Genomic DNA, 273,480 nt, shown 5'->3' with positions numbered 1-273,480 from the left:
GCTCAGCTATTCTGGGCTGAGGACACTGCCAAAGGGGCAGGTGGAGCATAACTGGTAAATGCTTTGTTCATGAGAGAAATATTGAATTATGCCCAGTAATTACACGGCCAGAGAACTAAAGATAATTATGTGTCTGCACACCAGTGACTCTGGGAGTATCAATTAATCACTGCACCAGTCCAAGCCGGTTGTGAACTCCCCAGTAAGACCTGGCTCTGTCAGAGCAGGCTGCTACACTAGGATCAGCATCTTGGACAAGCCACGGGGCAGGAGGCCAGGGTCCTCTGGGCACATGGCCCTGCAGGTCCAGGAGCCAGCTGGCACAGGGGCACAGCAGCTCAAAACAGGGGGCGATCTGGAGGGCAGACCTGTCCCAGCAATGCAGGCCTCAGAAGGGGAGCACGCACAGAACAAAATTAACATGACTGTAAAAGCCACAGCTGCTGTTCAGAAGGTGACATTGCTGAGCATGACGAGAACCACACCAATCTCAGCCAGCAGCTGTCAGAGACTGCAGAAATTGCAGAAATTGCAATCTTCTTCACTGCAGAAATCCCATGTGTTGGTATTTGCAGACTCTCTTTTCAACAGAGATTCTAGCTTACAGAAAACACCAGAAAATGGTGCCTCTCCCAGTCAGAACATAACCAAAAGTTTTCCTAATATTGATAATTCTAACATTTGGCCAATTTTGCTTGTCACACTAATTTCCTGCTTGCAGGATCATAGCTTTTCCAGTCATGTTGAATTGTTGAAATGTTTTGGTACTTGGCAGTTTATGTATCATCCTCCCACACGTCATTAATTTGACTACGGACATTAAATCTTTCTGCCATGACTGCAGTCTTCTGAAATGAAGTACATGCAGAGGGTAAAAGAACCTCTGCCTGACTCCGAGCCACATCAGAAAAAGTGAAGAACAGACACAACTGCAAACCTAGCCAACAAGCTACAAATACTCACCACTGATGTTCAGTAAATGAGTACTTTTTCCTTAGTTCACAATAAGTTTTGATAATTTCAACCTACAACTTCCTGCGCCTCTATTCCATCATCTACCAATGAGGAACAGGCTTCTATGCTCCAAGAGGCAATGCTTCATTAAAAAAGCAAATGTTCTGAACATGCGAAAGTCAATATGGAATTAATAAAATGTCATTTTTCTTCTAAAACTTTGCTTCAATTAAATTGTCCTCCCTCTCCCTATTTGTAGTATCCTATTGCTCTACTTTCTATCTGTCTCTCTGTCCTGAGGTCGCTGGAATGCCCTGTCCTTGACATAAGCAGAGGTTAGCAACAGTGATGTGACAGGAGGATGAAAAACAGATTTGCTTCTGTCAGCCACTGCTGAAACACAGATGTTGAAAACTGTTTAAGATCGTAGAAATTGTTTCTCATGACATACGGGCAGAAGCTCCACTCCATGTTTCTTATCTGAAGGAGGTTAGCTGCTCTTAGCACAATCTTTCCTTGCTGTTGTCCTTGCGGTGCTCTCAGTATCTTTGTAATATAGACCAAGCCTCAAATTCTTATCATGTCACATGTTGTAGTTTACGTTGCTTTGAGGAGAAAAATGGCCCTCTATTTCTAGAACAGAAGCACGAAACGGAAAATATAGAAAAATATTCAACTCTCCAACTGTGAGTAGTACGTAACTGTAAGCTTATTTTTATTAATACCATCACATTTCAGGTATCTGTGTGATACAACCGTTCTCATGGATACATACTCTCTGCATTATTCATATATATGGCACTATACATAGATGAGCCTTGAATAAAGATACTTACAGCAAGTTCCTTGTATAAGACAAAATAGAAGTAATGTCCAAGCATACAGTCCCTTTCTCAGAAAGAGTCATATGAACGTGATAAGTGTTCTGAAATGACTGCTTTGTGCTTTCTTTCATGGGTCTTGTGATTAATTCAAGAAATGAGTATACGGCTCTGAATTTCATATATATGAGAGTCAGATGTTTAACACTGAGAAAAAAACAAACAAACAAAAAAAAAACAACAAACATTTATGAGACATTAGATAGCTCAGAGAAACAGAGAAACACACAGTGCTGGACATAGTCTTCACAGCCTTGTTCAGTACATATCCTTGCCTGGATATCTTTCCAAGGATGCTATACTTACAGGCGAGTCCAGCAAGAGAGACAGATGCAATGGGTATAACAGGACTAATGACAAAGACTTTTCCACTGTAATTGGACAAAATTGTTCCACCTGCCACTGACACTGCTGGTTTTCTTCCTGTTCCCAAGCAGCGTGAATCAATAAATAAATAGGACTGTACCGATCTTTTGTCTGCAAGAAGCACACACAGCTGTGAAGGAAATAGAGGTGAAACAATATAATAACTCCAACTAAATACTGCTAGGATTATGGATATTTGGATAAACTAGGTTAAGATTCTTAAAGGAAGTCACAAGTAACTACTAGCAAGTTTGCAGTGTTAGTGAGGGAACAGACAATTGTACAAGCCAGTAGCAAAAAAAAAGTAATTTTGTGCAAATATCATTTAAAAATTGGAAGAGGATGTGATTGCTAAATATACCAGCAGCCCACCTGCTACTTGTCTGCTTTGCTTTTCTCCCTTTTTCAAGATGACCTTGAGTGCATCTATATAAATAGATTAAACTGTAGAGGTTTTTTATCTATAAATAGCACACACAATTCTACAAAAAGCACTTTGCTTGCACTGGTCAGAACAAAAGAAAAGATGTACTGGGTAAGTGGAGAGGGTGATGGTGACAGTTGGTGGTTCCTGAGGCTGAAATCTTTCATGTAACAACAGCACTGTGGCATAAGCTTAGTTTGTCATTACTATTCACTTACCTTCAACAGCAATGACTAATTATGGAGGTGAAAGATATACCTATAAACCTTGTTGTTTTCTCTTCTTAAACTCTTGGTTAACAAATGTGATACTGATACTACTTCCTGTCTCTAGTCACTAGAAGATGCATTGGTTAATCATATGCTAACACAAATGTACACCCTCAGATAATCCAGGCATTCAAGGCCAGGTTGGATGCAGCTCTGGGCAGCCTGGTCTAGTGGCTGGTGACCCTGCACAAAGCAGGGTTATTGAAACTAGATGATCATTGTGGTTCGTTCCAACCCAGGCCATCCTATGACAAAAATCAGTCAGAGAAAAGCAGTTTTTCTTTTTGATCTTGTACATATTTTCTCTACCACCTATCTCTGTAATTCTCCTATTTAGTAGGGACTGATATTCAGTTCCCATGAATATTCCCTCGTCTTTCTCTGATAGTCATCACTGCCAGAATAGTGAATCTCTTTAAGGCTAAATTTCCCTTAGCAATATATTTGTCTTTCCCAGAAACATAAGAAGCTTGGAATTTGCATTTCAGCCAGCTGGTGATGAAGGAGGATGTCTTGAAGCAAATGAGCAATAACATTTGCCTCCTACCACAATTTAGGGTAGCTCAGAAATCTGTCCACCCTTTCTCCTCCCTACCCTGTTCCATCCTCCTGATCTCCTTCCAACACTGCAGCAAGCTGTGTTGAGAGCCCCAGCAGCACGGGGCTCTGCAGCTCTTGGCCTGCTGCACTCTGCAGCAGCTGTCAAAAAAAGCTTTGTTTGCCCAACACAGCAGTTGGTTGGCCAGGTCGTGCTCACTCATAAATGGAAACTCACACCTGCCCCACCACAAGCCAGCTGTGGGGCTGAGGAAAGCCAGGCAGTGCACTTGTGGTCAGACCTGTCGCAGAAATGGCCTCTCACCACAGCATGGATTGTCAAGGCTTTGGTCTCATCATTTGATCAGGCAAAGGCACTGGCATTTAATCTGCCTCCTGCAGAAATGTTGTGATTAGCTGCAAATGCGGCATTTGCATTAATGAAAAATGTTTCTTAATCATTGTTTCTTTGGCATTATGTTGTGCTAGAAAAAATATACTTATTTTTACAACTGAATTCTAAAGAAAGTCAGGAAAGTCTCCCAGAGAAGCACAGACTATTCCTGTAACAACAGAATCTCTAATAACAGAAAGTTCTCACTCGTTGGAACAAGCGCTTTCTCTAGATCAAAGTGTTGTCTGTTTTTATTACTAGTTTCATTATGATGCAAAGTGAACATATTCTGATCGAGAAAGCAGATAAAATATTTCAACCATTACTAAGTAGCAACCTCAGCTCATTATTTTTGAAATAAATACAGCTCTTTAATCAGATCATTTCACGGGGCAGTAATAAGATAAAATGTTCACTAGTCGTAGAGTTCAGGAAATAACAGAAGTATTCAAATAAAAATGTCCAATGCTAAGTGAAATTCTGAAATTCTGAAATGAACTCATTCAGCAGCAGTTTTCAGTTCAATGAATTTTCCTGAGGAGACTTTACTGACATTTTTAGGTTTAAAAAATAAAAAAAAGTTCTGAAACACTTATTTTGCCAAGCCGTCTCATTTACGCTTTCTCACCAATTCTATACTTCTTTGGTATTTTGGTATTTTAACCCTACAGATCCTCATCTGTCACTTCCTGGCTGAAAGTGAAGAAATCCCCATTCACCTTTCCAGCTGTACTGAAATTGGCTGTTCCAAACTTTGAGGTCAGGCATGTCACTTGAGCTCAGTAGCTTTGGCTTTTAAAAGCAAGTGATCAGTAATTTTTGTCTCACATCAAGTTCAAATCCAGAAATTGGGAAGCATCTACAATGCACAAATACATCCCTGAAGACGGTGAACTCCCAGACCTTGTTTCCATAGCAGTTCTCCACTCCATTTGAAGTATTCCTGCCTACGGCCTTTAGCACCTCTTTACAGGCAGTTGGCCATAGTGGAAGTGAAACTCTTTGGAGGTGGTGAAGAACCCTCTAGAAGTTGAATAATATTCATGTTCTCTTCTGAAGATTTCCAAATTTGGTATCCTTTGCTAGACTAGAGATGCAGTCTTCACATCATCTCTAAAAGGTGCATGCAAGTTGACCAAACAGCAAACAGTCTACACACCCAGACATGCGGCAAAGTAGTGCACCTGACTGGTACTGAGGCAACCTTCCCCTGCCTACTTGCATCTGTCTTCCTGTCCTGTCTTGGCTGGTGTTGGATGTCAGAAAAGCAAACAAGCCCCTGGCAGGGCACTGCTCCAACGTGGGACAACTCAAGCTCCAAATCCCTGGCAGTTCGACTGTTCCTTGAGCAGGGCCAAACTTTCTTTACAAAACAATTAAACTGAAAAATTTTCATTCATGGATCCCCAAATATTTTCTTGTAAACATTTTAGGCTCTATAGATATTTACCAGGAAATGTTTGGATTCCTGGTGGTCTACAGGTGGGCTCAGTACTCTCAGATCAGTAGTTAAAGAAGCAGCAAGCCTTGTCAGAGCTTGGCAAAGCATGAAAAGCCTGAAACCAAGGGTTAGGGTCCCAGATTTTACAGCAGTCTCGTAGGGCAGACCAGAGACAGCCGGTCCTGCAGACTCCTGGTCTATCTGGGGATCCATATGAGACAGGAATAGGAACACCAGCAGTTTTCAGCCCTGATCCATTTGCAAGGAAGATAAACCACAATCTCAGCAGTCTTAGTAGCAGCTGTTCAGAACTGACATCCTTGCTTCTTATAGGTAAGTGTATCATTGTGAAGGTTTTCAGCAGGTTTCTTTCTTCAACAGAGATATGTCTGAATTTTTGTAGTTTTGAGTAACTATGATGACAGAACTTGTTTATAGTTTAAACCAAGCCTCATTCCAAGGCAAAAATACACTACAGTAATCCAAAGAGAATGAGAACTTATGCTCTGGATGACAGAGTTATCAAAGGCTGTGTGTGTGTCTGCTCTTTTATCATTTTCAGGCGGGTTCTCTCATCTTCATAAAGATCACTGCAGCTTCTAGTTAATGTAATGACCTTTACAGAAAGGATGGCAGAATTGCACAAGGCCACAGGGGTCCTCTTGCCTTTAACCATTTGGGGGAAGTCTGGCTATAGACCAATTCGACTATATAAAAAATAAAAGCAAGATGATGCAAAGTAGTGTCAGCACAATAACATTCACCATTCTTTGCCCTCAAGGCTACGTTAACACACCAGGTAGCAATTTCACCAACTCTCTGTGGACTGGGAACAGCATTAATCTGACTATAAAAAGAGGAAACTAGAAAGAGTCAAAAGCAGGACTGATGGGACCTTTACCAAGGGAAGTCTAGGGGGAAAAAAATGACTAGATGTCCTGAGTCCAGGGGTTTTATCATCAGCTAGAGAACCACTCGTCTGGGAGTTTTCAATATTTAGACTAGCAGTATATGTTGCTCTATTACAGTATCACCTAATGGCAATCAGCCAGGATTTGTGAGAGGCTTTGCATGAATACAGAAGCATTAGATCCCCTATTCAAACATCTTTCTCATGCATCAAATACATCTTTTTCTTAATTTCTCATTCACCAGGTAATTATTTTCTACAGTATTTCATGTAGAAGACTAAGAACAAAGCCTCACAATTAAGATAGACATTAGTCTTTATATGTCTCATAAGTAATAATTCCATGAAATCAGAGTGGAGTCTCTCTCCTTGAATCTTCAAAAGCCACCTGTACAAGGCCCTGGGCACCCTGCTGTAGGTGGCTCTGCTGGAGCAGGAGCTGGAACCAGATGGCTCTGCAGGTCCCTGCCAATGCCAGCCATGCTGTGATTCTGTGGATCAACAGATCGTGATGGTTTCAGTCTTTGCTATGTATGACCAATAGTAGCGCAGCTCCCGACTCTCTCTTCTGGTATTCTAGTTACTGAAGCTGAAAAACTGAGTCATACACTTCCTCCAGCAGTGCCTTCAGTCATCCACAGGGATTCACCCTCATGAGGTTGAGAGGTTGCTTTGTTAACCTGACTTTCTGCTGGGAAAAGACTCTGTCATACAGACTAAAGACCTACCAAAGAATGCCTTCCTTGATTTCCTTAGTCCTGTCCCTGATCAAGTCCCAGATACCACAGAGTTGCTCTTGCTTTTGTGCCCTGAAAGGAGGTGAATAGATGTAATTCATGCTGCACAGTCACTTCCCCTCCTGGGTGCGGTTTTACTGCCTTGGCCTTGCCGACAGTTTATGTTGACAGAAGCTGACTTAAACGAGGATTAAATATAGTTGTGCCTCAGCATGACTATTCACACATACAAGGAAGGTGATGAAAAATTAATGAAGTTATTTTACTTTTTAATATGTTTAAAAGCTGTCTCCTACTGCTATTCTCATTTTCAGAATTTGACTGAGAGCTGGGAGTTAATCCTCCACTGCTTTGCATTTTTACAGAGAAAACCACTACCATCATTACAAGGCAGGATTCTGCAACTTCCAGTTTTCAAAAATATAAATACAAAGGCATTGCTGAAAATCAGATCTAAGCTACAAGGTTATTAACTGAAGTCAAATGAACTCTGCTGATTTACCCAAACCGATTAAGCAGAGTAGGCCTTTACCAGAAGTTTCGTCTATTTTATGCTTGAACTTCCCAAAGAAATCTGACAGTAACTGACTGGCAAGTGCAAAACTGCATAATAAAGCAGCTTGCACTGCTCATTTGAAACCATATTTGGTTAAGAAAAGCAAATTGTTGTGTTTTTTATTTTAATACAAACCACCCTAAACAAGAACAGAGAATAACAAAGATTATGGATAGATTTTGCCACATATCCATTTGGCTGCCACTTCAAGTCAGAATCATGTTTAACTACCACTACAGTGGTTCCTGATTAATGCTAAATATTTTCATCTCAGCCTTCCAGGTAGTTTTGTTCATCTACCTTAACTGTGAATAACCAGTCATTTGTTACAAACTATTACACACCAGTGAAGTCAAGTGCTTCATTTTCATATGTACTTCTTCTGAAGCTTTTTTTTCCTGTCAGAGCTCATAAACTCTACTTAAACAAAGCTTCAACACCACATCATTAACAATAATTTACAAAATTAATTGTATTGTCAGTACAAAAGAAAGATCAATAGTTTCTCAAGTAAACAAACGGGCTTAATTATAATGCCACGTAGACTGGCATTTGGTATCGCTCTTCTTGAGATAAATTTACATGAAAAATCTTTCAAGAAGGCTTGTTTTGCTGGAAGAGCTAGAACAAAACACATTTCAAAATGTCCCAATTTTAAAATAATGAAGGAGGTGTTAAACTCAGCAAACTCAGCAAGAAAGTGAAATCGTTAAAAACAGAGGAGGCTCTTGAAGAAATGTATAACCGGTAAATGCTTGTAAAATGTTTGAGATGCAATCAGCTCCCTGCTTGTAAGAACACTTCACTCTGGTAACACAAGGTTGGCTGATCATCCCTTATCAGAAAAATACAGATTTTTCACAAGCCAGAGTTTATTCGCTGCCTTCTTAAATGAAAAGGAGAGATTCTAAAATGCTGTTAAGAGGATTGTAGATAATAATACTTACATGGGTGCAGCATCACCCAAAAGGAGCTCCTTAGATAATACAAAGTAAGATTTCTCTATTTGGAATAGCATACCTAGAATATGAAGAGGGAAATATCAACTGTTTAACTCTCAAAATACAAATGTGTCATATTCTGGAGAAATTATTTTGGGAGGCATCTTCAAATATCAAGCAAAATTATCCATAAAAATCCTCTAGCTTATCCTGAAGAAAAAAAAAAAAAAAGTAACCAAAAGGCAATATACATTAGAACATTAGGAAAAAAAAAAAAAGCCTTTCTTATCTCCATATTTTGATTTATTAAATAATAGTCATTAGGAATCAGAGATACTGGAAAAAAAAAAAAAAAAGAGGAAATAAGCACAATAAGCACAGAAACCACTCTTAAAAGTTGTAAGCAAGAGCTGGAAAAAAAAAGTTGTAAGCAAGAGCTGAATGCCAGATGTAGTCACAGTGCTCTAATCTGGAGCCCATGAAACATTTAGAAAAAGAGCAAACACTTGCTGAATGTAGTGGATAACAAAATGAAATATTTAAGCTGCAATTCACTGTTTATTGTAAAGAATGAAATATTAAGCCATTAATCAGAACCTTATGGGACTAGGTCCAACAAGCAGAATTGTCTGGTAAAATTCAGAAACTTTATTATTAACTTCTTGCCCTGCTCTGGTCAAAACAATCCAAAAAAGCCAGAAAGTAAAAAGACTTTCAGAAAGAGCCCAGTGGCCAAGAATCAGAGACAGTAAGCTAAAACACATAAGCAGACAGAATAATGAGGGAATGGAAAACCTACAATAGCATATTTCAAGAAGCACATTCAGGACACGTGTATCAGGTCTGTTGTCAGATGCGACACCAAGAGGCAATTACAATTTGTTCATAAAGTGGCAAAATAATTCTCATTACAGTTTCTATAAGAGTTATCCTCAAAAATTCTGGCATCCAACCAATATCACTTGGTAATTAAAAATCTATTTACTTATTGGTCACAGAGTGTGGAAGTCGCTGAATTAAAAGAAAAAATTCAAACGTGAAATGTATCTTGATCAGAATGAAAATGAAAATATTTTCATATCTTGACTGAAAGAAACTATAGCAAATAGATGATTTCTTACCAGGGAGTAGGAGAAAGGCAAAGGAAGGAGAAAGGGGGAGGTTCAATATAAATTTATACTGTTTGCTTATGTTATTTATAATATTCTCAGACAAGAAACAAAGTACACTAGCTTCATTAGAAAGTATAATGCAAAGGCTGAAGTTTCCACGATCAAGATTATGTCAAAAATATATGATTCATAGCTGTTTAAAAAAGACAAACTGCATAAAAACTATTAAGTTATTTAGCTTAGATTGTAAATATGAAATGAAAGACTGAGGTGATATCATGCAGATGATAAATATTTGCTCCCAAACTAACCAGCACATGAGGTTTCAGTACTGCTTAGCTTACAGAATGTGTATTTCTCCCTTGTTATCTCAGAAAATACATAATGTCACCCCAGATGTCTATATGAATTGCAAAACAGTCTGATCTTCCTTCATATTGACAATATGGGAATACTGGATGATAAAAATATTTTGAAAATCTGTCTTGAAAGCATTTACAAAGATAGAGACAGAACTTGAACAGGACTTATAGACATGTGTATTGGGGTTTGGTCTATCCAGAAGATTTAAGGCAGGCCTAAAGAAGCTACTCTTGTTCTTTGCAGGATAAAACAAAAGCAATGTTAAAACCATGGAACCAGGCAATAGTTCCCACTATTTATCACTGAAAAACAAAACAAAACAAAACCCAACAACAACAACGAAGAACTACTAGTATAGTAAGACAAGAGAACAGAATTGCTAAGCTTATGAAGAAGCTTGGATACAGACATAAACCTATGAAACAAACAGAAGCAAAGAACTTTCCCAGGCAGAAATAAATGAGTTGAGTAGTCCAGCTTCTCTACAGTATTCTACAAAGTATTTTCAGCTCTTCCCTACTAGTGAATATTCAGCTCCACAATAAAGGTCTCTTATTTGTATCAAAACACGGCTGCAATAGTAACATTTGAAAACAGAGCACAGCTACATACAATACACATTTATTCTTATCACGTAGAAAGTTATGTCAATAGCCTCTGTAACTATAATTGAAATGTTTGAAAATGGCTAAGATATGTATTTTTTAATTTTGAAAATCTCTTTTAATTTCACAACCAAAACATCTTCCTGATTTCTCTCATTTTCCCCACTCAAGTGCTTTAATTTACAAGTACCAACAAATTAGTTAAATCAATAAACAACGTGCAGAGATGCAAAGAAAAAGTTTAGCACAGAAGATCCAAACCATTTTCCTTCAGCACTTTGGCTGTTTAGGGCTTGACTTTTCACATGCATGAAGCTGTCCAGAACCACAACATCATCATGTATTCTGAGATACGCACATGTGAATTGCAGCTGTACACACACTTCCAAAATCGTTTGTACAAGTCGAGCCAGTTAAAGGGCTGTCATTATGTGAGGAGTGCAAATATCAGATGAAAACGAGGAAGCAGACGGCTTGTCCAAAGAGCTAGACAGGTACTAGGATGAAGAGAACACTAATTTCTGTAATTAGAAAGCAGATTTGACAGAAACCCTTGCTATTGTTTGTTGAAGTTCTCCTCGCTTCAGAGATAATCTTGCTCAATTTATTGCTTTGTTTGCATAAAGAGGCAGAAGTATTCACTGGGTTGCAGTGGTAGAGCCAAGAGTAAGCCCTTGCTACCAAGGGCAGCCTTTCCACACATGAATTTGCTTCCCAGAGGCATGAAAAGGAATTAATACAGGTAAGCCAGCTCTGCCCTTCAGCTCCAGCCCACACAGGCTAAATGCCATCCTACTGCTATGGCTACAAAGTCTTTTCATCACTGAAACAAGGAGTTGGTATCCTTTGTACTTTTGGAGTTAGTTTCTATGTGAGGATGAACCACACAGTATTGATGTAAACTTCCAAATACCTCCTACTTTAGCAGTATACAAAACAAGCATCAATACCAATAGCTTGTGTATGCCTCTTTTCACACTAAAAGGAAACAAGAAGAAGAAAAGCAATATAATCTGGGATTGGCAACAAAATATTTATCAATTCAAGTTTCTATCTCTTGAAATATTTTATGATTCAGAGCACTGCTGAAGAGGCAGTATTAACAGTAAGGCAAAACATGCACTTCAAATCAGTGAATGGTTCCAAATTAAATGAGAAAGAGTTTACATTCTCCATTGTGCAGTTTCTTTATGTTCAGGGGAGGCCAAAGGTCCTTGACATTAAAACTCCAGACCATACTTGCTGCTGCTCGCAGCCTCTGCTGAAGAACTGCTGTATCACCTTGAGCAAGCCACTTCCTCTCTTTGTGGCTCCAATTTCTTCTCTGTACTTAAAAGATAATACAACAGACATACTCAACAAGCTATTGTACAAGTTATTACATTCTGAATTGTACATCAGAGACTGTTCAGGTGGAAATATAAACAGCTTTATGCTTCCTTTGCTGCACTTCAGAGAATTCTGTTGCTTTCTGTACCTCTTAATGCTGAGACCATGAACTGCAAGTACTGATAGACAAGGGTGAAAGCTCATCTCTCAGCATTGCCAGCCTGCCTAGTACTAGGCAATATCTACAGTCATACTAAACTCACTGCCCCTCTGTTTCTCTCTCCCCCTCTCACAAGCATGCATACACAGTGCACCACCTACTGCGCCCATCTGACAGCCAAACAAAGTCTAAAAAAAGCTTCCAAATTCTTTTAGGGTTATCTGAACAGTAACTTGGAAAAGTTTCATTTCAATAGTTTTATTACAAGCACAAAGATTTATGATTATAACCTATCAAAAATAAAGAAGAAATCAAAGAGCTTTACAAGCTTGCCATCCCACAGGTGCAGCACATCCCCCACTGCAGAACTGATCTGCTTCAAGCAATGAGACACACTCTGAAGGCATGACAGTCTCTTATCCTTGGGAACCTAACAAGTAAAACAGCTATGAAAAATTACTTCAAGCACCTGTGTCTTTACCTCCTATGTCATATTACATGGCATTAACACTGTCAACTACACTTCAGAAAACAGCCCTATCCTATCAGCTGGAGTGCGTCAGTATCCCTGCTGCTCAGTTCTACTATTTCAGTGGTCAAGGAAGGAATTTAGTGCCAATGTCATCCTCAGCTCCTGGAGAACAGATTATCCACTAGTTTCTTCAAGACAGCAATGCGATTCTATGCATATGTCCACTGGTTAATATGTTTGCCTTCTTATGTGTATCATCTCTACAAATGGGTGCAGAAATTTCTCTACGTCTGCTTTTCGAGTCCAGACATAGCACTGCATTGTTTAAGAATGGGTAAGGCAACAGACAGTGATTTTGGAACAACAGTAAGTATGTGATAAATTTATATTTTGGGTAAATTCATTCCATATTCTCAGACAGGTCCCAAAGAATATCCTCCTTTCCATTTACAAGGTCTTTCATCTTCCTGTGTAACTTTTTCATCACTAACACATTTCCTCTTGAAGACACATTGTGGTATTTTTTATCAGTTGATGTCCCCCATCAGCCCCTTTGTCCTGGAAAGTTTCTACATTAGAGAGAGTAGGTCGTTGTGCATCTGAATAAGGCCACGTCTTCTGCCAAAACAGAGATGAAATGCAGTCACCTTTAATACAGTGTTATATTAGAGTTTAACATCAACAAGGAAAGCATGAATCCTCATGAATTAAGGGTTTAAAGCCCTGGCAGAGGCTGCTCAGAGAAGCTTTGGATGTTCCATCCCTGGAGACACTCAAGTCAGGTCAGATGGTTGCCCTGGGCATCCTCATCTGGTGAGTGGCAGCCCTGACCATGGCAGGGAGTTGGAGCTGGGTAATCTCTAAGGTCCCTTCCAACCTAAACCATTCTATGATTCTATGAAAGGTTAAGAGGAGCAACTTCATCTTTCCTGCAGGATCTAGACTTTTAGCAGGGATGGGCCACCTGGAGTGTAACAATGCACAGGGGAAAAAAAAAAAATAAAAAAATGGAAAAAAATGATTGTAGAACATTTGTTTATCTTTGTAGCTGCTTAAGGAAAGCACATTTGTTCTACCATTTGCTCCACTTACAGAAAGAGAGTAGTTTTTGCATAGAATAACTATTGTCTAGTATTTCTGCTGCGTATTTCCTTACAGTAGTCATTTTTCAAAAGACTGCCTGGTCAGAGAATCAAGGCCTTTGTTGATACATAGAGTTGAAACGAATTCACACACAGCTTAGAAAGATCTATAATAATCCCTAATAGAATTAAATGAGCACAGACTTTCCAACTGTTATGCAGGGCAGAGCAAATAATGGCAAGCCTTCATAGGGCTGCTTCAAGGGAGTTGTTTGACAAAAGCCCTCTTACCTGACTGCTATAGACATAATATTAAAGGTGAGAGGAAAAAGATCCCTTCTATCCAATAAACATTTGAATTTTATTTTTTTTTAAAAGAAAGCAGTTTATATTCTTTCCCTGCAGTATCATTCTGCACAGGAGAGGTGAAATGACCTTGGCAATGAGGCTGCAGACCAAACTTGTGCGATCGAGTTTCCATTCCCAGCCACTACTGAAGAACTACAGGACTTCAGAAGTCTCTGCTATTGCACAGCGATTGAATTTCATTAACAGGAAACAAACAGACCACAGTTAGAATACTGCAAAGTAGATCAAAAGGTTACTTCTTCCTTTGAAGGAATAAAGAGGAGCATTTAATACTTCAGCATACCCACAATGCTGATCATGACACAGGGTCTGAGCTCGCCAGCGGCAGGCTGAAAGGTGATAGCAGCGGCTGCGCAGCACTGGGCCCAGGCCCAGATGGTGACAAATGAGTGATAAAGCACTTGCACTGACAAACAGCAGGACATGCAAACACTGGAAGGTTTCATTGCCAGAGCAAAACATTCTCATACAGATATTATGGTTTCCAGAAAGTTGCCTTGGACTGGGAAAAATGAGGAAAACCCAATGGGTTTGGCTCACAATGCTGGCACTGCACCAGTGTCTGCAAGAGACAGAACCTGGTTTCAGGCCTCCTTCTCATTTCACTTTTCTGTTTGTTTTCTGTCTTCTTGTTTGCTGAGGGGTTTGGGACACACACCACCTCACAGATGTGCTGGACTTCACAACCTGCTTGTGAGTTCTAGAGGTTTCCCCATGCCATTTTGTCCAAGCTGCAGAAGCACTTGTTAAACATCCGAAGGACATTTATCTCACATGCTAATTGAACAATCTTGAACTGAATTAAAGGACAAACAGAAACTCCTTTCCTTTTTGGATAAGTTCTGACAAGAAAATTGGATTATTTTTTTTTTTACTTTTTTTTCCACAGAAAACCCTAACTTTCACAATTGCCAGAATTTCAGTGCCCCCCACAGTGAAACCTCAGGTTCAAAACATGAAGCTCAAGCACTGTATTTTGCTTTGTCTCATCACATTAATCTTCATCTCCCTAAACTAGCACAAGCTTCTTGCACATGTTCTGCCCAGGAGGCCGACCCCTCCCTCAGCCCACACCTCAGTGAGGCATAGCCACCTCCCCGCTTCCTCTTTTCCATAGTGCAGGTCCTCTCAAGACTGTAGACAAATCAAGATTGAAAAGAATTTCCTAAATCCATTTTACTGCCTGAAAAATGTTCAACCATTTGCTCTTTTTTCCTCTCAATGAAAGCTGTCAGCAGAAAGAAACTCTTGGCAATACCTATTTGACTGAAAAACTTTCTCCATCAGCTTTTCCTTTTAGGCTTCCTATAAAGTTCATAGTTTTATTTTCTTATTTCTAACAGTAATATAAACCCAATTCAGACCTAGCCTTGCTTGCTAACCTTTGAGGACAGCTGGGGAACAGGACAGGACAGAGGGGAATTCTACGTCACTGATACGTCAAGCTATTGGGACAGGATATGTTTAGATGTCGCACAGTAATCTGGAAACCAACTTGTAACTTCCAGTGAGGTTACTGAAAAACTGCTGCAGTGTTTAGCGGTGGTGCACACAACTGCTTCACCCCAAAGGCAAATGCAATGGTACCTTCATTTTGGAAGGCTTAGCTGGGGCCAGTCAGGGCATTGATTTTATCTATTTGGTGAAGTGCTAGCTGCATACGTACACATCTTTCCCATAATGAAAAAGTGCTGCATAAGGTCTGCAACAAACACTACAATGTACCAGAGGAAAAGGATTTACTTGAATCACCTGAAATTGGATATTAAAAAGAAAAAAGAAAAAAAAAAAGAAAGAACCAGTAACCAGCTGCAACAGGCTTTGGCTGATGATTCATCTTTTGGAAATTTCCACTGGCAGTTATTCTCAGTCTGACCAACACTTTGTTAGACACCGTGGTACACTGCACCAGGCTTCTGGTGATACAACAGAGACACACTGAGCAGCACCAGCCGTGCTCTGCTGTATGTCTCTTACTTACATTTTCTTTGTGTGAATCCAGCAATCTACATTTGGCAAATTACTGAAATAATGATAACGATAATGATAAGAATAATAAAAGGTTGCACAAAGCAATGATCTAGGTTGGTTTTGTAAGTGCAGGGTTGAGCTTCAGCCAAAAGACTTGCCAAACTGCGATAAATGGTCACTATGGGAACAGATGATGGATAAGGGATGATAAAGTCTGGACTGCCAGTGCAGTTAGGAGACCATTAAATATTAAGCATTGCTTTCACAATGGCACCTTTTTATTCAGTTGTGTCCAAAGGCAGCTGGAGGCCCAGCACGGCTCACACCCACTTTGCATGAAGCAGGAGGACAGAACACTGCTGCTCTGTCACTCACACAGGATCCTCCACTTGAACACAAATGTGCTACCACACAATGGGAACCCATCTTCTTTGCAAACTGTATCATAAACACCGTGGATTTTGCAGACAGTTTATTATTTTTTATAAAGCACCAATTCTTACAGCGTAAACCTTCAGTGGGTAAGCTGTCTGCCAGTATGTGGAAAGGGGCGTAAGAGGAAAGTTCTCAAACTGCTTCCCACATTGTCATCCTTTTGGAGCCTTCAGACATCTGGTACTGTCACACAGAATTACTGTGTGTAAGTACTGCGTACTGCATACACCTTCACATAAGTTTGAAAGATATCCACCTGTAAGGTGAAAACAAGACTTCCTTGTTCCCACCTCTTTTATTTAAACTGTGCATCTGTCAAGGCAAATCTCCAGTATCTACCATAACAAAAACCTACACTTTGTTACACCTCCTTGATAGCAATTCTACAGATATCCTGTTTCTGAAGCTACTGTTCTCTTCACAAAGCTACTCCTATTCATTACTGAATCCTGTCTGTAACTAACACAACATTTTGAGAATAAGTGCAATCCTTCATGACAGAAAATTTATTCTATCTCTGTCTTTATGATCGTCTTTGAGGGATTTTTGCCTTTTTGTGTAACTTAGACACCTTCCTCTCAGTTCTGTCTAGATCCGAAGAAGGGAAAACAAGTAGGAATTATCTTAGAGTAGAAATGCTGAACACAAAAGAGTGCAAAAATCTTTGAAGCAGAGGTTTGTGGTTCTGTTTCATTTGCAGCAGATGCCAGTTCTCATTTAAATCAACATTTTTAAAGCATAGAGAGCAATGAGCTATCACGTATCACAATCATTTTCTAAACATTCACCTCCACCCACTGAACTCTCACAACCCAGTAATAAGAAAATAGCATTTATAAAACAACACAGCTCTAGATACATTTATAAGCAAGTGATGGGACAAGGGGTAATGACTTTAAACTAGAAGTGAGTAGACTTAAATTAGATATTAGGAAGAAATTCTTTGTTACTTGGGTGTTGAGGTGCTGGAACACGCTGCCCAGAGAAACTGCAAATACCCCATTCCTGGAAGCATCCAAAGCCAGGTTGGATGTGGTTTTGAGAAATGTGAGGTGCCTCTGCCGAAAGCAGGGGTGTTGGAAATAGGTGACCTTTAAGGTCTCTTCCAACTCAATCCATTCTGTGATTCTGTGAAATACAGGCAATGAAAGACTTCATCGTTTTAGCCAAATTGCCATCTTTGCAGATACCATTCTGCCCAAAATAGGATCTGGTTCTAAAACAGAAGCCTTTAAAGGCTCTGGCTGAGTACATGAGCCTACACCCAGGCAGGGGAATTAAAGGCAGATAATCTCCTTTCTAGCTTTTAACCCTGGAGTGAGCAGGGGTCAGCTACAGCTTGAAAAGCTTCAGGGCACTCTGTCTATGGATTACTTTCAACTGTTTTTCTCACCTGCAACTGCTAGATTGCATCATGTCCTACATCCCTCCACTACCATCTTCAACATATTTCTCAAATTATTACTTCTATTGTGCTCACTCAAGCAACCACAGTGTAAGAACCACAGCTGGCTGTGAGGCTGGTGTGGGGATCATTCTCATCCCACTGCCTTTGTTCAAAAGGATCTTAATCAAAATTGACAATATGGCCCTCCATTTTCTGGTGTAATTCACTTTTGAAATACTGTATTTCCAAGTGGAAAGATTTCTTACCTAGACAACCCTCACACTGCTGAGATCAAACAAGCAGGGATCAGAGAACGATATTCTTACCATAAGAAGGGCTTAACTTAAGCATAGCATCTTATCATGCCCCAAACTCTGCAGGCCATCTTGCAGCACTGACCCAGTGCACCAGCTGCATGTCTCACCAGGTACAGCAAAGATGCAGGAAGCAGCGAGGAGGAAGTAAGGCAGGAAACAACATGGAACTTCAGACAGACTGTGGGCACAGCAGGGTTCAGTAATCCCAAGGAATGGCAACAGAGCTCCGGCTGCTCCCTGTTTGTAGCAGTCTGTTCTCACAGAGAGATTTGAGCACAACAAGCAATAAGAGATAGGTGTTCTTGTCACTCTGAGTATACAACCACACCACTGACTACTGTACAGCTTAGAGATATGTCCAAATTTAAAGTCAGATATGCAGAATACAGCTAGCAGCATTGATTTCACAGAGTGGAGGTCAGATAGCGAGCAAAACCCAGCTGAAGGAGCTGAAGAAAATGAGCTCATGCTGGTCTCCACACTATGCAGAACCAAAGGTAAGGTGAGGCAATGCTAAGCCAGACAGAATGTGTCTGTGAACCTGTCACCGGTCTGAGAGTGATGCAGACACATCCTGGCTGGAGTACATCCAACAGGCAGCAAGACTTCGTGTCCTCCCCTCCCTCATATACAGACACATATACACAATTTGAGACAATTCCTTTGTCTTCTCTGGGTCACCCCACACCACAAGACTGAGCACTGGCACAAGTATGTTTGCTAAAGTTTTCCTCGTATGTTTTCTGAAAGGCCTCTCTGGGAACTGGGAGCCTCGTAGCTTTTTTGTTGTGGTGGATTTTTGGGGGTAATTTTGTTCTGCTGTTTTTATTTTTTATTTTGTGTATGTATTTTTTTTTTTAAACCACAGTAGGATTTACTAGGCCAGGCACAGACCTATTCCACTTCCAGTTCCAGGGCTAACACAGTCTCTTCAGCTCCTTTGAGTTGTTTGAGCCAGGGCAGTAGGTTATTTCTCCAACACCTAATTGGGAAGTCACGCAAATCATGTCATCATTACTTTGAGTGGACTATGGAGGAAAAAATGATTTGTGCCAATGATGACAAAATCTATGTAACAACTAGTGTTTAAATCATGAATCTTCAAATCCATTAGTGGCTACCTCATTAAAGTAGCAAGATTTCCATGGGGTAGATTTTTCACAACATGAATGTAGGCTGTTTAATGTTAGTTTCTGGCTTGAAAAATATTGACCACATTGAAAACTCAGAGGTAGAATCAAAATGAATAGTGCAGTACCTTTTTCATGAACTATTCACATCTGGGTATTTCTTTCTAGCTACTGCTAGAAATTACTTTCACTACTAGTAAAACTAATGAAAGTATTCCATAAGATTCCCAAGCAATAGGACTACTGTCCTTTCACAGATAAATCCTGCAAGGTTTGAAGGACGCTGTAAAAGAATCATAAAAATTACAAGCCCTGTTAATTAACATCCTGCCTGTATGTCTGCCAAAGAAGGGATTATTTTCCTCAGTCTTTTTTTCCTGAGGTTTGAATCATCCAGCTTTAAAATGGATGAGAAGATCGCCTTTTATTGCAAAGGAACCCTAATTAATGTTAATTCACAGTTCTGGAGAGTTAATTCGAATTCTGAGCTGTATCTACAGCATCGCATCTATCAGCCAAAAAACAATGAAAGACATTTGAGTTCAGGAGCTGCAGCATTTCTTTCTGTGATATTCCATTTTATTCCTTGCCCTTCCTCCTTTCTGTTGCCATCTATACAAAACCAGGATCTGTTCAGCAGTTCGTCTGCTCCTGATGCATAATCCTCTGCAACAGAACTACTGGCAGGAAAGTTCTGGCAGTGGGTAGTGCCCAGTGGCAGGAATGAATAAACTTGAACAGAACGTTTTATTTCCATGCAAATTTCTTCTAGAAAGACAGAGGCATGCTGAGAAACCAGCAGAAAGAATGTCTTCTCAATAGAACCACAGAATTCACAGACAGTATCACAAATCCATCTATGCAGCACCACCACAGCGCTTTGTTTAAACTTCTCCATATCTCAGGATTCTCAGCAGCAAAGTGAGGGCAAAGTATTCCTGAGAAGGGTGTTGTTCTCCTTCCACCTCAGGACAGGACTCGTAACTTGGGCACTGCCAAAGCATTTTCAGACTCCCAGAATTAGGTTACTAAACATGGAATAGAACCAAATTCCCTCACAGAATGTGCTTACAACAGAGCATTGTTTTCTTAAAGGGTCTTTGTATGGTAATGTGACATTTCACAGGCTGCATGTAGGCAATTATCTTGGAAAGAAAAATGACCGATTTATTTTTTTCCTTTGAGAAGAGGCTTTCATTAAAACACATTTCTGGGGGAGCTGATATGCAAGGACTGAATGTGGGTACAAAGCTGATTCAAGAGCCAGAGCTGTTGTTAAAGGTACTGGAATTAAGGAGCTTCGGAAGGCATTCGGAGAGCAACAGACCCTGACACCGACTGGAACCAGTGTGGTCTGTTGTGTCTGTAACATATTTATTGGTGCTTCCCAGATGATTTTCCATGAGGCTGCTGCACCACATCATGATTCAAAGTGAATAAAAGAACAACTAAAAGACCCACTGGTGATGATTAGGATCTCACAATGCTTTGAACTGCTATGAAATGACACATCATATTAAGCCTTAACAACATCTGTTTATACTGGCTTGTGTGCAAATTTACTGATAATTCTCACTGACCTCAGAAAAAAGCTGTAATTTCTTGCTCCTACAGCATGGAAGTCAGTGGAGCTTATACCACAAGTACAGTGGGGGTAGCAACAGGTCTTACAAGTAGATACTTTGAAACCACATTTCAAAACATGCCAGTCATCTCTATCCAGGTGGCATCTTTGCTGTGTGAGCAGAAGTACTTCCTTTGCTTCAGCTCACCACCAAAAGGTACATTGGCTTTCTCACGTCTCATTCCCATTAGTTGTGTGCACAGCATCATCGCCTACTCAGGCTACACATGATCAGATGCAATTCCAGATCAGAAGGACTTGACTAAACAAGTCTTAGGGGTGCTTGTAACTGGTACTATCCAAGCCAGGAACACAACAGTGGTAATCACAAGCATTCCTACCAAAGTCATTCGTTTTTCCACCCATATGCTTTTATCTACCATCTGACACTCATCTACCACTCCAACATTCTAGCTAGACCAACAAAAGAATAAATTTAGGTCTCTCTTCAAGCACCTCCCTTAACCACTCCACTTTCTCTCCCACATAATAGCCACACACTGAAGGATCTGTACTTGAGAGCTTTTGCCACAGGGATAAGGAGGAAGGAAGACAGGTTGAGCAGCAGTCTGAGCATATGCAAGTGCAAATGTCTTCAGCATTCAACACTGCACTCTGTGTGCTGGATGACTGTGCTTTTCAAGGAATGTTTTCTCCACTTTCCTTTTCCAGGAACTTTTAAAAATAACTGAGGTTTAACATGAAAACACAAATAACAACCAGCCTCCTTCTGAGATTTAAGCTAGGCAACCAGGCATCTGTAAGTTAAGCATGAGTAAGAGAAGAAATAAAAAATATGAAAATCAGTTTTTTAGAGAAGTTATTGCTCATTCTGAATGAAAACACTAAGTGCTTCTGAGCAGCTTCATTCATGAGCCTTTGCTTCTAAGTAGTATATAAAGTCAAGTACACAACATTATTGACTCTTTCTCCTTCCACCCTATAGTCCATGAATGTACTGGCATTTAGCCCCACACTGTAAGATGAAACATGAGCCAGAGAACAAGGTGATGGGTCAGACCCAGCACTACTATTTCTCCTCCTCCATCAGGAAAGTTAGCTTCTCAGCTTTAGTGTGGAACAGTTTTCCTCCTTCTGCGCATCCAAAGAGCAAACCAGGCTGACAGAACAAGGACTCCAGTGGGGAGAAGCAGCCTGCTTACACAATTTCCCATTACCAGAGAATGTGTCATAACAGAGAGGAGTTTATTCTGCTGGAAAGTAAACTGGGTCTAGTGATGCTCAAACCTTCCAGTTGAATCACACCTAACACAAGAAATCTAGTCCCCCAATGGCTTTGTTGCTTTGGAAAAAAAGAAAGAAAAAAAAAGAGAGAGAGAGAGAGAGAGAGAAAAAGCTTGCAAACCAGGTTTCATTGGTTCCACTGCTGCTCATTTGACCTTTGAATGTCAGGTAAGAGATAAAAAGGTTGTTAATGATTCCTGTTATTGTAAGAACCATATAATACAGCCTTCTCATAAACCTCTCACAGACCATCCTAAAATCATTTATGCTTCTTATCCTAGAAATCCATTTCAGAGGCTATCCTAGAATGTCACAGTCCTCATGGTCAGAAGTCTGGAAAACAAGGAAATTCAGCTTTTCTTGTCCAGTTTATATCATTAGTTTTATAGCCAATGCTGTCCTTCAGCTGAAAGACTTCTTATTCTCTCAGTTTTTTTCTTTCCTCAGGCTCCATTTCTGGAAAGTATGCACCTGGTTTACCAAGGCTAAACCAAACTCTGCTAATCCCCTTTGTATTACAAACTCCAATCCCATCACCTACTCTGTTTTAATTCTTGTCTCCTGAACATGTTTGTTCAGAATTTTACACAGTTGTCTCTTGTACTACAGCATTAGTACCTTATTTCTTCTTTAACTTGATTCATGCAACTCCTAAAATTATACTCTTTTTTTTTTCATAGCTCTGTTACACTGACAGCTCTGTGTCTTTCCTTGTCATTTCCAACTCATGAACTCTGAGCATGTCCCATGATTTCTGGTTATTAATTCTTTACATGATCTTAATACTATTAATACTTAATACTTTGAAATGTTAAAAGACAACCTGTTTCACAGAGTCAGACACTTAAGGTCTTCTGGTTATTTCTGTACCATAACCCATCCAGTGTTATCTCCTTTCTTTAGTCCACAAGAAAGTTTCATCAACATACTGGTGTATTAATGTTACGGGAAACCATAAATTGAATTGGTCCCAGAACTGATCCTTTAGATGCATCATCACCAATCTCCCTCTAAGCTGGTTCTTTGTTCACAAATACTTCTTATCCTAATTTCATGGCTATATAGTCCACTTAACCAGTCTCCCCTGTTGCAAATTTCTGTGTATTCAAAAATTTGTGCCCTTTTCAGTCTTCCCATTTCAGTCCATAATGAATTATTCCTATATATTAACACAACAGTTCCAGTCTATATCTTAGAACTACATCAGTCCTACAGGCCAGTTTTGCATTAATAGTATCCAGCACAAACTCCTTGCCAGCCACAAATGATAATTAACATTTTTCACCTCCACTGTTATTGATTGTGTAGTACAGGCTAGTAGGACCCTAAGGCTTGAATTCAACAGGAGTGACTGTTATTGAGGAAGAGCATTTCCATATGAGCACTTCTATTCATTACTATCCTATCTACCTTTAGCCACAGCAGGCTGCTCAACAATTCAGGGCCACTGGGAGCTATGAGATCACAATGGTTTCAGTTCATATTAGACAAACTTGAATGGAGTGTTATCCACAAAATACCGGGACTTCAATTTTCCTACCTCCCCAACTTTCCCATACACATACATACTGGTGGAGAAGCTGAGCTTTCATACCGGTGTGAAAAGAGAGAAAATATGTATTACTTTCAACTGTTTCAGGATCAGAATAGAATTGCTCCTGCAGCTCTGTTCCTGTGGAGTCAGAAAGAATGGGCATGGAAGAGCACACAGGGAGCGCATTTGACTGTCTCAGAAGGCGGCTGAAAGTGAGCATACATAAAGGACATGGAGAATAAACCAACTAAATGAAGGCAGAAATATTTTCAACACTCTTCAGTATAAATCAGTTTTAAGAGTTCTAGGAGATGCACACCACTGATTCTTGTTTCAGACACCTAACCAGAGTAGTGATTTTTGAGGTTGTGATACCTGATTCCCATTAGAACAGTTATCTTGCTGAGCAAGAGGAAAACAGGTGCCCTTCTCAAAATTTCAAGATAAGGCAAAGACAAAGGGATGATCACAATTCCTTCGATAGCATTAACTTTTAGCTCAAGTGTAACACGTAAGCATTTCTCTCACAGCAGCTCTTTCTTAGGAAATCATGCACAAAGTAAATTAGTAAAGAGGACGTAACTCAATACTTTTCAGGCAAAAATAGATAGATAGATTGGTTTTTTTGTTGTTTGTTTCTTTTGTCAGTGGTCAGTATTCACCAACATTCTTAGCATCCAGCCTCTTCTTCAAACCAGATAAGTTGACAACAATCTGCTCTGCAAAATAGAAGCCACTCATGTATTTAAGGATGATGGGAAAGTATTTCAGTAAACTACAATTTGTGCAGGTTTTAAATGATCAGTTCCATTTGGGATCACAACTAAAGCAAGTTCTTCCCATAATGGGTAACACCTGAAAAGATGTGCAGCTTCCCTACCAAACATACTTCTGCAAAAAGACTGTTGCTCAGTCACTGCCTGCCCCCAGGCTCTCTGGCATTGTCTTCCTCCCTCACTTATTTGTGACCACTCTTGAGGACAGAATATTGACCCATGTGGACTATCAAACTGAACAGGTTTGGCTGTTGTTATGTTCTTAAACCAGCATGATTACAGCCAATATTTTCTATTCGTGGAGACATGAGGCTCCAGCCCAGTAGATACCTGGGGCAGGAATATCAGCTCTGGACTGCAGTAACACAGCATCAGCAAAAAGTAGCTCTGAGATGAAAGGCGGCAAATTTACAAGCTACGGTTGGTCATGATGACAGAGTTACACTGATTGTCTGAGAAATTAACACACTTGCAACTCAGATAAAGCCCTCCAACGTATGTTCCTTAGAAAGCTTAATTAATATTTGATAGTTTATTACCATTCTTTTGGTAAATTATTCAAAAGCACAGCTCAGCAAAGCACGCGGGAATTCCAGAGTGTCAGGTCAATTAGTTGTTTAAGCATTATGTAGAATTTCAAGTATTTGTTTCAAGTTGCAGAGGATAAATGTTATGACTGGGGAACAGGAGGAAGTGAAATAAGTTAGCTATATTTCTTTTTAAAAAATCAACTTAAATTTTTGAGGATTGGTACCTCAGGTTCTTCCTGTCGCTACAATTTTTGTAGCAGAAGTAGCTGAGGCAAAAAAAGAAACCACCACATTGCTGTGTGTTAGCAGGGAAAAATTAAAACATTAATTTCTGCATGTCTTTACCTTGAGTAGGTGAACAAGCTGACCAGCTACGTAAATGACTACTCTGATAGGGATCAATTGACAAACTCTTCCAAAATTTGTGAGCAGGTCACAGTGCCAGAGTGAGACAGCTGTCATTTGCCTGGTGCATTTCGGCTCTCTGCCACTGCAGAACTGCTCTCCATTGTACATTTCCAATTGATCCCTCCAGAGCACTGAAGCTTTTTAAGTCTCATATATAAGGAACAATGCTTTTCTTCAAAGGCTGCTTAGGCACCATAGAGCTCATCAGGAAATACAGCCAGCCCAATTATTACTCTTCTTAATTAAGTCTAGCTTCTCCTGTATGTTTCCCCCACTCTGGAAATAGCTCTAGTCTTTTGAACAGTATATACATATCATTCCAGTATGTAAACACCCTCTACATGCTTCGCTCTTAATTACTCCCTCAGTTTCACTATGCCCTTGGGTACTCCACTATAGGGGTAGGAAATATTTCAGCATCTTGACATTAAGATCTGTAATGGCTTACAGTTTTCCTTAATGATTGTTGCGGTGGTCCCCTCATTTCTGCTCAATCCTTGACTATGTTTTTGCCATCATATGCACTCCTAAGAAGGGTAAAAAGATTGGTTTTGAATGATGGCACTGAAGATCCTAACTCTAGGATCAAACTCATTTTTCTAGATGCTACACAATGTTAAGGTTTCTAATAGAAAGTAGCTTGTGATTCCTGTCCCCCAGTAGAAGCACCTCCTACTGCTTTCTGCTTCTCCTGCAGAGATCAGAGATGGGCAGCATTACTCCTGTAACTATTCTGCCTGAACATAAAGTAACTGAAATTTGTGCCAGCACGGAATGGAATGGTCCTGCCCATCTACACATCACTAAGCACTACATCTCACTATGTCCCTTGTTTCAGCATCACTGCCCACACAAGCACACAGGGAGCTAGAACAGGTAACTGGCCTGGCAGAAGGACAAGGAAAGGCAAGGCAAGGCAAAAGAAGGAGAATGGGAAAAGGAAACAGAAGAGAGCAGAGAAGGTGGCAGAAGGGAGGAGGGGGAAAAGGTGTTAGATGATTTAGTTTATATGGACACACAAATGCCAGTGCCCTATCCAGGGAGATACTTCCAGAAACAGAGCAATGAGAGATGCTCTCTCTCCATGTCAGCACATATCTGTGCTGGCTTGAAAAAAAATTCTATACAGCCACAGCTCATATGTGGCAAGCACACAGTCCTCCTGGCAAGCCAGCAAACCCACTGCACAGCTGCATCCTGACTCCACAGATGAAGCAGCTCCCCTTTACCTCAGGTCAGAATCAAACAGGTAAATGGGCTGATGTTTCAAGTAGAACGTACATTTAAGACAGTGTTGATTACAGAGTGGGGGGGGGGGGGGGAGGGGGGAAGAGTAAGGAGTGCTGCAAATGAGTGCTTTAAGGCACATGAGCATAAATGCAAGCTGACATTGCTGTTCATCAACTAACTAACTAGTTTCCAGATGTACCTTGAGCAAAGGAAGCATACAGATTTCACGTCATTCTCCATTCCCATTTAACAGGGACATTATAGCTTGCTCTCCAAACTGGCAGTGCAACGGTGTGATAAAGCAGTTCCCAAAAGCATTGCTAACACTTAGCATTTCTTTCAGTTATTTCAAGAGACTCTCAAAGTTCTATGCACAAAGAATGAAATAAAGTTCACAGCAAGCCAATGAAGTACAATCAACCCAACTGCACAGCTGGAAGACTGTGAGGCAGAGGTAGTGCCTGTAACGACCACATAGCAAAGCAGTAGCATCATGTCAGTTATACATTTCTATCAAAATGTGAGATTTCTCATATCTGCCACTGGGACCAGTGCTGGTGGTGAATCAGTTACCAAGGCCTGTCTGGTGCAGTTTTGGGATTGACAAATCCCATGCCCCACTGAAACAGTTCCATCCATCTGCCACATTTCAGATCAGTCTAACTTTTCAAATATTGCCAAGAAAGCACTATGTGTGAGGTGAACAGAGTTACTTCAACATCCCATGTTTATGCATTCTCCAGAGGTAGACATAAGGAACAACTTGGTCAGTCATAGGAACGTCATTGAACTACAGAGATTTCCAGACAATCACTGATTAGTTCAGGGAAAAACATAGAAAGAAAACAGATGTGCTCACAAGAACCTGCACATTTTTCCTTTACTGCCTTCAGAACAGTAGGACAAGCCACATATCCTTTGGCACACTGCTTTGCACCACAATGAGACGTGTGCATCAGCACCTGCTCCCGAAGCAGCTTTTCAAACTGTGGGGACCTGTTGGTAGGAGCTCAGCAATATGGGACCAGTCTATTTCCACCTTGGCACTAGCAAGATATATATTTGTACATTAAGTGACTGCAGGAAACTCAAGGAAGAAGACATATTTCCTGACAAAATTATTTTCTGACAACCCTTGCAGAAAAGAGCCTGATGGCTCTGATCAGATGGATCACAGGTTTCCACTCTATTCATTTCCTGGGGCTTCAGGGAATAAAGTCCTCTCGAATCATTTAATGATGCTGGTTAGAACTTTGAAGGATCATTCATTTTCCTTTTTGGCACGTGCAGCATAACCAGCCTTCCCAACATGTCAATTGAGCAGCCTAGCTGCTATCACATAGATATGCTCTACAATCCCTGCCTTACTGCCTTTTTGTACACATTGCAGTAAGTGAAACTATTCCTAAATCACAAGGGAAAATGAATCAACCCATCTGAACACAAGAGACATAAAAACGACTGGTACAAAGCTGAGCCTTTGCCTTGCTGTGTAGCACAACTCCTGTAACACAGACCACACTGCAGCATGTCCCAGCCCTACAGAAACCACCCTTTGCCAGAAACACAGCACGTTGCTGCACAACATCTTTGCAGCCACTGCAGAGGGGGTATTTTACCTCTCCCAGAACTTCCAGGGAAGCTTTCTTGAACTTTCCAAAGAGAAGTATGTGACTTCCATGATGTACTTTCTCACATTTACATTTTGTAGTTTATTCTCATTGCTCCATCCCATACAAAAATAGACGCGAAGTTTTTGGGAGACCTGTGCACAGCGTTCTTTGACAGTGACTCAGTGCAGCTCCATGGGGCTGCACATCTTTCCCTGTGGAGCCAGAGCATGCTCCAGATAGAATTTAAAAGCAAAAGATCTCAAGAGTAAACAGGGACAGCAGAAGGAGATTCACATTCTTGAAGGATTTGTTGATTTAATCTATCATTCTCCAATTCTAGATGCTTAGCTTTGCAACTCCAAAATTATTTTCCATGGAAAGCTGACATAAAAACAAAGATCGCATGTGCACATTGTGAAGCTGTAGTAAAGCATGATGGCAGGGGACAGTGGTAAATTAAAGGGACCAAAACCAATCTGTGATATTAAAATAGACTACCAAAATCTTGAGGCAAAGGAACCTCACAAACAAACCAAAACTGATTATAGGTCTGCAAAAGTCAAACCCATAACCTCCTCTCCAGCAGAGGTTTCTGAGTGCCCTGAGGTTTCTGAGACTGTTGTCTCAGCCTCTGGCAAACTTCTCATTGTGAGCTCAGACATATTACAGCTATTTCACTGGTTCCTCAGCCTCCTCAGACAACTTCTGGCTTTTTTTCCCCAGCATTTTTTAAAATGCTGAAACAAATGAAAAGCAATAAATTTTCCATGTCATAAAGGTCATATATAGGACAAACAGCAAGAATAATTGTATTTAAAGTGTAACCAAACTGAAAAGAATTAGAGGGAGTCCTCGTCTCTAATAATCTCCCTCAGTTTTTTGCATTGCTTTTAGCACTGAGTGAAAGCACTCAGGTAGAATTTTATAACCAAACGTCCTTTCAGTAGAAACCCCCAGATCACTTTGCTTCCACACAACATTAAAAAAGGCTAATGAGTTCTCAGCAGTTCCTCCACTTTTATACCTGAGATGAACACAGAAAATGCTGATGCACTACAGAGGAGCTCCCGGTATCTCCCTGCTGTATCTCCCAGCAGCAGCAGCAGCACATCACTGGCAAAGCACTGCACAGACGCTTGCACTCAAGTTCCTTATTCCATAAATTCCTCCTGGAGCACTTGCCAGCATGTTCTCCACACTACCAAAATGTTTCATACAGCTTTGAAACATCTGTTAAGGACTCTCCCTGACAGGTACCTACACATCTTTGTTTTTAGCTGCAGGCAACTGCTTGTTGTCCTTCCCAGTTTAGGAACCGTGTGCAACGGTGTTGCATCTGTTATAGTGCCTTACCATACACGTGTCACCGTAAGCATACATGATAGCTTACAGAAAATAAATGGAACGCTTTTTCCAGAGATACAGAGTAGACACGTGACATTCTGGGATAAATTCACGTACCACAAAGGAACAAAGGCAGCAGCGCGGCCTTGGCCTTCAGGAAAAGCTTCAAGGAAAAGGGCATCCCATCAGATTTATATGAGATTGCTATATGGGTATGGGTAGATAAAGATGTGCACACACATCTAACTTACAGAACCGGGAGCTCTGGGGCAGGGAGAACTGCAGCACAAAGGCTGCGTGGGAGGGACACGGGGTGCAGCTGAGGCAAGACTGGCACAAACAGCACGTGGGCCTGTGGGCAGAGCTGTCTGCTGGCTAGAGGAAAGGACAGGGCACATGAATTTGACGTGGATTTGAACAAAGATAGATTGAGATTTATTTCTTTGTACAGTTCCTTGGCTAATGTTCTGGTCTGCTCCACACTCTGACGCCTCCGGAGCTCAGGGTCAGCACCGGGCAGCACAGCGCCGAGGCAGAGGTGCAGGACTGCCAGGAGCAGCCGCGACTGCTGCCATTCACAGACAGCGCTACGGGCAGACGCTTCCCATGCGATGTCAGTCAATCCTGGTGACCTGAGATCTGCACACCGCGTCGTTTCTGTCGGAAGGACGCTCGAAAATGAGAACGAGCCAGCCGTTTGCCTCACTTACCTTAAGGAAAGCACCCGCTGCGAGATGAAGACCTCCGGCCGCTACGAGGCGGGCCGCCAACAGCAGCCTTCCCGCGCCGCCTTCCCGCCCCCCGCCCGGGCGCGGTGTCCCGCTGCCCCCTGGCGCCGTGCCGCCCACACCCGGGCGCCCGCCATCGCCCTCGGGCCGTGGGCTGCGCTGAGGCAACGCGGCAGGTCCGAAAACACAAAAGCATAAATGCAGGTTAGACAGTGAACTGAGCTTGTGTTGAGACTTGGAAGGGTTGGAAACATGGGCGGCTTTGGAACTGCCGACAGAGCTGCAGCTTGCCTCTGAGAAGACTGTGGTGATGGCTGGCAGAGGGGCCCACAGAAATGCTTTCTGTATAAAAAGTCTCCACACAGAAAATGTCTGGCCAACAATATCGTCACCAGCTCCCCCAGCCTGGCCTGGGAGGCAGAATGGGGCAGTGTGAGGAAAGATTGTATTGTACAGTACTTCCAGCTCCTGCAGGGCCTCAGGAGGGGTAGCACAGCATTTACTTGTATCTAGAGGCAGCTGAACACCACCTGTGCCCACAACACCATCAGCAGCACAGGAACTGAGATTGCAGCCTTCTAGGCACAGGAGGAGTTGCAGGGGCCTCCACTTTGCCCCACACCTGCCGTGTGGCTGAACTTCCTTTAGAGGTAAGAAGTCAGTTCGCTTTCTACAGTGCCCCATGGACTTTGCACTTTTTGAGATACTTTTAAAAGTGGGCTAAACTTACATCTGTGAAATATGAGCATCCATCAGCTAAGACTTGCATGCTGTTATGGCCTACTTGTGTTTGTTCTTCAGAGATGCATTACATCCACAAGTGCTGAGACACACAAGTTTTTATGTTTATTAACAGAAGGGACCATTTCAGCTACTGGTTTGTTTGATTATCTTCAATTCTTCCATCTATTCCCCCAAATAATTAAATAGCTGCCTTCAGCCAGGATGACAGAAGAGCTTAACCCGAGGACAAATGTACAGGAACACCTCCTTGTGCCATAGCATCGGCCACATACCCTTACCCAAGGGGGTCTCAAGAAGAAAACATGAGCATGAGATGGAGAGCCAAGTAAATTGTACTGAAAAGGCTGAGTCTGGATTGTAAGTCATTAATTGCATGTCCTTTGCCAATACAGCGCTGAACACGTTTTTCTTTGCCTATGCAACCCCTCAACTAGATCTAGAGATGTTTTTTGCTTTGTACCGTAACACTGCCATGTTTTCCTCTCTGTAGGAAAGCGGCAGCAAACAGATGACAATTACTTTTTTTTGTAGAAACTCATTTACTAAGAAGCAGCAACTACTTCTAATCTCATTTTATTTGGAACTACTCTCTTGCTGTGCCTGGTTTGATCAGCAGATTTGCAATAGCGTAACCAAGTCCATTTCAAAACACCTACCCACTCTTGATTCTTCAAAGAGTTTCTTTCTTAGCTTGAATTATTAAAGTACACCTCTGTAGTGTCTCTCAAAATATCCTTCTATTTTCCTCACATATGGGAAAGTTGCCCACCGCACCAAACCAGCCGAGCTCATTTAATTCTGGCCCAGCATGCTCAGTAGCCAGGAGAGGGGAGCTGCTTCAATCAGACACTTGCCAGCTACGAGGGCAGCAGGAACAGCGGCATTATTTCAGTCACTTTGTTGCAGGGTAGGCAATGAAAAGACATCCTCAGTACCTCCGGAATGAAAATCCTGTGCGCAGAAGTACACTTCAAGCCACTCAGTAGGTCAGGGGGGTAGCCAGTCGCATCTTATTTGAGGCATTTTTCAGAGACACACTTCAACACCAGCACAAAGATGGGAAAAACAACAATGAAACTTCATCTGCAGCTGCAGTTAAGTCGGTCCCTACTTTCTCTGCACATCTTTTCTGGAAGAGACTGAGGATTTTGTGAACCAAAGGAGTGGTTTCAGAAGAGGTGAGGGCAGGAGGTTCATCAAGGCAGTGGTCTTACCCTTCCCACGGGGAGCTTGCCCTGCTGCAGCTCTGTCTTGAGGACCCTACTCCCCAGCAGAGGTGCCAGTCAGGTGGAGGAAACCCATTCCAACCGGAGCTGTGAGGGGAGGTGAGTGGAACTTGTGTTGTTCAGAGGTTGATGAAGTAGCAACGCAGTATAACCTAAATGAAATTGGTGAGCTGGCAGGAGTATGAAAGGTCCTACATGATATGCTGCCATTTAGAGTTTGACATTACTTGGTCTCAGGTGGGTTCTTAGCAGGGGCTGACATTATGAAGTTATTATGCTCTTCTGAGAATGACACCCTGCCACCCTGATCCCACCATGAGGGATACCCTGAGTGTCCCAGAGCTTCCATAAGTGCCCTGCCTCACATCTTTATTTTCCCCTGTAGGCTGGCTTTCCTGATTTATCTGTATGTGAATTTTGTACTGAATTGGTCATTGGAGTACAAAGGTGACATTGCTTTGCAGGAGGGGATGCCTGCTCTTTATTTCATCAAAGAAGCATGAGTTAAACATCCAAAATCAGATCCCAGATATGTATTTTAGTGTCAGGCTGAGCTACAACAGAATGTTTCAGTGATCATTCATGAAGACTTTCCAGCACAAAAACATGATAGCAATTCTTGATATCTATTTGCGATTTATTTTGGTTTTGCTTTATAAGCTAAGGAGATATTTCCCTGGGTGAGGAATCGCAGTTTCAGACTCTGAGAAGAACAGTGTCCATCATTTCCCAGGAGACACTGTCCTCCAGACACCCATAGCTATGTCACTTCACCTTTCTTCCTTCTGTGCGAACTTAAGAAGCTTCAAATTGATTTTATATTTCATTCTGCAGGGTACATGGGTACCTTACTTTATTTTCTGATGTTATATGGTTTGAAATCTTGTTTTTCTCTCTTTTCTTTTTTTTTTTTTTTCCCAAGGACTTCTAATTCCTTTTTAAAAGAAGCACCACTTAACTGATTTTCAATGCAGTTTGCATTCACTGTATATAATGTAAGGTAGACTGTTTCCTATCCCATGATGGTTGTCATCTTTACTTCTCTCTGGAGGTGACAGAGAATGATTTACTAACACCTGTGCAATTGCAGCGTCAAATTCCAGCTCTTGAAATAAAAGGCTCAGCTCTGTGATATACAGCATGGCATCTAAAAGTACATACATAATCTCTACAAAATCTGCCTGGGACTGGTTCTTATCAAGTCAGGACTCAGAGACCTTTCTTAATACAAACTACTAGTGGCTGGAATTTTAAATAACAGATTGCTCTCCATTGTATAATATTAACCAGTTGTGAACTTCCCCATTTTTATGGGGGGCTCATCTGTTAAGTCTTGGATCTTTTTATTTTTGGGTAATTCAGGAATAACAGAAAACTACTCTGCAGTTAAACGTTCTTTAAGAAACTGTGTCAAAAAGAGAGAGAGAGAGAGACAGAGAGAGAGAGAGAATAATGGCCTGTGGGCACTTGAATGGTAATTTATTAACATGATATTTAATGTCCTGAAAGTTCCTGTAGGTCGCAACAGTCCTTAGTGTAGCTGGAAGATAAGCAACATAAAGTCTCATTGGAACAAGTTCTTTGTCAGTCAAGCAATGTTACGAAAGGGTGATAGGATGATGCATGCATCCCACTGCAAAATTCCTTAAATTTCTGTAGCAGTAACAGTTGGGGCATCAACAGATTATGTTAAACTCTTTCTTTCCTACTCTGCCCGTTCCTCTGTGCAGTAGCTGTAGGGACTTAACAATTCACAGTCAGCTTTTTTCAGTTATGTCCTTGGAGTGAAAAATGATCTTTGGCAAGAATGTGAAAAGCCAAACACAAACTATTGGCACTTATTATAGCTTTCCATATACTTATGCAGTTATATAGTAAGCATTTTCACTGCTGTGCCTACAATCTGTTCCAAGAATCTCAGGCATTTGCAAAACAGGCTATTGTTTCTCTTCTTCCAGTCAGGGATCTGCAAAATCAATTCTTATTCCCCATGTGCCTAGTAATCCTTGGCATTCTTAATTAATGGGAGAAACAGTGGCTGATATTAAAATATTCAGGATGAGCCAATGTTGTTTTCATCCCCTTCCCTAAACTATTTGTTTGTCTTTTAATCCATCTCCCATCAATTACTGTTATAGCAATAAGCAGATCTGGTATCATTGGTACTTAAAAGTATGGTGGATGTCTCAAATGTAGTTCTATATTTATATGTCATGTGCTCAGCAGGAGAAACCCAAGGGAGAGGCAGGAAGAACTGAACCATTGCATATCCTGTTTGTCAGCAAATGTCTTGGAGCCAGCTGGTTTCTGGACCAAACACCGAGCTCAGGGGCAACTAGGGATATTGCTGGGGGACATGAAAGGGTACAAAATAAATAAACACACAGTAAATCAGACTTTATTCAGCAAGATAAGCTTGGAAAAGCTTATCTATCTCAATAGTGTGATGTAATAAAAGGTTTGGTGTATCTACCAGAATGAGATTTCTGTCTTCTTTCTCCTCCATTTTTGTGTGTACATCTGGGTCTCTTGCAAAGTAAAACTCATATTCATCTTGCAGGTCTACACAGTAGTAAATCTGAATTCTGGATTGTTTTATCTCAGTGATGTTACTCTCTTTCTCATTTCTCTGAGGATACCTTGACAAGGAAATGCAGTGCTTGAATTAGAAGATCTCACTGCATATCTGCAGCTCTGCCTGAATATTGGTGCTCCCCACCCGTCCCCAGAACCCTCTGGCTTTCCTGCCTTGCAAGCTGTGATTTGATGTCAGAAATCAGCATTCTTTGGATGTTTTGACAGCCTCTTGATTTAGAATATAATTCAATTAGCCATAAATACATTTATCTGTCATATTCAGAGAAAGCCCCCCTCTCCAGATTTTTGCTATGATTTGTGCAGGGATTCACTGCTATGTACCAGTTATTTGTTTATTTTCTTTGGAAGCAATTATGTGTGTCATATTGAATTGCCCTGTATCTTATCTGAATGATCCTTCCAAGTGAAATAAAATGCCACTTCTCACTTGATTACATCTTTCTTTTACTGGATGGCTAGCTTACATGTCAGCAGTTGCTCCCTTTCTCTGTGCTGCTGAGATAATTACTCTTTCTTCTTTTAGTAAAATGCCCACCTTAATTTCTTCCTCAAAGTGCTGACATGGTACCAGTTTGCACTGTAAATCGCTGTCTTCTCCTGACCATCATTGTGAAATTTCAGTTTGGGCTAAATAAAATCTCTCTGTGTAAGTTCTAGTGTGAAATTATCTTAATTTTGAAATTATAGAAGGATTATGCTTCACTACATAAATTTCGTACCCATCAATATCTCTTTCATGTCATATTGATCTGTTTATCACCCTACTGAAGAAATCCATATTTCCTCCCTTATTTATATTCCACAGAGAAGTCATGTCCCTGTCGCTTTGGGGACAGCATCATATGTATAACTTCAGCTAGTGATAAACTGGAAAGTTTCCTCAGCTTGAGAACAACTGGAATTCTCTCAGGCTTAGTACTCCAGATTTCCTGTCTTGAACCAGTTCTTACTGATTCTTTTTCAAAGTGGAGATCCTTTCACAGCAAAAAAGATCCCCGGGAAAGGACAACTGACTATTCTTAAGAACACTCAGACCTGAATTTCTGGAAGATGCTACTGCTATAAGTATAGCTGACATGGGCAAATCTTCACATATGCTGTTTCCTAGTATGATAAACCACTTTTTCATCTATCTTCTCAATGTCAGTAACACTCCTAATATGCCTTAGGAAGCCTTCATTCTATGCAAGGGTGTGAAATTAATGCATTAAACATGCTTATGAAAATATAGTTCAGAAGATGGATCAGATAAGCGAATCTTACTCCTTTGGTAGACTCATGTGGAAGGGGACATACATGTTCTCACCAGGAAAAAAGTAGTGTTTCCACACCTCTGTCAATGGTGCACATTCCATGTGAGATTGTCACTCTTGCTAAAATTACAGCCTGCCAATGCACAGACAAATCCATTTCTCGATAATTTGTCATGAGGGGATTGTTATTTTTATTTTCACTAACAAACTAGTTAGAGTACCGGGGTGTTTGCTTTCTGCTCAGTCACGCAGAAACTTCAGAAGTTACTTTGTCTTCTTAGATTGGGTTATCAGAGCAACATTCAGAACAGTTTCTGTGGTCTGTGGTGCTGTCCTTGTGGTGAGAACCAGCTCAGTTGCAAAGACATCAAGGCCAGCTGCAGGGCAGACAAAGAAGAAAGTGAAAAGCTGTGCTAAACCAATTAAACAGGAGAAAAAGATTTCAAACATAATCACCTCCTCTTACCTTCAACTCTCTATTACTTTTCCTTCACAGCATGCAGAGAGCAGCCAGCAGACCTGAGAGAACAGTCTCTCAGGCTATCTCTGACATAGTTAATTTTAGATCAAACCTGTATCTGCATCACCAGCCGATGCTCGTCTTTTTCTCAAGATCAGATCTGTATTTCAACACAAACAGATTTGATGAGCTGTTCGCCAAATCCCAAGAGTCACAGATATTGTTGCCATTTTGGTTTACTTGGCTGGATACACAACCATATTACTATCTCAGGTTTAGCATTTGCAATCCAGACTGAAGCAAGCTCAATTAATAGCAACCTGGATAGAGGCACGTATTATTTTGAATGAAGTACAAAGTTGGGAAGTGAAATTTCTCATGTAGACACCTAATCTCACAACCTAGATGCTTACAAGAAATCAGAGAGAATTTTAAAACACATTTTACAACTTCATTTTCTTTCCTCTAGTACAACAAAACAGTGAGGAGCAGCTGGCAGGACCTTCTGGGCAGTAATTTAAAACTGTATGTTCTGGTAGAATGTCAAGTCTTCAATTTTGTAGAATCCAGAATACACAGAGCAGTCCCTGGGTAGTAGCTCTTATTCTGTAATTTCATTGAGAAGATAATGTGGGTATAATTTTCAGTATTTTTCAGCTGTGTTTGAGTCCTGTGCGAAGTGTCTTTGTTCAATGCAAAAGAACAAAAAAATGAAGCCTTAAGGAGAAGTGAACTTACTGGTCTATTTTCAGAAGGCGTATCCTGATGTCAGTGAAAAACCAAATGCTGCTAATGGTGAAAAGCAAATCATTTCATTCTTTCAGTGCTAGTTGATTTTTATGGTGATGGCATCCCCTTAAAATAAAATAATAGCTTAATTAAGAGAGGAAATGTGTCCATAAATATGTGCATTAAAAAATTAAATGGCCTCATATTTCTGTGTGAGTAGGAGGTAGGAAGAGGAAAAATGTACATCAAGAAGTTGGTCTGTACTATTTCAGTAAGTTTTTACAAGGGGGAGGAAGAGGAAGGGGAACAGCGTCTACTGTAGTATGTGCAGTTATATCGAGCCTGTTGGAAACAACTGAGTAAAACAGTTTGTTGAACCAGATCCTCATAGAGCCGAGGCTTGCGTCTTTAGTGAAAATAAGTGTACTCATCTGACACGAAAGGAATGTTTGATGAAGGTGGAAAGAATGCAATGGCTTTTTGAGTAATCAGGGCTTAAGCTTACAGGAAATAAATATCAGCTTGTTAGAGGTCACTTCATATGATAGGCATTCGTCGGTCTGAGTTGTGGAAAGTGAATGTTGTAAAGGAACAGAGGGTTCCTTCCATTAGCCGGAACCCCCAAAGTGATCCAAGTGCTAATGCACAGCTTCATATCAGCATGCAAACAGAGGTTGTTGGCATACAACTATGCACCTAAAGGTTCTGCATGAGATCACTTAAGGCTTGAAGTTGGAAATAAAATACAGGTGAAAGCAAACCTGCACCATCAACCTGCATGAGCTGTCTGATGGGGAGAACAGAAAGCAGTGTGCAGGAGAAGAAATCCTGGCAAACAAGTGGGACAGTTTCAGAGGTGGAGAGAAGACAGTCTGGCCACACAACATGCAAAGCTTTCAAGCACCAACTGCTTGATCTTCACTACACTCAAATAAATAAATGTAATAGGAAAACACAGATTGAGAATACACTGAGAGGCTGTGGATCCAGACTAGACAACAGCTGAGTCGCAGGTCCAGATATAGCACTTTGCATTCCTGTTAAATTTCTAAACATAAATCCCAGTGATTTCAAGACTATCCCATTTAGATTGAAACTGGCTTCAGCTCGAAAGCTCTCGAGTTTGTTGTTGTGTTGTTTTTTTCTTCCAGGTATCTGCAGTGTATGTACAAGGCAAGAAGTGTCACAGCATGCTTCCTTGTATCAGAGATGTGAAACTGCTCATGAGACATATTTAGTCTGAGTAGCCTTGAATACATCAAGTGCACAGACACAAAAAGTCCCTTTACTGACCTGAAATCTCTCAGATGCCCTACGACACTCTCTTGCCCTGATATACACGTCAGCTCTTTGGTGCACTTAGCTGCCCTTCTGTAGCTATGAAGGGAATTTGCAGAACAGTATCTTCTGCAGACCATGTTCATGTTCTGCTGCTCTCCTCTCACTATCCTCCACAGACAATGAGGGAAATGACTCAAGAGTTTTAAAAGGACAGAAAGGGCAAAAGCATCTCCAAGATGCCCCACCAGGTGAGAAAGAGGTCAGGCTTTGTCTGCCACTGAAATAGAGAGTAGAAGTTTTGAGCTGCTGCCCCTCTACATACTCCTGCAATCTAGGGAGGACTTGCTCTCTGCCAAGGGTAGAGAAGCAGCCACATGGTTTGTATCCCACAGCATTAAAACAACACCTAAGAATCTTGTAAAAAAGGATACTAATGTCTTTTGAATCCTCCCTGCTGCTTGGGTTTTGAGAAGGATGTCTAATATCTTCTGAGTTCAGAGGCAAGACACAGCATAGAGAACATTTAAGCAAATTCACCCCACATCCCTACAACTATTCTGGCTGCTCCTTCAGCTGCTCTCGGGGAAGCCAGATTGGGTCTCAGTTTGGTGCGCATGGTTTCACCTGCTTACTCTGCTCTCCCGCTCTGTCCATCAGAATGGCAGGGGCTCTCTCCACATCCAGGCTTCTTCAGCCTTTGCTGAATGCAACATTACCCTGATCTACAGAGACCTGCAAGAGTATGAAAAAATTTGGTCTCCAAGATCTGTTCAGCTTCTGGCCTCTGCCAAGAGCTGATACATGGCTAATTAATACCAATTTTGATGATAGATTTCAATTTAGAAATTGGGCGGTGACCTGTCAGAGCACTGAGGTGTGAAAATATAACAAAAATTTCTCAGTCCTTTTTCTCTTACATTTGACTGTAAATACGGCCTTTGCAGTCTACTCGAAGAAGGTGGGCTGATTTGCCACAGTCTGTAATTATTGCTAAAGGAAGAGCAGACAGCTTTGTGAAACCTCAGAAAGTTAAGGGAATAATTTAAATCACCAACAGATTCAGTTACACTCTGGCATATGAACCTGAAAACACAAAAACTTTCTGTAATGTACAGTCATTATCTTCCTCTGATGGCAGTGTTAAATTGTGCACAATGGCAAGGAAAGCAAGTATCCCAAACCTACCAACTGCTGTGATAAGAGGAAAAATCCTGAAGGGAACAGGACTGCAGTGGGGCTGTGACATTTTAATGATAGTTTAGAAATACAAAAATGTCTGCAGTGGAGACAGTCAGTCTTCTATTCATTCTCTTTCTCTGTGAATAGCAGTCCTGATGGAAGCATAAGGTGAAATTCATCCACTAGCCTTCCAGTTTTGTAGAGATAGATTTAAGAAGATATTTTAAATCAGAAATAATTTTTACCTGAAAATAATGTGACAAGATCTGGTTTTGCTTCCACATAGATCTATCTGTAACCAGTGATACATCACAAATGACCCTGCTTTCTTCTGGTTTTCAGTTCATACAGCACTGTCTACTGACTTAGAAAGCCCCCAAAATAATATCTAATGTCTTCTTGAAATGTTAAGATTTTCCAGTAGATGCCATGGTGTGCTGTCACTCTGACATAAAGCTGCTATGGTAGGCTGTTCAATATACAGTTGTACCTATCTGACTAAATTAGTTTGCACATTGAGTGAATTTATGGGGGTACATCAGGTTATGTCTCTCTGGTTTCTTTTAACCAAAACAAATTCTGTTAATAATGTGATGGTTTAGTCAACGCAACCTCCAAGTCACTTTCAGGACTCACTAAAATTCCATGTTGACGCTTCCTCTAGGACTCCGGAGAGGTCAGCATTTTGAAAACAAAGCTTTTTAAAAACACATCTCGTGTCCAGACAAACTATAGCTTTGAGGAAGTAGTGGAAGAAAAAAAAAAACAGAGTAGAGGGTATTTCACAGGTGCTCCCGTGGCTCAGGAGGGAAATTAAATATGTATGTGAAGTTCTGGGGAGGATCTGTAACATGATGGCTTATTTGAGGAATGTTGTATTTGCTTTGCACAAAGTCATGTCGCAGGACTGCTTAATTTAGCTAATAAAACAACATTTTTGTAATATCTTGTTGCCTGATGTAGTTTCACGCCATCAGGAAAACTGAGATAATGGTATCCAGTCTGCAATTCTTAGAAGGAATCAGATGACTCACACTAAGTCTGTAAACAGGTAAATTCATCTAGTCAGGCCAGAAGGGGCTGGAGGCTGGAACCAAGTGTTTCTAGCCTTCCTCATCAAAGAGCTCTTAGTCTAGGATATCTTCATCTTGGAAACTGGGAACCAAGACAGTGACCTCCAAGCTAAAATGGCATCAGATTTATTACACTGTATTCTGAAGACATATCTAACAGATGTGATAAGTGTTTGAACTTTGTTTGGCAGCAGATGAACTGCTGAGTTGGATTTTTGAGACTTTGTGAAGTATCAGTCTCACAGGCAAGTGGCCACAACTCTATGCTTACAGTCACAACAGGTCCAGGGTGAAGAATAGGGAGGTTTGGGGGGAAATATCTCCATGTCTGAACCAAACAAGAGAGAATCTGTATAGATTGTTTAACTTTACAGGACAAGCTGTGGAATTGGAAGGTACTGTTGCCAGAGATCTTTGTGGCATCATTAGAGCAGAGGAGCCACAGAGCTGTGTGTGGAGGCAGCAGCCAGCTGCTTCTTCAGTTTACACATCAGTAAAAAGTTAATATAAATTATAAAGTTAATATAAATTCAATTGTATAATAAAGATACATATCCCATAAGAAATACAAGGACCTTATATTTGAGGCTTTTGAGATCTGCTGTCACCTCTACTCCACTGTATCATGTTGTTCTTGACTGTCTCTCAGGTCATTCTCTCCTCTTCACAAGCTTATATATTTTCTTTCTAAGACTAATAATGCTAATAGTACATTGAGGCTCTAATAATTTATTATACAAGATTTAAACAAAATGCCCAGTTCCCTCCCTTCCCCTGAAAAGTCTGGAGGAAGAGGGATCACAGCTTTAAACATTGGCCTTTTGCTTCTCTTTGCCTAGATGTTATAGCTTCTTTATTGCATATGAATGACACCACCACAGAAAATGGAAATGAAACACATTTCTGTCTTCAGCAGTTGAACAACTAAATAAACAAACAAGTAGTGGGATCCTCTTAAAAAACAATATGAGCCAGGACTCTTCATTTTGTCGTGAGGGTCTGGCAGACTTAGAAACATAGAATCATAGAATGGTTTGGGTTGGAAGGAACCTTTAAGGTCATGTAGTTCCAACCCCCTGCTATAGGCAGGGCACCTCCCTCTAGACCAAGCTGCTGAAGTCCCATCCAGCCTGGCTTTGAATGCCTCCAGGGAGGGGGTATTTACAACCTTACTGGGCAACCTGTTCCAATGTTTCACCACCCTCACAGTAAAGAATTTCTTCTAATATGTAGTTTAAATCTACTGTCTTTCAGTTTAAAACCACTTCTCCTTGTCTTCTTGCTACCTGTCCTAATAAAAAGTCCTTACCCAGCTTTCCTGTAGACCCCCTTCAGCTACTGGAAGGCTGCTATAAGGTCTCCTCCAGGCTGAAGAGCCCCAGCTGAGCACTGCTCTGGTACACATGTAGTCAGAAGGGATGATTGAAAGGGATTGCTTATCTACAGGGGTGTGTACACATTATCAAGGAGTCTGTTTTAGAATTTTGTACATAGAGGTACAAATTATTTCTTTAGAACTCCTCATTCATGTTAAACCAGATTTGTCAGTTAAGCTTGCATTGGCAAATTCTCAGTAACAGGTAAATCAATCCCTTCCCTTTGATGGGAACTTCTGTTTGTTCGTACTAAATAGCAGTGGTGATACCTCTTCCTTTTAGCCAGAAGTTGATGTGAGTCACACCTGAGATAATTGATAACCCTGGGGATAGCAGCCAGAATTAATGGCTTTACAGGACTCCCACATTCAGTTAAGGTAACATTCACATTAATCCTTGCTTGAATCCACATTTAATCACCTGTTCTCTGATATCTTAAAGCAGCGCAGTCAGTTCCTTTAGCCACTAAGGACAGACAGCAGGCTCAGATACCACATGGGGTCTGTAGGTGCTGGGCCATGTTCCCGCATCAGAGGATCCCTCCTCCCATGGAAATTCAGTCTTAAAACCCCTAACTTCCACAAACACAAGTTCAGATTTTGGATTTGGGGCAAACAGTGCACACAGTCAAACACTTTCTTGTCTCCTCTTAGGTCATAGAGAGTGCACTGTCCCTTGGCTGCTAGCTCAACCATACTATATTCAGAGAATAAATTCTCATAATCCTTGCTTATGTTTCTCTGCTTGATCCCTTTGGGTTGCAAGACTGTTAAGGCTCACTGTAGAAATTCCAAACAGGAGCAATCTCCAAAAAGAGATGCTGCCTTAGTGGTGGTCAGCCCTTAAATGGGATCTAGGAATTACCTTCACTTGTGCTCCCGCAGCTGACTGTCACTTGCCTCAGAAGGTTAGTCAGAGGTTCAGGTTGTTGTTAACAATTTCCCATACAAAGGCTAATTCTGAAAACAGATCATTGTGTTCCTCATAGTTATAAGCTCACTTATCTCTTTTTAACACACTTTATCTTAGCTCCCCTGTAGAAATCAGAGAAATCTTGAGAGCACTCTATAAAGTTTAAGTTAATGTTAAAAGCTTGAAAGTAACATTATTAAATATTTTATTAGGAATCTGGACTGATGGCCAGAAAGTAAAATATTTTCTTTTTTATTAAGCCTTAAAGTGGGGATTGACTTAGTGTTTTTCAGACTTTGAAACTGAATATTTGGAACTGTGCTTGCCAAACTATGATTAGTTCTGATAGGTTTTTTATTTCTCTTTTTTATGCTTTGTGTGTCTCTCTTCTGCTATTTCTAGCATGACTAATGGAATCAAATGCAAGTAACATGGAAGTAAATATTTCATATGTCATAACACCAGAACCTTAAGTGTAGTTTAAGTTAAGGAATTTATTAAACTTGTCCAGTAAATCTCAGTGCTCATCAAAAAATCTGAAATATCAACACAATTTTGAAAGATTAATCTTTTAATAATCCAAGTTACATTAAGAAGAAATAAACCTTGCAACAAGAGAAATATTATGAACATTAAGAATGTCCAAAAACATTAAAAGGTTGGTGTAAAATTATTTTAAATTAAACATGAGAATCTTAACAAAGATAAATGTGATCAACTTTCCTTCTGCAAAAATGGCAGTGAAATTTTTTTATTGGCTTCTGCCATCTACTGTGTGGTATAGGAAACACAGCACAGAAATGTGAAAACCATGCAAAATCTACTTGCTGGCAGTTCAGCTTAGAAATTGTTCCTATTTCATAATGCTTCCAAGCTTAAATACCTTGCACTAAATGTTTAATCCATCTCTGTAATTTCAGAGAACAGTTTTGCTGTGTCTCATCCATCCTGTGTGTCAGAGGTACCCTGGAATCATGATGTGAAACCACGTGAAAGCTGAGAAAAGGTAGGAAACTGCAGTATAAGGCTGCACAACTCCTGGGGAGAACAGTAATCTCAGTATGTGCTTGGAGCGGAGAGCTTTTCAAACTGCCTGCATCCAATCTGTTTGCCACTGTGAGTTAGCAGTGTAGTCTGGACCAATTTGTCTGGAGGGCAGAAATTGGAGAACCTTTGATGTAGCCAGGCTAGTTCAAGCTATGTTTCTTCTTTTGGCTTTGCAGTCAGAGCACGTAGTGGAAAAGGAGCCCACTTTTTTTTTTTTTGCTCACCAAGTTAATAGTTTGATTTCAGAGATCTTGCTTTAAGCAGGCTCTCATGCTGCATATTGTCAGCCTCAGAAACACATCAACTATTCAGAGAAGCACCTTTAACGTCAGTTAACTTTCTTTTTCTTATTCAGAAAACCATTGTCCCTGTTATTTGTCCTTTTAGGGGAAAAGGAAACATCTGTGTGCTGTTTGAAACCACACTACCAAAAGACATGGCATTCTCCTTGGGCACCAAGGATCCCTTTCAGTAATCTTTTTCAATCTAACTGATAATTATCCAGTCGAATTCCCTGCTCCTCAGCACTTTTTCATATTCCTGTAAGCAGCCTTTCTGGAACTGTCCTTACATGACAGCAGTGACAGCAGCTCACCCCCAACTACCTGTAACTGATAATAATTGTGAAAGGCAGAGATTTCCAAAGGTGATAAACTGATAACCACCACTCCGACAAACAAGCAAAAGGATGCAATAGGACCTCTGTTGCCTGTATGCAATGTGCTGATGAAAGGACATCTGCTTCCAGATGCTGTATGAATGTGGTGTTTCCTGTGCTATTCAGGCGACTTGTGGTCTGCCATGACAGGTGTGCTAATAGGCTTAATGATATCACCTGATAGCATTAGCCTTTTTGTTGAAGTTACCTCTTCTGGGAAAGTGCTGCAAGTCTTTGGATAAAAATTCTAAATATTTATACTAACTACATTGCCTTGCCCACTGATTCAGTTAGAGCCACAATCTGGACACAACTATAGCTTCAGTTTCTTAAGGCTGACATAAGACTCTGTTGAAGGTTTCTGGCCTGAGGCTTCTGGCCAAATGACACTTCTACAAACAGATAATAAAAAAGGACTTAATTGGTCATCAAGTCTTCGCTATTACACAAAGCCTCATCAGAAAATCCTATGAATAAACCCCTGAAACTCTCTCAAGACTAAAAAAAGAGAGATCAGAATTTCTTATTACCTCCTGATTTCCTCAATGTTTTTTAAATTTCTTTTGCCGTGAAATGGCATTTCAGACTAAAATTTAAATAATTTTTAATAGCTCACTTTTTTTTTCTAGATAAGGGAGTTTCTAAATGAGAAATTCAATAGTGAATTATTTCTAACACCCAAATTTGCAAGGCCATCTCCAAATTAAAATTTGTTAGATGAAATTTTGCTAACTATAAGATCCCCTTTAAGTACTATTCCTAAAATGTCAGCATTTCAAGTTTTTAATCAGACTGTAAGCATTGCAAATTCTGTAAGTGCATGAAATTAATAGCAATTCAAGGGCCATTGGTGGTGTTATTAACTAGAGTTTATGTGACTGGGAACTGGTCACTACTTTGCAAACCAATTTAAAACCCACTACCATGATAAAAATGGAATAGAACTCTGAAGTTAGCTACTGCTTGGGTTCACTGTGTGAAATTCAAACAACAACTTGAAAATGGTATGCAGGTATTAGCATTGCAATGGTGTGTGTGTGTCTGGGCAGATCTGGCAGTATGAGTGCACAGCTGACCTCTAATGACAGGAACATGTCAGATCAGGTCAAGTCTCATAAATTTGCAACTCCTTTACCCAAGAAACTTGAGAACTGAAAAGAAGAAAAAAAACAGTTGTGATATTAAAGCAAGTTCTCAGTAACTGTCCTGATGTTCAATTGGTAATCTGTTTGCTTTGTGAATTCTAGTTTTTGAATGTCAATAAAGGCCCTCTGTTAAGCATGGAATGGAACATGCTTTGCATTTTTATTCTTTCCTCTGCAACAAAGGACTCTAAAATGTAAGAGAAGACCCAAGAAAAGCCCTTGGCTTGCTGCCATTTTAGCTAAATTGTTCTGATAACAGCAAAAATAATGGACCTCTGTGACCTACAGAATTGTGTCCCTAGATTTTTTTCCCTTTCTTTCACTCCCCGAGCACACCTAGATTGGTCCCCAGTTTTCTGCTTGCTTCACTGTTTGAGAGACAGCTTGACTTGCTGAGTTAGTAGTTAGCGCTTGTGCTGCCTCTGCTCAGTAGCTCCAGGCTGACTCACTTGCCTGCCAACAGCTCTGAGATGGACAAGCAAGCTGTCTCTCTCCTCACCACAAAATGATGTTTGTTGCATTAGAAAACCAGATCAAAGAGTCCAGAACATTCACTAATTTAGAGGATTCTACCTGAACTACACCATGGTGGATTTGCTGCCCTTGTGCCAAATAGAGAAACCTCACTGGGTACTCTACTGCCTCCCTCTCTGGTGACTTCCAGGGAAGCTCTCTGTGCTGCTTCAAATCGAGGATGTGTTGCTGAGGAAAACGCTTTTTTTATTTTTTTTTATTTTTTTTTCTGGCTTTTATAGGATGTAGCTTTGGAGATGTTATTAAGGGACTAGTGTTTGCATAAAGCAGAATCTCTCCCTTACAGTCAGCCCAATTATAAAACATAACAGGAGACGGCAGATCCATCAGTTCAGTAATTCTGTTGAGAAACTTCCTTTTCTTATACAGCACAATGTGTGTCATCTGGCCGCATACTTTGACAAGGAATGTTGATTGAAGAGACATTTTAATATGTGGGAGTGACTGTGATAATTTTGTGTCTGCACAGGGTAGGAAGAAGGCACAGATTGTGAACATTTGTGAGAATCTTAGCCTTTTTATTACAATACTGTGAAATATTGACATCTGACAGGTTTCTCCAATTTCCTTATATGCTTTATTATGACTAGAAGTTTAACCCCAGGATCTCCTCCACATAGTGCAGAACAGCTCTGACAGCATGTACTGTAGGTGTGGGAGGGTTGTGGATGTTCTTCATCCACAGCTTTTCATCCTGCAGCATTAACGGATGATGATCATTTACAACTTTGGAAAGATGATTTAAAAGTAAGATTCTCCTCACTTTTTAGGAACCTAAATCCAGTGCTCATTTTAGACTTCTGTGTGAAAGAGATGTTACTCAGACTTTATTGCAAGGAAGCAGCGTACATGTAGGTTCTGGAACAATAAGCTGTTGTGTATCGGCTGCTCAAGGGTAACTGAACTTTCTTGGAGAGTAGCTGTGAGGATATTTGAGATTGTTTACTCTAAACTGACTTGTGTAAATATGCATAGAGAGAGGTTTGCAAATATTAAAGATATGAAATATTTTTTCCTAAACCAATACTGAAAATGAATTTAGTGATTCAGACCTGACCTACTTATGAGTATATACCATAATTTTCCTTTGATAGAGCTTGTATTTGCATAAACCTTTTGCTCAGAACTTTTGATATCTTTCCCTTTTAAACCTTTCCAGTGTTTTACGAATTTTTGTAACTTCCCATAGATGTCAGTCAGTCTCTGATGAGGCTTCTATTCTCCATAGCTTCTCTCAGACTTATAAAGCTACAACTGTACATGTCTGTGGTGATACCAAATTCCTTCACTCACATAGAGAATCTTTCAGGGGGTATTGTCTGTATATTTTGCACAGCTCCCTGTTTTATTGCAAAAGATTTGATTCCTGCCATGTTTTCCGTCATGATACTAATTTCTGGTATATTTATATGCTTATTTATTAAAGAGAAAATACCTCTTCACATGCAGAGACTTACTGATTTTCTCTTCACTAAGCAGAGCGAGGGAGCAGGGGCAAAAGTAAAGGAGAATTGGTATTACAGACCCATTTTGCCAATGAAGCATGACAGTCTATGATTTAACCAGAAGACCTTTGAAAGCCTGACATAGCAGCAAGAATCAAGTTTTTGTTGCCCAGAATAAGTTTATGTTGAGGACTGAGTCATATTTTAAGAGGTTAATAGCTTTGACTTCAAAAGCCCTTTGTACCAGAAGCACTGCCTTCAGCTCTATTTTCAACATTTTTTTTTTCTTCTCAAAGCAAAAGAAATTACATACCCATTATACATCCCTTTTGCATTTCAGCGTATGCCAGGGGCAAACATGAGAGTTTCTTTCTGCATCTGATGACTCATAGGGTCTCTTCTTTGACCAGTCAGCCTTCAGCTTAACATGCTTAAGAATCAAGCCAAACAGTAACTTCCTGGTTCTACACCCAGATTTTTTTCCTCTTACAAGGAGGTATTTCAGTTTCCACAGAAATTCACCCATAAATGGCTTTAATTTTCCACAAGTAAGTTAATAATACCTCTAGATGTCTGCAATCACCCCCATTACTCTTCTTTATAGAAAAAAGCGGCATTTGGTTTTTACATTCTGAAGAACTATATCACACAGACAATGTGATCATCAGTCTACTGGCAAAGCCTAAAATATGGTCTGGTTCTGACCGTCATGGTTTTGTGACTCATTGGCCAGAGAATGTTGTTTGGCTCATCAGCCTGCACATCTGCCAAAAGGATGCCAATCTGTTGATGTTGATTCCACTTTTGGACAGAAAAGGCCAACAATATTGCTCTGCAAGTATAGCACTGCGTATGTTTCATTGTGTGTTATCAACAAGGTATCAAATGCTATGGTGAGCTTAACTAACAAAGTTTTACAAGATCTTTTAGTCAGATCATCTACTGTGGCACTACACATTACATATGTTAGTTTCCTGAAATTTCCACAAGGTAAAAGAGGAAAAGTTACCTTTAGCAGAATCTGAAGTTCTGTTCCTTGAAGCACATGTAAAATGAATGCAGCACTGTGATATCTGAGAAAGAAAAAGGTGAATCCATTCACTGGGTCTCTTCTTTTTAGGTTCTGCTATTCTTAGTTTGGGGATTAGAAGCTGTTAGTTTTGGAAAACTGTGAAGGACAAAGAGGTAGAGTGTTTTTTCTTGCTCCTTCTCATGTTGTTTTTCACTTTCTTTATTCATGAAATGCGATGCTGTACCACTGATGAGCTAGACTTTTCTGTGAAATGGAATGAGAAAAACAACCAAAAAAGCAGCTGTAAGTAATACCTCGTTTTCCAACTGAGGATTACATTTCACTGAATTGAATATTGAGTCAGAATCTTAACAGACTGTGCAAATCCCACCAGAAGTTCATTTGCACCTTTGGCAAAAGATGCTTTTGAAAACTGTTTCTTGAAAGACATATCTCTTTGAAAGAGGAATAAAAGGGGTGGGGGAGAGTTTGCAAAGAAGAAATGGAAGGATGAAATGTGGGTTCTCAGTGTTGTTCTTTATTCTTTATTAAACTTCATTTTGAAACCAAATTGAAAATTGGCAAAGCTTCCAGGAAAATTTAGCAAAGAAACAGCTTGCAGTAATCTAGCAACAAGGGTTACTATGGCAATAGCAGTACACTGTGAGATTTAGTAGATATAATTTTCCATGATTCATGGTATATTTTTAGCTATTTTTCTTTTTGTTCTGTCATGCAAATTGCCTTTCTAAAGAAAAGAATAACAGAATATCTAGATCTTGCCCTCAGAAAAGATAGAGAGGTGTCAGTTTGTGCTTAAGGGAAGTCTTTGTGCTCTAGCTTCAATTGATCAAGTCTCCTAAAGAAATCTTGAGTCTCTGTTCCCCTTTCATCTTGTCTTGAGCCTTTAACAGCACTGCTTGTTCCTTGCTTCTAGAAATCCTTCCATCCTTTGTTCCCCTTAATTTCCTTCTCTAATTCATGCCCCTGCCTCACAATCCAAACCCTAGGAATAATTTTTCTCCTTCTTTTCCAGCTATTATCCAGCATAGCTCTTTTCCATACCACTATCCATTTTCTTTGTGGCGTAGTTTCAGCTCAGACATTCAAAAATCTACTTCTTGTCTCCTGACCTCCCTCCCTCTGTGCAGTCCTCTCTTTGGTCTCTCTGTGACTTGCTCATAGCCAGAGTTGGTAAAGACTTTAATGTTCCACTACTCTCAATCACACTAATTCTATCACTCTCCTAACCACTGAGATATACCGCCTAAACATCATGATTTTTATATGGCTCTGACGTGCAAACTGTTATCCTCTATTTTCCCTCATATATCTCAAAAATCAGCCCTTCTGTTCTTTGACCAAATGCCATACCTTGTTGTTTGGGTCCTCTTCTTCCATCACAACTAGAGTCTCTGCTCTTGGGTTTTATTTTATTTTATTTTATTATTATTATATTATTATTATTTATTTTTTATTTGCTTTCTCAACTGCTAATCTCTTCCTCCTCTGCTATGACAGGTTCTACGTTTGTTCCTCGACTGCATGAACTAAAAAGTTAACTAAGTGCCCTTACTCTGTGTTGGTGCTTTTGATCATCCCCTTCACTTTACCACTGTCTCCAGTTTCTGTTATTGTATTCCAGAACTGTACAAGTACTGTGTTACGTTGGCTTTACTATATGATAGATGGCTCGTGAATAAAGTAAAAATAGGTCCTTTTATTTCCCATTTATAATTCACCTCTGCCTCTTTGTATGAAACAGTGGCATCTTAATACTGGTTAAGTGACCAGGAAACTGCACAGAATCACAAGCAATCATCAGAGCACGTTCATGCTATTATTCTTTGACCATCCTTACTCTTCTTCTTCTCTAACCATTTGTTTGTTGAATTCACTGCAGCACTGTCACTAATTGGGCTCTAACTGTCTGCCTGCTATACTTTTATGTACGCAGTTCAAAAGAAATAAGGCTCTGTGAAGCCTCTCTAAACTTTAGAAGGAGTGGTAAAATGCTGAAAAGAAGCAGTTCTTTAAGACAGTCAGAGCTGAAAAATCTAACAAAGATCTCTGGAAAGCTTAATAAAAGACCTGCACTTGGATACCCACTGTTCACATCCCCTACTGTTTTTAGTACTAGCTGCAAATATCAGCATACAATGCAAATAAACACGTACAAAATAAGAACGAAAACCTAAAAAAATAATAATAATAAAAATACAGAAAGGTCATTTTATGAAAGCATAATATCATTTTATAGTCAATCTTTCTGCTACAGGATACAAGAAAAAGCTGACTGTTTATATGCATTCATAAGCATTTAGGCACAGCTGATCAGTAGCTGAGGCTGTGCTGCAGTGTTACATAATGCAAGTTTATGACTTTGTAGGATGACGTTTTCCTTTCCAGCATTTCTGGATTTGTTTGTTGATCTTTTTTTCCTATGTTAAGAAAGTAAAGTATTTCAAATAAATACTCTGTACATTTTTTACACCAAATAGGGCATGTTAAATGCTCTAATGGTATAAATATAACAATATGACGTTTCTTCTGACACAGAGGGCAATAGACAAAGATGTCCTAATCTTTTCTGTGATAACACTCCTGCATTGCTCAGATTTAAGCTTTTCTCATCTGAATCACCATGTAGCAATATCCCTCAGGGTAGCTGATGGATGCAAAACCCAAAGAATGAGATTTCCTCCCACAAGAATCAGCAGTACTGGGGCTCCATCATCTTCTCTGTAGTGCCATCAGTCCCTCTTGTTGCAGCAGGTGTGGCAGGTGGCACTGCAGGATGGGAGCTCTCATCAAGTTCCCAGCATGACTGCCAGCAACCATTACAGCTAAGAGTCTCAAGACTTCTAGTTCCCACTAGGTTGTGTGTTTTTCTGACACTACCTGATCTCCTTTGTCCTCTTTGATGGCTGGGAGTGCTGCTTTCTGACTGTAAATTGTTTCCCTGGGTTTCTTCTTAAAGGTACACAAAGACCTTTGGTTATTATTTCAGGAGTTTACAAATAATCATTAATGATATTGCTGTTGTTCTACATCCAAAGTAATTAAATACCTGTTGGTAAACATTATATTTGTAATCAAATGCCCGTATTATAATTTCAGAAATGTCTCCTGTTCCCACAGCTATCACATAACATTTTCCACTACTAGAAACTAGGATTTCTTAGGTTGAAATCTCTTTTAAAGCCTTTACCAGACTTTTGTGTGTGTCTGTGTGTGTGTGTTTTTTAAGTGTTTGAAATCTTCAGCATGTTCTGGGTGGTTTGCTAAATACAGCATTGCTCTATGTTGTATTCAGTGTTGCAATTTCCAAACTGTATTCCCTGCACTGTCCAGTAGATGATGCTAATGCATTACAAACTATTTTTAAGTTTAGTCCAAGGAAAGCTGTCTCAAATGTATATTATTGTCACATATGAATCACTCTCTTTGATTCCTGTATTTTCTAGTATGTGCAATTTAGAGTTTCAGAACATGTTGTTTTTGTGCTGCAGTTTTGTTACTTCCTTTGTAATCTTTCATAACTCTCTGATACTCCAGTCAGTCTGACGTGAGCTTGACCAGTTTCAGAAATCCCTTGGGTAAGTTTGCCATCTATTTACTCATAATATGTGATGTATGGCACGAGGCTTTGTGCTGTGTCAACATCTATTCCTGTTTCCTGTCTGCAGTGTCTGAAGCTAAATCCTTGCACTAGAAGGGCAAAAGCAAAAAGGTGACATGAGTTTCCACAAATCTTCCAGGACACTCAGCTTTTCTAATCTCTTTCCCTAACATAAGCGTACTTATTTACTGACTTCAGGAGGAAGCACTGTAATTTTTCTTTGCAATTGATCAATTAATTCTGATTTTCTTACACTGAGGGACTTGCTGCTAATTTCACAAGAGCCTTCCTTTACAATCCTGAAATTACTTGCAGAATGAGTATGCTTGCAATCATATATATCAGAGTCCAAGGTTTTTTCAGAGAGGCAGTGTCTGTGTAGCATGTATAGACATTATTTTTATTTTACTACTGAAAAATAAATAAATAAATAAATAAATAAATAAATAAAGCAGAAAATAAAAACCATGTTTGCCAAGGTGAATGCACAAAAAACTTGAGATCTTCCGGCCTGCTTCAGTCTCAGCCTCATCCTCTGAAGAGGTGGAATGCCTACCAGACATCCCCAGAGGGTAGATAGCTAGTTAATATTCCTCCTACGCTAGCAGACTAGCACTTGTGGTCCTTCCAGCTGTTGGATCCTAGTCATAGCTGTTACCTGCTTGCTTATTAAGCTTATTAAGACTCACCACCAGAAGGACACAAGCCAAGAGAACCAAGTCCCATCTTCTAAGGATGAAAGAAAGAATACAAAAGAGGGAACTGAGCTACCATTCTTTGCTCTTTCTTTCTTTCTCTGTCTTTTTTTTTTTTTTTTTTTTTTTTAAACTTTGCTCCCTTGGAAAAAATACGAGCCCCTGAGAAGATGGAGAAAGAACTTCCTTGTTTCTTGCAGCGAGCAGGTCTGATGTCTGTCCTTCCTAGACTGTGAGGCTGAGGCTAACTAGACCATTTGACTTGCACCTTTTTACCCAGGAAGGTTGAATTATATGAGAAAGTTCAAGCTTCTCAAGTCACTCTTCAGCAGGCTCAAAGACAGGCAAAAACCATTCCTGGTAATCGCACTGCAATAGTTGGCAGCATAGATGAGATCTAAGAATAGGCAACCCAACCAGCAGTTAGGGCATGAAGCTGGTTTAGGAAATGCATGTTTCAAGGTGTAGGTGTTAGAGCTCATGTGCCTTAATCTAACACCTGGGCAAAAAATTCCAGAACATATGAGTAAACCAGGAAGAAACACTTCAGCAGAAGCATATTTAATTGTGCAATGCATACAGGCAGATGTGCATGATTAGTTGTTGTGCAGTCATTAAAGCAAAGAAAGAAAGAATGGGCAAATTGTCTGAACAGAGAACACAAAGCAATCATCCTTTTCTATTTCCCTGGTATAAATCAGCAACAAATATGCATTTGTCACCATGTTCAAGGAGAAGGAGATAGTGAGAGACAGAAGGAGAAATCACACCTCCACAGCCAACAGTACATCCTATCTCTTGGACTGGAACCACCTGCCTGGCCAGTGGTCTGCCTTACACCTGGTTTTGTGATGTGTGTCCCTTTGGATGTAAGCTTCATACGAGTGTATCAGAAGACATTATATTAAAGTGTTAGAGAGAAATCGTTTGAGTACAAAATAGTAATATGTATGGGTAGATACTGATTCATCTCTAACTATCCAAGTAAGGTTCTAACATGGAAAATGGCCACATCAGCAGTCCAATTTAAAATATCTGCTTTTTTCCACAAAGTCCTGTTATATCGGGATCTGGAGGGCAAAGCAGAAGTACCTAGCTTGCTCTGCACAGTAATTGCCTCTGTGAAGGAATAAAAAGCAAAAATTTTATAGAAATTTAAAAGAAAGGGCAATGATTGAGAAAACACAGACTTTAGAGAGATATTGCTTTCAGCCCTGGCAGGCAAAAGAGCTACTGAACAGGAGAAAGAAGTACTGAAGAACTGGATCTGTTTTGTTTTATCTTGAACTTTGATGCGCCCTGGAGAGGGACAGACTTTTAATGTAATTGACAGGAATTTTAACATGCCAGTACAGCTGGATGATGAGAAAGAAGCTGCTGGTCGCTGTAGCTTAACTTGATAGAATTTGTCAGGAATGGCTTTGCTTGCTGTGATGAGTAAGCACTGGAGACATTTCATTGCTACTGTGAGGCTGTTTTTAATTCAATGTAGACATTTGGGTTAGGAAGCTGAGCTTTATGGGCCATTGTATTTCAGTAATTTGAAACAATAGTTTAGGCTATTTTGGGGGAAGCTGGGTTTCCATTATGTTGGTAATAGGAAGAAATGTTAAGTCAGCTTTAGCTGGACTAATTTGCTTAGTTTTGCCTTTGAGTTTCATTGTATACATTGAGATTGATATTTTTTAGTTTAATATAACAAATTCACCCCAGGATGGTTTTTAGGTCATAGAAGCATGGATTAGGGTGTGGAAAAACCTTTATATACAATGAAGATATGATCAAAGAAGATAAATAGTGGTAAATGAAATTAATTTCTGGAAGATTAACAGTGACACAGATATTCAAGAGAAATCATCTAGGATGGCCATAATGGAAAAGACATTTCTCTGTAGGTTTTACTAATTTCTTAAAGAGAAACTTAATTTTTGTTAAGAAAAGCTTACACAGTAAGTGCCCACGGCACGCATTGTTAAGCATTTAGATGCTGAAGGAATACCGAGTTCTTTGCTGTAGCAAGGTATGCACTCTGGGATTACATACAGTATAATTTCTACCACTTCTTTGTATGTGATCTCCACAAGTATAACTTGCATAGAAAATGGTATAGCTAACAATCTGAGACTGCATGATTCACATGTGAGATTCCAGTGGGTTGGAGCATACTGGGTAAGGAAAGAAACATTTCAGTATGAAGGGCTAGAATTTTTAGAACTATGAATGTTCTAAGCAGCTTAATACAAGTAAAATATAATTTCTAACAGTGTCAGAAACTGCCAAATAGGAGAAATCTGATCAACTTCCTTTTCCTACAGAGAATAAAATTAAAAACATTGTTCTCCTTTTGTGGGCAGGGGGAAGGGGCAGGGGCAGAACTGCAAAGAAAGTAGGTCATGATGACAGCTTCTGTCCAGTTAGGTAGGATATTTGGAAGAAATTAGAATACAGTTTGTACTTCAGTATCTTTGCTTCAATGAGCAGCAAGAAAAGAAAGTTTTTCATAAATTATAATGAATGGAATGTGTGTTAAGTTCATCCTATGCTTTCAATTAGAGATCTGAAAATCGGGAAAGTGTTTTGATTCAAATTCTGAAGCTCTTTGTTCAGAGACAAAGGAACTGGCACACAGAAAAGACAAAAGTACTCTCTTTTGCCTCTTGAGTTAAATAAGTAGAACTTAGCACTGATAGCCGTTGTGTAGGAAAATTGGAAGTGTTAGTTAATGGGAAAACAGAAAAAAATAGGGGCATAGAAGCGGTTCATAAAACTTTAACAAGGCTTTAAATATTTTTTGAAGGAAAACTTCTTTTTGAGTGATGAAACTGACTTGGAGCCATCTTTCATGGCACCCAAGTCTCAAGAATGAGAGAGGAGGTGGTTCCCAGATGCAGGAGATGTACTGAGCAATTTGCTGTTTGTTTTTTCATGGCAAAGTTGCAGCTGAGGAAAACGCTGAGCTATAGTAGATACAGTAAAGAGACAGTTTCCTGCAACATGTGAGAAGAATTTGGCAACATGGAACCTCTTTGATCTCCTTTCTTTTTCAAAGTTTGCAGGACAGTCTTGAGTGTGGCCAAGCTGTGTATGTAGTTACATGATAGGATGCTTACAAAAAGCAATGCGATACAAATTCACAGTACCAGTTGTTTTCAGATGACAATAATCTCCAGCAGTTATATGGCATGTGTCTTTTAGCTCAACATGGCCACAACTACAGATGGATTTTTAATACAGTCATACTTTGTGAAGATGATTTTGAAGAAAGAAAACACATCGTTGGCTTCTCTTCAAAGTGTTTTGTCAAGATGTATAGAGACATTTTACTGAGGCTGTTTTTCAGTTTCAGTGGAACAACGTATCATAAAATCTTGCTGTTGGCGAAAAAAAGTGCGCATTTTCAACAAGTCTTGTGTGTATGTGAACTTTCAAATAAATACAAAGACATTCCAGGTTAGCACCACTGTAACTTCAGGGCATTCTTGCTGGGTTGACATGGGCATAGGAAACGAAGACCAAATAAAAGACTGGGTTAACAGCAGAGAATAGAGCCAAGGGGAGCTGAACTAAAATTCTTACTGCAGTTTGTCTTGACTTTCTAAATTTCAGAGCTCCGGTTTTTCATTACTCAACCTATATTTCTATGGGGCCTAATCTTTAGTAGTATGCATGGCACCAAGAAACGTGTGTGCATAGAATACACTACAGGTAATTTTCTGTAGTGTTTCAGACTTTCACAAAGGATTCCCTGGTTTATCTGGAAAACACTTTCAGACCCCTGTTGCAATTGCCCAGTGAATCAACAGCTGATCAGAAAATACGGAAACAGAATGAGAGATAAACTGTCTTTACTTCATTTCTATTGAAATCTTTGGATTTTCACCAAAGATTTCAATGACTGTGACAAGTTTTTAAGGAACTCCTCTAGGTAAAGTGGAAAATACATCTTCAAAGTGCTATGCTCATACACTCCTGGTGTATTCTCTGGTGATAGCAATTATACCCACCTTTTATTCCTGGCTCTACAATATCCATAAAGTAATGCAGTTGAGGATGCTGCTGCCCTCTGATCACTTGTCCTTTTCAGGAACATTCATGCAGTGAGTAGCTTGGACTTTGTTATGGTGATATGGGGTTACATCAAAGTTAACTTTAACAGAGAAGGGAAAGAAGAGTCTGCTATTTCACAGCAATTATAGTATGTACATATATATATATATAATAAAGAAAATATATGAAAAACATTAAAGAAATAATTGCTCTAGAAATGAGACTTTATAGCTGTGTTCTGTTGAGTGGGCAGGGTAGTGTAGAAGGGTAATTTATTGCAGACACTTCTGTTGTGTCATTATTTGCCCAAAATAATGTGACTTAACACACTTGCAGACTAGTAGGTTATTTCCATATATGCAGTTAGATGCTAAATTGAGAACTCTGGAAGTGAAAAGGGCTATCCTGAAAAGCTGTAGTGAATATAATGCTGATCATTTGGCTTGGGATTTCAGATTTAGAGGAGTTTTGCAGCCATATAAAATTACTGGAAAATGCTACCTAAGCATATCCAGAAGGCTTATTTAAGCCTAAAATGGTATTTGCAGGAGGCTGTGTGTGTTTGAGGCTGTCAGCTGACAAACATTTCTTCTAGTGACAGTTCTGCCTCAGGCTGTCCTTGACCATGCCCAGTTTCTGACACATGCTGGGACAACTGCACAATGAGCAGAAGCAGGGAACTTTTCCAGGTGTTGAATCACCTTCTTTTTTACCTTTGTCTGTTTTTCAGACAAATCTTTTTCCTAATGCAAGTAATTGTGTGACATCTTAAATACTCAATCTGAAGCATTTGAGAACCTATTTGAGGAACAAGAAATTGCAAAGAGTTAGAGGTTACTTCTTAGAGCAGCACTGCTTATCTTTGTTCAGCAGTATTTGCGGAGGTTCAGAAATTCCCAGGTGCACAGTTATCAGGAAAGACAGCTTGGCAGGATGTTTGTTTTATTATTTCAACTTACAAGGAAGGATTCTGGATCCTAAGGATCCTTAAGGGAGAGCTGACAGGAAGAAAAAAGGTTAATTTGAAAAAGATTGAAAAATGTGAACAATCAAATTCAGTTGATCGATCCTGCAAAGATTTCTTTCAGTGCTTTTGACTCACTGTCTATTCCAGTTTTTACCTTTGAGTATGAAGTTCTTAATTCTCATATTTTCAGGTAAATGTTGCATCACTGCTTATATCATTATCATTCACTAATTGTGGGATTTTGCTTGGACTTTTGCCTGGATTCAGGATTGTACTGTTAATCTTTCCTACCTATATATGCTAACTGATTCTTATCTTTAGAAATTGGAACTGGGACTTTATTATAGAATATAAGCATTCAAGATTTGATTAAGGTTATTCACTTGCATACTAGGGTTAAATGTGAAAGGGTTGGATCTTCCAGAATAGTTGCAAGGAAGAGAGACAAAGACTGAAGGAGAAAGGGACAAGAAAATATGAGGTGTTGTTTTCTTTTTTAGTTTTTGGATAGGATTTAGTTGTTAGGAAAACTGATTTAAAGCAATTGTTTGGTTGGTTGCTTTCTAGCTGAGTTAGATAGATTTGACTGTGAAATCCATTAACCCAAGGCCTGTGTATGCGTCTGCAGGTGTCCCAGTGGAATTCAGAGCTGTATATTTCTCTGATGTCTGTTAACTTCTTCAAATATAAGGGAAAATGCTTAGTTTGTTTCAGGGGCATTTTTGACATTCTCTTCCCCTTTGGTCATATAGAAATGCTTGGTAGAATTTGAAATTTCTTGAAATTATAACCTCAACTTCTTTTCTACTTAGGTTATGTGAGCCTTCAATATTCCAGTCGTGAGAATTGTCCTGACACTTCAGTCTTTCCAGTCATATCACATTTCTTTTTAAAGCAGAAAACTGTCATTTTTTTTATCCTGGTCCCTCAGACTTCAGCATTAGAAGATGAACGAGCAAAATGTTTCTTCTCTTTAAATTCTTTTGACAGCTTATGTGTGCCGTACACTGAGTTCAAACAATATTTTTTCTATCTTCCTCTCCTCTTGTCAGCATTACAACCTTCTGGCTGCTTTTCTAGTGAATAAGATGAGCATTCATGTCTGTCAAGTGCAGTAAAACTGCAGCGTGCTGCCCTGCTATCACTGTGCTGTTGGCTTTATCTGCCCTTTTTGTCATGAAGCCACCAGCAGTTCTTGTTCACCTTCTTCCAAGAACTCCTGTCAGGTATCACCTAAAATTTTCTGTTCTGTTTTGCCCAACAAGTTCCTCAGCAGGTGACTTGCTGAGTTTCTAACACCGTTTCATAAATTGTTTTTCTGTTTGTCTGTTCTCCTTGTGTCTTACGTTGCCAGTCTGCTACAAGGATATCTGCTTTCTTGTGTTTTCTGACTGTTGAGCCTTCTCCCTGTGATCCCTGTCAATGGTTCCTGAATCTTGTCATTTAAGAATATTAATTTGCTCCTACTGTATACAGGATTACACTTCATCCCAAGAGAAGCAGCCTTCACTAAGGATTATGGAAGGTGAAGAACTATAAACTGGAAAAGCATTTCTAAGACTGTCATTTAGTAATGCCGTCAGAATTTTCACAACACACACACATACACACACACATAAAGGCATCACAGTACTCCCGTGGGGCTTCAAGGGATATATCCCTGTTGGGAGGACTTCCATCTGCTGAGAAGGTTACAGTATGAGATGCCACTTGAAGATCTAGCGCTTTTCCTTCTTCCCTTCTCCACTTTTGCCCACCAAGGCCTTCTTCTGCCTCCTTCCCAGGGGCCAACAGGTAAAGCAGCTCAGCTCTGTTTCAATACTTTTCCAGGGAAAAGGAGCAAATCCACTGGCTGCTCTGAGTAGAATCACAGCCCATTTCTCAGCCCTTTTCCTCCCCTCAGCTGAGGCATAGAAGGCATGAAGCAGTATTGCCCCAATGAGAACAAAAAACTGCTGGAGGCAGAAGCACAGCCAGCAGAAGCAGGACAGAAGGGAAACCCATGGATTGCACAGGACAATGCTAAGTATGTGCCAAACTTACAGTACTGTAGTATCTTGGTATTCGATCATTTTGACCACATTGGTAACGTATATATTTAGAATAACATTACTATCATACTGTTGATAAATTACTCATCATGGCTATCATTGCTAGATGATTAAAGGAATACATTTGTCTGGACTGTGTTCAAGATGAGCATTTTCATCTCCTGGAAGTCAGTGGTCCATTCATTCTTCCAGGAGCAGTAAATTAGATGTTGAGTAATCTGCCCTATGAAACGTGTAAAGAAGCTGTTAAGAGAGCACTGAATATGTTTAGCCAGCAGTACCAGCTGGATGTGAGCCCGTGCAGGATACTTTGTTCAGCTGTCAGCTGCTAGCAGAACCACATGAGGGTTAGTCTGTAACTCTCATCCCTCATCCTGCTTTTTATCTTCCCCTTTGCTTTGCTGTAGGGAAGAAGGATAAGGATGTAACAGAGGGGCAGAAGCAGACACAGGTACATAGATGGCTGAGAATAGGCACAGTGGCATGTATTTAATGTTGTGCCCTCTGCTTTAGATCTGTTATTTGGAAAAAGACACCATAAATAGCATGAAATAACATTCTGGTCATCTCACCTGCCAGTCCTCTTTATTTGAGGAAAGCCATTCCCTTGTTTGTTTGTTTGTTTCCATTCTGCCACTGTGAATGGTGAGGATAGGCCTTGTTCTTGGTACCTTGGTGCCCGTGAGTGGTGACACCAAGGGAAGGAAGGAGTGGGGTGAAAGTAGGTGTTGGGAGAAAGGTTCTCCTGCTACAACAAGTGAAAGCAGTCCTAGAGCAACAAAGGCCATAGAGTAGGGGCTGCATCACCAGCTGCCTCAGGCACCGTCCAGGACAAGCACACTGACATCCCTATCTCTCCAAATGTGGGGTACAGCAGAGGGAAAGAAGCCTGGTTTTGGAAAGCCAGAACTTTTTTTAACCATTCCCATCTTCACATGTTCTTTCTGAAAGTCAACATAAGGTGGTTTTACTGGATTAACAGTAAACATGCTTTACAAACCCTCAAATTTGCTCTTCAGGGTAGAGCAGCAGTGTGCAAAGCCTGCTATTTTGCCGTCAGCAAAAATCAATGCAGACCTCCAAAGGAACAAGCAGCAGCCTGGCTGTTATGTGATGACCTAAGCAAGGCGAGCTTTCTAGGGATAGATAAGAGCTTTTGTTGAACCAAATGATGCAGCCGCTCCACAGACAAGCGTTTGGATCCAAAAATCTTCAGAGCACGAGATCGGACAAGAGCACGAGCTCACCAAAAGCCGTTCGCTTCCCCCAGCTGTACCATTTCGTCAGCTCTCCGTCAGACACCCACCCGAGCACGGTGCTTCCAGCTCGCTCGCCTAGGTGCGCGGCCAGCACACACCCCCAGCCCGCTTCCCAGTGCCTCTCCTCCGAGAAGGCAGCGGGGATCCCGGCCTGCCCCGGCACCGCCCCGCCGCCCCTTCGCGCTGCGCTCTCCCTCCTCCCCCGCCCCGGAGCCCGAGGGCTGCACCGCATCCGGAGGCCGATCCGCCGCCGCGGTGACAGCGACTCCGCGCCCCTCGCCCCGCCGCCGCCGTTCCCTCCCCTATGCCGCCCGCCCCCGGGCCCTCCTCCCGCCACTGATTCGGCGCCGGAGCCGCGGGTGCCCGAGCCCCCTCCCCACCCCGGCCCCCGCGCTGCCGCCGCGGCTCCCGAGCTGTCAGTGTGCAGGCAGCGTCGCGGCCCCGCTCCTATCCCCGCGCCGCCCACCGCCGCCAGCGGCCGCAGGTACGGGGTCGAAAGAGCCGTTGCGGCCGGGGCCGGGCTGCAGCTGTAGAGGAAGGGGCTGGGGCTGGAACCCCACGGCCGGACGGGGTGATGGGAGGGGGCCTGCTCCGCGGAGGAGCCTGCGGGGGCGCCGGCACACGAAGCGGTGGCAAGCGGGGCCGTCCGTCCTACGAGGGCGGGCGCTCGGGACGCGCTGCCGGGTCTGAGCCACGGGGAGCCGGGCGCGGAGGGACGCTGGGGTGGGCTGCGGTTCCTCTCCGTCCCCACGGAGGGGCTGGACCAGCCAATAGGTTAGCGGGGAATGTCTGGATTAGCCCCCTTTTTATTTTTATTTTTCTAATTTCCATTCTTATTAAACAGGTAGAGTTTTTGGGGACGAGCATGAAATCGTGGCCCCGCTTGGAGCCGAGGTTGGAGAACCTCCCGGGGGCCGGCCATAGGGAAAGGAATCCTGAAAAATGTCCCGAGGGGCAGTTTCTCAGATGGGAAAATAACGCTTTAGCTTCCTAGGGGAACTAAGTCTCATGGGTTTTCCCAAGACTGGTGTATGCAGCTGATTCTGTTATACACAGTACTCTACCAGATAATCTAGCTCAATTATTCTCTGTGTACTTGACAATCCCAATGTCATCTCTTCGACCCACTCCCACAAAGCTCTCAGGGAAGTGGGTCAGCATCCTCAGATGATGTATCTACCAGGCATTTGGAGAGTTTCTGCTCTGCCAGCTGGTTGGAAGGCAGCTTTTTGACCCTTCATTATGCACATACTGAATGAGCCTTGCTTCAATTATTCATTCTGATGCTATTGCAACCTTCTGCAGCTTCTCTTCTCCAGGGAGATGATGTGTAACAAGACTTTGAAATACTTTGCCATTGAGGCTGTGATCTGATCTAAGCACATAGCAGCTGTTTGCTCATGTAGCCATTCTTAAGGGTTCATTTATAGCAGTAAAATGTATGTCAGGAAAGAGTGAGGATTCCCAATAGGGTGCATTACCCTCTGCATTCCCTTTGTTCACCTCTAAAAAGCTGCAATAAAGCTGAAGCATGGTTGGCTAGTGGACAAGGTTCTAGAAATGTGTTTTGTATTTTCTTTCTGAACGAGTTAATGCCACAAAAGGACTTCTGGTCTCCATAAGGGAGACCCCATGGCTTCAGCATGGCATTGGTTTAAATCAGATAAGCTGTCCATGCAGTTGACATTTGCTATTTTGCCAATGAAGAAACAGTTTCAGAAATTAAATACACTGGAAACAGAAATTTGGCGACAAAACTTGGAATCTCATTTGTTGTTATTTGTGTTTTACTAATGTGATCATCTGTTCATTTGCCATGTTCTCCAGAGAATACTCATTGATAAATGGAGAACCATTCATATTTTCCAAGTATGGGAGGCTAGACTGACCCATAAAGGCCAGTGGCCTTACTTGTTGAAATATAGTTGTGACCTGCAATCAAGCAGCGCTTACATTCTCTCTTATAATAGTAGACAAGTTTCCAAATAGCAGAAAGGCCAATAGTTGATCTCTGCTTCTCAGTATTCTCACCGGTATATTAGACAGTAATCTGGATCGACGCAGACACAAAGAAAAATGCTGTATGCCTGGGCTGCAGAGAGCTGTGCTAAGTTTGCATCTTCTGTGCATAGCACCAAGAATGTGAAGACCAGAAGAGGCTAGCGCTAACGCAACAGTGAACATGCAGTGATCTTTCAGGTGATCACGGTCATTCTGCTCAAATTTCACTTTCTTATGATTAATTGTAGGCAGAGAGCACTGAAATAAACGAATCTGCTAGCAACAGTACATTTCCAAGATGGGAAGTACCTCTGAGAATATTCTCAGCTAAGAAACTTCTCCCACGAGACGTTCATTGCTACTTTGACTCTAAAGCATGAGATTAGAATGAGATCAGATTAAAATGTTAGAGTCTTAAAAATGCTAAAGTGGGGCTTTGTTACCAGCGTTTGAAGTCAGGTATTAGGATCAGGTAGGTTTTACTCTTGAACTATCGCACTTACCCATTCTTCTTCACTGCCTGAAGCATTAAGTGTACATTTTACTCAAAGATGAGTAGTTAAGGAGAATGAAATTCAACTTGCATTAGAAGTACATCTTCTGGACTGGTCTGTAGCATTGCATCTTTATACTGCCTTAGAAGATATTAAGGCTTGTTATTTGATAGTTTGTCATATTTTAGTAAAAGAATCTGCCTGACTGACTCCAGGTTTCACTCAGCAGAGCTGAAAATCTTAAGCTCTTTCTTTCTGATTTGATAGATCCCATTGCATATGCAAGCACAGATAAATGAGGAGTTAAGTTTTCCTTTCAGCTTTCCTAAATCTTTACCTTTGCCAAGAAACAGAATTTGCCTGATGTTCAAATGAGATAAGTCAGTAATGTGCAAATGCCGTGCTGCTGTCTCTCTTGTCAATCACCTTTATCCCCCTGAGTGATTTCTTGTTTCTATAAAGCCTCTCTCTAGATGCATACATCCTCCAGACAGGTTAGAGAACAAAGGAGGAATTCCTGCTGCCTCTAATCAAAGGCCTGAGGTTTCCAGCAGAGGTAGCTCAGTCAGAATCAGGAGTTGATCACAGATTAGAGCAGTAAGGGGTCACTCCTGAGGCTAATAATTGATTACTAGAGCTCCACTGGCAAACAGTATAGAATCATAAAGTCCTGTTTCTTCTTCTTCACCCTTCAGCTGGTTAATCCATTTCATGTATATTTTTTGTTGTCAGGGATTCAGCAACACTGTTAGGAAAACTGTCACATTGGGTAAAAGGATCTGGGGAAGCTGTGGAAGCAGTTACTGAAATGGGAGCTGGAACCAGTTGAGAGATTTGAGCCACTGTTGTCAGGAGGAAGGCCAGGTCCTCTTTATGCCCATGTACACTGAGGTTTATGATGTGTTATGTGCCTATTCATGAGTGTTGTGACTGGTGTTTGAGCTATGAGGAAGGAACCTGCAGTCTTTTGGTTAAGGGCAGGTGCAAAGAAAATATTTAGCTGATCAAAACCTTCTAAATGCCTCAATGCATCCCTTCCCTTGTGAACTGCTATTTTAACTCAAAGTAAATTACGACATTTTGAGTACATCCCTGAATCTGTGAAGAGAACTGGCTGTATCTTTCCCATTCATTCTTTCCAGCATATTCTAGCAGAGTTGGCTTTTATTTTTGTTTTTGTTTCTTTTACACATTTGAAGATTCTTTGTGTCGTGGATGAGAGATTTAATTTAAGTTAAATTTGAGGTTCTGGATTAATTTAAATATTTGCTTCAGTGGGATCCAAAGGCTAGCAGGTGAAGGCTATAAATAGGGGACATATTATTTTCTGAACAGGAAGATATTCCTTAAATAATATTCAAAGATTCAGAGCTCAAACTGTTTGCTTTTAGTCTGTGCCAATCCTTCAGTTGGGCTGCAGGCTGCTGAAAACAGATATGGTAGCTGTGTCAGTGTGTTCTGGATCTGCTTTTCTTCAGTGTTTTCTTAGTTGATGTGGACATGAATAAAAAGAGTAAGTAAATGACATCTGGATAAGACAAGAAGCTGTGAGACCTGATCTCTGGAGGAAAAGATCAGAATTCAAAATTATTACAGTAAGTTGAGAAAAGTGCTTAGAAAAAGAACAGGATGAAATTTGGTAGGGATAACCTCAAGCTGCTGCACCAGGGCAGAATTAACCAACTGTATAAGCACAAGAGAGAAGCAAATGACTATGCTGCAACTGCAGAAAAGAATCTGAGTGTTGTGAGAGATCACAAGCTGAACGTGAGTCAATGTCATGCTGTTGCAAAAGAAGGCAAACTTCTTGCTAGGAAATATAAAAGACATATAGCCTGAAAGAAATGAAGCAGTTCTCCTGCTCTTTCCAGTGTTGCTAAAACCTCAGTTTGGAGGCTTCATGAAGTTTTGGTTATTACATGTTGAGATGGGTGTGATTCAATTGGAGACTGCAGAGAAGGGCAGCAAAACTCTTCATAGGTCTGGAAAAATGTAAATTGTAAGAAGATTTGAAAAAACTTAAATTATTTAGCCCAAAGACCAGCAAGATGCCTGGGTAATATCTTACAATATAAAGTAGAAGAGAATGGTGCATGGTGGATTAAATAGGAGGCACAAAGTAACAGGGAAAAAAAAATACATTGTTTTAGACAGTAGAGATAATTTTCTAGGACGTGGGATAAGAACTGCTGCATATTTAGTCTGTGTTGGTTGTTCAGTCATTTTAAGAACAAATTAGAAAATTATCTCTAGAGAATGTGATTTGACTAGGCCCTCTCTTGGGAGAGTACCTTGGACTGTGTAACTTCTTCAGTTCCCTTCTGCATGTATTCCTCTAATGATTTGGAAAGTAACGCATTCTTTTCACATAAATGAAATGAAATCTGTCCGGGAGTACTTTGCTAACATTTGTAAAATAACCAGAAGTAACACAGCCTCTGGAATACAGCGGGGCTCTTCCTAAAAAGAACCTGGTAGAAAAGTAGGAGTATACCAGAAAATCGTTTAAAAAGCTCATTTTAGAGAAAATGTACAGAATGGGCCATTCTGATTTCACTGAAACAGAGGCTCACCTGAATTTGAATGCTGAAATCGGTGATTTGAAAGAAGAAAAATCAATGAGGATTAGCAGCTAACAAAATGATGGGAATTGAAAATACAAGCTCTTGTAGTGTATTACTCCTTGAATGTCCAAAAATGATTTATTTTAGAGATGAAATGAAATATTAGAATTCAGAACAGGAATAAAATAAAACAAAGTTCTACATCAGATCTTAGATGTCTCTTCAGGGAGATAAAATCTAGGTCCTGTAACGTTCATAGTTTAACATACACTGTTTAATATAAATGGAACAGACTGTCCCCTGTGCATGATGAAAAATACTCTATGAGGAGACAGGTGGAAGGAAAGAAGAGAGCAATGACTCTTTTGGACGCTGTAGTGATGAGTTACTGCACACAAGATCCTGAACTTGTTTTGAACTTCTTTTGAGCCCAACTAAAGAGTTTTCTAATCCTCTAAAGGGAGAAGGATTTTTCCTTTCTTTATAGGTCTCCTCTCAGATGAAAAACAAGCTCTGAGAGGAGTTAAAGCCATGCTGCAAGGAGTGGAAATGGTATTTAGACCAAGCAGTCAATAGGGAATCTTTTCCACAAAAACAGATACTCTCTGGGACTAAAAGACTGCAAAGCAACTGCTGGAAGGATTCCATGCTGAATGAACAAGACGAGGCGCAGATGAAGAATTAGGCTGAGCTTTTTAGAAGGGTGTTGCTATGTGAACTGTAACATGTTAGCATTAGAGTCCGGTGTCCTTTAAACTCTCTCAAACTGAAATGACCCATGTTTTTTAAATTCTCATGTTTGATTTGCAGTGGGACATGGAAGCACAAACTGGAATGTTCTGATTGCTCTCCCTGCCCTTGTCTTTCGTAGCTGCTTGAAAATATAGGAAAAATGGGTTACCTAGAAAGCTGATCACTTGGTGCCCCAGATCTTTCAAAGTAAATTCATGTCCCCTTCACCCAAGGACAGAGCACTGATTCCCATTACTTTGCCTCAGCCTCCTCTCATAATTCTTTCTGTTTTCCTTTTTTCTGTTTTCTTTTTCTTTTTTTAATGAGTAAGTGATCTCCCAACACAGTCTTTACTTAGGAAACAGAAGGGGTATTCAAAAGAAGGCCCCTCCTTTTTGCTTGTAGAAGTAGGAACAAGATGGAAGGACTGTTCTCAATGAAACTTAGGAGGAAATGTGAGAGGCTGTTCAGAATACTACTGAACATGCTGGTGGAGTTCTGCAGGTGGTAGGCTGCTGTTGGAAGCTGTTGATAATTATCATAGAAAGGGAGAACTTTAGACAGAAGTCTAAAGAAGGGGCCCATTGACACTGATTCTTGCTGAAAATTTATGGTGTCTAAATGGTGGATACACCAGATCACAGTGAGGCAATGGATAGTGTGTTTCAGCAACACAGTGATGTGAAAGACAAGTCACACTCTGAACAGCCATGCACAACTGTCACACCATGAAATGAGCTCATCTGCACGAATCAGCAGATTATGACCAGGGAACTGTGTGCAGAGCTGAGTATCAACTTCAGTGTTTTGGAAATGATGGTGACAATGTTGGAATATTGCAAAGCTTGTACCTGGTGGATGCCACAAATACTCATATAGGAGTAGAAAGAACCCCATGTGCAAATTTGTCAGGATCTATTGAACCAGTGTGAGGCTGAAAGTGACAGTTTCCTGAATCACATCATTAGTGGTGACAAGATGTGGTATCACCACTAGGAGCCAGATTCTAACCAACAGTCAATGGAGTGATGACATGTGAATTCCCCATCTAAGAATAAGTTCAAGACACAGCTCTTGGTGGGTAAGTTGGTGCACACTTTCTTTTGGGACAGGAAAGGAGTAGTCCTTCTGGATTTCCTAGAACCTGGACAAACCATCAACTCCAACCATTACATTACAACACTATCTGAGATGAAGGCACAAACTTCCAGAGTCAGGCTATAGCGAAGAAGACAACCTTTCTCTTGCAACACAATAATGCCAAACCCCATATCAGTCTGAGGACCATGGAGCACACTGTCAGTCTTGGCTGGGCTGTCCAGCCACACACAAACACTGTATAGTCCAGATTTGATGCCTTCAGACTCCCAATCCAGTGAAAGATGGACTGCATGGTCAATGATTTCCCAGCAGTGATGTTATCTAGGAGCTGTGAAGCAGCACGTCACATCCCACTGGTGCATATTTGTACAAGTGTGGCATGCAGGCTCTTGTTCATTGCTGATGAAAATGCATGACTAATGGGGATGACTGTGTTAAGAAATAGCATTTTGTAGCTGACCATTTGCACTATTGAACAGTGTTATTATGCTTTTTGTATCTGTTGTGGTTTCCATGGAAATAAATAGGGGATGTTAGTTTTGGAGCAACTTATTTACTTCCAGTGTGCTGCTGCAGTCATTTCTTTAGTATTTTAGCAAAATTCTCCTATAAGCAAGAATCAAAGGCAACAGCTTCAAGCTGGCAAGGGCAGTTTTGCCCAAGAAGAAATAGGCTGGTCGCAGAGATGAGTCTGGAATCTGTGAGCACTTGACAGGCACTGAGTGCTTTCTCTGTGTGAATGAGGAACTGATGAGTGAACAGCAGTGTCCAGCAGTGCTTTTTCATGGTAATGCCAAAGCCTTTTACCAGCAGCAGCTTTCTAGTGCAGATGGACTTCTAAAGAAATAGTCACACAAACATTTCTATTGCCATTAAGAGCAGATGGGCTCTTTTTAAATATCCGAAATAATGCAAAGCCAGAAAGCAGGTAAGGAGAAAACTTTGTAAACTTACATATGTGTTGGGAATATTATGCAGTAAATCCTTCTTTCTGATCCAGCATCCAGGGCAGTACACTGTGCTTTTTGGTCAGCAGCATTTCTGTGTCATATTTTAACAGAAAAAATCCAATTTCAAAAGCACATTTGAGAAAACTTAAATTGTAAGTGGTTTAAGGGAGGAACTTAGTAGCTTCCTGCTGAACAAGATGAGAAACTGTTTAAATCCATGACTAAAATATGCTCAGTGTTTTAAAGGGGAAAGCGAGAACTTGTGTTTTCCTGAAGATATCAATGATAGATTCATAGTCCTGTGGTGTCTCATTTGCACCAGATAAAACCTTCTGAGAGGAAGTTTTTAGTAAAATGGTGTCTTTCAGCAGGGATGGAATCATTTTCTCCAGAGTGTCTGGCACGATGTTATGCTTTTGGTTCTAGAAGAAAAACAATACTGGTAACACACTGGTGTTTATAATTGCTGCTTTTTTGTTTATAATTGCTGTTTATAATTGCCACTGTCAGCAAAGGACCCAAATAACTGTTAGGGAACAGAATTAGGACATGTGACTTAAACTGGCCAAAGGGATATTCCACACCATACGACATCATGCAGAAGGAGTTTTGAAGGGGGTGGGAGTTCATCTCATGCTCTGCCACTGCTCAAGGGTCTAGTTGGGCTTTAGTTGGGAGGAGGTGAGCAATTGCTTGTGTATCACTTGTTATATACATTCATATATTTATACGTACATATATATATGTACACACTTTTGATTGTGAAGGGGTCAGCATTAGCAGCTGTGACTAACTTTGCTACTTTTTATCGTGTCTGCATGGACCTGAAAGAAGGAATACTATTGTACCTAGAGCATGGTAAGTGTTATTCAATAAAGCAACTAACATTAAGAAGCATGATGCATACTGCAGGACTTCATTGACAGGGCAGAATTTTCATCTTTGAGTAGTACTGGGCTCTGCTTATTGCTGAATGCATGATGGTTGTTCCTTCTCAGCTCTCTATCTCAGCCCTATCTTGACCCTGGAAAAGCAGGAGCACAAAAAAAAGTGTCAGAGCAGAGATGGAAGTAAAACTTATGGAGATACATAGATCTTAATGCCTTCAATCACCTTCTTCACTAAAACAGAGCTCAGTGAATTTCCAAATTGAGATGTTGCAGCATGTTGGCAGCAAAGAGCAGCACTGCAGTGCAATTCACAGTGTTCTCTCAGTAGCTTCACAGTAATAAAACAGCAGGGCATGAAAAGAAATGAAGGTGATTTCTTTAGATGAGTGTAAAGGCAGATGTTAAAAGACAGCATGCTTTTCTACCTTGCCTGTCAAGAAAAGAAAAAGAAAAAAAGCCCAAACCTCTCAAGGAAAGCATCATTCTTGTAGACAAACATGCCAGTGTATGATGACTTTTTTTCAGATGGATTTGTGAAGCCTACTGTCAGAAAATACTAGTCAATAGTACGTGATATTTTCCCAAAGTGTGCCATAGTGCAGCCTCTGATGGATAAAAGACCAAAGCAATTATGCTGCTACAAGTTGATCTATCAAGCAGGGGGAACTGAATCTTATCCAGTCTGAAAGTTTTTTCTTAACTGTGAGTAACAAGGGGGGGACCCAGCTTGTGAACATCTATTGTTGCATTGCTAAATAAACCATTAACAGTCAGTGAGCTGAGACATGACTAGGATACCAAAGCACATTTCATTGTCTTTGCATGTAATGCCAGCTGACATTCAGCTGTCCATTAGTGTCCTTAGGGGATAATTATTGGACTCTACAAGCTCATCCTAACTAATAATGTGATGATCAACCAGCAAGAACCAACGTATCCCCTCTTAGTTTTACCCAGTGTTAGGTCTTAGAGCAGTGACTAGGGAGCAACGTTCTGTTGAGTAGGGGAGTAGGAAAAGGTCACTTCCTTACAACCTACAAAAACATAAAACCAATATGGAGAGGAAAGAGAACAAGCTTTGAGATGGCGTCATAGTTTCCAGTATGTCATTCTCGTATCTCAGTGGTCTCTTGTACAACAGTCTCCAATAGAAAGAGTAACACAAAATATGTGGCTCCTGTAAAGTACAGAAAATCAAAGTGACATTCCTGCTTACTGCATCTTTGTATGTGATGCGCTTCAACAGAGCCCAGCGATGTGCAGTTTAGCAGGCTCTCAACTTCTTTACTGCTGTGATGTAAATGTCTTAATTTGAAAAAGGTAAGAAGTTTAATGTAAAATTATCACAATGCCATTGGGAAATCCTTGTGATAGATGCTGTTGAAGTGAGTTACATTTTTTCACCTACAAAAGTGCTCCTGATATTCCAGGCTTGATTAATCCTTGATGCTAGTGTGATCTTCCTGATGCAGAAGTCTGGTTCCTCCTAGAGAAATGGGTTGCTTCAGCAAAGCCTTATTCCAAAGTCCCAGCATCTCTGGTACACAAATAAAACAGGCTAAATAAGGAAACTAAGTTTGGGGGTGGATAGAGAGGTGATTTAACTTTGACATTACCATAACTGCAACTGGATCCATGCAAAAATTCCTGATGCTGTAATGGTCTCAGTGTTTTATATCTAAAGGTAGTAGTGTTAAATAAGCACTGCACAGCAACAGAGTCTTATGGATTTCTCAGGTGGTGGTTTTCAATCTTCTCTGGCCTGTGTTTGCACATAAACCTTTTTATCTCTGAGTTTATTCTCAGCTAGCTTTTTTTACTGCTAACTGTTCATGTGATTTCAGTGGCAGTTTAGTAACAGTCTGTTTAACTGCAAGTGCAGAGCAACTTCATAGAATCCAACACATTTTATGATTAAACTCAAATGTTCTAACAGCATTTGCTGTTTTCCTACTTCAGATCAGTGTTAGAGTACGTTTTTTATTTGATGTGTTTGGGTGTTTTTTTTTTTAATCTTGTTTACATGAGGATTATGTATGTGATGAAGGGTTGGACTTGTGTAATTTGTTCATTAACAAAAGTATGTAACCAATCTGTATTACATTTTAAAATACTGGTTAGTTAAGAATAAGTGCTGGCTCCTGCTTAGGGTATACTCAGCCTTCTCTACCGAAACACCATTATGCCTGTCTAAACTAATATATTTTTACATATGCATAGTAGTCAAAATGAATGTGCCACCTTGGCACTGACACAAATTTCCCTGAATGCTGCTACGGGATTAAAAAGTTAGTATCGTAAATATCATGTTTCTATTTGGATCAGTGCATATATATCATCTTATATATCATCATTGTAGCTTAAACAGAATTACTGGGGCTTCAGCTGAAATTTAGCAGGTTTAATTAATATTCCAAAGTGCAGGCTACTATTAGAAGATTCTACCAAAAAACAGCCTCTCCATTTTGTTTTCCTGAGTATGGCTGCAGTTGAGGCATTTCAAAAGAATTTTTGTCTCTCCACAGATCTTTCAATGCACAGAAGCTGTGTTACTATGCTGACAGACTCCGCTGACTCAAGGAAGCATGTAAAATGAACTGCTTTCTGTATCACGCCATACAGTTCTGTGATTCAGAGTGTGGTTTGTAATTTCCAAAAAGCATCCCAATGCTTCAGTGTTTCACCTCTCAGGATTGATCCAGAGTTCAAAAAACACCTTCATCATAAGCAGAGAAAGCCAGAAGCCAAAAGTTCAACCCTTGGGTTTGTCGTACAGTACTCTTTATACTTTGCATTTGAGGATCTGCTACATATAATTTCTCCTTGATGTTGGAAGCAGCAAAGCTCTTAAACTGTATCCAGTGAGTGGAGCAGACGGTATGTGGTATCTGGGGAAAAATTCTTGCTAACAGTAGTCCAAGAATGCTGTTCATTACACAAGCTTTCACAGATTGAAATAATTGAAACATTTGTAACTGTCCTTTTCTATTAGAGCAAGAGCTAAGAAGAACAGGGCTTTGCTCTTGCTGCTCACAGAATTTTATGAACTTTCACTAACAGTGAATCCAGGTGCATCACTTTGTTTTTGTAACTCATTCTTCAGTGATATTATGATCTTATGAAATTAAAGGAGTCTTGCCTATGGTAGGTGTAGGGAATCTGGCTCATTAATGTTTTGCAATAAAAAGAAAACCCTCTTGAGTTTTGCAAGAAGACCTATGAGACTAGAAATGGGGTGACCTTTCTATTATTGAAAGTACTTTTCTAAAATCCATAGATTTCAAGAGAAGAATGAAGCTCATTGTCTTTCCACTCGTGGATTGATTCTGTTCCAGGACAGAAACATCACCTCTAGCTAGCACAAAGCTATTAATGTTTCCTGGGTCATGCAAATGTTGAATTCTGTCTCTTTACTTTCAGAAAAAGAAAAAAAAAAAAAAAAAAAGATTTGCAACTGTCTTGCTATGTGAGTCACTACCATTTTAATCCCTTCTTTTCAGGTCATTAATTTAATGTCAGTGCCTTTGAGAACATCCTATGTTTTGTGCCTTCTATTCCAGAATTAGTTTCTTGTCTTCTTCCCAGCAGGCTGCTGTCCCCTGTTGGTGCTCCCTGATGCAAAGGCATCAGCATACCTTGCTTATCTCTTGGATCTGCTTAGCTTCATTGTATACTTCTGTGCTAACACCGTAGGTACTATCATAAAAAGGAACGGTAGGGCAGCAGACAAAGTATCCAGATTCGTACATAAATGTAATGAGCATAACACAGCTACTGTGTATGCCGTATAAGTGATCCACTTTCTGCTTCTGGTCTGGGTCTCTCACTTCACCCTGCAGTTTCAAAGTCTATGCAATAGCAAGAATACAAGGCTCCACTGCAGTGTCCGTGACCAGCCTTATGTCCTTAATGGTGTCTCAAAGCAGCCACAGGAAAAGATTTATGCCTCTTCACCCAAAGACTTTTTCCTTTGCATTTTGGAAGCTTTCTCTTGCAGATTTAATGTGCTAATACTCAAGTCCAAGAGTTTTGCAAGTTGCCTCTGTTTATGGCAGCCTTGTATCTAACCGAGCCTTCTTAATGACTGGCAAATTATTCTTAGATTGGCTTAATGTGAGAGGCAGTTATTAGATACTTTCTAAATTATTTTAAATAGATAAAGAACCTAAGTAATCCTGAAAGTGGTGAGTGGGAGCTGTCAAGGAAACAATTTGCTAATGGAAACACAGCATAATTAACTACCTTATTTAAATGACTTGACAGTAAGTTATTGGGAAGAGATAAAAACAAGGGACTCTGCAGCAGCAGAGAGTCTATGCAATTGTGAGTGTTTCCAGAGTTACTGTAAATGGCTGTTTTCAGAGTGACATGAATACAGAGAAATTAGCTTTGGGATAGAAGCAAGGATAGTGGTCATTTGAAGGAAAATAAGGTCAGATTCATAATAGAGTTCATTAAAATGTCATGTCTTCTTTAGTTTGGTCAGCAGTGTTCTGCCTGTGGTATATTCCCCAACTCCCTTATAATGCGACTAAAAACATCTGTGTTAAATTCTTTACTGTCAATTCTTGCCTCAAGAGCATGCAGGAATGTCACAGTCTGCCTGCTTCTCCATGTGGCCCCACCAGGGTGATCATTGGAATAACAGTGAATGAGTATGAATCAGAAACAGCTAACAGCCCTTACAAGCTTGCCCTTAGGGACTGGTTACTAAGCTGAAAGCTGAAATGAGCCTGCCCTGCTAGATGTAGCACTGCACTCTGCAAAAACAATTCTGCAGAACCAGAGGCTAAGTTCACAGTGTGGCTGTTTGGCATTTAGTTATTGGTGAGATGTTAGGGCCTATTAGTATTGTTTAAACTCCAGTAGTGACCAAATGTGGCACAGGCATGGGAAGAGAGTCACAAGCTGAGCTCACAAACTGAAAGACAAAGTGAGGAAAAAGAAAGACAGCATGGAAGTGTATACTTGGCAGTTAAATTCATTTGCTGGATATGAGATTATCTGTCAGACAGACAGCTGGTTAGTTCCTCCTAAGTGTCATAGGTAAAACTAGTCATTTTATGGCAGAAGGTAGTCAGAGTGATTAAGCATGAGCTACCCCTGATCAATCCACGCTGAGCATTCCCAGTCACGTCCTTTGTCTTTCCAGCACTTGTTCCTAGAAGACATGCTCCATGATTTTTCAAGGAAGCAAAGTGAGGAGTGTACTGGCCAACAAGCTTGTAGATCTTCAGGTTGTCTCTCTTGCCATTGAAGATGAGTGCAACATTTGCCTTTCTCTGGTCACCAGGAAGCACATTTAATCTCCATGACCTTTCAAAGATGATGGAGTGCCCTTGATACATAAGTGATCTCTCTCAATACTCTTCAGTGCTGCCCATAGGGTTCCATGGGTGTGATCTGTTCAGGAGAAGCAGCTGAAGTTGGTTAAAAGCATTCAGAGTATGGGGGCATGGAGGACAATATCTGCTAGGGCTACAATTCAGATTTCAGTTTTATTCTCTAATATGAAGGAGCAGGAACTGTAAGTCAATCTGAATTTTCATTTGTGAGAGGTGTTAAACATCACATCCTGCCAGAAGAGGATCCCATTACCACCTCACAGTCTATGTGGATTCCATCTGCTTTACTTCTATTACTATTACTGTGTCATCCCCTAGTTTTTTCAAGTGTTTACCCCTATGTCCTTTCTAATTCAGGATTTGTTTTCACCCCTCTCTGTACAAGTGACATGTTTTGCTCCTCTTCTGCCAGTCTGTGAATTCATTGTCTGCTGGCTGGCAAGGCACCAGTTCTAGGGTGACAGATTGGGGCAGACTGCAAACCAGGCAGTTGCTTCCCAGCCTGAATGATATTTCAATAAGCACAGAGAGGTGACAGAGGGAGAAGCTTCTGAGTGGAATGACTGGCAGTTTTGTTTTCAGCCTGAAAGCACTAATAGGTGATTTTGGGCTTCAATCCAAAAATAAAAAATAAAAGAAACTAGAGGCAGAAAATCCCATTAGCTCCGAACTGATCCCTCTTTTTTAAGGGTCAGAAATTTTTCTCTCTAGTCTATTCTTTGGGTAGTGAATTATTTCCTTGTTTCTTGTGTTTAAGTTCTCTCTGAGGAATCCTATAATTTGGGAGACTTGCCTTTCCTTCTCTTTTTATCATTTTTTTCACTTTCTCCACTGCCTTCCTTCCTCCCTAAGCAACCCTTCTTCTAGTTTCTTTACATTCTTCACAGGTCCACAATGAAGTCTATCTGAATAACAGGCCCTACCATCTTGGCTTCCAGCTCCTGCATTCTGTGAAACAGCTGCTGCGGTGCCAGGCAATAAGATCTGCATGGGAACCTCTAGAACAAATGTCCTCTTTTCCTTGCCCTTCAGCTGAATCTCAGTTGCATAATACAAGGCTTGCGTATGGCTTGCTTTCATCCTTGTTTTTATGAATAAAAGTGCTACAAAATAGAGCTCTGGCAAAGCCCCAGCAAAATCTGAGATCCCTCTGCAGTGTGAACAGCACAGTGTTCTGCAAACAAACTATGGGATAGTGAGGCTTTCAGAGAAGATTATTTTTATTCCTACAAGTACAGGAAAAAAAAGGTCCAGCTGTCACCGGGAAAATACCAAAATGGTGCTGGGATACAACTGAGATATAATCCTCCACAGCGATCAGAAAAAAAACTTGAAACCTTCTTAGTATTTTACATAGAATTTGATGCCTATTTAGCAGGATTCAGATCTGAGTTTCAGATGAAGTATGCACTGGAAATTAATATGATTCCTGCTAAAATGTGCTTCTTCTTCTTTTCAGATACAATGATGGCACTGAAGGTTCAGATTCTGTTTGGCTTTCTCTGGTGCGTGATTTTGATGCGTATAGATGGCTTCCCAGTAGACAGCAATACTGAATTTCGCTCTGCTTTCTCAGTGGCCAGAACCAGCAGCATGGAAGGGAGCTCTGAGATGGTCATTACCTTTGACAAAGTGTATGTGAACATTGGCAATGACTTTGATCCCAAGACAGGGTTGTTTCGGTGTCGTATTCCTGGAGCCTACTACTTCTCCTTCACAGTTGGGAAATACCCAAAGAAAAACTTGTCTGTCATGCTGATGAGAAACAAGAATGAGGTGCAAGTGATTGTGTATGATGAACATCACCGCAAAGAACGGAAGGTAGCCAGCCAGAGTGCCATGCTGCAGCTTGACTATGGTGACACTGTCTGGCTACGTTTACATGGAGACCCCAAGTATGCTCTTTACAGCAATGTAGGCCCCTATACAACTTTTAATGGCTATCTAATCTATCCAGACACTTCTGCCTTCTTCCAGAATGCTCTCAGCTCTCAAGAGCTGGGGCCTCACCGTCACGGTGTTCAGAAACTTCCAGGAGAGCAAAATGTAGCTTCACAGCGACATATGTTATCCGATCAGCCCAAGAAGGAGCAAGACCCTCGCTCTGCATTTTCTGTTGCCCGTTCACAAAGTCTCCTGGGCACAGATGGCAAGCAAACCCAGCATGAGCCCATCACATTTGACACAGAGTTTGTGAATATTGGGAAAGATTTCAATTCCTCCACTGGCATCTTCTCATGCCGTATACCTGGTGCATACTATTTCTCCTTCACCATTGGCAAAATGCCCTTTAAGACTATGTCAGTCAAACTTATGAAGAACCACAATGAGGTGCAGGCCATGATCTATGATGACAACCACTCCAAGAGGCGGGAAATGCAGAGCCAGAGTATCATGCTGCCTTTGCAGTATGGGGACACCGTCTGGCTCTACAGCCATCAGCATGATGGCTATGGTGCCTACAGCAACCATGGCAAGTACATCACCTTCACTGGCTTCCTGATCTATTCAGACCCTCAGCCAAAGCGGCTCCCAGGTGCCAGCTCACTCCAAGGGTCAGAAAATTAAACATGGATGTGAAAGGAGCATGAGAAAAGCCAAGCTGCCACGAACTTGGGTATTGCTCCACTTTGGATATAGTCCTCTACTTTGAGCATGCTATCATGTGTACAGTGCTTTCTTTATGCTGCACGTTTGTGCCCTGACTGCAGGGCCATTGCTGTGTCTGTCATTCATCCATAGAAAAGTCTGTACAGGAATGTGTGTGTGTGTCCTGTGTCGGTGTTTGACTTAAGCATAAAGCATGAGGTAGTTTTGGGGCAGGGGCAGGGCAATGTAGTGAAATGCTGAGGGTCAGGGAAATGCTGTAGTCATGTTGCTGCAGATCTCTAGCATCCAGAAAGCAAAGGATGTGGTGACTTTCCTTGCATATGTGGGAAGGAAATAAATGTAATGAAATTGAATGTAATAAAAATTACAAAAGGTGGTAAAATTTTCTCAGGTTTGAATTTGTTGTTGCCTGTGTAACTTGTGTTCTTGTAACTGCCTGAGGTGTCAGTTCAAGAGAGAAAGCAGTGCAATGAATGTACAAGCTGCAGTATTGTACATTCGTGTGTGTGAAGTACTGGTACCTCTTAGGGCTTGATTGGAAGATTCACAGTATTTGATGCTTTTCTTAATCTGACCTTCCTGAACCAAAAAAGAACACACCAGAAAAGTGTTTAAGAATCTCATCTTCCATTTGATGAAAATAATACGTATAAGAAAAGAAAAGTCTATTTCTGTTTCTTGTGGTAAAGGATGAGGTCTCAAATCTAGGAGTGACCCAACCTCTGGAACAAGATTGCTTAGAAGCAAGGTAAGTAAGAGAACTACTTTTAAAAATCTAATTTAGGTCATGACTTATATGTGAATAGTATTGTGCCATGCATTGACATTAACGTCTTCAGAAATGAGCTCCTTGAACATAAGGATATGGCTAACCTTTATGCCACGCTGGTAACCTAGCACAAATGGGATCAAAGTTACCTCTAAGTGACATGTTCAGCAGTTGTGTTCCCGTGGTTTCCTCCCGGCTGTGTTCCGTCGAGCCGTAGTGCTGCTGCAGTGGGACTGCTGTGGCTGTAGAGGGCACTGGTATGTTCCTAGAAGGCAGCAGTTGGAATAGGACACCAGCAGGCTGGGAGCTTCAGCGCAGTGCGGTGAAGTGCTGCTGCAGTTAAGTTCGGCTAAACCCTGGTTTGTCTCCTAAAATACACTGCAGAAATGCACCATCTTAAGCATGCCTGGAACTGTGTGGCGACCCTTGAGTTTAATTGAATTTAACTTGTAGTCTGCTTAACAAATAGCAAAGCCCTCAAACCAACCTTAGCAACAACCTGAATTCAAAAGAATATGCTTGCATCTGAGTCACCAAGCCAACCCCTGGACCTTTACCCAGACATTCCTACGGCATTTTGCAGCAAGGCAGTATTTCCAGACACTGCTGCCATCCCAGCTCAGCCTTTTAATGCCATTCTGTGCTCAAACTGGGTGTGTTTGCAAGCGCTCCCTAACTTTATTGCACCATATGCATCATAGACATTAAAGACTGAGGGTATGTTTGGGAAAAGGATGTCTGGAGGTACATTAAAAAAAAGGGGTGGGGGGGGAGGAGGGGGCAGAAGAAGATAGAAATAGAACATTGGCTTCCTATAAGCTATTCTTCAAAGACCGTGTTAATCGTGGTCCCTCCACCTACATCCTCAGGGGGAAAAAAAGCTTAATGAATGGTGTAAATCTGTTCTGTAGCCATTTGTAGCCCTAACCTGACCTCTAAAACCATTCTCTGTATCTTCCTCCCAGGCTTCTTATTCCTGTCTCGCTATTTTGTCTCTCCATCTGCTGGGCAGAAGTGGCTTGGAGAAAAATAAACTAGGTCAAAAGCTAGCAGTTCCCTCTTTGAATGTCATACACCTCTTTTTCCAGCATGGAAAATTAAGAATGTATTGATAGAATGAAAATTACAGATCCCACCATCTGCACGTGCAACAAATACTCAAAATTAATGTGGCAGCAGGAAACCCAATAGAAACAAACAAAAAATCAAAACCCACTTGTGCAGATAATCACATTTATTTAATTCCACACAGCAATGTGTAACACAGAGAAGGTTAACGATCTCATTCTATAAAACAATTATGTTTCTGATTTTGAGGATAAAGACTGTGTGTTTGTTATGTTCGTCTCGTAAAGTGCCATAGGAGTAAGAAAAAGAACTTCAGAAGAGGTAAAATCTGCTGAAGAAATAACTAGGTCACTATCCTTGGGAATTTAAATGAGATATAAAAAGTGTATTCCAAACTGCTGGCTGACACAAAGCAGTACGCATATGCAAATATAATATACAAATACAAAGAAGCTTTGCAGAATACAAACATTTTAGGTTGATCTTTTAAGAAAAACGAACACTTTAGGTGGAAAATTATTTCGGGCACATATAATGTGAACTGCGTAACCAGAAAGCTGAAATTAAATGCACTACCTATGTTGTGAAACACTGCAGCATCTGCTTAGCTGATTACTGGAGATGAGAAAAGAGACTGCATTTGGCTGAGACCACAGAAGGAATAGAGGATGCCGAACTGAATTATTCAAGATAAATTCTGCTAAGACACCAGTGTAACATGCTGGAAAAAACCCACCAGGACATCTCCCTAGAAAGCATCAGCGATCAAGATAGATAACACTTCTAAATAGCACTGCCCACACCAGCCCAGCCCACTCAAAAGGAAAAAAAAGGGAAGTGTGAGATGCAATTTTTAGTTATGTCCCGTTCCATCTAAAAATAAAATGTTGCGTATAATGTGGCGCATGTCTGCAATGTCCAGAACGATGTGGAAAGATTGCCAGCATTTGAAACAGCCCAGATTGAGGCTGAGGTCAGATGCACACCTTCCCATGGCAGTTTCCCTCATTAAGTGTCTCTCTTAGCCCTGGCCAGGTTAGAGCGATAAAAATGTTTCAGCGATGCTAAATGTGAAGGTTTCTCCTTCCAGGGCCAGGAAGCCAGGAGGAGGGTGGAATTTGCAGGGCAGAGCCCCTTGCACAGATCACGAAAGATTTCATCAACTAGCTGAGAGAAAAAGCGTATCCAGAGATTTTTATCCAGACCCTGAACTGAGCGGATCTGATAGGCGCAGTAAACACTGGTGAAAAGCAGACGCTCAAACTCTGTTAGAGGCAAAGGGGTATCAGTCTGTGAGTAATATCTCAGTTGCTGCTCAATCTCCATTGGTGTCTTGGGAACTTCACCCTCCAAGACCTGCATGAACCACTGTGCCGGGCGCAGGGAAGCCAGCTCTTCATCCCGCAGCTGGACCGTCCCATTGGCCTGGATGTCCAGCCTTCCCCAGAGCATCTAGAAGAGAAGAGCAGCATGTGCATTACAAAGCCGCCTGCTCAACCTCCATCACTGCCAGCACCACACCCTTTCTCTGTCTGGCCCCATGCCTCAGCTTCTCCACAGGGCCCCATCCAGGCCTCGCCTCCCACCTGCATCTCCCAACACCAGCCCACCCCTCTGAGGTGTTTTCTAGGCACTCCCAAAATACAGTGAGAACAGTGCACAACACAGGAGTTTTTACGTGCAGAGAGACAGGAGCACAGGCACTAGCAGTGCCTCTGCCCAGAGGCCCCCAATGCCCAGGAGACCTCTAACATGACGTCGGCGTCCTCTGGGCCGCGGTGGGGTGCGTTGGTGCTGACACCGTCCCTGCTGTAAGGATGTTCATCTGGAAGACATCAGGCAGAGTTGGACACCACAAGATCATGGCCCTTCCCATTTATTTCTATCATTTGGTTGTCAATTATGCCTTTAGTATTTCTGAGCTGGCACTTATATCTTGCCAAATATGACAGATGCTGACCTCAAGATTTCAATGAATGACACAAGCTTCGTGAGAGAAGCAGAAGTGGTTGAGGGAGGAAAATGTGAGATCTGGATATGATGACCCCCAATCCTGCCAACATGGAGCTAAAGTGTGGGGCCGAGGCACTTGCTTTAGAAGACAGCAAGGAAGCCCCTCATGCTGATCTGGGTGCAGCAGGAGTTGGAGCAGATGGGTTTTGGCAGCAGGTTTCTTGGTAGAATTTGCAGGGAGAAAGAAATGCTGCCCAATGGGGAGAGGGTGTAAGAAGGCTCCTAGAACTTCTGGTGGAGATAGCATTTGATGCTCATCCTGGTTTTTCATTTGTTCCCTGAGCATCTGAAAGTGGCATATGCGAATTATGAGGCTGTTCTCATATCCAGCTAGTTCCTTGCTGGGTCACCTAACCTCATTTATGTGAGGTTATTGTTAATAACCTCAATTACTAATATGTGAATCACATTAATCCTAATATTTATTAAATCTTCTAATGATTTAATGTTCTGTATTTATTTTACCTTTTCTTTTACTTTATTTGTGGGAGGAAAAAAAAAAAGAGGAAGAGGAGCTGCATGTTTCCTCTGTCTGGGGTGGTGGGATGGAGGCTGCAGCTCCTCCCTTCTCCATGTTGATCTGTGTAGTCATGAGCCAAGACACCCTTCTATGGATCCCTTGCTCCAGGAAAGATAAAATATAAACTGGTATAAACTAGTCAGCTCTCTGACACTTCTTTTCATATTTATTTTTCATGGAGGAAGGCTTTTCTATATTAAGAAAGAGAGAGAATATATACTGAGTACTCCAGAGTTAAGGTCAGCAGGTGCTTATGAAAAGCAGAAAAATGATTTAATGCTGCATGTGTGTGATGACTACTACCAAACCCCATTTCCAGCTTTCCATATTTTTTAAAGCTTTTCAGGGAGATGTACAAGCTGCCTGTGTACTGCTGTCCCTACAGACTAAGGTTTGTTTCTCTGCACAGCTGCAGGCTCCCTGATCTGAGCCACTTGTAGCTTTGGAATGTGAGCGGAGATGTAGCTGCTGTTTCCTCTTCCTCCGTAGATGTGCCAGCAAAGCTTTTACACTCTCTGAAAATGTCTTTGTTGGTCTTCCCCTTTCAGCTAATTGATACACTAAATTCACAGAAGCCTCTAATGAGAAACATCTGACTGGCTTGTAAAGTCAGTGGTAGCCACAAAACTACTGTTTCTGATAAACATAACCAAAGCATAACAAATAATTTATTGAAATAATAAGATAAATGTAATTTGGAGATTAAAAAAAATAAAATAAAATCCCTTGTTTACTTTATCATTTCACAGTTGTTCTTTTCCCCTAAAAGCATCTAGAAAACCTGCAGATAAAATAGCAGCAGGTCCTCATCCTGCAGGAAGGCATTAATGTCTCTCTTGCTGTACAAAAGCCGGCTAGGATGCCAGCTAACACACCCTCTCCTGCATCAGCACAGCTAGCTGATGCATTTGATCATATCTGAAGAAGCAGGCCAAGTGTAGTACTGCTGGAATGGCACAAATATTTGCCAAGCCAAGAAGCTACATCACGAACAAACAGGTGCACTTCCTACCTGTCAGCCTCTGGGATCCAGCAAACATGCACAGAATCAGCCAGGTGTTGAGCTGCACCTGGGCCATAGCAGCCGTGCCCAGCAATGGTTCACATCCCCTCTGCGTACTGTGCTGTGTGTGCAGTGAAAGCTGTTTGCCGTGGTGTCTTTCCTGGCTGCTTCTGATCCCAGCAGTCTCTGCTAGAATAGATCCGCCTTTCAGTGTTTATGATTGCAGCCCTGGGAAGGGCCTTGCAGCTGAACTTACTAACCCCAGAGGATGTTTTTTGTCGTATTTTGGAAACTTGGAAGACTTTGATGGTTGTAGTTTTGGCAGAATTATTTACGCTTCTCTTCCAAAGACCGATTTTCCACTGCAATTAATTATACAAAGCTATTTGTTTTAAGAACTTACCCATACGTGATTGCCTCTGAAGAGGGGACCTCTTGGTCCCCTTCTCCTCTGCACAGTGCCTGTCCCATCTCCATGGAACGTCTCCACTCCTTGGCTTCACGTTCAGTTTTCCCTTTTACTGAGTCTGAAAATCTGCAAACAATCCACAAGTGTCGCTAACAGATAAGGCCAGCAATCTGGGCAGATTCATTCTAGGGCTGTAGCAGCCAAAATATACAAGCAGGCAGAAGAAATGTTACTTGTCCAGCTCCCTAGCAAACCTTCAGGAAGGGATACTCAGTATATTGACCTAGCAAACAGCAGGGATCAGAGCCAGTCAGACTTTAGCACCTCATCATCCTTTCCTGTCACTTCTGGGTTACAGTGAGCAAGGTCTGCTTTAGGTGTTGTGAATTACTTAGGTGAAACTTCATCTGATTCCCTTCACAGAAGATAGCTTTCCCCCATTTGCATCAAAGTAAAGCCTGTATTTCTGTCACAGCCCTGGCAGTCTTACAATTAAACGATGCTTCTTTCAGTTTTCATTACTTTCTGCTGCTGCTGCTTTAGTCACATCCCTTTATTCTGGGATATCTTATATTAAACTGTAAATAACGTGCTACTCAAGATACAGACTCTGATGTCCCATTTGTGCAGTGAGATTGATGTGCTTTCTGAATCCTTTAAAATCCACTGCATTCACACAACTGTCTAGAAGTTACTTTGCCAAAAAAAAGAAGAAGCAATCCTGCATCTTTTGGGACATGAAATAACCTCTCTTCAGGATGCATCCGTGAGGCTTTGTAATACCTGACAAAGCGGTCATCCAGAACTTTGACCAACATCTGCATAAGTTATATTTGATATAGGAATATGTACAAGGAACTGCATGCAGCTGAAGTATCTAGAAAAAGATAGTCATATTGGTGGGAGGAAGGAGAGAGAAGGCCCATAGGCTGCGTTCAGATGACTGATCCAGTGGCAGGTAGGAGATGGTAGCAAAGGTAGTGTTTGTTCTGTGAACTGGGGGAATTTTGCAGAATTGCCACACTATCCCACAGAGAAAGACAACTGTGGTGAGGATGAACATGTGCCGTAGGTGCTTGTAAACCAGCAGTATCTATATGGGATGTGCTCCGAAGCAAGCAGGAGTTCCTGACAGTTGAACATAGCCTCTGCCTGTGCAAATGGAACATTAGGTGATGCATCTGTTCCTCCTGAGGGGTTGTGTCCTTGCCAGGTATTCACAGCTGAATGTGCACGGTACAGCTCCTCCACATGCCCTCTGATCATGCCATCTGTCATAGGAGCAGTTTCAGAACGTCAGATTACTTCAGGGCACCTTGGCTGGTTGTGGCATTTACACAATGACCTCCTGAATCTGGAAGGTGGGAAAGAGAAACAAGGTATAGAATTGCAGAGTCATGGAATATCCTGAGTTGGACAAGACCTGTGAGGATTATTGAGTCCTGCTCATCATTCTGCACAGGTCCACCCAAAATTCAACCTCTGTGTCTGAGAACGTTATCCAAACTCTTCTTGAACTCTGAGTTAGGGCCATTACCACTGCCCTGTGGTACTTCTTCAGTGCCCATCCGCCTTCTGGAGAAGAACCTTTTCCTAATACTCTGATCTCCAATGCAAGTCTTGGGTCCTGTCACATTTACCAAAAAGATCAGTGCTCCTCACATGGCAGCATCTGTACAATTGAAGCACCATCCTCTTGGTGCTGTGGATTTCTGCTGCTTCGTTTTCTTCTATTTTCCTTCCAGTCTGTGGACCATCTGCCTGAAGGACTAATGGGCTGTCTGACAGCGTATGGGAGGGCCCCATCCCACTGCACCTTCTACACAAAAGAGATGAAATGGGGCCTCACATAACATGAGGCAGATTTATTATGTATAATAATATATAATGTAAAATACATTAAATAGCAGTAATATGAGGTGTACTGTCACCTAGCCTGTTCTTCAGTAGTCCTGTAACTTCTGCTCTGAAGGATTTCAAGGCCCAGCTGAAATCCCTGCCTGGATTTTGCCTGGAGATCAATCACCAGGGCCCATACAGACTGTGGCTGCAGTGGGGGTGGATACCCTAATACATCAACAGTCACATGAGCAGTGAGAAGAGGCTGCTTGCATTGCTGTAGGGAGAAATGCCAGTGTTCTGGAAAACAGCAACAAAACACAGTCAGCTGAGGAAGCTCAAGATGGTGACTGTGAATCATCACCTAAACTCTATTCAGATCTAAGAAAATGTTTCCTCTGAATAGGACATCTCTGTCAGCTGCTGCACATATGTGCCTCATCCAATGTCCTCCTACATTTGGAATATCCAATGTAGGTAAATGAGCTGACAGCCTCATGGAGGCAGTGACAGAGGTCTTGGACAACAACATTGTGTCTGCCCATGCTGATAACAGCCTTGCCCAGTGTGAAGCAAGTGCCCACCAGCCACGAGGACCCCAGAGCAAGCAGGTTCCCATGCAAGCATGGCCCTTGGAGCTCAGAAACAGTGTAGGTAGTGTGTCAACATTGGCAGTACTCTGTGAGGCTGCGTACCCTCCTGTCTCCTGGTATAATGCATCTGGGTGAGTAAATTGCACTCTTTATATGCTCCAAGACTTCTCTAATTAGAAGAGATTTGGGTCCATTAGTAAATATTCCACATATTAAAGACCTTCTGGAGCCAGTGCTTGTCCCCACAGGGCTGGCTGCTTGGACTCTGCGTATTCTTTAGCAAATGTTGCATTTTGTCTAACTTGACAGTGTGTTGTCTGATGCTGTCAGTCAAATTTCCCTCTGCGCAAGCATGTGTGGTGGTTTTGTCACTGACAGTATCTGACTTATCATACTGCGAAATGTCTGTTTTTGTGATACATACATCACAAGTCATGTCATGGTGCTTCAAGCACCCTGAGATGGGTAATGAAGAACATAGTGGGCAGGGAAAAATGTTTTTTATTAATTTTCACAGTAACAGACATGGTGCTATACACTTCTGTGTTGTGCAATGAGCATCAGCACGCAAGGGACCTGGTGCAACAGGAAATAGAACCAGCTGTGGGATATACTGTAGGAATGATTAAAAGTACATTTCCTATTTAATCAATTCAAACACTGGCAGCTCCTAAGGGGACCTAGGAATTATAACACAAACTTCTGCTGACTTCTGTTCCTTTCTCCTTTTTTTCTTCATATAAAGAGTTGTAATTTTTAATAATAATGGCAAATGCTACCAGTTTTAATTAGAGAATGCTGTTCTGAGTCACATCCCAAACACTGCCGGCCACAACAGCCTGGAACAAATTAAGGAAGAAAAAAGACTTTAAGAAATTCATGCTTACCAAAGGTAGGGTGAACACAAATATAGAAACCTGATTCTTACCATACAGTCCAGCTTGCTGACAAGTCACACTCTAGTTGCAATGATTTGCTGCCTTTTTAAAATGAATTTCATTTCTATCCCTTTCTCTGTCCCATATTCTGGCCTTCCCAGCTCCTGTTTTGTTTTGGAATTATAGAATCCTTAGAGTTGGAGGGGACCTCTGAAGGTCATTTAGTCCAACTCCCCTGCAATCAACAGGGACACCACTGCTAGATTAGGTTGCCCAGGGCCTTATCCAGCCCCATCTTGTTTAGTGAGCTTGGAATTTAAAAAGCCCTTAAGTAGTACCGGAATGATTCAGATAATTTCTACAAAGTTTGTGAGTTACTTTACAAAATCTCTTACACAATAGATTTGAGATCTTAATGAGGTCAGTCAGCTTTCCGGTGCAGAACTGTTATGCATTTTCTGGACTACAAACAAGAGACATTATTGATGACTGCTGTAATGTAATATCAACAGCTGGTGGGTGGACAGAGACTACAATAATTCTCATTTATTTTCTTGTTTTGGAGAGCTAAGATTTTCCACAACAGCAAAGGTAGTGGTAATGCTATTATGTCACAGAGCTCAGAATAATTGGAAAGGTGACAAAGAAGCACACACTTTTGTCTACAGGACAAGGGAAGAGAAATATTTTGGCTGCAGGGAAAACCACAGTCTGGAGAAAGTAAAGGCGGCTAAACCACAAAGAAAAAGCTGGCATGAAGGAGTAGCATGTGAGAGGTTACCTGCAACTGCCAGCAGAACATGGACTGAATTCCCAAAGACAGCGCAGGTACTTCCACTGTCTTTATGGTCTGATATCAAGGTCTTCTTGTGTTGTCCTAATAACAGCTTGTCCAGAATCCTATACATGAGTTCTCAGTGTTTGCTGCATTATTATAGTCTTCCCAAAACCCACTGTGGAGATGAAATGTTCCTATTATTTAAGCTACATGGCCATCTCAGAAGTCTCCTAAAATCTGTACTAGTAAGTGCTCAGGTCGTGACTTATGCCTCCAGGGACAGCTAACAGAAGCTATGGATCTGAAGGAGCTTAGTCACAGGTGATACCTGAACTCCATTCAATTTCCAAGCCAAAATGATAAATCCAGTGTCTTGGAGCTCAAAGTCAGATCATCAGGACTGTAAATTAACATCCTTCATCTTCTGTTTTTTCATCTAGGTTGGAAAAAACAATTTATGTGATCATGACAGGCAAGAGTAGTCTCATAATTTTTTTTATTACTATAAATATTACATCTGAACAGAAGGATGGTGCCATGCACCCACTCCATTATGCTGCTATTTTGCATCTTCCTTCTTGGCTCCAGCTTCTATTTTCAGGGGTTCCGGAGATGCACGGTAAGCAGGAAATGCCTCCCAGGGGCTATTCAGATCAAACTTGCGAAATTCCTGAGATAGCTCCACAGGTTCTGCCACTACCCGTTTCACTTCATCGTCATACCGCACCTAGAGCAGAGCAAAGGACAGTCATTTTTATCCAGCCCCAGTGCCTCCTCTGCCACTGGATATAATTGGTAATGACCAAGATTGCTCTCCAGTACAAGTAACCCCTGTTCTTGTGCCATGCATGGGATAAAGCACAGGCCTCTGCTACAGCTTCAGTTCTAATTCACAAGGAAGAGACCTCCAGATGACTCCAGGACCTCTTTATTCTCCAGAAATACTATTCCTTTCCTGCTGTGCACCCAAGGTGTTCTGATTAACCGCTCTGAATCAGGAGTAACTAGCCTACAGTCCACACAAAATCTACTTGGAATAACGTGTTTAGTTTGCCATATGGCAAAGGAAGTTCTCCTGAGTCACTGCAGAAGGTGATCCATCCACTCCATCATAGGTGCAGAGGACGGCTTTCATGAGTATCTGTGAATTGCCATCATGTCAGCTTCTTTGGTTTCAGTTGTGCTTCTTAGCATAACATTTGGAACACAGGGCAAGGGCGGATGAATACTAGGTAGGACTGATTTATCCTTACTATGTCATTCCAGATCTCCAAATCTGCTGCCTTCTCATCACTTACAGGACTGCACTATTTCTGTTTTCTTAGAACCCTCTGTTGCCTGCAGTACTTCACTGTCTCTTCTTGAGACTCAGCTCAATCTCAGAGCTGCACCAAATACAAATGCTTCTGAAAAAACAAACTTTGAGACTAGGCAGGTACTAAATAGACTCATTTCACTTGTGATTTAACAGTAGTAAACATTTGATAAATAGTCAGTTAAACTCTAGTTTTGTCATTTGGATCTATGAAAACTCCACAGAGTGGAGTTCCAGGTGCATAAAGATCAGTTTGGTCATTTACTCCCATAGGCATGAACAGTTTTCCAGTGGAAAATTTCAGGCTAAAAGCAGAAGCACTTTTTCTGCCCAAGAAGTGTCTGTGGCACATTAAATTTGCTCACTGTTCCTATCTTTAGGAGCTGCCTTACTGCAGATGATACACATGATGATTTCAGATGCTGAATATATGTACAGCTTGCTAGAATGTGCAGCAGTTAAATGTCTTTAGCTCCCTTTTAGATGAAAGATTGTAAAGCAATGGCGTCTCTGTATAACTCAGATAAGAATATTTCAGAGATTTTATAACTCCAGACATGAATGCATCTCCTACCTCTACATAACCAGAGAGTGGGAAGTCCTTCCGGAATGGATGGCCTTCAAACCCATAGTCTGTGAGGATTCGCCTTAGATCAGGATGGTTGGCAAAGAAAACACCATACATGTCCCAAACCTAAATGAAAGGGAGACAGGTTAAATTAGACAGTCTATCTCCATTCTAATCTCTCTTAGCAGCTCCACGATTCACCAGGTCACCTGGATAGGCCAATCTAGCCATGAAAACAAACAAGCCCTGCTAACACAGGCTCCTCTTCCTTTGAACAAAGTACCCTTTGTTATTATATCCACTGAATTTCAGTTCCTTGCCTGGTTTTGTGCACTACCAGTGCAAGTCATAAAAGAACTAAAGAAAAAACAAACCAAACACCTTTGTTTCCCCCTATTCAGAATAGGAGGCCAGTGAAACATTTGTTTCTTTCTCAGTGCCCTAAGTATCAAGTTTTATCAGGAAAACACAGTCCCCCTCAGGAGACTGCTCACAGGTATGCTGGCACTCACCTCTCTTTCATACCAGTTTGCTGCTTTGTGCACAGACACTGCTGAGTCAATAGGTGTCAGCTCATCAGTGTATGTTTTCACACGGATCCGACTGTTGAATCGCAGAGACAGGAGATTGTAAACAATCTGAAGCAGAATACAAGAAGGCATTGGGCTTGTAAGGACTTTGAAGGTCTCATCGCAATATAGGACAGGCTGAGCAAAGATACGTCAAGCCCATTTCAGATACTCCTTTTCAGCAAAATAATGTTCAGCTCTTAGGAGCTGGGCACTGAAAGGCACTGTAACTGAGAATCCCATACACTATCTCCTCCTTAGAATTGTAACAAAAAGCACGTGGGACTTATAAAACATCAGTTGTTGAAAAAGAGCTAAAGTAATGAGGAACACTAAATCTTAAAGGAAGAGAATACTGGAGGGATGAAAACACATGACAATAGCCTGTCACAAAGAAAATGGCTACCAAGTACTCTGAGTATCCAGTGATCCAATTGGAATGTAAATTTGTTACCACAGATAAACCAAAGGGAAAAATAAATTAGCTACTTTTCTTTATCCTTGTAACTTGCTGGGAATTAAACTAAAATTGTATTTAGCCAGAAAGAAGGCTCTGTAAAAACAAAGCAAAACAAACTACTACCACTCCCCACAAAAAGACTTCTAGCAGAACAGAACAGGAAAGCCGAACTAGGAATCCATGCAGTATCAGACTTTGTGTGTGTGTGAAGTAAAAAATACAGTTCTAGCTGCAACAGCACCCACAGCCATTAGCACCTGTGAAACTCTCTGAGCTTGATGTCTCAGAGCAGTTCTTACCTCAAAGCGGTACTGCCGAGATGGGACATCAACAGCAGTCAAGTCAGCCAAGGACTTGAACTGGGCATTAGTGTGATCTCGGAGGAAGGTCAGAACTGGAATAATCCCATCTGGATGGATCAGAAGCTCCAACTCATTGAAACAGGTCACCTGATGAAAAGGATGGATAGGGAACTTGCATGTGCTAACAGGACTGAACACTGCACAGAATCCAGCAGGACATCATACAGAGTACCCGATACAGCAGACACAATGACATCAGAGAAAGTGGCTCAATAGTAGTTGTAATTTTCATGTAATTCTGACCATCTCCCTTCCACACAACAACTTCTGACATCTAACAAGTAGTGTGTTCACGCCATCCCTTGCCTCCCAGCAAGAACAATTTATTGAGGAGCACCTACCTGCACTTGCTGGATATACTTGGGCAGGATCTCAGCCACATACTCCCCAAATGCACAGAGCTGCTTCTGTTCTACTTCGTTCTTCGGTCTGACAGTAGCTACGGCAAACAACAGATTACAGCAGAGCAAGCCACAGAAAGAGTAGCAACACTCATCACATCCAAATAACATCGTAAGGCTGAGGAGACTCCTCCTCTGAGCTACCTGAAAGCAGGCTGCAGTGAGGAAGGTTGGCGGTCACTTTTCTTGTGGGATAAGTAATTGGGTGTGAGGAAAGTGCCTCAAGTTGCACCAGGGGAGGTTTTGATTGGGTGTGGGGATGGATTTGATCATGGAAGGGGTGGTTGGGCATTGGAGCGGGCTGCCAGGGAGACAGTGGAGCCTGATCCCTGGGGGCATCTCAGAGACGTGCAGATGTGTCAGAGAAGGACGCGGCTTTGTGGGGGGCTCAGCAGGCCGGACAGATGGTCGGGCTTGGAGATCTTGTAGGTCGTTTCCAAACTAGATACGGAGCCATGAACACGTTACCGCGGCCAGAGAGAAGAGACAGGAGGGGACTACCGGCACCTTCACCTTCCCGCCCAACATCTCGGTTCCCGGGAAGCCGCGAACTACGCTCGGATCCGGGACGATGCGAACGAAGCCCCCCGCAAACAAAAGCCCCCCCCGCCGCCCCCCGCTCACTTACGGCGCGTCTCCCCGGCCGAGCCCCCCGCCAGCCGGGCCTGCACCGCCGCCGCCGGGCCTGCACCAGCTGAGGACAGAATGGACACGCGTGAGCGTCGCGGCGCACCGAGCTGCTACCCAGCGCCGCCCGCCCGCCCACTCTCACCTCGCCGCGCGGCCCGCGCCAGGCCCCGCACCGCCGCCGCCAACATCCCGCCGCCACCGCACGGACGGGCAAGGGCACGGGCCGGAAGCGGAAGGACTCGCCGCCGCCGAGCTTCCCCCGGGAGCCGGAAGCGCGCGGGGATCGCTCGGCGGCTCTTCCGGGTGGGTGGCCGGAAGTGGCGAGTGCCTGGCGGCGCCTGGTGCAGGGTGAGGGGCGAGGGGGAGCCGCTGGGACAGCCCGGGGCGGCGGCGGGAGGCTCCGGGGCGGCGGCATGAAGGGAGGCGCCGCAGGTGGGTGTCGCACCGGGCGGAGCGGGGCCGTGCCGTGCCGTGCCGTGGGGAAGCCGGGGAGGCTCGGGTGCGGAGTGCCGCAGCGCCGCGCTCACCGCCCGGTGTCTGTGCTGTGCTGTGCTGTGCTGTACGCTCGCAGTGCTGTGTGGCAATCAGCTTCCCCAGAACTGTCCTTCCCGTTTAGTTTCTGGGGCGTTATGTCGCTGTGAATCCCACGTCCTTCCTCGTGCTCTGTAGCCGTTGCTGACGCTTCCCCGTGACGCGGCCCCAGCCCTCGGGAGCTGCGCCGGCTGCGGGCAGCCCGTCCTGCCGTGGGTTTTGGGGCTGCGGTCGTTGGGTGCTGGACTGGGGGCACTGCGGGACAGGATCGTACCCTAAAGCTGGAAGTGTAGGGCTGAGGGGTTGTGGGTCATGTCCTCAGTCTCGTGCAGCAGCACGGATGGTGCAGCCGGTCCGATGAGAGTGCTGCAGAACAAAGAGGTCATACTTAAGACTGACCGTCCAGGATGGGAGGGACCTGTCCGGCCCGTGGGACGGGGAACTACCTCCTGTGAACAAAGCTTCAGTGAAGAATTAGGAGCTGTCCTGCACCAGCAGAGCTGATGCAAGAACATGAATGTTTGAAGGCATGGGAAAGGCACCGTTAATCTCCGGGAGAGAAGTCATGCGTTTGGGAAATCATGTTCTGGAAATCACATTCAGAAATAATCAGTTCGGTTTTGCATTCAGTCACCATAGTTGGACAGTCGAGGTGTAGAACCAGAGGGAATGTGAACAGGCCTCTGTTAATGCTGCCAGGAGTTGTGTTAAAGCTCCTTTCCTACAGCAATCCTTAGCTGGGTCAGAAGCTTCTTCGACTCAGAACACTGCCAGTTATCTCTGTTGCCTGCTCAGCAGTGTTGCAGACCGAGTTCTCCTTGTCACTTGGGAAACGGTGACTAACGGCATCTAGCAAGTTATTTTGCATGCTGCAAATGTGTGGCACATCAGCAAGTATGGCCATCAGTGACCTCATATACTTTGCTTGAAGGACTGGTGGTTGTGTCTGGCAGACTTTTTGATAAAAACAAAATCACCTTACTTGATGCATTGCAAGAATTCATCACATTGGTTTTGGATGCTAATTAACTGTGATCTTTGCAGTACGATACTTTAACCCCTTTTTCTCCCACCCAGCCCAGCTGCAGTAGTGTCGCTTTCCCTGGCTTTGCAAGTATTTCTTTGTGTCAGTGCAATGAGCTGTGGAAAGATGCAAATCTTCTGGTTCTGCTGGGATGCTGCGCTCACTGGAAGTTGGCTATATATTATCATTTCAATCATGCCAACTTCTAATTTGTTTGAGTTGTTTTAGTTTCTGAAACTCAAGCAGAAGCTTCTGGCTGTGCTATTTATGTTCGGTCTCTGAAATATGCTGGCTGCTTACCAACACGCTTGGTTTTCCCCGTATCCTGAAGGATTGCGTAATCTTGTTAGTGGAGGGAGAAAGCCTTTTAATCGTTGTGATTTTACAGATTGCTGGAGGTCTGATCCGTGCGGCACCATGGACTCGTCAGAAGAGACTGGAGGCTCCTCTGCTGAAGAGAACTACTTTGTTAACTACACCTTCACTGATCGCTCGCACTCGGGCCGCGTGGCCCAGGGGATTATGAAATTGTGTTTGGAGGATGAGCTCTTTGCTGACGTTACGATATCAGTGGAAGGCAAAGAATTCCAGCTGCACCGTTTGGTCCTCTCAGCTCAGAGCTGCTTTTTTCGTTCCATGTTCACTTCAAACCTGAAGGAGGCTCACAACCGGGTGATTGAGCTGCAGGATGTTAGTGAGAGTGTCTTTCAGCTCCTTGTGGACTATATTTACCATGGGACTGTAAAGCTGAGGGCCGAGGAGTTGCAGGAAACCTATGAAGTGGCAGATATGTACCAGCTGACTGCCCTTTTCGAAGAATGTTCCCGTTTTCTGGCCCGTACAGTGCAGGTCAGGAACTGTCTGCAGGTGATGTGGCTGGCAGACCAGCACAGTGACATGGAGCTCTACACGGCTGCCAAACACTGTGCAAAGTCACATTTGTCTCAGCTGCAAGACACGGAAGAGTTCCTGCACCTCCCTCTTCGCCTGCTGACAGACATCCTTACAGGTAAGGAGTTCTGGAGACCAGCCATGACCTGCATCTGGGAAGAGACTTTGAGTCTGAGAGTCCAGCAGGGATAAAACAGATGGAAAGATACAAGCTTTCATAATCACTGTCTATTCAGAGGCTTAGCTAAGCAATGCAAAACAGTCTGGATAATTTAATCAGAAAAAAAAAACCCCACCATAAACTGTCAGTAGAAATGAAGGATCTATGCTATAAAAAAAGAGACGTAGAAAATGCTGGCAATTCTCAGCAGTTTCTGAGTCAACAGATTGAAAGTATTCCAGGTTTTTAAACATAACGTAGTGGCTTTCAACATCATTTATTTTTGTTTGCATTGAAAATAAAACCAATAAGCCTTACAAAATAAGCATCTTATGAGCATGTTTTTCTTTTAATTCTTTGTCATTTAATACTGCAGTGCAACAAGTCAACATTTGCAAGGCTTGAGCACACAGGCCACATTTCTAGACTGTTGGTATTATTAAGAGTTTTATATAATTGCTAGGATTATTAAGGCTAGACACTCAGCTGACTGACACAGAGGCATTGTAACATCTTAGGTAGTAACAGTAATTACCTGCAGTGTAAATGTAATGGATGCAGTGACTTAGTGTTGTGAAGGATGTGTCAAGACGTTAACAACTTACGTCATTCAACACCAGCCCTTTAGGATTCTCTGCTGCCCTCATAGGTACAGGCAGTACATTAAAACTTTTTCCTGGTGCTTCAGTCACAACTCCATTTTTGTACAGTTACATATGACTCTTAGAGGAAGCAAGAACAGAGAAGAAGCTCATGCATTTAGATGTGCTGGACTCGGGTCCTCAGAGATTATCCCTTTCTTGCTTTGTTTAGAAAATAATTCTGTAAACAAGTAAAATACTCTGCTTTGTGTGTCAGTGTTTTGTGTGCTGGTATAACAGTAAACCTGCCATGACCGGCTTCTTTGGAATACTAACAAATCTGTCGGGTAAGACTTAAAGTATCCTCTAAAGTTGAGTCTTTACAGATGTTGCAATACAGAATTGCAGTATTTATTTTGCAATTAAACGAATTCAGAGTCAAAAACCTGTTCAGAATATGCCCTGAGGGCTCAAAAAATGATGATAAGAGTTCAGGTAACTTTGGTAACTATCCCTAGCTACAGTTCTTGAACTAAGCTGTGACTTCATTAAAAGCAAAGGTCAAGCACCCTTTAACCTGTCCTCGTAATGACTCCGCACAGTAATCATAGTTCAAAGGACTATAACCTTTAGTGTTTGTGGACCTGAAGTAAAATAATTGCTTAAGAATTTGTTTTCCATGTCGTTTATTTCCACATATAGATTCATGTTACTTAGTTTTTTATGGTTGAACTGAGCTCATGAAAACAGATGAAGAGCTGAAATACACTCTCACTGCTGGTAGGGAAGAACTGCTGCAATTGCTGTTTCTCTGTTTAGTCAATGTACAATTAAATAGAAGAAGTTATTACTAGCAAGGATTAAAATAAATGTTATTAGATAGTAAGTTGTTAACCCTACCTTTTATTGTGCCCCATGGTCAGTTTTAAAATCCAAGTTTTTCCATTTAACCACTACATCCACAGATAGCCTACAGAAATGCCTTTTATTCTTAAATGGAGTCAAAATACTTGTTTTTCTTTTTCCCTTGTTCTTGTCCCTTTCAGTGTGGAGAAAAGAGTTAGAATTTGCAGGGTGCCTTCAACATGGCTGAATTCAGGGTTTGTTGGGAGGGCAAACTGCTAAGCGAGAGGAGCCTCTTTAAAAGGGAAGCCTCTTGATGAACACAGGCTTAATTGTGAGTGTTAGAGCAGCTGGCTGACTTTCAGACCACAAGGAAATGCTTTCTAAGTAGTATCCTGACGATGGTGATGATGCAGTAGTCTGTGGCATAACAAGAACTTTTAGTTATGCCTTCAAACTGGCAGAAATCTGATGCAGTCTGTTACGCTGAGTGTCACGCTGCTAAAGAAAGCTATAGTAGCTCACAGGGGATTTCCAAATGCTAACAGGATAGCAGTGACAGAGATGTTCTCTGAATGCTGCCAGAGAGCTGACCCTCGAGACTGAACAATTCCTGCAGGTGACCTTTGCTAGATAAGTTTCTAGGACCAGTCAGTGATGCAAGAAATGCAAATGCTGACAGTCTTAAATAAGAGAATTTTTATGCCTAAATGTTTAATTAATTAATGTTTTTCATGGTCACAAGACAACGTAGGGCCTCTTCCCTGCTCTATTCCTCTTAGATATAAATTCTTGTCAAAATTTCTACATAACACTTTAGAGTTACCAGCTTTATCTCCTAATACTTAAACAAGGAAACTTCAAGCAGTTGTCTGGCTGCCATTGCTGATCATGCCTGTCAAAATGTATAAACCTCTGTATTTTTTTCCTTCTCTAGAAGGTAGTGCTTGTGGCGGGAGGGGGCGAAGGAGCTGCCGGAAAAGATGTTCCTCTGTACCTATAGATATCATAAATTCCTTTCTGTCCCCAAACCACAGATGGCGTTCCATGTTCTCAGAATCCAACGGCTGCCATAGAAACCTGGATCAACTTCAACAAGGAGGAGCGTACCGGCTTTTCAGAGACTCTGCGATCAAGTCTGAAGGTATAAAAAGATCTTCTCTTCCAGGCTGACGCTCAGTAGTTCTGCACTGCCCAAAGCAGGGTATATTCTGCTCACAGGTGTGATTTGAAAGTTACAAAACACAAATGCCATTGAAATTCACGGTATTTGTATGAGGAACACATTCGTTGTTACAAATAGCAACCCCACTGACTTGCTCTTTTTTTTCAGTTGTAACCTCAGGGAGCTTTCACTGGTGGTCGGAGCATTGCCACAAATAACTCCTTTTACCAGATGCTCAGTTCTTTGGAAGACCATTCAGAAATCTTAGTTTGGCATTCCTTTTGTAGTCGTTATTCCATCAGCCATGTGACCAGCCCTTCACTCAACTGCAGTCACAAAGATTCCAATGAAGCCTGTTGATTCTTTGCTATGTCAGATATGAGTGCATGCTTTAAGATAGCAGTGTGGCTTGGGAAGCAGAGTGCGTGCCTCAGGCTCATAGGTGGGTCCCAAAATGCTGATAAAAATCATCACTGATGTTTGTGTAAACAGGCCTAGTTCTGCTCAGACTGACAAATTCTTTATTTCTTAGGTGATTGGAGAAAATGTTCACATCTACCTGATTGGAAAGGAGTCATCACGAACACATTCACTTGCTGTCTCTCTGCATTGTGCTGATGATGACTCCATCAGTGTGAGTGGCCAGAACAGCCTGTGTCACCAGATTACAGCTGCCTGCAAGCATGGGAGTGACCTATACGTTGTCGGTGGCTCCATTCCACGACGCATGTGGAAATGCAACAACGCTACTATAGACTGGGAATGGTGTGCCCCTCTGCCCCGTGACCGGCTTCAGCACACTCTTGTCTCCGTGCCAAGCAAGGATGCAATATACTCCCTTGGGGGCAAAACTCTGCAAGACACTCTCTCTAATGCTGTCATATATTACAGAGTGCGAGACAATGTCTGGACAGAGACCAGCCAGTTGGAGGTGGCTGTCTCTGGGGCTGCAGGTGTCAATCTTAACGGTGTCATTTACCTGCTGGGCGGGGAAGAAAATGACTTGGACTTCTTCACCAAGCCTTCTAGGCTTATACAGTGCTATGATACCAACACAGAGAAATGCCACGTGAAACCATACGTACTGCCTTTTGCAGGGCGCATGCATGCTGCTGTACACAAGGATGTGGTGTTCATTGTAGCTGAGGGGGATTCGCTGCTTTGCTATAATCCCTTACTGGATAGCTTCACCCGGCTGTGCCTGCCAGATGCCTGGAGCTCAGTACCGTCCCTCTGGAAGATTGCCAGCTGCAATGGCAGCATCTACGTTTTTCGAGACCGCTATAAAAAGGGCGATGCAAATACTTTTAAACTTAACCCAGCCACCTCTGTTGTAACAGTCACAAGTGGCATCAAAGTGCTGCTCACTAACCTGCAGTTTGTCCTGGCCTAACGGGGAAGAACAGGCCCAGTAGTAGGACAGGCAGCAATGGTTTTCTGCTGCGCAGCTCAGAGAGGTACCAACCACCCTCGGCACCAGTCCCAATTACTACAGGCTCACCACATCCAGTAAAGAGCCCATCTGCACAGAGGAAGTACAGGCCTGTTCTTTTAGATAGCACTATTAAAGCTGAACTGATGCATCTTAGATTTCAGATGGACTAAATGCTATTACTGTGATCCCTTGACGATAAGCTGCTTGTGTTTGAGGCCCAAACCACAGCAAGTAGCTTTTTTAGCTTGGAACCCGTCCACAAATCCTATAGCATATGGAGGACGTCATCCTTGGCACGGACGGTAAGTTTTAACTGCCTGGGAGACGACGTGTTGCTGCCGCTGTCAGTCGCAGAGTTAGATTTGTGCTGTCTGTCCTCCAGGGATGTCCCCACTTAAACGTTCCTGTGTCCCTACTGCAGGAGAGACTGGCAGAAATAGTTACAGCAGACAGATTCCAGAGCTGACCCCAAGTAGGTTGCATTATTCAGCACTTCTCTTAGAGGAGTGGTAACAAACTGGGAGTTTGCTTGTTGCTCTGTCGTCACCAAGCATAAAGGAGATTGTTCTTATGAGCATTGGCTTCCTTTACTGTACAGGAAACCCCCACCTGTAATCATAACATACTATTGGTAAGAGATGGAATTAAGACCACTTCCTCCTACCCCTCTCTATTGGCACTGTAACCCCTTGGGTAAGAATCTGAATAAAGTCTCTGCTGAGACAAAGTTTTCTTTTCTTGGCTGCAAGTATTACAGAGCCTTGCATGGATCGTGGTTCAGCCCAGCACTTGTGTGTGAGTGAGAATGATAGCACTCCAAGAAAAAAGTGGCCATAAGGAGAAAAAGTTATAATGAAACAGCCCAAACTCTCCTTTACCATAATTTATGTAAAAATGTCTTTATTGAGCATCGAGAAGTACAACACTTAAAGGAGCTGAGACTGAGATTGTGGTAGTTCTCACTGACACTATGCAGTTGTCCCAGCAGTAACATCCTTGTGAAAACTCTCCAGGACCTGGACTTGTTTACGCCGAATAAGGATGTGGGGACGGATCTTGGCAATAGCCTCTATTGCTTCCTGAGGGCTCCAGTGATGCAGCTGAAAAGGCAGAAACCCTGGAAGTGAAAATCCATGCACCATCCTTGCACCAGTTAACGGAGCCCCCACTGGATGCTACAGGCACTGTTAAGGAACTCACATCGTTATCCCTTCTGTTTACTTAAACTTCCTCAGAAGGGCCAGAATCTCAGTGCAGTTTCATGGGATGAGTTCCTCAGTTACGGAGGGATGGGTGGCTGCTGCCTAGGACCTTCCCTGTCCATCTCATTCAGAATTCCTGCATGCTGTGAGTCGTTACCTGTCCTAGTCCCACCAGACCAGAAAGAAAGGGCAGTGTTTTATTAAAACAATTACCCTGGTACTTAAGGAGTTAGCGCATCACTATGGAAGGAGCGTTCAATAGCACCACCATCAGTAGGATCCATACGTGGTACTTTGTTTTCAGTGCCAACCCAGATGGCTCTGCAGAGGACTCAGAAAGCCAGTGCTACTTCTCCTGATCCTGAGCTGTATTCACCAAGGAGCACAGAAAGGCTCACCATTTCAGACAGCCAGGGAAAAGGTGTGAGCAACAAAAACAGAAGATTTATCTGCTCAGTGAACCCAGAATCAATTAAGAATCTCAGAATCTCTCAAAACCTGCTCAGAACTTGCTATGTTAGTGGCCCAAACATCTACTTTGCCAGAGCTGCTACAGATAGCAGCATATCACGCGTTTCATAGCTCTGGCACAACAGCAGTTTGTCCTTCCTGTAAAATCAGGCCATCTTTGCCAGCACTTGTGCTAATAGCTCGTGCCACGAGCGAGGCTTAAAAAGATAAATGAGATCATCAAAGAAAGGGTAGACTGCTGTTCAGCAAATCTATGTGTCACTTGTTCGTTTACCCTACGTTTGCCAAGAGCAGTCAATAGGGTGAGTTTGGGGCTTTGCTATCTCCCTCTCTTTAATTGGGTGTCTAGTCCAAACTCTAAAGTCACGGAATACGAATGCAACAGTGCGTGCTCAGGTGCTTCTCGAGCAAATGCGGGTAGCAGCGGTTGGCTGCGCTTGTGTGGAGTCCGTGAAAACAAACCCCATTCAGTAGGGCATCTCCTTACTTGGATCAAGTAGGCCGCCACCACGGTGGCACTGCGGGAGCGCCCCGCCTTGCAGTGCACATAGACGCTGTTACCGCGCTCGCGGTGCTTCAGGATGAACTGGACGCCCTTGTGCAAGTTTTCCAAGGTGGGGACTCCGGTCAGATCCACGGTGCCGAGGCGCAGCTGCTCTACTCCCAGCGCCTCCCACTCCTGCAACAAGCGGCACGTTCACCCGCTTAAACTCCGTTTTGCGCCCTCGAGAAAGAAAACCCAGCGCCTGCCGAGACATCGACGGGGAGGTGCAGCGGTGCCGGGACTGCAGCGAGGCGGATAGTGGCGTGACTCCCCACCCGCCGACCCGTTCCCACCCGCCCCTCCCCGGTCCCCCGCGAGGCCGAGCGGAGCCCACCTGCGCGGAGCAGCAGAGGAAGCGGGTCTCGTACTCCTCGTTCAGGGTGAGGACGGCGCGCACGTTCTCCTCGGCCACCAGCTGCGGGTACAGCCACCGTCAGGCGCCGCCGGACTCCTCCGGCCCGCCCCGTCGCGCCCCCCTTACCCTACGGCTGCGGCTCCGCAGCGGCAGCGCTCCCAGCAGCACGGCGCGGTCGACGCGGTGGAACCAGGGCCGGCGGGAGGCGGGCAGCTGCGCCCGCAGCGCCGTGTACAGCAGCGTCGGGTAGAAGAGCAGCCGCGCCGCCCCGGCGCCCAGGGCCGCCGCCACCCCCATCGTGGCCGGGCGGGCGGACGGGCGCACCGCCGGGGAGCGCGCGGGGGAGTGCGGCGTGGTCGTGCGGGGCGCGGCGGGCCCCTCCCGCGGGTGAGGGCAGAGAGCCGGCTCCAGCTTCCCCCTGCCTCGCGCTCGCCGTGGTCTCTCCCGGATGTGCCGCCATCTTGCGAAGCCGGCCTGAGGCGGCGCAGGGAGCCGAGCCGTTGCGGGTGGATCTCCGGGGGCAGGTGAGGGCGGCGGCCGCCAGGAGGAGCTCGGGCCGGGCCGGGCGGGAGCGGCGTGGAGTCCGCGGAGAGCGCGACCCGCCACGCGCAGGTAACGGCTGCTTTCCTGCTCCGCATCGCGGGCGCTCGGTTCCCAGCCCGCCCGTACAGGGCCGCGGCGGCAGCCTCCGCAGCGCGCTTCGCTGCCCCCGCCCGCTTCCCCGCAGCAGCACGGAGGGATCGGGCCCGTGGGGGCCGCCCGACGCCTCCTTCCGCGCGCTGCCCTGCGGTGCCGGCGGCCCCGCCGCAGCCCGGGCCCGTGGGGGCCGCCGGTTATCGTCCGCGATCCGAGCGGTGACAGCGCCTCGGGCCGCGGGGTGGCGGCGGGGGGCGCTGCGGCTGCGAGTGCGGCCCGGGGCGGCGCCGCCGGTGGGGGGCGGGAGAGCGGCGGCGCGGCCGGGGCGCAGGACGGCGGCGCGAGGCCTTAGCGAACGGCGCAGGAGCCGCGCCGGGAGCGGGTTCGTGCTCCGGGGCCGGGGAGGGGGGAGACGCGTTGGGTGGGGGTGAGTACGGGGCTGGAGGTCATCGCCGTGCGAGGCGTGCAACCTCAGGTGTGGGGAGTGGTGGTGGACGCCGTTGGAGTAAAATATAAAAGGCAGGAGAGGCCGATCGTAAAGTGGGTGGTAAACACGCGAAGGTGCAGTAAAGGTTAATAAGAGCGTGAGATTTTTATAGGGCTATTTATGAGGAGGAAGTAGAGAGGCTGCGTTATAATAAAGCACGGAACCTTTACTCCTTCGAGTTCCCGAGGATTCGTGGCCCGGACGTTCTCACCTTCAAGGCACGGCCATTCTTTCTGCCACAAGTCGTCAGAGAGCATTTTTCAAACGCTGCAGCTTTCTCCCGTTGTGCCGCCTCAGTGTGCGCCTGGGGGGGAGCCGGAGGGAGCTCACTTCATCTGGAAGAAAACTCGGTGGAAGTTTTCACCTTAAAACATTCTTTGCTTCTGATCTGTGAGAGCTCGGCCTTCCTGAGCAGCTTGATTTGTTTTGTTTTTAGCTCGTGTTTGTCGCTTCAGGTTCAGATCCTTGAACTCGCAGTCACGATAATTGCTGAATAACCTCCCAGTGCCTTTAGCTGGCTTTTCTATTGCTTTTTTTTTTTTTTTAATAGCACAGCTCATCATCTAGATGAAAACACTGCAGTGAGTTGGCACTGCGTATCCACAATGAACTTCTTTTACTTCATTCCCCTTAGCCATATTCTTGGGAGCTCTGCTCAACGGGAGGTATCTGTACCCAAGTCTGTAAGAGGCAGCTTTAATGGAAATAACATTACTGTGACACGTGTTTAAAAGTCCTGACACCTTTTTTGTTATAGGAAACGTGAAGGTGGGTGCAGCATGCGTCTGGAAGCTTTATGTCCTGTTGCATCTCTGATGAAGAGACCTCTGAGTAGGGGCAGAGTTTTTATATCTGCTCCAGGACCTTGCTGCACCTCTACATACAGAAGCCTTAAGTAGGGATAATGTGAGATTTGCTACTGAAGCAGCTGCAGTAGCCCAATGTTCTCAGATATGTTTCAGCATTCTTGTTTATTAGGCTTGACCTGAGTGTCTTAATGCTTTACTGCAATCTAGGCATTTTCAGTATTGCTTCTTGTCTTTTAGTTTACCATTCCCTAGGACTTTTGCAGATATTTGTTGCCTTGGTAACTGCCCTTAGGTGAGAAGTACCATTTTAATCCATTGGTTATTTGGTGAGGGTGGGGGGGAAAAGAAAGCCACAACATTGTAAATCAAAGCAAAATAAAATACTGAATTGTTTATTGGAATGGGAGTTGTAAATTAAAAGAAATGATGCAGGCCGTGGGGGTTTGGAGCACAGTACCTTGAATTGTTGTCCTATTGCAAGGTGTTTTTGAAGTCGGAGAGAGGCTTTGTTGGAAGAAATATCCAGCAGCCTTGATGTGCTTCATCTTGACGCAGAGCTGCCTGTGTTATGTGGAAAAATGCCAGATACAACCTCTTCTGTCTCCACTTGATTGTCCTGTCAAGATGCTTTGTGTTTGGCGCTATCCATGAAAAAAGAGCATACATTAGGGGCAGGAAATCTGAGTAGGACAAAGGAGGAAATGTAAACTGCTTTAAAGCTATGGGGCGGATAAATTTGTAAGGACTTGCTGTAGGGTTGAGTAGCTCACAGGTCTGAACTGTGGTAGACAGAGCAGGCGCATTTGTTTATGACAGCAATGTAATGGGGCATGGTTGTCATCTCAGGTAAAGGAAGTCTTTCTGACATCTTGATAAGCATGGATCTTTCAGCCATTTTAGCTCCATGTGTTGCAGACTCACCGTTCACCCTGAATTCACCCAGCAACAACGAGGAGCAAGTAATAAAGAGCCCGAGCTGAGCAGGAGTCTTCTCAGGAAAGAATTTCAGTTCTGGAGGTAGTTTGTGTGAGTTTCTGTACTCCATGAAAGCTTAATCGCAGAACTAGAATCACAGTCCATGAGCTGTCTTCTTTGTCCCACGTGCACACCTTGTCATACTGTCTTCAGTCTTTTCAGTATGCTGTGGTCTGTTTTTTAATGTGCGTTCAGAAAAGATTGGCCATTTTACTGGCTGCCCTGCTAGGGGTAGAGTGCTGGGGGCAGCCTGCCCATTTTGGTAGCCAGTGTGTACTACTGTAGAGTTATAACTGATTTAATGACTCGGCTTGACGGATATCTTTAGACTAAGATGATGCAAACTGGACTTAGAGTTACCTGCTACATTTCGTACATTGGTTAAAATTAGTTGTAAATGTAATTAGGAATAACTGGTTTAGATATTGCAGGCAAATGAGTAGGCACTTCGGGCTCTTTATCCATGTCAGCAGCACATCTCATGGAAGTCTTAAGTGAGGATGTGAATGAAAGGGTGAGTGGTTGCTGAGTGTGCACTGTGTCGTGCTGGTACATAGCAGGCTTCCCTTTGCAGAGGAATGTTTCCCTGTGTTTGCACGTTGTGTGTTCTCTCAGAACCATATTCTCTCTCGATTGTTTGAAAAGCTCAGCTGAAGTTCCAGGATGGCTTATATTGTTTTTACTTGAAATTAATTTGAGTTTTTCAGAACCTTGGTCTGAAAATAGGTCTTTGCAGTAGCTTTCACTTGGCTGTCCTGTACTATGCCTTTCATAGCAATAATGTAGTTCTTATTTGCTAGATTTCAGCATTACACATGTCAAAGTAAATCTGTCATTCTTCAAACATCTTACTTAAAATTCAGTTTTTCACTGCATCCATAAATATCCTTTGCTGTTTTGTACTCAAACTGTGTGGTTCAAAAGCAATTGCAGCATATATCTATCTGTGATATCCACAGATCCTTCAGAATCAGTTGGAAAGGGAAGATTCGTGCCTGTTTTCCCAAACCAGGGGATATGGCTGTTTAAGAAGTCTGAAACGGAAGTATCTGGCAGTGTCCAAGTCCACATACAAAAGTGTTAGCGTCTTCTTTAACTTACTCTGGAGATCTGCAGGATGGATACCAGGCGTCCTAATACCTGCAAACTTTTTACAAGATAAGGCTTTAAGTGCTTCTTCCTGTGAGAAAGCAATGAAATAGTCATCTTTCAGGAACAGAAGTATTTTGAATGTCATTTGTCTTGCAGTTCCTGTAGGCAAAACAGTGTGGAGGAAACTCTTCTCTCATTGATAATGCTAGGTCCCCTTATAGATCACTGTCTTAAAATCTTCCTGCCTCCTCACCCTTACCTGCTTGTTATTTACCGACCACAAATTTCTGTTTTCTGTTTAAGCTTCTAAATAACAATTAGAAAAAGAAGTCTTGTGACAGCTTGACTTAGTGAAGAGTTGTATTTTTTTCTGCGTATTGACTTGCCTGTCTTTGTGTTCTGACTGCAGAGTGCTTAGCACAGTCTGTGAGTGGAACAGTGAAGAGTCCTTGCACAGTCAAAAGAGCTGTTAGAGTTTACTGCTGAGAATGATCCACGTGTAAGGTCTTTGGAGAAGGGGCTGTGTATTTACTTCAAGGATTTTGACTGCTCAGGAGTTTGTGTGAGTGCATTTCTGGTTCTGTGTTACTACATTTCTAGTATAGCTGAAAGTTACAGCTTACACTTACTCAGATGAGAAAAATTTTCTACTAGAATTTCTAACTTCGTTATTTACCACCACATAAAATATGCAATACGCCAAATAGAGAAACAGGCAGCAGCACAGGGAGAAAAGGTTCAAAAAGATTGCTGCAATTAGGTTTTGGGCAAAAAGTACCAAGTATGTGTGTGCTTCCAACACCAACAAGGGAGACCTGGCCAGTTCAGCAGTTGTTGAAGTGCTGGTAAACGTGGGGATTCCCTGGAAGGGACGTTTCTGTCTCTCTTCCAAGTTGCTGCCAAATTCTGTTGGTTGAGGAAGAGCATTGGTAGTTTCTGTATTGCCGAGGTGTACTTGAGCAAAATGAACTTGGACTCATTTCAGAGCAGTGACTCCTTTAAGTTTGTACGCTTCAGTCTTTTCTTCCCCTGCACAGCATGATGGTGAACGAGTGCGTGCGTGTGTGGAGGAACTTGTCTTAGCCATGGGCTCTGTCAGAGACCATGTATGGGTAAAGCACTTGGGCCAGTTGAGCTCCCTGCTCCTCCCTCCTGGAGAGCTGAGCAGAATCTCTTCTGCTGAAATGCTTGTTCCACTTTCTATATTTGTCCAGCAGCAGCAGCAGCTAGCTAGGCGGTGTGGCTGGCCTTGTGTGTGTGCGGCATTTGCTGAGCAGAATTGAGAGCCAGGGTCACAGTCTCTGTCGTTACGTCTGTCTGTCTGTCTGCGTCTGGGGGAGGACTGGCATTCCAAGTGAAAGGTGATCTGTTTGTGATGCTTTGTTGGTTGTTTTTTTTATGTAAAATGCAATTTGTCCAAGCTGGGAATGTAGTTGACTGAGAGTGGAGGAGGGAAAGCAGTTGTCTTACAGGGAGAGTGTGTGATGAGTGGAAGCAGCACCAGCAACATTACTGTGAGCTCCGCAGAGCTGCCGTCTTCTGGGAGGGTTTAATATCCTTGCCTGCTTTGGGGAGTGGTCAGCCAGGGCCTGGTCATTGCCATAGAAGCTCTGTTGTCCTTGTCTGCCATGAAGATTAATGAAAATGTGATCTGTTCTGGAAGATCTGAGTGCTGCCTTTGCTTGTTAAGGGCAGGAAGGATTAATGAAGAGGTAGACCTTGGCCAGTGTTGATGTTGAGGGGATAGAGTTGTAGGAAACACCTTATTGGGAAGAGCTGGAAGCTTGTTACTAGGACTTCCCTGGCTGTTAATTTGCATAAAATTTGTATTTAGGCTCTGCAGGCAGTGGGAGGGCTATTCACGAGGGTTTTAAGCAGTAGATCAGGTGAACAAATAGTGAGGGCAGTCTGTTGGCTGCTTGGTCTGTAGTAAACTGTTGATACAGTAGTGGAAGGGTGCTCAAAATAGTGGCAGTAACTGGATCTGCCATTAACATTAGCAAGAAATCGAGAAGGGGGGGAATGGGAAATAGGATACAAGTACTGTTTTTCTGTCTTTTAGGGGATACTGTCCACTTCCAGTTTTTCCTGCCTTTTGATTATCTGTGCAAACCGAAATCTGTTTCTGAAATCTGAGTGAAGAAAACGTTGTTTTAATTGTAAAGTAGAAGTATCGTCTTAAAATCTTTCTTGAGAATAGTGAAAAATCAGAAAATCAGGGTGAATTATTTTACTTTCCAACCACTGCAGTGTCTTCAGCGTATTTCCTATTGAGAAAGCTATGTGTACCTCATATTTGGAACGTGGATGTCCTGGAGGTGAATGGTTGGATCTCAGCTGCCTGGCAGTGTCTAAATCCCACAGTGAGTGCAGGCTGTGGTTGATGTGTGACAGAGGGACATCTCATGCATGAGCTCAAGCGTCTTTATCATGTGACTGCTTTTCGATCATTCTTTGTGTAATAGGGATACGCTGTGGTGGTTTTCTCAACTTCATCAGGCAAACCTGTGGGATTCATTGTGAACATTCAGATTTCTAGACTATTGAGCTTGCTTTCTTGAGCGTTCTTATGTATTTTGGAATTGTCACATCCTCTTAGAGCTCTCTGCCTTTCTTCCTATTTCTCTTCCTGACTCCCCAGCTGACATCCTCTGATTTGTGCTAACCAGAACAAAGTGGCACAAGCGATATAAATCATTTCTGAATTTACGGTAACAATCAAAAGCAAATGTTAGTACTATTCAATGCCAACAGCCAATTTTGTACAATTCTGAAGTGCTCTCCAATAATGTTTTCTTGTAGTCTCATAGCAGGCATGTGATCAGGCAGTTTCAACCAACACATGGAAGTAGACTGTTGCATATTCAAAAATTATCTGTTCTGTGAAAGATGTCATGATAAACTGATAGAACCCCATAGGAATGCACGTTTGCCAAGTGCATTGTGTAGACGAGATATAGCCAGGCTTTAGAATGGTATTAGGAGTTTTAAATCTTCCATTTTGTGAAAATCTTCTTAATGATGCTTAAGTCGGGGACATTGTTTAGTCCAAACTAAGCAGTCACTTGTGTTTCTTGGAAGGCAGCTGCTTTGAGCTGTGTAGCAAATTTGTCGCGTATCTGTTGCCAGCCAGTGCAAAAAGAGAGACTTCATTTCCAGGAGTTCCAGTGATTTGTGGAGCAAAATGTGGTGCTTTAGATGTGTAAGGGCAGGAAATCCTGGTTGGTGTGTATACTTGGAGTTTAGGGGATAATACCTGTTAATCTGTTCTGGATTGACTGCGTTATTATGCTGTTTGTAAAAACAGTTACATCAAGGTTGGAGATGAGTAAGAAATTAACTTTTATCTGACATTCTTTGTAGGAAATCTAAAATTCTACAGCAGGAGGGGTTTGTTTTTCTTTGTAATTTCTTTTAAATGTTTATTACTTCTATTCTGCGCTAACTTTTTTTGGTATCATAATTGCGCAGTTGAAGAATAATGCTATGTCAGGGGTGGATATGTGGGAAGATTGTGGGAATTTGGAATTCGGCCCAGAATGAAGTTAGCTACATTTGTAAAGGCTGTTGAAGTAGAGGTGTTAAACTTGGGTGAGGTTGATAAGTAATTTAAGTGAAGTTGATAAGTTGAGGTTGCAGAGGATTTGCTTTTGATTTAAAAAGCTGAACTGTACAGCTAAGGAAGGGGCTGACTTCTTTAAATGATGGAAGTGGTTCATGAGTGCAGAGCTGCAAAGTGAAGGTAATTATATGGATGACCATGCACAAACTGTAGTGTGTTCATAATGGAAATAGTGGAGCTCTCATCACTTGGGGCCTTTAAAAATAAAAATGAATAATGAGAAGAGAATTAGTGATGACAAACTCAACACCTAAATCTGGTAATGCAGATCCATGAGTCATCTGAATGAGCATATGCTGATGTTGCTTTGGAAAGAAGCTAGTTCCATCTTTCGTATGTTTCCCCTTTCTTTTGTGCTGCCTGATGATTTTGTGAGGTTGTGCAGTGAATTGAATCAGGGCAGATGGCTGGGTTAAAACTGCTGCTTTCCTGTAGTTGGTGGGCTAGATCAGACCTGGATCATTTCCTTCTCCAGGCTCGTTATACACAGTTAGGGATAGATCACAGGGGAGGGAAGAGTTGTGCTCTACTGCCTAGAGCAGTGACTTAAAATGGATCTGCAGTAGTATTATCTTGAATGGTACGTGTGCATTTTCTCCGCGTTTTTATCTTGTCTTTTTAGAGACCTTAGATCTAGTCTTCTCTGGAAATACAACATGGAAAGTTAAATTAAAAATTGTTTGCATGTGTTATCTGCTGTGGGAAATATCATTTGGTCCTAGGCAGGGAGGTACTAGGTGTTCTAATGCACTTCGTTATGTATGCATATCTGATACATGCCTGTTTGGCGTTGCTATGCAGAGAAGCCTGCTCTTGTTTTTGGGGAAGAAGCTGGTAACTTTCCTGCTGTAAAGACAAAGAGGAGGCAGCGTGCCGTGTTGGTTGTTCTAGGTGGTTTTGATTCTGGAAGTACCTGTTGAATCTAGATGTGAGGTACAGAAACTCAGAGAATCTGGCAAGATGTTAGTGGGGTTTGTGTCAGTTTGGTGGCCTCGTGCAGCTAGAACAGTATTTGTAGCACTTGCTGTGTCATAAAGTTCCTGTTAGCAGTGGAAAGCAGCTGACGGCATGCTGTGCCTTCCAGGAAAAGTGAACGGAAAAAAATGATGGAGATGTAAGTGAAGAATGTCTGAAAATATGTGCGTGAAACTAAAAGCAAGGGCTGAGCCTCTCCAGTTCTTGGCAAAGCACACGGACAGCTTTGGTCCTTGGCACTTCCTCCCTCCCACCCCTTCACAAAGGTCTGGCAGGGTGACAGGATCCAGCCTTCGCAGCAGGGAGTGTTCTGGGGCCTTGAGTAGAGAGAAGTAAGTGAAGCTGCCTTGGCACAGGTGTTCCTGAGTGTTAAACACCAAAGGTTAGCAGTCTGGGTGGGGTGTTTCAAGGTCCCCAAAAGAGCCACAAGTGTGCTGAAATGTGTTCCCTCTTTGTAGTGGGTTCATTAGTACAGAACTGTGATGGCATTAGTAAGAGGATCTTTGTGGGGAGACTTACTATATATTTTACCCCCTCTGAATTTAAGTCCGTTTGTTTCTATGAAATAAAAAAAAAACGGATTATTTTACTTACATTGCTGCAAACTGTTTCTAGACATTACACAGGAATGCTTTTCCCCAAGGTTTTTGCTTTTGGGTTTAATGATAGAGAAGCAAAGGTGTTCTAGGCTTTTGGCTGAAATGGACCGGGCTGTTGAAATTCAATACTGCTTCCAAAAGTAGGCACAGTGTTTAAGCTGAGAATTTTGCTTCTGTTCAGTACACCTCAGTCTTTTACCTGAATAAGCTGTTACTCTATGACTGATAAGTCTTGCCTTGGAAAGTGTGGTACCATAAAGCAATTGGGAATTTTCCCATCTCCTTTTCTGTTCTAAACTGCACTGATCCCAAAATGAGTGCCTCTCTTATTCTTTAATTTGTTCCTTCTGTTATATCTGTTAATGGGTAAACTCAAGGCTCTGGTAGTTGAGCAAACCGTCATGGGCAGTTCAGCTGGTCTGCTAACTGGCTGTGCAGACTGTCTGGTAACCTGCATGCAGATAAGTCCTTTTGCCTGGAAGACTGGAGAAAACAGTATCTGACAGCCCTGCAGAAATGAACAGGCACAGTGGCTAGTAGCTGTGTCCTTGTGTTACACCAAGTGTTGAGAGATGCAAGGGTGTCCAGGCTGCAGGAGAAGATGGCCGATCCTCCATTTAGAAAGCATGGCTGTCTCCTTGGTAAGTTTCTGGCAGCGTAGGAACCTCTGGATCCTGACAGGATTCTTATTGCTCTCTCTGTTGTCTTTTTGTCTTGTAAGTAATGTTGGTGGAAAATGGCGTGCTTCTTGTGGGTTGTGACCTAAACTGCCGCATTAAAACTTTATCTACTTTGTTTAGGCCTCTATGTAATCTCGCTTATCCATTATGCTTGCTCCCCCACTCTCAGATGTGTCATTGTTCTCTTCCATAGTTTCTTCCTTAGAAAAGATATTTTTATATTTCAAAGTTTTTTAAATTGGCTATATTGGTACTAAATATGTATAAATCCATCATGAGTCCAGACTTAGCATTGATTTACATGAGAAAACGTTGGCACCATGATGTATCTGAGAGTGATCTATGTGGTCTGTTTTACCTGTTTTCTTTTTAATTGTAAATGATGCTTGATGGCCCACAGATGTTAAATTCCTGGAAGGTGCCATCAGAAATTAGAGCTAACTGGTCTAGGCAAGTGCTGACTGTGGAAGTAATTTCATTGATCGGAACCCATTAATTGATCCAGTAATCTCTTATAGATGGTCCTGGGTGCTGGGGAGACTGAAGCTTTGCCACTAAGTAACAAAGTAGTATCACAAGATTTATTGGGCTCATCTCCGTCCTCCAGTACTTAGCAGCCAGAGCCATTTGTTTTCATTACCAGCTGCAGTTCTATTTGTACTGTGTGGCATACAGGAAGTTACAGCTCTCTGCTCATCAGTGGGTCTATTTTGTCCCTCTTGGGTACGGCAGGGCTAAGCGTTAAATCTTCATTTTTCTGCCTGGGGTTGTCACGTGGTGTCATCATTCCTGCCAGCTTCGGATACCAGAAATTAGAAGTGACATTGGTGCTCAGCTACAGCATTTCAGTAAAGAAGGATAACTGCAGGAAAAGCCTTAGTGAAAGATATCATGTCCTAGTTTTCACCTATTAGTTGTTTTGTTGGCCTCACGAAGAACCCATGCTCAAACAACTATGAAAACAGCTGGCTAGCAGCCTCTGATGCTCAACTGGGGTGAATCGGCTTGCAGGAGCATGCCAGCGCTGTGTACCTTCATCCGAGGTATCTGAGTTCTGATTTCTTCTGAGAAGGAAAAACGTTGTCAGTTTCCTTGCCCTTTGGGCTATGTGTGTCCGGTGTGTGAACTTGAATCAGTATTCAGTGTATTTATGTTCTGCATGCAATTATATGAGCCATATTGAAGCAGTTTTGTTTTGAGAAACACTTATGATTTAAGACCATTCTCTCAGGCTTTCTACAGGTGGTGGTCAGATTTGCTGCTTGCTTTCATGCAGTTTTTCTTGCATTGAATTTTGTCTTTGATTCTGTGAGGTGTGTATTTTGTTTTCTTAAACATATCCAAGAGTTCTGGTTTCCTCTGGCTATGTTAGCTGTATTTCATCTCCTTTGAGGTTATTAAATTAGTTCTTGAGTTTAGCGTAGTTCCATGTGCTAAGGGAAGGTTTCCTTTCTAACATTGGGAAGGTTTTCTTTCTAACATTTAGAGCTGTTTACTGGTATATCCATAGGCATTTACGTGATCGATGAGCTGTGTATTTCAGGTTTTACTGAAAGTTGATTATCACAAGAATGTAACTCAGCACTGATTTCATCTCAATTTGGATTAAATACTTCCTAAAGTTAGGAATTAAATGGAAGAACAAGTAAAATTTCTATTACATGTTCTGAAGCCAGGGCTGTTAGCAGGAATCTGAGACCACGTTTGGGCCGTAAACAAATACTCTTAATTAAACTTCAGAAAAGCGAAGGAATGTGGGTGAGGTGGAATAAGGTGTAGTCAGATAAAATATTTGCTAGGATCTCTGGTAGAAGTCAGTGTCTGAAATGGTACGTGTGTTTCTGAATTCAGTATTCCAAACGTTATTCTGAAGCCAAACAACAATGTGTTACTGGTAGCCAGTTTTCAGTAATATTCTAGAACATAGGAGTGAATCCATGATTTTGAAAATAAATATTTTGGGCAACCAAGTGGCATTTCTCTGGATTCCTGGGTTGGTTTTTATTTTTCTTAATTAGTATTTATAAGAAAACTCAACTTTTTGTTTAAGCTACTGTACTCATTCAGAGGGCATAATATTTTATTAATATTATTGAACAACGTGGGAAGGAATTTAAAATAGCTGTAAAACAAGGATGTAAAATTTCCAAGAGGTCTCCCTGTGGAAAAGAAAGCATGAGTACATGTGATAAATATCCAAGTATATTAAAAGATGGGTTGGAAGAGGACAAGGATCACTTATTCACACGTCTCAAAGAATATAGAACAAAGGTTATAAAGAGGCCTGCAAAGCAAAGAAGATGTGCACACTCAAATAGCTGTATAAAACTCTTCTTGCAGATGAACGATAGTTCTGGTTGCTTGCCTGTACACAGATAAAAGAATCTGTTTTCTGTAAAGTATTTCAAGGCAGACGTAAACTTAGTATACAGCCTAAGTAAAAGCATAGAAGAAATTTGAAAATAAAATGAAATTGAAGTCCTGTGCATCAATGTACAGTAGTTTGTGCTGTGATCGATTATTGAGCAGTCTAATGAGGATTGTTACCACCTTATGATAACTTGCATTACTAGAAGTGAGCTTTAGTCTCACAGATCTCGTACTTCCTGCAAGATGCAGTTCATGTTGTAATTATTGCTATCAGCCGATTCTAATTCTGGAGTACTCAATGTCTGTTTTTCTTTTTCTTTTTAGAGTGAAGACTGGAAGTGCTAGAGAAGTGCATAGCTGCAGGTATGAACCAACCACAGCTTGTGGCCCACGGTTGCTTATTAGAGTTTCATTTCAGAGGTTCGGAGAGAAGTTGTCATTACTTTCAGTGATGAAAGCAGTCGCTCTGTACTGCAGTGAGCAGTATTCCCTCAGCCTTAAGCTCTTTGGAGCTTGCTGCCCTTGTGCTGCTGAAGGATGTTGGGAGTGTAAACAATTTAGGTCTGCTAGTGTCTAGCTAATAGGCTTCTTTAGCTTCGTCTGTAATTTAATAGTTTTATAAATGTAAGTAACTACAAAGTAGGATCGTGTGTCATGATAGTAATTTATTCACTGGAATAAATCTCAAGTATTCTGTAGTACATAAAATTTTAAAGATATTAGTGGAAAAACTCTGTACGGGCTGTGACATTCTGTTAATTCCAGCATAAAAAGAAAATATTTGTATGGAAATGCTTGGAGATAAATGTGAGGATTTTCTGGTGCAGTTCAGCTGATGCCTGAAGTCCAGTAAGGGAGTAAGGGTTGTAGTTTCATGAGCCAGTTCCTCCTTCCTGCTTTATTTGATTCCCAGTTGTCTTGGAGTTTTTTTGTTTGTTTGTTTGTTTTGTTTTTTTTTTTTTGTACATGGTTCTCATGATAATTTGTCTGCATGGCAAACAGTCACTTTGCTAACCTGCTTAAAAGCTATTTCATAATCAAGTGGTTATTTCTCTGGTTTAGCAAATTGGGTTGAGTGAAACTCTTCTGACCACACAACAACAACAAAAAAAAATAGATCAGATGGTAACTGTGCAGCTTAAGGACTTGTGGCTGCTGTGTTAAGTAACACTCCCATGCTCAGATTGCGGTGGCTGCTGCTCTTGTTAGAATCACCTGTACTGTGGCAGGAGTACTTCAGGTGTGCTTTAGTCCATCAGCAGAACAAGGAGGCTCTTGGAGAAGGAAACGGTATAGCAGCCATGGCGCTTCCCAACTTTGAGACAGAATGCTGCTGGTAGCTTTACCAGAGCTCTTGAGAGATGAAAAATATGTGCTTTATTTCAGTTTCAGTACGAGCTGATCTTCTCCCTGCCTCAGTCTTAAATGTAAGGCTTTTTTAAAGGAAAGGCGTATCCTATCAATACCAGCTTTGGAATATTTGGATTGATTTGCTGACAAGGTGGATGCTTGTTAACAGATTTATCTAAGCTTGAAGGTGAAATGTGATACAGAGGTCCAGATTAAAGTAATTGTCCCTTTTCAAGAGATCTGAGGAAATAAAGCCACATTGTGATTTTACAAATTCCTGTGAATGCTGAAAGGATAAAATTGAGTTTGTCCCATTGTACAAAACTGCCATATTGTTTTTGCCTGGCTTTGAATTTTCTATAGCTTAATCAGGTTTCTCAGCTGCAAGAAGAATGATGGTACTGGAAACTCCTTCACACTTTCTTTTCACCTCTTTGTAGCTAAGATCTGTGGTCAGTGGAAAATCTTGCATGATGTGGTAGCTTATAGAAGATGCCAGTCCAGGAATTCCATAATTTTTGAGTGATTTTTAGAAACTGGTGATTGTTTGGAAGTACCTATTGGAGAGCATTGGTCTCCAGGCACTGCGGGTATTGCACAGCATGCAGCTTCTTTCCCAAGCGGGTAACACTGTCGCTTGCCCTTCCCTCTCCTTTGCTACTCCTTTAGGACCATAAAGAACATAGGAAAGAGGGGTTACTGTGTTTGTGTCTGAGACATTTCCACCTTTTGAGACAGTCTAATCTGTGATTAGGCCTCATTGTTCAGACTTAAAGGATTTTACCAGTTACAAAATGCAGTTCCAGAATCAGATAGTTTGGATAATGGAAGTAACAAAATGTTCACATTACTTAAATAAACTAGTCCTGTTTGTGATTGTTGAAATAAGTTATGGAAAGGAAAACCTAATTTGGATGCAAGATACATAGTTCCTCATCTGTAAAAGAAACAACTCTGAATTCATTTGTCTCAATGTGAAGGTAGAGAGGTGTCCAAATAAAAGAGGAGTGATTCTTCAACATCTGTTAAGGTTATATAAAATTGTTTATATGCATTTAAGTATAAAATACCTGTTAAGATGAACTTAATAAATTGACAGTACAGAAATGGATTGGGATAGAACTGTGATGTAATTCTGATTCTAGTCTGGTACGGTGTATGAAAATGAGGAAGAGTCGGCTTTGCTTTGAGATGAGGAATCATTGAGCCTTTGTCTCTTGCTTTTATGGTAGTTGTTGTCTCCAAGTTTTTGAAATGGAGACTTTATTCTCGGAGCTGAGCTTCTTTCTACTATCCAGAAACTTTTATGCCATGCTTTGCCAAGGCAAATTATGGATATTCTTGTCAAGATTTAATGCCGTGTGGGCACTGACAGTTTCAGGAGTGAGGAACTTCTGCCTGCTGGATTGTCACTTGTCAAATCCACGTTCACTATGCTGATGTTCTTCTGGGCAAACAAATTTACCTTTATGCTGTTCCAACTCCTTGTGAACAGACTGAGCAGTCAGCGTTCTTGTCCTGCTCCTTCCTTAGAATGGTCCTTTTTTAGTTTTCCTGAAGGTGAAAATAATTGTCTGCTTGGCATCCCTGTACAAAAAGCCAGAGGAAATCATGCCTTGTCATGGTGTGACAAGGAACATGGAAGGGATTAATGCAGTGTGATGGGAAGGATTACTGACTGCAGTGTTTCATATTTCAAATGTGTATTGTACTCCTCTGGAGCTGTCTGTGCCGTTTGTAAACTCTTCAGATAACATGAAATTGGAGTGAAATAGTGTTTTATTCTTCTTGTTTTTTTACTGTAGTATAATTTTAACTGTTCATGTTTTGTATCTGGTACCACTAGAAGAAACAGTTTAAGATTAGACTTGTCAGAACAGCTTGCATGGTTGTCCTGATTGCTGCAGAGGACAGTGAAACTTGAGGCTTGTTGCTTTGTTTAGTCTAGAAGGTCCCTTGACATCTAAAAATGGAGGGGGGAATCTTAAGGAATGCATTGTTCTTTAAGAAGGTTTTTACTGTCAGAAAGCAGAGTAATTCAGTAATATGTAGAGTAATGCAGTAATATGAAGTTAGTTCCTCTGAGTTAAGATCGTGTGTTGCTTTTTTGAAGATTAGCGAACAGAATGCACAAACTGGTCAGGTTTTGTTTTCTTTAAATTCTTTATGCAAACATGGGGTACACTGCTTGTGGTAAACCTTAGCCAAAGGTTTTTCTCATGACTGTATTTCTCGTGTGGAGTGACAGAACAGTCTTTGTGTACAGTATTGTCCTGGAATGGTACTGCTGGTTCTGCAGTCTCCCCTGGGAAATGTGGTTAGGTGGCTTGCCCATTCCTGTGCTCTCTGATGTGTCTTTTTGACTAAGTACAGAGCTGCACGTTCCTGCAATATAGGAAAAGACAGCAAAGTTCAGGCCTCTTTAAAACCAGTTTCTATGTCCTGTTTGTATTCATAAATTAAAGCTGAAGATGATCTAAAATACCATGTTCTATAGAAATAATTGCTTGCAGGGTTGTTTCTTAGACGAAAGATGGAAGAAGTACCTTGTGGTAAACTCTTGGCTGTTAGTAGTGGCCTCTTCTAACCTTAGAAATTAAAATCATTCATGTAAGTTCAGATACAACATTTGGGGAGAGAGAAAGAGGAGAAGGGCAGTATAAGTGCAGCTGTACCTCTGCTTTCAGGGCAGGAGGGCTCACAAGCATTGATCTGTGGAAGATTGGGCGTTGTTTACCATTCACACTTCCTATGTGTCTCATGGTCTGAATTCAGTTAAGAAAAAGCAAGGAGAACAAAAATAACAGAACAGCTGAATCTTCCTGCTGCCTTAAGTGTTCCATCCTGCCTCCTTTTAAAAGCTCTGTCATTCCACAGGGCAAAGATGCACATCCTCACTTCTTGTATTCTCATTTCCTGCCTTGACTCCTGCTCTGTCGTATTGCTCCTTTATTTCCTCTTTCTATTGTTGTGACCAAGCCTTTTTTCCTACTTTCTCAAGATTTTTTTCCTGTCTACGTTGCCAGAGTATACACAGGTCTTTCACATCTCTTTGGTATTTAATTTTCCATGCTTTGCCTCTGGCAAAGTATAAGCATTGTGATGTCCTAGCACTATAATGATAAGAACTCAAAACGCTTCCCAAACTGTTTGCTGGAATTGTGGCAGGTGTTTTAAATGAGGATAACAGGATTAAATCCTTATTTTTTATTTTTTTTTTAATGGCTGTACACCTTCATGAACAGTCAATAATGAAAGGAAGAAAATTACAAACTTCTGCTTCAAAAACATTAGCCCTAGGATACGTGTATCAGTGCTGTTTCTTTGTATCAATTATTAATGGTAAAGTGTCTTGCAAACAAGGATAAACATGCAATGATTACTCCTTGTCTTTGCTTTGACAGAGTTAATTATTTTGGGGTGCCTGCATTAAGGCTTGCCATTAACTGTTCTACAAGTACAGCTGCTCTAATATGTTGTCATGCGTTAATTGCTCCAGATTCATGGGTTGGCCTTGGAGCAATTTGTTCGTCTGTATATTTACCTCACGTCAGTTCTCTTTTGTACCATTCCTTCTCAGGTCTTTGCTATCTACTTTGCATTAAATGAGTTTTGCTCTTTTTTTTTTTTTTTTTTTTTCCTTTTCCTTATTATTGCTTTTCAACACACTGCTACCACACCAAGAAGTAGCTGATAAAGATGATTTTGTTCCCTCTCAGTTCCTTTAGTCTGCAAAAAACAAACAAACAAACAAACAAAAAAAAAAAAAAAAAAAAAAAAAGAGGAAATGTGCCAAATTTTAATGAGGAAATGTGTCTGGGAAAGACAGAAATTGAATACACGTTTAAGACCCCAGTTGTGATCAGCAAGTTTCAGCTACAAAACTGAAATCTGAAGCTAGCAACAAGAAAATGCTTTGTACTAATAAAGGACAGATGACAATCCAGGTACCTTGCCTGTTATATTTTTATGACATACATGTATGTTTAATGTATCACTGGGGAGCAGGTATGAGAAGGAAAACAGACACCAAAGAAAAGGTGGAGTTCATTGAGAAATGTTTCAATGTGGAAATTGTCCTGACATAGGCGTCTCTTATTTCACTGTACCAGCATAGCAGACTATTAACTGATGTTGCATAGGTACTGTCCTTGCAAACAAGGTGGCCAGGTACTGACTGCCCTTGGAAAAATGCCAGTAAATCCTAAGTAAAGCTGTCTGTCGCTGTAGATGGCACTGTTGTGGGCTGTGACAGTTGAAGTCTTATATCAAGTATTTACATTTTATTTTGAGTAACCTTAAACCAGAGAACTGTGAAGGTGATCAGCTTATTCTTCATTATTGTAGGATTACAGGAAATGTTACGGTTGGAGATGGGTGTTTGAGGCTGTTTTGAGGAGGTGGTTTCCTCTCCATTTCCTCCCAGTGGGCCAGTCAGTTCCCATTTCTTCTTTATTTTTGTATTGCTTGTGTGAGCAGACACAGCTGCAGCAGGTCAAACGCTGGGCTAGCAGCCCTGTGCTGCTGTGTTAGCTGCTGGCTGTGTGCTAAGAAAGCAGAAGTCAGAGCAGTATGGTGCAGCTGTTCTGCCCTAGAGAAGCAGGGCATTGTCTGCAGTGCTGTGGGCTGTGCTTGCACTGCCAAGTCTGATAGCACAGCCCTGCTGTTTTGGTCACGGTGTGTTTTTGCTTACCCTCTCAGGCCAGCAGGTAAAGGCAATGAGAGGAAAAATTACGAATTTTGGAGGCCACAGTCTTGAAGTCTGTAAGCTTCATTTATCTGCCTCAAGTGGGTACTGAGGCTGATGATTCAACTTCTGAGTTTGTTAGGCGCCCTGGTACTAGCAAGCATTGGCAGAGCAGTGCCTTGTGGAGGGAAAGGGTTTGGCTTCTTGGATTCGAACAGGTGTTGTAACCTGTTTCTAGTAGATAAGTTCTCATGTTGCGGGGCTGCCATCTCCCATTTGGTGTATGTTGTTTGAAGGACTGGGCCAGATATTGAATGTACCACAGGTTGAATTGCAATTGCAAGACGTTTTAAAAAGAAGAAAAGTACATACACTGGTAACTGTACTGTTACATTTCCTTAGGGCCAGAAGTGCAATTTGCTTACTTATTTTTGCTGCTTATGAAAGCATTTGAATAAAGTGCTAATAGTAACTTAGCATTTTTAATTTGTGTTTACACAGTTTATGTGTGACTTGGTTTAGCTCTAACAAGACAACTCTTCCTTTTATTCATTCTTTTTGCCCTTCTTTTCTCCCAGCACGGATATATGGGATCTTTGGCAAGTTCTAGACTTCTGCCTTCTGTATTCACAGAGTAGCAATATCTACTGTTTGTTTCCACTTTTTGACTGCAAAACGGACTCAGTAATCTTTCAGCCTTCATATTTTCAGTTGCTAAGAACCTGTTGTGGTTTATCTGGTAGCCTGTGGTAGGTTTCCTTTGAGGACTTGTCCAGCCTGCCCTTCCTCTTGTCAATGTTTCTTATCTTTGCAGTATCCTGCCAACAGGGAGTTACACCAATCTGCCCTCCTTTGCACAAAAAAAAACCCCAGTCTCCTCTTGTGAGAGAAGGAATGCTATCTCAGCTATTAAGATTTTGTTTTCTTATCTGTGATTTGAAAAGCTACCTTGGAGATGTTAGCTACTTGGGAGAACAATAGCCGGGCACGACCTATTTCAGTTGATGCAAGGATTCATTTCAGTGCTCGTTTAAAATAAAAGTGAGAAGGGTGATGCCTAGACTTGTCAGTCACATGGATGTGTGGCAATCAGTGCTGTTTGCCTTCACATTGACGTGTGGTAATACTGTATATACAAAAGTTTCCCATCCGGTTTTACCATTTTTACTGTTACATTAAGGTCAAAGAAGGTTCTGTTAGAGCATTACTCAATTCATGGCCTTGGCAGTTTGTGCTTCCACCGAAATGAAAGCTTGAAGTCCATGGCCTGTCAAACGACCCAGCATTCCAGGTGTCTCCGCTTCTGCCCTCTGTATCGACTGGACACATGCAGCACAGGGAGCAAACAGGAACAATTGGATGTCTGTTTGTGGTCTGTGCTTCAATCCAGAATTGTTTTAATTGATTGACAGAAAATGATAGATTTCTGCCATGGAGAACTCAGCTCGTTAGTTGCTTCCTTTTAAAGGAAACAATGTGCAAAATTTATGCCATCATTCTTTCCTGAAAACTTTTGAATCTGCTGTTTGTTTTCTAAAAATGGCAGAGCAGTAAACGTGGTATTGCTTAGAGTAAGTCAAAATAAAACATTCGCCTCCTTTTCTTTGGAAACTGTGTCAGTAGCTCTGAAGTAGTCTTGTTATTAGCTATGCTCTGCACAGGTAAGCAGGTAGGAGATGTTGAAGGCTCTTGAAATTCATTGGGTTTATTGCAAGGCAGTAAGACACTTCTGTAGGAACAACTTTTTCTTTTAGTTCTGCTTGTGGAATGTCTTGCTGTATTTATAGTAAGGGTCAACTCTATTGTGCTTAGGTTTATTGTCTAGCAGGCGATATTCTCAGTTCTTTATGTCCTAGGAAAGCATGGCTGCATCCTGATTGGCTTGTCTGACATCTGGTAGTGGGTCTAAGGGAAGTCTCTTGAATTTTTTATTGGGTCTGTACAGAGCTGGGAAAACGCAGTCTTCTCTTTTACCGCAGTTTGCAATCCCCAGTGCTTCTCTGGAAAAGCATCTTCAAGTGATAGGACCTTTCTGGCCAGCCTGATTCAGAACTCCTTTGTACAACAGATTTCTACAGATGTTCTGTTTTGCTGCGTCAGGCTTGTAATCGCAGCTGCTACAGAGAGGCAGTAACTTGGAGATTTTTCACCTGAACAGTGTCTTCAGTATCTGTTTTCATATTAGGGGTTTATAGTGTATATGTTAATCATAGCATGGCCTGGGTTGAAAAGCACTGTAATGATCACGTAGTTTCAACCCCTGTGCTATATGCAGGGTTGCCAACCACCAGTCCAGGCTGCCCAGAGCCACATCCAGCCTGGGTTAATTTAGGTAAAAAGTTGTGTCTAAGGAACTTGAGAATTGCCACGCTGAACTGCAGCAGAGCACAGTCTAGTTTGATGTTTGGTTCTGATAATGCTTACTACCAGGCGCCTTACACAAATGGGTTAAGATCTCCGTAGTGATTTGATTAATTTGTTACTAAAAGTGAGGTTACTTAGTTTTCTTTCCTAATGTGGTAGTTCTTATGTGTAGTGTTTTGATGTGTGTAACCTAGTGGCGATCTGTTTAAAAGCAAAACAAATAAAATCAACAACAAAAAAACAAACAACTCAGCACAACCAACTAAAAATGGCAGCTAAGCTTTTGCTTTTCTTTTTCACATGAGTAGAGAGGGCATCTTCCTGTAGGGCAGAGCAATAGATGGCTTGCTGCTGCTTCTGCTGGCAGAGCTGGGAGTGCTGGGGGTTTGTCAGGCAGGCAATAGCTCAGAAATCATTTGTTTTGATCGCTCATAGGATTAATTGGAGTAGAAGCTACAGGTAAACAGGATTTCATTCACATGCCAGGGAAGTAAACTAGGAATATATTGACTTACTTCAAATAGATTTTTCTTAAAATATTTCAATATATTTCAGATATTTGATACATTACAAGCTGTTTTTAAAATAGATGTTACTTAATTTGTGAAAATGCTGCTGTGCATGAAGGAATTATACGCTCTGATGGAACTGCTGCTTTCTCAGATAAAAGCAGTTGTCTTCCTTTCCTATCCTTTTCTTCATATAGGAATTTCTGTGAAAGTACTTGAAAATGACTTTCAGTTAATTTTCATTCTAGGCAACCCAAAGCTTCATGTATTTTAATGGTAAATTCAACATTCTTGACATATCAAATTTGAGGTCTTGCAGTGAATAATTGTTGTAGAGATTGGCAGAAGTCGAAACTACAGTTTTGGCAATACCTTTCGAGGTATGAGGAGACATTTCATTTTCACATATGCAGAAAACATTTGATCACTGCTACATGATAACAATGAAACAAGAAAATATTGACAAGCAGTTACTGTATTTTGATGCATATAACCTAGGTTTTATCTGTTGAAAAACAAAACTGCAATTCAGCAGCACTGTAGGGATCTGGATGTGTACAGATAATACAAGAGGAAGTTTATTCTAGGACCTGTCTCCTTCAAAGCTCCACGGCGTCTGATTTCCCTATAGCCTGCATCCTTTCCCATAGTTTGCTCTCACCATTCCAGGAGTCCCTCAGCTTCAGAGCTGTATATGTTGTCTGAGGTTCAGATTGTGTAAAATAAAAGATGGGGTATTATCTTTAGCTTTCAGAGTTAATTGCTCATTGAAGTGAATGAGGATTTCTTAGTGAAAGAAATTACTGCATGGAGTTATGTTTCTTTTTTTCTTTTACCTTCCCCCCCCCAAGGATGTGATGTAGTTCTGCAAGCATAAAAGCAAAATGTTTGGTGTTTTTGCCTTGTGGACTGAGGAGTCTATGCTGTGCTATATTTTGCAGTATAGTCTAGGGCTTCAGGAAAGCAAAAAAGAGATGTTGTGGATTGCACGAGACTGTTGTGTTCATTCTGTCAGGTTAGCACCACATTTAAATGTGCAGCTACAGTCCATAGAGCTTGGAATTTTAGACATTGTTCCTATTATCCTTTGAATAGAAGCAGTAAAAGAATGGGCCTGGAAGCCAGCAGGAATTTGACATCTGAGCAAAAAATATGTGCATTTAGCTCTGTACTTTTTCTTTCTTTGTGAGCGATGGCTGGGATGACTTTCATGTTTTTATAATTCCAAAGAAAGAGCTTCATTTAATTCTTCCAGATTCCACGCAGTAGTGAAATACCATCTTTTTGCACTCTTTGTGATACTTTTACAAGCAAAGTCCAAAGGACTTCTAATCTCATCAGGTTCATGCCTTCAACTGAGTAATGTTAGAACAAGTCTGTTCTCTGTACTACTGCTTTTTCACTGAAACCACCACAGTTACAGCAGAATTGTGCTATTTTAAGGCATGGGTATTTGGCTAATGCACCTGCAGGTATTTATCCAGCATTCCAATATTGATTTTTCCTTTTCTGCAAATTGTGCATAACAGCACGTGAAATATTCTTGTCAGTGTTGCTTATTTTAAAAAGTGAGCATATAACAGGAGAAATGAGAGTAAGTATAACAAGAATATGAAATTAACGTATAGTGGGATAGTTGCACAAAACTAATGTTTTAATTCTCAAATTCTCAAAACCAGTAGATTGAACTTGGCATGGACTGGAGCAGTGCGACAGTGATGGATTTGGGGGCTTCTCTGCCTGTAACTTTTTTTGTGTTTTCATCTTAATGGAGCAAGCAAATAAGCTTTCAATTTTGAGGTGCAGAGAGATGGGGAAAATGGTGAGGGTAAAAGCAAATCAGAATGACTTAGTGATTTTCTTTAGTAAATGAATCAATCTCGGTAACATTTTTGAAACCCATTTTCTCGAGTATCTCTTAGCAGCATCATCTATTATTGAACCTATAATGAACACGGCTGCTGGAGTATTTTACCAGCTGCTTAAAAAAGCAAAAGATGACAGGAGATGTTGGTAAGGCTAGGATTTGTAATGCTGAGCTAAGGAGTTACATGAACAGTGGAGAGAACTCCACTACATCTTCTGCTGCTCTTAAAATGTGAATCTGAGATGTTTCTCTTTATGGATTTTATTATTATTATTTTTTCAATCAATCCCACAAAGTGGACTCCAGGCTGAATTCAGCATTTGAAAGTAATATGTTTTGTATAGCAGGGAGTTTTTCAAGAAGGAAGCCTGTGAGATGTATCTGAAGACAGATACCAGCTACTTACCGAAAGCTAGTAAATTGAACCCTGCTCCACAGTGCCTGCTTATGTGCCTGTAGGGGTGGTGCTTAGCAGGTAGCTTACGCCTTTTTATTAAGGAATAAGCTTTCTTGCATTTACTGTGTAGCAGGAGCATGCGTGCAGTAGTTGCTGCTGAATGTATTGCATGTGTGATAAATTCACACCTTTTTATTTTGCAGTAATGGTCCAGCTCTTTTTAATAATCTTTAAATAAATCTCTCTGCAAGCAGAAGATGGAAAATGGTCTTTTTCCAGAGATTAGAAATAGTTATTAATGTATAAAAATAATAGGCATACTCTAACTTTGCAGGCATAAATAAATCCACATACGCTGGCCATTAGACTACAGGTACATGTTGCAGTCCTTAGCAGATGAGAAAAATGATCACAACTGCCCCAGTATGCATTATGTGATGCTCTAAGAATTATGCGGTTGTATTGGACATATACATACGGCTTATCTGGATACTGGACTTGAGCTAATGGTCTGGTGCTCAGACACAGCCAGCTGGCTCTGTAGCATACTCTGCAATCAAATATTCTGCATGTATCTCACAATGCATCCAGTATTATCAGGGTTATCTCCCCATTAGTTTAAATACTGGAAGCTTAACAGGAGGTCTGTGTTATGCATGTAACTAATACACCTTGCAGCTCAATGATGAACGTTATTCCTGTTGTATAGAAGAAGAAGCTGAGGTGTTAGCATCTGTGTTTTCAATTATACAACAGTTTTCAACACATTACTACCAGGGTCAGTACAAGAACAGGAATGGCATAACCACCAGGTGCATATTTTTCCTTTATCATCTGTAGGCTCTGTATGTCTCTGGAATTGAAGAAGCACGATGTGCAAAGTACTGTTTCTAAAACAATGTATGTTTTGCTTCTCTAAAGAGAATTAAGTAGCCGTTGATATTCTGTGATTGTGATGGATGTTTTTGAGCAACCAGATTTCCTCAGTTCTAGTTTCTTTGGTAGATTCATATTTGTCTCCATGAAAGTTAGGAGTGTGTCAGAAATGGCACAAGGTGGAAAGAGCAAGGTCGTTAATCAGACACTGAAAACGTTTATGTTGAAGGAACCTTTGGACTACACTTAACAAATTGTCTGCCTTAATACTGGTGACATGGGGAACTGTCTGTTTCTCAAGTTCTTGGACTGCCATTTTGGGAGGCAAGGAGTTAGTTGGGGGTGGAAAAACTGGAGTTTGTATTCTTTCTGCTCTGTTACCCATCGCTATCTTCATGGATCTGACACTCTGTTTATCTGACAGTGTGCTCAGTACTGCTTCGCCAGGGAAAATTGCACAAAACAAGCCCAGTGCATCAGCATTTTCATTGTGTATTGAGCTGAGCCTCCCTTCACATGGTCACATCCCCTTTTTAATCTGGGATTCCATGTCCCTTTCCCAGTCCAGCCTGTTTCTGTGGTGTCTATTGCTGGTCTCCCTGAGCTTCTGTTTCTGTGGTTTGAGTGTTTTTTGTGTGGCCGAGTGTTAAGACCTGCAGGACTTTTGGAAGTGGTGTTGTTGAGGGGTTAGGCAATATACTGTGTTAGTGTTAGTAGTTTGTGACAGACTGAGGTGATGGCTGCGTTCAAGTTGGATTTTCTCCCAGAGATGATGGTGGACCATTGCTCCTTGAATGCTAGCCCTGTGTAAGTATTGTGTGTTCATGTCTAAGCTTGTAACCGAAGTGATAGTTGGAATTGTTGTCTCTGGGGCCATTGCTGTCTAATACATTCCCTTTGTGAAGGTGGGAAAAGGGGGATAGGAGGATCTGAAGGTCTGAAATCTGTGGAGAAACAATATTGGGCATGACGAGCGGACACTGGGTTCTGGATGAGATGGGAGGTATTAAAAAAAAGAAACCACAATTGTTTCTTAGGAAAAGGAGTGAGGAGGAGTTAAGCTATTTGGTTGTACTGTTTACAGTATGCAAGAGGTGCTGATATTATAGAATCAGTTATTGAAATGAATTGTTGTGTGAACATTTCTGTTTCTCTCCCATTAATGACTCCGGACTCTACTGTTCAATCGGGAATGAAAGATTCTGTGAAATACTGTTAAAGTCTCATGAAAGTTGCTCAGTGAACAGGAGGTGAGCCGTGCTCTTAGAACTGTTCATGGGAAAGAATGCGGGGCTGAAAACTGTTGCTGGAGGTTAAGTGATTTGCAGTTCTCAATTGGATTGAAAAAGCATGGAATCTACATCTTTGTATACGGTATTCTTTACCTTGGATATTTGAAGACATACTGGCCCTATAGAAAGGTTGGATAGTAGAATTTGTGATTATTCACATCCCTTCTGGTAAGAAGCTCCTGAGGTCTGTTGATACTGCTAGGAAATAATGGCAGCAGTTCTTTATCAGGCTCTGGACTATGGAATATCAAGAGGAAAAAATAACTAAACATTGCCTGCTTTTGAATTTTCTTAAAAAAATCTGTTGAGGGAGGAATGTGATTGCAGATGAGCAATGGAACACGATCTTTAAAAGGGCAAAAGGCAGAAGTGAAGGGAGTTGAGTACCCTGGAAGATGGACACTTGTGTCCTTCAACAAAGAGTTTGGGGGCCAGCAGGGAATCAATGCATGGTAACTGTTGTCCTCCCCATGTCCTTTCTAGATTATGCAGGGGTTGGTCAGCAATTTTGGCATGCTAATCACTGTAGCTACAATAGAATGCCATTGCAGACAGTCTTCCACAGAGGTAGATCCTGTGGTATACGGGACTTACTACCAAAAACAAGAACTCACATAGCACTCAGCAGGCAATGAGAAGTCAGTTCCGAATGCAGTGTGTAGCTTGCAACTAGCTGAATGGAGTACAATGCAGTTCTATTAACATCTGTAAACAGTATTCATATGGCTAGTAGTGTTACATTCATACATGTGGTGCCTTGAAGCCTTTTGAGGAACCCCATACTCAAAACATCTGTGTTATGGTCTAATAAATGTTTCTTTCTCTTTTTTTGCAGCCTACTGTTAGTCAGCTTGATTTGCTCTGAAACTAAGTTTGTTCAGGCCCAACCTGTTCATCTGCACTATATGTTTTTTTTCTTTTTCTTTTTTTTTTTTTCTTTTTTTTTTTTTTTGCCAAGTATTGTTCAAGGCTGCCTAGTTTCACAAAGCTGCTGTGTTGAAAACCTTTAATGAGGCTTCTCATCGGTTCAGTTGTGTTTTTTCTGTTTTAAGGTATTTATTCACTCTGAGAAATAGTTACAGACAGTCAAACATACACAAAATGTGCTCTAATTTTCCTTAGTTGTTAATAAGTACAGTTACTTGTGGGTCAGCTGAGTCTGGGTTTCTTTCTTATGTGGTGTTTTCTGTAAAAGGTTGAAGTTGAATTAATGATATTTTTCCAGTCCTCTCTACAGACGTGAAAAGCAGATGTTGACTACATTATAAGAGCAAAGTTTAGGTGAAGTTTTAAGCAATCATTTAAAGAGATTACATGGTTTCCAAGTATGTTGCTTGCCAGTGAGTGCAAGTAACAATAATTTTTTTCTGAATGTGTGGTTGTGTGTATATATATATTATTATTTGCATTTACTGGCAAGCAATGTACATATCTATGTATATGGCGTATACATGTAAATATATGCATATTGATGTAAAAAATGTTCTTAAACTCACCATAAGCATACTGCTTCTAACTGCAATAACATCTAGACTTTGTGGCAAGCTAAGTAACAGAAATTCCTCATTGAATTCTCATAGCTCAAAGAAAATGAATGGTACACTGGATCACCCAGATCAACCTGATCTAGATGCTATCAAGATGTTTGTGGGTCAGGTCCCACGGAGCTGGTGTGAGAAAGATCTAAGAGAACTTTTTGAACAGTATGGTGCTGTCTATGAAATCAATGTCTTGCGAGACCGGAGCCAAAACCCTCCTCAAAGCAAAGGTGAGAACTGTATTTCTCATATGAAACTTGAGCACTCGGCTGCTTTTACAGTGTTCCAGTCTTACCAGTTTGTTTATGGGTTTATGAAGAGTATGGAGTATAAATGCTGAGCAGAGCCGCTAGTAAACAAATACTATGTTGCTCCAGAGCATTGCTATGATGTTACAGTATGGCCAGAATGTTGCTAGAAGTGTCACTGTTTCAAACAAAGTACAAAACTTAGTGTATGCAGTTGCTGTTAACCTGGATTTGTAATTTAGAAACATGCAATATTGTATTGCCAGTGAAAGTAGGAGAAGTTCTGGATACTACCAAATAATTGAGTTTAGAAATGGAGTTAGCCAAGGGTTATTTGCTAGGTGTGTCTAAATGATTTTTTTTTTAATGGCAAGCTAGTGGTATTGAGTCAGTTTTAATTACACTTAGGAATCTTTTTCTCAACAGTTACAATCACTGATACATACCCTTTTCAGTATTTAGCTGCTTTTGCTTGTTATTGGAAGAGTAGAAGTGGGACGTGTAATTTCTCTACAGCAGGTCAGGATTCATAGTGTTCTTCTTTGCTTAGCATTTTGTTTCGATTGCAGGGTGCTGTTTTGTTACATTTTATACCCGTAAAGCTGCACTAGAAGCACAGAACGCTCTTCACAACATGAAGATTCTCCCAGGGGTAAGAGAAGAGAGATGCTCCCTTCAAAGCTCTACCTTGTCTTTCTGATCTCTGACACCACTGATATGAAAGCATACATTATCTTACTCTGAAGTCCTGTTTAAAGGGAACTATTAGATTGAGAAATATCACAAAATTGGAATGATAATAGATATGGTAGTGGAGTGGGTAGACATGCCTCGTGTAATAATAATTTCTCAGGAGGAATGATGGTATATAATTAGGAAAAGATTTTTCTTCCAGATGCTTATATACTGTTATATGTGCACTTCTGTAGAGGCAGTACAGGCTACAAACTCATTCATTCATCATTGTTGTGGGAATCATCTAGCATGAAGTGAATGCATTTATGATTAAACAGTCTGTTTGCATTTCAGATGCACCATCCTATCCAGATGAAACCAGCTGATAGTGAAAAGAATAATGGTAAGCTTTACTAAAATGTGAATTTTGTGGCATTGTGTATTTCAACTGGGAAACTTCAAGATTTTCCTCGTGTTGATCAGCTTCTGACTGTCATCTTGCACTGGGGTTTGGATTTAATTATTTTTTTAAACAAATGATTTCAATACAGTAGGTAGTGTATGTGAGGTCTCTAGAATTTCATGACTAAGTATCTACCACTGTTGCTGTTCACTGGAAAAAAACATGGTGTTGGTTAGGGAAACATCCAGTGAGTTCTTGGTTGAACTAAGGTGGCTGAAATTTAGAAATGATTTTCAGGTGCTTAACTGATTTGAAAGCCTGTTGTGGCTAGAGTGGGAGTCAACACTTCATCTCCAGCAGAGAAAATACTGTGAACGTACTTCTGCACATTGACCATTTCAGACATTTACATCTAGCATTGAGTAAAACGTTCATTTATCCGTGTGTGTATATATGAGTTTATGCACACACAGACACATACACAGATATGTGTTTCCTGGGAAAATAATGGAAAGGGCTGGGGGGGGGAGAAAGGGTGGAGAAATGTACTTAGTGGTGTTCCAGGGTAGCAGTTCTGAGGCTATTATATGATTATATGAATTTTAGTAAAAGATGTAGGTGAAAATATAAATATGAAGGCATCAGTTAAAAAAGTATTTTAACTTGCCATTCACAAAAGGAATTCTGGATCTCTTGAGCTAAAAATGGACTACAGCAAGGATTTGAAAGCAGCTTTGTGCTCCATGAGTTTAACAGTGAATTGGGTGCAACTTTAAAGGTTTAATGGTTAGTTGAAGCCCTGCCAGCTGGAATGGCTTGGAATTTTTCTCTCCAACTCCAGGGAAGACTCAGCAGATAAATTGCCTCTCACTGCGATTTTAAATAAAAGACTTTTTTGTCTTGAAGCTTCAAATTGTGCTGCAGCATTTGTCATATTATAGTGCTGAATGTTTTATTTGAAAACTGTTTTATTTGTCCAGATGGCATTCTGAGCATAATTTCCTCATTCACTTAAAAGTTTGTAACAGGTGACTGGCATCTTCAGATCCGTAGAATGAGAGGTATAAAGTTCTGACATCAATAGCCACAAACTGACAAATGAGAATAAATGTTTGTCTCTGCACCATTTATCTTAAAGTAGTCTGCACTGAAAGTTTTCCTTGAATTTTAATGTACTTGGTAGCATTGGCATTTTGAGGTAATATATGGTAATAGACAGCTCAGATTTGAGTTGTCATTTTCATGCTTTTGGTAAAGATCTGAATGGATTAATATGAAACAACTAAAATAATTACTTTTGCTTCCACTATTAGCAAGAGCATAAGGAAATAGGCAGAACTTGATTCACATGATCGACATGAGAGGGTAACATAATAGTCTAGAGAGAAGCCTTCTGCAACTAACATGCTTGTTTAGATACAGGTGAGGTGTGTTGGCTGTCTAGAATGAAGAGATGAGAAACAGTGAAAATATTCCACTAAAATACACACAACTCTTGCTTTCCAGGCGATGAATGTAGGAGGTACAGGGACAAGTGCTGAATGCAACATTTATTTATTTTCACTTCTTGCAGCTCAGTAAAATGTAAAACAAGATGTCAGGTTCACTGAGTTATCTAAAATCAATCTTCTTAAAACAAAAAGATTCTATTGCTAGGAATCTGGTTTTGACAAGCAGCCCCTCGAACTAGAGGGGATGTGATTCTGCAGTTGATGGAGAAAATTTGAGAAAATAAGATCTAGTAAGTGCATACTTTCTGGTAATACTCTTATCCTTTGATTTCTTAGCAGTAGAAGATAGGAAGTTGTTTATTGGAATGATATCGAAGAAGTGCAATGAAAATGATATCCGAGTGATGTTCTCCCCCTTTGGGCAGATTGAAGAATGCAGGATATTACGGGGCCCAGATGGGCTGAGCCGAGGTAAGCAAGAGACTGTCTGACTGTTCTCTGCTGGATGCTGCTCTTGGCACCTCAGGGTGGCATTTCAGCTATTTCTATGATTTTTCCAATAGGCATTTTCATTCCTTTCTTTCTCCTAGAAATGTGTATATAGTGAATGACCTGGTTCCTTTTGTATTCTTTCCCCAGGTTGTGCATTTGTGACTTTTACAACAAGAGCCATGGCGCAAACAGCAATCAAAGCAATGCACCAAGCACAAACCATGGAGGTAAGACAAGTTAGTGAATGTCTAGAGAGAATGCAATTTGTCAGGCAGTCACTGTGGAGTCTGGGGGACTAGAGAAGATAAGTACATAAATACTACTCCTGGGCTTTTGTGTTTGCTTATACTTTAAAGACTCAAGAAACCTCACCTGCAGAGAAAATAACAAAATATGAAATAGAATAAAAAGCAATTGGATGTTAAATGCATTGTTTGATTACATATGTTCGGGGAGGGTATCAGAAATGTTTCCAATGGCTGGGTCTTAATACAGTAGTTTTGTGATGGCAAGTATGTAATTGTTTCAATTGCTATTTGCAGGGTTGCTCTTCTCCCATTGTGGTAAAATTTGCAGACACGCAGAAGGACAAAGAGCAGAAACGAATTGCTCAGCAACTCCAGCAACAAATGCAGCAGATCAGTGCTGCCTCTGTATGGGGAAACCTGGCTGGGCTCAACACGCTTGGACCGCAATACTTAGCAGTGAGTTTCTGACCTGGTTTCTTTTCATCTCTTTGTAGCTTGGTGTCTGATTGTGTTTTGGTGTTTGATGGATTCTGAAGGCTCCTTATAGACAGGAGTAGAGCTCTTATCTCCCCCATTTGGTGGATGAGTAATCTGGATTACAAGGAAATTGTCATTTCCTAACAGCTAGTCAGGATGCATTTAAGTGAATATTTCACCCCCAGTTTCTGAAGTAGTAAGCACTGAAACTTTTTGTTTTCTTATTGTGTGTAGAATGACTTTGCATAGGAAAGATTTTCCTCATATCTTATGGGCACTGTGTTTATCCATCTAAATATTCTTTCATGTCTTTTGTGACATGATGATGACATAATTATTGTATTCTTCCATTGTTCCTCATTGAGCATTTATTTCTCTCATCCTATCCTGGTGAAACATAGAATAGTGCTTGGTGCTGTGCAAATAGAAAAGCTGATCAGGTGGAAGAATCAAGCAGCTCAGTGCACAATTAAAAAAAAAACAAACCCACCAGCAAATAGAGAGAAACTGTTCTCTCCCTTGCGGCAGTGATACAACAGAGTGCAGTCTGCTGTTTGTCACTGGTTTCAGTTTTACTGGGTACTTGAAGGGTGAATTTTTCATAAACTTATGTGCTGTGGGTTGTTAGAGTAGTTATGAGAACTGTTTTCATGCAATATTAAGATCTGGGGAGCAGAAAAGGAAAACTTCATCTCATTCTTGACATGGTGTACTATTGAAGTGGAGACGTTCTCTAACTACTCCTGAAGTTGGTAGATTATGGTTTTTTTAAGCAGTACATAGGTAATGGAGAAAGGAATAGGAAATCTTCCTAAGTAGCTTCCTAGCTAGGACTTGAAATTTTTTTAATGGGTGCTGTGCATAAGGAATGTGAAAGAGATCCCCTCTCACAGTGGCTCTTTGATTTTGGCATGCCATTTGTCCTGTGTGGGCCTGATGTTAGCTGTAAAGTCTGATGTGAGGTAGTATATCCTTACAGGTGGCAGTCCTGCCTGAGGTACTTTGAAAAGGAGCTTGTTACTGAGTCTCAGTACTGATTTGTCTGTGCATTAGACAGGCAGTTCACTTCAGCTAGTACATTGACTGTGCTGAGCGTGAAAAGCATTGTGCTATTGCTTTGGCTGTGACATAATGCATGGGCAACGCTGATTTTCACCATGGTTGTGTTCTGGCTGTGCTTTGTAAGAGGAATTTTTTATGCTCTTTGCTACGATGTGGTGTGTGAGCAGTGGGAATTCCCTTTGTGACGGCACTCTGGCTGTGGTGTGGTGCAGTTTCTCCCAGAAGCGGAGCCAGCCCTCACTCTCACTCTTGTTTTGTTTTTTGGTGTAATGTCTAGCTTTATTTGCAGCTCCTTCAGCAAACAGCAGCAGCCTCATCTGGGAACCTGAACACGTTGAGCAGCCTCCACCCAATGGGAGGTGAGTTTTTTCACTGGAAGATAAATTTGGTACCAAAGCAAAGACGAGGGGGTAGAGAAAGTAGCCAGAAGTCTGTAGATGTATTGTATTGTAATAAGTACTATTGAGTTTACTGATCCTGCGGAATAATAGGAATCCTCTGCTATGGGTGTGGAAGTTCCCTCTTAATCTTAGTTAATCATTGTCCTGACCATGAGCTGTGGTATGCTTTTCATCTTCCTTACCTCTGGCATTTGAAATTATAATCTCTTATGAATACAAATAAATAAATAAAGCTGTATGCATTTATTTTCATCGAAACAGATGCATATTTAAAGCACTGTATTTTAAAATAAGCACTAGTGCATGTGTTTCAGTTACAATGAACTTCTTAGGTCTCCTGTTTTAAATTCTTTGTTTTTAAGTACTTCAGAGTTGCAAATGCAGTGTTGATAGTGCTTTAAGCAAGACCTTCATTCTGTTTCTTTATTTTCTGTGTGAGTTAGTTGATTACAGTGTTCCTATGATGCAGAAATGCTAATTTAATAGATAAGAGCCAGATTCCTAGCTATAAACTGCTGGTCAGAATTTTCACCAAGTACAGATGTGTGTTTTATAAGTGAGCATATTTGAAGTAGCTTTAACTTCTTTCTTCCAGAGTTATGGAAATATTGTTAAAGTTTCTGATATTGGGCAGCAAATTAATTTTCCCTTCCACCCTCATCAGGTTCAGAATAATAAAACCCCTGTTAGTAACTCCGTTTACCGCATTCTCTGAATGCTTTTTCTGGCAGGAAAAAAAGAAAAACAGCACCACATAGTTTTAGTACTGAACATTTAAAGCTTTTAAAATGGCTTCAGTTGTTTGGTAATTAGCAATAGGCTATGACCTGTCTGTGCAAACACTGACCACGAGCAGTTAAGAAAGAAACATCTCGGTGTACATCTGACTTGTGTTGTACTCCCATAAGCTTTGTGATGGTGATGTGTACAGATTTTGTTACGAGCATGATGCCAGCTTTTCCCTCTTGCTTACGTATGAAGGCAAAACTAAAAGCAGTTCATGTTGTTACCATGGGGCTGCTATGGAGGCCTAGCTAGATGAAATTGAATGTGAAGTTTTCAGGGTAATTTTGTCTTCACCACATAAAAAACACCTTAAAAACAGAATCCAGGCAAATAAGTAGCATGTTGCATGGTGTTCTGAATTTTCCAAGTCTGTAGTTCTACGCAGGGAGAATTTTATTTTCAAAACTCCATTAATATCTTGATTACGTTTCTTGAAATTGATAGAAAAATTAGCAGGTAATTAGATTCCAGTCTGCATTGGGCTTTATAGACAAAATTTAATCTTGACCCTATTGGAAAGCAGAAGGAAAAACAATGTGATGACAGGAGAGCAGGTGTGGTGTGTACATGCCAAACTGCTTCAGAAAGGAAGCAAGCTGCTCTGTTCTTCACTAACTCTGGCACTTGCAATTTTAACCCTCTGTAGCACCGTAACAGTGACAACATAACTTAGGTTTTAACTTAATATTTTTGTTAGAATTGCATCTTAGAGAATATAAACAAAGTCAAGATCCTCTTGTTTTGAGCACTAAATGCAATTAAAGATACGGACCCAATCAGAAAGTTAAAACAAATATAGTTTAAAAAAATAAAAGGCTAAAGGTAGAATAAGCCACTAAGAAGATGAACAATTTATTCTGCATTGCCATTCACATCCTTATGTTGTCTGTTTGCATCCTTATTTGCAAAGCTGAGATTTTGACGTATGTGCTTTGTCACCAAGTACGTAATAAGCATCCAAAAGACAAGGAACCACATCAACAAAGTCACGTGAAAAGATGAAAAATATGTTAGGATAAACAAATGTGGAGATGTGAAAGGGAAGATGAAGAAATGGAAGAATTGAGCTAGCTAACCTGGCTAAAATGCAGGAGTCTTTAGAACAGGATCATTATGAACGATAAATGGTGACAAGACAGATGGCAAGTTAATGTCAATACTGACTGGATCGTTCAGTTCAAAAATTATAACTCAAACTGAAGGTGAGTCAGATATGTAAATGACTGAAAAAAGTTCATCAAGGCATCTTCCTCTCACTTGAGTGTTCCTGGCTTATTACCCACAACATTCTTAATGTTTTCTATTTTCTTTACCACTTTGTTTGACTGGATGACTAGTCTGTGCATAAAGTGGTTGATCTTGTGGTTAGGAGTTGCCACTTAACCTTGTCTCACAGTTGACTGCTGCTTCTTGGCTACCAAGGAGGCCAGACAAAGCAAGTTGATGTTCAGCTGATGACAGGTTAAAGGTATGACGTTGGCCACTGTGTTATATAGATCTTACAAGAATTCTGCAGTTGTTGCTGTTCCCATGTAAAGAGAGTAGAGGGATTTAAGATAAGATTATTAGCCTGATGTCTAGACAAGTTCTCTGGCTTGCAGATCTGTTCGATCAAACCCCAACTTAACTCTCTGTAGCAGTTAAAATCTATGCTTTTATGACTGGACTACGTAACACTGCTTGAAAATGTCCGTGCACTGGAATCTGCATCTGAGATCATGGTCTTTTAAGGAGAATATTGATATGTACAAAATATATTTCTTTTTAGTTGTAACAAAGAATCATAGGGTTGAATAAATCAGTAACTAGTACTGAAGTCTGATGTTCTTAAGCTCCTTCCCATTATTGCCTACCCTATTATGATGCACTGAGGGTGGTGGATCTTAGGCTTGTATGATGGTGACTATTGTAGGGGAAACTGTACATTCTTCGATGTGTTGCAGGACTGAATGCGATGCAGTTACAGAACCTAGCTGCGTTAGCAGCTGCAGCCAGTGCAGCTCAGAATACACCAAGTGGCACCGCTGCACTCACCTCCTCCAGCAGTCCCCTGAGTGTGCTCACCAGCTCAGGTAAGAGACTGCCTATGCCATAGTGTGCCATGGTGTGTTATGACATGGGTTACCTTTGGGAGTCATTTCAGGATGGATGTAATCTGTTTTGTCTATCTCTGTCACTGTTGTGTTGATAGAGACCTTTAATCGATGTCTGTAATGTCTTCAATAGATATGAGTTCTACCTGCAGATTCACTGGCATTTGCTTAGGGTACATAGGGTACATATCTTTGCCACCAGCAAAGGCTTTTTTTTTTTTTTTTTCTTTTTTTTTACCTGCTCTGTTTCTTCTTCCAAATGGCCGGTTTAATTTAATGTAAAAAACAGTTTTGAAATGGTCATGAAGCAGAAGGGTAGGTGACTTCTTTCCAGTCGTTTTGCAAGAGTCTCATCTCATACTTTGCTTAGCCGTGAATTTAGGCAGATACTGCAGCAAGTGTACCCTGTTCCTGCAGACATGGAGGCAGAAGATGCTTTAAACATGAAGTAATGCACTAGAAATGTCCATTTTATGTTTCTCTGGCATTAGTGAAGAAAACACCACAGCTGCCTCATAGAAGCAGAATATGCAGATCTCTAGCACATAGGGGTTATTCTCTGAACTGCCCTAGGTGGCTTTTTGTATTGCATAGGAATGCTAAGGAGCAAGCCTAAGAGATTGTAAGAAGCAGCTGTTTAGAAAACCATGTGTCACTTGATCAGGAGTTAAACTGTGGGTGCTTTGCACTGTTTTCTTCCTGAGGGAGAATTCAGTTCAGAGCATTCTGTTGTTATACATAAAAACTTTGTGGTCTGACGTCTTTCAAGGTAAAACCTCAGCATTTATCTTGACTACCAGTTATGGTATCCTATTCTATAGTATTTCAACACAAACAAAACTCCTGCAGAGCTGAGGCTATAAAATAACTACATTTACAATCCATTACTACTGCTTTGACAAAGAGAAAGAATGGAAGTAAAAATGACTGTGAATTTCTCCCATGTTTCTTCATGCAGTGCAGTGGCAGAGCAGGAATTGTGAGTTTAATTAGTGTTCAGATCTAAGCTTCCATTTGCTTTGTCATCTGCTAACTGGAACTGGTTTTTTATATCTGTTGAAGTAGGGAATATGACTGACAGGTTGTGAAGTTAAAATGCTGTACACGTTAGAAAAGGCAGAACCAGCTTCTTAGAGGTGTAAAGCAAAAAGAACAAGAGGAGTGGACACAATAGCAGAAAATTCTGACTGGCTGTAAAAGGGAAAAAAAAACTTGTGATGAAAGTGATCAAGCAAAAGAATCAGGTGCTATAGAGGGGCTGTGGAATCTCCATCATTTTAGAGATTCAGAATTCCATTGAAAAAGGCTGTGGGCAGATCTCCCTAACTCGGAGAACAGACCAGCTTTAAGCTGAGGTGGACTATATGATCCACAAAGTTCCCCTCCAACTGAAATTATGCATGATTGTATGATTATTTGAGATTGCTTACTCCTCTGTGTATTCTAGCTATCCTACAGCTCTCTACCTTAGAAATACACATCTTAGGACTATGTACCTGTGATCAGTGACACTGGTGGAGAAGCTGAGGGTGAGGAACAGCAGTCTCATTTCAGTCACCAGCTGTGCTGAGCCCAAGCAAGTTTCTGATGGCCAATCACATTCAAAAATTCCTGTGCATCTACAATGAAGTAATCATGGCGTGTCATTTGAATTAATATTCTATACAGATAGATTAGTTTATTCTTTTATAAACCAAAATCAGTTTAAGGGTTTTTCCGTATACACTTTACATTTAAAACTGTACTTCAATGGAAAAGAAAGCCTTGATGTATGTATACAGCATTCAGTCTCATATTTCTCATAATTACAAAGCATGCTAGCTCTTCAATCTGAACTATCATCACTTTTAAAACCAAACTTGGAATTGTCTTTTGATTAATACTTATATGTGCATGCACACTGTATTTTCATAGAGCACTGTTAGACTCGGCATTCAGCGCATCCTTTCTGGATCGTACCTGGACCTTAAAAACTCTGAATATAGCTGTTCAGTGCCATGTGTTAGTAAATGTCTTCCTTGTCTGTGTGGGACATATGGCAACATCTACTGTGATAACCTCTTAAACCTAACTACAGATGAGATGACTACCAGCTTGACTCCTGTCCATCTGTCATCCAAATGTTCACCTAATGCTTATTTGGCCATCTCTCCCGGATCGTCTTCAGATTGCATAAGTGGTGGAAAAATCCAGAGAGCAATTATGGGGTGTTTCCTTTTGGTTTTCTTTTATCTGCACTGATATCTTTTGTGTGTTGGAGAAGGTGGAAGTCTACGTGATACAATCTTTTGACTAAACATAGGTTGTGTGTCACTGTGGTTGAACTCAGAAGTGTTGTGCATTCAGCTTTGTAATAAGGCAGCTACCAGAGCTACCCTTTGGAACTGAAAGTACTGCTGCTGTGTCTACCTATGGGTAGTCCAGATTACAGAGGCTGGAGCCTTAGATAAAAACTGTTTGTGTAAAGTATGCTAGATGACTGAACTGGAACAGACTTGCTCTCTACTGGAAAGCATCAGGGAAGTCCCTGAGTTTACACACCGTCATAAGCTGGTTGTCCTAATTTTGTTATCTTCTCTTGCTATCCTTTACTACCTGTTAAAAATTTCTGAAGAACCCTCAGTCTTTTCAGTTGGTAAGCTTATGGTTAGCTGTTTTAGCTAGGTGTAATTCAAGACATTGATCCAAGAGTATTTAACTTGAGTAGTAAGCAAGAAGGAAGAAATGCAACAAGAGGAAGAATTAGGAATGGACTAAAGCACATATATAAACTTATATTGGTTTTCCATCCCTGTTGCTGTGGACTGTTTTTCCAATCTAAAATAATATATGAAAACTAGAAAAACAGAAGAAGAGGGAGTATGAGTAGAGATGGAACTCCTTTCCTTGTCATAGCAACTGGAGTCTGTAAAATAGAGGTCTGATATTGGAGGAGGATATGATAAAAGCCTAACACATACATTAGTGGCATGAAATAGATGAACAGGGAGATGAATAAATAGTCTGGTCATTAGATGTTCCAGCGCAAGAATCGCAGGATAACAAATGAAGTTTTGAACTTCTTTGATTTCTTTGTGCGATGCATGTTTAGGTGGCAGAACTCAGAGCCTTAGAACACAATGGTGTTTAATTAAAAAAAAAAAAAAAGTTCAAAATGCACTGTAATTGATGAATGAAAATCATGAATTAAATACAAAGACATTGCCCTCAACTGAACAGCTCTTAATGCTGCAGATTGCTGGAACAGTACCTAGGAAGTATTGTTTTGTAATTGCTGTGTATACTTGCTGTACTATTATTTTATGTGCCTTTAGTCACCATTACAACTGGAGCACTGACTCTGAGCAACAATTCTTGTATATACATGATGAAGGAAATATGTTGTATTTTCTTCTTGTTCGTATTTCCAGCAATGTTCATCTCTTAAAGCATTTATGTTTGCGTAAGCGGATGTTTGTTAAGCCAGCTAAACCAAAATAAATGTGTTTATCTTTTTGCAGTGGTTTAGATGAATATATTTAAAATCACAACCTTTTTTGAAGGATCCATTCTATCTTTTACTTTGCTCTCAAGCCTTGGCTTCATTCTTTCATTCCCATGCCACTACTTTTTTATTTCTTTTGAAATGGTGTTCTCATCTGTCAAATAAAGTGTCTGCTTGAATTATGGAGATTAGCAATGAAGAGCTGCAAAGAACAAGTGATACTCTAAAATCAAGGCAGCTGTATTATTTCTGAATATTGGCTTTTATTCAGATAGCTGTGCTGTTTTTCTACTGACTTGAGAATTACTGTAACCTGTTCTCTGTATTTTTATATTTATTTTTTTTTACAATGTTTAAGGTGTTACTGATAGTAAGATGAAAAGCATCTCCTTTTCTTTGGAGTAAGCAACTTGAAATATTGTTAGGGACATTTTGATGCTAAGAATGTTTGTCTAAAGCTTTTCCCAGAGCAAGCTTGTCCCTTCCTCTTATCAGTACAAAAACTCAGCTGCACACAGAGTACAGCTCCTGGGTTCTTTTGCAGCTTTTGTTAAGTATATGAGCACACTTTTGCCCTCACTTGTAAGATGAGTTTGCTGCGTTCTGTTTGATTACCACATTCCATGTTTCACACCAGCAGAGATGTGGTGCCACCTATATAAAATGATTAATATGAAATGTGTGTAAATCCACTTGAAAGATGTGAACAATTCTTTTCAGAGTTTTAATGGATATATACAGCACAGTGAGAATTAAAAAAAAAAAAAAAAGAGAGAGGAGGAAAGTGAAAATGCCTGAATTTCAGTTCTTCTGTTACCCATTTGATGTGACATAAATTCCTCTTGAAAGACAACAAGGTGCCTCTAAAGCACCAGCTTTCAGTTGTAACTCTTACCTGTTACAGAATTTAGCAGGACGTTTCAGCTATCAGTCTGCTAGGGACTGTATCTATAGACATTACTTGCTGAGGTAAAAGTGGTTGAAGGTGTTAGTGGTGCAGTCAGTAGGGGATAAGATTGTATTTTAGATTTTTGTTCCAGTCCTTTTCTTGGCCATAGTCCCAGCTGCTGCAGTACAATTTTTAGTGGAAAATTATTTCATGTGTCTGGGCGTCTGCTGTTCCTGCTTTGACTGTATTGGAAAAACATATGTTCAATTTCACTGGTGCTTTCTTTTATGTTGCTAATATCCATGTTTTTGGTCATCTTCACCTTGTGTGGTTTTTCAAGGATTCATGTTAATCTGTAGCAAATCTTAGTCACTTCTTGGAGTAGTAATAGGTATTGCTGCTAGTCACTTTGATACAAAGTGTACATGTTGCTCATAAATTGATTGAATCTCAGATGTCTTAAATGTCATTAAATTGTTACTGCTGCAAAAAATAGATGTTACAGTGTAGGAAGTTTTAAAAACGCAAAGAGTTTTGGTACAAGATCAATCAAGTTTTAAGTGTTTGAAGTGTTTTTGACAGTCTGTTCTGTTGCCTTGGTTTGTTCCATACTTTTCCTGCAGAAGTGATTTAACGGAGAAGCTGAATTACCACAATGATAAGGTATTGTTTGAAAGTAATTGTCTTATTTTAATAGCAGGTTCCTCACCTAGTTCCAGTAGCAGCTCCTCTGTTAATCCCATGGCTTCTCTTGGAGCATTGCAGACACTGGCAGGGGCTACAGCAGGCCTGAATGTTAGCTCTCTAGCAGGTAAGCTGTGTATTGTGGTGGACTGGGGGAATAGCAGGTTATCATTACTCAAGCTGTGCTAATTTTGTTTTTCCTGCTCCTTGCTTTTTTACAGTAGTGCAGAGTAATGAAATATTTGATCCAACATAATGGCAGTACTCAGTCATCTTTACTTCTTTCTTATACAGGCATGGCAGCTTTAAATGGAGGACTTGGCAGTGGTGGTCTTTCAAATGGGACAGGTAGCACAATGGAAGCCCTGACGCAGGCTTATTCTGGAATCCAGCAATACGCTGCTGCTGCATTGCCCACACTCTATAACCAGAGTCTCTTAACACAGCAGAGTATTGGTGCAGCAGGAAGTCAAAAAGAAGGTAGGCAGAAAGTTACGAGCAACTTCAGAGGAGTTTTCAAAAGGGCAAGCCTAGCCCTTGCAGCTACTGTATGTTGCAAAGCTTTAATTTGGTCGTGTTATTTAGAACAGTAGTTACTGAATAAACTGAAGGAAAGCCTGTGACGTCTCTCTACTAAGGACTTCATAAGGTTCTTTTTATAGAGATATTTTCTCCTAGTATTTAACTTGCCTCAGTTGCTTAGTAATAGTACGCCTACAGTTTACTGGGGGAGTAGAGTGCATGGGTCTGCAGCCTAATATATCATATTTTAGAGAATGAGTTGTGGTGTAGGGTGTTGCTGTCTTTATTTTGTTTTCAAATTTTGGTTTCTTGGTATTTCTGAATGTGAAGTTCTTTGTCTTTCACCTCATCCTGCAGATCCTAACTGCTTGGTTCTTGTGTTCTTCACTCTTCAATTTCTGAATCAATGTAATATAGTATAAAATAAAGCAGAATATAAGAGTAAGCTTTCAGCAGAATGTAGGGTGGTGTTCAGAAAATAACCTGTCAAATTACTTGTAATCTTATTACTTACAGCTTCAATTGAGATTTACCTTGTTTCATTTGGCCAAATGAAAGAAGATCAAGCTTATTGTTCAGTTTTCCTTACTGTTAGGATGTGTGAAGCAGTTTTAGTACAGTGTGGAAATTGCAAGCAAAGATTGTAGAGAAAGAGTTAGAATAATGCAAATGATCAGTCCCACCTAGAAAATGATCAAGTTGATGTATTCTGGAATCAAATGCTCTTCAGAGGTACATACAACAAATTTCATTGTTTTCCTCTAGAAGATCCAGCTGGAATGGTCTTTCAGCTCTTCTATTTTTTCTGTAATGTAGGCTTATGTTCACTATTTATTTTTTTTTCCCTGAACTTATATTCTTACTTATTTGAAGGTCCAGAGGGAGCCAATCTGTTTATCTACCATCTCCCCCAGGAGTTTGGGGATCAGGATCTGCTGCAGATGTTTATGCCATTTGGAAATGTTGTCTCTGCCAAGGTTTTCATTGATAAGCAGACCAATCTAAGCAAGTGTTTTGGTACGTTGGGTCTAACTGTTACCTGTAGATGCATGACTTCTTTCTAGTAATCTCTTTTTCCAGTATGTTGTCCAGTTTAGCTTTTAGGCCAAGTGATTTTTCCATATCTGTAAACTTAAACCTGAACTCTTCCAGCTGTTGACAGAATTTTCCTGATTTTCTTTGTGACTTCTTGGCGATTTCACGCTAATATGCCTCAAAATATACCATTAGTGCCTGAGATAATTGGCTATGAATGGTGTTTTCAAGTTCTAATCACGGTACAGCTCCTCCTCTTCTAAACTGTCTTTTCAAGAACTCTTTACACTGCTGCACATACTACTTAATACATTATCATTATGAATTATTTCTAGTATTATTTTTATTACTGTTACTATTACGGCTACCACACATTATAAAAGGTTTGGACTCTCGTGCCCTGTAAGTGCTCTGAAGGCCATTTGTAAAGCTTTCTGCTAATTCTGAAATCTTTGCAATTAAAAAGCTATTTCAGATGTTATTCAGTATGAAATTTTGGTTGCATTCCTTAGCCTAATTTTGTTCTGCCTATTGTGTATTTAGATTGGACTTGCATTGGGGCAGGAATCTTATTTAAAAAAAAATAATAATAATGTAAATCAACACATTGTGCTATTGTTGCTATTCAGATAAATTATTTCCCGTTGACTGCTGATGTCTGCATTGCCACAGGAGCAAAAGACACATTCTCCTTTAGCTTATGTAGCAGAAAACTGCACATGTGGACTGAAAGATTCATAGCTTCATTTTCTCCACAAAACAGTAGTGGGAGCAATTTTAGCATTTTTGTTGTACTATAAACTCTCACGCCTGTGATGGTATAAGAGAGATGACCTTTTCTCTGTGGTTTTCAAAGCACTGTACTAACATAATACCCTGTAGCTTTTTAGTATTGAGTAGTCCAAAAGTTGCAGATAAGTTGGTGCATTCTGAATGTACAAAAGAAAGTATGCCGACCATCAGATTGTAGGACGTGCGTATGGAGTATCTCCCCAGGTATTAATACTGACCACTGACTAAGAACTAGTTGTGGCTAAGAACAGTTTTGTTGTTTTTTTTTTCAAAACCCCAGGAAAGTTTATTTTGAGGATGTTATTTCTCTGTAATGTTATACAAATTGTCAGAAGCTTAAACATAATATTGGTACAAATACCACGCTCACGCTACTGTGACAGCTTCTTCACTGACTTTAATCACCTAATGCCAACATCATATAATCAGGGAATCATTCAGGTTGGAAAAGATCTTTAAGATCATCAAATCCACCCATCACCTTACACTATCGAGTCCACCACTAAATCATGTCCCTAAGTGCCGTATTCTTCACTTTTGTCTCTTTACTGAACTTTCACATACAGATGAACGTTTTCAGGGTTTGATTTTCTCCCAGATGGAGGTTTTTATTAAAAAAAAGCATTGATACTTTTTTTTTTTTCCCTCTTGAAATTGTAGGGAATATTGTTTTACATTTCCTGAGTTTGGTTTATCTTTTACTCAAAGTTCAGTATATCAGAAAACAGTACATTGTCAGAGAGCTCTTAGTAAGATATTTCTATGAATATTCTAAACAGTTATCAGTTCTGGAAAATTGCATTTCATGAAAGCCTCTCTCACGTTGTGGGTGTGTTTACAGTTGTGAGTAGCTGCTCTGGACAACTTTGGCACTTTGTAACTGTGTATTTCCCTTTTTCCTCAGGTTTTGTAAGTTATGACAATCCTGTCTCTGCACAGGCTGCCATTCAGTCAATGAACGGCTTTCAGATTGGCATGAAGCGTCTGAAAGTACAGCTCAAGCGCTCTAAGAATGACAGCAAGCCATACTGAGCGCCCCTCCCCTCCGGGACTGGAGTGAGAAGGATCTTTTGGTAAGTTGGAGAGGAGCGCACTTAGTGATTCGAAGCCCTAAGGCTGTGTTTTTACAGTCCTGGAAGCTGATCCATGCCGTTCTATCTGGCACGTCTTCCCCTGAAGACTCGGCTGCAGCCTCTACTGAGAATCCTGCTTCGAATGAAGGACAAGTTTGTGCTTTTGTTTCCAGTGTTTTACTTTGGAGTTTAGGTGCCATATCGCTGAGGTTTTTTTTTTGTTTGTTTTATTTTCTTCCTTATTTAAGTTTGCTGTGTTTGTAACCAGTGTGTGTTGAGAAGGACCAATGCCAGCTCCTGTGGGGTGGGGAGGTAAGGTCAAAGGGAGCCGCAGAAACTGAAACCACACTGCCTTGGGGTAGAGGAAAAAAAGGGGAAGCAGAACTGACACCACACTGCCAAGGGGAGAGGAGGAGGGAAAGCAGAAATAACACTGAACAGCTGATGGAAACAAAGATGGGGAAGGAAAACTGAGTTTATCTAAGTTCGGGTGAGCAAAGAACCAACTCCAAATAGCCTTTGTCATGCCACACCCACTCTTTGACGCTTCCTTTACTGTATGCCATGGTGAGGAATTAATAAATCATCTCTAAAGTGAAGACAGGCTGGAAGGGTGAACACATTAACGAGCCAAAGGAAAACTGCAGTGGTTTTTTGTTTGCTGTATATAAAATAGTGTGTATGTAGCACTGTGAGTGTACGCAGCACTTTATAAAATTAGATAATGTCTGCCCAGAAAATTTCACTATTTACTGCTGAATGTTAATGAGATGCAGTGGATTTCACCATTTTTAAGAGAACTTATCCTTTAATTAGGTTTAGAGAGACATGGCTTAGAGTCTGGATGAATATGTCTGAGGCTGGAAACAGGAAACTTTCCATCTCTGATAACCTGCAGATTTTTTTCACCAGTTTTTTTTTTTTTCCTAACAATTTGTTAAATTCTCCATTTCTATGAAGTAATGTCCTTTTCACAGAGTATTACTTTGAATTTATTCTGATAAGCAAAATATGTGCTGTTTGTTTCTCTGTTAAAATAACTGTTAAATAGAGATACAAAGCACGGAGTTACCCTAGAACAGCTCTTGAAGCTCCTGCTTTATGCATGTTTTTATAGGATTTGCTTTCTTGGTCTTTCTGTTACAAAGATAATTATCTATTTAAAAAAATAATACTAATAATCTGATTTGTGCAGTGACATAGTCTAGTAGGTAGGTATTTCTTTATACTGCAGTTTTCCTTTAAGGTTGTGTGTACCAAACATTGAGCCATTCAGTCTTATTCCACATTTTGCTACCGTTATCTTTTATTCTGAAGGAAAATTGAACACAACCCTTCAATCAACATAAACTTTTTTTTGTACACATGAAATGGCTAGTGCATTGCTATAAGGGCCTTATACCCTGGTTTTAGGGGCTCAAAGGACTTTTGACACTCTGGCCTGAGTTGTTTTAAGAAATCAGAGTAGAGTCCTGTGTTATAACCACCAAAACCCACCTCTGTCACAAGAGAAAGTTTACAATTTCTGTGTGTCTTTAACAAAAATTCCATTTACCTCATATTTTCTCCTCGTCCTTGTTTCCTTTGTATTTCCTGTTGTTGATGCTGTTTCCCAGGGCCTGAGCTATCGCTGCAGCTTGGGAGTCAGCTGCTAAATAATGAATATGTGGAGTCAGACATAGGGTTTGGACTTTCTGTTCTGCTCCAGCAGGAGGAGCACTAAACCCATCAAACCATCGTGTTTATTCTGTGCACCCACAAGCAGTGGGTGGCTATAGAGAATCTCGTGCATTCCCATTCTCAAACCTCAGAAGTACGAGGCCTGGCCCATAGCAGAAGAGCCCTTTTTGTTGCTAAGCTGAAAATCAGTTAGCTGATGCCTGTAGATACGGATGGCACATAGGCAAACCGATCAGTATTATTCAAAGTATTTTGTGGTGGCAAAGGTTCAAAGGCCAGATTGCCAAATTTCCCAGTTATGCTGGCATGTGGTACCCTTCAATGTTATTTATTTGGATCTCTCTAAAAAACACTTAAGTGAGCCATGTACACTTGAATTCTACACGATGGGAAAGATGTGTCCTGGTTTTCTGAGAAGAGTGTTGGAGTGTGAAGGCCTCCAGGGTGACAATGGGATTTTTTATAAATAATATACTTTAAAAAAATATATAAAAAAAAAGAAAAAAAAAAAGGAAAAAAGAAAAAAAAAAAAGAAAAAAAATATTAGTTGGGAGCAGCTGCTCCAGGTGCAACCTGCTGTAACCGAGAATGTTGTTTCTATTTTTATAGAAGTTTTATACCGCTCCAGGGTGGAGAGTATTTATTACCTAAATTATTTCACTGGAAAAAAAAAAAAAAAAAAAAAGGCCAGGGTTTTGTAGAATCCTGAATGTGATTGTTTTACACTCATAACAATGTGCACAATTGAAACTACTGAGTGGCCTGTTTGCAGCCCAACAACTGCCAAATGGGAGAGATTAATGCTGTGAACCAGTGGAGGAGAGCGCTGTGCTCTGGGGTCTCTACAGTCACTCTTACCTTCTTTGCACCCTGCCCCACTGTGCTGAGAACTTTGTCTCGTTTTTCTTTTAATCTGATGCTCTGGCCTCTTTAGTAGTCATTTCAGTTGCCCCAAATTAGACATTTTAGCTTCTACATCCTGCAGCTTGTCCTCAGTGCTGTGACTTAGAAATCAAGCTGGGCATTGTTGCAGATAGGTGCTTAGGAGATCGGCTTTTACACTGTTTGGTCAGTGACTCCTCCCAGACATAACCACCTTAGACAGGTAACTTGGGCTAGCTCTTGTGCCTTACTGGCATAACTATATTATAAGTATTGCCAAAAAGGAAAAAACAAAAACAGACAAACAAAAACACACACACACGCAAAACTATGCAGGTTAAATTCTAAAATATGTGATCCTCAGTTGGTTTGAATCAATGTAGTTCTGCTTTCTTCAGTAGAGCTGCATCAATTTTCACCAGCTGAAGATGTTGCCCTTTTTCTGTATTTGTTTGAGATTTCCCTTTTTTTGGTGTATTAGTGTATATGTTGCCAAAGTTAATAAATGTATCTAGTTTGTGACTTCAGCAGATTTTTCTTCTGATAACAGAACCGGTCAGATAAAGTCAACATTCCTGTGTCTTTCTGGTGGCTGCTGCTCAATCTAGAGACTTAGGTTCTTGCCTTCCAGTTCCAAGTCAGTTTTCTTCCTCCCTGTCTTGTCAGGAAGGAAGGTCTGGGACTGCTGGGAAGGAAGCTTGGTGTTTATTTTATTGTATCTGATTTTTAATTCCTGTCTTATTCAAGCACAAAACAGATCAGTCAGCTCTTGGGACCTGATGGGGGCAACTGCCCAAAACAAAGAATTAGATTCTGATTAGTATCTGTTGTGAAAGAATATATCAAAATTCTTTGAGCAATGCTTAAAAATAAGGAAATTGTCTGCACAACAACAACTGAGTAATAGTAATTTTAAAAGCATGGTTATATAGGCCAGGGACAGTGAGATTGGAAGGAATGTTAAAAAGGCATGAGAAACAGAAGTAGCAAAGCCATTTGGGGGCAAACTTGACTCTCTCTTGATACTATATATTGGAAAGTATCATCAGATGTTTCTTGATTATAATCTGTTCTGTGTCAAATGCTTTACTCTTGGATTGGATAAGTTCAAGTAAACTGTGGAGGGATTGGCTTAATTAGCCACGCAGGCAAAATTTCTTGAAACTCAAGCCAAAGAATCTGATATTTTATTTTATTTTATTTTTTTACAACAAGGCCTAGTAAGACTTCTCCTGAAACAGAATTAGGTGTCACCTGTGTCACCAGAAAATATTTAAGTAAGCAGCAAGATGGAAATGTGTCTACTTCATACATTTGTCTCAGAAGACATTTGATTTTACTAGATATACTGTAATAATATGAAAGCATTATGAATGATTTAAGTCTTAGTCTGGTGCTACTTAGTATCTAGTACCATTGCAAATGAACTCATAGATTCTTCTGCCTCATAAATAACCAACAATCTAAAATTAGAAACTCCCCCCTATAAATTATTCTTTCCTCTTTTGCAGTACAGAGCTTGCACTGTTAGAAAATGCCTTTGATACATAGTCTTTAAATTCAAAGTCTAAGCAGAAGAGAATTGGAATTTCTCAGAAGTATGAGCCAATGGCAGTGAATATCTTTTTATATTTTAATGATGAAATAGAATCTACAGCAAGTAAAGTATTTTCTGGAAAATAGGTGCCTCAGAAAATTTCTGACCAGCACATAAATCAATAAAGGAAAAAGCTTTAAATCTGAATAACAAGTTACACATTGTGATAGTTTTTCCTTGCATCATACAGTCAGCTGATGTGTTTCTTGTTAATAGTTGTGAGGTAGGGAAGGGCAACTGAGCAGAACCCATCTAGTTATGAAGTTGTTTCTAAAGTGTTTTCTTCAGAAGCATCTTAAAAACAAACAAACAAAATCTTGAATAAAGCAAGCTGCAAATGGTGAATGCTGCTATGAACAAGCAAAATGCTTTGAAAGTTTTTTGTTACAGATGCTTAAACATAAGGGTGTTATACATCCCTGAGCATACTTACTGCAAAGCATGAGCTACAGAATGCAGAGTAGTTGCATTACATTATCACAGTTGTGAGAATAGAACAAGGACAAGGTGAAATAGTTTTCCTCAAACAAGTGAGTTCTCATTCAGTTTCTCATGTCTCTCTTCTTGTAGGAGAGTCCTTCCTAATAGTTTAATTGGAACTAAGCGACTCTGAGTGCAAATTCTAAGTGAAATATTTGAAAAATGTATTCAGAAAGCCTAAACAAACCACACTCTCGATTCCTAATGGTGCATGCTAGATGTCACTTGATTTCTTGCCTTGTAATCTGTCTCATGCCTCAGGTCATGAGAAGTTTGTGGTTAGGATTTAAAACCTCGCAGCTAGAGCACTTGTAGAACTGTGGAAATAATTGCAAGAGTTGCTTTGTACTCTGCTGGAGTTTCTTTCAACTCCACTCAAAGTCGTTTCTCTAAACTGGAAAGTATGAAGAATAAAGTAATCTGAGCATTTTTTTGTAAGTAGTCTCACAGTTTTAGCGGACAATGTGCAGCCTTTTGCTTTGGAGCTAGAATACAATCCTCTGTATTTCTGAACATACTATGAATGCTGTAATATAATATGTAAGTCTCATCCTGCACTAGTCTGTAACCTCCAGCTTTGAGAGGTGTTGAGAAAAGGCAGCATATAGGAGATAGAACAGAGTTCAGGAGAGTGGAGAAAAGCCTCGTTTCCTCCCTGCTCTGCTTCTCACCCTCTTCCCAAAACATTTCTTCTCTTACAGTTCAGAGGTTGAGGGGAGAAAACAAATGTATATCAAAATTTAAGAATTAACATATCTATAAATGTTATGAAAGGTTCAGGAAACCTATTTTTCTATTCATCAAACTGGCAACAGTGACTGTAGAGCTTCTCAGAGCCCAGAATCCCCTCCTTGCGAAGCCAGGGATCTGGGGGCTGTTTATGTAAAAGGCTGGGAAAGGAAAATCCCTGTGCAGGTCTAATGGTTCGGAAAGTGCTCAGCTAGGACAAGTCTTAACTAGCAGTCAAGTCTTAAGAAGTTCTCTAATGCGTAGGGGTTTTGGTTCCACTTACTTGTCTTATATGATCTTTTTATTTTCCTGTTCCAAACTACTCGACTCCAGTTTCATGGGCTACTGGGGAACGAGAAGGGGCTGTAGCTGAAGGAAAGAATGGATTTCCTGGGCTGCCACACTGCCTATGAACTTCCCGTGTTAGGATGCTAGAAAAATCTCAGCTGTCAAATCACCTGTGAATCCCCTTGAGTCCTCTGTCTTGCCTCTTACAGTCTCAATCTCTGTGATTGACTGTGAGCCTTATTTTTTGGAATCTGTCTCCTGAGGACAGTGCTTGCTCTGTTCTTCTCTTAAACAGAGCTAGTGGAGACCCCCGGCACAGGACAGGGTGAACACATACTAGTCAGTGTGGCACTAGGCCATGGCATGCGCCACAGAGTGGATGCTGAGGGAAATCGAGGCCTCTGTTTCCATTTAGTTTCTGGCAGTTTGATGTTTACTTGGTGTCCTTCATGTACTTTGACTTTTACTTGTCCATCGTTGGCATGTGCTGCCCTTCCCTGTCAACTCCCTTCCCCAGGAGGTCTCATTGTACAGTGCCCATTCTTGTTCTCTCTCTCCTTGTTTGGATGTACTGCTCTGTGTAACTCAGTGGGTCTCCCTCTTTCTGGTTTGTTTTTTTTCTAGATTCCTGCCGTTTGTTCATCGTTGTGCCTAAAGCATGTCGATGTGGCGTTCAAGTACATCGTCCAAATCCTTGTCTCTTCAGCTTCTCTGATGCTTGAACTCTCACCTTTGACCTTGTGTTGACCTTTGATGCTGATGTGTATTTTTATTATGTTTGTTTCTTTCTTTGTTGGTTTTTTTTTTTTTTTGGTTTTGTTTTTTTTTGTGCTGCCAAATTGGTTTTGCTAGAAAGACTGCTGAAGGGGGAATATTTAAACTTGCATTTGAATATAAAAGAATTTCTATTTTTCTAGACCTTCGTAAGATAACCACTTGATTTTGTGAATCTGATTCTTTGTAATTGTCTTCAGAGCAGCCTTGCTAGCATACCTTGTGGAGTGTTTGTATTTCTGTGAACATACAGCCAATCACTTTCTAGGCTTAGTTTTTTCTGTGTGCTTAGTTTTAAAAACACAGTTTTGAAGAAAAAGTCGATTATGTCGTGTGATTCGATTTTTGAGGAGACTTCCTAGTCACATTTTGCTGATCTGGTTTCTGTGCTTGAGGAGACAGCATGTGTTTTTGAGTTCGAACTTGTGACTTGAGTGGCATCAGCAGAAAACACTTGAACTACATTTCCTTCCGATTGTAGCTACGTTTTTGCCCTTACATTCAATGATTTTTTATTATTATGATTTTTCCCCTGCTTCCTTGTGTGATTATCAGTCTGCAGTGAAAAGCTGATCAAAGTTGATGTTGTATTTTGTTAAGCCCCAGCATGCTTGTTTTTTTCTGTAACCACAATCTCCTCAGCAAAATGTGATGTTTTTGTTTTATTCTTTCAAACTGAGATCATGCCCAGAAATGTTTTGCATGTTTCCTGCTGTTTTCTTCACACCCTCCTAAATATCACCTTCACCTCTCTGTTTTCTATAGTTTGTGCAAAAACTGAGCAATTTAATGGGTTTCAAAGTTATCCTTTTAAATTGGTGTTTTTGGTATGACAAATATCTGATCAGAAGCCACCTGAGGGTATCTACCTGTGCACTTAGACTGTCTGCCTGACAGAGCACCTGGACCTTGTTCCACCTCCAGCACTGTCAGAGGCTCTTGGGGGCTGGGCTGCACTGTTCCTGTAGTAGGAGTCTTGGTGGAAGGGGATAGCTGGGAAGCAGGAAGATGGGGGAACTTCATGGTATTTCTGTTTCTAAAGTTCTCTGAAGCTAGGGCTCCTTTAAAACACTCTTTACTCGAACTTCATGTAATTCAGGGCACGTTTTTATGAAGTCCAGCCTCAGCTTAATACCATCAGTCAGACTCTGGTGGTGGTGGCAGGATCCTGGAAAGATCTAGGGTAGCTCTTGAAATAAAAGTATTTGAAATATTCTAGAGAAAGCATTTGTAAACCTAGTCGTGCAACTGCTGGCTCTTTTCCCAAGTGACAAGCACAATACGACAGCCTCTGAAGCTGTTACCTGAACAGGGTACCATCCCCAGCTGTCTTCTCAAGGGCATTAGCTGGGGAATCTCTACGGAGATTTTTTAGTTTTTGTTTAGTTTTTAATTGGGTAATGAGCTGAGCAGTTTTTCTGGCTTGCAGAATGAATGAGAACAGATCACTGCTTTCTGCATGGCAGGCTTCCCCCGACCCTACTTAAGATCTGCACAGGTAGAAAGTGGGAGGTAGCTGCTTGATGAAGGCACCTGAAGGGTGTTGTGCTGTGGTGAAGTTTCAGTCAAAAGTAGAAGAGAGCTAGTGTAGATAACTGAGCAGTATAAAATGACATGAAATGAGATCCCAGGAGAAAGGAGTTTGCTGAGAAAATTAATTATGTTTGATTGGATAGAAATCATACTTTTGCCCAGTGTTTGGGATAATGAAAATGCAGTGAAGATTCCATCCCAATCCCGAGTTGGCTGAGGATACTGTACCATTGATAGAAACTAGTCACATCTGCATAGACAGTCTTTAAGCAGCTGAAGGGACAGAACATTTTTGGGATTAGGTATATATACCTGGGAATGAAGCGTGAGGCTGGATGAGAAAAGGATAGAGACTTGTTTATTTTGAAGGTAGGGTTGTGGGCTGGCTGCTGTTAGTCCCACAGTCTGAATGCACAGGGCTGGGTGTCAGTGGGGGCACTGAATACCCTGCAGTGTATTGAGTAACTGCCAATACATTTCTGTACATGCGCATTTGGTTCCATAAGGAACTCTGGGGAAACCTGTGGAAAAATGTCTGAAGAAAACCAAAATGCCAAACGTTGGATGTTTCTTTCCTTTCTTATTTCCTTTCCTTCCTTTGGTTGTTTTAATTGTTCTATGGTGGTTTTAATGGATTTGAGACAGTGGAGCAGCAGCTGCCTTTCTGATTTTTGGCTGCTTTTTGTGAATAATTTAAAAAGAAAATTTACATTTTGGAGACAAACCTGTGGGCTTTTTTATTGGTACAAACATTGTATTTAACACTAGGGGTTTTGTACAGTTTTTTGCCTTTTCTACTAGAAAACAATGTAAAGTGATTCACAATGTGACGAGAAAACAAATTGCCACTATGACCAAATGTAGAGTCTGTTCTGCAGTAACGGGATTTAATCAACTCGAAGTCGTGGTTCAGTCATAGAAACGCTTTTCTTTACCTTGTTTGAGCTGTTCCTTTATTTTTCTTGTTTTGATTTGCAAAACAAAATGTCTTTTTGTGTGAAATTGTGTTGTACTCTGTAGAGAATTATGGATTTTACTTCAATGGTTTAAGAAGCAGAGGAGCACGTTTTGCTTTTCTGATGGCAGAGTTTGTGTAGTGGATTTAAAAATGAAAAGATTTGTTACAAGTTTGGATCAAGCGAGTACGTGTTAAAGGAATTTTCTTCCTTTTGTGTGTGTGTTGGTTTTTTTTCTTTTTTTTTTTCTTTTTTTTTTGTTTTGTCCCAAAGGGCAACTTAAAGCTGTTTTAATTGCACAGACACACCGACAATAAGTCATTTTGTATATGCCAAGTGTGGTACCTTCCTTTGTTTATTTGCTATTAAACTGTTTGAGAAGAGTCCCTGTGTGTTGAGTTTGTGTCTTAAATTTGAGGTTCTTTCTGGATCCAGGTATGGGATGCTGAGGAGAGATGAGAACCGTCTTTCAGTTTCTTGTGAACTACAAAAATTATCATGATCCAGTGTCACTTGTTCTGGATGCACAGAATTGCCTTCTATGCTGATCAGCTACTTTGGGTACAGTTGAAAATGTTCTTATGGTTACTTTGCTTCCATTTGTGTCATTTGCTGCTCAAGTCCTAAACATCTCGGATAATGCTAGTATGTGATTCACTGGGGAATGTGTTGTAGACATATCCAGCCTCACACCCTGCTCATGCAATGTGCTTTCTGGTGTTTGAAGGGCCGATTAACTTCAGCATAACACCAGACTTGAACTATATATTAACAGAATGTGTGCATGGTGGTATGTAGGATTGGATAAGCACTCCTGGAGAAGTCATCTCATTCTACTCCTACTGGCCCCATACCTTCCACTCCCACAGCCTCCTTACTCCAGACAAGACCAAGCTTGCTGAACTTGTCCTGGATCTGCAGCGTGGAGGTGTCTGCAGCCCCTCGTTCTCCTGCCCCTGGAAATACTTCTCCGAGAAATCCGAAGAGGTTAGGATTTTCATAAAGCCTCTTGGCGTTTTATACACTTCAGGACTTGGTAGCTCAGGTTTTATGATAGGCAGAAATTTGTGATAAGCAAAGCCTGCTTTGCTTTTAGAACTGAAGTACAATAATTACTTGAAATGTGTTGTTTAAAGGTTAATATTTGCCATTAGCAGAATGTAATTCAGAAACTTGACACTACTTTGATGTTAGTATTGCCCCTCTCAGAGGGGAAAGTACCACAATGACCATGACTCTGCTATGTTTGTGAATGATTCTACAGTTCAGTAGGATCTTTCCTTCTGCTGGCTTCCATCTCAGAGTGCAAGCACATTCAGGGGAAGCCATATTCCTCTTCCATGTTCTTTTCCTCTGTTAAATGGCATACTTGCTTTCACCCCATTACTTCCTACATGACTGTAAATCTGAGAACACTTGCAAGCACCAGGATTCACTGCTGCATTCCTTCCTTTGCAGTGCCCCATTGCAGAGTGAGGCGCCAAGCCACCTGTTGCATAGTGTGCTGCAGTTAATTTGCAGCTGTTGAGAAGGGAGGCTGGAGATATTTCAGTTCAAATGTGTCTGAGGTGAAAGATGAAGAGAAACAATTGAATCAGAGAAGTGGCTTGCTTAGCTGGGATGGAAGATTCCTTCTTGTGCAACAAAGATGGCAAGCCCTATCTTAACCAGGTGATTAATAGCAGCTTTATCCATTGTAACTTATGGAACTGATGGTAGATCCCTCTGGATAGATAGCTTTTTATTTTTATATTTTTTGAAGGTGTTTTGGTTTTTTTTTTAGCCTTTGTAAGTCCACCACCAATCAGTAGGCTGTTAATCTATAAATAAGAGCCAGTGTACTAATCTCTGAAAATTATCAGCATTTTACATAGGCTCTTAAGTTCATAAACATCAACAGTAAAACACAAATCTGTGGATTAAGTGTTGATATTGGATGTTTTAGGATAAATTGCTTTTCTCTCACATTCTCCTCTAGCTCTCACTACTTGTTTTGACTCCAGGCTCCAATATTCCTGATTTTTACCACCGTGTTCTGCTGTCTTCGTATGGCCAGGAGCCACAGGGCATTATGAAAAATAATGGGCAAGGAGTTGAACAGCTCAGCATGGTCACTGTTAGAAAGTTAGTATGTGTATGACTGTAGCTTCACAGCGTAACAGGTGAGATCCTGTGATTTCCACACACCTTGCAAGCTTGCTTATTTGCAGTCCCTTAGAAGAAACCATTGATGTTTTAACATAGAAGCTGTGTGTGTTTCTCATATGATCTAGAGCAGTCTTGAGCCACATACTGATCACCCTGTCATTAAACTCTCAAGTACAGGTAGTTGGTATCTAGGTGATGCTATCCGCTTACCCCTCCATATTTAGACAGATTTATTGGGCTCAAAGTGTGACTGTCCATATCACAGTGTGTTTCTGTTCATTGGGGATGATTAGCTTGAGCTTGGTGGTACTCCAAACTCTTAAGTTTTCCTCTTGGCAAATTATTTTAGTGGGCTCTTAAGAGACTAAGCACTGTTTCATTGTAGAATAACATGCAACTCGAAAGCAGGGAAGTTCAGTGTCATCAGCAAAATGCAAGACAGATCATTTCCCTGGTGGAATGGCTTTCTCACACTGCAAGGCATCCTTCACACTTTGATCCTTCATCATGGGATGTAAGAGAAGAGTTACAGTAAAGTGGTCCCAAAGTATCAGTATGAATTTAAGTTACAGACAGGTGTGAAAATAAAGTGAAGTAGTCTGCTCCAGCAAAGAATTATGTGAGTTTTTTGTTTGCTTGTTTCCCCTTTTTTGAGTCCTGACTGGCTTGATTATTTTATGGCTGCTGTCCCTGGGCCTCTAAGGTTTCTAGAAGTGCAGAAATCCGATGGCCACGTCATTATTATTGCTTTCCACAGGGATCAATCTTCATCATGTGTCCATCCTATCACCCACCTCTGGAGAAACATATAAAAATCACTGCAGGAAGGAGGGTTTTTTATATTCCGAATCAGGCTTTTAAAGAAACCCTGAAATGTAAGGGAACTAGATAATTTTAACAGTGTTGGCATTGCACGTTAACCAGCTCTGTGTTAGCTTTTCTCTCCTTTGGTCTTCTGTAGGTTTTTTTTTCCATAGTTTACTTCCAAAGTTTGAGTATACAGAGGCTCTGCTGAAACGCTTCCTAGAGCACATCACCTCTCTGAAAAACAATGCTAAATTAAATAATGAGATTACCAAAGAGTTTATAAGCTCCCAAAAAAAATAAGCCTGATGGTATGAAGATTTCTACCATCTAAGAAATATATATTTTCAGTACTTTTCTGATAAATTGTTGGATAAAGTCATGGATGGAAACTCCAGCCCCTGATTCCTTACTCTTGTGTGCCCTGGTTTCTTTAAGAGTATTATGTCAGAAAGGCTCTTTTGGGTTTGTGTTTCCTTAGGCAGCCGTGACCCAGACCAAGATGATCCAACAAGCTTTCCATCAGTTATTGCCTTTGCTTCAGGCATCATATTTATATAGAAGCATGGATGTAGCTGGAGGTATGCCTGCTTCTGTATGTTGTTGAAACTCTGAATGGCCATTTCTTCTGTTTGGCCAGTAAAAGACTCGCAGAGCTGCATCGGGGACTTCTGTATCTGAAAAACTTTATATGTCCTTGATGCATCTTCACACCCTCCCCCCCCATTTCCCCTTGTTCTACCACTGCTGAATCTGTTAAAAGAGTCTGTTCCCTTCTTTCCTGTAGCTCCCTTTTATGCATTGAAAGGAGACTTGTCAGGTCTCCCTGGAGCCTTCTCTTCTCCAGGCTGATCGGCCCCAGCTCTTTCAGCCTGTCCTTGTACAAGTGTCCTGTCCTTTGGATCATTTTTGTGGCCCTCTCTGGATGTGCTCTACTATCAGGCACATTGTTGCAAGCAGAGTGTGCGTACTGGAATTTTTGAATTCCTTTTTAAAACGTAACCTACTTCTTAGAGTATGTATTATTCCTAAAGATACAGTGCTAGCTGCCCACTACCTCCCAGGCTACCCCATCACCACAGTTCTTTTGCAAAAGAAAATGGCAAGCGAGAAAAGAGAGGCAACCATAACATCCCTGTGGCTGCAGCTGATTGTCTGTTTCTCCCTGAGGTATTTATAAGCTGCATACTGGCAGGCTGGGGCGGGCAGTTGGCTCACCCTGACCTTGGAGGCTGAAAGGCTGACCAGCATTCCTGGGAGCCACGTGAGCCAGACTGGCAGGAACAGCTGCAACCAATGGAGATGCCCAGCAGTAGCTGCTCAGATTGAGTTTCACTCCAGTCACTTGAGATTTTTCTCTTTCTCCCTGTTGTGCTTTTCGTCTTTGTTTATGGGATCGGACAGGCAAATGCACTGGTGTAGTCTTAGCGAGCAAGACATTCGTTTAGTGGTTTTGGGATTCTACCTTCATTGCCAAACAACCACTCCTTGCCATTGCCTTCCACAGCTCCAGCTGCCTGGCATGGCTGGGCTTTTATAGCTCCAAGCTTTCTGAGCACACAACCCGCCCTCCTGCATTAGGGCATTTTATGTTGTGTTCTCTCAGGCTTTTCATTTTTGCTGCATTTAGATTTTTGTATATGAGGCTTTTTAATGCATGGGAGATGGGTCAGGACCAGACAAAGCAACAGATAGAAAAAGGACTCCATCTTTACCAATCTAATCAGACTGAAAAGGCTCTGCAAGTCTGGATGAGGGTTTTGGAGAAGTCTGCGGATCCTGCTGGCAGGTTTCGCGTTTTGGGTTGTCTCATTACTGCTCACGCAGAGATGGGCAGATACAAAGATATGCTGAAGGTAAGGCAAACTGGAGATGAATGCATGCAATTGTGTTGTACCCAACAGCAGAGCATGACTGGAGATTAGAATGTTAAACCAGGGCTTTTATACTGCATACAGTAAGATGTACTAGCAATTGGGAGCACGTTGTGAGCTGCCTTAATCGCTGTGTTGATAGCTCTAGCTTACAAGATACACAGAGTACAACTTCTTATTGGATCTTACCCTTTAGGATTCCTAGGTTAATGAGGTTCTCTAGGTAATCATGGGGACATTTCTTGATTTATTCTTCACGTAGGCACACCATGTGATGAAGCTTCAGAGAAAGGTATGAAAACAGAAACTTTAGTCCAGCAAAAACTGTTTTCAGTGTGTACATCGGAATAGAGATCTTCAAGTAGATTCTGTAGAATAAGTGGTAGTCTTGTGAAGAGGTGTCTGTTATCTTGTTCAACTGCCTGGTATCCATCACAGATCTGACATTGTTTTTATTACAATTGTTTGCATGGGGACTGATTAAGAGGGGAACAGAGATTCTTTTTTGGGAGTGGGGGGGTGGATGTTGAAAGATGTTCAAGGAGGAATCTGACAGCTGAGGTCAGAGAGGGGCTCCCAGTTGTGAGGACAGCATTGGAGAAAGGATGCAGGGCTTGATCAGAGAGTGGTATAAAGAAGCTGAAGCAACATACAAAAAAGCGCGAGGATAAACGCAATTGATGAAATGAATAAAAAGAAGCTGGTGAATGGCTCTGCGAAGTCACAGGATGCATACATATAGTAGCAGACAGTGTTGGGGAGAGTGACTCAAGTAGCTATGCCAGCCTGAAATAGGGTCTTATTAAAGGGCCTTGCCGTTCTGATGTTTTTGGCTGCCTCTTACTAGACTAGTAATCGTTCAGCATATAGCACAAAAAGCAAAGGGGGTGCACACATCTCATTTGAAAAATTCTTGATAGCTCTGTTTAGAAGTAGTGTGGTCATCTTACAAGTAAACCCGTGCACATGTCAAACCTATTTATTTGCAAAGCAGATAATTAGCATGAAGAAGAAAGGGGTATTAACACATATGGAAAACATCTGAAGACAAGAAGTTCTGAGAAACTAGGTGGGGGCAGAAACAACAGATTGATTAGGGAGGAGAGAATCTAAAATGGTTAAGTGTAGCTACCTGAAGAAAATACTGGAGTCTTCACAGAAGCAAGAAACAGGCAAATGTGTGGACCCGAGATAGTGGAACCATAATTTGTTACCCCTGAAGAGAACAGAAAAATAGGATCAGACTAAGTGAATTTTAGTTCCTCCTATATTAGGAAAAACAAATAGCTTCAGTCAAACTGAGTATTTTGCACTGCAAGGAATCAAAGATAGAGGTTGGAAAACATTAGCATTAACCACGGAGAGGGGAAATAATGGGGAAAAAAAGGGTCTTTGAATTAAACACATGAAATTAACTGTGATTTAAGAAGAGTTATGATGCTCAGTCTCTCAGAGAGAAAAGTTGCTTCACACCATGGAATCAGGCTGTGGCAATCGAGAAGTAATGAAGAACTTATATAAAGGTAAGGGAATGCAGGAAAGAATAAGCTAACACGTGCTAATGAGTCCACGTAGCAACTTCCTTGAAATGCTAAGGAGAGGGTGGACATACACACCCAAGCATAAACAATTGTATTGGTTTTTACTTTGTGGAATATATAACGTGTTCTAGTGGCTTAAATTATTATGTATTGCCATGTGCAAAAATGAAGCAGTTGGTGCCTTTAGGAATCGTTATCTGTAAATCTGACTGCTAATCTGTAATGAAAACACATATGGAGAAAACTGCTGAATATTTACCTTTGCTCTGAGTATTAATTCAAGCCAGCAGTGTGCTGGGCTCATCACAGAGCATGGAAGGGAGTCCCTGCTCAAAAGAGCTCGAGGTCAAAAAGAAAAAAAGATTTAAAATTTACTAGAGTCATATGCAGAGAATCATAAAAGAAAAAAACAATACTAGACTACAGTTTGTTAGTATAAAGTTGAGGAAATAGCTTACTTAGTTTCTTTCATTGAGTACTTCAATATCTTAAGCCTTCCAGAGAAAGCAAAATTAATTATGTGAGCAAAAGGAAGCGGAGCTGCCAGAGGTTTTCTGCCTCACCTGCTTCTCTTAAGGGTCATTTAACATTCTTTTTCCACTAACTGCCAGCTCAATTTCCATGTCCGAGAGGCTGAGAAAGAGGTTTCTTCAGATTGCTCACGTGCATAGACTGCTTATTTGTAAACCTCCAGATAATTAATTGCTCATTGTATACAGCGCCATGTGATTTATGCTGCCCTGCTCAGGCATGTGCCGCTTCTCCAGTGCAGGATGCTACTCTGTAAGTGTTTGAGCTGTATTTAAGTAAATTACACGCCTTTTATAAACACCGTCTTTTCTACTTGAAGTTTGCAGTGGTGCAGATTGACACAGCACGGGAGCTGGAAGACCCAAATTACCTTACAGAGGGCTATCTAAACCTGGCTCGCAGCAATGAGAAACTCTGTGAATTCCAGAAAACAATATCTTACTGTAAGACATGCTTGAACATGCAGGGTACCACTGTGAGCCTGCAGCTGAACGGCCAGGTGAGCCTCAGCATGGGCAATGCCTTCCTGGGCCTCAGCATTTTCCAGAAGGCTTTGGAGTGCTTTGAAAAAGCTTTACGCTATGCACACAACAATGACGACAAGATGCTGGAGTGTCGAGTCTGCTGTAGCCTTGGGAACTTCTATGCCCAGATAAAGGTGCAGTAATCCAAGGGAGGGGAGGATGGGAGGGCAACTGTCTCATTATGGAAAGTGAATTTCAACTTATATCTGCTGTAGGATGTGAAGTGCTGACAGAACGTTCCAAGTTTAAATCTCTACACTGCAAAATCATCACAGAATGTTCCTTTTCACAGTAAGGATTGGTGGAATGCTTATGTAGTGCAGCAGAAGCAGCTGTGAATTGTAAAGATCAAGCTTAGCTTCGAAGATGACATCAGAGGAGGCAGTGTCTGCAAGCAGGCAGAACTCAAAGGATTCTAGCTGAAATACTGTTAGAGACAAATAGGTCTTCCAGGCAGGAACTGAGGGTGAGGTGATTTGCCAGTTCCAACTGCCATTATAAATGCAACAAATCATATCTCTTCTTGAAAAAGCCTTGATTTTTGTCACTAATGGAAGACTCGCTAACTGAAGTATCTCACTTGAGAATGGTTTAGGTGTCTTTAATACTCTTAAGTACTTGTCATAAAGCAAGATTTATTTCTAAATTTTTTTAGTGCAGAAAGGTGCTTGGATTTTTTAAAATTATTGTTTATTTTTTCATGTGTGTTTTAACGAGGTATTGTGGATTTGGTAAGGCTGTTATTATTTTGTTCCTGCTTCCTTATTTGGCTGAATAACCAGCCTCTGAGAGATCCTGACTTGCCATATGGAGAACATGAGGGCTCCGTGTATATGCTGAAAGCAGGGATAATGTAAAACCAGAGACCGTTTTCAGGCTTCAGTTACAGAAGATGCCAAATGATTGTGGCAGCATACGGCTGCTGGCATACTATATAAAATTCATATGCTGTGTCCTGAAAATAGAGAGCAATATGAATTCAGCATATGGCAGTTCCACCTTCCACAGTTTGATATTCACATCAATAGAGAAAGCAGGGCACGTGGAAGAGGACAGGCAGGGGAAGAAGGGCGTACACAAATCTGCTGACTGTTGCAGTATTAGTAAATCAAAAACAGTTGCTTTTTTCCTTTTTCTTTTGCTGTCACTACTGTCTGTCTGCCTTACAGGACTATGAGAAAGCTTTGTTCTTCCCATGTAAAGCAGCAGAGCTGGTGAATGACTATGGAGCAGGCTGGAGCTTGAAGTACCGTGCAATGAGCCAGTATCACATGGCAGTGGCCTACCGGAAGCTGGGGCGCTTGGCTGATGCTATGGACTGCTGTGAGGTACAGGGCGCAAGCAGACACAGCTGGTGGAGGTCTCTGCGGTGGGATCTTGCCTATAGGACAGGACTGGGAGGAAGAGGGAAGCCATGGCTTTCATACCTGACCAGATATTCCCACTGTCTCCCAGTCTCAGAGCTCTGGTTTTAGTAGTACTGTGTGCCTCAAAATTTGAGACTGAGTGTCCTCTAGTTAGGAACATGAACGAGACTGTACTTCTAAGCTAACTAAAAATGCTGTGCCATTTCTCTGGAGCTGACCCTTCGATGGCTGCAGCATACAGCCTGGCTTCATTTGTTCTGAGCCAGGAGCTCCCTCACTGAACAAAGGCAATTTCTTTCAGGAGTCCATGAAGATTGCCCTTCAGCACGGTGACCGGCCTCTGCAGGCACTGTGTCTGCTGTGCTTTGCTGATATTCATCTCAGTCGCAGAGACATCCAGGTACAGCTACCATGAAGGACAGAAGGGGTGGGAAGAGGGTGTGAAAAGCAGGCCATAGCAAAACATGTGTTTTCCTCCCGGCCACTGCAGACAGCCTTTCCCCGGTATGATTCTGCCATGAGCATCATGACAGAGATTGGAAACCGCCTGGGTCAGATCCAGGTGCTGCTAGGAGTGGCTAAGTGCTGGATGATCCAGAAGGAGCTGGACAAGGTCAGTAACGGACTTGTTTCTGCATAAGTCTTTTAGATAAGATGAAAGCAGTCATTTTCTGAGCTGAAAGCTCATCAGATGCATAGAGACCTGTCCCTCTTTGTTCCACCAACAGTCTCTTGCTTGTGCGATTGCATTTCTCCAGATGGTTGCTCTCAGCCAGGAATTTGCTGCTAGCTGTATGAACATCCATTCTGAGTTAGGCTAGTGACTTACAGAACTGTCTCATTAGTCAGTCCTGATGACTTTAAACACTATACTGAGAAACCAGCATTGAGGGAAGGAAGTCTGCTTCTGCCACTGCAGGCTTATGCTCTAAAATAGATTCTGCTGCCTACTCTCTAGCAATATGACTAAGCTTATTACTGTGGTGATTTTTAGACAGCCCTACAGCTCCACCATGTGCTTTGCAGACAGAAATGGTCACAAACTCCTGGAGATACTAAAGGTATATAAACTGTGACGTGAAGCAGAGAAATGAGGAGAAAAGGTTCATTATCATGTATCTCTCATATATCACATTCAAAAATATGGGACAGGATGCAGGTAGGCCACTGTACAAAAAAATAGCACTCATCTAATCTCTACCCTCCCTCCACCTTCAGCCATTGCCATCCTCTGATATCACAGGCAGATCTCTGTGAAACCCTGGCAAGGGCTTTGCAGAGAGCCCTAATCTCACCGACACCCATAAAAGAAGGGAATGAGTTTAATGAGTTTTTGTTTCTGCTCCAAGCATTAGAGGCAAGTCTGTCCTAATGGTCAGGGACCTTATGCCCATCACCCCAAACATGACCTCCTTAAATGTCAAAGCACAGAATGCTTGCCCAAGGCTGTTCCTCAGCTTACCCATCCCAGTTTCCATTTCTCAGGCTGCTCCATCCCAGTATCAGTTACTTAAGAAAGCTTTCCACTTGCAGATTCCCTATTCTTATCCTGGCCTTCTTGGGGCTTCCAGTTTACTTTCATTGCATGTAGTTAATACTGTGTCTATTCCAGTTCCTCCCCAGCTGCTGTGGCAGCCTATTTGCCCAAACTCTCGTGCAGTCTGTCTTCTTCTCTATGACAAACTGTCCCCTGTACTTCTCAGCATCTCTTCCTCCCACCTCATATGCTTCACTTTCTGAATCCTAGTAATTAATTTCAACTTTTTCAGTATACACTCACTCTTCCTAGGCACACCTCTCAGTAAAATCTTTTCTGCTAACCATCAGTTCCTGCCTGCTTCCTCTGCAAGTTGCTTATCCTAGGCTGTTGGTGCCACAGATTTAATGCCATCTCCTCTATATTCAAAGTGCATTCTTTTATCTCATGTGGTTCTCAGCTCCTATAACTTGGCATTACTACTATTCTAGTGTAGAAATTTGATGATGTTCCTCATCAATGTTGCGGTTCAGGGGAAACGTCTTCTTCCCCCTCAACAAACCTGATGTGGGTTTCTGTAGTTCTGGGAAATGGAGACTGGGTATTAGAAGAGCGGGGAACACTGGCATGGAGGGGAAAGTAGAGATTCATTTGGTGTAACAGTTGTCATGCTAAACACTCTCCTTCAAGCTGAAAAAGATTACTTGCAGTACACTTCTACAGTGTGCTATGTGGAGGTAGGACAAAGTTGATGCATAAAGAGCAAGAAAATGGAAAAGCACGTTTGTAGTGCTGATCCCTTTCTCCTGTAAAAATGAAACTGGAGTTGCTCAAAGAGATTGGGCCGGTGAGGCAGGATGGGGACAAGACTTGCTTTCATTACACTTCATCCCAACCCTGAAGACTGTGTGATTGAATTTAGATAAGTGAATTCTCTCTGCTTAGAAACCCCAGCCTCTGCCAGCATCATAGCCCTTCTTTGCATGATGTGGCTGGAATAGAAAGGATGCTCTTAGGTTATCTGTGTGGGGTTTATTTTCTTTGTTTTCTTCAGAAACAAAGCTTTTCTTCTGGACGACCTTTTGGTGGGATGTATCTACCAGACAGCCATGTGTTCAGGGTTGCAGGGATGTTTGTTCATCTAAATTGCACTCAGTATCTCTTTACTTCTTTCAGTTCCTGTCAAGGCATTCATACACGTATGTTTTTGATATATCAGACTAAGAACTGATAATATATACTCTCCATTCACAGGCTCTCGAAAGCATTGAAAAGGCACAGGAACTGGCAGAGGGACTAGGGAACAAGGTAGGATCCTATAGCTTCTCTTCATTACTTTCTCTAGTCTTCAGTCAGGTAGTTAAGTTCAGTAAGCCAAGCATTAAAGTATCCAAGCTTATTATTGCATACTAATGTCTATTTTAACCAACTGATGCTTTGTTGTGTTTAGTTATGGGCACTGGCATCAATGTACAGGTCTGAGAAGTGAGGAAGGGGTTACAGTGGGAGATAATGGGGAGCATTAAAAATGCAATACGAAGCAACCACAGAGCTGGAGGATTAGGGGTTTCCTCTTGAAGAACACTTGGCCTGTGCCACAGCTGAACTGAGTGCTGGCTGCAGGCAGAGGGAAGTGAAATGCAGTGTATGTTGTGGATAGCTCAGGAACACCATTTTGATGCAGAAGCATCAGAGTGCTTCAAACCTGGTGTTCCCTTTAGTGATGCAGAAAAATAGGATTAATGGCAGCAAGTGCTGCGAGACCAAATGTCCTTATGACTGGTTCTATCCCTTGAGCACCCTTTTATGTTGACGCTTCTCTAGCTGACTGATTGGGGCCATAGTGGTCCTGTCCCTTTGCTACTGCTCTGTCTTCACCTTGTTCATTTTTCTTGTTTCTGCCTCTCATGCGCAGCTTGGTCTGCTGAAGCTCCACTGTCTGTGTGAAAGGATCTATCGCACAAAGGGGCAGCAGCGAGAATTGCGTGACCATGTAGTGAAGTTCCATGAATGCGTGGAGGAGATGGAGCTGTACTGTGGCATGTGTGGAGAGTCTATTGGGGAGAAGAACAACCAGCTGCAGGCACTGCCTTGCTCCCACTTCTTCCACTTGAAGTAATGAGCTGGAAATACTAAAGATCTTTGCCCTTTTGTTAGAGCAAGGAGCAGTTCATGCCCAGAACAGGACAGCTGTGCGTGCTCTTCCCCAGGTGTTCCACAGGATCTCATTAGCCACAGCTTGAGAGGGTGAGATTTAGTCATAACTCCGTCCTGCTCCCTGGCCGTGCAGGCACTTAGCTCAGTTCACAAACGTTTAATTCCTCTTGGGAGATCTCTTCTCCCACAGGTGGCTTGGCTTTTTCCCCTGGACCCCTCCATTTCACGCTGGTAGGTGAGATGTAAGGAACTGAGTAAGCTATTCAATCTGTTACTGTGCTACTGTCACGGAGGATATGTTAGTTGTACATCATGTTTAGTTCCAGAATTTAAGTATTTAAGAATACAGTATCAGGGTAACACCACTATGGGACTGCCCCAGAGCCGGGGGCTGCTGTCCCTACCAGGAAAGCAGAGGTAGCGGTGGCAGCGGGGGAGGCGGAGCCCCCTGCCACCCGCCCGCCTTCCTTTGCAGGTGCCTGCAGACCAACGGGACGCGGGGCTGCCCCAACTGCCGCCGGCTGTCGGTGAAACCCGGATACGTGTGACCGGCACGACAAACACCGCGGGGCCTCCTGCTGGGGGCGCGTCCTCGGGGCGCCTCTCTCGGCGCAGCTCTGTACGCGCACCGACCGCAATAAACGCTGCCGCCGCCACCAGCCCGTCTGCCGCTCGTTACGGGGCGGGCGCGGGGAGGGGAGCGGCGCTGACGGCGGCACCGCCCCCGGACCAAGATGGCGGCGGGGCCATCACGCAGCAGATTTGGCCGGAGCACGTGACCCGCGCGGTGGCCGCCGGCAGATTCGGCACGGGAGGGGCAGCGCCGCGGGGCGCTGAGAGAGCGGGGTCGCGGCGGGAACGGGAGGGGCGCGAGACTCCGCAGCTGCCGCGGCTCTGCCGCGAGACCCGCGTCTGGCTGAGGGACCGCCGGATCTGCCGTGAGGAATCTGCCGTGAGGAATCTGCCGCGCGCCGCTCTCTCACTGAGGGAAAGATGGCGTCCGTGTGGGATGAGTCGGAGGTGCGGGACGGGCCGGGGAGGGCGCGGGGCCGGGCCGGGAATCGGGGCTGACCGTGCCGTTGTGCCCTGCAGGATGGCGTCGGCGAAGAGGTGCTGAAGATGTCTACGGAGGAGATCGTGCAGCGCACCCGCCTGCTCGACAGCGAGATCAAGGTAAAGCGGCCGGGCCGGGGCCGGGGAGAACCGGGGTTAGCGTTCATCCAGGGAGAGGCGGGGGCTGGTCAGCGCGTCGGATCGTGACGGCGAGCGGTGAGAGCTGAGGGCGAGTGTGTGAAAAGGGCACGGCCCGATGGAGCCGACGGACGGCGGTTCTTCGCGGCCTTCGTGATGTGGGCGCGCTCCTCGCGGGCCCGGCGCGGTCAGGCAGCAGCGTGGGTCGGCTGCGGCCTCAGGAGGGCCGTGCCGGGCTGCCGCCCCGTGCTGCCAGCCATGCCCGGGCCTGTGCCTTTGCGACCGGAAGGGTCTCTATGGGCGGAGGGTGGACTGTAGCAGCGTGTGACTGACATACGTACAGCCTTATGTACGGTCTGAACCTCTCTTGTTTCACTCTTTGTTGCCTCTCATCCCTCTCTTTGCTTCTCGAGCCGAACAAGTCCCGTTCCCGCAGTTGCTTCTCACAGAATCTGTGCTCCTGTCCCCGGCCAGCCTGCTGCTCCTGGTCTGAATTCAGGCACAGCTGTTGATGTGTACTGTGTGTGTGTGTGGGGGGGGGTCCAAATCTGGATGCTGTGCTCCAGATAGAATCTAACAGGTGCTGAGTACAGAGGGACGATCACTTTCCTCCATTTGCTGGCTGCCCTTTTTCTGTTACATTATTAAGGACCCTTTGAGTAGCACTGCCCCACCACCTGTGCATGCACAGACTTCTCCTATAGGTTGGTGTCATCTGCATATGTTCCCTCATCTCAGTCACAGAGGAAGCAGTTAAACAGGACAAGGCCTAGACCCGTCCCATAATAATACAGATAAATTCATCTTGTTTTTGAGTTGCAGAATAGAGTAAGTGTAAGCAGCTTTTTCCATTTTATGGTAAGAGCATCATACTGGAAGTAGCAGAAATATTTATGGTTACACTCTCTTCATGCAAGCTTAGAAACATTCCTTGAATGCTTCCAAGACCATTAGAATTAAATTTCGACTTTTTTTCCTTTTTCTATAAGATTCTTTCTCAATTCTTGCCATAGTTCTGTCCTGTTAATAATGGTGTTACAGTACAATGTTGTGCTTAACACCAGGAGTTTGAAACAGCTCATAGAGAAGGATGAATTTTCCATTACATAGAACCGCTGTAAGCCAGTTCAGGCGCAGTGAGCTCAGAGGCCATGTGGGTTTGCTGCCCATGGGGCTCACAGAGCTGTCAGGCTGTGACAGCAGCTAGGAGCAGGAGCAAAAAGTGTGTGGCTGTCTCTCAGACGCTGCCGAGAACCACCTATGTTAAGGGTAGTAATTTTGGATAGAAATGTATTTGTTGTTGGGTGGGGATTACAGAACTTTATCATCTTCTATTTGATTTTCCTTCTAAATAAAAGAAAAATTCGCAGAAAAGTTAAAATTACATGATGTTGAGATGTAAGAAATGTAGGTTATCTACCATGTGCACAACATACTGTGGTTTGTGTTTCAATTTTTTGGTGTTGTTGTTGTTGTTATCAGAAAGGTTTTATCTCATGTTGAAGTCCAGGTTGGGGTTACCTTGAGCCATAAAAGGCAGATCATAAATTGAAAAAATATGAGGTTTCTTGGGGCACCAGGAACTTTTCCCTGTGAGGGCAGTCAAGGCAGTGCCGCGGGTTGTCCGGAGAAGCTGTACTGCCCATTGTGCAGTCCTGTCCTTACGAGCTTTCTAGATTCAGCTGGGTAAAGTCCTGAGCAATATGGTATGAGCACAGCTGGCCCTGCTCTCAGCAGGCCCCCAGAGGTCCACGCCCTCGTTTTACTTTGTCTTGCTGTCACACTGTTGGGAGATAAGTAATGGATATTACTCTAGAGTTGGGTGATTTGATTTTTATGGAGAACATGAAGTGTTGTTCTCTACAGAAGCAAGAGACATGTTTGTTTCTTATATGTAGGTCTTGATATGAATGGTCTTGTAGATAAAGACAGCACCTGCGTTTTTGTTCCACTGGAAGCAGTGGTGCTACATCCCCTTGCAAGGGTGCTGCTAGTCCCACTGCTTCCCACTGACCTCAGTAGACACAAGCCCTGATTCTGCCATCCCCTGTTGATGTTCTGGTTGTTTTGATGTGTCACTGTAATACTTTCAGTTCAGGGTGTTGCTGACCACTCCAGCACACAGTTCTTTAAACTCAACAACAAATAATTTCCAAATGGATGCAGATAGATGTGTGTGTGAGCATGTTTATTTAGCTGTGTATCTATCTATATTCTGTTTATTTCGAACAAGGCCTACTGATAGCAGGTGGGATCTACTTGACTCAAAGGGGGGAAAGGATCCTAGCCCAGTAGTTAGTGAGGCTCACTGAGAGGGCTTTAAATTAGGTTTGAAGGGGAGAGGGGATAAAATCGGGCTTGCTAGAGAGGAGCCCAGAGGCAGCATGCCAGGGCTAGGGTGAGACTGGCAGCCCGGCTGAGGTGTGTCTACACCAGTGCATACATGGATAACAAACAAGTGAAGCTACAAGCCATTGCGCAGCAGGAAAAGTACAACTTAGTCACCATCACTGAAACATGGTGGGAACGTTCTCGGGACTGGAGTGCTGCAGTGGAGGGCTGTAAACTCTTTAGGAGGGACAGGCAAAGAAGGAGGTGCAGTGGAGTGGATTTTTATGTTAGGGAGTGTTTTGGTGTTGTAGCGCTTAACACTGGCAGTAGTATCAAGGCCTTGTGGGTGAGGATCAGGGGAAAGGGCAACAAGATTGACGTCCCATTGGGAGCCTGTTACAGAGACAGCTGGCAGGAGTCACGCAATCACTGGCACTTGTTCTTGCAAAGGACTTCAACTTACCTGGTACTTGCTGGAAATTTGATACAGCCCAGCGGAAGCAGCGTAGGAGGTTCATGGAGTGTGTAAAAGAAACTTCCTGACACAGCTGTAAGAAATCCTGCCAGGGAAGTGCCCTGTGAGACCTGCTGTTTACGTACATACAGAGAAGGACCAGTGGGAGGTGCGGTCAGAAGCTGTCTTGGGCATAGTGAGCACAATATAACTGAGTGATGAAGTCAAGAGGGAGGTCGCCAGAACTGCTACTTTGGACTTCCAGAGGGCTGATTTTAAACTCTTTAGGATGCTGGTTGGGAGTCAGTCCTGGAGGGCAGAGGTCATGGAGCAGATCTCAAGTGTGATCATGTGGCATGTGCAGGACAACCAGGGGGATCATTCCTAGCCAGCAGGCAGGTACTGCTTGACCAACCTGATCTTCTTCTGTGACCCACCTGGTGGGTGAGGGGAACGCTGTGGATGTAACCTGTCTAGGTTTTAGTAAAGCCTCTGACTGTCTCCCACAGCGTTCTCTTGGAGAAGCTGGCAGCCCATGGCATGGACAGGTGTGCTTTTCACTGGATAAAAGCTGTGTGGATAGCTAGGCCCACAGTGTGGTGGTGAGCGGAGTTAAATGCAGCTGACACCGGGTGTTCTCAGGGGTCAGTACTGGGGCTGATCCTGTTTAGTATCTTTACTGTTGCTGTAGACTAAGGAATTGAGTGCATCCTCACCAAGCTGTGGTATATGACCTCAAGTTGGGAGGAAGTGTTCATCTCTTGGGTGTGGGAAGATCCTTCAGAGGGATCTGGGAAGGCTGGATCGATGGACTGAGACCAATTGTATGAGCTTTAGCAAGTGCTGGCTCCTGCTCTTTGGTCACAGCAGCCCCATGCATTTCCACAGGCCTGGGGCACAGTGGCTGACAAGGTGTGTGGGGGAAAAGGATCTGGGCGTTAGCTGACAGCTGGCTGAACAAGAGCCAGCAGAGTGCTCACATGGACAAGAAGGCCAAGGGCATCCTGGTTTGTATCAGGGAGGTGATTGATTGTCTCACTGTACTCAGCACTGGTGAGGCCGTACTTGGAGTACTGTGTTCAGTTTTGGGCCCCTCAATACAAGAAAGACATCAGGGCCCTGGAGCTTGTTCAGAGAAGGGCAATGAAGCTGGTGGAGGGTCAGAAGGTCTTATGAGGAGCAGCTAATGGAACTGGGATTGTTGAGTATGGAGAAGAAGTGACCCAGGGGAGATGAGATTGCTCTCTACAACTGTCTGAAAGGAGGTTGTAGCAAGTCAGTGTTGGCCTCTTCCCACGTAACACTGATGAGAGTTAATGGTCGTAAGTTGTGTCAGGGGAGGTTCAGGTTGAATGTTAGGGAAAGGTTGTTACAAACAGTGGTGAAGCATTAGAACAGGCTGCCCAGGGAGGTGGTGGAGTCACTGTCCATGGTGATTGATGGAGTTAGTGGACATGGTGGGGATGGGCTGATGGTTGGTGATCTTAGTGGTCTTTCCAACTGGAGTGATTCTACAGTTCTGTGTATGTGTGTGTATATGTGTATGTGTGTATGTATGTAAAAAACACAAACACTTGCTTTATCTAGGCCAAACTGCAACCTTGTGAGCTGATGTGTTGATCAGGGTTAATGTATCCAGTGACACTGGGGAGAAATGAATGCTAGATATTCCTTGGGCTAATTTGATGACTGCTTTTATTTTTATGTTACTCTTTATCTCCATTGTCTTCCCAGCCTTACATTTTTATAATTACTTTACTCCCAGAATAATATACATCGTATGTTGCCACGCTGTTCTGGTTTCTACCTCTTTTTTCTGTGTACTCATTCCAGATCATGAAGAGCGAAGTGCTGAGAGTGACCCACGAGCTTCAGGCCATGAAGGATAAGATCAAAGAGAACAGTGAGAAGATCAAAGTGAACAAAACTCTGCCGTACCTGGTCTCAAATGTCATTGAGGTGAGTGCTTTTCTGGAGCAAGGAGAGAACTGTACACTGTTTGTGTCAGGTGGGAGAAGGGATAGGAAGCCCATTGGTCGTTGGAGACGTGGTGTGTTGTCAGACTATTTCTGATCATGAAGTCAAGACTTCTGGGTTTTTCTGCTGGTTTTCTTTGTGACCTGGAAGTGCTTATCACTTGCCCGCTTCACGTTCGGGTCATTTCTTGGGGGGGTATTAGCTACTGGGCTTCTGTATGTAACACGGCTATTGGAGGTGACACAGCCCCACTTAGTGTAGACCTGAGTACATGAAATTTAGCAGGGTGGTTGAAAAGCAGTGGGTCTGCTACTTGTAAATCTGTACGCTATTGCCAGCTCTGCAAGAAGATGACTTCTGCAGTTAAAACAGCAGCAAAGAAATGCTAATCAAAAAGATTTTTGAGAGTTACACAGGTAGAAAAAAAGAAGAGAATGGATTGGATTTAACACATTCTCAAGTGGTTTTCTTCATAACTAATACACACTGGGGGCAGTCCCTGCACGCTCAAGGACTTGCTAGCCATGTTGCAGCTTCTGTCCCTTAACTGCACTGGTATTTTAGGATAAGAGGTAATGGCCTCAAGTTGTGCTGGGGAGGTTCAGGTTAGATGTTACCAAAAATTTCTTATCAGGAGTGTGAGGCACTCAGCTGGGCTGCCTCCATCCATGGCCGTTTTTAAGAAGTGTGTGGATGTGTTTAGTGGACATGGTAAGGATGGGCTGATGGTTGGACTTGCTGGTCTTACTTTCTTCTCCAACCTTTATGATTCTATGATTTTATTCACAGCATCTTCTTATACCTGCCTGCACTGGGTGTTTAATGAGGTCAGTTGAGATAGCCTTGCAAATCTTTGAGAAGTGCAGAGTTACACGATGTCATTTTTGTGATCAATCCATTTATCGGATATTTTTAAAGCGTAGGCAGTTCTCAGCTTTGGAAAACAAGGACCGGTTGGTATCAGTGTTTTAGATCTTCATGTAAGATGCTGTAAGGAGAAAAGCAATCGGTGCCATTAGCTGCTGCTTTGTTCTGGCTGTATAGTGTCTTTTTCTGTGCTGTTGTGTGCTGCTTCGTGAGGAAAAGATAAATTTTTATGAGGTACTTCAGTGCTTTCAAGATTCTACTGCAAATAAAAATTCCCGTTTCCATTTTGTATACTCCATGGAACTTAGAAGCCATTAGTCTGGCTACATTATAGGGAAGATTTTCACTCTGGTTTTCAGCTACTGGATGTTGACCCCAACGACCAGGAGGAGGATGGAGCGAATATTGACCTGGATTCCCAGAGAAAGGGCAAGTGTGCTGTCATCAAGACCTCTACACGGCAGGTAAGGGCTGTGTGTCCAGTTAAGTGTGAGGAGCAGCCAGAAGTTACACTGGTTGGTCACCTCACAAATAGGGATGTAAATAAAACAGGGATGTTTAATGCCTTCTTTGCCTCTGTCTTTAACACTGATGATGGGCACTGGGGCCTCCAGAGCCCTGAGGTGGGAGACGGTGACTAAAGGGAACAGTCAGCTCCCAGGCAGCTCTGAACTTTGGGATTTGCTGCTCCAACTGAATGAACATAAGTCTATGGGGCTCAGCAGGATTCATCCCAGGGTACTCTGAGAGTTGGCTGATGTCATCGTGAGACCTTCATGAGTACTTTTTCAGTGATGCTGGGAATCTGGAGAGGTCCCAGTTGGCTGGAAGCTGCCAAATATTGTCTTTATTCTCAGGAAGGGCAACAAAGAAGGGCTTGGTATTGACAGGCCTGCCACTGCCTGCTAAAATCATGGATTTTATTCTGGAAATTACTGAGGAATACTTGAAAGACAATGCAGTCATTGGTTACAGGCAGCACGGGTTCACAGGTTCTTTGATTCTATGAGTGCTGGAAAGTTCCTGGTCCTAGTACATCTGGCTTTGCTTGCTTTAATTCCTGTCTTGTAGACATACTTCCTGCCTGTTATTGGGTTGGTTGATGCTGAGAAGTTGAAGCCTGGAGATCTAGTGGTGAGTATTGTTGTGGCTGTTAGCTGTGATGTTGGTTAGAAAATTGCATGTGCCTTTTCCTTTAGAAAGGACACCGTCTGTTCAGGCCCTGCTGAGATCATTTTGTACTGAAATTCTGATTTACAAAAACTATGGCTTCAATAGGATTTGCAGCATAGAAAAGTCATGTTGGAGAGCCTGTTTATACAGTTAAGTGCACAGAATTCAGCTGTCTACCTGGTATATTGGGCCTCTTCCTTCTAAAATAGTCCAGATCAGTTGTTGTGTTGTCCACCTTGCCAAGCTGTTGTGATTTGATGATAGTATTGGAGCTGGTCATACCTGCATCTTGGAGGTCTAGTGGGTCACCTCTGATTCTGTGTGCTTTGATTGCTATCTGAAGGGCATGGTAAAAGCAAAGAACTTGTGTGTTGTAGGGTGTGAACAAGGACTCTTACTTGATCTTGGAGACTCTGCCTACGGAATATGATTCACGGGTAAAAGCCATGGAAGTGGATGAGAGACCCACAGAGCAGTACAGCGACATCGGAGGGCTCGATAAACAAATCCAAGAGGTGATACCAGTGTGAATGAGGACAGCAGGCTTTGAACTTCCTAAACGGGGCAGCCCGGGCTTGTGAAGTTTGGTTTTGAGTGAACATTTTTCTTTTGCTGTAGCTTGTGGAGGCCATTGTCCTGCCCATGAATCATAAGGAAAAATTTGAAAACTTGGGTATACAGCCTCCCAAAGGAGTCCTTATGTATGGGCCTCCAGGAACAGGGAAGACGCTTCTAGCTCGAGCGTGTGCTGCCCAGACCAAGGTAAAAGGAACCTTTGAATACTTTCGCTGTGGTGGAACAGTAAGTGAAAAAGAGAGACAACATCTCCAAGGGGAAAGGGAGTTTACCTATAAGCTGCTGTTGGGACTTTTTTTGTTTACTTGGTTGTTTTAATTAAGGCTTTTCTGTAGCACTCAGGGCTGGCACTACTGAAAAATAACAAAAATTAGACATAGGATTGTCTTTCGTTCCCAGGCTACGTTCCTGAAACTGGCAGGGCCGCAACTTGTGCAGATGTTCATCGGTGATGGAGCCAAGCTGGTACGAGATGCATTTGCTCTAGCCAAGGAAAAAGCTCCTTCTATCATCTTTATTGATGAACTGGATGCCATTGGCACTAAAAGGTGAGGTACAGGCCATGTTGCAGAGCTCATAGGAGCTGTGTAGCTGCCTCCTCTGCCTGAGTACATGAGGGAAGTTGAGCTTAATGTATGACTTACTGAGAAAGAGGGTAAACCAAATCACAGATTCAGCACTCACCACAATCCTTGGGCCCAAAGTAAAGTATATGTGCTTGAGTGAAATGTGTGAGCCTGGAGATCCATCCAGTTGTCTGCTGCAGCACAAAACTGTTTACTGCTAAGTAAGTGCATCAGACACTGGAGATGTTTACCCTCACTTACTGCTTAGGCCTGGACAACATCAGCCCCATTCAGTTCTAAGCAAGACTTGGATGCTGCTGACTGTTCTAGTTGCAGTGTTCAAGGTACCAAGGAGGAATTTGGGAGAGCTTAACCAAGGAGTGTGAAAGGCGGTCATTCTGCTTTTTGTGTGACTATAAACATGAGGGTGGGGTGGTCGGGGTCCAGCTGATCTTTTTTTCCCTCATTTTCTCCTCAGGTTTGACAGTGAAAAGGCTGGTGATCGGGAAGTGCAGAGGACCATGCTGGAGCTGCTTAATCAACTTGATGGTTTCCAGCCCAATACACAAGTCAAGGTTGGGATCTAGCAGAGTGCTGCTGAGGGCAAGGGCATTTCATTAGGGGCTGTAAAACAGCGTCCAGGGATGAAACTTGGTGGATCCTTGGGGACAAGAGAGGCCTGTCCTCCAAGTGCCTCAGGCTGATAACCGTACTTGTACTTAGGTGATCGCTGCAACCAACCGTGTTGATATCTTGGACCCAGCATTGCTCCGCTCTGGACGACTGGATCGCAAGATTGAGTTCCCGATGCCTAATGAGGAGGCCAGAGCCAGAATTATGCAGATCCACTCACGCAAAATGAACGTCAGGTACAGGATAGGTGTGACCCGGGGCTGTATTTGTCACTAATGCTGATGGTATTTCAGGGCTGTGGAGGGGTAGGTACCTTCCTCTGGGGAGAAACCCAAGGGAGCTAAGGGAGCTCTGTACCCTGCTTTTGTTTGGCAAGTTCAGACTTCTTTTTCCCGCCTCTAATCAGCCCTGATGTGAACTACGAGGAACTGGCTCGCTGCACAGACGATTTCAATGGAGCCCAGTGCAAGGCTGTATGTGTTGAAGCGGTAGGTAATCCTCTAGAGCAGCCAGCACTCATAGGAGGGAAGTAAGAAAGCTAGAGTGGTGTTAATTAACGTCAACCTGACTAAAATATGTCTTGTTGGGCAGGGGATGATTGCCCTCCGTCGCGGAGCTACAGAGCTCACCCACGAGGATTACATGGAAGGAATCCTAGAGGTTCAAGCAAAGAAAAAAGCCAATCTGCAGTACTATGCCTGATCTCTGCCCAGTCAAGGCAGTGGCTGTGGCAGAGGACAGGACTAGACTGGACTGTACCACTTATTTTCTGTCTGGCAAAAATAAAACTTTTTTTTCCTCTAAAATGGTGATGTGTCGGGGCTGTTGCCCTGGTTCAGTGGCTCTGCATAGACAGAAGGGAAGGAAGGTAAGAAGCTCCTGTTCTCAGTGCCTGTCATGCTGCCTATGGATTAAATCCTGCTCTGCTACTTCAGGAGACCACCAGGTAATACTGCTGTAAGTGTACTTTGGAATCCGTGCTCTGCCGCTCGGCCAGCATCCCCTGGTTTGACATGTGCAGTCAGTGAACAGGCTGTACGCCTTTTCAAGATCCTGACAAACCTTTTCAGCACTCAGCTCTGCAATGGGGAGGTGAACAGGACCCTCACGTGAATGATGCTGTAACTTTCTCCTTTAAGCTGAACTCTGGAAGCTGTAACACCAGCATTGCTGATAGATGGGAGTGCAGTGGTGGGTCAGTCTGGTAACTGATAAAAGAGAGGTCACAATTACATCCACTGAGCAAGTCGGTCTGTACTTTTAATGCCAGTTAAGAATTACAACTTCCATTTAAAAATTACACTTTTCATAAATACACTGACTTTAGCATTAAGTATCTTACATGCCACTGTATTGTATTTGAAATACAATGTAAACATCTCCAACTGCTGGCCATCTCATCTTTGCCTGTGCAGTTTTTGCACACTTGGGAGAGGGGCGGGGATGTGAGGGGAGAATTAATAGATGGATGAAAGAAAAATGCACCCAGAGTACTTTGGCGGGTGTTCCTGAGTTAGCCATAGTACTTGCGCTGGTTCCAAATCCCTACTGCTCACTCTAGAGAGGGAACTTGCTCCAGCAGAGCAGCACGTGTGTTCTTGCTGTGCTGTGCTCAGGGTGTTTGGCATTGGAAAGGGGTGAGTGGAGAAGTGAGCAGAAGCCACGCGTTCCTGAGGAAAACACACTGCAGTTCCTTTGGACATTAATATTAGAGGGGGCTGTACATTCTGCAATATTAGCAGTACCTGCTGTTTGAGCTCAGGGAGAATTACTCATCTCCTCTAACAGAACAGGAATTGTACCCACAAGTTTCTTGGGTGACAAAGGCTGATCCCAGCAGCTCTATGTCATACTTTATCCTGGCCTCCAGTCGGATAGTTGTGAGCTGCATGTTGCATACATCTCTTCATTGAAACAAGGCGTTCTTAGCCAAGTGAATAACCTGACCTGCGTAAGAAGCTGAGGAAAACTTACCCCCTTTTTCCTAAAGCCAGTAAGATTTTTCAGTCTTGCTGCTCAGTTACAGCAGGCTCCTTTTGGAAATAGCTTTAGTGGTGAGTAAAAGCTGATACTACAGCATAGAATAGCACAGATTTCTGCTTTAGATGAACTAATACTAATGATGGGCTAATTCTTTGGCCTAAACCCTGGCTTTAGATCACGGTTCTTTTGGGAAATTATGGCAAGTCTGTTGCAAAAGTGTTCAAGCCAACTTCACAGAGCTTCTGGCCCTAATTTGGGTCTGAATTACACAGACCTGCAGCAATAGAGTTGGTGCGTAAACATCCCTTACAACTGGACAGTAACAGGACCACGGAGGTACAGTTCAAAAAACAGCACAAAAGAAGACACAGCCTTGGACTTAATCCCTTGTAAACAGAAGAAAAACAAAACAGAACTCGGAACTGTCCCCCCTTAAACCATCGATGAGCAAATCAGCAATAATTCAAACCTGGAGTTGCTTGCAATGTCCGTGTCCATGGCTGCAGGCTGTAGCAGCATCCCCCCCAGGCTGGTATTTCCACAGCTATGGCACCGCTCCCCACACCGACACGCCGCCTCTTCTGGTGTTAACCCACAGCTCTGCCCAGGCTGCGCTTTCCAGAGTCTCTCCTCACCGCTGCCGAGGTCACACAGCCCCGTTCTCTTGTCTGGGTTTTTGTACGGATGCCCGCGAAGTGTTGAGGGATGGGGCCAAAGTGCAGAGGAACCCAGCCAGCAGGGTAAGGCCCAGGCCTCCCCAGGCACAGAACATGGACCAGCCATAGCCATGACTGATGTCCTCTGGCAGCCCGTAGACGTAGCGAGGGTAGCGTGACAACTCAAAATTGATCCCAGCTACGCATGTGCAGAGAGAGATGATGCAACAGGTACCTGCAGGAGAAAAGCCAGAGCATTCTACAGTGCCCTCAGGTTAATTACCCTGCTTGTTTCCGTTTCTTTCCATTAGTTTCGTTCCCCTCCTCCAGCCCAGGCATTCCTAAAGCTGTATGTTTTCAAAAACAAAAATTAAACCTTTTTACTTCCAGCCCATCACTTTTAAAGGGCAGGAAAAGGAAGGAAAAAGAATGGCAAATACATGTGAGTAGAGCATATCTCACACCACAGATAACCTGTACTGTCTTAGCTCCCCGTGTTGCTGTTTAAAGCTCAGTCATTCATAGTTGGTTATGCAGCAGCTCTCCGAAGGCTTTATTTCCAGGGACAAATGCCTCCTGTGGAAGGTAAAACAGCTAAAGCCCAGTTTGCAACACTCACTGCTTGCTTTCCTCTGGGAACTTCCACGCTGCTGCCAGCTGGAGTGCTGGGGGCTTTTATCAACCGCTTCTCTATTGCTAAGCTCCAGAATACCAGTGAGGATCAGAGTCCCTCAGTGGTTCTGCCTTGTGCTTTTTTCAATGTAGGTTAAAGTTCTGCTACAGCATTAACTAACTGCACTGTCTGTCATCTCTGTGAAACCACAGGAAAGCTAAAAGCAACTGTTCTGGAGATAGGACAGCTGAGGCAGGGCTGAAGTTCTTAAGATCACTTTTTAGTCACTAAGAATCTCGTCTAATTATCTTATTAATGGGGAAAAAACCAACACATCTTTCATTGAGTTACTCTGAAAGTACTTTCATCACCATCACAGCAAAGCTTAAGTGCAGAAGCACTCAGAGGGGTCTCAGTCTACCTGTTCCACTTCATTCCCTCACTGCTGTGCATTAAAACGTTAAAAGCACGAGAACATGCAGCTAAGCAACACGTAGAATGATCAAGGACGGTGCAAGGCTAACTTCAGCCTTACTGGTTTCATACCACAGCAGCAACTTGGCTTCCTGTGCACCTCCCCAGAACGCTTCTGAAGAAAGTTCTCGTACTGCAGGGGAAGATTCCTCCCATTTGCAGTATGACAACAAACTACTATCAATGGATAGAAACCACGTTAATGGACAGAAATGCTGTTAGACCATTTTGTTCCTTGCTGGCCTCCATTACAGATGCTGACACCTGACCTCTTAGGTAGCAGCTCTGCCTTTCTATTAAGAAAAAGATGAGCAGCTACTGAAAAGTTGCCTATTTACTGCTTGCAATTTAAGGATCCATATCCTCACAACATCTCAGGAGCTTTTTGGTGCATTTCTTGCTATGCTCCTTTCAAGTAAAGAAACAAACTCTTTGTTTTTCAGCTGGACAAGCAAAAGTACAGAAGTTATTGTTACTGAAGGATGCGAGCATCTTTGAGCAGCAGAAAGGTGCTGAACTCGGATTTGTTTTCTTTAAAATTCCTTAGAGAAAGCTATGAAATGACTTGCCTGGCAGGAGCAGCAGGCTGCACACACAGCAGGCAAGAGGACTGTGGGCACACACCAGCTTTCTGGAGCAGAAAGCCCGTGTGCACATACAGCAGGGGCTGCCCAGACACATGCAAACATGGGTCCTGCCAGCTGCCAGAAGCAGCACCAGGAACAGAAGACAAGCGAAAGGCTCTCACCTCCCATTAGGAAGAGCAGTCCAGCCACATACTGCATGAGCTCCTGCTGTTTGCAGCACCCCAGCACACCGATGATCCACCCAAACAGGATGATGGAGACTGCCATGCCAATGAAGCCAGCTGTCATCCTCCGCAGATCTAAGAGACAAAACAGAAAATCAAGAATAAAATGAAGATGGTGGCACCCAAACAGGACTTGTTGTTGCACACATGTTTACTTACATGCATGTGCTCCTCCCATAGCTTCCTCTATAGGTAGCTTGCACAGCGCACTAGAACTATTGGCACTCAACCAACCAGACTCCCTTCAGCTGGGCATTGTGCAACGAGGGGGCATTCCTTTGCTGACCAAGAACAATTCTACTGAACATACGCAATGCAGCCAAATAGCATTGGACAGAAGGGACGCATACAAATGCTGCAATGGTTTACAAGTGTTAGTGCTGCAAGAACTGGTGTGTGTGGTTTTCCTGCATTTTGGGGTGAGTGCTGAAAATAGAATTAAAAAAACCCACTGCAAATACAGAGGGCAGGTGGCCTGAGGCGAAGACAGGAGCAGTGGAAGACAAGCAGACAGAAGAGCAACACATAACCAAGGGAAGGATTACAGTAACAAGTTCTTAAAAATAAATGCTGATGATATGGACAGCATCTCACCATCCATAACACAAGTGCTGTTCTTGTCTCCTCCTCATTCTGCCTATAGGTTTCCTCAGCACTGCTCTCACATAACTGAGGCCATTGAGAATTATGGGAGCCACTGCAACCAAAGAAATACAGGGAGCAGAAAAGCCTGACCAAATCATGGTCATTGATAGGCTACAGGTCAGTCATCTGTGCGGAAAGGATGTGGGCACCAGGCTGCCTGTGGGCTGGGACAAACAGAGGTGTTCCCTGGAAGAGCTGGTTGTCAGGGAGCTGTGTCAGGTCACCTGTGTGCATGCAGAAGAACCGCAAGCTCCTCCCAGGTTATATGGTGTCACAGTGCCTTGGTCTATCCTTGAGATTCAGAATACAGTTCTGTCTCACAACACACTAAGCAGTTCGGAATTCCTGAATTCCCCTGCATAAGCCCTTCCAAATCTTATGGTCTCTTCCAATTATACTCTTGTCTGTTTTCCCATCCTCACTAACAAATACAGTTATACTTAGAGACCAGTAACAGATATCTGGTTTAAACACCTCGCGTGGTAAGACATTTAAGGCAACGAGCAATCCAAACAGCTTCGTACTCTGCTCTGGGTTACTTACGGAGAGCGTGCCACTCATCCTGCCGGATGGTGTTGGTGATGTTGACGGGTAAGTTGCGTGGCAGAGAGCTGGAGGTGTAGTGATACTTCACAGCAGTGCAACGCTGAATAACTCCTGTAAAAGACACAGCAGTATGAGACAGCAAAACCCTCATGCCCTGAGCTTGTTTCTGAGATGGCTGGCCCAGCAGAGCTCACATAGAAGGAATACCAGAGCAAATGTCATCAAAAAAGAACAGCTTCCTTCAAAGTCTTTAGGGACCTGGAACAGAGGTAGTCTTGCTACGAAGAAAAAGTGGAAAAGGGGAACCCAGCTAACACAGGCAGGCTGCAGGAAGAAAAGCCTGAAGGTGAACAGTAGTTACAGCCACCAAAGGATCCAAAAATTTCCTATAGGAACTGGCACAATATCTTTGGGATAGCTGGGCAGTGAGGAACACATCAGAATACCGACACGGCTGCTCTGTATCTTAGGAATGCAGAGTTGAATCATTTCTTGAACTTTTTGAATAAATGCTGGGAAGAGAACTGAGGGGGAGAAAAGGTTGAATTCACCTCAGTAGTCATTTGCGCTTCTAATGAACAGCAGCACCCTGCAGGCTTGGCAATATAGCCTGAAGAAAAACGTATCCCTGCTACAGATGTGGACCTATGGACATCCTCCTCTTGAAAGGGCTTTTCACTTCAGAAAACAACCAAAAGCAGTGAAGATACTGGCGGTGTGAGGGAGGGAAAGAACAGCCAGAAAAGTAATAAAGCTAAAGAGTTCCCCTGAACAGCGGTTACAGGTCATCACCACCACTACCTGAATTCTGGAGCAGAGAAACCATTCAGGAACAGCTGACCAGCAAGCTGGTGGGCAGCCTCTGACAGGGAGCTGCAGTGTCCCAAGTTCACAAAAGATGCTAGAAAGCCCAAGAGAAGAACTTAGCTTTGAGCTGCTCCTTCAGCCATGGGAAATAGGACTTTGTTCTTCACCACCACTCACTGGGACTGCATCCAGCTATTCCTGCAGAGCCCTGCATGAAGGAAAGCTCCTGCTTCAGAAGAGTGGGAGCTGCACACACACCACCCAGTCAGCTCCAGCGAGCAAGCTGAGCCTCCAAGTGGGAAGTGGACCTGAAATCCCCCATGCTAAAAGAACAGTGACATTTATTACTTGAAATGGAACAAGCAGATACGTAAAGAACACACCCCCAAAAGACCAAAGCTGGATTTCCCAAACCCTCTGAGCAGCAACACATTGAAAGCAGACTCTTCAGCTGTACCTGCACTGCCTGAGAAAATCCATGGTCTGCGTTCTTACAGTGGCTTACATGAACAAAGTAAAACCTCGCCACCTTCTTACACAAATTTGCTTATTCAGAGGTTTTCAAATAACAATTCATTCTGCCTCTGGTTTAACACCTTTCTTCCTCCTCTTCTCCAGAATTCAAAGTGCTGACTTTACGGAGGCAGTGCATAAGCCTACATTAAGAAAGCACAGTTGCAAAGTGAAGAGCTCAAACATTGGAGAATTCCCAGATTTACACTGCTCACAAAGCTCAGCTCTGACCTATAATCTACAGGCCTAGTGACAACTCTTGGTTCTGCCACTAGAAACCATTTTTCCTCTAAGATTCCCACTTCACTTGTCCTGCTCCGTTGTGAGCCAGGTGGCCTCTCACTGTGGGGCCTTCTCCAACTTTGTCAGAGCTGAAACGTGCAGGTAAGAGTTAGGATCAGGTGAGCAGTGAGGGTGATCTCTCAGCTCAGCATTGCCCACTTTCTCCCACACTGTTACTGCATACATCCAGGCAATTCTCAGTAGCCAAATGTTGCATCTCCTGTGACCAGTTCGTGCTTCCATTTTGCTGAGCGAGGCTCAAGCCTAATTTGCACAGACCAGACATACATACACAGATACCCCGTGGACTGCATTCAGTGCATTTTTCCATCTCAAAGTTAGTGCAAAATCAAACCATATTTCAAAGGTATCCCAATTAGTCCTTCAACACAAAACCTCGCATACCTTAAATCAATTGCTACCAGATAGGGACAGCATCCTGCTCTCCATTCAGAAACCTGCCAGCAAACCAACTCCATTTCCACTCCCCCCCTCCTGTACCAGACTCTGAGGAGCACAATAAGAAAGCCTGCCAAAGTTGAAGTTTACCTTCAGGCAAGGGCTTGAATAGAATGGCGTAGTATGGTGATCAAGGACAACAATTAAGAGGAATGTTGGGTTATTTTGGCATGCAAATAAATTGAAAATGCAGGACATAAGGTAGCCTGTGCTCACAAGATTACATTATACTACATACCAAGAAGAAAAAGGTTGTGTGCCTTCCTAATCCTGGCATTCCTTAGGGGCATTACAAGAACATTGTGCAAGTTGTACCGTATGTGCTGTTTTCTTGATTAAAAAATAAATACAAGAAGCAACAAACTGCTGACACTTCCATGGCTGACCCACATGACATCCCTGTCCATTCCATCACCCAACAGCCTCTAGATCTGGCAAATCTGCAGTTATGTTTACTAACAGACTGCACTTAGCAATGGCCATACCCAAATGGCTTGTTCATTACATATCCCACTATAATACATGTTCAACGGAGCAGTCATTCCTTTAACTCCTCCAGTTTCTCATCAGCTGGGAGGACTGGAAGCACAGACACCGGGATGAAGCCATCTTCCCCATAAGGGCCTCATTATTGCCATAAGCTTCCATGTTCCTCCAATTGTGCATCCCCTGGTTCCTACCTCCAGCTACATGGTGCTACTGAGTAGTTATTTCTGCCCAACACATACGAGATGCACCAGTCCCATCCCAGAGCTTTCCCAGAACAAGCTTTAAGAAGCTATAAACCCTTCAGTTTATGAGTAGCGACCAACCTTTTTTCTTCTTTAAATTCCTTCCATTTACTGTTGTTAAAATGCATGGTGTTCAAACAAACCCCCTGAGTAATGCAAAACAGAGCTTTCCTAGTCAATCATTTTCTACTGTCACCACCTTGCAAACAGTAAGTTTTTCACTGACCAGACAAGACCACTGAACAGCATCTAACAAACCCCTGCAGGATTTCCCTGCCCACAAGCTCTGCACACAACCTGGTTTTGCTGCAGTACCCGTGTAACCCTACAGCACAGTCCCTGCACAACAACACACTGTGCTCAGGTTCCCACACTCAGGGTGCCCCCTGCGCACACCTCATGGCTTCCCTGCCACATGTCAGATCTTTGGCTGCTCTCTGCTACTGATTGCTAACTTTCCATTTGTCCATTCTTCCTTCCTTTGCATTCTAAAGAAGCACCCACTCGTTTCTCCCCTCCTAGATTTAAACACTTCCCACCTCCCAGTTTTGCTGTGTTTTTTTAACTCCTGCTTTTCCCCTTTAGAAATATAAAGCCAAGATACATACTACACATATCTAAGCATGCGTGCCTATATATTAGCAGCTAACATGATTCAGTTTTAAACATCTCATAGAACATGCTTTGCGTTCCTAGCAGATCATCAGTACTGGACTAGAAATCCATGGAGTTATCCAAATGGGTCAGGGCACTTATTGACTTATAAACGGATTTAAGTAATTTGTTCCGGACTCAAGAAAGGAAATCTTATTCCATAAGTATTAGATGATGAAGAGTACAAACCTTCATCAAAATTACCACCGGACTCTCACGACATTGTTTATCCCTGCCACTAAAAGCCTACAAGAATCTCCAGTTCCAGGAATAGAAGGTGCCAAAGAGCTGCCTGAGAACTTACAGCTAATCAAACTAAAGTAGGACTCTGGAGGTGCAGAGCACAGAGCTTCAGCTCCATTTGTTTGGAAGGTGCAGATGTAGCAGCACTCGTGAGCTAACAGCAACAGCCACACCTGAGCACCAGCTGGAAAAGGCTGTTTTATCATCGCTGCCCAAGAAAAGAAAGACAGCCAGAAGAAGGGAAGGCTGCTAGTAAAGCAGGTCAGGGGGAGGGAAAAGAAGAGAGTCATATCTATTTAAAGACCTGACTCTACAAGAACTATTATTAATAATTTTCCCTCTATGTGTAAGTCTTTAGAGTAGCAACACAGGCAAAGAATGTAAGGGAAGTAAGGTTTACAGGAATAGAGTCCATTATTAGCACAGCGGAAGAAAAAGATCCCAAGCCCTCCCAGTTTAACACGTCAGACCTAATGGCAGATCAGCCCCCAACCATGCAGAACAGATCCTCTGCCCTTTCAGTCTGACCACAGCAGCATAGGGAAAATCCCTCAAAACCAAAAGTACCAACCAAAAATGTTTTCCTTCCCATCCCTTCCCCAGCCTCTCTTCATTCCAATGGGAGCTGAAAGCATGTGGTTTGCTGTGAAACAGAAAAACATTTTACATTACAGGGACAATTAAGAGAATGAAATTAATAAGCCGCCCTTCAGTGAAACAAGATCAACATGGAAATAAAAATGAAAATGCATAAAATTGCTGCTAGGAAATTAAATAGAAGAAGCAGGTAATCACACAGCACTACACAGGCATCCAACATGTTGGCTTGCCTGGGCCACGTATGCATAGGCTGCTCCAAAAGCAATGCCTGATACTTACTTCCATGGGAACTACATCAGATAGAACAAGCACAGTGACGCTGTTTGATAGAGCAAATTGTTGGTTACAAAACTGTTTTGTAACATAGTCACCACTATTAGCTCAGCATTTTCACCACTGACGAACCAAAGCCCACATGCCACACTCATAAAAACCTGCACCAGCAGATGTGGACCACTGTTGCTGTCACCACCACTGAAACACACCACCCACCGCCTCACTGTGCTCACATCCACCGCTTGGTCTCCAGAAAGGTTCGGCAAGCATCAATGAATGTCAGTGGGTGAAAGGTTTTCCTCGTGGAGGAATCCAGTGACACACCTTTGCTTCATACACACATCCACATCAGACGCCATTCTGTCAGACTGCCCCTCTGCTGCCATCTGTCACACAGCAGCACATCATACTGGCTCAGTCTCTACTGCCGTGCTGCCAACATGCACCTCTGACGTTATGGCCCAACAAAATAAAACAGAAAGCGTTACTTCTGGAGCAGCCCTCATAAAATAATACGCCATAGTTAACTTCAAACAAAGCATTTTAATTTTTAATCCTTTTTATGAAAACCTAAAAGAAAGGACAACAACAGAACTGTAAAACTAGTGGGACATGACCTTGTTTCTGTGAAACTAACACATCAGGCTGCAATTCTTAAGGAGTTCTCAAGGCACTAAAAAAATATCTTTCATTAGATTGTATTTGTCCTATGCTTCATCCTTGAAAACAGCTGTTTACGAAGGTACGCAATACCAAAGAGTGAGGACATGAATAAGGCCTGACTGTGAAGCAAGGGGTATTTCTCTCTGCTAAGGTCTGGCCGACCAAAAGTCCAGTAGAGAAGCACCATCACATTTTTGAGTTGAATGTCCGACTGCAAATCTATAGATTCCATTTGCAATTTTGCAGGTTGTGTATTTCTGTTGGCTGTTGTAGGCAGGGGGTGGTTGAACCAAGGAAGCACACGGCAACAGTTGACTGAAAATGGAGTTGCAAATATACAAAAAAATGTATAACTTTTTTGCAATCTTAAAACCTGTTCTCAAATTCCTTTATTACCACACAAAGCACAGATGTGGATTTTTTTTTTTGCTTTTCACAGAACTGTGTTTAGCCAATGCATCAAAAAGCATAAAATTATTAGTCATAATTTCAGCTTCACGTTGCACTGTTCCCAAATGTCTTGTTTTCAGCCTAGATAGGATTAACAGTACACTGAAGTTTGCTTGCTGCTGAATGACAGCTGTGTGCCCGGTGCTGAGCCACTTAGCAGGGCAAAGCCACTGTCATTTGGCATAGGGCAGAGGCTGGGATGTATCACGAACTGCACTGGGCTGCAGGCTGGACATTCCTGCCATAGGGTTTCTGAAAATACAAGTCACCACTGTGCACTGGAATGAACAGACAACGACAAGCTGCACTGCACAGTACCAGTCTATTCCTCCTCTGCTGCACTGGATCGGCATCACAGTTGGAACTGAAGAACTGCTCATGTTTTCTTAAGATAGCATTTCCATTTTGTGCTTCAGTGGAAGCACTTCTCCCAACTCCTACTCTCCCTGTGCTAGCAGGTACCTGCTGGAACAGTAGCTCCTGTTATTTGCCATCAATCACGTACAGCATTTCTTATCCTAAGCCTGATTTATATGTCATTTATTGACTTGTGAGGCAGCCCACTATATTATTTGTACCATCCAGCCCTGGAATTTTATTCACACACCACGAACCACCTGGCTTTGTGCTGCAGCACACCGGCACTAGATTCGCAGTTTTCCCTCCCGTCACCCCTGGAGCCCCGTGTGACACACACACAAATATCGCACCACGGAGGCCTGCCCATCACTCATCCACTACAGCGATGCAAAGACCCCCGCGGCACAACAGGTCCCCTTTTCCCCGCTACAAACAAGACCGCGAGTCTCTCCGCGCCGAGCAAGACGTCATGGCTAGGAGAAAGCTCCAGCCCGAGCACCAGGCCCAGTACTGGCCTACGGAAGGGGCTCCCGCGACCTCGGTCCCACCCGGCACTGCAGCATTGAGAGCGGGCGGGGAGGCGCAAAGCGGGCCGCGGCAGCGGGGCAGAGCCAGCCAGGGCCGCACCCGCACTGCGCCCGTCCCGCCACAGCGCTCAGCACCAAGGACAGCAGCGCGAGCACGGCCGCCTCTCCCTCCCCCCTCCCGACGCCCCCCACCTTTCCGGATGAGCTCCTCGCTGTCCGGCTCGTAGCCCGCGCGGTGGCAGCGCCTCCAGAGCCCCGAGACGGTGGAGTTGAAGCGGCGGCCGCAGTGCGAATCCAACGCTGCGGCGGCGGCGGCCGGGGCGGGAGCCGGGAGCCGGCCGGGCAGCAGGGCCCGCGGGGGCCGGGCGCGGAGCGGCAGGTGCGAGCTGGGCGCCGACATGGAGCCGGGCGGGTCGCTGCGCTTGTGGCCGAAGCCGCGGCAGCGCTCGCGGTGCCGCCGCGCGTCCGTCTCGTACCAGGAGTCGGTGCCGATGGCCACGGCCAGCAGCGCCAGGGCGGCGGCGGCCAGGAGCAGCCCCGCACCGCTCAGCGCCTGAGCCGCGGCCGCCATCTTACCGCGCCGGGGGCGGCGGGGGCGGGCGCTTCTCCCGCAGCCCAGCCGAGGGCCTCGCCCGCCGCGCCGCCCCCGGAAGGGAATCGGGGCCGGAGCTCCTCGCCGGCGCGGTTCGGGGCGGGCTCCGAGAACCGCGAGGGCGCGGCCGTGCGGGGAGATCCGAGCGCTTCGCCTGGGCCGGGGCCGCTCGCGAGGTGCGAGGCCTCACCTCACATCGCCTCACGGCGGGCGCGAGACCGCGCGCGCGGGGCGACCGGCTACGGGCTGTGCGCGTGCAGCGGCCCGGGGGGAGGGGCGGGAGGGAGGAGAGCGGCGGGCCGGTACCGCCGGCAATGCGGGAGCACGCGGCGTGCACAGCGGGGGCGGAATGCAAAGCGAGCCGTCGCGAGCATTTCCGTTATCGCCGCGCGGAAATAAGGTTTCCACGTGCCGAAAACGACGCGCAGGCAGTGAAAAACCGAGCAAACCCCAGCCGTGAGGGAAAGGCGGCCCTTCCTCCAGCTGCAGCTCTCGGCGCCCAGAAACAGATTGTAGGGCGTCACCTTTTCACATCAGGCCTACGGCTACGGTTAGAGAACCCCGCAAGATTTCCCTCCCCCCGTTGTTGCAGTCTCACTGCACCGCACACGGCTGACCCCACGGCAGGGCTCCCAGCAGCCAGAGCCCACAGAAGCAGGGGAACCCAACCCGCACACGCTGCCATCTCCACGCCGCAGCAGTTGGCTCTGGCCAGATGGGATTAGCAGCCGAGCAGCTGCACGTTCGTGCCCTGAAGGCAGACAAAACGAAGGATCTCGGAGGGCTGCTCTCCGAAAGGGTTTTTCCTCATAGACGCTGGCTACATTACGAGCCTTCCGCATCAAGAATGAAAAATCACTGCCTGACACTCACTGCCCTAAACAACGCGGATCAACAAAGCTGCCCTGGAAAGTATTCCGAACCCTCACAGTATCCACGTTCCCTAAACCCACAGCCCAATTACCACAGACTCAATCGCTGGAGCTGAAAGGGACCTCCTGCCATCCACCAGTATTCCGAGTCCTTTCCATCAGGGCTGCGCTGTCTCCTTTCATGCCCCGACTTGTACAGATTGCCACAACCCAGGTGCAAGACTCGGATTTGCTGAACTTAACGAGGTACACCTGGGCCCACTGCTCAGCCTATCACTCTACACCAGTTCCTCAGGCTCGGGTTTCAAAGGGGCTCCAACAAAATCACCGCCCTTAGCAAGTTCCCCCTGTTACTATTGCAAATTATGAAAAAGCCACTCTGGATGGAGGCACCCAGGCAGCTCTGCCTTCAGAGGGAGAAAGGGCTGCGGAAGGAGCATGTAGCACAGACCCCCTGGCAACCAAAGAAGGCAGTATGGTGAAACCAGGGACAGAAATGCCCATTAGTACCAGTACAACCAAAGCCCCTGTACCAAGTCGTGCCCCCCATCACTTACTTGTGTTTACTTTCTTCCAACTCCCTGGTTATCATTCTCCTTCTTTGTAAAGCGCTCTTCAGCTGACAGTCAATTATTACCATGTAGTATTTATAACCTGAAAATCTTTCAAATGAAGAGTGGGATAAGACACACTTTGAACCCGTGTTTTCAAAGGGTAAAGAAAATCCCTTTATTCCTCACCAGGCTCTTCATACATATGGTGAATGTCTTTGTCCCAGATGGCGGGCAACCAGCTCTGTGTCAAGTGCTGAAGAACAAAACTAACAGGTGGGCTTTGTGGATTTTAGCTCTCGCTATCACACAGAGCACATTTGCAGAACTCTCTGGATACTCAGTTACTATGCAAATTCTCCTCTCAAAGGGGAGTAACTCACCTGGTGAAGCGTTCCAGGGGACAGAGACTGGCAACCAAGAGATAGAATCAGATCACTGCACTCCTGACCCACAGTGCCATGGCAGCAGGAACAGCAAACTGGGTTAGAAACCTTCCCTTCTGTTGTGAAAGTCAGAGGAGAAAACAGTCCAGACTTCTTTAGACTAACCCAGAGATACACTTCTGCAATTCGAATGAAATCTGAATGTGTAATTTGAATTCAGCAAAAAACACAAACCCACATTAAAAAACATTTATTTCATCTCTATTGTCTCCATGCAGAGCAGACCAATACAGATGAAGGGGGAAAATGCATAAGAGCAGCTGAAAAAAATAGAGCTTAGAAAATAGCAGTCTCTCTGCATTTCCAAAAGTGACAAACGTGGTGGAGTGATGCTCCATTTTCTCCCAAGGCTCTGCACCCTTAGCCCCAGGGCTGACATTGCAGGTAGAGGAAAACTAAGCAGCCCTTCCCATCAGCCCTCTGCTACCTCCTACAGGGTGTCTTCCCAAGAACCGCAGACTCTCCAGGCCTCTAATTGCAGCCAAGGAAAACAACTCGGAGATTCTTTCTTCGGCATCATCCACTTGACATTCCTGAACGCTGAGCACGAATTCCTGACTGTGGTTTAGTCTTGGCAAGACTCGGTGCTGATGCAATAACGCCAACTCACAGGCACTCACCTGGCAATCCTTCAACTTAAACGCCATCCTAATTTTGAGAAAGACATCTTGGGAAACAGCAGTCGCATCTTTCCCTGCAAACTCTTCCTCCAGAGCCCTACTACTACAGGGTCCGGCTAGCTTCAGCCCCCAGGGAGACTGGGGGAAAACTACAAAACCAGAACTATGGGATTAACATAGTCCTCCAGTTCCTGCAAAACAATCAGATTAATCCTCCTCCCAGGAAAAGCGGATGCTACATTCAGACTTCAAGCAACTGAATGTCAGAGGGATAAGCTGGCAAAGGAAAGCAACTTTTAAAGAAAATAAAAATTAAAATTGCACTAAGCCTCCCTCCTTGCGAAACAAGTTATTTTGTGAGCCTAGAATTCTGTGAGTAAGGAATGCTGACAAAATTTTAGACAGCAGCTCCTGGGCAGAGCAAGCTGCAAGCACACGCTCTCCAGCTCTCTCTGGAAAGTAGGACAGGAGCTGTCGTAAGAAAATAACTGCCTACAGTTCAGGAACCTCTGAGGAAAATAAAAGCCTCTACAGTGGGCAGCACACCTGTCTCACTGCTCTGACCCAAAGGACCCCCCTCAAGGGTGAACCCTCTCAATAAGGCTTTGTGCAGACCAAGTCTTTGAGTCGTACTGATTCACAAAAGCTGTTTAAAACCAGAACTGAATTGGTGCAATTTACATTGTGGCACCTGATCTGTGTCCAACGATTCTGCTAGTTCAATCAGTTTCTAAATGGATTAATACAAAGTGAGAATAAGCACTGCAGAAGGTAACTGTGCATACCTCTGTGGTACTCATGCATCCCCGTGGAACGAGGGCCTGGTCAGCCCTGCCAGCTTTGCCCAGAGAGGCAAAGCACTAAAAATATCATTCATTTTTATTGGCCTAAAACTGCCAAAAATTTTATCCCAAGCATCGTACAGCAGAAAAGATTTAAAGCATGCTTACTGCATTTTCTCTCCTTACTTACCACACAGCTTTTCCAGATTCATTCTTTCCACCAGCAGTTTCACTCCTTCCATTTCACCCTCTCTCCTGTATTCCCTGCTGCTGTAGCCCTTGCTTAAAGAGTTACCAGTATTATTTCTTATCTGCTCATCCCCAGCAGACTAACTCCACTATGAGGTATAAAGCCCAGAAATCAACTATTTGGTTATAGCACACCCTTAAATATACTACAGTGAACAAAGGAAAAGCTAACCTGGAATATATGCTGTTGACCAGGCTGTACTGTGTTCAGTCGTTGTCCAAACTGCCCAGACAGACCTTAGCCATGGCAGTCCTGGACTGCAGTGGCATGCCAGATAACACGGTAACCATTCCATCTAAGGAGGACTCTGAGACCGGAGTGGGGCAGATGGTGGGTGAATTGGGTCTTGAGAGCAGGCTCAGAGCCATGTTCAGATAGTGGTTATGAGGAGAGGAAAGCCAGTAACAGAAGCTACGTGGCATTCTTTTCAGATGTAGGTGAGCTTGTAGTTCGGCAATAGAAGAAACATTTCTGATCATTTTTCAGAAAAAAAGCAGGCTGTGTTGGCTGTTGGAGTGGCTGAGACAGTTATCTCCAAGCTAAACCATTTAATTGTAGTGACCTATCCTGAAACGCCTCGAGTTCTTGACTTGTTTTCAGCCTAAGTACCAAAGGGGACTGCAGAAGCCAATATTACCTTTAGAAACTAGTGATGTCAATGAAAAGCCAGAGAAGTTGACAAGGAGCCCTTCCTCCCTATCTAAAAAGCAGATTTTCTTAACACTGCAACTCCTCATGGTAAGGAGTTAGCCATGGCTAAAGCTGTTGGGTTACTGTTGCTTTGCCATCCCTGTTCTGTCTCCAGCCCTTAGAGTGGTAGGATAAGTTCTTCATCAGCTGCAAGAACCACCTTTGTTGTTTTCACAGAAGACCTTGGGAGGTGCAGTTCTGTCAGAATGAACCAAATGAAACATCATCCATTCTCAGTGAAGCATTTGTTCAGTTCATTCCGCTCACTGTATCGTTTGCTCCATTAATAATATAATGGAAGCCCCAATGCGTGGAATTTTAGCAGAACAGGGATGGGAGAGCCAGGTCTTACACACCCAGACCTCCTCTCTCACCTGCTCCTCACACTAGCAGCCAGATCTGTACGCACACACATATGAAGTAACATTAGTGTTCCTTATTGCTTTGTAACATCTCAGAGTCTCTGTGGTAGCTCTGGGAGGCATCGTGAGGTCTGTGCAGAAGTCAGTCAGTTGTGAGCAAGTAGCACCATGACTGTAATGCCTGTACACAGAAGCAGAACTTGCTGCAGGGAGTTCCTGGGGACAAAAAACAGCAAAATTAGGAGGCAGTATAGAGCAACTAGTCTCAATAGGCAACAGTCTACTGGCTCATGACTGGTTTGTTCTGTGCCCTTCCAAATCTATCATAAAAAGAACATGGCAGTTGCGTGACACCATTAGCACAGCTGAGAAGACTCCTTCCCAGCACCCAAAACTAAGAGATTGTCAATAATCTGGTACACATTTGATCCCTCAGCTGCGACGTTCAGCTTCAGGTTTCAGAATCAACTTAAGCTGATTCAGTCATTCAGCCACATAAGTGCAGATTCCTGCCCTTTTTCTCACAAGAGAACGAGCACTTGTGCAGCATGTCCAAAGATGGATTAGAGACCTCATTCAACTTAACAAATAGTCACAATTTCAAAGAAAAAGCCAATGAATTTTACCACTCCTTAATCAAGCATAAATTTAAGGTGGTGCTAAAAGTGACCATGTACCTACTGCCACTCCATTCTCTGCAAACATCTGTGCCAGCACAAGAGGTTAACCAACCCAAAAGAAAGCTTCCAGCTGGTAATTAACATTGCTCTACCAAAGGTTCCTGCCTCCTCAGATGCAACTGCAGCGCTGTTTTGGAGCACTTCCTGATTTGTTTCAGTGAAAATGAACTGGATTAGTGAAAGTCTCTTATACAAACTATTGAAGTTAACCTGTCATTACAGCTAAAGTACACAGGAACATTTGGGGAGTGCTCTGCTAGGAGATCTGAGATTTACTCTTGTACAGCTGCCACAGCCTTAATCAGGCTCCAAGAAACTAGAATAATACAAATGAAGAAAGGCTGCACGTACTAGAATACATGAACTAGGACATATATAACAGTGTAGATAAGGAAAGTTACTGTTTAGTCACACAGCAACACAGTGACATCTAATCAAAATTAATAAGTAAGAGAATATAAAGCAAAAAATAGGAAGCATCATTTTATGCAGTGCAGTCAAACTACACAAGACTGCAGAAAGCCCAGAGTAATGCACAGGGTCTAAAAGAAATCACAGACTCACAGAATTGTAGGGGTTGGAAGGGACCTCTAGAGATCATCGAGTCCAACCCCCCTGCCAAAGCAGGTTCCCTATACCACGTCGCACAGGTAGGAGTCCAGGTGGGTCTTGAATATCTCCAGAGAAGGAGACTCCACAACCCCCCTGGGTGGCCTGTTCCAGTGCTCCGTCACCCTCACCATAAAGAAGTTCTTGCGCACATCCATGTGCAACTTCCTATGCTGAAGTTTCAGCCCATTTCCCCTAGTCCTGTCCCCACACACTACTGGAAAGAGACCAGTCTCGCCACTATGGCTCCCACACCTCAGGTATTTATAAACCTGGATCAGATCCCCTCTCAGCCTTCTTTTCTCAAGGCTAAACAGACCCAGTTCCCTAAGCCTCTCCTCGTAAGGGAGATGCTCCCAGCCCTTCATCTTTGTGTCCCTCCACTGGACTCTTTCCAAGAGATCCCTGTCCTTTTTGTACTGGGGAGCCCAGAACTGGACACAGTATTCCAGATGAGGCCTCACCAGGGCAGAGTAGAGGGGGAGGATCACCTCCCTCAACCTGCTGGCCACACTCTTTTTAATGCACCCCAGGATGCCATTGGCCTTTTTGGCTACAAGGGCACACTGCTGGCTCATGGCCAACCTGTCATCCACCAGGACACCCAGGTCCCTCTCCAGCAGGTCTTCCCCCAGCCTATACTGGTGCATGCAATTATTTCTACCTAGGTGCAAGACTCTACACTTGCTTTTGTTAAACCTCATCTGGTTTCTTACTGCCCAGCTCTCCAGCCTGTCCAGGTCTTGCTGAATGGCAGCACGGCCTTCAGGTGTATGTAGAATGTAAGATGCACATGATGCACAATGTAAGAAGCATGTGAAGGATAGGTTCATGTGTGGTTATCAGACACAAAAGCCTACATGGGGCCCTGGTTCTTACAGCCCAAGCCACTAGATACAAAGAAAAGACAGACTGGGAAAAGAGTCACCTTACTGGACATATTCCTCCACACTCTGCTTTAGCTGGTTGGGCTACTTACTGCACTAGCACAATCTTTAGGACTGACCCATTGGAAGGTTTTCATGTTTCATAGGGTCTTTGTAGTCCCACAAGTTCAACAGCTAGCACAGCAGCCTTGGCAGTGGGATTCAGGAAGCTGGCATTCATGTGCTTCCAGAACAGGCATGGGAACTATCACAGCTCTGCTCCACAGCAGTCAGAAGTGCTGCAGTACAACAGGAAGAAGCACTTACCACGGGTTCTTTTCCTCCAGAAGATCAGGCACAACATTTACCAAGGCAATATACAGAAATCCTCCAGAAGTGAAAGGGAGGATCCAGGCTACAGTTTCCCCTGCACAAGTACAGAAAGCTGTCACTATTACGAAGACAAAGCCATAGGAAAGAACAGAGAAAAGAATGAAGATCATGGAGATCATGGGTCCCTCACATTCCTACATAAGTCTCGGGAAGCCTTACCTGCTCCTTTTGGTGACTGTGCACATATTGCAAAGCAGGCTCCTACAATTCCCCCCAGAGCTGTAGAAAGCTGCATTTTGGCTGCGCTCCAGCGATCAAACCCAGCCCGAAGTAGGATTGCAAAGTCCCCTACCTACAAAAATCAAGATCCAACAGTAAACAAACATTCTCAGTCAGAGGAAGACAAGTACTTCTAGACTGTTTTTAACTTTCCACATTTCATGTCTCCCAGAGGAGAGCTTTCAAAGGGACAAGAAAACATCAGACAGATTCAGCTCTCCTCACTTAGGCAATGAATCACCCTTGTAATGCCTCCCCAATGGCAAGATACAAAGTCCTCTCACCTCGTGTGGGATTTCATGCAGGAGAATGGCCATTGTGGTTAGGAACCCAACCTACAGCAGAGGAGAGAAGGAAACAGTCGCTCAGATATGAGAGATGAGACTTCCAGCACACATCGCAGATCCTTTCTCCAGGGTTCTTATTTACAAGGGCAGATGAGCTAACCTCTCCCCACACATGTGCACAAAGGACAAACACGGCCCAGGTTTGAAGGAGCTCTGCAACAAAGGGTCAGATCTGCCCTTTTTCCTCAGAAACTTTCAGAAAATAGGAAATAATTCTTCAAATCTTTGGGCTTTTTTTTTTTTTTTCTTTTGTTTTTGTTTTTTGTTTTTGTTTTTAACACATTGTGACAAACATGAGAACAGGCATCTCCATTTCAGTATAAAGCTGGAGACAGAAACCTTACCTTTCTGCTAACCAGGAAGCTGGCTGCTACTGCCAGACCATGTGTAAAGTTATCAATGGTGTTGGCCAGCAAATTGAGGTACCCGCTAATCTGAAAAGAGAAGGAAGAGCTCCTGATAAAGAGATGTAAGATAAAAGAAAGCACCAGACAAGGCACAGGTTACACAGATATATCATGCTCAGGTGGTAATGGCGAGGACGCAGCAGTTCTGTTGACAAACTACATCAGCACTCAAGTAAATATTTAGAATAAACTCAGTTTTGGAGTGAGCAAGTACTGTCTGAGATCTTACTGGAGGAGAAATGGAGACAGAATGCAAATGACAAAGGAATTCCCAATACAGACACAAACTGAAAAAGGAAAAATATTTCATGAAGTCCAATTCAAAATGAGCCAATTTTTAAACACTTCATTATCTTACACAGGTGACTGGCTATAAATGTGACCTGACTTATCTTCTAGCCATGTATTTTAATACCTAACTGTTAAATATCTCCTTCACAAGTTGGCAAAAATGCAAGGGAACAAATGCTGCTGAAATTGCTTTTTAAAAATAAATAAATCTTGAAATGTTGTACTAAAAAAAGCTTCTGCATGTGGGTTTGCTTTCCCTTAACAAAGAATAAAGAGAAGAATGTGATGACAGTCTCCCCAAAAAACACCTGCTGCAAGGCTGGAGAGCATGTATATGTATTTGTATACTGATGCATACTTCTGAACATTAAAACCTACACCAGCTCATTTTCTCAAAGTCCATCTCTATGTTAGACTTCCCCATCATGTTGAGTATGTTTATCTTTAGAAAAATTATGTGCCTGATGTAAAACGATACAAGGGTACCACTCCAGGTGATCTGCTCACAGGCTATTGTGCTTCCTCCCCACCTTCTGTAAGATTTAACAATAAAAAAAAAGCTTTTAGGTCCCGAGACACTGCAGCTCACTGCAGCTTGTTATCAATCCAGACTCTCCGGACCTCAAGAACGAATCTGACATACATTAGCTGCAGATACAGCTGCAGATACAGAGCAGCAGCCAATGAGTACCAAGGAAAGACCGTCTAGAAACTGTAAGGCAATAACCTCTTATTTTACCATAAGGTGCCAAAATTTAGCTGGAGAAATACATGTGCCAATGGGTTTCAGAGGCCCTCTTCAGACTTCTCCTCTTCCTTGCTTCTATCAACTCCCCTTGGGGAATCTTCCTGCCATCTGTATGACGAGCTCAGGAGGAGGTTTCTGTGAAGTATTTCTCTCAAAAGCATCACTTTTCAGTGAGTGCTTTCCACTACATGATCTCTGAACAGGCTTTACGCTTTTCAAAGTGTGTATGAAAGTGAAACATGAATATATGGAATTAAGCAAAGCCTGCCCAAGGATTATGTTTAAGTCAAGATCTAAGTAACATCTCCACAATGGACAGAGAAGTTCCCTGCACGTATTTCTAACTGTAGGAAACACAAAGTAATAACGTGTGCAGACAAATTCACAAACACAGCAGCTTTTCTTTATCTTTTTCTTTTTTTTTTATAAGGAAGTTATTTTCAGTTAAATACGACTGCCTACAATTTCTTCTTCCCATGTTGGGATTTTATGTGCTCGCATTTTCCCCATGGGCTAGTAATAATTATTCACAGACATTTTACACAAAAATGATTTCCCATACCACTGTATAGGCAAAAAATAGACTTCATGATTAAAACATTATGACTTCAGCTTGTCAGTGGCTCGGGCAAAAGCTGTCACTGAAAGAAGCAAAGCCTTGGTGTGTTCAGAAATAAATTGGGTTGATTTGACAGTTATGAGCCTCTGACATTTACATTCTGCAAATATCTAATAGGATGTTCTCATCGTTCATAAAGAGCACAGCAAGATGAAGTGTTTATGTTCAAGCATTCGAATTAATGTCGCTGTGCAATAAAACATACTTCTACAAATCTGCAAGGATCTCTGTGCTACAGGGAAAGTGAATGATAAGCAAGAAAAACGTACTCTACAGTGTTCTTACTTCTTGAATGAATAAAGGCTGCAATGTAGGGCAGAAGCAATCTATGTTTGGGAGCAAAGGAAGCCAGGTATATTAGAACATTCACTCTCTTGCTGCTGCTGTAACAACTTGTCCTAGCTTATATACTTATATAGTGCAGGTGGGAGGCATTCTTTGCACTCAAACAGGATAACCAATTGCAGCTTACTAATTGCTGAAGGGTAACTTTTCTTTAAATTATACCCTCGTCTTTTTCTTTTTTGGAAATAAGCATTACTAAGCGCATAGTAGAACTAAAGAAGGGTTTCCTATGGATTTTTTTTTCCTTTGAAGGCACCTACCTAGCTTGCTTCCAGCAAGGCTTTATCTGTACGTTCCTTTCCACCCAGCACATTCCATGTCAGCCACCTCCCCACCAGACACGGGCAATGCGACTCACCTGCTGATTTGCCAATCAGGCAGGTCTGCCAAGCAGCACGCAGCATCTAATTTCTACCAGAGTTTTCAATAGCACATTAGCGTGCATTCCTCCTCTAGCACCGTGCGGATTTTTATGGAACTAGAAATCTGATTACCCTTGAGACAACCACCCCTCTTGAACTTGGGTAAGCTTAATTATGGATTCAGAAGTTACTAAAAAATGAAAGGCAGAACAGATGGACAGACAGATGGAATGACTGCTTACACCGTTTCCTAACGAAATAAGGTAACAACGCAGGAGTACCTTGGTGGTTTTAGTAATTTCTCCCTTACCAGAAAGGCTATTAAAATATTAAGATAATGTGCCCAGAAGGCAGAAAGTTAAAACTACACCTTAACTCATTAGCTTCTATCTCATGTGTATTCAGAAGAGTCTGCGAGACTGAAAACAGACATATTATGATTTCAAAGTCAGAAAGCCTCTCCATGGTCTAGACCAACATAATGCAACTGAAAGAGCCTCCTTCCATTTCCTCATAAAGCCGACTGCTCCTTAAGCTATAGCACATTTTGTAGAAAACATCTTAAACCACAGCTTAAAAACCCCCAAGCAACATAGATTCTATGTCTCTAGGCAAGCTGGCGCACTGTCAAGTTACTCTCTGATACAGAGTTGCACTGTCAAGTTACTCTCTGATACAGAGTTGCACTGTCAAGTTACTCTCTGATACAGAGTTGCCTTCAGCTTCTAATCTGTTCCTATTTAGTACAATTCTAGCTATTCAAACAGTCGTGTCTCTATCACGGCTATTGGTATACTTTAAGTCAGCCCTGATTTATCACAACTATAAAACTACAAGCTAAAACACTTTTTTTCCCATGTACTGCAAACCTGAAGTAATTATTTCAGATCCTTCCTGATCACGCTGCAATTTTTTGGTACTATTTTGGATATTATGAATAATGCTACAGAAAAAAAAAAAAAAAAATCAGGTATACTGTAATGTAGACAGACAAGTAAATAGCTAAATGGGCAGGGACACGTGCATTTTTGTCTTACATACTATTTCCTATTCACCTGCTCATCCTCCTGACTGCATCATAATGGAAGGAGTGCATTCAAACAACTCCCTATCGTTATTCTTGTACTTTTTTCCATGGCATTGACTTCCTGGAAACCGTTCCTGTCTTGCAAGCATGATCTGCATTCTTCCTTAATCTATTGCTTAATATCTGCTTGTAATAAGACAAATTAAAAATTTAGCTCAAGTTCCTCAAGTTTTGCCACATGAATTAGCATTAAACACATCATTATTTCTTACATTAGGAAAAAGCCCTGAACATCTGTGTCCTTCATCAACATTTCATTTCTACTTGAGATCAGTGGTGGACTCAAAGTTATGGTACAATGTTTCGAAACCCAAAAATACTGACTTCTGCACTGCTATTACCTTTAGAAACACCAGGGCAGCACCTTGCAGACTGTGCAGTATCGTGTACCAATTACATGAATGTGATGGGTACCAAAGCACCCAGTGATTGCAGCACATCTTTCATACAGTGTTGAAAGAAACACAAGGTTATAGCAAAACTGACTTAAAATAGGACAAACAAAGAGCTTCTGACTGACCACACATCCAGTTTTGGGCTAGTCTGTGCAACCACACTTTCTGTTCATAGTCATCCTCCTACAAACTTTCATATTTTTATGCGCTTTCTAACTCAAAATACAGGTCATCCTCAGCCAAACTTCTCTTTTACTCTCTTGCTTGTACTGTTCAGCCAGAGTTTTCTACAGTGAAAAAGACTAAAAAAATTGAAAGAAAAGCCAGTCTAAAGACTAGTCTCTACCCAATGACACAGTCCTCCTTTTCCGTTTTCCACATCTAATCCTATAAGTTTGTTGATCTACCTTAACCCAGCACTACAAGTTTACATGGAAAGCTGATTGAAGAACCTAAATTAGGAGATAAGCCTACAGGAGAAAAATAAATAAATAAGTAGATCTTAGCCTTTTTAATTCCCAGAATAGGCTCACTGGGAGAGTCAGATGATATTTAGCAAAAAGGAATGATGGAAAATGCAGGCCTGGAAACAGAAGCACAAAACAGGCAATAGACAGCTGCTAATTGGAAGCAAACACTCTGTGCATCTCTTACCTTGATTCTGTTGTCTGTTCGACAAGATTGAAGAGAAGAGCCATTACACTGAGTTGAATTTATTCCTGCTCTTTGCGATTTGCCTGCCACGTTTGGCAGAGGGTAGCCGCTTCCATTTGGAATCTTTCCAGAAGGGGCCTTGTCATCACAGCCCTAAATCAGCAGAAAACAGATCGTTATTGCCTTTTCGTCCCCAACAAAGAGTGCAAGTCTGTGTCAGAAATCCAACTCTTCAGCCTTAGTGGTTTTGACCTTTCAACACCAATCAGTAGCCCAGTCTAACCACCACAACAACTGAAAACAAGACAGATTTCTGAGTGTGTTTTGTTACATCTGTAGTGTTAAACAAGAGCAATGACTTCCCTAAGGATCAGGAGATGGAAAACTGAGAGAGAGGGAATCAGAGTCATACTTCGACATAAGCAAGGTTCCACTGGAGAGATGAGGGGCTCAATCTGTCAGTCCGCTGGCAGCTGCTGCCCAGAGAAACTCAATTCGACTGGGGCAGGGGGTGAAAGAAAAAAGTTTAATTCTTCCTAGTGTGCTACGATAATTGAGTACAGAGAATCTATGTCTGGGATTGTCAGCTTCCAAATAAACTGTTCAACTTAGACTTCAGTCTCCAGAAAAGAAGTTGCAGTCCTTTACAGAATTCTTGTGTCCAGCCAAAGCATTACCTAGTTGCTACTGTCCAGTGTCCAACCTGCACTTCAAGCTCTCAAAAGGCATGGCACAGCAAGTAGTGAATGGCCCATATAAGCTGCTGTTAGGAACCAGGAGATGGCTTAGGACTAGACACTCTCCTCTATCTTGGCATTACCTTCTGATCTCTCTTTGTCAGTGCTTCCCCTCTACTGATGGGTGACTCATGTGTGAACCACCACATAGTAAGACTTGGCCAACTATAAATCCCTTCTACCACGTTATCAGTTCCATGGAATAAATGCCTGGCCCAGCACATACTCAGGTCTTCCCAAGAATGCTGGTCTTTGTCCCGACTGAGGACCCAGGAGGAAAGTGAGTCACAATCGCTCAGTGGAACACATGTCAGCAAGCTGTCATACCTTAAATCTTATCTGAGCAAAAGTCTCAACCACAGAGCACTCCAGCTCCCAGTCTCTACAGGAGGGGAGCTCTTTTTCACATATACCACAACAAGAACAAAACCAGCCCAGGTGAGAAATCTCAGCTAAAACCACAAAACCAAAGCAGAGATGAAAAAACTTGTAGTACTCAGTGTCAAAGAAGCAGCAAGAAGCTTCACTGATAAGCTGCTCGCAGCTCCAAGATCATTTGCTGAGCCCATCAGATAGGATAGATGGGGTGTTCAGTACATTGCTTACATGTCTGACTCATGATCCAAACAGAACAGAACACCCTCCCCCTCTGGCTGCTCACTTACCACACCAGGGCACTCCTCTTCTTTCTCTAGGAAGATCTTCTCTAGTGCCAGGAAAGTCAAGAAACCAATGATCACCCAGAGACCCAGAAGCTTCTGCTGCTGAAAGCTCTGCCCTTCTCCTGAAGAACAAGAGAAAAATCTTCATGTTACTATCAAGAACAGCGTCTTCTCATACGGGAGAAAAAAAACACCACAAAACAATCTGCTTCTGCAAGAAGTAGGGAACAAGCATATCTCATAGCAAGTAACTTTAATCTCTTCATTCTTGATCTAAGAGATATCTTCATCTCAGAACTCTCAGAGTGAGAGCTCCCACCCCTTCTACTTCATCAGTGCTATCCAGATCATTTCTTGAGAACATTAGTAACTTCCCTGGGCCCGAGGCAAGAGAATATTACATCAACAAAAATCCTGCACCTCCATCTACTGAAAAAGCAAGCCCTAACATGAAGTCTGCCATTAGTAGAGCTATGGACTCAGCTTCGCCTTTCTGCCACACCTGGGCAAGTTATTAAGCCCAAAGCTATAAACTTTCTTTTCAATTACCGCCAAGTGTGTGAGATAATTAACCATTCAGCCTGGCTGCAGAAGTTGAGATTGCACTGCAGTGGGGCATATATGGGTCATGGAAACCTTCATGCTTCAGAACAATGTCAGAAGCAAACAAGCTAGTGCAGGAAGACATTTGGGAACCATGTAGGAAGGGAGTAAAAAGGACAGCAGGTTCTGCTAACAGTACCAGAGCCATGAATAGGAAGTGGACCAAAGAATCAGCAGATTTGTGGAAGATCTAAAATCCCAGGAGAAAGACCAAACGAAACCTGGAAAAACCAGAACATCTTTTTCCCTGCTTTTTCATTTTTAGCAAGGAATTTATTCGTTCCTCAACTGACTGGATACAGTAACACTCGCCTTCTCATAACACCAAAGAAGAAAGATACAATCCCTGCAGGTTTCAACAAGCCAGACTATCCAAGGAGTGAAAGAGATACAAGGATACCAGAAGCCCCATCCAAATCCCAACATTTTAGTTTGCTGACCAACACAGGTCTCTATCACCTGTACTTGTTTCCTTTCCCACCTTTCCAGCCACCATCTTAATCCATGTCTCTACTGACAGTAAATTTTCCGTTGCTTCTCTGGGAGCAAAGACTGAGAGGGCCATCCATTTGGGCTCAAACTGACTAAATACCAATGGAGTGGCCTCAGTTCCAAGTAAAAGGCTCTAGGAGTAGCACTGTGATAAGGGTAGATATATAGGCAAGGTGTTGCCTATAGCCAGAGCTGACTTGGTCTGGTTGGTCTTGCGTTTTCAAGATTGAACAGACTCAAAAAAAATGTAGTAGTAGGGACAGCATGAGCAGCTTCCAGGAATATAAAGCTTTCATACCTGCTGTTGCACTGCATGTATAGGCCCAGGCTTCGGGAAGCAGGTGGAGAAACACATTTCCTAGTAGTCCACCAATTGCAAAGCTCAACAACTGCTTCAAACGACGTGATCCAGCTAAAAGAATAAACAAAACCCAATTATTACTCAGAAGTCAAAATATTTCCAGCTGAGCTTTTGCACAAAAAGGCCTCAATTAGAAGCATTTGCAAGCCAAGCTTTCAAAACAGACTGCATGAAAGAAATAGCTTGGAGTGCAAGAAGCCCTTGCACCACCTGACTGGGACAGCTGTGTGTGGGAAGGTTTTGGACAAGGCAGCTCCCCAGGGTGTACAACAAGTGATACTCTTTGTACAGCCTCCTTCCAAGACTTGCATTTGTGAGAGGACTCCCTGTCAAACTGACAGGCATGGCCTAAACTAACTGGAAATGGAGTGTCTGTACCGGAGGACTGTATTTCTGTAATACTGGCATGATCCAAGGTCCTGTTTGTCACAATCATAAGCCAGGACCCGTGGCTTCAAGAAGGCTAATGCAAGTAGCAGGCTGACCTTCTGACCGTAGAGCAGCTCCTGTCTCAAAGGGGATCACCAGCAAGGGGAAGATCCCACTCAGCCCCACCATGAACGAGCCGATGAGGGAACAGATCCAGGCATCCAGCCGCTCACTGCTTAACAGGTTTCCCCAGGACTCTGCCTCCTTCTCACAAAGAGGACCAGAACTGGTGGCAGCATGACTCCTCGGGAGCTGTTGAGCTTCACAGGCCGTGATCAGAATCAAGGAGAATGCCCCATTGAGCAGAAGCTTTTGTTCTGTCATCGCTAAGTGGTCTCAACCAGGCTGGGCAATGTCTGAAAGGAACAAAGAAGAGCAGTTCTGAGAGCGTGCAAGAAGCTCCTTTCCATCACCTAGGAAAAACAGCCTTGGTCATGACACCCTGTTCCTCAACATCTTACTGCAGGTAGATACACTCCCCCTTCCTCCCCAGGAGTCACGTGAAATTCTGTTATCAACATATCAGTAATGGATGTGTGAAACTGTGCATGAGACATCTTGTGAAAGAGTCCGCCTTCCGCCACCTCTGTTCCAGTGCTTTGGATAAGGACTCCACAATGCCTAGACCCCCAGGTCCCCCTATCTTTGCCCTTCAGTTTCCCAAGGTCTCAGAGAAAGCTCTTCAGCAGTGGTGCTAGAAGGATTAGTCTTCTCTCTGCCTTTTGGTACCAGTTTTCTCTCTGGTACTTTTTATCATGGAATTAGTATGTTAGAATTACAAAAACCAAGAGACACATGCGGTTGTGGGATTACTGTATAGAAAAGACAACCAACAATACGGTGAAATACAGTGAAGCATGTGACAGAACAGGCAACTAAGAGGGACAGGTTACAAAGTAGAGGTTCATAAAGTTAGGAGCGGTGAAGAGAGGAACAGTGATGGATGATTAATCATCGTCTCTTCAAATGTTAGTACTAACAGCCATCACAAGATGACAGCGAGTGTCAGCTACAAAATAAAAGCAGATTTAACTCCTCACTACCAGGTAACTTTTGTGCAGGCACTTCTCAAAAAAAAAAATAAAAAATAAAAAAATAAAAAATAATAATAACAAAAAAAAAAAATTAGGTGGATTTAACACAGGACACAAACAAGAGGAAAATAAATCTATCAACTAATCTGTCTACTGTTCATAGTTAGCTCACAATTAGGCTCAGAAAATCCCTGTCTGAAAGGAGCCAGAGACTAGAAGAGCAGCTATAAAGTATCAATTATACATGCCCTATTTTTAATGTTTGCAAGAAGGATACTGGGTTAGATGGACTCTTAATCAAAGTCTGCACAGCTGTTACTAATGACTCTTAGGTCACAAGAAAACTTGAAAGAAAAAGGGCTGTTAGAAGAAGAAAATAAAGATAATTACTCATAAGTAAACAGGAAAGGAAAGCAAATGATACAAAGGCTGAAATAAAATGCCTCCTTCAGTCTCCAGAAGAAGAAGTGAAATGTGACAAGAGAAATTAGTTTGCCAACAGGAGAACAGACCAGGTTAGAAAGGAACAGCATAACAACTGTTGACCTGGCAGCTGCAGACTGTGAGGAAATAAGGGCATTCACCTGAAAGCTTTCAAGAAACCAGTCATGGTAATCTCTGAAGCATCTTTGAAAATTTACAGGAATATGCAAAGGCCACAGAAGGCTGGAGAAGCATCATGCCTCATCTACCTTTATAAACAGAAATAAAAAGAGAGATGGAGGAGAGACTTAAGAAGTTACAGACCAGTAACTTCAGTCCTCTGAAAGATCCTTGATCAAGTTAAGTGATCAGTTTGTAGTTACCTGGAAGATAAGAAAGTGATAAAGATAGAAGGCGTTAAATAACAGCCAAACAGAAAGGGACCTGAAATCATTAAGACAAAAAATCAGGGTGTTAAAAACAAACCTAAGGGCTCACACCACAGTAGTGCTGCCCCTCATCCCACATCCCCTCAGTCAGTATCCCCTGCCCATGCTCACACCTGATGCCATAAGGGGGTGGGTTCAAAACAAACAAATAGATTTATTTTCTTTTTTACCCAAGAGGTTTTTCCAGTTTCAGTCCCTGAATAGATGACTGCTGGAGGAAGGCCCAGCTGCAGCGAGCAATGAAAGTGAACGTTAAAGGGTAGGGTCCTGCAACTCTGTGAAGGACACTGACCTACCTATTACATACTGCTAAACCAGTCTCAGCAAAGATGAATACAAAATGGTAGACCAAGGAGAAATAAATCAGATGGGCACAAGAGATTAACTCCAACATGCCATAAAAAAAAGTAAAATAACAAAGAGGCACACATGGATTACACTGATTCAGAAATTAATTCCAAGCCAGCAAGATAAGCCTGCTACAAAGCAGACAAATGACATCCTGGAACACATTAATAGCTATATTGTTTGTGTGACACAGAGGCAGGGATTCTATTTTCCTGCCGACAAGGGCCATGTTAGCCAAAAGACAGCACCTACTTCATGTACTGTATTTTATAAAGCAGATGTAAAAATCAGAGACATTCCAATGGATAGAAACAAAAACTGGAGTTCAGAAAGCATGATCTAGACAAAAAGACCAAAGAACATGGGCATGTTTAGTCTTGAAAAGATAACATTGGAGGGAACAGAACAGACTGCTTACATCAAAAGTCACAAAGAAAGAGGAAAGCAGTCAACTCTTCCACATGGTAGAATCAGCTCAGTGAGTTAGCATGATGTGGCTTGGACATGAAGAAACCAATTTAAATAGTGCCAAAACTGTGACATACTGAAACAGGTTATGTAGAATCTCTTCAGATTCTCTTTTATTGCACAGACCAGATCCTATCTTGAAGTCCCACCCAGCCCTACACCTGAAGTCCTTATTCTACCAGCAGATCCCTACCAAAGGCTTAAGACCTTTAGCTCCAAGTCTTTTAGAGAATGGTGAGTGACAGAAGCAAGGGGCATTTTCATCTCACAGCACTCCATATACCAACTCATCTCTACCAGTACAGTGAGCAGGCACCAGGCTGCTGGTGGTGGTAAGAGTAAACAGTGCCAGAGATGCTGCCCTCTGCCCAGCTCCGCTGTGCAAACCCCTTGTCACTGGAACACACCTGGGATGCTGCCAGCTCCTTCAGTTTCCCTCACCAAGATTCAGGTCCCCTCCACAGCTATGCACTCAGACCCTCAAAGCTACAGTAAAATAAAGCCACTGAGTCCCCCCCAGATTCCCCTTTGAAAAACAAAAGAACAAGAAGATGCTCTGCAAACATCACAACCAAAAAGCCCTTCTCCTGTCCTGAACATCACACGCAGACTGAAGCCATCCAGCCAGAGGCATTTGCCCAGGGAGGTGCAGGGGCTCAAGAGACAGATCACACAAAGCACAGCCTTCTCTCCACTTACCAGCTACCTGCACAACAACCTGCACATACAAAATGTCCTGCTTTTAAAAAGTCAGGCATCCCTTTCCACCCCAGACTGTGTTCATGACAGGATTAGACCTTGAATATGACTGAGAACAGCTCCCCTGCAAGGAGCAAAGCCACTGTGACACAACCTCAGGATTTGTACCACCACCGCATGTGTGTGAAGATACAAATAATACACATAGCACGACGACTGCTCACTGCAGCGCAGCACGACAGAAAGCAGCACAAACCAACCTCTTCTGTGATATGGCTGCCAAAAAGTTAGCAGTTTTTGGAAATCAACCTGGAAAAGAAAACAACTGATGTAACAGGTCCACTTCTTCCATTTAGTTCTCCCTGCTCAGAGCCCATGTCTGCCCCAAGGAACACCTGGGAGGGTCTCTGAGATGGAGAGATTCCAGCTAGAAGAAGCAACATAAGGCAAATGGCACATCCAGGCCTCTGAAAACAAGCTGCAGGTATGGGTTCACTTTTTTCCAGTAACATAAGGGATCTCTAGAGATGATGGTGGACAACCATGGGTCATAAGTGACTGAAAACCAACTGCCCTATCTCATCTTTGTATCAGCTGACCTCCTGTGACCCACAGGTCTTTTCTCCCTCTTGTTATTCACAACAGGGAAAAACAGTACATTTCTCCATACCTGCATCAGCTGACCAGCACCACCCTGCGGCTCAGCACCACCTCATATCTCTGGCAATAAATTCCTGATGTTTACAAAGCATCTAAGAAGAACATGGTGCATCACCCTGCACCGATCTTTGTGCTTGGCTAATTATTTAGAGCACATTTCCAGCATTTACTTCTTCCCGACACATCATAACTGCCTGCCTTACAAAAGGCAGGTTTTATCCCTTAACCCCTTTGCTTTTCTATCTCATTGCTGCATGCTCCTCAGGAGACATTATGTTTATTTACTGTTTCTAAAGACCCTGAAGTCAAACTATCTGCTCTTGAAATGCCTTTAAGGGGAAGGAACGGAGCAATCAAGATGTAGTCCTAGGACAAAAAAAACTCAAGAGAGAAAATAATACCCTGCCATTATAGTTGGACAAAGTCTTTACCTACCCCTAATTTTAGACATGAGCATCTGTTTCAGGAATCCAGCTAGGAAATTTTAGAGAAATTTCTAGAGAAAGTAGTTTTGTGTTCTCAGAGATCAGCAGCCACCATGAGGCAGAGAGATAAATCAAGTTTATAAGAGACATGCTTTTTCTCATGGAGGGTATTTGGGTTATCAAAAAAAGATGCATAAGAGAAGAACGGGCATGGTAACATTTGCTCATCAGTTTTGCCAGAGCCCCATCAGTACCTCACTCTCCCAGCCATGGTGCGATCAGAACCTGTTCACCACCACCAGCACCAGCACCCTCTGCAGCACCGCATGTCCTGAGCCGGTCTATGAGCTGACCGTGCAGACCACTCTAATCATGATTCAGAGCTGGAGAACCAGTAAGGTCCTCCCTGCTCTGGAAGAACAATCACACAGGAATCTGCCACTTACACACACCTGAGTGGGTAGAAGGAAGACTGAGCACCAAGCAAAGAGCCCAGCTGCCACAGCCTCTCGTGGACACTGCATTTTTGGACCACACAGATTCAGCTCTGTCTCAGCACAGCTGCTCACTGCCACACAATGACATTTCAGATGTCAGAAGGAGAAAAAGCTCATTATAGCAACTCTTATAAACAACTGTTCTCCCTGGAAGCTGGTTGCCTAGTCTGAGAGTTGCAAAAGTACTGCATGGAAAAAAAAAAAAAAAAAAAAAGTTATTTTCCAGGGAGGGAGCACAACTTTCAGCCAAAAATAAATAAATAAATAAATCCCCACACACCACCTCCCTGCATCAGCCCCGTGGAGAGCTCTGAACTGCTGGAAGCCCTGACCCCGCACACCCGGTGTCCGGAGCACTCCCTTCCCGCCCGGTCACTGGCAGCCTGCAGTGAGCCCTGCTCTGATGGGACTCCCCCTCCCTTCCAAAAGGGGCACAAAGACTTTTCTCTGCAAATCAGAGAGACCCCGGAGCACGTGCAGCTAAAATCTGGAGGTGCTCAGGGCTCGGAACGATGCAACACGGTTTGTATGAGACGCCTAGCAAACACCTCGCCTGTTCCTGCGGGCGATCAAAACACAGATTTAACGCTCCTTCCCCATCCCACCGCTACCGGCCCACAAGGAGGCGCAGGCAGAGGCGCAGCCCCGCTCACCGCTCGGGGTGGGATAGCTCTGCCCCCCGCCCCACATCGCCTGCCGCCGGGCGACCCCACCGCTCTGTCTGCGGGCGGTGACCCGGCGGCCCCGCTCTCTCCGCCGTTCCCATCGACGTCGAGCAGGCTCCCGGGGGGGGCGGGCTGTTTTTCCATCAGAGGAATGCTGACAAACGCAGAACGAGAGAGAGCTGCGGGGGGGCTGCCAGCCCTCTCCGGGTACACATCGGCCGGGCCCCTCGGGTTCCCAGGGGCCGCGCAAAGTCCCCCGCGGAGCCGAGCACGCCGCAGCGCAGACTCGCCGCCAGAGTTACTTCCCAAACTTTGTGCGCCCCATCCAGCCGGGGCTCGACTCTCTGCTCCGGGCACCGCGGCGGCCACACGTGTGAAGAGGGCGAGCCGGAACCGGAGCGATACCGGGACCGGGGCTCACGGCTGACGGCGGCGCGGACCCCGGGCCCGGCCGGGCGCTGCCCAGCGGTCGGGCCGCGCCGGTGCCTAAACGCAGCATCGCCGCCCCCGCTCATCCCATCCCGCCGCCCACAACTACGCTCCCCCTCCCGCCGCCCACCCCGCACCCGGGGTTACCGAGCGCCGCCGTGCCCCGCGCGGACGCTGCCATCCAGCCGCGGCTCGGCGCGGGCCTGCCCCGCCCGGCGGCCCCTCGGCCCCGCCTCCCCCGGCCGGCCACGTCGGTCCCGGCCTCCTCGGCACCAGCGCCGCCGCCTCGGCGGGGACACGCCGCGCGCGCTTCCGGCCAACACCGAGGGGGGCGGCGTCGGCAGCGCTTCCTGCCGACTGAGTGCCGGCACCGGGCGGCACGGCGGGACTCGGGGCAGGGTGGGCTGCGCTACACGAGGTGCGGCGCTGGCCGGACCCGGTGTGAAGGCCCTGCTGCGGGACCTCCGCAGTACCGTCTCGTGGGGATAACAGAGCTGGAGAGGGGTTTACTTTTATAGGAGAAAATGCAAGGAAGAAATGGTACCAGCGTGCGGCCAGGGGATCAGAAAGAACCGCATGGTGCGGGAGAGCTGGCGTTTGGGAATGTGCCCGCAGGGATTTGATGTGTTTAAGTGGATTATAAATTCTTTGGGCTGTGGACGTTTGCCAATGAGCACGGTGGGAACCTGGGTTTGGGCAGAGTTTCTGGATAATACTACAGTGGAGAAAAGTATGGCAGCCCCTCTAGGACTTACCCACCAAAAGCTTTTAACAGATAAGATTTTACACATCCCTGACTCTTAGCAGGCTTCTAAGCAGGTCTGACAGCCTTTCTGCAGCCCGGTAACACCAGGGCTTTGCAAGCACCGCTGCTGCCTGTTAACGATGAAGAATATCTGTGGTTGTTACACTGATCTGCAGAAGCTGCAAGTACTCCAGAAACTAGGTCAGCAGAGAACAAAGATTTACTTTTCTACAGGCTGAGCTAGCTTGGAGCTATAGTTTCCGATATGCTATCCAAAACACACTAACGTACCTCTGCGTTCCATCGCTTACCGTTTTCCCTGAGATGCAGAACTTGCTTCTCTCTGTTTTCCAAAGCAAATCCCATTCCTCACGGAGATGCTGTGGATGCTGCTGCTTCTGTCTGCAGTCCCACCCGAGTCCATTACATCAGCCCAATATCACGCCGCGGAGCAGTACTTAGGAATGAAGGCAGTCAGCAGCAGCCTGTGCCAGCTGAGCTGCTCTCTGCAGTCATGCAAGGGGAACACAGCCTTACAGGGATGTGTTCAAAAGGCAGTTTGAGAAGCCTTGTCTTCCTCACTTTGCAAGCAGAATGTTTGTAGCAGGCACTGAATTCTGAAAGCAAATTTTCATAGGAAAAATAGTTGGCATTTGGTTCTGCAGTTATGGTTCCTGTGTTTCACAGATGCTTCCCATTGCCTGAACAACTGCCTCCCAGAGCACAGCTCCCTGTGCTGCCAGATCATATCTGCGATGGTCACCATTGCTTTCCTAGGTGATTGAGCCCCATTGAGAATTTGGGGGTATTGGGATCCATAGCGGTATTCCGGGTTCGGTGAAGCAAATGGGTTTGCTTTGACTTCGGGAATGCAGGATTTCAGTTTCAGTTTGTATCCTGCTGTAAGCCAACACGGAGAGCCCTGTGGATGAAATGTGCACTCAGTAGCTCATGCCACTAAGCGGCAGCAGCTACCACGCTGTGCATCGAAGGGAGCTTTTCCACAGCTGGTGGCTGAATTCTCAGCTGCAGTGACGTCCTGGGAGCAGGCAGTGATCAGTGTGGTTCAGCCAGAGTCCCACGGGCTGGGGCCAAGAGCTGGGATTTTGTTACAACAGCGATGAGGCAACAGGAGCCAGGCACAGGGACCTCCTCTTGCCTTCCTCGTGCTGCAGAACCTCTTCATCCTCATTTCTCCAAAAGTGACTTTAGGTTTCTGTATTCCTAATTGATCAGTGTTCTCATCTGAGAAGAAAAAGCACAAGTCATTTACAATGGCAGACTACAAAACTAGCCAGCATGCACCCAGTTCTCCTCCTTTCTGACCTGTAACCTTTTCTTGCCTCTCTGACATTTATACCTGTGGGTCCCCGGCTCTTACCTGTGCTTAAGTTTGTGGTTCCTTGTGGCTTCTTGCTGGAGTGGGGCACTGTATTGTATCCAGAAAAAAAAGCTGTGAAGTCCCTGCACTCACTGGCATGAAGTGCAGGGAGAGGCACGGGGTACACCTCGTGCAGAGTCTCCAAAGCTATAAGATGTCAGTAGAGCTAGTCCCATACATTGGGCAAGTATATTTTTAATGAAAGAAAATCAGTTACTGAAAAACGGCAATTGCTGCAAACAACGTGATTTTCAAAGTCTAATAAAAAATTACAACAACGACTTGACATGTTATTGCACAATCAAAACGAAATACTAGAATTAGTAATGCGTGTCACGTCGATAATGAGTTTAATTCAATCAAAACCAGCGATCTTGTGAAAGCTGTAATTCTGTAGAGACGCCGCAAGGAGGTGCCACCCACCTTCAGAATGAGGCGGTCGGCCCCGCACCAACTCCCCGTTTTACTTTCAGGGTTGAAACGAAACGAATCTCAGCGGTGAAATCAGGATTTGACCAGCATCGGGGCAGAGAAGATGTACAGCATAGATTGTATCTGATCTATTACAGAGCTACTGAACGTGAGCAATTACACCAAGGAAAATAACACACGAGTGGCCTTCATAAAATCTCCAAATGCAGCAGAAAGTGACACGGCGTCCTACCACGATGCCTGCTAACAACCCGGTGCTGCCATTGCAGTTCACTGCTCAAAGCATGCTGTCGCCAGGGCTTCGTGCACAGCCTGGGCTCGGGAGTGAGGCCAATATGGCTGTACCGTGGCTGCCTGATACAACAGAAAACAGATGTGTAAGCCCCATCCTTCAGCAGATCAAGTCCGGGGAAGGTGCCAACCTCCCCCCTCCCCACCTCCAATGCTCTGGGGCTGTGGGAGAAAGTCAGGCATGGCCTCAGGGGGAACATGGCCCTGAGTGTCTCATGAAAACCTTGCAAGCTCTCAGTCAAGGAGAGGACTCAAGGGCAGACTGGCTCGCCAGCCACAGCAGGAGATGGCCTCTCCTTGGAAGACATTCTAAGCGGCTGAATTTTCACCATAGAACTTGCTGATAAGGGGACTGGAGTGGTTTACTAAATTCATGCTTCTTTACACCTAAGTGTGCTCTCTACAGTCTGTTCCCAGGACATTTTTAAGCTTTTTTTTTTTTTTTTTTTTTTTTTTTTTTTTTCTTGTTCTCTTTGAAAAAGGGTTGAACATGAATGGTGTGTGCTAACTGCAAGGAAGGTACCAGAGCCTCAGCAAAGCGTGTGGAGAGAGCACTTAAAATACCGGATAGGAGCGTAGGTATAAGAGTAGATGCTAAACAGTGACAAATGGGATGTGGACAAGCAGAAAAACTTGGAGAGATTATGAATGTGGAGAGGGCAAAACGAATTCTAAAAGTTCTTCCCAGTGGGGTGGTCAGGCCCTGGAAGAGATGGGCAGGGTTGCTGTGGTGTCTCCTGAAGATGCAACCTTGAATGACCTGATCTACTTGTGAAGCTTCACTTGGAGGAGAAGACCGCACTAAGTGACCTCCAGAGACCCCTTCCAAACTCCTATCTTCAACAGTCCCCTGGTTCAGAAAAAAAGAGGATCAAGGAGAAACAAGCGGATCAGAAGGAGATCCCTCTGAGTATGTGGAAGGAGATGTAAGGCCTTGGCAGTAGGCATTTTTGATGGGAGCCAAATGCAGTAATGCTACTGCCTGGAAGTCCTGCTCTGACTCATCCCAGGACACATTTCTGCAAGGCACAGCAAAAAGGAGAAGTGACTGCTGATGCCTGAATGGTGGGGGAGGGGAGCTGGCCCCATGGAAGCTCAGAACAGGGAATTTTAGTCTTACTCATCATATTATTTTTACATTTGGTTTTTCAGATGTAAACCTCAGTGTTTCTGTCAGCATGTTAACTCTGTGTGCACCACAAATTTGTCTGCTAGCCCCAGTGTCTCCTTTATGCCCATTCCCATGCACAGACACAAAACCAGTTGGGAGCTCTCTCTGACTCACTACAGCTTATTAATGCTTGCAAGGAATAAAGAGAATGCCACAGGAGTGCTCGTTAGTCTGGATAGGTTTCAGCATAGTACTGGAGAAAGAAAGAGAAAAATGGGCCTGGTCTAGGAAAGATACAGCCAGAGCCTGATGAGTTAAATGAGGCAGATGAGATGAAGAGAGTTTATGCAAGTTCACTGACAGTCGTCCTGAAAAGGTGCCCTACCTAGTCTTAACAAATGTAAGCAAGAAAAGGAAGGGAAATTTTGTATATGGCAATGAATGACAAAGCTCTAGGAGGTCTAGCAGAAGGTAGACTTTAGCAGAAGACCAGCATGGGTTTGTTCCTTGCTAAGGCTTCAGACTTAAATAATGAGTCCACAATCTAGTGTATCAGTATGTGTGTGATACACACTCCTTATGTTATATCTGAAAGTAATTAATGTTATGTTCTAAACATGAAGGATGTTTTTCTGATGTCCTTCAGTGTTCAGAAATGAAAATCACTGTACCATAGTTTTTTCAATCTAACACATTCTTCATGTATACAGGATACAGTTCAAGAGGCTGTAGCTCAATATGGATGTTTCAGTATTAGTGTTGCAGACACAAATACCAAGATTCACACTTTTTTCCTCCTCATAGAGTGAGGTCTGAATCCTTCCACAGTGAGACTCATATTCTGAATTCTAGTGTCAAGATTCACACTCTCAGCTACTGCAAGTGGTGAAACCTATGCTGTCAGCTCCAAATTACACAGGTGGTACATACCCTTTAAGTGGCACAGCAATCACTTATTGGGGCTATAAGATTTGTGTTCATTTTCTTCTTATAAGAACCACAACGGTGTAGTTTTGAAGTCAGTAATTTACAGCCTTATTCCAGACACTCTGAATTCATGCAGTTTCCCTTTGGGTAAAACACAAAACTTCACAGTAGGCAGGTACAAACAGTTCTCTAAGAAGATCAAGTAGAACATCTCCTGCTATGTTTGAATCTGACATGCTGCATTACACAATACATTCTCCAAGGTGGAAGAATACTTTAAGATCAGGGTTTTTCCATTTCTGTTTGTCTACAGTGACAGAGGCTGTATGAAGCTGGCACTAAAGAAGGTGTCCCTGATAACAAAGGTCATCTGAGGTACTTAAAAGTAGGTGGGGGAAGCCCTTTTTTCCCCTTCTCTAGCTGGCAAAGAAGCCCCGGACTGGAACAATAGTGGGAGTGCCACTGGCAGACATTATTATGGAGGAGGATTCAGATCAAGAATAGCAAAGAGAATTACCACTGAGGCTCAGCTGGCATTCACTTTTACATAGTCATCTGAGAAGCTTGAAGTTTTGATTAAACAGAGCAATTCACATGCAATCCAGTACAGAGAAACATCTTCCCGTGGCTATGGGTCAGTGATGAAAAGTTGCATGCAGAGTACATTTAGCAGAGACCTCATGAGAAATGATTAGAAGAAAGAACCAAGCAGCATAGGGGCAAGAAAGGCTTTGTAGGGGTGGACTCAAACTACGTCTTAGAGGGAGACAACAGGGAGTGAGGTGTAACATCTCAAAGATGAGGTCTAGAAAGCTGATCCTAATATGGATGGTATCACAGTGATAGAGATAATATGGCTGAGAAAAGTTGTGATACAGTCCTGTTAGAGCATTTTATTTCCCCCAGAACTTAATGCTAAGCATTTTGTACTTTATCTTTTGTTCTGTGTTCTGAGAAGCCATACCTTCTGGTGTGAATTCCTCTGGAATCTCAGTATCTTTTTCCTTCAGAAGCATTCTGTCATCATGGTAGGGCAGCTTGAAGAATCCGAAAAGACAAAACTGATGTAGCTGAAAAACTGAAATACAAAACAAGAAGCCCATATTAATATTATAAGGATCTAAAAATGTTTTAATGAACTTTAAATTTTTAGTTTTATCTTGTATTTTTAAGCTTAACACATTTTGCACCATCAGAAATGCGGGATGCTCTAAACAATAACAGTACAGTTTTTCCAGCCTGGGCATTTACTTAGACTAAGCAAATTAATCTGCTGGCTGACAGAGCCAGTGGCCCAGCAAAGATCTTGATTAAGTTGAAAGCTTAACAACCAATCTAATTGCTTGCAATTGCCACAGGCTGGTTCTTAGCAGTGTAGGGCTTTGCTCCCCTAAAGCTGGGCTTGTCCTACACAGCTGCCCACCTCTGATAGCACAGCTGAGGAGCTCAAAGGAAGTTGTACAAGATGCTTTTGTCAACACTCCTTCCCACACATACCATCTCTCATCTCTTTTGTTACTGTAATTTGACATCAGAGCTGCTGAATTGTGATATGGGAGTCATAAAAATGTTATTTATGCTGAAGAAACATGGCCCCCTCCCTTTCACTGTTACCTGCTTGTGTCAGAATGAAGCCACTGATTTTTGTCCTAGCTCTTCCTGCAGAGGTGCTTCAAGTGAAGCAGGCTGTGTTCTCCTCATTCAGACTAGGATGAAATACATGAGATTAGATGCTGTCCTGTACTGGTCTGCTAAAAGACAGCTTTGCTGAGCAGATGCTGTCTGGACAGATCATTGTGAAAAGTCACTTAGACACATTACCAGTGTGTAAGACATCTGCCTACAAGGTCAGAGCCCCAAGGGAATTTTAAAATGACACGCTGCACATTTAAAAAGTTGGCCTCCCACACACAGGACTTATTTGCACTGCAAAAATGTTTTGTTAGGGTGCTTAGTTACAACAGGCTTTATTCCCAAGCCTGTATATGGAGCTGAACTATGCTTTGTCTTTCCAGTGCTGTAACCGGACTCCCCACAGACCAATTTTGAGCAGGTACATGGAAAACGAGGCATGGGCTAGGATTTGGAAAGCGTTTGACAACACGGAAAAACAGGAGAATACAGGTGAGAACAGGAAGAGGCAGGGGTTACCATGCTTAGAGTCAGGGGTTACCATGCTTAGAGTCAGGGAGGCACTGATGGCCAGAGACAAGGAACTACAGAGGAATGAAATACTGAGAATACACAGGACTCCTGGATTTCAGATGACACAATGAGGGTAAGCTATGTCAAGGAGGAAGTCTGAGGGGCCTGGAAAAACACAAGAAAAGAAAAAGGTTATTAAAAAGCTATCCAAAAACTTCAACATTATCAACATTTTCTATGTATCAAGTCATAAATACTCAGTGTTTTATGTGGAAATATGTGTTTTATGGAATCATATTTTCATAGACCATTGAGGTATAACTTGCCTACTGTAAACTAATGCACAGACTCCCTATAGAATTGCTAGATATGAAGGGAAAAATTCTCAGTGTTGACATTTTAAATGAATTTATGAAGAAAAACACCTATAGATCTTCTACACAAATTCAATTTGAAACTGTGACATCATTTAGAAAAATCTAGGAAAAATCACAGATGAAAAGACCTTTTTTGCAGTGGAATACTGTTCTTCTGTCATTCTCTTCCTAATTCTTATTTTACAACTAGCCAACTAAACAGACAAAGCCAAAAAGAAAATGTGGAATAGCAATAAAGATTTCAGTTCTTCATCAACTGACAGCCTTCCTTACTATGACTCACCCTGGGGTTATCAAAATACATAATGAATTCAAAATAACAAACTACTCCAAAATTATGAAATGCTGTTTTTGACACGACGCTGAGTTTCAACACATTACAAAAGTGTTACTGTTGCTATTGTTATTTTGGCTGCAGGTGAGCATAGCTTTAGGATGCCTGTGCCAGAGAAGACTTTAACTTAACTTTAAATCAAATGTGATAGTGGAGGAATAGATATTATTGAAAAGAATTGCAGTTGAGAAAAAGAAGATAACTTTTAGAAATACAGCAAGTGACTTCCATTAATCATGTGACTTAGGCAACACGAACAGTTTATTTTTGAACAACAAATGAAGTCATCTCTCTTGTTCAGTTGGACTGTCATTGTTTGGCGCATGGCACACTAAAATCCAGCACAAAATAAAAATACTTATTCACCACTAAATGTTTAGTTAAAACCACACTTTTGAAATATTTAGCATATACTTATACACATAAAGACAATGCTGGTTTTGGCACCATATTTCCATTAAATGTTGGTCAGATTCAAGAAGGAGTGGGTGATTCATGTCCCCTGGCTGATAGAGGGTGAGTGACAGAAGAGACAGCTGGAGGAAATCCTTCCCTGCTTATTTTTCCAGACCTGTATGGATTTTAAGCTCTGTAAAACAATTGTGTCTGACTCTTTGCTTTGTGATAGTAGCATTTAGTGCTTATATTGCAATTTTATCAACAGATCTCACAACGTTTTAGCCTTTTTTAGATGAAGCATATCGTTTCAAACAAGGCACTGAATATGCATTTCCCCACCCCCACCCGACAGGGGAAATAAAGGCATAGGGAATGCAAATGAATTGGCTGAGGAACTAGTAAATTAACCCAGTATCCTGGATAACAAACAAGACCTCAAGCAATGTATCACACTCTCCAAAGCTAGCATTTAAAATTACATCCTCTTTTATGAAATCTACCTTTCCACAGAGACAATGCACATGTTAATCAATTGAAGTGGTATTTTTGCAAGCACTGAGGATTGAAAGAGCAAAAAGTAGCATGATATCTCTAAAGAGAGGAGAGCCACAGTGTGGCTTCAGCACAAAGACAGGTAAAGGTAAAGAAAATTTGGGGATTTTGGAGAGTGGGGGGTGATATTATTGGAAGCAGCAGATTAGTCACCTTTCATGTTGAGGAGGAGTTATTTATAGCCCTTTGTTTTCCACATGGTTTGTTGTGGGACTCTGACAGAAAACACATGGTTTTCTGTGTTTGGCAAGATGTGGAAGACGACAGACTGTGCGCAAGAGCCAGACAATACTTCAGATCTCTTAATTTGTTCAGTGCAAAAACAGTTTTCCAGCTAGCACTCTTTGAAGAAAAAACAAAAAAACAAAAAAACAAAAAAATCCCTAGAAAAACAACCAACCATAAACCCCCACATTCCATCAAGTATCTTTAATAGTTCATAATAACATAATTGTTTTTAATTTTGGATTGATTAATTCAATAATTTTGGACATTGCCCATGAGATTTACTCAGCTACACCTGGAACACTTATTTTGGATGTTATCATTGGAAATTACTTGAAATTGGCCACTTATCAGTGGGAAATCAGGATGACCACAGTGCAGACTTACCACGCAGTCTCTAAAATTCAAGCTTGTGTTTATCATCTGTGTAATACTCTCTGTTCCTAAGGAGCTGAAAGGATAAGCATATGGTCTGCAAAATGGATCTATAATATTTGAGGCTTAATGGGAGATGTGCCCAGCTGTCCAAAAGGCACATACAGTCTTGCCAGCTATTTATTTTCTCCTTTAAGACACAGGTCAATCATTCAACAGGTTGGCTGCAAAATAGCTGTCCCTAGCCATCTTGTACCCATCCTAGGATGGGCTTTGTCATTCAATCCAATCTGCTGTAGAACAACAAAAGAACACCATTATTTGGATAATACAGCACAAAATGGTAGTCTGAGCAGTTTCTTGAATACACAGAAGAGGCCTGTTTCTGTTGCACAATGAACACAAGAAAAGGTGAGGCAGAAACTGATCCCTGAAAAGGCTTTTTCCCTGAGATTCTACTAATGAAACACGAAATCTGAGAGTCACTTATATCATATTTGATACGAAGTAGCTGCTTTTGCAAAGTCTGCTAGAAGGGGGCTGGCCCGGCTAACAGGAGAGGAGATGGTCTCAATGCACTAATGGTTCTTTCCATCCAAATTTCCTGTGTGTGTCACAGCTGTTGGTCTGTGCAGCTGTCTCAGTGCAGTGGGTTTCTTTTGTTGTTGTTTTATTATTTATTTATTTTGCCTATTCCATCTCGTGTTTTTAAACAGTTCATCACTTTATGTTGCAGATCAGGGAGATGAAGGGTGAAAAATACTGCTTCAATTTCTGTAGCACACTGAGCATGAAACACTTGTAAAGCAAGTATCTGCCACGTCTACAAGTAATTCAAAGTAAACACTAATGCATTCTCACTCAGGCAGACTTACGGCCTTGGCTTTAGGTCTTCCCTTGTTTCCCTTATTTCTCGTTGTTTTCAAGGCACATATGATCAAGGACTTATCTCCTGCCAAAGGCTTTAGAAGGCCTCACTCTTCATGAACTGCAGTAAGCACCACTCTTCCCCATATAGAGATGATTTTCAGGAAGTGCAATTAAGGTGTATAATCAGTTTCCTTACATATCTGCAGGGCTAAGCAAATTTCAGATGAGGAGGGGAGTGAAGTGTTTGTGATGGGTGCTGCTACCATTCTCCAGGTACAACAAATATATTGCCCTGGGGCACAGGGTGGTACTGGTTTTAGCCATGGGTACCCCATGATAGACTGAACCAGGTTCTATCACCCCCTGATTTCTTCAGCTTTTTCTCATTTCATTCAGCAGTTTTTAGTTGTATTCACTTCTCATCACCTAAAGGAGAAGGTAACAGCTAGACAAAAAGAGCGGACTGATGAAAAGCCTGGCCCCACCATGCCAAAACTCAGAGAAGGCCGCATGAAGCAGTTCAGTGCTGGTTTGTAGGCACATTGCTCCACAATTGTTAGTCCTCATGTTGCCCACACATCTGGTGTTCCTGTCATCTGTCTTTTCCCTTTCCATTCCATGGACAGACCTCAGTTGCTGAGTGTTGCCTTGGTATTAAATAACACGTGGTGCTTGTGGTGTGGGAAGGAAGCTGGCTGTGAGAGATAAAAGTTGAGGTTAAAAGCAGACCTACTGTTATGCTCCTGGGGTTTTGCTGCTCTTTGTATAACCTTGGTGTGGCTGAGCGATACAGATCAGCACTACCTATTCTGATAAAATCCACCCACCAGAGAGGCAAGAAGCAGCCCTACCTCCACTTCTTTTTGGAGTTATTGCTGCCCTGGCATTCCAAAGGTTGGCTCAGAGGTTAGTTTTCCATTATGTTTCCTAAGGAGAGTGAACAAGTTTGGTTATGGCTCAGAGACTTAGCAAGGAAACTGAAGAAGAAATACATCAGAGGGGCTGCAGGAAAGAAAAGCCTGCTGGGAAATTCCAAGATTGCCACAAAAAAAAAAAAAAAAAAAAAAAGAACAGTCACTGAGAATGTTTGTGCAAAACCACCATCTTCTCCTTCCTTCCCACAAGGACTACTGCAACTCACTTTGAAAGAGAAAGAAAGATTCAGACAGCAGGAAGCAGTTTAACCAGCTGCCCTGCTCTGCAAAGCCCCACTGCTTTACTTTGCCCAAACCAGTAGGCAGGCAGAAATGCAAAATCATACCATTTGCGACCTACAGAACCAGTGCTCAATGTTTGCATGGGTGGGGGAGAGACATAGTCAAGCTTGTCACCAGCTGGAACAAATGTAGGGTAGAAATGGTCTGGTTATTTTATCTTTTTCCTTTCCCCTCCATGCAAGCCTTCTATTGCTTTTCTTTGTAGGAAATGTCAATGATAAATGGAGCCCATCTTAATAGTGCATAGTCATCAAGACTGAGACTGATAGTTTTGAAAGCCAGAGACTGAAACTAATGGTTCTGAAAAATGTTGCACCAAAATCAAACTCCAATTCTTCAGCAGATAATAACATTAAAATACACAGGACAGGAAGCACTGGGGAAAAAGAAAAAAAAAAAAAAGAAAAAAAAAAAAAAAAAGAGAGAGAGAAAGAAAAAAACTCCCAACTGGAATATCTGAGCTGATCTCCTCAAAGGAGTCCTTAACCCACCTTGAGGAAGATCTTCTGAAGTTTTACACAGTAAGAAAGGCTTTTTTTATGCTCCAGAGGCTACAAAAGAAGCAAGTGTGGGTTTAACATTCAGGTCTATGGCAGCTGCAGCCTCTCCCTTAGCAACGACCGGAGCAGAACAAACATTGTCCAGTCATTCTGTCATCTGATTCAGACTCAAGCTGTCTCCTGAAAGGCAGAAAGTACTGTAAACAACTGCAAAATTGAAACCTGGGAAAAAAACCATAATTTTAAATGAGGCTAAAACTGCTAACAATTTCACAAAGGGAAACAAAAATCTGTTCATTCTGAGTTCAGCTCTATCCATAACTTGAGTTCTGTCACATAAACGTGACATAAGGAAATTAACCCCTCTAAGAAAAAATGAAGGAACCAGAACAGGAGTTGGCATGTAGAAACTCTGTCATTCAAAAGACATAATTGGCATACTGTGGATATTGGCTTTGTTAAGGCAAAGCAAAAGCATTGTTTTGAACAATAAATAAAGCAATGTTATTTTTTTTTCTTTTATCATGAAAAGCTGGAAGTATTTTTCTGCACTGGTTTAGCTTTGACAGTACTGATAATCCTATAAAATACTTCATGTATCACATGAAGCTCTGAGGAGGATTAGATTATTTATTGGTAGAATACCTGGTAGCCTTAACATCCAATTGATGGCACTTGAAACCAAGAGAGCTCAAGATGTATGAAAATCAGATCTTGATGTCTAAGAAGTGAAAAACTGCTTTCCCTACACATTGTAAAAACTGTGACAAAAGGTAAACATTTACATTTCTTACTAAGTCTTATTACTGAAGTTATCACAGATATACCCATCCCTGCATATCTCATGGGCGTCTTTTTTTCTTTTCCTGTCTTCTCTTTTATTTTTATTTTTATTTTTTTATTTATTTATTGGAATGAAACAAAATTAAGCTTCAATTAATGCTTTGGCCTAAAGTTGAATTGAGAAATTGATGGACTAAAATATGCTAGTATGAAAGTGATTAAGCTGCATTTTGAACTTCCAGTCCTCGTTTCTTTTTTCCCTTTATCCATTGCTCTAATACTTCTTGTTTGTTTACTTGTTTTTCTTGGACCGTCAATTAACAGTGCCAGCCAACACAATAAGCAAATAAACCTGAGCTATTTCTCATGAAACAAGCTCTAAGCAGTTGCAGCCTGGGCAAATTAGGTTATGAGGCATTAGAAAGAAGTTATTGACTACTGGAAACAAAGCATAGATACAGAATAACAATGGTGATTACCTTGCTACTGAAATAAGGAGAACAAATTACCATACAGAGACTGCAGAGAAGCAGGAAAAAAGAAAAGAAGGAAGGATTATAAAGAAAGAAATGTGTGATATGGAATGGTTACTGGAGAAATGATGCTTACTGTTGTGATAGTTATGTGAAGCCTTCTTTGAAGTCTTGATAGCAAGAGTGGAAAGTGTCACGGGCACAGGCAGATCTAGGTAACCCGTGACACTTCCATATATATGGAAGGTAGAGGAGCAAAACTCAGCGACTGCACTAGCATAGGCAGGAGAGATTATAGTAGCTTGACACTTAGACAAAGTTCACCCTAAAGAAATACTAAGAAAAAAATTGAAGTGTAATCAGATGTAACTTACTTAGCCTGTTTTAGAGCACATTTGGGTCTTAAAGAATACTGACAATGCTCACATTTTAAAGACTTTTCCATTTTCAAATTTGCACCCATATGATAAAGCTGAACACAACTCATGCCTTAATTCACAGGTGGAGATTCTTCTAGCCTTCAGGGCAATTTTCTAACTACTTGAGTTGTAAATTGCTGTGTTAAGTCCAACCAGTCAATGCTTTCTCCAGTGAGAGGCCCCCAGAGCCTTTTGCACTACAGCAATCTCACAGCTTCCTAAGCACTTAGAAGTCACCAGTCCTGAACACTTTCTGAGTACATTTGCATAAAATGTACCCTTTCCCTTCTATTTCTTGCCTCACACTTTACATCATTTTCATACTGCATATTAGACCACGAATAAAGTACAGTTTTCAGAAAGCATGAGCTAGTCTAACAAGCATGTGGAATACATGAGGACTTAAATCCATGGTTTCCCTGTTCATCTACAACAGCTTTGTATATTAAAGTAATAAGAGTGAAGGTAATTGGTGATTTTTTCCTTCCAGAACTTAATAAGTTCTTAAGAAAAAGTGCCAAATTTATTAATACTAATGTTGGATAGACTAAAAGCAGAAAAGCCATTTCCATAAATGCTAAGTTAAAAAGAGGTGAGGATGAATATCAGACCTCTGGAAAACATCTGGAAGCAAGATGTGAACTGTGGTCAAAACTGAATAAAGTAGCTGAGACAAAAGTGGTAGGATGGTTTATTTCTGAATGTTTGGTTTCTAGGATGAACTGTCACATGAACACATATTTTAAGGATCTCCTCTGTGCTCATCATGCTTATCATGGGCATGATAAGGAGTTCCAAAGGGCCAATTTTAAATATGAGAGCTGCTCTGAAAGTAATACCTTCTACTTTATTATGTTGGTCCACAACATCTGAGGCAGATGTTGGTGGTACAGCAGTAGAGGCTGAAACTTCCCACCAATATTCCATTACATTCTGTTGTTGTGTGACAGACAACAACAGAGGGGTAGCTTGACAAAATGGTATCTGCCACAGAAGTGTGTCTGAAGAAAGGTTTGTCACTGAATTTCTTCATGCAGAAAAAATTGCACCCACTGACAATCACTGACAGTTGCTGAACATTTATGGAACTAAACAGTGGAAGTTATCCCAGTGAGGTAGCTGGTGCTGTGTTTCAGCAGTGGCAACACCAATGTAAAGACAAGCCAAGCAAAGTTCCAAATGGCCGTGCAGGCTTTTATCAGTGCAGCATGTAGACTCTTGTTCATTGCTGGTAAAAATGCATCACTAATGGCAGTGACTGTGTTGAAAAACAATGTTCTGTAGCTGAGAACTTGCTCTATCAAACAGTGCTACTGTACTCTTTTGCAGTTTCCATGGACATTACTAGAAGGCATTACTTTTGGAGCAACCTACATATATGCATAACATTCCCACAGATACAGAATTTGATTCACTAAGAATCAAAGTAAGTAGTAAGACGTCTTGGAGTTAAAGCATATGGAAATTTGTCCACATAAGAACACCGAATTATGACCTCCACAGAAAATCTGTAACAAATGCATGAACTGGGACATTATCCTAGAAACAAACAGAAAGCCAGTAATACTAGACAGGAAAAGACAAACATTTTGTCTAGTGTGCCGCCAAGAGAAAAGGAAAACTCTATCCTAGTTATCAGGAAAAAAAGAGCAGAGCAGTACCCTGCCCAGTAAACTTCAACTTAAACTAATATTCTCAGAGTTTTCAAAATATTCAGCAGGAAGAGAGAGCTGTCATATCAAAATGAAGAGAAATTGGATGTGTTAGTATTGGAACAAGTCATGTTGCTAATCTCAGTGAACACATGGAATGAAAATGTATTTTACTGAAAGAAAAAACACAGAATATTTCTTAAAAAGTGGTTGTAAGCTTTAGAAAAATTCCAGAGTGTGTTACTGTTAAGAGAGCTAACGTAATGAGGGGAGTTACAGCTGCCTGCTGAATGACTGTGCAAAATGGAAGCAATCTGTACATGATGAGTTACTTCAAAATGAAGTATTATTTAGTTTTTATCTCAGATTAGGCATTTTCAAAAGTAAGCTGGGTTGAAAGTCACGAACTCCATACTAAAGCAATATGGAGAACAGAAACCAGGACAGAAATTCTCCAGAGTAACAGTAGCCAGTAAAATATTCAGTTTATTTTTGGTAGAACTGTATTTCCATTACCATAGAACAATACCAGTCGAAACAAGGCAGACAATGAAGATATTAAGGATGTTACACTAACGGCCGAAGAGATGTACATAGCATTTATCCATGCTGCCTGTCTCACCTGTTGGCAATTCACATCCAGGCAAGATTGCTTAAAGATACTGCATGTAATTTTGTTGCTTGAGTAAATTCAAGCTTACTTCCTAGAAATATTTCTCTAATGTTCTGATGACACTGTCTTCATTTATTCATTCACTTTCTGCACAGGACTCTCAGCACTCATACAATATGGCTATTAATGCTCCTTGTTTTCCCATACTTGTGAAGACCAGACTTCAGGAATCTGAACTTTTTATTTCTGTTTGGTCAGAGCTATGGGAATAATTTGACTGCTACTGGCTGATTTTTATTTTTATTTTTTTAAGAGTTTTTAAAGCAAACAAACCAAGACAAGCAAACAAGCAAACAAAACAAACCAGGGAGGGCAGATAATTCACCCTAAATCATTTTCACAGTTTTCTTACTTATGTGGATATCCACCAAGATTTAATTGGTTGAACGAAACATTGCTCTCAAATAAAAGTTAAAAACCTTTTCACTTCAACTTTTGATAAATTTTGAAAGAAACAACAACAACAACAACAAAAATCCAGCTTTCAACAGCCTCTGCGGCCCAACCTAAATAATTCAGAGACCTTAGCAAGAACTTGCAAATCATTTCTTTCCAGGACCAAGTCCCAAACTGCCCATTTACTGGATAAATTAAACGTCTAGCAGAAAAATCATGCCTAGATCTGGTTTAAATAGCTAGCATCACCTTCCATTTCTGATCCTCTCCTGCCATGTATCATTGCACTTCTTTTACAGCTTATTTAATTTAACTAACTTATTTAATTTGAAAGTGCCTACTAAAATTTTACTTGTCCAGAAACCAGCACCTAATGAGGATTTGTTCCCCTTCAAATCTGGAGGAGACATTTTTAAGATCATTTGTCGTACCCAAGCACAATAGAAAACCTGAAACTGCAAGTCTTTTTGCGTAGTGTATCTCTCATCTCTTCTGCCTCCTGTGTGGAACACCCTGTGCTTCTCTTTCAGTCATGTCCATGTCCCACAGCACCCTCAAAGAGTGGTGTTTCCAACTCAGAGGAATTCCTCCTTAACATACACAGGGCACTTCTATTCTTTGCCACGTTATGGTTCAGTCTTTTCTTTGCAACCAAGAAAGTGAGAAACAAATTATCTTACTTAATAAGAAAAACATCTGAATCACAAGGTCTACATATATATCTCCACCAAAACACCAATTTCTTCCATGTTACCAAGGAAATGAGTACACAGTTAATCATGATGAATAAAACATAGTCCTCTCAATCTTTTCTATTGCTATCTTTTCTGTCAGCCCTACAGACAAGAAGCTTCTGACTGCACTTCTGTACAAATTTGGGGGATGAAACAAAATAATATTCATTTTGATAACAGCGTCCTACTGAAAGGGATTTAACTGAAAAACACAGGACGTGTTGATGACTGAGTTAAACTCTAGGCCTCAGAAACTGAAGATTAGGATTGCAGGCACCCAGAGGTCAGCAGATTTCTCGTCTCTTTCTCTGTGTACCCTACAGTGTTCTGTTAACATTTTGCAATAGGTTCAGCAGCTAAGTTTTCTGGGGTGTGTGTAAGAGCGCACCGCTTCCTGTGGTGACCGTTGTGTTTCCTGTTTTCTCAAGGCTGATGGAGACGAGCTGGCGCGGCTGCTGATTTTGAAACAGGGGCAGCTGCATGATAGTCTTGTGAGAGCTCAGAATGAATCACCATCCCATCCTTACAGAAAAATCCCGAATCTTTCCAGAGTTGGAACTCTAAATCTGGTGGTGTTGGGCTACCTGCTTATGTGCTGCAAAGAGACTGGGGAATGCTCAGAACACCAGTAAGAAGACAAGAGAGACCACAAAGGGTCATGAGATTGGTCCAGAAATCATAAAACTTTTGGAAAAGATTTTTTTTTCTGTTCACCGAAACACAGTCCATTCTCTGCAATAACATTTTCTTCTTTAATATGCAAGTCATGAAGCATCACAAGACTTTTAAAAAAACCCACAAGCCAGTAACTGTGGATGGACAGTAAGGTTGTTACTGAAACACAGAACTACCTTTACACAGACATTTGACCAAAAAACATTCAAACCACTGGAGGGTTCAAGGATACACTAAATTCAGTTTGTTGACAGAAGAACCTATTTTGGTAAAAGACAGGCAAGGAATATAAGTTGACCAAAAAAAAAACCCAAAAATCATTCTCTGATGTAGTATAAAGGTTGCAGAATAAATCTATCCTGTTACAACTTTCCTCAGCTGGTATTATTGAAACTTTCATATCAATATAAGACATTCCTCATGCCTATTTAAAACATAACTAGGATCATTGTAAAGGCTTCCCTGAGCAGGATGCTCTCAAACTGAAATGAATAGTTGAAGCACCTGCTTAACAGACAAAAAACAAAACAAACAAACAAAAACCCCACAACAAAACAAAACAAAAAACCAAAACAAACAAAAAAACCCAAAATATTTAAATTCATACTGTACTTTGAGATCCAGACTCACGTTGGCCCCTAGATTGTCTGGAAATTTGAGGCTAACACCTGTTAGCTAACATATGCTTGAGAAATCTTGCGGAGACAAGATGACGTGCAATTTACCATGCACTAAACTCACTGAATTAAACAGTAGCCTTTCCTCTGTGATTTAACTTATCCATCACAGCCTCAAGCTTTTTTAACAAACTTTTTTTTAGCCTTTTTCAGTCCAGATCCAAGCTTCCCTGCCTGCTCCAGACAGTTTCACAATTACAGCCTGAATTCACTGCTGCTGTCTTCACCATCATGCCCCAAAGCAGACCAGGTCTACAACATTATGGAAATAATTACACCAAATGAAAAGGAGACAGTGAGAAAATGCAAGTCTAGAAAACCTCTCTTAATGCTGGAAGGAGCAATATCAGAAGGCAGGATTGGTGGGCCCCTTCTGGGGAGCTATGTATGGTCCTGACATTTGGGGCTAGACCAGAGAGGAACAGAGACTTCTGTTTAAACAAATAGCTTTGTTACTCCTTGAACTTGCTGTAAATCTCCTGCCTCAAAGTGATCATATTTTTAATCCAATCAATTTCCAAATGTTTATACTGTGCTGAATGCTTTTAATACAATTAAGAGAGAATGCCTTCTATATTCCATTGCTTACAGGCTAAAACCCTTGCACTTAACTAGATGTCTACTTTGACCACAGACTACAATGTCTAAAATATTTCCAAATACTTTCCACTTCCTGGACCTATCACCTTTCCTGCACTTGCCTGGTTCTCTGTTACCTTCAACTGTGTTTTACAAAATATTTAATAGAGATTAATGTCTCCTTGCTTTATGAACTCTTGCCAGGGGCCTGCCCTGAGTCCTTTCACAGAGAAGTGAATATGAAAGAGCTTGGGTTCCTCTCTTTGCACAGCATTTGTTTCACTTTCACCTGTTTTCACTCACTGGTTTAATATGAAGCTATCTGAGCTCAAGTGTTCCTGAGTTCCCAGCTCATAAGACAAAAACATTTGCTCTGTTGGAGAATGCAGAAAATAAGGACAAAGTGTTGGATATCCTGACGTTCTGGCTCAGTATCTCTATTCTCATGTGATGGTTTCTTCAATTCCATTCTTTTCTGAAAATCTCACCAAATTTGCTTAGCAGTATCTATACAGCGTTTTGCGAAGAAAATGATAGAATAAGAAATGGCAAATCCTAGTCTTCCCTACCATACCCCTTAGCAAAACTCTTCTGAGAATAATGATGAATTATTAGATGACTCTTTTTTTTCCTTCCTGGCTTTAAAACCAGAATTACTACAGTTCTCAATCACATACATCATTAAATGCCTGTCACAATGCTCATTTTTTAGCTACTATTGCTCTTGCAGGGCAATTCGTTTTAACCTCATCTGAGGTATTCACATACTTCAGAGACAGTATAGAGAGACAGGTCTTAGGGGAGCAAATCCAATGCTAAAAGTCATGGAGGACGGCAAAATAGAACACACACCAGTTTTGGATGACATGATGAATTATGCTAACTTTTGCAAAAAATATAATAGTGGTTTTTGGAACTGAACAGAAGGGATCAAATCACATCACTTTGTAGTTATTCATGTCCAGCACTGGCTTGAAAACTTCTTCACGAGGAAACAGGCCTTCACAGACCTATGTGATAAGCCTGCCCAGTCCTTTAGAACCACATTCCACAAGTGGCAGAGTTCATACTGACCAGAGAGGCCAGCCTGCTATGTAGAAACTGGCTATCCAAGACCGCTATGAGTCCATGGCTAACCATTGAATCAACTGTCAGTCTGCTAGGAAGAGTGGGGGAGGAGGGTTGCAGTTCTGTTATGAAAGTTGTTTATCCACTGATTATCAGCAGCATGACCGTATGTGAAATAACAGCAGGTTTTTACAGAAGGAGCCTCAAAATTGTATTATGGTTAAAGATGATGCACTGTGTCCACATTTGAAGCTCCAACACAGTGAATAAGTTAACTGAAAACAATCTTCCTCACCTAATCTTCAAGGTCTGACAGATGTATACTGATGAACACCAATGTGGACAGCACTTGCAAAGCGTGGGATGTGGAACTTCTAAGGATACCTTGCACTTACACTGCTGGGCACCCTGGAAACTTACTGTTACTCACAGAGATAGGCATCAGAAGAGTCCACTCTGGACACTGCTAGTCTGCAGTCTTGTCATTTCACATAACATTAGAGTTTTTGCTTCAGATGACCAAGTTGCATGTGCATAAATACAAGTACAAGCTTATAGCTATCAGTTAGATATATCTTAGGTCTGTTAAAGAGGAAAAGTTGTGGTGACAGAATTTCCTCGAATTAACAAATTCACATTACTGCATAAAAGGAGTAGCAACATTTAGCAGTAAAGTGTTGCAAAGCCTATTTCTGGTTATTTTATGAATAGTTTTACCTGCAATTTAAGGGAACTGGACAAAGGGGAATGATGACTGAATAAATACTCTCCTGAAATTCCTTTTATTTTCAATCAAGTCCAAAGTCAGTAAATGTACTCCCCTGAAACATATACACAAAATATAGGGATATGCCATCTCTGGATTTACTAGTGTTCACAGAAGGTGAGGCTCTGTTGTAAGAGAAAATTCCTCACCTGTGCAAGGCTGGTGCATAGAGTCCTGTCTGTGGTGCATGTGTATGTGTCAGAGGCCTAACATTTTTTGTTTAATAGTTGGTGTTGAGCAGAAAGTGTGCCCTTTATCCCTATACAACTGAAAGAAAATTGAAGAAAAGTACAACTGTATCCTAACAGCCACATTTTTTTTTCCATAAAAGCATCAAAACTTAGTTGGTACAGAGAATATAACAGGGAGAAAGTGGCTTGGGGATACTTACACACAAAGACTGAAGAATCAGAACTGCAGAATTACATAGTCACTTTAAAACTACTTTATATGTGTTGCTGATATTGATTCTAAGTGGATTTCCTAGTGACAAAGTAGCATTTTCTGACTGCTACAAAAATGACCAGTGCAGTCCTCACTGCAGACTCTAGAATCCCAAATAGTTTCCCAAATCTGGCATTCAATCTGTCTGTCAGGTTCTAAAGTAAAGTAGTGCAAACGCAGTACGTGTAAGACAGCCTGAGAAAACATTTTAGCCTCTGTAGAGACCTATAAAGTATTTGGTTTTATTTTGAGTATTGAAGGTCCCAATGATGCCTAAGGTGTGCATTCAGAATTGTAACACGTAGAAGTTCAGCTCAGGGAAAAAGACCCTGAGAAACTACAAATGCATTGGCATATGTAATTTTAAAAGGTAAGATTTGATTGTTTCAAAAACGTAAAGAACACAGATTTCTGAAAATAAATCTGAAATGGACTGAGACTTTATTTGGAACCTCACATGGAAAATGATTTCCATTAAATTTTGTAGAAGAAGAAAGATAATGACTACTTGATTTATATTTTATATTCCAGTCAAGCATAAGGGATTTTCCCAACACTGAGTTCCCAGGTGCAGTGCTTTGGTGTCAAGGTGAAAAAATTGTCCTTGTGTCTTTGAAAGCATACCTAGACCATTTCATGGGACTATCTGGTGACCACAAAGGCACTGAGGATCTGTTCACTAATGGTGTCTCTGCAATCAGAGTTTTATAACTAGCAATAGTAGCTGCATCCGGTTTTGACCTAAGAATTGACTGCACCATGAAAATGAACAGAAAAATAATATAAGAACTCTTTCTTTTTGTGATATCAGTAGGCAACTAGGAGTGACTCCTGACTTGTGTACACTGCAAAGGAGCTAAATGTTTTTTCTGGATGGAAACAGAGCTACACAGTGCCTCCTCAAGTTTACACATGGTAGCCACAAGGAAAAGTGGGAATGGAAAGAAATGAGGAATGTTCTTTGATAAAGATTCTGAAGAATAATACATCTTGTTACGCCATTATTTCATTATCAGGAGATAACTTGTGAATGGAAATATTTTTTGCCTGTCTTGGAGATTTCATATCCTTTTCAGAAAGAAAGAAAGAAAGAAAAAAGAAAGAGCACTGTATATCCCACTAGGAACTCATTGCTGTTTGCTAAATATATATGGCTTTTGCACAGCACTAAAGATATCTTGGTATATACAGATATTCAGGCACTACAGACAAATGTACTAATAGATTTGGCACCAAAATTATATAAAGTCTGGGTACATAAACAACCCTTTGCTACTACATTCAGTATTCGAGCTGCCAAGGAAGTCACGGGATTCACATGTTCTATTGTTGCCCTTTGCCTCTCACTTTTAGAGGAGATTTGGCTAGTGCTGTGATGCATACTGCAACAATATTGGCTTACTGGTATAGCTAAAGCAGATTCAACATAGCTCCTTAAGAATCATATCCTCAAGAAATCATGCCCAATTCTTCTAGGGCATGGCCATGGCAGACTTGTTCCTAGGATCTGCACAGCTATTGAAACAGTTTGTGGAATCTTTGTCTGGTTTTTATTTTTGGTTCTCTATGTTCAGATCGAGGGCAATGAACCTGCAGAAGGTAGGTCCCTCTGGCAGGTCTGACTTTAAAGCAGATAACTAAACAATGTAATAAAAGATGCAGCTAACCTGCGGAATTCTAAAGATCTTCTCTGCAAAATTTTCTTTGTCCTACATTCTGTTGACTAGATACACAAAAAGTTAACCCATCTCAATTAAAATACATTGAACCAAAGCTGTGACACAACACAAAGGAGTGTCTAATCCATCTAATTTTTCTCATAGGCCTCTCTCCCATTATTTTTCTTTCTGCTTCCTGAGTTTGGCTATCCAGTTACACATCACTTCTGGCGCAATGTATCTTTTGTCACCTGGCTTAACATTTGAGTAAGGCCCAGCATACAACTTAACAGGAGGCTTGTCTTCTGGACAAAGAGCATCTGCCCAGCTATACCCCTTTTCCAACGTGAAAGGAGTCAATCTGTGCCTCTGTCCCCAGTTAAACTCTTCAAGAGCACATTTCCATAGTCCTCACGTCCAGTAGAAGATGATTCATTCAGTCAATACTGCCTCAATTTCCTGATACTACTGTCTGAAAATGAGAAACAATATTTTACTTCCCAAAGGACAAGAAGAATAAAGTGTGGTCCACAGCCTGAAGTAGAAGGGATCACCAGGAAACATGCTCAGGAAACTAGCTCATCATACTGTACAAAGGAGGAGTAAAACAGCAACAGCTGTTCTAGTAAACTTCTATTTACTGGCATGCTGTTGAGCAATGGCTTTGGTAACATGGTGTATATTCACATACACACAAATTCTCACATGCATGCACAAAAACACAGAGAAGTCCCTTAGAGCTGAGAGGCAACTGCAGGTGGTGCTCAGAAAAGGAAAAATATTGTTGGTCTCTCAGTTTGTGAGGTTATCGCTGTTCTTCACAGCACCACCACCAGCAACTTAGAGCCAAATCTATTTAAAAACAGTGAAGGCAGAGAAGTGAAGTTGCCTTTGGTTGTGCTTTTTTTTCTCTTTCCCGCTGTAGCTTCCTCTTTCTCTTCACCAGCTCAGCACTGCTGGCAGCTTTTTATAAACCACGATTCCTACTGCTGTCAGCTTGTTTGGAAACTACATGGTGAGCTCAGTCCAGCAGCCCCTGCTGTGGGTTTCTGTTTAATTGCAGACCAAATCTGCTTTAAACTCTTTACTCCTCCTCCTCACTGTTTTCATTCCAAAACATTCAAAGAGCTCTGCATATTCCTAAATACTCATTGCAAGAAGAATTTTGCAGTAAATGTATACATTTAGCATAAATTCAAAGTAGAAATGCATTCCCCCCAAAAAGTAGTAAAGTTCTATCCAATGCACATAGGAATGATGGCCTCTGGAAGGTTAAACAATGGCAGGGTGATCAGTAGTGCAGTTATTCTAGGTTGGCTGTAATCTGCAGTGATCATGCCAAGTGATACAGTGATGACAACATAATGCTGTGAAGCAGTAAGAAATACTGAGATCCTCACTTGTAGAGGAATCCTCTACAATACCTCAGACATCTTTAAAATTGGAGACAGTATGGATGGGTCAGTAGGGCACAGTCTAGAAACACCACAGTTGCATAAAAAAGAAATGAAAAAGTTCCATCAAGTCATAGGATCATGGAGAGACTACTAGGAAAGGAGATAGAAGCAACCACGGTAAACAATAGGAGCAGGGCTGAGGAAACACTACAGGGTTGGGAGGGTGAGATACACAGCACCAGCAAATTTTGCCATTGTTCTTGTGGAGAAAAATGTGGGTACTAACTTGGGACAGATGCTTCTCAAGACAGTAAAAATCCTACACTGAGGGATGACAGCAATATCTTGGCTTGTGGAAAATGGTTCTGAAAAGAAAAGCTATGCAAAGAAAACAAAGTCAGTGAGTTCCCCCAGGTCAGACAGTTCAAAAGCTTCTTCACTTGCAGATCTGTCAAATGTTCCAATGTAGATACAAACATACATAGAACCTGACTTCTCAATTTAAGCCCACTGATCTGCTACTTTACTCACATCCTTCAGAAATACTCTATGGACTTGCAGAGGCCTGTATTTCATGAGCTGAAAGGTCGGTCAAACATGTCTGGAAAATACAGGTCTAAATACAGTACTAGTTAAACTAAATTTAACATATGCATTACTGAATTAAACAAAAATAATCAGAATTAGTAATCATATGCTGCAACTATCAACTATGTTAAATTTAAATACACAGTCCAGTATTTGAATTAAATTTAAAACACATGATTAAGGCTTTATAAGTATGTGAGGTTTGTGACTGAAGAAGCAAAAAGCTTGAGTAAATCAAGGGCTATAGCAGTGGGAATAAGGTAACTGCAGAAAAGATGAAGTTCAGTTGATCAGCAGGATGCTTATTGTCAATAATTTAACTTGTATGTACTCACGCTGTAAATAACTGCAAAATATTGAAACTGAATTGTAACTATCTCAGTCCTTTGTGTTAGCAGTCAGACATTGCTAACAAGACCTTTCTCAACAAACATAGCTAATAGGAAAGTCTGTCCCCTTCTCAGCTGGCTGGGATCCTGCAATCTGGGGATAGTCAGCTGAGTTATAAATACTCATCTGTGGCTCTGTTTTGGTGTCTACTCCTCTGTCTCCTACCATCTCCTACTCAGAAAAGAACCATTTCCCTTTTCTTAATGACCACTGAAATAATTTAGGGAATTTCCAGCACACCGTGTGCAGATTCTGATTCACTTTAACCCCAGAAAAATGTTTAACTCCTTCTGGGAATTATTGTGAATTGATCCAGTTCTACATGGTGAGATTCCCAAAGTTCCTCTTTCTTTTTTTCCCTTTCAGCCATGCATGTGCATTCAGCATCCAGATCATTCTGCTCCTCTGCACTTCTATAATGCATGTCTTGCTTTTAAATGACATCTTCCTACTCATGCAACCTTAAACTCTCCACACTGTTAATTTGATGTGATCTCTAGAGCTTTCTTCTCCTGTAATGGGAAGACAGGTTAATTATCTGAAATGAGTCTGTACCTCTTGGCATACATTCCTGTAACATTCCTTAAAATGCTACAATGCTGCCACTAAAACAACACAGTCAAAAGAAATTCCTCTTAATTTTTGCTTCTCTTCAGCCTCCTTCTTCTAGCACAGCTATTCTTACTCTCACTGTTATTTGGGTCTTGTCTCTGTGCTGTCTATTGTTGACACTATGCCAATCTAAACAAGCAGGTTCTATCAAGGATGTGCAGCTTCCTCTTGCAGGACACTAGTAAGCTTCTTCACTTTCCTTTCATTCCAAACAATCTCATCCACCAGTGGTCTGAACTATGGCAGTCTGTTCTGTCTGGGCTTTCTAGCTTCAGATGAATTTTTTCATTTTCTATTTTCTCTCCTTCTTTCAGCAGAAGGGGGAATCAAAATACTGATCAAATGCACCTTTTTTCTTGGTTGGTATTTAATTTTACACTAAATTTGTCTGAATTACCACATTAAAAAAAAAGAAAGAAAGAAAAAAAAAAGTTTTGAAGTCTTTTTAAGACTCTTCACAAATCTGGACCTCCCTTAGCCTGTGTTCAGTTACTATTTTTACATTATAATTCTGGAGAAGACAACAAGCAGAAGACTTAAATACAATTCAGTACAGTTAGATACTGAACTGTAAGTACAGAAAATTGTTTGAAGACCAGTAGTTGCAGCAGTGGGAATAGCAGGAGGGAGGAAAAAAACCTATCAATCTAGATATTGTTAGCAGAACAAAATAACAAAAAATATAGTGCCAAGATACAGAGCAATACAACTGCAACCAAATAAAAATCTGTTCAACTCCTTCATCAGGCCTGCAGTCTTTAAATGGCTGATGTATCCTTTGCCAAAGTAGTAAGCAAACTGTAGCTCTAAAAAACCAAATAGCTTAAGATAGATCTACTAACCCCAAACTGCTAACTTTTTCTATCAGAAAATCAGTGAAAGACATCAAGATTTTACCTTCCCCTGCAAATATCAAGGCACCTGAAAAACCTCACAGTCAAGAAAGTGAAAATGATGACTGGAGAATCAGTGCAATTCAATTTCTTATCGTAAAGGTCATTTATGTTTACAAAAGAAGAAGAAGTAAAAAAAAAAAAAAAAAGCAGATTAATTCAAACACAATTTTTCTTACCAGTTACTTCTGTAAGAAAAAAAGTCACTACAGATAATATGTCACAGAATCTGTTATACACAAGTCTTACACACCTGTCCTAATCATATACACATAAAGCTGTAGCATGGAGCTTCCACACATGCTTCACCTCTTACAAAGCCAAATGTCTCTTGGGAGGATGTACACAGAGTATTGGCTTTTCATGCTTCAGTTCCTCTGTTTAAACAAAATTCCGAACACAAAGTCCTTATGAAAGTGGTGGCAGAGAACAGGAACCACGGCTGTAACCCAGAATCTACCTGAAGAGCTGGTTATTTGTGAATAGTGCTTTTCTCTTTTGATTTCCAGGAGAAGAATAATTGATACAAACCCAATAAGATACAAGTGCAAAATCACAAATTCATAGTTACCACCACACTCAAAAAAATGAACCTAAACAGTTACCTAAATATCCAAGTCAAAGTTCACATAGCAAAGATATCTCTGCCAAAGCTGAAGAGGGTCCCTATGGATCCAGGGAAAGAATCCCAGAGGTGGTTCTAGATCAGCAATTCATTTCCTATCATAAGCGCAGTTCTAAAATGTGCTTTTTTCTGTCTCTACATGTGAGGCCCCATTGAACCATTCTGCAACTCATCTTTATAGTTTAATTTTTACTATTAAAAATCTGTTTTGGAAGGATAACTCAGGGAAACTGACAGATGAATTTATATGGAAATGAGATATTGAGCATTAGTTTCAAAAGCATAACTCTATGAGGGGATATTAAACATAACTGCTTGCATCTTACTAATGCAATCTGACTCTGGAACATGGACTTCAAGATCAGATGGCATTAAAGCACTCTTCCATGATAACTGCTTGAAATCATACAGAAGTCTCCAGATTATAAATGAGCAGGAATATGTGAATTGAAAATCTGCTGCCTGGAGATGCAGAAAACTGCCCAACACTAACATCAAGTCTTTAATCTGTTTGAATGTGCCTTAAAGTCAAAACAAGTTTTTTCAGAAACTGTAAAAAATCAGATATAGCTGGGTTGTAAGCAGATCTTGAAGCAGTATAAATTAAGAACGGGATATTTACATTGCTGAAATCTGCTTTATAGACAGTTTGAAAGTTACTAAAATATGACAAATGAAATGTTCTTAAATATTACAAGTAATTGTGTATCTTAATATGGTTAAAATAATAATAATAGTAATTAACAAAAGCTTTTTGAATTAATACACACCCAAAATATTCCTCTTTCTTTCCAAGAAGATAATTATCTTCTTTCTGATTTGGATTTGGTCCATTCCACATGTGACATTTTTTGCCAATATTGTGAAGTTGGTTAGGATTGTGATATTTTCATGACATTTTTATGACATTTCCCACTGGAAAAGTCCTCGTACAGATGCAGTTATATTCAAGAATTCATGGAAGCTGGACTGTTAGAAGCACTTTTTTGGTGCTAAAAACTGTATCAGTTCTAGGAGGCAATGCCCATATAGCAAGGAAAAATCTTTGTTCAAGTGTATCTACGATATTAAACCAGTGGGTCTCACATGTGTCAACATCAGTCAAAGACTGATTACCTATCACATTGGAACTGGGAGCACATATTTCAGTGGAGTCTACCTTCAGACTACCAAGGATCCAAAGGTGAAGCTCAACATGAGAAGAAGTAGTAAAAAATTCTTCTTAGCCAGTAACTTGCAGTGACATTTTCTTGCTCCAACTCTTTCATTACAGAAAAATGCAACAAAGGCTTCAGCTCATACCTTCATCTAAGTAGTGGTAAATGTAATGAGATTTTAAATGGAGAGGATTGTTCTCTATAGTTCCAAACTGTACACCTTCCACAGTCAGAGAGACCCAAAGGCTCTTTCAAGAGAAGTCAGCGAGCTCTTCATTTGTCTGTATGGATACTCAGACTTCCAAAACACAAAAGCCACATCACCTCTAGACAAAATAATTTCAGTGGAAAATACAGCTCCAGGAAGAACATGGATGATACAAGGGAACTGCTTGTTTAGAGGTCTTGTCTTACTGTTACAAGCAAACAGCATCAGAATCTATGTAGACAACTGCTTCTATTAAAGGGAGAAAAATTACTTTCTGAACACCAATCAAGGTTTGAGGTAAAGGAACCTCTCTGTGATGTGGCTTCAAGATGAAATCCTTTTGCTTTGGTAGACTGTGGTTAGAAAAAGCTTGATGATTAAATTGGTAGAGGTAGAGGAGGAACTGCTTCAAAAAGCTGCACACGGTTGAGGTGACACTAACAGGAAAAATATTTCAGATTAATGATTATTAAGTGTTTTCAAAAACTTAAACTTCCAGTTCAGCAGGATTTTCTTCAATCCTCCAAATTCCCATCATGGAGAAAGATCTCCACCCTACTTCAAAAGCTCTTTTGAAGCAGTTCATGACATATAGATATAGGATGTCTAGTATTCAATTGTTTGGTAACTTAAACTGTTGTTCCGAGTGTAAATAATCTAATAAAGAAATGCAAGGATCTAGGTCAAAAGGCCTCCCTTTAGGAGCAAAAATATTCTGTGATGACAAACATAGGATAAAATGTCAGTTATATTCAACAGTGAGAAAGTCTATTTTGTATTTTAGTAAGAATGCCACTGGTGATGTTCCCATACAGCTATAGTAGTATAAACAAGCATTTTGTTTAACCTGTAGCATTTCCATTTATGGAGATTCTCTTCTTCCTAGGAAGGAGAAGCTTATTCAACTTCTGGACTTTCTTCTGTTCCCCAAGCTTTATGGCTTATTGTTTTGTTCTAATTCATCATACAGAGAATCAAGTTGATTATTTATGTGGATAAGCTTAACGTGTTTATGACTGCTTGTATGTTAAACACAGTTGTCAACGCTGATAATGTTGGTAATCTAGCTTTCCCTGAGTGCAGTAAGGCTGCTGCAAACTACCCTTATTAGGTAACTTCCTGTGCTAAGGGGCAGTGCTGAAATACCCTTCAGTGTATTAAATATAGTTACATTGCACCCTAATAGAAAACCCCCTGTGCAAAACATGACAATTTAAACCTTCCAGTAGCTGATTAATGTATGTTTCAGCATACTGAGAATCAGATAGCATATGTCTTTGTTCTAAATAGCATTTTAAACACACATTTCCACAATTACTTTCATTACCCTATATCCAATGAATATGTATGCTACTGTATACTGCTTTCTTTTCTGTATTCATTTAACTTTATCATTAGGACTGTAATGTTGTCACTTCTGTTTCCCAAGATAGATCTGTTCAATTCTAAGCTTTCATTCAAAAGGAGACGTGACAATAATCTCTGAAGCAGAAATGGACCATTCATGAGCTTGCTTATTTCAAGGTTAATGTCAAGATTTCTTGGTGCAAACAATGTAAGAATGAAATGGTTATGTATCAACTGATGACAGTGAAATTCAGCCTTAGGCATCAAAAGTTAATCTCCCATTGTGTTTTGATCTTATCCCACTGCTAACATGGTTTGCTTGTTTGGTTCCTTAGGGTGGGGAATGAGAGGAACTTGTGAGTAGCCTCTGGTTTTACCAGGGTATGAGGGAGGAAGTTTGTAGTGGCTAAAACTCCCCCTCACACATAGACCCAGGTGAGTGGTGAACAGACTACTTTCAAAAGCAGAACCTGTGGCACACGGGCATACATTGAAGGGGAACAACCCAGAGAAAGCAACTTCACTTTTCCAAAATATCAGTAACTAATTGCAAAGCAAGAAGGCATTTTGCAGAATGAGAGAGTTCTCCCATTGCAAGGCCCCATCCTTTACATCCTGCACTGTGACCCACTCACCCCTGCCTCTGACTGAACCTTGGTGGGAAGGGCACGTGCTCACTGTAGCCTATTCATGTTGAGTGAGAAAGGGGAAAGAACTTGTGCATAGAGTTTAAGCAAAATTTCTACATGCAATTTCATAATCCAGCTGTTCAGATACTGATCTACAAACCTTATTCTCTACTCACTGTGAAAGGCACTCCGAGAAGTCAAGCCATTACATGGGGCATATAATGCTTTCTCCTTTCCCACTTTTTTTTATCCTTGCAGTGCCTAGAAAGAAATCACAACAAGAAGAGTTAGTATTTTTCTCTAAATGATTTTGCTCTATATCAAATTTTATGGAGAAAGTCCCACAGGCTCAGTTTCTACAAAACATTGTTTTTATAGAAAATTATATTATAACATTAAAAAACAGATTTAAAAGAAAAAAAAGGGGGGGTTGGTGGGTTGGTTTTTGTTTTGGTTGTTCTTTCTTTCTTTCTTTCTTTCTTTCTTTCTTTCTTTCTTTCTTTCTTTCTTTCTTTCTTTCTTTCTTTCTTTCTTTCTTTCTTTCTTTCTAAAATTTTCAATATTTGAGAATGTGTACTTGACACTGCATACTTTTTTTCTTTCCTTTCTCTTAATTCCAATACAGGGCTGTTACTAAAACAAGTCTGCGCCACTGCACTATCCTCACAGAAGCTGTCAGACTGTGATCATTAAACCAGAGAGCAGCACCATTATTTGGTTCCTCCACAGCTGGAAGTACACAGGCTTACCACAGCACACTGTACCCATAGACTTGTTTATTGGTAGCAGGCCCAGGCACTGGGTTGCTGATTATACAGCAAGCACCTGCCCATGGCAGATCTGGCTTGGGGCAGACTTCCTGTTAGAGCGCCACAGCTCCCTGAAATGAGATTTATGCAAACTGGCTAAAAGCTGTGATGATGTCACAGCGCACTGATAGACCCAAGGGCTATCTCCCTTCTACAGACATTTGATAAAATCAGGAACTTCAAATACAACTTGGAAAGAAGTTCACCTCAGAACCTATTAGGGCAAACTATGAAAACTTGTTAGGGTTATTCTCCTATCCTGAGATCCACCACTGCAAAGGGACTTCACGGAGTCCAAGGATCTCATTTTTGTTCTTTTTTTTTTTTTTTTTTCCTTTCTTTTTTCTCTTCATTGTTTTTGTTTGTTTCATGTCATTTTTCAAGTCAGTTATTCTGGATGTTCAAAAACTGAATTAAGAAAAATTCACTCTGAAATTGGCTGAATGTTGCAAGCTTGCAAAATGGAAGGATTTCCCCTCATTCCCCCTGTGAGTATGTGGGCTTTATTTCTAATGTAGATCATTGGGTTTAGTAGCAAAAGACAAAGTAAACCAGGTTTTAATATTTGAGAATGTCCTCTTTTGGTCTACATTTGTAATGCTGGGAAAATGGGTTCAGGTGAATATATAAAGCTTGGGACAACATTACAATGAATGGGAAATTAATGTTTCCTTCCTATGCTTGTATCGGATCTTGATCTCCATTTGCTTTCACAGATTAAATGTACGCTAGTTCAGTACGATATATATATGACAAGTCAGTACAAGTGCCAGCTTCATGATATTAGGCCAACTCTTGCTTTAAGTTGTAATTTTTCATAATCTGGAGACTGATATAATTCACGTATTTAACTTTCTACCAGTCAGAGTTGTTGAATACTGATTTTAAGTACTGTCAGTTTTTGGACTCTGTGCTCTTTGTAATGATGGTGTTTTAGTCTCTGCCTTCACCTTCTTTTGAATCTGAATTTTCTTGAATGCACTTGTTGTAAAACAGTAATTGGTGAATGATGAAAAAAACTCCGCTGCGCTTAACTGGGCCTTTCAGTATTTTCTGTTAGACACAAGTTCTTCTGGATAATAATAAGACTAGCTCTAACTTTTTTTTTTCTTTTTTTTTTTTTTTTCCTTTTTTCTTTTTCTTTTTAACACTGAAGCATCGGGATGTTGTTGTAATGTATTTTACCATGAGTTTGAAGATTAGTTTTATGAAAAATGTAATGGCACCAGCCTCTCATTGAGAAACAAACCTTCACGGGGCATTTCTAAGCAACAGGGGACAAAGAGGCCCTAACAAGATTTTATGAAGTTTGTATAACCTAGAGCCATATCAGATAAGGTGTTTTAATTGGCTTTTTTTTTTTTTTTTTTTTTTTCCCTCTCTCTCTTTTTAATGTGATAGATAACTTACATTACTTGCTATATGTGAAAGAAAGACAAGGCCCAACCAAGAGTCCTTTTAACAAAACGCACATCATGTTCACTTTTTCTACTGTCCCACCTAAAGAAAGTTAAGCCATATTTCCTTATCTTCAGATCTCCAGAAAACAAACATACAAACAAACATCCTGGATATTTGAATTTCTTTTCTGTCTGGAATCTATATTGATTGAAAAAAAAAATGCTTGCCTTTTACATCTGGGAGATTGTTTATTCTAGCAGTAAATCAGTGGTGACCTTAAAATTCATTATTTACCCAAAGCGTGAGAAGACTCTAAAAATCTTTAATTTTTGTAAATATGTCAGCATAAGTAAATATCCAAAAAGAAATTGAGAACATGGGGGAAAAAAAAAAAAAAAAGTATAAATTTCTCAATATGCTACTTGGTGAGCTTAACAAAAATCCCCTTCAAAAGCACCCAAACCTTGTCCTCAACTACTCCAGCAAGCAGCATCTCAGTTTTATTATTATTGTTGATTTTCTGTCTACTCATTCACTCAAAGCCAACTTTCCTGTACTCTTTTTTAAAGTACTGAATTCCAGTTCATACGTTGAATAATCTGGGGGGTTGGACTCAACAACTTTCCAGCTCCTGTAATTCTATGATTCTGAGAGTAAATTCTAACATAGTCGCACGCACATTCTAATTTCTTTTGAAATTAGTATTATGGCTAAAGTCAGATGAATAAAACAACAGGCAGTAAAAATACAATTACATCTTAACGGAACACTTGGTGGGGTAATTTGTTTCTTATTTTTGTGATTAATGCATTCAAAAGTGAATATTTTTTGTGTTTCATACTTTCAGAATTGTTTCAAGTGCACTTTGAGCAGGGTGAGTTACAGCCCAAGCATGGCATCACTATAAACGTCTGTGCCTCTTGGGACTTTTTCTGAGAAGAGACATTACCCTGTTTCTACACAGGGGTTCCTGTGAAGCAACATTTTCCTCCTCTGCCCCTCCCCTTTCAGTTGAGGGTGGGTCAATAACTGCCTTCCTCCGAACTCTGCTAGGAAACTCGTGACCCTCCTTTGGAAAATGCTACTCAAATGGTTTAGGAGTACACATCTTTCTTCAAAGACTATGAATATTTGTATGACAGAGTTCAGCAAAGTGGATCTAAGCCTTCCAAGTGGGCCCTATTCGTATCCAAATTCCTAAGTAGTCACCTGTCACAGCTCTGAATGGAGGCTTGAGAGGAAGAAAAATCCTCTCCAAAGCTTGCTATCCCATAAAACCGCTTCACTCCAGTGGTCTGGTAAGGCTGGCCCAATGAGTGATCATGTTATCATTTTTACTCATCTTTTCTAAAATAGTTATACTGTAATTTTTTTCCAAGGAAATATAGTTAATCTTGGCCTTAAAACTTGTCTCAGCAGCACATTGTTGGAAACCATGTAGAGTATTTCTGTATCACATGCCAGTGAATAGTTATGTTGGAATAACAATGAAAGCATTCAGTGAATTTATGATCACCTGGAATCATCTGACAAGGCTAATTTTCAGATTGTTATTCAATTGAGTCTCCTTTATCACACTTAACCAATGCCAACCAAACCTTCTCCAATAAATTCAATAAATTCTGTGGCTTTTCCCTTGAGTTTCCAGAGTGAAGAAGGAAGATGAAAGCAACTCACCATTTACCAAAGTCTGCAACAGATAAAATCCTGTTTACTGACCTCTTTCTTTTGGTTGGAATATGGTTTAAGATAACATACTGCACTTCAGGGCGTGCAGGAAAGGAGATATCAACTTCAGGCCGCAGCTATGAGTTGCTAACAAATCTTTCAGTCACTGTTTTACAGGAAAACAATCGATAGAACAAATGGTCATTGAAATCAGTTGAAAAGTTAATCGTAAAATAAATCATTCTTTGCTTTTTGCCTGGTGAAACAAAATAGTTCAGTGTCATGGAAGTGCTATTAGTAAGTAAGATGGTGAAATGTGTGTGTGGGTGGGGAGGTTCCAGAGAAGGACAAAGTGGGTAATTATTAGTGCAAGAGGCAACATGGGGTGAAACCTCTTTTTTCCAACTAGAAACAAGTAAGCTTTAAATAAAACCTAAAAGAAAACTCAAAGAGAGACTAAAAACAAGTCTGTGGATATATTTTACCTACTGAATAGAGGAAAATATCCCACATTTTCATAGGATAAAGATAATCATGGAAGATATAATAGACAAACTTATTTTAAATATGTAAATACTCCCATATTAATTATTGTACTCTTGAAGATCAGATATCAAGATGGAAAATGGTTCTATTTCAGGTCCTTTGTGGTGATGGATTGGTCCAGGTTATGTAAATAAATAAGGATAGTCATATACACATTCTATCCAATGGACTACTAAGCAGAAAAAAAAATCAAGAAAGAAAATTTCTACAATTCATACTAAGGAGTCTAAGTCCCAGACTTTCAACACAGAGTGCGTAAACACAGTGATCAGTGTAAAAGCAGACTGTTTTGAAGATGCAGAGTATCTGCATCTCTACATTCGATGAGAACTGCAAATATTAGGGATTTATTTTTTTTTTAATTTTTTTTTAAGAGTCCATTTAACACACCTTCCTTTAGCCCTGGTCATTGTATACATCTGAACTTGTAAAACAAGCTTTTGATCAGTAGGAATTCATTCTCAGATTTCAGTCTGTGAGAGGCCACTGGCTGATAAAGTATATATTAGACTGAAATACAAGAGTTTGGAAAATCTTAGGGAAGAAGAGACAGCTAAAGAAGAATGCAACTAGGCAAGTCAATTATTCTTTTCCATGTCTCAAATTGTTGTCATTTATCTTCTTTTAGACTGCTGTTTGGCCTGTAAAAGTATGACTGATAACATTTTTGTTGTCACAGTAGAAATTTTATACGTAGCAAATAAAGCTAACTTGACTACACACTTATTTCTTCAGAAAGTTGTTTACTATTGGAGTTACAACTTTTGATGCATTTATATATGGGAAATATGTATAATTTCAGACATTTTAGCATATTTGAATTGAAAGGAAACAAGTTTGCGTTGTGGGGTTTTTTGTTTTTGTTTTTTTTTTTTGTTGTTTTTTTTTGTTGTTTTTTTTTGTTTGTTTTTTTGTTTGTTTGTTTTTCCCACACGATGTTCTATGATTTTTTTAACACCCATTTCTTCCATGGAGAATGATACTCATTTTCCATTTGGATATTGAAGTCTCTCTGTGTTTTCCTCTGAATTATGACAAATGATCATTTCTAAGTATTAAGACTGATATCCCATAAAGGCAGAAACTTCATAGTGACATTCTTCAGGCTACACAATTTTAACAGAAAGAATATATTTATGAATACAGAGTAGTAGGGTGAATTAATTTACACAGATAAGGAAGACATGAAATTCCATTTAGAATGTCATCTTCCTGTCTGGTCTGTAAAGAAAGCAAAGCAAAGCCAAGCCTCATTGCTTTTTCTTTGATGAGATCAGAGAACACTACAGGTGTGAGAAATCAAGATGACTGAATGCATATAATCAGTCATGGTTAGAGAGAACACAAAGAAAATATGCATAGTAAAAACTGAAGCATTGGAGAGAAGTCATGTGTGCTGCCTGTCTCTTCTGATCATCTCTCTGAGATCCAAAAGCGGGTTACCCATTTCATTAAATCTCTGGTAGACAAAGGGAAATCTTATTGGAATCACAGTGATTTGGAAAGGGAGACTGAACCTATTACTTCTAGAGACCAGAAATAAGAGGAGTCTCTTAAATGGTATTCCTGCTGTGGTACTAGTAAATGATACTCTCTTTAGCATTTCCTTACTGTCTGTTTCCAATGTATTTCCTTACAGTGTCTATTGTAGGTTATAATTTTCTCAAGATTTCCTCAGAACAGCTATTTACCATCATAGATTACCTGGGGAGCTGATAGACAGGCAATGGATTTACTCCTGAGGCTTTAAGTAGTCCATGGGTCTAAAGACCAGGCAATGTATATATTCTGGAAGGCAGGTTGTTTTAAGCAGTTTTACTGCCAAATTCTAATACAATAAACTGATAAAACATCTATCTGGCATTAAGGATATATGAAGGTCCAAGGTACTTTCTAAAATTATTCTCTAACCTTTTGTGTTCTAATATCTTAATCTTCTGGGAATAAGTCCATCTTTTTCTTGACCTGCTTTCTTCAGTATCATCATAAAAAACAAAGTTTTAGGAAAAGGACAAATTTTTAATACCAAATTTCAAACAGAATGAGCTGACAAACAGAAGAATTAAATGCAAGAGTTGAGCAATGGCAACCCTTTCCTTTTGTCAGCTGCTTATCTACCACCTCCATTTGGATCTTAATGGCAACTAATACCATAGGGTGATTGTTCACAAGCAATCTAAAGCAGCAGAAAAAGAAAAGCCTCATCTGCATCTCTAGCGTGCTGTCACCATAGCTTAAGCTTGCAAAAATCTATCAGTTATTGTATTAAGTTTATCCTTTTCCTTCAAGTTTGTTATGCTAAAGTCATTAGCAGAGGAAAAATGGTTCTATTAGAGCCTCTTAGAAATCATCTCCTTTCAGAGCAAAGAGCAAAAAGGTTTTTCATTTCTACATTGCTGTTGACATCAGGGGACTTCTTTCAGATTGGAAGAAATCATTGTAATGAACTTTATTAGCCACGGCCTTGCTAAAAATTCTTTTCCTAACCTCCGCTGACATCATTACACCCCTACAAACTGTCACAATTTAGTAAGACCTGCTTAAAAACACCCAGAATATCATGCTTAGGCAAGGCAAGTTTCTTCTTTCTCTGTTGTGTACAGGAGAAAGAAGAAAAAGCACCTGTTACTGTAAAAGAGAATGTTTCTCTGCTGTGCTGGTGTGGTAGTATCTTGGCTTGGGCCAAGGTAGCTGAGCAGAAGGTTCAAGAGATGGATATGAAGAACTTGTGCAATACCACATATCAACTTATGTTATACAGGCAGCAGAAAACTCTCGCCACATCTATGGATATGGATTTCTCTCTCTCTCTCTCTCTTTTTTTTTTTTTTTCTTGCAGAACATTATTTGGTGTCAAGCATTTTACTTCTGCTTCTTTAATAAGAACTTGAAACCTCTCCTTTTTTTTCTAGGCACTATAAGATGTGTTGGCATCTTCTCTTCACAAGCAGATATGAATAATTTATAATTTTGAAGGAATTTGTCTAAGCTTACAGTTCTAAAAATTCCTTTTCGCTTTGCAGCCCTCTGAAGATATGGTGTCCTATGAGTCAGACCTCTACCGACAGCCCCATGACTATTACCAATATCTCAACAGTGATGGAGAGAGTCATGGTGGTAAGTTAAAAAATATCTCCTTGGAACATAAAGTCTCATGGTATACCACTGGAAAAAGATTTTAGGACTATCAGGAGAAGAACAAACAAGCTGCTGTGATCTATAACATTACAGGCACATAATTTTAGCTCAGATATGCTATTTTGCTTAATCTCTTCTGCTTAACGGTATTGTTCCAACCCTGCAATTGCAACACTGATTTCTCTGAAAGAGAGTTTAAAAAACACTAAATGATGCAAGGTCCTTCCAGGACATTCAATGTATTGCCAGGAAAGTAGGACCTCATGATCTCCATTTTTCATTATCTTCAGAGCATTTTTAATTTCCTCTGCATATCAAAAACACTCTGCTTGTTTCAGAAGTCAGAGGACATGAATTTGCAATACTATACTTCTCGTGCTCCCATCTCCAGTTCCTTTCTGAATTACGTCTTCAGTACTCTGTGCCTTTATTCTAATTCAGTTTCTCTGGCATTTGGCTTTTTCCAGCTCCATATATTTCTCTTTCTTTTGGTCCCTGTTACATGCCACCACACCTAGCTTCAACTTTCACTCTTCCTCCAGTATACCCAAGTACTTCCTCTCACTGAATCTACGTTAAACTTCCTCATTGCTGTTTATACATAAAACTAGCTAAAAGTAAAATAAATTGTTGTTATTATTATGAACACAATTTCAAAGCTTTGGTATCTTCCGTACTTTCAAGTCTTGTGGGGACTGAACTGTAAGTCAATGTAGAGGGGAGAGTCCTGCTTTGTGACTTTTGTCTACTGTACAATACAATGGTCTGACAACACCACCCTGGAAATATCAGGGTCAATATTGACTCAAGAAGGAAAAGCACCGTTTTTCTGTATCACTTGTGGCAGTCCCTTCAGAACCTGGAATTTCCCTAAGAGACTTCTATTGATATAGCAACTAGACCCATCACTACATCATTTAAGGCATCTGACAATTTCACAGCATAGCACTATTTTATCTGTGGTGACAGAAATTACCTGAAGGGACAGCAAGTTACAGAATAGGGCATTAAACTGAAAAAGATTCCTACCTAAATTTGTTCTCTACATCATATTCAGGAAAGACAAACAAGACAAATGATGTTCTTAAGGCCTAGAGACAAAGAATTACTTCATTTTTTTTATAAGTTATCTCATGGCCTCTGTGAAGTAACATTCATCAAACCTAGGAAATTCCACATGGAAATTCAGGGTTTTTACAGTATAAACCAAGACTATTTACACATCCATAAAATGAGGATAACATTTATTATCTCAAAAGGCAATTGTGACAATTAAACAATAAATATAAAATATGCCATGTAGGAAAAAGCACTGGGAAAGGACATTTCTGTCATTAAATACAGGTTACACCAAGCAGCAACACCTCTTTATCTTTCATAGACTTATCATCCCACCTGTTTTACTGCCCAATTTTTCTGCTGGAAGTCTGTTCCTAAGCTACACTGTTCAGATCATTAACGTGATTTGTAATAATTATTACAAAAACACAACATCACCTTTGTGGGTTATGGCCTAAGTCATACCCATACTTTTCAGAAAGACTCCAAAAAATCAACACCATTTAGCAATTTAACTCCTGCAATAGGTGGTTATGGAATAGGCAACTTCATCCCAGCCTGAACATTTCATTCTAATTTTTATTTATGACAGCACTTGCAATGTAGTTGGTGTCGTGGTTTTTTATCAACTACTAGATGTTCAGAACAACATGGATAAAAGTACAATGGCTGACAGATTATGGGGAAAATGAATAAATAAGGTGCTGCAGTGATCATGGTGAAGTAAAAGAACACAACTAGATTAGAGAAAATAAGAAATAGGACAGAATTGTGGAAGAGGAATTCAGCTTTGGATACAGTGAGATTACTGAGAATACATACAGCACAGTTTATATAGAATCACAGAATGGCCTGGGTGGGAAAGGACCTCAAAGATCAAGTAATTTCAGTCCCCCTACTGTAGCTAGAGCCACCAACCACTAGACCAGGCTGCCCAAAGCCACATCCAGCCTGGCCTTGAATGCCCCCATGGATGGTGCACCCACAACCTCTCTTGGAAACCTGTTCCAGTTTTGCAGGCCTAGTGCCAGATACAACAAATAGGTACTACGAGACAGATTAATTATCCTAACTGTGCTGATGTAGGACTGCTAACAAAATAGAAACTAATTAAGAGTCTTGCTCAAGCATCAGACTCCCTCTCTCACTGATAACAAAGTATTTTTGTGAAGGAGGTATGGCAGTGGGTTAAACTGTAAATCTGTGCTACATACATTGCTGACACTTTTCTGGAAGACAGTGCTAAAGACAACCCTTACTCCACATGTACTTGAAGAGGTAGCAAAGTGCGCACAGCACAGCAGTGCATCACTAACTTAATATGTAAGGGATCGTTGCCAGTAAGTGAACACTCAATCTAACATGCAGAAACACACCACAACACCACAGAAAATCCATATGTTGGATCATAATGTGCACTGTCTGAATTTATTTTGTGTGCTATAGTTTAATTTTGTAAATACTGTAAGCACATACTTTCATAAAGGACAGAAACTACTTTGAGTGATCATGTATTAGACAATCACTCTGTCCTGAGACTGTTCAGTAGTAAGTCTATAAATGTAATATAGCATATTTTGTAACACTAACACAGTCTTAGTAATTGCAGATTTTTCTCTACTTTATTACTAACCAGCTTTAGTTTAATAAAAATCACCTTTTGTTTGAAGCTGAATGTTGACTATTGTTTATTTTGTTGATAGCCTCAATGGAACTTACCAGTTTTAGCAGGCTGGAATTTTATTTTCTTCCCACCTCCTGGAGTAATGTGATCATATAAAAAAACTCTGATTTGATTTTGTTAGGATTATAGCCAATGTAGAAGCGGAGGAAAGTCCAAACATGAAACTTAGCCATAAATACTATAAGGAAAATAGAAAGAACTCCAAACTCCATTTAAAAATCCCCTCATATTTTTAATATTCTCATGACTTCCTAAGTCAGACCCAGGGATTTTCAAACATTTAACATTATACAAATACTGAAGTTTGTCAGTTTATGTGATTCTGTTGTTAACAGAGATAATACTGCTACATTGCTCAGGAGTATGGCATTTCACTCAACATAGAGCAGTTCTGTAGTGAATCATTTTGCAGTGTCCTCCATTATTTTTCTCATTTCTTTTATGGCTTTTTCTTGGTTTGTTTTTTTCTGACAAGTGAAACACAATGGGAACATCTAAGCCGTACAATGTGGGAGTAAGAAATCCTCTGCCACATTTAGTATCTGTGCAGCAAAGGGCAGAACCATTCAGCCACTAGATCAGATTCATAAGCACAGCCATGTCAGGACTCATCATCTTAGATGAGGCAAAGTACTGTGCTGACAGAGCTGTTGCATTTCCTGTTCAAGAGCTGGCTCAGAAATTTCTTGCACAGTTTTGCACTGCATGATGAAAGTGTATCTTGTTACTCTATAATAAACACTTTTCCTAAGCCTATTTCATATTTTAGCTTCTGGATCTGATGTTATTTGTCTGTTAAAACAGGAACAAAGCAACCTACATTGGGCAGAGAATGACCAAGAAACTACAGTAATGTTTCTCATTTTTAGATTAAGAATCTATCTCCATGGCAAACAGTAGCACAATGTTTTTATGTTCACTATTGCTTCCTAACAGTCTAACATGCCTTGTGCCATTGAAGGGAGTTCAGAGCTCATGATTGTCCTTCCTCTAACCTTTCACTACATACAACACCAAAACAAACACTGTCTCCATGTCTCTGTAAGAGAGATTTTTTTTTCACATCCTCTTTCACTTCACAAGAAATTTCTCACAATGACTCCATTATGTAGCCATTGCTTGGCTTTTAATTACATTTTCCTTGACCAAAATAATAGACACTTTCCATTTCTAGAATCTTTTTTTCATTTATCTTTTCTTCTCTCCACTTTAATTTTTGTTGTTGTTGTTGAAAAGAATTACTATGCATTATTAAAATAACAGTAACAAGAACATGGAAGGAAATAACTCTAATACCTGCAGATGCAGATAATTAGAGCGTTAAATTTTTATTTTTTTAATGTGCAATAGTTCAGGCAAGAAGGTTTACTGTGGAGGAGTGCAGAATTTGGAATTTCATTTTCAATGCACCTCAAACAGTATCTTTTTCCTAAGTATCGCTGTGAGACTGTTGGTAACTTAGAAAGATACAAAGATTTTTCTCCTGTCACAGTTCTAATATGCTAAAGTAATTTCTGATATAGATTTATTTTGTAACATTTTAGTATTATGTGGTTACTGATAAGTCCTCATAATAGTACTTTTTAAACAGCACATGGTTCAATAAAAAAGGAATTCAGTAATGAGCAATTAATATGAACATGCATAAATAATGTTCTACTGATTATTATATTTTTTTGCCAAGAAAGAGTACAGAACAGCTCTGGAGACAGCAGGAACCTTGTTATAAGCTTATGATAGGCTTCAGCAGATTAAGAAGTATCTTGAAGTACAAAAACATCATTGTTGATAAAAATGTTTAAGATTCAGAAATAGACTATCTGGAGTATGCACACATCAATACTCATGGCAATTCATGTTAGAAATATACTGTCTTGATTCTTTACTACCATAGCTACTACAAGTAAGACAGCTGAAGATGTACTGTTGACATCCTGACAGAGTTTTGTCTAGGTTTTGTCATCCTTATGATTATTAACTGACCTCTTTTGCTGCAGCAGATATACAAATTCAGAGGATCTTTGAGAAGATACACTGACATCTGACAAAGGAGCTTCTGCACAAGGAGCAAAGTGAAATCACTTGAAGGAACAAAAGCATAGATTAACCATGCAGTATTTTAACAATTTATCATATGGGTTGCCAGTGGTAGGTGGGTCTCTGTGGTTGGCTCTAAGTAAAGAGCTATTCAGTAAATAAACCAAGTAAAAGCGTGAGTTAGTATGGCTCAGACTTCCAAATAAGCAAGTAAGTTTTGGACTGAAAGTGTCCAAACCCTCCTATGAGGACAGATAGATAACCTGTGCAGTCATACTGACATGCTCTGCCATTCCCTGAGCAGATTTGAATGTAACAAGTACCTGGGTATGTTGCATCCACAAAATCCCTTTTACAAGAGAAAATTAAATTTATCTCTAACACTAAGCTAGGAAGAATAGCTATTTTATAATAATGCATTAAAACTTAGGGCTAGAAAATAATATTTAGCCCATGGAAAGTGCTGTACTATACAACAAAGCAAAGAAATTACAAAGTAATACAGCAGCTCCCCAAGTACTTTTATGAGCAGATTTCCATCCCTTAAACATGAAGTTTGGTTTGTCCATGGTTCATCCACAATTTAGAAAAGTAGGAAGGACAAAGAAAGCAATCACTAGCATAGTTAATAGTCTGCTAGAGCCTCCAAATACAGGCCTGAACCATATAGGTGGCTACAAGCTACAACTTAGCAAGTACAGTTACGCTTGTAATAAACACATCACTGTGCTCCCTCTAAAAGAAGCCACACTCAAAGTTATGGCCCCCATTTTCGAATCCCCAGTGAGGCTAGACTTAATTGCTTGAAACATAAATGGGGAAGGATGAGGAGTGAGAACCTGAGAAAAAGAACAAAATTGATATTGAGAATACAATATTCATAGTGCATTAGACAACGTCACACACAATAACACCATAATGCAGAATGAGGCAATTGCTCTTCTCTCTACTACTTCAGTAAAACTACACTTGGAACAACATGCTTAGCTCTGCCCATCACATTCAGAACATCGCCAAGAGCTGGGAGAAAGTTCAGAGATGCACAAGTATAATTAAGGAGCTGAATACACTGGTTTATACTGAAAGACTGAGCACTAAATACACGTAGCTGCGCAAAGTGATTATTAGAAGTAGACTTTAACAGTGCATATTAATGACTTAAAAATACCTGAAGGGTGGGGAAGAAATTATTTGTAATAATACAAAAGAAGGAACTTGGAATAGTAAGATACAAACTGTAAGAGTTACATGAAATTACAAAGAAATTCTGGTGTTAAACAGAGAAATGTATGAAAAATTACAGTCTGGAGGGCTAGATCCAAGCTTAGTGAGAGCAGAGGATATGATGTTGACTTTGATTTTAAACAAGAGTAAACTTAAATATGTACATGATTATGACTGCATGTAAGAGAGAAATATAGCTTGCAATGATACAAATTTCCTCTAGCAGCTTTTAATTTTGGAGCAGCAAAAGTGATATGAAATTTTTGGAGAGCTTATATTGAACAGTGAACTAAAACTGAGAATTGTATGGAAATTAATCCGATTTCAGAAGAAAATAAATCAAGAAACAGATCACAGAAATGTGTTGCGAGGTCCTGTGCCTTGTGTATAGCATTCCTGCAACTTTTTGTTAGCTGATGAAAATAAAGAATTTTCATCTGCTTGTTTCCATGACATGAGGAAAGTAACAACTACAGTCTGACAATATGTAAATTGATATACTTTTGGAGAATGAAAACGTAGGATTGTTATGGCCTCTTCCTAAGAAAGGCACCAACATTAATATCTCTTGCATCTTGTGCTTCATTCTCACCAAAATCCATCTCTCTTTCTAATATAACTTTCCTACATAAAGAGGCATAAGTACTGATTTCCAGACATATGTGTTTTGGGGATTAGGAAAAGAAACTTTACAGAAATATACAGATTGTTACCAAGGAAAGACAGGTCTACAGGGATGGCATCGAGTAAGCAGAAAGGAGAGCGGCAAAAGTAGAAACCAGTGAAAGACAACAAAATGCCATGTTTGTTACTTTTGTAATGATGAACTGTTAATTTTCTTTAGATCATTACTGGGAATATCATCCACACCACATGCACAGTGAGTTTGAGACCTTTGGAGATAACCACTTTACAGAACTGCAGAGCGTACAGCCTCCCCAGCTGCAGCAGCTCTACAGGCACATGGAGATTGAACAAATGCATGTCTTGGATTCTACAATCCCAACCACACATATTGGACTCAACCATCAGGTATGGTCACCAACCCTTATGCAGAATTATGGTCACAGGTTAGGACAAGGAACAGATTGCATCACGGAACACATAATTTTATGCCAAAGGGATTGCTTATGAATTATACAAATTCTTACCGCACAAGCACTTGGTATAAAACTCATCATTCTCAGGACTAATGTGGCTTAAACATTCTTTTAATCTGGATGATGAGAAACCATGTTCCTCAAAATGTGCATAAAAAGATTATTGCACTTTGTGGAGGTTTCTGAAATTCAGATTTTTTAAAAATTTGGAATGAAAATAAATTGTTTTAAAATTCTACTGAGAAACTGTGCCTGAAAAGCTGTGCACTGTAGTAGCAAAATTGTCCATGGCTCCTGGGCAGTATTCTGAACAACAGTGTCAGGAATGTTTTAAAAATTTCCAAGCGACCCTAGCAAATTTATATGATCTACAGCAAGGAATCGTAGTAAAGACAAGTCATTGGTGATGTTATACTGTTGCCAACCTACTTGTGTTTTCACAGAATCATAGAATCATAGAGTGGCTTGGGTTGGAAGGGACTTTAAGGAACAAGTTCCAAACCCCCACCACAGGAGGATTTCCTGCCACTAAATCAGATACAGGATTAGTTTGATTTGCCCAAGGCCCCATCCAACCTGGCCATAAACACCCCCAGGGATGGGGTATCTATAACCTCCCTGGGCAACGTGTTTAAGCACCTCAATGCTCTCTCAGTTAAAAATTTCCCTGATATCTAATCTAAATCCCTTTTCCTTTAGTTTAAAACACTTGCCCCATATCACTATCTGCCCATGTAAAAAGTTAATTCCTCTCGTTTATAAATTCTCTTTAAATATTGGAAGGCCGCAATGAGGTCTCCCTGCAGCCTTCTCTTTTCCAGGCTGAACAACCCCAGTTCCTTCAGCCTGTCTTCACAGGAGAGATGCATCAGCCCTTGGATCTTCATGACCCTCATCTGGACCCTCTCCAAAAACTTCACATCTTTCCTGCACGGGGGACCCCAGACTTGGACACAGTCCTCCAGCTGGGGCCTCATGTGGGCAGAGTAGAGGGGGACAATCACCTCCCTGGCGCTGCTGGCCACCCATCTTCTGATGGAACCCAGGATACCATTGGCCTTGGAGACTGCAAGCGCACTCTGCTGTGTCATGTTAAGTTTTTCATTAGCAAGGGCCCCTAAGTTCTTTTCAGCAGGGCTACTCTCAAAGAATTCTTCTCACAGTTTGCTTTTATCTGAAAGTAGCTAAATCATGAGCCAAAACATGCTTTCTTGCCTCTTGAAAAAAAAAAAAAAAATATATATATATATATATATATATATATATATTTGGTGACAGCAGTCACCAAAGTGCCAGGGAATGCTCACTAAAGCTGAAATTATAATGAGTTCCATGGTATTGAAAAGATATTAGAGCAAAGTGGGTATGGAGACCACTTTTAACTCCTGATCCAATAAGAATATGCCTCATTTCATTATTGAAAGCAACCAGAAAGCTGTGTTATCTTGTGCCAAGGAGTTTCCTAGAGCAGACAAACTACAGCAAATGTGCTCAATACAAGACAGGCTAGGAATGAGACCAGAGAAAAGAACTGTTTGCTGATTACCCTTCTGTGTGTGATGGTCCCAATGCTGAAGTTTTGTGAGAGAAACTGGATACACACAAGTTTAAAATTGAGTAAATTAACATGATCAACAGGAAACTGACTTACTGAAAACCATCAAACTTATTACGTATCACTGAGAAAAAAATAATAAATCAGGAACTGAATATAAGATGTAGTTACAAACAAAAAATTAGGACAAATAATAGAACATCAGCCTACGGGAATCTTCGGGTCCTTTCAGTTGCTCTGTGCCAACAGCTAGCGTGTAACAACCGTTAAATTCAACCAAAGGCAAAGAACAAAAATTGACCATGTTACAAGTTTCTCTGGAAACACTGCCAAAAAACAAGAGAGGGTACTTCTGTGTAACCCACTTTCATTCTCCTCAGTTGTCATCTTTTGCTCAGGAGTACTGTCAGAGAATTAATTTTGCGGCACTGTGTTCTCTCTCCCAAAGGAGAGAAGATACTAATAGATCCCATCACTACCCTCCTCATCCTAACCAGCTGGGAATCTTTGTTTTTGTGTGGGTTTTTTTTGTTTTTTTTGGTTTTTTTTGGTTTTTTTTTCCACTTTAAACTATGGTTGCTCATGCACGTGGTACTCAACATGCTCTGAAGTTCAGACTTCGCTGCATCTCAGCCACAGTTCTAGGCAACACTTTGCTATTCAAGGCATTTCTAAGGAAACTGAAGCAGGAAGGAAAATTTATTCCTCAGCTGAATTTTCCTCTTAACTAACTTCCTCTGGCTGTCGTGCAGAGTTACAGTTTGTAAGTAAAGGAAAAACATACAAAGATACCTAGGTCTCTCCGATGGTAATGCCTCCTATTTATTTCTACTTAAATCACAATGTCATTATTTGAACAAATTCTCAGCTACAAAAATGCTGTTTTTCAACACAGGCACCACCATTAGCTAAGCATTTTCACCAGCGATGAACAAGGGGCTGCATGCCATGCTCATAAAAATCCACATCAGCAGCAGTGACCCATTCTTTAACAGCTCCTATGACTGCATCATTGCTAGAAAAATGTTGCCCACACAGTCCTTCACTGTTGCTGTCCCCAGAGCTGAAATACACCATCCACTGCTTGATCTGCATAAACATTCAGCAAGCAGCAATGAAGATCAGCTGGTGCCATTTTTTTTTTTTTTGCACACAGTGGTATTCAGTAACACACCTGTGTTTCAGATGCACTTCCACATCAGACGCCATTTTATCAGACTGCTCCTCTGCTGCCATCTGTTGTATAGCAACAAAATACAATGGAATATTGGCTGGAAGGTTCATCCTCTACTGCCATGCCATCAACATCCACTTCTGAGTTTGTGGGCCAACATAAAAAAAAACCAGAAAGGATAACTTTCAGAGCAGACCTGGTATTTCTCTGATCGTCAATTGCTAGAATACTACTTTGTCAAATCAAATTCAAAGCACAAACAGTCTTTGGACAACAGTACCTTCAAACAGATGGTCTATTAATAACAAATGAAGAAAAGAATATTTACTCTGAAGGGAGAATGAAAGAAATGGAGGCGCTGAGGCACTGCTGAACTGGGTGCAAGCAAAAGTACAGCAGATAGGAAAAGTAGAGACAGAATGAGGAAATTTTGTTTAGTGCCCAGGTTAGTCTCTGCATGTTCCTTTGCTTGTGAGATGCATCTTGCACAGCATGTTTCCACTTTCCCACTCCAGCAGAATCTACTCCCACTGCTCCCCAGTACACCCTAGGTTTCCACAGCCTTTGTCTTTGCAGAGACAGCAGGTTCTGCTTCCTCCATTCTAAAACATCATCCCACCTTCTCATTCCCCTTCCCCCACAACATTCTTTCCTTGCTACCCCCAAGGCTGCAGCTTTTGTAACTGTAGAAAAGCTGAAGGTGACTCTGTGGTGAGGGCTAAAGTTTCTCTCTTGGGGATCTGACAGGAAGCTTACACACACTCTTACCCAATCCTGGCCTTCCTGCCGTGTTCAGCTCCAACCAATCTGCCAACTCATTAACCGCCAGCTGCTCTGCCTTGAAACCAGCGCTGTGCACACTGCTCCTTATTGGGACATTTTAAACTGGTGCAAAACTCATCTGAAAAGCACCACTTGGCTAAGCCTGACATCGGGTGGGTGGTTTGACTCATGAACACCCACTCTGTGCTTCAGCACCTAAATTTGTAGAGGGGGAATCGCACTCAAAATGTCACGTCTTGATGGAGGAAAGGAAGAACAATTCAAAAGGAGCTCACCTCCCATGGTTAGCAATCTGGCTCCTTTCATGAGAACCACATTTTATTTCCTGCTAAATTTGAGGGATGGTTTTTTTTGTTTGTTTTTATTTTATTTTATTTTATTTTTGCTGTTTTTTTTTTTTTTTTTTTTTTTTAATGTAGAAATTAGGTTCTTACTCCCTGCCCCTCAGACTGGTCTATTCCTTATTCTTCATCAAGGAGCTGCAGTATTTACAGGCAGCTGATCATGAACCCTAACAAACCACAATGCAACTGAGAATTTGCAGAGGTGTATTCCATACTGCTCCTGACAAGACCTCTAAAAATAAGGCCAAGGGAATTCCCTAGCACAAAAGCCAGATTGCTAGCTCTGCAGATGAGAAATCCCCATCAACAGCGAACTTTCAAATAGCCACTTAGGAAACGAGAACGTGATCCAATACAATGTATCCGCAGTGGTAAAGCTATTTCTCTCCTCAAGTGGGAAATTCAGGACAAGGAGCTGATAGACATATGTAACCCTGGATTCAGAGATAAATGCAGTTCCACAGTCATTTAGTGTTGTCAGAAGCAACTAAATCTGAGAAAGGAACTGAACAACAGAGCCAAGGACAGTCAAAGAGGCTACGCTGGGGCAAAATTGTTCAGCTTTGCCAAATCCAAATGAGCAGATTCAAAAAGCAGAAAGGAAGTTCATCTCAAAAGTGGTGGTACACAGGGAATGGATAACCAGGATCAGAAACTCAACTATCTTGGTACATAACCACTATATAGCAAGAGTCTGGTTGTGTTTTGGTAGCTCTAAAGGTATTTTCAGAGCAATTATTACCAATAGAGCTTTTTTATTCAGAAGGTTTGAATTTAAATTTTCATTTAAAAAAAAGGTTCATGCAATTATCAGTATATTAGGTAGAACACCAATTACAGGAATATATTGTCTCTAAAAACCAACCAAACAACAACAACAAAAAAGACAACCACAAAAAAGAAACCACAAAAAAAGTTCTTAGCCTATCAAGAAACCTGTTATTATGTAGAACTTTTTCCACTTTCTTAAGTAGGATTCTTTTAAATAAATAAGTACAGCTATACCCATCATCAGCAAGAAGAAATGTGTGTTAACTAGAAAGAGAAGGTACTCAGGAGGTACAGGGGAAGGAGCGCAATATCACTTGCATAGGATACAACCTATGGGAAAGTTCTTTCACAATATTATTTCTCCTTTTCTCTTGTAAATATTTTTTCTTAAGATGCATCTCTGCATGTATGATAAGTGTTGACTGTTATGTGAAGGGTTTTTTTTTAGCTGTGTAGTATTTATTTTTAATGCCTCTAAGTCATTCATTGTTAACCTAAACAAACTCACATGCTTGTTGCTTTCTCCCCCCTTTCTCTGTAACTCTCTCTCTGACATCTCTATTTTTCTCTCAATGCCCTTACTCTCTGCTTCTACCTTCTCCCTCTACTACTCTTTTCTCTCAAAGGTTTCCTATTTGCCCCGGATGTGCCTACAGTACTCCTCTCCACCACAGCCCAGTTCTGATGAGGAGGACATTGAAAGGCAGAGCCCACCGCTGGAGGTATCAGACGGGGAGACTGATGGTGTGGACCCTGGGCCTGGAATCATGCATGGTGAAACAGGTCAGTGAAAAGAGGGATTTCATGGTGCTTCTTGCTGAGCAGCTGTTACATTACTATGACAATAATGAAGAAAAAAGTAGGACTACTGTGTTAGTATTTTATCCCACTGCCAAACCTTTTACTTCCCCTGGCTCCTTTGCATTCTCTTGTTTTTTGAATCTTTTGTCACTACAGTTGTATCTGTATCTCAAATATCATTTTTTCATGTACTCCTACCACTTCCTTTTGTTTGGTTTCAAACAATTATCTTCAACCTATAACAGAGGTTAGATCTTTGGAATTTCTTATTCTTATGTTTTTCTTCGTGGCACACCAATCCACTTTGTGTCTACACGGTGCAAAAATGTCTATTATAATAAATACAACACATTGAAGAAATACACAACTGACAAATTCTCCTGTTTCATCAGACCCTGCACAATAATACTAATGTTCCACTGCCTTTTTTCTCTCATGCAGGCAGCAAGAAAAAGATACGTCTGTATCAGTTCCTTCTGGACCTTCTTCGCAGTGGAGACATGAAGGACAGCATCTGGTGGGTAGATAAAGAAAAAGGTACTTTCCAGTTCTCCTCCAAACACAAAGAAGCACTGGCACATCGTTGGGGCATACAGAAAGGCAATCGCAAGAAAATGACCTACCAGAAGATGGCACGGGCTTTGAGAAACTACGGCAAGACAGGGGAGGTCAAGAAGGTCAAGAAGAAGCTGACCTACCAGTTTAGTGGAGAGGTGATGGGAAGGGGGGTCACTGATAGGAAGCATTATCCTCACTGAAGCCATGGGACCCTAAGCAAGAAAAATATTAAGACCTCCTGGCTGAAAACCAGCAGAAGAGTTGGACGCGTCTTTCTCTTTGCTTCCTGTGCCCCCTTCTCTGCCTCTAAAGGGCCTTTACCATCAGATGTTTCTGGTACGAATTCCCTTTTTCAGCATCTGAGAATCCTAAACATGACAGAATTCTTTGCTTCCATCCTACAAATTGGACAGAGTTGGGAAATATAAGCAATGTACAAATATATTACTGTCGTGAAAGATTTTTTTTGATTGTATTGTAACTGAAGAATACAGCCGATGAAGTTTTGCCTTCAAGGGTGGTGCTGTGTCACTCACGGTGACACTGCATTAGCTTACAGCTTTCAAACTAGCATTAATACAGGCTCTGCCTCAGCTCTCAAAGCTAGAGAGTTTGCAGATCTGATAATGATACTGTTTCTTTTAAATAGTAATAACATGTACATATTTAATAAAATTTGGTATAATTAAGTCCTAGTGTTTGCATAATAAATGATTACTTCCCAAACAAATCTCATGTGCATTCAATCATGCAGACACAGCTCACATAAAGCACACTGGGCTACAGGGCTTCTCCCCTTTGCCCCTACTTTTACTTTAAAACATCATCAATGCTATCAAGTATAGTACCAAAGACATTCATTACAGTGAAAGAAGCTACCGTACTAAACTCAGTTTTAGAATATACAGATATATCTTTTATTTTTTTTCTGTGCAAATGAAGCCCTGTCAATTGAACTTCTATAACTTGGTATAACTAACTTATACAAAGAATGGCATTTATAGTTCTAACCAGTTTAGGACTTAAGAATTAAACATGTTCTTCTGTGGTTTCAGTCATTTTCCTGCTCTTTTTTTCTCCTGTTGCTTACTTATCCACAGTGGCATCTTGACATTGGCTTAAGAACCTTTCTGGAAAATAAGTTGTCTTTTATCATGTTTTTGCAGATTTCTGCCTCAAGAGGTTTTTAAGCTTTTAATCGTGGAATTTAATCCCTACTGTAAAACAATAGTAACCAATAACAACTGCATTGTACAAGTTATGCTCAAAATGCAAAATAAAAGAAAATTCAGTGCCTGAGATAGAATGGAAAATTTACCCTGTGCAACTGAAAATGCTTAAGAAAACCTACGCCAACAAACACAGAGAAAAAAATTAACACTTTAGTATTATTTAACATATCTCAACTGTGGTTAACCACTCAGAAATCAGGAAATGCCATAATTACTGAAATTAATTAAGTTCCCCCCCCCCCCTTCTGGCCATTTCTGCAAGTACAGTGTTACAATACACTTGTTACACAGTTACAAACCAGGTCAGATCCAAATAAACAAACAAAACATTCACCCCATGTCCAGAACATATCTGAAGTTCCAGAAAAATAATTTGTGAGTAATTGATACTCATGACTCCCGTACATGTTCCTGACTTCTGACCAAGACCAATAGAAAAATAAATAAATAATGTTTTGGTAATGAAACAAGCAACAATAAACTGTCTGGGAGAAACTGAATTCCAAATTAAATTAGTTTTATACCTATCTCATTTCATCTAAGAAATTGGTTTTACTTAATAATATTAAACAGTAGCAAAAGTTGTCAAACACAACAATGTTGAAGGCTTAATTCAGTAACATAGGTAACTTGGAGGTTTTCAGAACTTACTCCTCACTGAAACCAGAAAGAGTTGAAAGTGACAAAGTTCTTACAGACGCAAGTTCTCTAAGTTATATCTAAATGTAGTCACCTTTACATACACCACCAATCTTGCTGTGGAAGTGAAAAGTCTGGTGACATTACTGAGCTACAGTTAATTTTTTCAGCCAAGGAAAAAGCAGCTCTTTATAAAGTTCACAATGCGGTATTTCACAATTCTAGTTCACAGTTCTTGAACACAAAAAATCTATCAGTCAGTGTCAGGAATTGTTTGGGAATTAAAAGTGGGTGAGGACATCAGTACTTTACCAAAAAATAATACACTCTCCTTGTCAAATATTTCACATTCAGTTAGGGTGCGGTAGGTTCAGGAGCTATGAAATGATTTAAGAAAATATTTACTTCCCATAGGACTTAATGAAATACTCACTGAGAGTTGGATTTACTCAATCTGCATCCATATTGTAATCCTAGGATGGAAGCTCAAGACCCTGAAGTATCCCTCAGAGGACTAGAGCAGTATTCAACACACTGGCCTTGTTTGAGCTTTCTTCAACCTGAACTAGAAAATCAGGACTTTTCTGCTTAGTACATATGACAATTCTGCATCAACGACTTGCTTTTAGAAAGTGATAAAAGACATTTGCCCTTATCAGACATGCAGATTTGATATTCTGGAAAACTAAAGGATTAATTCTTTATAAAAAGTGTCCTCACAAAAAACACAGCTGAAAAGCAGAACTGATTATTTTCTGACACAGTAATTCACAGGAGAAGAATCATTTCCTCTTGCAGGAAAACTGTGATGACTGAACAGACCTAATATGTTAATCATGAAGATGTTTAGGATGTCGCTAAATGTATTTCAAGCCCTCTTAGATCTGAGAGTCCAAGTTTTCTGTTTTTCTAGCATCCCACACAGAAGACATTTACCTGACGAAGAAATTATACTAAATTAAAACAATCAGAAAAGATAAGAAACGTTAAATGAGTGATTTGTATGTTACTTTAAAATATTATTTTAGAGCAGCTTGTGCTGGAATTGAAAAATGTGCATCTCACCCTGGTTCCATCCACAGGAAAGAATTGCAATATTTATACAAACAATACTGAATATACCTTAACAAGCAGGTTTGAAAATTCGTTAGTCTCCGAAGTTGCAAACTTTTTCTCTTCCTCTTGTTAATACTTTGCAATACCGTTTCTAAAAATATTTAATCCCCATCTGTTTCTGGTTAGGTTTTTCATCTGTGGCATAAAGAGTCTGAATAATCAAGCGTAGCAGCTGTGATGTTTCTCCACCACAGTACCCTTTGTATCTCATCCAATCAGACTGGTCTGGATAGCAGGCTGCCTAATCACACTGATGAGTACCATTTAGTTTCACATGGAAGCAAGCTCTTTGGCTATTTTAGAGAAAAAAACAAAACTACACGTGGCAGAATCATTTGTTCAGGAAAATTGCAGGGAAGCATGCATACCATTTTTCTCTGACAGAGGCCAACTGACAGACAAAAAGAGGTGCTGGAAAAATATAAATAGGTCAGATCAATCTGTACAGATGACCTACAATTATTACAAATTTACTGGCACATTCTGCAGTCCACTGTTGTTAGAAATCATCAAATCTTTCAAAGCAAACATTCAAACTACAGAAACCACAGTTGGATGTTCAACTAACACACGAAACACATGATCTTTGCAACCTCCATTAAAGAAATCTATCACACTTATTAGCTGCTGACCTGTTCCTAATCCATTCACCTGAAACAATATTATTCAGAAAACCATTACTGAGCTAAATATAAAATACTGAGCCCTATAAAATATTTTAGGCTCCCCTTCAAGCTATAGAATATAGAAAAATTGCAATGGTTGTACAAAGGGATAGTCTGCTTAGAACAGTACACAGAAAGCTATCTTTTTTAGCCCTATGCAATCTAAGAGAATTTTAGATATGTCAAGTTCTGTGCTGCTACTCAGTGAGAACTGCAGTTCAAGGTGTTATTATTTGTTTCCCACCTGATGCTCTACATTCACCACATCTCAAAAAATTCCTGAACAATACATATATATGCAAATCCTAATACATTTAATATTTTATTACCTTCTCCTTCGTTGCTTTTTATCTCCATAGCCTCACTTTCAGATTCATATACTGCCACAGAATTATAATCTGTACTTATCCTCATTCTGTATTTCAACAGGGTTTGTGCTCTGTCCCTTCCAGTTACCTCCTGCCCCAGCTTATTTTTTCTACCTGTATCCTTTTATCTTTCTCTTTCTGCCATATCGTTTTAGATTTTCATCCTCTCGTTCAAATCTCTGCACAACTAAAGTCACTTCATAATCATCAAGCTTAATTCATACTACAGTGTCAACATCATAACAAGTACCTCTATCACATGACAACCCAGTTCAGTTTGTTTACTCCCCTAATTTTGTTTATACTTTCACCACATATTGTAAATTCATAGCAGAGAGTTCATCATATATAACAATGTAATTAATCCATACTTTAACAAAGGTACAGAACAGTACCTGCTCCTCCTGAATCCCACTCCTAAGTACTTAAGTTGCTCTAAAATGATGCTATTTGTTTCCATGGAGACTACAATTGATACAAAGAGCACAATAACACTATTCAATCAAGCACACTCTCAGCTGCAAAACACAATTTTTTAACATGGTTACTGCCACCGATAGCTATGTATTTTCACCAGCAATGAACAGGAGCCTCTGTGGAGATGACCCACTGTTTCACAGCTACAGTAACTGCATTGTTGCTAGGAAAATGTTGCCCACAGTCCACCTTTTGCTGTGTTTGTCCTGTCACAATCTATCTGTGTAAAATGTCAGTGCCTTTCCTGCTTGTAAGCTCCTTTCAAGTTCTAGTAGATCGCAATGAGGTCTTCCTGGAGTCTTCTCTTCCCCAAGCTAAACAGTCCTAACTCCCTTGACCTTTTATTACAGGATAGGTCCTCCAGCCCTCTGATTGGTATCTAAAGAACTAAAACACTAAAAATGTAAAGCTTATAATAAATAAAAAAATACTCCATTGAAAGTACTAGTCTTACAGACAAAGAACATTATCTTTAAGGCAATTGTAGCATAGCTAGCACTAAGTTTCATCTTTCCTCCCCAACAAATTTGCATGTTTCAGTTTTGTTGGTTCAGTTGAGTCTGTGGTATTAGGGAGGTCTGTATACAGCTCAGGTCATCAGAGTCCAATTCCATGAGCTGGGAAATGTGAACTTTCAGCGAAGATGGAAAAAGCAGTAGGCTGCAGGTATTCTTCTTTATATTCTTTCTCATAACTCATCTGTGTCAGCTGTAGCCCCATTTATTTCCCACACAATATCTCAGATCACCAGAGAGAAGCACAGAGAAACTTGTTTTGAAAGGGACTTCTGGAGGTGACCTCATCTAAGCCCCTACCCAAAGCAGGCCTATTAGATCAAGCTTCTCAGGGCAATTATCTTTCCATTTTGTCTCTTTCCACTCCCTCCATTCTTACAGCCACATCCCCCTTCTTTATGCCTTCGCTTCCCCACAGTATTACTTTTTACTACTGGGGAGCCAAAGCACTACGTGAGAATAAGAAAACCAGTCTATGGACAGGAGGAGAATGAGGATGTGGTAGAGTAGATAAGCTTTAGCAGGAGGTGGCAGAGCAGAAGGAAGGGTGGGAGGAGGTGCTGAGGAGACCAAGGTTATGCAAAGGATTGGGGAAGCGGCTTTGTGGTAGGAAGGAATGCAGTTTCTGTGCTTTAAGGGCTCCCTCTGAGCATTTGTTTCAACTCCTCAGTAGCAGCGCTCTAGCGTTCGTCCTATGAGAAGCCCTTTGACCACCAATGCCTTCGTGTAGAATACACTAACACCTTTGCTTTATGCAAAGCAACTAATGTCTGGATGCTGAGCTGGCCATTTGTGTATACAAATCATTTTGGGTTTTTTAGTTTTTTTAGGTTTAACTCACTAGTTTTCTGAATTTTGAGCACTTGCAGTTAGAAATAAAATTCTAAAATTCTTTGTTAGACATGCCCTTTTACTTTTTCACACCCAAACACTGTATCCTGTTCGTTTCTCAGCCATTCCCAGTTACTCAATCCCATCTCTTCTTTTAGGCTTTCTTCTCCTTTAGACGCAGCCATGGGATGCCTCAGTATTTATTGGCTGTTTTACTTTAATGTCCAGCTAGTCTGATTTCTTCCTCTCAGGTAAACTTTTCTCACACATGCCACAGTCATCTTCTCATTATGCAAATAGTTCTCAATTCCAATATACATAAGTTGCTCCAAAATTAATGCCTCCTATTTATTTCAATGGAAACTACAACTATAACACCATTCAGAAGAGCAAATTCTCAGGAAAATTCTAGGAAATCCAGAACAATCATCCCAAAAGAAAGTGCACATCACTTCAACCACCAAGGATTGTCATTTTGATCCAGGCTGCTAGTGGTTATCATGGCTGATAATAATGCAATCCAGGGAATTGTCACTCAGCCTCATATTGGTTCTATAGGTTCTGACAAACTTGCATATGCTGTTCTTTCTTTTCCTATGTGCGCATTCATGGGGCAAACTCTGTGATATTACAATGCTGCCACCATTGTTTGCAATGCATTAAAGCTGATATCCGGCTTTGTACACAGTTCTTTGTTTGTAATCTGACAGTTTGCATAGATGAACTCATGAGATGATCTTCATTTCATGGTGTGACAGCTGTACATGGTTACTGGGAAAGTGGCTTGTCTTTCATTTAACTGTCACTCCTGCTGAAACAAATTCCCACCACCTCACTATGCACATATCCATCACCTGGTGTCCCTAACTGTTCAGCAGCATCAATGAATACCAGTAGGTGAATTTTTTTTCCATAATTCAATTTCACACCTTTGCTTCATATACACTTCCATGTCAGAAACCATTTCTTTCAGACTGCCCCTCTGCTTCCATCTGTCATCTGAAAACAAAATATGACAGAATATTGGCTGGAAGTTTCAGTCCCTACCTCCATACCACCAACATCCATCTCCTACAACATGGGCTGAAATAATAAAAAAGGAGGCATCATTTTCAGAGTAGCCCTTGTATTTGTACAGATATTTATAGTTTCGCCATCCCACATCCTCTTACAGTTTCAGTCTCATCGCCTACTGACTCCCAGTTCTCCTCCCTTCAGTTTGTACTCAGTTGTACTGCCATTCAATATTCCTGTCTTTTGAGACCTATTTCAAACCCCTCCCACAACCTCAAACCTCATATTTTTCTCCCCACCCACACGCTTCCATCACCTGTTTTTATTTCCCTATCCCACTCTAGGTGGTCTGTCCCATTCCTTTCAGAAGGTACAATTCTTTCCCCTTCATTCATATTTTGGAGAGAAAAGTTATCTGGAACAAAAGATATACCTATTGTATGCTCTTAGTTCATATGGATTCAGCACAAGACCCCCGACAATCCAGAGATAATGCAGAGAAAATCCTGCTGAATCCTACCTGGGCCACCACTGATGCAGCCACAGCACTCACACAGGAGAATCTAAGAATCTTAGCATGTGTAAACTGCACCTTTTTCTGCAGCCCAGAATATGGAGCAAATCAATTCCATATTGAGTACCATGAAGCCAGTCAGAAGTACAGACCTGAAATGAAAGCTACTTAACTATCAAATGTCCAGAAAGATTCAAAATCTGGTACATAAAATGGGTTGGCATAAGCAAGTTCAGTCAAGCAGCGTCAGCATTACCCTGACCTAGCAAAGCCTTGTGGACTCCAGTTCAACTAGGGAGGTCAAGCACCTTTGCACAGTGCACCTCAGAGCTCTGCATTTCAAAAGCACAGAGGAAACACTGTCTGGGTTGTAGCACTTCAGTGTTGGGCCTGTGCTCTGCACACAAACAATTTGACTGTCCTTACAGACCTGCAGCTGCTGGAGCTACAAGTTAATTACATCTACCTCATCCTAAGAATCTGACAGATAACTGAGCTGCTTATTTTCACAAAACTAAGAGGCAGAGACAGAGATGAGAAATAATTGAAATAACAGAAACTAAAAGCAGAACAAACCCCAGGTAGATGGACAATATATGTATTTTCTGCCTGCATAGCTAAATATGGGCAAAGCTGTAACCATCTAAAAAACTAATCTTTCAGTGGGACACTAGGTAGTTTTACTAGAAGGATGTGCTGCTAACTTTGCCTATAAATAACATATTTTTAGTGTTTTGTGCTGCCGCTATTAAAAATCAGGAAGATAAATCACATGGTCTGTCACTACAGGCCATTTATTACTGTCATTTTTAAAACTGATTTTGAAACGCATGAGGAAAGTCACAGTCTGAGGCAGGGAACAATAATGTCAAACTTGTAAGATAATTCCGTTGACAAGAAAGGACATCATTTCCCTCTCATTCACTTTTACAGCAAAGTTCCAAAGGCATTTATTATATGCTGCTTTGTTTCATTTGAATACAGGAGGAAACTTGATGCACTTTCTAAAAGATCATCAAGTTTTGTGGTGCACCGATAACTACTCTTCATGATCCACTACACAAACGGATCTATTTTGGACTTGTGTAGACACCGCTACCAGATAATTCATTTGCATTGCAGTTTTGTTATTAAAAGTGGTTACTTAAATAAATAAATATAACGTAGAAAACGCTAGAAAGAATTATTATCACTGCAATGCTGCCACCTGGTAACCACAAGTGTAATTTCAGAGAAAACATTTATTTTGCACTGCCTTGGACAAGCTGACACTATTTTAAAATAACACCTTTTGTATCACAAAACTTGCAAATATTTCAGTGTGGAATAGGATTGTTTCCCCAGATCAGACCTCATTCTATGGTGCTCCTTCAACCTGGGGAAGAAGTAACTCATCTTCTCCCAAAATTAAACTTGATTTTGAATACTGAGAAGCATCTATGGAGAATAACCAGCAGCATTCAAGTTAAAATCGCCTGTTTTGAGCACACAAATGTTCAGAATTAAGACCACATTTAATAGCACTCACGTCCTTCTGTAGTTTGCTGAATTAAATCTATACCACTAAATGTTTACAAAAAGAAAAAAAAAAACAAAACAACACATATCTGTAGTAAGAAAGACCTGGAACAGAAAAAATAAAAATAAAAATGAAATCCTGAGCAAAGAAATCCAGTGGAATTAAAATGTCAGGTGTGATCATATGTGGAAAATTCACTTAAGAAAAGGGAATTGCTAATCACATTAAATAACAAATATTTATTTAAACATACATATGTACATACGTATACATATATAATTTGTGAAACATGAAAAGCAATGGGAAGTGGTTCCCAAGAGCTTATGAGTGCCCATAGCATTTTAAGTCTAAAAAGTTTCTACTTATCTATGAGAAGTAAGAGGGAGAAGCACAAAACAGTACAAACCTACTTATGTGATCACCTCTGGGATGAAACCTTGCACATGCCACTCCTACCATTAATAAACACTGCCTAACACAATCTAATATAGTCCATGATCTAGAATTCCTTTCTAATGCACAGTGGGAATGCTACGTTACCTGGTTATATATTTGGTAGTGACCTAACAACGAACCATATTTTATTATTTGGATTAGCATAAATTTATTTCCACTTCCCTTGGAAACAGCAGCGCATGGACAGCTTCTGGGATACTATGCACAAATAACACACACCTTAGAATTCAGTCTAATGAAAGTCTTCTGAAAGGAAACACGGCTTTGACCACCTCGTAAACTTCAACTCAAACATACAAATGCAGTTCATCTGTCAACCATGTGGTGTCAGGATTAACTCCCATCTGCCCTAGAGGAAGTAGGACCCCCTGTGGCCATTGCCATCGGGCACATGCCTGAGAGTTTTGCAGACAAATGTCTCACAGTAAGAAAGGAGGAAAAGAAGGAAAGTTTCTGTATCCAGTGTCAGGTACAAAAGTGTTTTGCACAGCTGAATTTTTGTTGTAAAAGAGTAGCAGTGCTCTGACAAAAGCACGGAAAGTAGCTGACATTCAGACACTGAATGGCAATTGTGTTCTCCCAGACAAGAAGATATTCAAGTTAGAAGTTAGAAAATTCAGACCCAAAATACAATCCACATTTCCATAATGCATATTTCAGTGGATGAATTAATACTATAAAACATCAAGTCCAAGGACTTAATAATGTCATTTTAGAAATAAATTAGTATCGAGGTGATTCAACACTACTGAGACTTCCAAGAACTTAAAAGAAATAGCCAAGATGTGCTTATAGCCAATATCTATTATTGTTCAGGACAAGATCTGTGTTAGATATGAATTATCCCACATTTAATTAGTCTAAGCTTCTCAGCTCTTGCTTTAAAGTACCTCTTACTGGACACCCGCAGATACAGTCCTAGAGAATGAGATAAATACTAGATGCCTGCATTTAAAAGGCTCTCTACTGAAGCACACATTTCCTTTAAACCCATGCAAATGGGTTTATTTCCACCTTCCACTGCTTTAGTTCCTGTTAATAAAGGCCTACAGTGCTAACTGAAAAAATATTGATGACTTGAACAATCTTTTGAATCCAGATTGAAGAAAACATCTCACTGTACAATGTATTTTATCGGTACAACCACTTTACAACATAACATACAGACTTTCAATAAAAATAATTATTTGCTAATATGCAATTGAAAAAGGATGAAATAGTGAAACTGACTTATTGAGTCAAAGTGATTCCTGAGAAAGTTAAGCATGTTCTGAAAGCAATTACAAGAGGTTCATG

At 41.7% G+C, this 273,480-nt stretch overlaps 11 protein-coding genes and 1 long non-coding RNA gene across 35 annotated transcripts; 6 read left to right on the top strand and 6 right to left on the bottom strand.

The window, feature by feature from the left end:
- Window positions 1-35,823: 35,823 nt before the first annotated feature.
- LOC140253405 (uncharacterized) lies at window positions 35,824-49,303 on the bottom strand. Its single transcript, XR_011903845.1, has 4 exons — window positions 48,844-49,303; window positions 37,194-37,310; window positions 36,462-36,615; window positions 35,824-36,372 (listed from the first exon to the last, which is right to left on the bottom strand). It is a non-coding gene; the product is annotated as an uncharacterized lncRNA (long non-coding RNA).
- Window positions 49,304-61,587: 12,284 nt separating this feature from the next.
- Window positions 61,588-78,560, top strand: C1QTNF4 (C1q and TNF related 4). 2 transcript variants are annotated; one of them, XM_072339063.1, is made up of 2 exons: window positions 61,588-61,971; window positions 77,024-78,560. In XM_072339063.1, exon 2 carries the CDS (start codon window positions 77,029-77,031, stop codon window positions 78,130-78,132), a length of 1,104 nt encoding a protein of 367 aa, XP_072195164.1. In that variant the 5' UTR covers window positions 61,588-61,971; window positions 77,024-77,028; the 3' UTR covers window positions 78,133-78,560. The 2 variants fall into 2 exon arrangements, with proteins under 2 accessions (XP_072195164.1, XP_072195163.1); XM_072339062.1 differs by lacking the exon at window positions 61,588-61,971 and adding an exon at window positions 62,131-62,261.
- Window positions 78,561-80,167: 1,607 nt separating this feature from the next.
- Window positions 80,168-83,713, bottom strand: FAM180B (family with sequence similarity 180 member B). The gene is made up of 3 exons (XM_072338498.1): window positions 83,557-83,713; window positions 81,757-81,836; window positions 80,168-81,463 (listed from the first exon to the last, which is right to left on the bottom strand). Exons 1-3 carry the CDS (start codon window positions 83,621-83,623, stop codon window positions 81,020-81,022), a joined length of 591 nt encoding a protein of 196 aa, XP_072194599.1. The 5' UTR covers window positions 83,624-83,713; the 3' UTR covers window positions 80,168-81,019.
- A 4,810-nt stretch (window positions 83,714-88,523) lies between these two features.
- Window positions 88,524-92,625, bottom strand: NDUFS3 (NADH:ubiquinone oxidoreductase core subunit S3). Its single transcript, XM_072338294.1, has 7 exons — window positions 92,492-92,625; window positions 92,348-92,413; window positions 91,660-91,757; window positions 91,256-91,405; window positions 90,440-90,565; window positions 89,934-90,053; window positions 88,524-88,771 (listed from the first exon to the last, which is right to left on the bottom strand). Exons 1-7 carry the CDS (start codon window positions 92,535-92,537, stop codon window positions 88,604-88,606), a joined length of 774 nt encoding a protein of 257 aa, XP_072194395.1. The 5' UTR covers window positions 92,538-92,625; the 3' UTR covers window positions 88,524-88,603.
- A 20-nt stretch (window positions 92,626-92,645) lies between these two features.
- Window positions 92,646-99,725, top strand: KBTBD4 (kelch repeat and BTB domain containing 4). Its single transcript, XM_072338293.1, has 4 exons — window positions 92,646-92,781; window positions 94,293-94,913; window positions 97,417-97,523; window positions 98,077-99,725. Exons 1-4 carry the CDS (start codon window positions 92,763-92,765, stop codon window positions 98,935-98,937), a joined length of 1,608 nt encoding a protein of 535 aa, XP_072194394.1. The 5' UTR covers window positions 92,646-92,762; the 3' UTR covers window positions 98,938-99,725.
- Window positions 99,726-99,862: 137 nt separating this feature from the next.
- Window positions 99,863-101,926, bottom strand: PTPMT1 (protein tyrosine phosphatase mitochondrial 1). Of its 2 annotated transcripts, none has more exons than XM_072339361.1 (4): window positions 101,678-101,926; window positions 101,531-101,611; window positions 101,140-101,331; window positions 99,863-100,096 (listed from the first exon to the last, which is right to left on the bottom strand). In XM_072339361.1, the coding sequence occupies exons 1-4, from the start codon at window positions 101,846-101,848 to the stop codon at window positions 100,049-100,051; spliced, it is 492 nt and encodes a 163-aa protein (XP_072195462.1). In that variant the 5' UTR covers window positions 101,849-101,926; the 3' UTR covers window positions 99,863-100,048. The 2 variants fall into 2 exon arrangements, with proteins under 2 accessions (XP_072195462.1, XP_072195461.1); XM_072339360.1 differs by having other exon boundaries at window positions 99,863-100,079; window positions 101,678-101,911.
- Window positions 101,927-101,957: 31 nt separating this feature from the next.
- CELF1 (CUGBP Elav-like family member 1) lies at window positions 101,958-154,794 on the top strand. 19 transcript variants are annotated; one of them, XM_072339340.1, is made up of 15 exons: window positions 101,958-102,163; window positions 114,121-114,159; window positions 128,719-128,906; window positions 129,494-129,576; window positions 129,954-130,002; window positions 131,790-131,924; window positions 132,093-132,172; window positions 132,488-132,649; window positions 134,010-134,091; window positions 136,863-136,991; window positions 142,083-142,196; window positions 142,364-142,549; window positions 143,465-143,608; window positions 145,323-145,491; window positions 151,772-154,794. In XM_072339340.1, exons 3-14 carry the CDS (start codon window positions 128,729-128,731, stop codon window positions 145,448-145,450), a joined length of 1,470 nt encoding a protein of 489 aa, XP_072195441.1. In that variant the 5' UTR covers window positions 101,958-102,163; window positions 114,121-114,159; window positions 128,719-128,728; the 3' UTR covers window positions 145,451-145,491; window positions 151,772-154,794. The 19 variants fall into 19 exon arrangements, with proteins under 19 accessions (XP_072195441.1, XP_072195459.1, XP_072195458.1 ...); XM_072339343.1 differs by lacking the exon at window positions 101,958-102,163 and adding an exon at window positions 102,512-102,569; XM_072339358.1 differs by having other exon boundaries at window positions 101,958-102,075; window positions 131,793-131,924; window positions 134,022-134,091; window positions 142,086-142,196; window positions 145,323-154,794.
- Window positions 154,795-158,772: 3,978 nt separating this feature from the next.
- On the top strand, window positions 158,773-167,440 carry RAPSN (receptor associated protein of the synapse). Of its 2 annotated transcripts, XM_072337368.1 has the most exons (8): window positions 158,773-159,218; window positions 161,628-161,966; window positions 163,002-163,160; window positions 163,501-163,599; window positions 163,690-163,812; window positions 165,931-165,984; window positions 166,592-166,791; window positions 167,309-167,440. In XM_072337368.1, exons 1-8 carry the CDS (start codon window positions 158,952-158,954, stop codon window positions 167,379-167,381), a joined length of 1,314 nt encoding a protein of 437 aa, XP_072193469.1. In that variant the 5' UTR covers window positions 158,773-158,951; the 3' UTR covers window positions 167,382-167,440. The 2 variants fall into 2 exon arrangements, with proteins under 2 accessions (XP_072193469.1, XP_072193470.1); XM_072337369.1 differs by lacking the exons at window positions 163,690-163,812; window positions 165,931-165,984.
- Window positions 167,441-167,663: 223 nt separating this feature from the next.
- Window positions 167,664-177,979, top strand: PSMC3 (proteasome 26S subunit, ATPase 3). Its single transcript, XM_072337370.1, has 12 exons — window positions 167,664-167,853; window positions 167,926-168,006; window positions 172,643-172,768; window positions 174,013-174,117; window positions 174,725-174,787; window positions 175,204-175,341; window positions 175,445-175,588; window positions 175,802-175,950; window positions 176,447-176,543; window positions 176,692-176,837; window positions 177,008-177,089; window positions 177,193-177,979. Exons 1-12 carry the CDS (start codon window positions 167,827-167,829, stop codon window positions 177,301-177,303), a joined length of 1,269 nt encoding a protein of 422 aa, XP_072193471.1. The 5' UTR covers window positions 167,664-167,826; the 3' UTR covers window positions 177,304-177,979.
- LOC140252539 (transmembrane protein 178B-like) lies at window positions 177,844-190,096 on the bottom strand. The gene is made up of 4 exons (XM_072337371.1): window positions 189,087-190,096; window positions 182,327-182,440; window positions 181,076-181,213; window positions 177,844-179,475 (listed from the first exon to the last, which is right to left on the bottom strand). Exons 1-4 carry the CDS (start codon window positions 189,463-189,465, stop codon window positions 179,231-179,233), a joined length of 876 nt encoding a protein of 291 aa, XP_072193472.1. The 5' UTR covers window positions 189,466-190,096; the 3' UTR covers window positions 177,844-179,230.
- Window positions 190,097-191,529: 1,433 nt separating this feature from the next.
- Window positions 191,530-211,732, bottom strand: SLC39A13 (solute carrier family 39 member 13). 3 transcript variants are annotated; one of them, XM_072338959.1, is made up of 11 exons: window positions 211,610-211,717; window positions 207,147-207,205; window positions 205,422-205,721; window positions 204,874-204,987; window positions 203,484-203,602; window positions 202,082-202,234; window positions 197,518-197,607; window positions 197,111-197,161; window positions 196,767-196,899; window positions 196,542-196,641; window positions 191,530-194,275 (listed from the first exon to the last, which is right to left on the bottom strand). In XM_072338959.1, the coding sequence occupies exons 3-11, from the start codon at window positions 205,687-205,689 to the stop codon at window positions 194,206-194,208; spliced, it is 1,098 nt and encodes a 365-aa protein (XP_072195060.1). In that variant the 5' UTR covers window positions 205,690-205,721; window positions 207,147-207,205; window positions 211,610-211,717; the 3' UTR covers window positions 191,530-194,205. The 3 variants fall into 3 exon arrangements, with proteins under 3 accessions (XP_072195060.1, XP_072195061.1, XP_072195059.1); XM_072338960.1 differs by lacking the exon at window positions 207,147-207,205 and adding an exon at window positions 206,984-207,091 and having other exon boundaries at window positions 211,610-211,678; XM_072338958.1 differs by lacking the exon at window positions 207,147-207,205 and having other exon boundaries at window positions 211,610-211,732.
- Window positions 211,733-243,148: 31,416 nt separating this feature from the next.
- SPI1 (Spi-1 proto-oncogene) lies at window positions 243,149-264,136 on the top strand. Its single transcript, XM_072338334.1, has 5 exons — window positions 243,149-243,483; window positions 249,634-249,727; window positions 256,597-256,784; window positions 262,106-262,262; window positions 262,722-264,136. Exons 1-5 carry the CDS (start codon window positions 243,439-243,441, stop codon window positions 263,036-263,038), a joined length of 801 nt encoding a protein of 266 aa, XP_072194435.1. The 5' UTR covers window positions 243,149-243,438; the 3' UTR covers window positions 263,039-264,136.
- Window positions 264,137-273,480: the final 9,344 nt, after the last annotated feature.

This window comes from Excalfactoria chinensis, chromosome 5, assembly GCF_039878825.1.
Source record: "Excalfactoria chinensis isolate bCotChi1 chromosome 5, bCotChi1.hap2, whole genome shotgun sequence".
NCBI lineage: Eukaryota > Metazoa > Chordata > Aves > Galliformes > Phasianidae > Excalfactoria > Excalfactoria chinensis.
Note: the sequence above shows the minus strand (reverse complement) of the source record. Positions and strands in the feature narration are given on the sequence as shown.

Excerpts from the sequence above, each read along its gene's own strand:
- C1QTNF4 (XM_072339063.1), top strand. The coding sequence starts at position 77,029 with ATGATGGCACTGAAGGTTCAGATTCTGTTTGGCTTTCTCTGGTGCGTG.
- FAM180B (XM_072338498.1), bottom strand. The coding sequence starts at position 83,623 with ATGGCCCAGGTGCAGCTCAACACCTGGCTGATTCTGTGCATGTTTGCT. Across the intron at positions 81,837-83,556 it reads TGGATCCCAGAGGCTGACAG|ATGAACATCCTTACAGCAGG; the intron begins GTAGGAAGTGCA and ends GATGTCTTCCAG. Across the intron at positions 81,464-81,756 it reads ACGCCGACGTCATGTTAGAG|ATGCTCTGGGGAAGGCTGGA; the intron begins GTCTCCTGGGCA and ends CTTCTCTTCTAG.
- NDUFS3 (XM_072338294.1), bottom strand. The coding sequence starts at position 92,537 with ATGTTGGCGGCGGCGGTGCGGGGCCTGGCGCGGGCCGCGCGGCGAG. Across the intron at positions 91,406-91,659 it reads AGTATATCCAGCAAGTGCAG|GTGACCTGTTTCAATGAGTT; the intron begins GTAGGTGCTCCT and ends CCTTTTCATCAG. Across the intron at positions 90,054-90,439 it reads CAAACTGGTATGAAAGAGAG|GTTTGGGACATGTATGGTGT; the intron begins GTGAGTGCCAGC and ends CCTTTCATTTAG.
- KBTBD4 (XM_072338293.1), top strand. Across the intron at positions 94,914-97,416 it reads GCTGACAGACATCCTTACAG|ATGGCGTTCCATGTTCTCAG; the intron begins GTAAGGAGTTCT and ends CCCAAACCACAG. Across the intron at positions 97,524-98,076 it reads CTCTGCGATCAAGTCTGAAG|GTGATTGGAGAAAATGTTCA; the intron begins GTATAAAAAGAT and ends TTTATTTCTTAG.
- PTPMT1 (XM_072339360.1), bottom strand. The coding sequence starts at position 101,848 with ATGGGGGTGGCGGCGGCCCTGGGCGCCGGGGCGGCGCGGCTGCTCTTC. Across the intron at positions 101,612-101,677 it reads TGCGGAGCCGCAGCCGTAGG|CTGGTGGCCGAGGAGAACGT; the intron begins GTAAGGGGGGCG and ends CTGTACCCGCAG. Across the intron at positions 101,332-101,530 it reads TCCTCTGCTGCTCCGCGCAG|GAGTGGGAGGCGCTGGGAGT; the intron begins GTGGGCTCCGCT and ends CGCTTGTTGCAG.
- CELF1 (XM_072339354.1), top strand. The coding sequence starts at position 128,729 with ATGAATGGTACACTGGATCACCCAGATCAACCTGATCTAGATGCTATC. Across the intron at positions 128,907-129,493 it reads AAACCCTCCTCAAAGCAAAG|GGTGCTGTTTTGTTACATTT; the intron begins GTGAGAACTGTA and ends TTTCGATTGCAG. Across the intron at positions 142,197-142,363 it reads GAATGTTAGCTCTCTAGCAG|GCATGGCAGCTTTAAATGGA; the intron begins GTAAGCTGTGTA and ends TTTCTTATACAG.
- RAPSN (XM_072337368.1), top strand. The coding sequence starts at position 158,952 with ATGTTGTGTTCTCTCAGGCTTTTCATTTTTGCTGCATTTAGATTTTTG. Across the intron at positions 159,219-161,627 it reads GATACAAAGATATGCTGAAG|TTTGCAGTGGTGCAGATTGA; the intron begins GTAAGGCAAACT and ends TTCTACTTGAAG. Across the intron at positions 161,967-163,001 it reads ACTTCTATGCCCAGATAAAG|GACTATGAGAAAGCTTTGTT; the intron begins GTGCAGTAATCC and ends TCTGCCTTACAG.
- PSMC3 (XM_072337370.1), top strand. The coding sequence starts at position 167,827 with ATGGCGTCCGTGTGGGATGAGTCGGAG. Across the intron at positions 175,951-176,446 it reads GATGCCATTGGCACTAAAAG|GTTTGACAGTGAAAAGGCTG; the intron begins GTGAGGTACAGG and ends TTTTCTCCTCAG. Across the intron at positions 176,544-176,691 it reads AGCCCAATACACAAGTCAAG|GTGATCGCTGCAACCAACCG; the intron begins GTTGGGATCTAG and ends ACTTGTACTTAG.
- LOC140252539 (XM_072337371.1), bottom strand. The coding sequence starts at position 189,465 with ATGGCGGCCGCGGCTCAGGCGCTGAGCGGTGCGGGGCTGCTCCTGGCC. Across the intron at positions 181,214-182,326 it reads GGATGAGTGGCACGCTCTCC|ATCTGCGGAGGATGACAGCT; the intron begins GTAAGTAACCCA and ends TTTGTCTCTTAG. Across the intron at positions 179,476-181,075 it reads ACTGCTCTTCCTAATGGGAG|GTACCTGTTGCATCATCTCT; the intron begins GTGAGAGCCTTT and ends TTTCTCCTGCAG.
- SLC39A13 (XM_072338958.1), bottom strand. The coding sequence starts at position 205,689 with ATGACAGAACAAAAGCTTCTGCTCAATGGGGCATTCTCCTTGATTCTG. Across the intron at positions 197,608-202,081 it reads GAACAGACAACAGAATCAAG|ATTAGCGGGTACCTCAATTT; the intron begins GTAAGAGATGCA and ends TTCTCTTTTCAG. Across the intron at positions 194,276-196,541 it reads CTGGAGGAAAAGAACCCGTG|GAACTCCCTGCAGCAAGTTC; the intron begins GTAAGTGCTTCT and ends TTTTGTCCCCAG.
- SPI1 (XM_072338334.1), top strand. The coding sequence starts at position 243,439 with ATGTTGCAAGCTTGCAAAATGGAAGGATTTCCCCTCATTCCCCCT. Across the intron at positions 243,484-249,633 it reads GATTTCCCCTCATTCCCCCT|CCCTCTGAAGATATGGTGTC; the intron begins GTGAGTATGTGG and ends TTCGCTTTGCAG. Across the intron at positions 249,728-256,596 it reads TGATGGAGAGAGTCATGGTG|ATCATTACTGGGAATATCAT; the intron begins GTAAGTTAAAAA and ends AATTTTCTTTAG.